This window comes from Varanus komodoensis, unplaced genomic scaffold, assembly GCF_004798865.1.
Source record: "Varanus komodoensis strain SLA01 unplaced genomic scaffold, ASM479886v1 scaffold1, whole genome shotgun sequence".
NCBI lineage: Eukaryota > Metazoa > Chordata > Lepidosauria > Squamata > Varanidae > Varanus > Varanus komodoensis.
In genome coordinates, this window is record NW_025335268.1 from 54,317,604 (window position 1) to 54,570,953 (window position 253,350).

General features: G+C 42.3%; 4 protein-coding genes across 11 annotated transcripts in view; 2 read left to right on the top strand and 2 right to left on the bottom strand.

Annotated features, from left to right (window-relative positions):
- Nucleotides 1-24,972, bottom strand: part of DSE (dermatan sulfate epimerase) — a 42,601-nt gene extending 17,629 nt beyond the window's left edge. Inside the window, exons 1-2 of one of the 2 annotated variants that reach the window (XM_044426098.1) lie at nucleotides 24,780-24,972; nucleotides 5,812-6,280 (exon numbers count right to left, since the gene is read on the bottom strand). In XM_044426098.1, the coding sequence (XP_044282033.1) occupies nucleotides 5,812-6,227 (416 nt within the window). In that variant the 5' untranslated portion in view covers nucleotides 6,228-6,280; nucleotides 24,780-24,972. Of the gene's footprint in view, nucleotides 1-5,811; nucleotides 6,281-24,779 lie in introns of those variants that run through there. The other variant, XM_044426106.1, reaches the window with a different exon arrangement.
- A 10,844-nt stretch (nucleotides 24,973-35,816) lies between these two features.
- Nucleotides 35,817-176,264, bottom strand: NT5DC1 (5'-nucleotidase domain containing 1). 5 transcript variants are annotated; one of them, XR_006414308.1, is made up of 14 exons: nucleotides 175,339-175,473; nucleotides 172,944-173,035; nucleotides 171,825-171,896; nucleotides 170,865-170,971; nucleotides 168,824-168,903; nucleotides 164,608-164,689; nucleotides 96,231-96,405; nucleotides 90,695-90,792; nucleotides 66,805-66,923; nucleotides 61,385-61,543; nucleotides 59,418-59,586; nucleotides 46,360-46,493; nucleotides 39,902-40,059; nucleotides 35,817-35,853 (listed from the first exon to the last, which is right to left on the bottom strand). XR_006414308.1 is itself a non-coding variant. In XM_044426138.1 (13 exons), the coding sequence occupies exons 1-12, from the start codon at nucleotides 175,429-175,431 to the stop codon at nucleotides 46,375-46,377; spliced, it is 1,365 nt and encodes a 454-aa protein (XP_044282073.1). In that variant the 5' UTR covers nucleotides 175,432-175,473; the 3' UTR covers nucleotides 39,760-40,059; nucleotides 46,360-46,374. The 5 variants fall into 5 exon arrangements, 4 of the variants coding, with proteins under 4 accessions (XP_044282073.1, XP_044282082.1, XP_044282064.1 ...); XM_044426138.1 differs by lacking the exon at nucleotides 35,817-35,853 and having other exon boundaries at nucleotides 39,760-40,059; XM_044426147.1 differs by lacking the exons at nucleotides 35,817-35,853; nucleotides 39,902-40,059; nucleotides 175,339-175,473 and adding an exon at nucleotides 176,216-176,264 and having other exon boundaries at nucleotides 44,480-46,493.
- Nucleotides 153,761-162,922, top strand: COL10A1 (collagen type X alpha 1 chain). The gene is made up of 2 exons (XM_044426117.1): nucleotides 153,761-153,908; nucleotides 159,526-162,922. The coding sequence occupies exons 1-2, from the start codon at nucleotides 153,761-153,763 to the stop codon at nucleotides 161,388-161,390; spliced, it is 2,013 nt and encodes a 670-aa protein (XP_044282052.1). The 3' UTR covers nucleotides 161,391-162,922.
- A 9,149-nt stretch (nucleotides 176,265-185,413) lies between the features above and the next one.
- Nucleotides 185,414-233,459, top strand: FRK (fyn related Src family tyrosine kinase). 3 transcript variants are annotated; one of them, XM_044449152.1, is made up of 9 exons: nucleotides 185,414-185,496; nucleotides 185,563-185,826; nucleotides 210,521-210,642; nucleotides 214,028-214,191; nucleotides 217,533-217,701; nucleotides 226,557-226,715; nucleotides 229,868-230,049; nucleotides 232,289-232,454; nucleotides 233,169-233,459. In XM_044449152.1, the coding sequence occupies exons 1-9, from the start codon at nucleotides 185,414-185,416 to the stop codon at nucleotides 233,381-233,383; spliced, it is 1,524 nt and encodes a 507-aa protein (XP_044305087.1). In that variant the 3' UTR covers nucleotides 233,384-233,459. The 3 variants fall into 3 exon arrangements, with proteins under 3 accessions (XP_044305087.1, XP_044305078.1, XP_044305070.1); XM_044449143.1 differs by having other exon boundaries at nucleotides 185,414-185,476; nucleotides 185,531-185,826; XM_044449135.1 differs by having other exon boundaries at nucleotides 185,414-185,826.
- The last annotated feature ends 19,891 nt before the right edge of the window (nucleotides 233,460-253,350 follow it).

Consider the following 253,350-nt stretch of genomic DNA (forward strand, 5'->3'; position numbering starts at 1 on the left):
ATACAGAGATTCTTCTCTAGCAGAAATTAACTAAACACTTGAAGGGCAGGGGAGAAATCAGTGTCCTCCAACATTGATGAACTGATGTAAACATTTCACAGTTGTAGGAAACAGGCAAGAACAAAACAGCATTCATATTTTACTGATTATAAAATAGGTGCTTTTCAAACATGGCTAGGCAGATATCTGTATTAGATCTGCATATTATTGGAAATTATTGGATGCTTTTTGTGCTTCAAACATGTTTCTTTTTATGTCTAGTAGTAGCACCTGTTCTGCCTCAACACAAGCTCACCATTGTTTGGAAACTGAGTTCTCCATTGTCTCTGGTTCTTTATGAACATAACATTGAAATCATACATAGTAACAACTTTTTGTTGTTTTTTGCATTGATTGATTTTGTAATTAATAATGCATTTTGTATTTTTGTTTTGATTACAGCACTGTATTTTGCAAATGAATGTGTATGGTTTCTATTTTATTGTAAGCCACCCAGCCTATGGGATATGGGTTGGCATACAAATGTAACAATAACAATAGCAACAGCAACTTTTGTCAATCCATAGCCTTGCCTTTTGTATCATTCTGTTCTTCTAACCAGCCACCTTCTGGCTGTTGTTCTTCAAAGTGTCATCACCCCTTGGAAAGGTGGTAGCTGGCTACTATTCAGGTATCAGAATCGTGCCTTCAACTGACTAAAGTGGCTGCTTTGATAGATGAGAGACACTTTTGAAATTCCCAATGCTGCATCACATCACTACAATGTTAAGTTTTCTTTTAATCTTTTCAAAAGAAGAAGATTAGACATTTTCTAGAGTATTTAATGGTATGCATGTGGGTGAATTCGTGAGAATAACTTCAAGCTCTGAAAACCAATCTAAATACAGCTGATAAAAGGTTATTCATCTGCCTATTCTGATAACATTCTGGTAACATGCAAGTGACCCTCAACTCAGTTATTCTGCTGCAATTTCATTAAGGAGATGAAACACCCCAGAGAAAAAGGTTATGAGTCAATTCCCCCTATAATATTTGAGCCAGAGATAGCAGCATGTGACTAAACTGTTAAAGTACAGTGATTCTTAGATTAGGGTTACACATAGATGGGTTACAGCTGAAGCTGAGTGAAGCTTTTATACCTCACACTTTATCACAGCCTTTTACTGCAGATGTGCTAAACTACAACTGTTCTCTCCAGTCAACAGGTTGGGGAAAAGCTGCTTTAGAGTTACCAAAATTGGTAAGTAATAAGGAGTTTTACCTATTAATCAGTTTTTAGATATGTGAAAACTTTAACACAAACAGTTGAGCAACCATTTTGGTAGACCATTCTTTGGAAATGGCTATTCGTTTTTCCTATAAGTTCTTATTCCCGTGATCCAGTTTTATATAATAAAATGGGGTTAAAATTTGCCTTTATAGAGGTCAATAAAATTATGTTAAAAAGATAGATTTGTAAAGTGGTAAAGGAAGAGGAAATATGCAAAGAAACTTTACATGCATATGCAGAAGAAAATAGTTTTCAAGCATTTAAAAAGAATCTAAGAAAGACTGAGGGCCTGTATCTCTAGTAATGTAATTCTACACTAGAATTCCAACATAGCAAGGTGCTGCTTGACTGTTAATTTCAGGCACAATTATTGGATTTCCAAAGAGCAGCCATTGTTCAAAAACAGACCAAATAAAACAGCAAACCAATATTTTCTTAATGTTTAAACATTCTATTTAAAATGAATTATTCTGAAAAGGACTGTGGCTACATTCACCATATAATCATAGGAGAAATTACTCCACTTACTCTGCAGCTCTTATTACTGTAATAACAGTAGAAAACTTAACCTGATTATATTCTAGAATAAAATACCTATTCTATTAAAATCTAGCATAGAAAGGAAAATGTAAAGCAAACCAAAAAATGCACAATTTCAAGATGCCCAGAATTTCAAAGAGCTCAGTTTTAGGGTTCATGTATACTGTATTTTTTTGATCAATATATTTGTATGCAGTGTTGTGTAAAAAAAAAAAAAAAAAATTTTTTGTAATTTTTTTTTTTTTTTTTTTTTTTTTAAAAATTTTTTTTTTTATTTTTTTTTAAAAAAAAAAAAAAAAAAGGTGCTGGAACTCTCATCTTGTTAATCTTTTATTTAAAAAATTATATATTCAGTTCTTAATATTCTGGCCTTTTTATTAGCAGGACCGGTGGTTGAGAATTAGTAATGTTTTTCATTTTTAAATTTGGGGTCACACATTTACATTAAAAATTAAAAAAAGATTTTCAATTCACCAACTTTTTTTAAAATAAAGAAATTATTTACCTTTTGCATGTAGCCAGTCGCTCTACACACACCAACACTGTGTAATGAAACATAATGGTTGCTGCCCGCAGTAAGCACTCAGCGCGCGACCACACGACCAATCACAAGCCGAGCAGCGTTACAAGCTGAGAAGCGCCATCACAACCAGAGCGGACACACAAGCAGCCCGCATGCACCATTTTAATGATTTTGCTGCCGACCTGCTACACCTGACAGGGCGAATCAAATTCATGCGGAAAAATCCGTCGAAAAAAGGTGCCGGAACGCTGTTCTGGTGCGTTCTATGACAAAAAAAGCCTTGTTTGTACGCCATCACAAACAGCATAAAGAATTAACTGATGCAACACAGATTTTAAAATATAGTTTTGTTTCAGGTTTTGCATTATTACAGACCTGAATCTTAATATTCTGGGGTATTCCTTGATTCTCGAGGTAGTATCTTTAGCGCTAACATCATTATCAGAGGGAAAAATCAAGAAAACGTAAATACTTCTTTGAACATATCAAACTGCCAATAAAATTTTATGAGAATACCAGATATGAACATTCCATCTACTGCAATGAATTCCTACTGTGACAAATAGAGCTTTAAAAACAAAACCAGACCTGCTTGCTTAGAACTTTAAAGTCAGTGGAGTTATGCTAACACATTTATAAAAGGACAACTTTTTTCAAACCCAGGTAAGTGAGATAGAGACTTTCCTGCAGAAGATTCATTGATTTTGTGGATCTATACCCGTATAAAGCCTTATGCAATATAAGAATACTTATGCAGGTGGTATTCTTGTAGTACACAAGACCTTCAGGTCAATTGTGAAAACCTTTCTATTTGCATTTCTCTGGCACGAGTTTAAAATATCCAGAGGGTGTGGCATTTTCTCAACTTTTTGTAGGAGTACTGACTGTAGTGCTTCAAAAGTGAGAACAGGAATGGGAAAATTCTTTTGTCCTCTTTACCACTGGACCTCTTTACCAGTGTGGACACTGGTACACTGCATCTGTATTTCAAACAAGCACACAACTTGGAACTGTGTTACATACTTTAGATCCTATGCCTTAGCACTTCAGTACACAGAAAGCAGTCTACCATTTTACAATCTATGTAAAGATACCAATCGAGCACAAAGTTACATTTCATTTTTAAAATATTTTTGTAGCTACTGTATCTCTGTCCCTTAAGCTCTCAGCTCTCAAAGTCTATCATTTTCATAAAAATCTGATTTCTTCTCCAATCTTTACTTCCAACTGAAACAAGCCTCCAGGATAATCCTTTTTTTCTAGAATGAAGTCTTGTTGTATTTAATAGGATTTATTCCCAAGTAAATATGTTTAGGATTGCAGGCTTACTACACATAAAAAGTACAGATAAAACTTGTCTACATCCTTGTTATCCTTCCCTTCCCTTCTCTCCCATTCCCTCTCTCCCTACTCTAATTTGTAAACTGTTTTGGATTTTATGCTGCTATAAGAGGGCATCATTAGAATTAGGGGAGATGATGATGACACAGAAACATTCCCTGGTCCCCAAAAGGTCACAAACTGGGGGCAGGGTGGGATATAATACAATAGCCAGCACCTAACAATAGAGATCAGTAAAACAGGTTCTGTTTCCAAACAGGCAGCCAAAGATGTACGTAGTAGGAAAGTACATGCACAACTCAACAATGAAAAAATCATTTTCAAATGCAAGACACACAAGCTGAAGATAGGATTTCAAACTATGCTCCAAGTGCGAGAAACAAAACATTATTTAAATCACTGAGATGCTTTAGAACACAAGTGATTCAGCCTAGATAAGGTAAAAGAAAACAAAGGTTACTTTCGCTCTTTACAGTAATAGCATTCCAGTGGCCCAGTGGCTGGAACAGGGCTGGGAGACTGTTTCACTAGAGCCAAGCATGGTAAGAGATGGAAAGGGCAACAGCTGGTTTCTACTGGCAAATCTCACAGCAAAGTTCACACTTAAGCACTATCATAGCCCAATTTTTCTCTCCACACGTTTTGTTATTACCACAAGTTTCAACATTTCTTGTAGAGTATCTGTTGAAAGACTTGCATAATTATGCTCATCCTATTTTGTAGCTATGAATTGTTTTTATATACAGACATCTGCAAGGAAATAGTTACTTTCTTAGAATTGTATAATGGCCAAGGAAGGAATTAAAGCAGCACAACAAAATGAACTAATAATGTTAAGCTATCCATTTCTAAAAGTTAACAAACTCTGAAGGACCATTCCATACAACTATGGCCATCTTTTCAGTATTTCAGAAGTTTGCTGTTTTCTTTTCCTTTTAAAATTACTTTACAAAAGGCACACAGTTCAGTTATCAAATATACCTGAAGGGAAGAGCCAGTGGTAAAGTCCCTTTCTTAGTGGTAGAGCCCCCTGCATAAGGTCCGAGGTTTGATCCTGGGCATCTCCAAAATACCTGCCTGAAATTCTGGATAATCATTGCCAGCTGGTGTCAACAATATTGAACTAGGTGAACCAAAAGTTTGTAGGTACATAAGGCAGGTTCCTATAGATCTACAATCAGCTAATGCAAAATAGCAGCTGTCCTGAAATTAGCTACTCTCAAAATACGTAATATTAACTACTCTACCAGTAACATGAGTTATCGTGGTTTCCCCATCCCTTACTCTAATTTTGGTGGTTATGGAATGCTTTCATTATTCTTTGAACAATTCATGATACACCAAAAATACTTATATACAAAGAGGTTTACCTGAAGTAAAGATTTTAAAATGAGAACTATTTGTTCACTATATATGCTCAATTGATTTTAAATGGTTATTAAATAAGTAATTACTAGAATACATAATCCTTTAAAATATATGTACATCAACCTCATATACCTCAAAAACAAAAGTATAAACAATTGAGATTGCAAAAAACTGTCCAACTAAAGAATGAATTTGCATGGCACAATTCAGAACATTCAGAAGGTTTGCTATGGTTTATTTAACTGTAAATCTGATTTCTATAGAACACGACAGGAAACAATATACCAGATTAGAAGCAAACAAGGTATGAAAGCCCTTCCTGCTGTTATTTGCAGCAGAGGTGCTGTCTGCAATAAACAAAGCTAGGGGGCTTAATGTTAAGCAGAAACCAGGTGTGTGGCCCTGAGGTAGAGGACAGGCATTTGTTCCAGACTAGGTGCCCAAAGGTGCTGCTTTCTTTCTGAAATGCAAGTACATAGATTAAGTGCATGTAGTTCTGAAAAAGCTAAAGCCATTTGGCATAGGTGTTTTAGGTACTGTTTTTGCAAAATACCTGTCCCTGAAAGCCAACTGAAATTGAATTAGGAATTGAATTGAAGGCCAGAACATCCTCCCCCACCACTTTACTTATGCTTATTGTTTTTAGGAATTGCTCAGGAATTCCTAAAAATGCTTAGGAATTGAAGCCAGAACACCCTCCCCCACCACTGTATGCTTATTTTCATATAAAACGATTTGTTTTGCAGTAAAAACAAAGACAAAAATCTACCAACTAGGCTGAGCCGCCATTCTTTCCATGTAATCTTTGGCCATGTTGATGGCTTCCATGTTCTCAGGATAAAGAACGCAGAACATTGCCAGGGCACCCAGGTTGTTGCCATAGATCTCATTCCACCGAGCACTGAAGTCCTTGGGATCCCAGGGAGGAAGGTACTCCAAAGGATTTGACAGCATGATCTGCACAGCCTCGGTCAACCGAGCGGCGATGTGCTGGTGTGTGGTGGCTGCTCTGAGTCGCAAATCCTGCATCTCTTCTCTGGAAAAATAGAGCATTGGGTAGCTATCGTAGTTGGCATTGACAAAAGGAACCACAGTGCTTGGGGTGTCGTCGCTACTATAGACGAGTGCAGAGCAAACCAGATGTATGAAAAACACACTAGGAGCCCCCCGTGTGTAAGTCCTCATTGTGGCATTAGAGCTCCAGGTCTCAATGGCAGCCGAACCATCTTTGAAGGAGCCTAGGTAAGCAAAAACAAAAGGGAAAAATGGTTATTCATCAATTCCAAGAGAGAACAACGGTTAGAATAACTGACAGGAAAATTGATGAGATGCATAAGGAATCCAAACCCCAGCTCATGCCTTCTTTGGAGAAAAAAAAGTATTTGAGTCCCCAGAACACATATGTAAGTTGTTGCTACACAAATTTGAAATTTACACAGATTTCACGATAAAATGGGGCTGCATGACTGTCTGTCAGCACCAAGGCCATAAAATCTAGAAACCAGAAAGAAGTCATATCTATTAATGCACCCTATAAATATGCACCTCAGAGTTACTTTGTTTTCAATCTTTCAAACACATTAATTAATTTCAATACCTTATATCTGTCTGGATATTCACTGCTTGCAGTAACACCATCAATCACTAGGTGGAAAAATTCCTAACCAGCGCACATTTTGGGCATTGAAAACTGCCAAAGGAGATTAGAAGGTGAAAGGGCAGAGTAATATAGCTGCCACCTCCTCTCCTGTTATGGAGCAGAAACTCCTCGGACGAATGAAGTGGCAAATCCTTCCCTCAGACAGCTATAGGCAAGCCTCCACTCCAACAGTGCAGGCACACTGTGTGTGCAACTCTGCCAGCTGTGTAAGTTGATTGAAGGCTTTGCTGTTATCAAGCTAAGGGCTATTTCAATGCACGCAAGGCTGGTTCTGTTGCCAGTTTATCTCAGTTCCTTGTACTGCCTAATTTAGCAACTGGTATCATTACATGGAATCTTATGCACCATTCTCTGTGCTTACATGCTAATGGCTGAAGCTGAATTCACTGAATTCACACAAGAAAAAAGGCATCTTAATAGAGGGGTGTTATTTGTAGAGGGGGTGTTATTTGCGTGCACAAATATGCACACGTGTGCATTTTGGGGGTGGGACAAATTATATGGTATTTAGATGCTGGGCAGCTGCTCCACCAGGGCTAAGACCAACATATAAAACCATGCTCATCCAACAGTAATCAAATATGATGGAGCAACAATAACTGTTCAAAATAAAGTAAATGTAGCAAGGTTGAGAGAAATTTCCATGGCAGCCCTGTAAACTCCACTGACATCCACCAATCATGATACTACCAAACACACACACATACACAGAACTAAGTACCACTATCCAAACAATCCAGTACAACAGACACACATGTCCCTGGCCAGAAAGTTCACACTGAATCTCTCCATCAGATGGAAAGAAGGCAGAAATGAAGAACCAGATGCTGCCCAGAAAAAATCCTTCTGCCTTCACAGAGACAATACTACAACATGATGCGGTTTTCTGTATTGCCCCCATTTGAAGGCAAGGGTAAAAGCCAGGTTGCAGATGCACAAAGAACAGAAACTCACATCAGTAGTAAAACAGGCTCTCTGGTATCAGTGGGCAAAGGAAATGCAGGAGAAACAAGTGGAGAGCGCACCTCTTTAGAAGATGTGAATATGTCTTTTTTAACAGTACAACTTGCATTTGAAGGAACTAATGGCAACGAGAACTGGGAATGCACAAAGGGAGGGCACTGTAGCGCCCCTCTGTTCATTCTGATACATAAAACCCATGTCTCCCGATAGGAGGTCTATGTACAGTGCTACCACCAGCTCCAGGGTCAGTTAGTTGGAATGTTATCTTTATTGTGACTGTGAGACAGGGAGAGAGGAGTTTTCTAGTCATACCAATGGGAGTGTTTTGAGTTACACTAGAATTGTCGCTGCTGTAACATTATACCATTACCAGGGGAAAACTGGTACCTGAGCAATCTTATTATGACTTCCATCCTTTTCTTGCTGCCAGTTTTTCCTCCCTTCTCCCTCAGTCCTGGTGGAATCGTGCTGAGTGACTGACTGTACCGGGGAAAGTCCCTTGCCTGCCAGTGCATCGATATCCTTTGTAATGAGTGGCCTCACAGCACAATCCAATCTTACCCTTTGCAGGTAACAAGGGACGTTCTAACATATAAAACATCTAATTAAGAGGCATAACTAAAAAAACCTAGACCTTTAAAAGGTTTCTCTATGATCAGAATGATGAGGATTGCCAGATATAAAACATTTCTTACTACGCGGCTTGAAAAAAGGAGGAGGGAAGGGAAAGAGAAAGGAGCCAAAATTGTGAATGTTGGGCTGGCTGATGTTCACAGCTGCAGAGTAAAGGATTTGGAATGTGGGAGGTTTGTGCAGGGGTCATTTAGAATCATGTATAATGCCTCCAGTTGTGACACGTCTTCATTAAGAGAAGAGGAAAAAATGCCAGCAGAATAAAATCCTGGAAATGTATTTGAAATAACTGGCCTTTAGGGCATGTGTGTTTTTGCCTATTAGATTAAAAGCACCCTTCCATTTTGCATGTGGAGATTTACAGCCTGCCACTTAAAAAGCGGAATGTTAAATAAAAGTGCACATTTTTCCAATCGCATGCCTGTTTTAAAAGGGTTGAAAATGGCAAGCTGTACATGAAAGTAAGAAAAAAAACTGTTTAAACATAGTCATTAGTTCCCCCCAGCATTCAGAATTATCAAGCATTTCAACCTAGGTCTTAGATAAAACAGGCTAGGATTTCTCAAAGGAAAGTCAGAGAATTCCTGAAATTCTCAAGAGGGGAAAGGTTAAGGAAAGAAAGACCAAGATAGATGGATTTATGTAAATAATGAACAGTAGTTTTCAATTATTAAAACCAGAAGTAGGCCAAAGGCAAAAAATGGCATCCAAAACATACTATATGATATTTTGTCTGAGAAAAAGCTGTTTCGTAAGTTTCAGAAAGAGAGAAAAGCATGTACAAAGCTAAAATAAACAAAAGCCACACACAGAGACTAGGTGTTTCAAACTAGGGGGCAAAAATTAAACTAATAAATTAATGTCTGAGTCAAGGAACAAGGGATTGAGCAAGAACTTTCCACACACAAGTAAATGGACTGCCATTCATGCTATTTCATGCTTGTGGAGCAGAATCCTAAGGTTTGATCTGGGAGAAACAATGATGCTATTGCTCTGTTGTGTAATTAGTACAGTACATAGGACGTGTGTAAGAAGATCTCCTTTTATGATATAAGCTGAACGATTGGTAGAGATGAACTTTTATACATTGTGAAGCAACTCATACATGGAATTAGGACATCTTGATATTTTTTTTCTGTTCATTTTTAAGATGGCTGTCAAACTGAATTCCCTTGAAAGAAAGAAATAATATCTGATGAAATATGCAACATAATTAAGAAGTCACTTTGGTGATGTCTTGGCAACGGAAGCTGCTTTTCTATTGTATAGACTTTCATATTATGATTGGAACATGATTCAAAGTGATTGGACACTGGTTCCTACCTCACATTAACCAAGACTACATTAACTGGATGGTCAACTCCTATCTGGGAGGCTTCCATGTCAAAAGAGTGAGGCTGAAGTCAAGTGTGCATCTTGAACATTTTGTTATTCAGAACTTACTCCATGTACTGGGCCAGATGTGAAGGTATCTGGCAAAGAAGCTATGCCACCCACTGAGTGGCACAAGTCATAAGCTCAGCAATGTAGCCTCTTTCAATTTCAGATTGTTACATCCCCTGTAGCAAAGATCATGCCAAGTAGAGCTTTCAAAGCTGACCACTGAAACGACCGACTTATTGCCACATACATAATATACAGGATTGAGATGCTGCCCATGATGGGTGGTTGTGTCGTGTGAGGTCACTGAAAACTGGGCTAATAATGAAATATGAGTCTGGCTGTCTGACATAATTTGTCATCCCTAAAAACAACTGCAGTAAAAATAGTAGATACCGTAAAATTGCAACATTCACACCCGCACTGTACACATTTTATGCTGATCAGGCCACTCCCTCCCACAGCATATTGTGCGTGCACACGCGCTCGCTCTGTGTGTGTGTGATCCTGGTGCATACAACTGCCTAAGAATGATGAAACTGAATGCACTGGAAATGATGGAATTACACACACACACACACAAGGGGAATCAGCATGATGTGCAAGAGAATGACTCATTCAGCATAAAACTTGTATAATTCTTGCCTATTGCAACTGTACTGGAAAAATGCCAATCCTATTTGGAGGTGGTGCCTGCTCCATAATTCTGAGACAATCAACCAAGTATCGTGTTTGGATTCCAACAGAAACAATTCTGGTGAAAATGGGTGCATATTATCTAACTGATCTAATCTAAACTTGCTATTCTGCGAAGACCTCTGCAATATAAGTTATGCTTGGGAAGTGGGCTAAATGCTCTGCAGTCACTGTTTCCTTCACTGCACATCTGCTATTATATCAACACTGGAACAGTACAGTTTGCATCAACAGTACAGCAAATGACGTGCTATCTCACCTTACTATCAGCCTCTATCCCGAAGACCTGCCTTGTTTTACAATGAGCTATAGAAAGCAGTTGCTGTTTCAGCAGCAACAGCAGTGATGACTCAGTACCTAAGAAAATCTGAATTTAATAGCAATGCTGAAACAACAGGAATACTTTCTTCCTATAGTTGCAGTAAGTAGAACCTTTGTGTGGAATCTTGTGTGTTACTATTGTTTAATATAATCAATGGTGCTCTGAGAAATCATGTAAAACCAATTCAGCAAATAGTTAAGAAAGGCTGTGCAAATTCCTTTCTTGCAGGAAATTCTAGTTAGACATCTATCTGATATAGAGATATAGTATATTCTATCAAGTAGATTTAGGTGACTGTTCAAAATCCTTTCTGATCTTCTACACATTTGGAAGATCAGAAAAAAATAACTCTGACAATTGTTAATTTTTGCCTTTGCAATTTATGAACAAGTTAGATTAGGGACTAACTACAAGAAGTTTAACAAGGAATCAAATAGACTCAAACGAAAGAGTTAATGTCTAAGAAAGTAGTATGTAGAGTAAGACATTTACAATGCTGAACTGACACCTTTCTCCATAACTTTTCACACAATCTATAACAAATGTCATTCAGAAAAAATAGAAAGGTAATCTCTTTGTGCCTCCCTCCAACACAGACACACACATTTTCAGATATTACCACCCTGGGGATTATTTTCTTCATTTATTGTGACTGAAACAAAGCAAATCAAGCTTCTTGCTAAGGTTGTATGAGAACATGTTATAATCACTAGTTTTGCATTCTCATAATGAATTAGGAATTTCTGGTAACTGTTCATTTCAAGAGAACTACAGAGTCAACTTGACTGAAAAGAAAAACAAGCAATTGTCAGTGCTCCAATATGAAATAAAATTCTCCAACACTGTCTACACATGCAAAGTGCTGGGGGGAAAATGACTCTAGTGAACAGACAGCTCCAAGAGAATATGCTCACAATTCTTGGTGGGAGTAAAACTGCTGTGTAACCGAGCATGGCAGATTAAGGCAGTAGCCCTAGAATGAGACTAGCAGGGCAGCAGCCAGAAATGGAAAGTGCCAGGAGCACAATGGAAGGGATCAAGGTCTTGGGAAACGAGACTGTGGATGATGAAAGCCCACTGTGCTGCCCCTGATGTGGGCCCTGGTGACATGGAGCTGCCTCCAGCTAAGCCACAAGCACCCTGGGGAATCAGGATAGATAAAATGCATTCATTCTTTCATTCATGTAAACCTGGTGTTCAAAATCTAAATCAGATATGCGATTAAAAAAATGCTAACTTCCCTCAAAACTTGAAAAAGAAACAGAATTCCAACTAAATCTCATCAGAAAGATGCTAAACCTACTACACTCACATCCTCATAAAAATCAAGCTACCTATCAATGCAACATGGGCATTCATTTCTGTTCATCTCCATCTCATAGAAATCATCTGAAGGACTGTCTCCACCCAAATATACCTATCTAGCCCTTAAGATCAGCTCACAAGGCGCTTCTGTGAGAACCATCCCTCAGGGAAATAAGAGGGGTGGCAAAAAGGTGAAGGGCCTTTTCTACTGCTGCCCCCATCTCTGGAACTCCCTCCCTAGGGAAATTTTCCTGGCACCATCTTTGTTTTCTTTTCGGCACCAGGCAAAGACATAACTTTTAAAGAAATTATTTGATATCTAAGTTCTTTGTGAGTGCTGATGGACTTTTATTGGTTTTATTATACTGAACTGTTTTATGTCTTATGATTTTTCTCTTTGAACAGTTTTATGTTGTTTTATTGTGTGTGCCACCTTGGGAGACCGTTCTGGCAGTTAAAGGCAGCATATAAATATATGAATGAATGAACAAACAAACAAACAGAAATGGCTCTGACTAGCCTCACTAAAGTTTTTTTTTTCTTGCAAGTTCTGAACTTCTTTCCGCTTCTCTGACTAAAGTCACACATGCAAAATAACAGGTTAAGTAAGATTGTTGTTTTGTGCTTATGTGGTGGAGGAGTAGGCCAAGCAAGGCAAAGGATTCAGCCAGAAAGACAATATATCAATGTGGATAAAAATAGTAAATGAACACAAACTTGGATTAAAAAGGTTTTGTTTATGGCTGTTTGTTTCTTTGCTGCTTTGCATTTTGTGAGGGCAAACTCAGAATGAAGAGGAAAGCAGCAAATCAAGGAAAGAAACCAATATGACAACATTGCCCAGTTGGCACCTTCCTGTGTTTCTGTGCTAAGGCTGCAGTCCTATACCCTGCTTACTTCCCTTACTTCTTTAATCTCATTAAACTCAGTGGAAAATACTAATAAGGAGACATGCACAGGATCACGCTGTTAATCTCAAATTGTCATGAGTGTTGGTTCGACAAGGGATCTTATGTGGTAATATTTTAATCATTTTCTCTGTAAGTAAAAACGGAAGTAATGCTTTTAAGATAAAGGTTAAAAAGTACAGGTCAAAAGGAGGATGTAATGCTTTGGCCAATAGACAGAGCTTAGATATCCATAGGAGAGCTGCAAGTCTCAGCCCCAACCTCAGAAACTCACTGCAAGATCAGACCTGGGTCTCCAGCAGCAGGATATGCTCCTCCACCTGTGTAGTCACCAGGGAAAGAACCACATCACCTGTGGCTCCAGGAGTAGAAGATTGATCCTGGAGCTTGAGGTCTGTGTGATCTCCTTAGTCTATTCTCTTTGAGTTTTGCAGGGCAGGAGGAACTGGAAGCAGCCTTTGATAGGATGTCTGTCATCCTCTAAATGTGGACAGTTATGGGCAACCACATTGGATCACGCTGCCCATTTAAATATGCTGGACAGGACCTTCTAGAAGCACCCAAACAAGGTATTGTTGAGCAGAGACTGCAAACTGGGTTGGACATATTTTTTTGTTAAAAGAGAGGATTTTTTTTTTCAGATTTCTACATGCATATTGTTTTGAAAGGGTGGGTAGCCCCAGGTAGCCTTTCAAAGGTGCCACTGAAAGACTTTGAAAGGGCAGTGTGTCATGGTCTATCCTAGGTCTGCAAAAGCCATCTCAGGTGATCTCAAAAGGAGGGGAAACAAAGGTGAGCAATGCTCATTGAGTGGTGGGCAGGTGAAGTGTGGATCACCAAAATCTCCAAAACCAAATAATAGGGAGGGAAATTGCAACAAGCCCAAAAGGGCTCCCAGCACTGGCAGGGAATGATTAGGGTCCTGCAGGCTGCTCCCATGTGCTGCTGAGGTAACACTTGGCTTCAAAGCCAGCTTCAGGGATTCAGTGAATTTTTACGGCACTAACAAGCAGTGGCAAGCCTAGAAGGTCTCACAGCAGTAACAGAGAGAGAGAAGCCTTTGACAGCTACCTCCAAGTGCCGCTTAGGCAACAGCAGCAAGGGGGTTTTGCTGCTCCTGCCAAGTGATTCTGTAGTAGCATGCCCTCGTGCACAATGCAATGGACCACCACGTGAAACAAGATCTAGGGTAATCAAGAGGGCTTTTAAGCCAAACTTAAACCACCCAAACAAATCCATTGCAGGTTTACATGACATGAAACACCTTGGTCTTTAAGCTACAGGGAGTAGCTTAAAGTTGTGTGAATCTAGTCATAGAGACATTGGGTTGAAGGAAGGCCTCTTACTTAATTTACTGTCCAGAAACTTTTTATTAAGGGCTAATTCACATTTTTGAAGACATAACAATAGGAAGATTGCTTAAAACACAAAATGTGACCTATATAAACCAAATCAGTATGTAACACTATCTTACGGCTTGTGAATCACCACCAGAAACCAAATGGAGAGCACTGAGCAATACCATTAGTGGCCAGTGTAACCATATAATGGAACCAAACAGAGGGGAGGCAATTTGTGGTTTAATCCTAGACAAGTCTGCCCAGGACTTAGCATGAGAAGTCATCCTATTGAACCAATTGGAAATATTGACTCCTGTGCTATTCGATTTAATATATACTGAAGTGGAAGATTTCCAAAAGGAGCCGACACTTGACTTCAAATGAGGAAACGTCTCTGAAATTAGGGAAATGGTCAAAAGGAAGTTGAATAGAGGAGGTACGATACTTAAATCCCTTCAAAAGGCTTGGGGATTACCCTAAGCCACAATAATAGAAGCTCAGATAGTAGGCACACACAGGTTAGGAAAGGTAGCACCAAGTCCAAGACGTCACCAACATGGTAAATAAGCAATGTCAGGGGAGCTATGAGAGAGAAGGAGGCTTCCTTCCTTTAGAAAATGGGAGTCAGCCTATGTGAGGAAAACAAAAGAGATCACAAGCATGCACAAGGGATATGCAAGCAGACAATAAGAGACTGAATAAATGGTAAATTCTCCCAATGGAAGGATGCCAACAGTGAGGCCTTGCAGGCAGTTGTACAGGGACTAAGGATTTTCCACTTATTCATACATGATCTGGAATTAGAAGCAAGCAGTGAAGTGGCCAAGTTTGCTGATGACACCAAACTATTTAGGGTGGTTAAAATGGAAAGCGATTATGAGATGCTCCAAAAGGATATTTTCTAACTGGGAGAATGAGCATCAAAACAGCAAATGAAGTTTAATGTAAGCAAATACAAAATAATGCATTTTGGGTAAAAAAATATCCCACCTGTAAATGCAAACTGATGGCATCTAAGTGAGTAGTGACTGACCAAAGAAAAGATCTTGGGTAGACAGCTCTATAAAAATGTCACAGCACTGTGTGGCTGCTGTGAAAAAGGTAAGAAGGCACACTAAGGAGAGGAATTGAAAAGAAATCTGTTCGTATTGCTCTTAAACAAATTTATAGCACAACCTCACTTACAGCAAGTTTTGGTCACAACACCTAAGCAAGGAAATTATACCTAAGCAAGGATATTATACAGCTGGAAAAATGCAGAAAAGAGTAAGTAAAATGAACCAAGTGCTGAAGCAAGTCCTCTGTGAGCAAAAGTTTTAATATCTAGCATTGCTTAGCTTAGAAAAAAGTTAATATGGGAAACACAGAATTACGTACAGTGTGGAAAAAAATCGATAGGAGACATTTTTCTTCTTCATAATACCAGAACCCAGAATCATCCCATGAAGCTGATTGGTGGGCAATTTGGGACAGAAAAATGAAGTCCTTTTTCTCACAATGCATACATAAGCTATGGAATTCATTTCCACAAGCTGGCCACCAATTTAGAAGGCTTTAAAAGGTATCAGCCAAATTCATGGAGGAGGAGACTATCTACTAGTCCTGCTATGTATATGCTACTTCCAGATTAAAGGCAACAAGCATGCCTGCCTACACCAGTTGCTGGGAAGAATGGGCAGGGGAGTTGCTGTCACACTCCTGTCCTGCTTGTGAGTTACCCATTTGTCTACTGTGTGAATAGAATGCTACTCTAGAAGTGATCAGACCTGGTCTCCAAAACATTTTTTTTTCATATCTCCAACACAATAACAGTTCTCCCTAACCAGTCTGTACAGATTGCACTAAGAATTCTGAGTAAGCTTCTGTGTAAATGGGTTTCCACATTTTTTGATACTATGAAATTACATATTCATTTCTTGTCCACAGAAAATCACTTCCAAGTGCTTTATGGCTTCCATGGTTGAAGACATTTTTCTGATCATAGGAAACCATGCCACTTACTTTGTCTTGAACAATCCCATCCCTGCCAGTAATTTTAGAGTCTCCATCTCCATCAGTTTCTATACTACTCAACAGCTGAAGTTTTTTCCATCACAGTGCCTTTGATGTAAATATGATTTCCCCCTTGCAAATATTTTAATAGTGAAAACTTATGCTTCTCAAGTATAATAAATACTTTGAGACCTTTCCCCATTCTTGCATTAGCCTTTATGTGTGTTTTATTACAAACAAATGCATATACCAACTCTGAGTAATCTATTTTGACAGAAATGCTTCTAGGCAGTTATACAAGGTTAGGATGGGCCAGACTACACTGTTCACAAATGAAATAGAAAAACAAAAATAATAGCCCTTTGTATTGCTGATGTCAGCTTACAAAAATGTTATTCCCACCCTGTAAAGTGCAACTGTTTTGTAGAAGGTTATAAATGTTAAACACTTCCTCAGTAACTTGGTTTTGGATGTTTGCCTTCCCTTTTCAACAATTTTAGCAGATCTTTTAGGTACATATTTTCATTTTTTTCTGTTTATGATTATGATAAAAACAGCTGCTGGTTTTCCACCAATTACTTAAGCACAAGTTCAGAAAGACCCCTTCTTAGTGTTTTCTAGAAAAGTGTCCCCTGAGATCTCAGTCTGGAATAATACCAAGTATCACTGCTCTTAGTCAATGCACTTTTGACAATTACGAAACAGAGTGACAGTCCTACTCCTATACCTGGCTTGCCCAGATAGGATTGCTCTGAAATCCTAAAGCACAATGCTTTATGGCATGGATGTGGAACCTCTTTCAGCCCGAGGGCTGGATTTAATTTTGGAAAAGCTCTGAGGGGCAGGATTGCAGTGGTGAGTGAGGCCAAGGTTAAGGGGAGACGGCAAAATATAAGCCTCTTTAAGCCCTTACTGCTAGTAACAAAGCCTTAGGAAGGGCATTTCAGCCTTCTAGAATAGGGAAATAACTGCACAAAAGCCAGGGGAACACAAAATGATTGCTGGCTGGGGAAAAGGGTCCAAGTAAAAGGTGTGAGCAACTGGCCGGCCTCACTTGGCCCATGGAAGTGAGGTTGCCTAGCCCAGCTGTTTAGAATATTATGCTATCCAAGCTATACATCTATGCTGACATTCCAGCAGAAGACTAGAACTACTTAGATGCTGATAGAACTGCACACAGTTGAAAGCATAGTGGAAGAGCAGCTGAAATTACTCAGAACCCTATCCTCACTTATAGGTCAGTTCTGCTCCCCAAGAGGATAATCTAATAATGTACCTGCAGAAGTGACAATGGAAGAACCCATATGACTGCCCTCTGCCTTTGTCCCCCACACCAAGCTCCAGGGCAGAATATCATTCTGACCAATGCTATAGGCTATTGTAGCACATCATCACAGATCTCAAGCGTCACATGGCACTGCACCACTCTGATTTTAATTTGGAGCAAGGACAGAAAATGATCATCCCTTAAGATGTTGTCAGACTGTATCCCTCATCACAGATTGTGCTGGCTACACACTGAAGTCCATGAACACTGGGAGAGCAAAGCCATGAGTGATTTTACTCACGGAAAGGGAGGATGGTGTAATTATACCTTCTTTGTGGCAATGTCTTCATGACTTTCCTTTTTGCTCTGTTCCTAGGATCATGAACATTTTGAATTTTCTCCAAAGACTCCAGTTGATCAGAATGTGCAGAAGTGCATCTGAACCTCTTTTAGGGTTAAAGGAGTTTTGACAGCTAGCTTTGAAGGGGCTGTCACTGGCTGACAAACTGAAGATCACCATCTCCAGGAAAAGAAAGGCTAAAACATCAGCAATTAAAAAAGGGGCTTGTGATCACAGCAGCAGGGAACAGACAAATTAGTGCTTTCAAGAGTTCCCTGGGCTACCTATAGGACAACCAACAGAGAAGGAAGGGCAGACCAACCCCTGGTGCACCCAGTTGTCTGTCAGGCACACAGGGGTTGTTTATACAACTAACCCATTGTGAATTCTTGTCAAGGGTAGGTTAGTTTGAAGTGCAGACTTAGCCTGTATCTTAAACCGTCAAACTTTACCATAACCACTACATGTTTATGCCACACTTATTATGCTATATCTTACAGTAGGCTTGGAGGCAACATAGAATATTAATAAAGTCTAAAAATACAAAGTGTAAAAATCAATGCAGATAAGTATCTTCATTGATTTCTACCTTCTGCATTTGAGTTTTACTGATATTGGTTTGGATCCAACAAAAGTTTCCCACGAATGAAAGGTCTTTGGATCTATTACAGTTTAATCACTGGCTAGGCAGGGAAGAGGCAACATTTGCAGGTTCCTCTTTCCCTTGGATTCTGCACAATCTGCCTAAGAGAAGTGGCACCAAAGGCTACAGAGGGACAGAGAAATCAGCAGAACTCATCTTCTCCACTTTTCACCAGTGAACACATTCTAAGCAGGACTCAGCTCAGGGATGCCCCCAAAGCTTGAATTAAAAATTCAAGATCCTTTCTAGGTAAATTGCAAGAGGGCCAAGGAGGGTAAGCAATCCAGAAAACTTTGCTTTCAAGCATGAACAGGATTGCAACTCCCTCTGAACTCCTGCTTTTGAATTAACATGCACAGGATCTGTCAACACACCTCATTGTGATTATTAAGCATTTGCTGCACATTTGAGACCTTTCTCACTCTGATATAGCTCAATACCGTATGCTCTTAAACTACAGCATTATGACTTAACATTTTTCCCTTTTCTGTATCTCTACCAAGAGATGCAAATTTCAGTTCTACATCAGCTGTACTTGCCTTGACAAGCATGAATCAGACTGAATACAGAGAAGTGGGAAGTGAGAACAGCTGAGTCTGCAGAAAGCATTACCTTTTCTGAAGAACTATATTCACATACATTTTATTTGCTCTTTAAAAGATCTTTAATTGCTACCAATCCACATGATAGGTAGGGAATGAAGAAAAGTGGATTCTTAAAAAGAAAAGAAAAAATTGGAAGTAATAGTTGAACCACAGTCTTCCTTTTTTATAGTTTATTCCAGACTTCCCAGAACTGGTACCCTCAGAAATATTTGACTATGATTCCTATCACTCAGTTGGCCATTGGCTTTTTTGCTGGAAAAGAAAGGAGTCTCAGCCCAGGGCAACCGGAGGGCTGATTGGCTAATTTTCGGAAAACATTATGCTATACTCACTTGAGACTTTCTCTGCCTCTAACTGCTGCAGGTAGGCACCCTGGTTTGCTTCTGGACCTGGCACTAATTTAGCTGTTGAGCTGATGTCTACAGCCAAGAAAGCTTTCTTGCAGTTCCATCTTATTCATATCCAAGAGACAACAGGACTCCACATATAATTAATTGAAGCAAGTCCCTATTAGCTTCCATTACCAAACCAGAATGTTTACAGCATGCAAGCTACAGCCTAATGCATGATATGGCATGGTTTCACCTGATAAAAATTTTAAGACACTTTTTTGCATCTCATGCTCAGAGAAGCAATTTTAAGAATGCTCCACATTTAAATTCATTCATAATGACTTCTCTAAATCAGGAATAGGCAGGATGCAACCCATATCACACATAATTTAGTGCCACAGCAGCAGGGGAAAGTGCTATGACAGCTTCCCTTTAAAACAAGGCATGTGCTCCCTACACTTTATTTTAAAAGGAAATTACTCAGGTTCTTCCCCCTGCTAAATTTGAGCAGCAGGTGTCTGGGGGAGGGAAACAGGCTCCCAAACTGGCCCTGGAGGTTGCCCACCCTTTATCTAAATTGTTACAGTAATCTGCATCATCCTGGCTGATGTAGGTACTCAAAATAATTAGCATGATACAGAACATTTCACAAATTTACAATAATTGTCAATTGCAAAATTCAGTGTAAATATCTGTCTGGGTGATTTGACCATTGCTTTGCAAATCAGAAATACCAGAGCAATATGAAGATTTTATACATCTTTTGAGGAGTTTAAATACAGTTAGAAGTGCACTAGTGAATGTGCATGTGATTATTTTTTGAACTAAAATTAAGTAAATTAATTACTGTGTTAAAGCACACATAAGATTCTCAGTAATACTTATGAATCTGTAAGTATCAAATATTATTATGCTGCTTTAAGAAACCAATGGTCATCTTTTAGCTCTTCTGCTTATCTTCAAAGAAAAGGATGTATCTCTGTTCTTTATTTCTAAACTGTGCCTTGCCACTAAGAATGACTACCAGATGTAACCTGAACATCCTGTCATGGATGCAGCATGAAAGAGAACAAGGCAGGTTCAGCTTTTCCTCCATTCCAGAACTTCGACTGGAAGGCTTGGTTTTTCTCTTGCTCACTGCCAGGGCTAAAGTGGGGTGAAGGGAGCCTGACCCCAAGACTACTAATAACAATAAATATTGAGGGGTGATGGAAAGAATGAGACAGCTAAGGCAAACAAACTGTATTTCTGAGGTAAAATTTCTGCTGGTAATCAATACTATGAGAGCACAGGATAATTTAATTTACTATGCCACTGAATTTTTACCCACTCTCCTAAGGCTGGTAATCATTTGGATACATGGTAAGTAGAAATTGTACCCCAGTGCATGATGAAGGAAAAGCAGAACAAATATTTGTGGGAAAAGCTGATAATGCCGATACTAGGCTCTCTTTCAAAGTTAAACTGGATGGCATTTGGCTTTTGCAATGAAAGCAATAGAGCTTTGAGGGATGTGATTTAGCGTGATGTCAGTTTACCTAATGATGTTAGAAGACTCTTGTGAAGTAGGTGTGGAATGTGAATATTTTCATCAGTGGCAAAACAATTCAGGCAAAGTTCTATCTGAAGAATTTTACAATATAGCACAGAGCAGCCTGAGAAATTAAGATAAGTGGGGTATATTTCTGACTGAACATGTTTAGTATTGAGTGTAAATGAAATGCAAACATATCAAATCGAACACGCATCCTACTACAAACTTATACTAAGGTTTTCTTGTTTATACAGGAGTCCTGTATTCAATTTGTGCAGGGCTCCTTCACAAAATATTCTTGTCCTGGCTGAACTCTTCCTCCAACCCACAATGTGTCCAGTAAAAACAGAAGGCAGGACTTTGCTGTTTGTTTCTTGCTGTTTTGTTAATCTACAGAAACTTTTCCTTTTACACCCTGCCCCCAAAGCAATGGCTCCTCGTGAGTATAAGACATCTCATGCTGTATACACTTATAAAATGCATTCACTAGAACAGCCCCATACAAGGATTATGAGATCACTCCACGGACGTTATGAACACCCGTGTCTCTTCAAAAGTAGAACCACTCATTATCAGAGTCAATTCCCACTGGGTTTATGGAACTTTTTTCTAGTTAATATGCCTGAGATTGCAGGTCTGATCAGTTAATTGAGATAGCAAAAGCCCTTAGGTTTAATTTTCTCTGTCCTGGGCCCAATTTCTGCACAGAAATCCACTTTTTTTTTTTTTTTTTTTTTTTTTGACAGATTTACTTTTTTTTTTTTTTTTTTTGCATTTCTGGCAGCTTTAATAATTTTTCTTCACTGGCACTGAATTTTACCTTTCTTTTTGTGAAGCAAAGAAATGGTATTGTGTAGTACTAAAGGAGCGGGGAAGTGGGGATGGGGAAAGAAAGAGTGGGAGTAAGCTCCACCTACCTATCAAGGGCCACACTGGAAAGCAAGACATTGTTCCAAAGAGATTCCAAATGATGAATGGCTGCCCTGTTTGTGCATGCCTTCATCGCCAGGGTTCCTTTCTCTCCGAGTCTTTCCTGCAGTATTCAATGCCAACCTGGAAAGTGCTAAGCAGTGCTCAAATCTTAGTATCTCAATTGTTTGGTTCTGCTTAGCTGTCCCAAAATATTAATGAGAGTGACAACTTGGCTTTCTACACTTCTCCTTTCAGATTTTTCTACAGATGCGTACTTTGTGTGACTTAACATTAATAATGCTGAACATACAAGATGTAAATTCCTTGGTTAGGAAGGCTTATGAAGACAGTATTTTGACTTCAGTGCAAAATGAAATCAGGGCACTATACAGTGATGCCTCTATTGGAAGGAAGAAATAGGTAGGAGTTCTAGAAAATCCAGCACAAGCCCATACAGGTGCACTGGAAGTCCCACTAAGTTGATAGACTTGGTCCCAGAATGCACCCTCAGTGTGAGTATGCTTCTACATTTACCATTATGCAATGTTGTCCTCAGAGGAAGAATGCATTTCATTGCATTGCTACAAATGCTTGCAATAATTAGAAACAGAAAACAACAAAAGTACTTGCCTATAAATATCTACTCTGCTTTGTTACTTTGCAATATGTGCAAATCTTAGTAGCATTACATCTTGAATTGAGTCCTTCAATCAATTCTCATTTTGAAAGAGATTACCAGACATATTAATGGAAAGTAATACTTTTAAAAGAGTAGTTTGAGGACAGAATCCTATACCTACTTCCCTGGGAATAAGTCTCATTGGATCCAATTATTACTTCTGAGTAGACATGCATAGAATTGCACTTAAAAGGGCACACAATGTGAGACAAGTTAGAAGCAGATCACAGGACAGGAAGGCAGACTACCAGGTGAACATGTACCTTTACATTTTGCTCTACTTGCAGTAAGGTGGAGTTTCTTTCCCCTCTATCAGGGTTACTGCAATAGAATCTATGCCTGAAGGGTCAAAAGATATGGTGGCACATTTCCTTAAATTCAGAGTAGCAATGGACCTGCTACTAGAGAGGTTTCCATAGAGGAAGTGAAAGAGGAAGAAAGGGAATGCTTGTCAGATGGAATACAGGTGACACAAACATTGTAGGAAAGTTGAACTATGATTATAAATCTACCTCCCTATATTGTCAGTGACTCAAAAATATGATACAGGTGCATTTAAAACAGCATTCCTGAACATATACCTTCCTTTATTTATTGTACTGTGTGTATGTGTGGAACTCCTGTATTCCTGTCTTTCATTCATACACTTTCATTCATTCACTCTGTCCAAGTCAGAGGTGCTCATTAAGAGGTGTTTTAATGGTATATAAAGAATCCAAACCTTTGAATATCTAAATTAAAGCTAGGCTCAAGTCCACACAAGAAAGATTAAACAGTGTCATACTATGTATGGTTATTCAAAATATATTAATTTAAACAGGCCTTAGTCCTAGGTAAATGTATATGGATAACAGCCTTACTTCTCCCCTTAGAGAGTTTTATTGGCCTCTGTTCATACAGTCAGGCTTGTTAAAACAGTGGTAAAATATAAATTCTCTCCGCTACCTAGTTTATATCTATGATTTTGATTGCAACTACTATAGAATTGATGAATAGAATACTGTTCATAATTACAAAGGGCAAGTGCACTAATAGGGTAGACTTATTGGGCTTGCTCATGAAAGTGGTTGGATTGGCTCACAGATGTTTTTCATAGACAGATAAAGCAAATTTGGCCCTCTTCCATGAACCTACAGGCATTGCAAACCTATCCATATTTATTTCCAAAGATTCATGCATAAAATTGATTTGCAAAAATGTGCAAAACTGTGGAACTCCTGTTCTGGCTAAATTTAGGCAGTACATTTACAGGACAATCCTATGCATGTCTACTCAGGAGTAAAGCCCACTGAATTCATTGGAACTTGCTTTAAGCTGGGTGTCATACAATTCACACATGACACAAGCAGGCGTAAGAGGATTGTTTTCTGTTTTTGGTATCAAGGGTGAAATGGTCAGTCCAAAAGCATGGTTAGCAGAGAGTAAGTCCTGTGAACCACAACAAGACTTGCTTTAGGTAGCCATGAGTAGGATTGTGCTATAAATGTGCATGGCTCGTTGTAAGTTACACCGCAATCTTGCCCTTTGTGGTGAACTCATTACCCACCCCCCAATAAAAGACAAGAACTTAACCTTGGGCCTCTCAAAATAAACTTCAAATTTGCTGAACTTCACGGCGGGTAACTCTCCTCGTTTTGCTCTTGGAGCATGCTGGGCAGACAGGAGTGAGCGAAGAATCAAGACGGAGCCCAGTTAACTCCTTGCATTCTTCGTATCGTCCACGGCACTACCGGGCTCAAGTGGCTGACTAGCCGGATCCTGAGCCGAAGTGGCACGGATCTCCCACCTATCTCCCGGGCCAGGACTCACTCCTCGCTACAATCTCATGCAAGGCATGTTTTCTCCTAAGCAAGCTCAACCGGGCTTTTTCTCAACTGCAAAGCATCATTGGTAGCGCTCTGCCAGTCTCTCAGTTCCCTATTCCACGGCACGAAGGCTTGAACTGGGACGCGAACCCACCGCCGCAGCCACCACCGACCAATCCCTCGCGTGTCCTCAAGCAAGAGAAAGTATCTCTGGCCGTCTGCAGAGCGCGCTGACCCGGTGCCGAAAAGGCCCCGCCGTCCCCCGCGCGTCTGCAGAAGCGACCCTTCCTTTCCCCAAACCTCGACCCTCCAGCGCAGGGCCGAGCAAAGTTTCCGCATAACTGGCGGGGCCGTCCACGCCTGGGTGGAAAAAAAGTGGCGGCGCAGGCGGCGTCCTCCCACCGCCGCTCCTCGTCCTTACCTCTCCTCCAGCCTGGCGTTGCGCAGCGTTACTCACTCCATGGCGGCAAGAGGTCGAGCCGCTGGAGTGAGGGAAGCCGCCGCCGGGTGCCCCGCCGCCGCCCGTGGTCAGGCACCCATGCTGGGCGGGCGAGCTTCTGGTCCCTGGGCGCCGAAGGATGCTCCGCGGGACGGGCAGCTGGGCGCCTGGACGGATGTGAGAGGCAGGGGCCGCGCGGAGCGCCGAAGGGCTTTTGCAGGCGCCGGAGCTCCGCCAGAGGGAGGAGACCACAACGTCACCGGGGAAGGCGGCTGGGGAAGGGAGAAGGGCGAGCAGCCCCTGAGTCCCACCTCCTCCCCTTCGGTGTTGCGCTTCGCCCAAGGCGCGACGCTCCGAAGTTCGGCTCGCCTTTGAAACTTACTTTCCCGCCAAGGAGCCGAGCTCAAGCGGAGGGGGGGGGAGGCGCTGGGGTCGTTCTCCTGCTCAGCTCTTTGGGGGAACGGAGGGTCTCCTCCCGCTGCCTTCCCCGAAGGGGATCCCTCACAGCAGCCTCTCCTTCATTGTAAGTGTGAGCCGTCACCTCCGCAGGCCTGCAACTTACACGCTGGGGGTTGTGGGCCTCCTAAGACCGTGGCGGTGGCCAGCGCCCGTCGCCCGACAAGGGCCTGAGAGCTGGGGGGCGACAACGCGGCAGCTCTCCTGTAGCCCAAGCTGGGGCCCGACGGCAGGCTCTCTTCATTGGGCCTTCTGAAAAACAAAGGCATTTCCATTCTGAAGGGGAAAGCAGCAACCAGGCAGTGGCTCCGCTGCTCCCGAGAACATCACGCTCTCTGCTCTGGAACACAGGCTAGAAAGGGGGCAGGGAGAGGCAACCCCTTGTGCCCCACTAGGCCTGGCCAGGAAGTCCCTTGACGCCCTTCCTTGCAGCCTTCTTCGCCAGAGCTGGGGCGCTTCTGATGCGGGTGGCGTGTATGGGTGGACTTGGGGAAGCCGCTTTCTCCCCCTCTTAGGTCCACTAAGGCAGGGATGATAAGCGCAAAGGTGCTGCCCTTGAAAGGAATCTCCGAGGCAGCACCATAGCCCAATGCATGGCCTGAGGCTAAACCACCCAGAGAGAGATCTGACCTGACCCTCTCTGATCTCCTTCCCTGAAGCAGCACAGCTCTGGGAGGAGGAGGAGGCAGGTGTGTGTGTGTTGAATTCTTTTCAGGATTCTGCACAGGAGGAGTGCTAGCTGGATCTCCTCACTAGCAACGGGTTGCTTTCCTCCAAAATACAAGCATGTTTTTTTTTAAAGAGTGCTTACTTAGTTTCGATTCAATCCCCAATTCCCCAGAAGATATTTTCCTGCCAAAGCCCAGAGAAACACAGCTGAGGGCTCCCCCACCCCCCGGGCGGGGGCTGTTTGATCATCACACCTGTAGATAGCAAGGTTCTCCCAAAACTGACCTCTTCTATGAGTTATAGTTGTCACCTCCACAGTACTGTAACTTAATGGGGAGAAAAGGTAGGGGCAGCTGTCCTCCTACAATAATGGTCGCATGGACAGGGTTTCTGCAGAACACCAACTATGACAAGAGGTTTGGCCAGCCACTTCTTGGGGGGTGGCTTGTAAATTACCCTCAGTAGCCATAGTTTGTTGGGTCTAGTAAAACCACCGTGGCTTAGCAGGTTGTCAGAACCCAAAGGCTATAAAGCCCCTTGGACATAGCAGCAAAAAAGGATTGCCTTGCTGGCCAACTTTAGTCAATGACAGCTGATGAAGTGCCCAAATGATCCTTTGCTCAGATGTCATTGACCTCCCTCAGCTTTGCTCCCAGTGCTGGGAAACCGGGCTCACTCAACCTTGGGGCCTGGGAGGTGGCATGCAGTGGAGAAAGAATTTTAATGAGGAGAGCATGCAGGGGGACTCGGCACCCCTACCCCATTCCCCCGCCCCATGGCATTGCTGCTTGACAGTGGGGTAATGGGACTGAAAGTGCTGGCCTGAAAGGACATGCAGGGATGAAAAGAAGGGGAAGAAGAGCCAGTCTCAGCTTCCTGCCTGCTGTTTGGGATGGTCATGGATGAGAACAAACTTCAGCAACAGGCTGAAGCTCACTCCTCTTCTTTGCCTGCCCCAAATGGGGAAAAGGAGCCAGATGAAAAAGGCTTCTCTCCACCCCCCACATGACTTACAGCTGCAGTTCCTTGCCCTCCCTCTCAAGGAAGTACAGTGCCTGGTGGGTTGGAATTTCCTTTTGCCTTTCACAGCCAACACTTACCTTGATGGTCACTTAGGTCAACAATGGTGATGGGATACTGTCCACCGCATATGAGGGCAACAGGGTCCCTCATGGACAAGATTCACAACTCGGCCTGCTAACTCCTCTCCATCTCTTCCCGCCATCTATCACCTCCCAGCCACTCCCCAGTTAATTTGCTGCCATGTCTTGTTCCAGGGATAATTCCTCCCCCAAATTGTTTCCTATGCATCCATTATTTGGGAATAGGATTGGCGATGGGAATAATTTTCATGGACCAGAGCCTCCATATTTCTTAAATGTCTTTTAAGATGTCTTCCATGGATTCTACCTCCCCACACAGAGAATGCTTACAGTTCAATTTTATTCATGGTTACATATGAATAGGCCCAGTTAAGTTCATTGGGATTTCCTTACTACTATTGTTCCATGTTCAGCCAAGAGGTGACTGGTGCTGTGACATCAAGACATCAGATGCAAATCCTGAAATGGAGGCAACCTTCAAATGCACATTAGTTGTGTGGAGAAGCCTTGGCATTTTGCGTAGGGTTTGGGAAAGCTCTAATGATGGTGAGTTGCCTCGGTCTCATGAAAACCTAGCATAAAAAGGTTTAAACATAGGAATAAAAGAAGAGATCTATTAAAGATAACTGAATGTAAACTCTAAATCTAGGAGCACTATATCATGATGACAACAATGATGATGATGATGGGTGGTATTGGATTTTATTGAAGTATCTGAGTGACCACAGTTGCAAAGAAAATGCTTGATTAGACGGACTTGTAAACTGATTTGGCAGGACTCTTCTGAAGGCAGATATTGACAGGGAGGCAAGCAGAATGATGTGTGCAATATTTTCTTCTCTCTGCACCTTTTCTGTTTTAAGTGTGTTTTACTATAATCTAATATATTGATGAATTATAGAAACAAACATAAATGATGTTAAAGGTAGAAAGGAACTGATTTTGCCTCTCTGAGGTCCATGTGGTTTTATTATAATCTTGTCCTGGCTTGTTGATGCTAGATTAAAGGTGTTTGAGTTGTGCTTGGAAATTAATTAGGGCCAGGTGGTTGTTTAAACTGCAGCTTTGTCCAGGCACTTGTGTTGCTAAGTAGGCTGTGCATTTTCAAGGTCAAAACAATCCTGTTGAGCGTGAGAAGGAAAATTATGAGTGCACTGAAGGGACAGGTAGACTTTAAAAAGTACAGTGCTCTTGGGGACTTCGACTTGGGAACAAGTTACATGGCCCATTAATTAGGTGGTGAGTAGCTGACCCCTCTCTTGCTTTCTTATGCAATAGTAGGTCTGCACATCATTCAGAAATATCTGAGCTTATTGTGCAAGCTTATCACTAGGGAGAATTAAATTCACCCCTCCCCAGCTTCTCTAAATTCTTGCCTTCTTCCATGTGGAAATCAAAGGAAGACGCCTCCAAGCCAATGAAAACTTAACCCATGTGCACATACAGAGAATTTTGGGAACAAATATATGGTGGGGGCGGGTATAATTTTTCCTTCCCTCTGAGTACCGGCTGAATCAAGATCATGTTCCCTTATTCTTTAGAAAGAAAGCATAGTATCAGTTACATGTTACATAATTAGCAAAATGTGTAGCTTGATTCTTGCTGTATGTACTCCTAAGCGAGTGAGAGATGTTCACTTTAGTTTAAGGAAATATACTGTTATGGATATTCTCTTCAAGCAAAGAAAGAAAATAATAACTTTTAAAAAAATGCAGAATCATTTTGCTAATATTTGAGGGATTAAAATTCCCTTTTTAAGATGTAAAATATTTGTAAGAGAAGAATTTTCCATAAGAATTAATTATTCTGTAATACTTCCTACTTTCCCCTTTCTGTCTTCTGTTTTGAAAAATGTGCCTTATAATTGACCACAGGACCTTATCATTTCTTCTCAGTATTTTGCTCTGTACTTCTTTCTCTATGCAACACTGCACTCTGAATACAATAAAGAATGCAATTATATGAATAGGGCCAAAAGGCTAAAGCTGAGAATGAACTGAAGTTAGTAGGAGATGCTAAAAGCAACAACAAAGAAAAGCCTTTTCCAAATGAATGCATAGTAAAAGACAGAGAAAATAAATGGTGGTTCAGCTAGTCAGTGAGGATCACAAAATGATAGCAGATGACCAATGGGCGGTGGGGGGGGGGGGGGGAGAATTCCTACTTTAGCTCACTCTTTACTGAAAAGCAGGTCTATGACCATCCTAGCAAAGGTGAAGTAAAACTGAAGGGCCAGGATTGTAGTTTGAAATTAATGGGTTGGGGAACACCTCCTTGCTTTGAATGAGTTTAAATTTCCAGGACCTGGTTAGCTGCATCCTAGAGCAGTGGTTTGCAACTGCTGGCCCACAGACCGGCACCAGTTCGCTGGCATTTCCTGCTGGTCCGTGAAAGAGCCACTGCCATGTGTGCGCATGACAGGCATCTCACTCGCCACAGACCAGAGCGGGGCTCTCTGTGTTCTCCCTGCAGATTTCTCCCTGGAGAGGGGAGAGGCAGCTCAATGGGAGCAAGCCGGGAGCTGCCCCACACTGGGTGGGGACCCGAAACCGGGCCTTTTTCTTTCTCCGCTGTGTTTTCTGCTGGAAAGGGAAACGCTGAGGCGGGGTGGTACTAAGAGTGTTTTCTCAGCCAGTCTGTGCTGGTGTGTATGGTGGCTTTTTGAGGGGGGGTTGTATTTCAGTATTTAATATTATGAATATTGTATTAAGTGACTTCGATTTTGTATTGCTCTGCTGCTAATATTATATTTGAATTCGTATTTGCTATGAGCATAGTACTGATTTTATATTTTGCTATTGTAAATTTTTGATCAAGTATTCTTGAAACAAGCATCAGCAGATTGCACAGTTGCCTTATTTGAATTACATATTGCTCTCTAAAAATTTCAGTTGTATTCAATTACATTTAATTTCAATATTTTAATCTTTTATTAGCATTTTTACTGCTCAGTTTCTGGTTATTTTATAGAATTTTCATTTTTTGGTACTATATTTAAAAACGAATACACAAAATACTATATTATGTATATAATGCTTTTTATTTATGCCTCAGCGGTCCCCAAAATAATTTTCCGATTTTTGCCAGTCCCCAGCTGTAAAAAGTCTGAAAACCACTGTCTTAGAGTAATGAAGGAACTAGCAGTGTTAAAATCAGAACCACTGTCTATTATCTTTGAGAAATCATGCGGGTTGGGTGAAGTGCCAGATCATTGGAGGAGGGCTAAAGTTGCCCCCCCCTTTTTGCACCTGCAACATTGGCCTCCCCCCCACGGCTGGAGCTCATGACCTCCCCGACCTCGAGGGATGCTGCTGCCACTTCTGCTGCTTCTGACCTGTGTTCTGTCATCTGCTGGCCAAGTGGCGAGAGGACTCGGCCGGGACTGGCAGGGATGCAGCCTTGCCCCCCATGCCACAGCACAGCATGGCGATGGAAGGGGCACAGACCTGGTGAGCAGGGACAACCTTGGCTGGGCCTCTGTTTCAGCCACCTAGCCTCTGGGAGGCACCTCCGGGTGGCTGCCGAAGAGTGACACTGAAGGGCAGCACCCACTCGGCACTTGTTTGGCAGGCACTTGGAGGCAGCCCCCCCCCCCCGGCCCGGGAACAACATGAAAGATAGAAGGTATTGGCTAAGAAGTAGGAACTGGGGAGTGTAGGAGAAGGATAGAGGAAGCTGGGAAGGAAAGGTAAAATAGAAGTTGGGAGAATCTGGACAGGATAAGTAGGGACAGGTTTAAGTAGGACGGTAAGTAGGAGATGGTATCTGGAATAACAACTAGAACATTTTGAGGTGTAGAGATACTGGATTCAGAAGAGAAGGTCAGATGGCTGGGGATATAAAACAGGAAATTAGAAGGGTTCCTTTTTTAATGTCTGGCTTGTTATTATGCCAATGTATTATGTACAGATCATTTTATATTTACTTATAGTGTGTGGGTGCTTCAATTACAGTGATTTTGGGTAGGGAGAGAGATGGCATTGGGGAATGGACATGCCAGTGCAGAAGAAGAGGAGATAGATGTCTTATTGCTATCCCCTTTTCTGGTCCTTTCCCTAGCTGGATGATTCCTGGTAACTGAGGCCTTTGAGCCTTGTGGTGCTGCTTCCTAATGCCAGGCCAGCATATAATAAGACTTCCCTTAATTATGGATCAGGGGCTTACCTGGCCTATTTCACTGAGTGGATGAGGCTGGTGGGATTAGCCACTCCCAGCTTTGTCCAGCTGGGTACCCAGTGCAGAACCAACATCAACTTGAGTGATGTGGGAGTGGGAATGTCCATAGCCCAGGGAGTGGGAGTGGCCATAGTCTATCAAGATTGTATCTCTCTCAAGGCTTCCTGTCCACTCAGGTCAGGCCATGCAACTGAGACATATTAGGGATCCTGCTGGTATACCTTCCACCCTGCTGCCTAGCTGCCGATGGAGGTGGTCTCTGACCTGGTGTTGAGAACTCCCAGGTTGTTGGTCCTGGGATCTGAACTTTCATGCTGAGGCCACCTTGTCCAAGGCAGGTCAGGACTTCATGGCAGCCATGACAACCATCTGACTGTCCCAACATGTCTTTGGCTCAGTGCATTTAAGAGGTCACACTCTGGACCTGATTTTCTTGACTGGGCAGGAAGATGGTGATCTGATAATGGGGGGAGGGGGAGTGTTACAGCTACTTCTTTGTCATGGTCAGATTACTTCCTCCTGAGGTTTGGACTATCAGCCCCTCTTTCTGGGGGACTCAGTAAGATGGTCTGCCGCCAGAAGCTGATGCATTCAGATGGATTCTGGATGGCTCTGGGGGATTTTCCGACTGTCATGGTAGGTACTCTGTTGAAGCTCAGGTAGCTCTGTGGAATATGGAGATGACCAGAGTGTTGGACACAATTGTCCCAGGTGCTCTCCCCACTCTGGTGGTGCTGAGGATGATGAGGCAAGAAAGGAGACTAGAGCTCAGGTGGAGGAAAACTCGAAACAAATCTGACTGAGCATGGCTTAGTGCTCATTATTGAGTCTATTCTGTAGTGGTGAAGGTTAGAGAGAAAGCACTTTATTGCCACCAGCATCGTGTCTTCATAGTGTCATCCAGAGGAGCTCTTCCAGGTGGTGTGGAACCTTTTACATCTTGACCCAAAAGGAGATCTGATCAAACCCTCAAAAGCTCACTGTGATGAATTTGCATGACACTTTGGGGATAAAGTTGCTTGGATCCATAGTGACTTGGACACCACAGTTATTCCATTTCCATTTGGTGGAGGTGTCCAGAGCACCATCTGGTTCCATTTTACTGGATGAGTTTCAGCTATCGTGGCCTGAGAGTGTGGACAGGGTGTTTACTTCTGCCTGACCTAATCCTTGCTCATCCTGGTTGATTTAAAAATCTAAAGAGGGGACTTGTGCTTGGGTCCAGGAGGTTCCTAATGCCTTGTTAACAGAGGGAGTGGTGTTGCTCACCTTAAAAATCCCTGTGATTGCACCACTCTTGAAAAAACCCAGCCTAGACCCAGGTGATGTATAGACCAAATGCTAATATCTTCTATCTGGGCAAGGTAATTGAGCAGGTTGTGGCCAAGCAGCTCTAAGCTCTCCTGGAGGAACCTGGTTATCTAGATCTAGATCCATGCCTTGGTTGTCCTGTGGGATGACCTCTTTCTAGGGAGAGAGTGGGAGCACAACCCTGTTGATTCTTCTTGACCATCAACTCTGTTTTCCTTCTGGAGAGGTTGGCTGGATTGGATGTTGGGAGCGCTGCTCTGTGATGGTTCTGCTCCTATCTGGCTGACCATCTCCTGATAATGATGCTGGGGGACTATTGCTCTGTGCCATGGACTTTGTGCCATGAAGTTCCACAGAGCTTTCTTTTGTCCCCCATGCTTTTCAACATCTACATGAAATTGCTGTGAGAGGTCATCTGGAGGTAAGGGCTGGAGTGTTGTAAGTATGTTGATGACACTCAGCTCTACCTCTCATTTTCATGTAAGCCAAGTAAGGCAGAGCCTCTTCTTAACCAGTGCCTGGGCTTGGTAATGGACAGGATGTGGACCGACAAGCTGAAGCTCAATCCAGACAAGACAGAGGTGCTGTTAGTGGAAAGTCTGTCTGTCCAACTAGGAAACTTTTGACTTGTCCTGGATGGAGTTGTGCTTTCTCTAAAGGATGAGGTTTGTATCTTTGGAGTGCTTTTGGATCCCGAGTTGTCACTTGTTCAGGTGGATTCAGTAGCCAGGAATGGTGTTTGCGAGCTTTGGCAGCTGTATCTCTTATTGGATGAGCAGAGCCTTGCCGCAGTTACCGACACACTGGTAACCTCACTCCTGGATGTGCTGTATGTGGGACTGCCTTTGAAAATGCTCTGGTCACTGCAGTTTACCCAAAATTGGGCAGTGCACCTGCTGACAAGGGATGGCTTTCATGAACATATCATGCCAGTGCTTTATAGGCATTGGCTGCTGGTTGCCATCCGGTCCCAATTTGAAGGGCTTATAATAACATACAAAGCCCTAAATGGATTAGGGACAGGATATCTGAGGGAACGTCTATTTCCATTTGTCCCATTTATCCTGATCACTGAGAACTTTATGGGAGGTCCTTCTCCAAATCCCTCCTCACAGTGAAGTAAGGGGAGAGATAGTTAGGGTGTTTTTATTATACCCCCACTTATAGAATATGCTTCCATTCAGGTTCTCCCAGGTGACTTCTCTCTCCTCTTTTAGATGCCAACTGAAAACATTTCTTTTTCATAATTACTTTGGTGAGTAAGTTGATTGGTTTTATTGCTGCTACTGCCATGTTATAATTTTAGTTGCTGAACAATTTTATTTTATTTACAATTTTATCTTTTCTTATTTTAAATGATGTTTCAAATTGTTTTATTAATTGAATGTTTAATTTCTATTGTCCCCTTTTTAATGTTCTGATTTTTAATACATTTTATTATGTATTGCTTATATGTATTGTTAATTGAATTGTTTTATCTTTTGCAATATAATGTAATGCAAGCTGCCCAAGAAAGCCTTATGGCTAAGGGGTGAGACATACAAATACCAAAATAAATAAATACATAAATAAATAATAAAAAGGAAAAAAGGGAAACTTGGGAATATAGACCATGCAGTCTGACAACAATCTCTCAGAAAATTTTGGAGTAGATTATAAAGCAATCATTTTGCAAACACCCTGAAAACAATGTGGTGATAGAAGCTGTCATAGATTTGTCAAGAATAAATTTGAACTTGTGATGTGGTTGCAAAATGGCATGTGCTATTTTGGACTGCATTAATAGAATTACCTTTTTTAAATCATGTGAAGTACTGGTTAGGCCTCATCTTGAGTACTGTGTCTGGTTTTGGGCAGACATCAATAAAAGTCCAAGTCAGATGCTACATCAAGATGAAGAATGGGGCAGGCATTACCTGGCACCTAAAAAAACAATAACAGGCATCAATTGACCTGCATAGGAAGGAAACTCCATAATTTGGGAGGTATCTGTAAAGGTTATTCCTTCAGGATCATCTGCCCGGTTTTAGAATGCAGAGCACATGGAGAAGAGCCTGTGGAGATGCCTGTTCATGTGTGAGTGAGGTGATCCTTTGGTTATTCTAATCCCAGTCTAAGGCTTTAAAGGTTAAGGCCTATAGAATAGTACCTCAATGTATACAGTTATAAAGGGAATTAAATTGACTAGCAGTTTTATATCTCATCTCTCTGCTTCTAGTGTGTGATTCAAGTTCATCAGACTCCCATATCCTGCCTACATTTTCACCAACCCATGCTCTTCAACCTTGTATTATTCTGGGTGGCTTAGTTTATTCTGTCCTCCTGCAGAATAGAAATAGTGATAAGCACAAGGAAAGTCGAAAGAAGCTTTCCTGGAGGCCTCTTGTGAAATTTAACCCCCTGATTTGCATCCCCTTCCTCTGGGTTCTTCCCCCAGCCCCTTCCTTTCCTGCTCTGTCTCAGTGGAGTTTCAGCCCGAGGCCAACAGTTAGTCAGATGGAGCCAAATATCACTGCACATTTTTGCAGGCAAGAATAAACTGCCACATCAGCAGGCTCCGTAAATGGAGGAAGGTGAAAACACTTAGTGAGCCCTGGCAAAATATCCAACCCCATTTCCAAAGAATAATGTTTCGACAGCTGGCTGAAGACAGTCATCATACAGTGTATACCGAAACTTTGTTTCTTCATAGGTTCTTATTTCATGACATCAAATAGGAAGTTGGCTCTAAAGCAACTTCCTGCTATCTCAAGTTCTCTGTTGTGATAAACTAACCCTTCTATATTATTAGATGTTGGTAAGCTGAATGGGATTGATAGGTCTGAGTTGTCTCCTCTGATGACAACTCCTAAAGTTGGTTCTCCCACTCATTCCTCTGTGTCATGCACCACAAACAATGTATTCTTTAGAGCTCAAGAAGGAAGCAAGAGATATTTCTTTTTTCTTTTTAAATAAGTTTTATTGTTATTTTTCTACTAACAAAAAGAAACTAAAAATCATCATTCATCAAAAGCATCAGAACTACTGGGTCAGCCCCCCATACTTTTTCTTTTTATGATAGTCCATAAACACATTTAAGTCTATGCATAGTCCTGTTTCTCTAGCCAGTAATAAAAGGAATTCCAAGTTTGATAGAAGTCTGTATCTTCTTTCTCCTTCAGAGACAAAGTCAATCTGTCCATTTCGTTACAGTCCAAGATCTTTTTTAAAATCAGTTCGTCGGTAGGTGGTTCTTCACTCCTCCAGTGTTGGGCAAATGCAATCCTCACCACAGTAGTTACATGTAGAATCAGATACATTGCTTGATTACCAACATCATCAGTGCTTTCTTTGCTCGAGAGCTAGCTTCATCAGTGGGTGGACAAAACAAAGTACAAGAGCAGCATGTATTTATTTAAAATAACTCTATATCACTTTATCCTCAATTATTTCAATAAGCTTGAAAATTAAAGCTGGTAAAATGAATTCTTATAATGCAACTGGCAGATAGAACTATGTGAGATTAGAGTCAGAGGTGCTGTTCACACCACACTACAGGCAGTCTCTGAGTTACGAATGTCTGAGTTACACGAACAGCCCATATTTATGAATCAACTGCCATAAAGATTATTAATTTTTTAAAAATTACTGTGGAAAATCATCATTACCACAGAGAGAGAGGAAGCAAAAGGGGAGAGAAGGAGGCCTCCAAAGCATCACCAAAGAGAGGGGCTTTTGAAGCATGACCTCCCTGCCCTGTCCATCCAAAGGGGAAAATCTCTCTGGCATTTCCTTGCTACAAAGAGGAAGCCCTGGTGAATTGGGGCAGCGGGTTAGAGATATTTGCAGCATTTCTACTTTCATGAGGGCTCAGCAGCCCTAGTTCCCACAAATGTAGAGGGCCAACTCTATGTGATCCAACGTACATATAAATTTGACTTAAAGACAGTTTCCATTTTCCCTGGAATGGAGCTCATTTGCAACCTGGGAACTGCCTTGCACTGTGTCCGGTTCCCTGCCAGATACCAGCCATTCTCTTTTCACAGCCGTTTAGACCTTCTGCCTGGACTTTCTATCAATTGGACTAACAACATGTTCTCTGTCTCCTCCACTGCCCCAGATGCATTATTCACTCTGACCTTTTATCTGTTGAACCTTTAGGTATTGATAAACGTGCTGTGGAATATAATGGCAGTCTCTCATAACTCACGATTGTTATTTCTCATGAACTGAGTACCCTTTGGTTTTGCCCACCAAAACCTTCTGCCTGGACTCTTTTGACTTTCAGGATTCTTGTTCAGTCCTGACATCCATGCAATTGGTCATTTCCAGTGCAAATTCTGTTGTTAAGAGCATAAGAAGAGTCCTGCTGGATCAAATCAAGGTCCTTTTAGACCAGAATTCTATTTGTGCTTTGACTGGAAAGCTGCTGACAGGATCCCAGTCAGCTTGGAAAAGTGCACTATAGAACAGGAAGTGTAAGAGATTGAGGGGCAGTTGCGAGAGATAACGCATGCCTAGTAGCCATTGATAGCTTCCTTGCAGTTCAAATGGGTAAGTCATGACATAGATCTGTCAGTGGCATTTGTGTGGGTGGGTGGGCGTTCTCTGTCTATGATGCTGTGAAGTTGAAAGGCCTCTCTCTCTTTCAGTATCACCCTTAATCCACATGATCTCTTAGCTACTGGGATAAGATAATAACATTTCTATGGAAATAACATGTACTGCACTTTGTAAGAGTGCCAGGTCTATGGCGTAGCAATTGATGTTAGAGTTACCCACAGAAATGCATGTGGCGTGGCTCATTGTCCCGCCTGTTTATATGCATGCTACTCTTCTGAAACATAACATGCTTTGGTCTCTGATCTGTTGATTCATAGCAATTCATAGACTGATGTGTGCTTCCCAGGATAATTAGGGAGTCTCTTTTGTTCTGAGGATGAACGTTCATGGAAAGTGTAGCTGGGTGTGCATTTTTGGTGTGCAGGAGTCAGTGGGTGCAGAATTCACAACAAATTCTCTGTGATGTGAACAGAGTGGATTTGATTTGAATCGCAATTAAAATCACTAGTCAGACTAGATTTAAATCATGGTTTTCTACGTAATTTGTATGTATGTCCACCTTACCCATAGGTAGAGGAACGTCATTAAAATATTCCCACACTAGGCCCCTTTTATGAGCTGTTGCCATTATAGGTTTTCTCTTCCAGGGACAGAATAATGTGATAAGCCTCAGGCTATACACAGAAAGATTCAAAGATATGTGGAGTATTCTGCTCAAAAGGTTTCACTTTCATTTTTACTTCTTGCTCCTTCCTCCTCACACTTAGCTTCTTGTGCGGTGATTTTGCATAAATCTCTGGAAGAGCATGGCATTGTGAATGGATTAATAAGACTCACTGCAAGAAATTTAAACATTGCACTGTAGCCTCATGCTACATAATTAAAAACTAATCCTTATTTCACGATGGTTAACCTTTGGACTATAATATATCTTAAATAGGAAACTAGATAGATTTTTCCTCAAAAAGCATGTTATTTTTAAAAATCCAATATAAATTTTAAAAATCCATTTTTAATTTTTTTTTTTAATCACTGATCTTTATTCACCTTGGATGTGAAAATGACTCAAAGGAATAAGCAAGAATGTGGCTAAAGCAGTTTGGCATTCCTTATCCAAATTATCCTGCATGGGCAAACTGTGCTGAATAAAACCCCCATCTGTTTCAGTGACCTAGTGTCCACCTTTACCAGTTCAAACTCTTCTGAAATACAGCAGAGGACAGTGGTTGTGTAGGAGAGGGGGTAGGTAGTCCCCTCCTCACGTTCCATTTTGTGTCATTCCTCTGAGCTACTGTTTTAGGAGGACCATAGGCGGACTTAGGGGTTAAGCACATGAATTACATCTCATACTTTGGGGGTGAAGCCCCTACTTTTCACTCCATAAACCAAGCACTGTGTACCAAACTTCTGGGGAAGGACATAGCAGACCTTGCAGGTGTATGAAGCTTTTGCCACATGGAATTTTATTTGGAAACTAAGTTAAGGATACTGCAGGCATCAAAAAGAAAGAACATAGGACAATACAAGATCACTAAGTAGGGTGGAAAGAAAACTTACTGATTACTATCCTCAGTGTTTCATGGGTGACTTTCTGGGATAATTACAGTAAAGCAGTATAAGGGCTGGCACAGTATTGGTGCAAAATAGAGCTTCCAGGTTGCTGACGGAGATGGGGCGTTATGCTCACATGACTCCAGTCCTCCGTCAGCTTCACTGGCTTCCCATTAAAGCCCGGGCCCAATTCAAGGTGTTGATTATGACCTATAAAGCCCTAAACGGCTTGGGTCCTGGCTACCTGAACGAGCGCTTACATCCGTATATGCCCGACCGCCCTTTGAGATCTGCGGGAGAGTCCCTTCTCCGGGAACCCTCCATGAAAGAAATTAGGAGAGTAAGTACTCGGAGGAGGGCTTTCTCTGCGGTGGCACCCAACCTATGGAATTCACTCCCCAAAGAGGTCCGCCTGGCTCCGTTGTTACTGGTTTTTCGGTGCCAGGTAAAGACCTTTTTATTTAAACATCATTTTAATTGTTAAAACATATGATCTGGCCAGGGCAACTTCTTCTTCCTTCTCTTTCTCCTCCTATATTTTTATTTACTTATTTTATACTGATAATTTTAATTTTATATTTGTAAATCAATGTATTTTTTGTATTTTTTTATTTAATGGTAATTTATTATGTACTATTGTATTTCAATGTATTTTATCATGTTGTAAGCCGCCCCGAGGTTTCGGCAAGGGGCGGCATAGAAATGTTATAATAATAATAATAATAATTGATATACTTTCAATGTATCATTTATATAGCTGGAACATGGACAGAAAATGTGTGTGCATGTGTGTGTGTAGGTGTGTATCTTTACTTCATGGGAATGACATTAGAGGCTTGTAGGAACTAAACAGGTTCCATAACATGTTTAATAGGATTCCTTGCTTGTTCTCTGTGCTAATTTTGAACATAATCATGATCTCTCAAATTAATTTTATAAATTCTTTGCTGTTTGGAAGGTTGCTTGGGAGACTTTCAATTTTGTGCAATATATGCTGCTGCTACTGCTATGTACAATTGGTGGGGAAGGTCCTAGGAAGGGTTGAGAAGATGAGGTTGGAATCTGGCCCTCTTGCACTTGCTGGACCTTTTTCCCATACTTGGCCCTGGCCAGGAAGCAAGCTGAGCCAAGATCAAGTCTGTGAATGCTCAGGAATACTAGTGTCTTGTTTGCATAAAGAATGCAGAGTACATTAAATCTTTGCACGATTTAATGTACACAAAAGTACACAAAACTCAAAATTCATGTGTGCTGGAGCAGAACTCTGCACAGAGTCAGCTGGCCTTATGGACTTACCTGGATTCACTTCCCACCAGAAGGCCATGCAAATTCATAGGTACAAGGTAGACTTAGAAAGCAGACTGGAGTCCAGGGAGCCAAACTGAGGAAATCTGATGGATTTTCACCTCCAAACTGAATTCCTCACACATCAGTAGTCCCAGGTTCTTGAGGTACTAAACAAGGAAGCATAGCTTTAGGATTACTGCCAAGAATCAGCAAGGTTTCAGAACTCCTGCTCTATTGGCCATTTCTTTGACAGGTGTCTGAATGAACCATTTGGTTCAACCACCCTTCCAGTGTTAACTATAGTTTGAGCATATTAGGTGAAGCCCTATAGAGTAATAGACCACCAGCTGAGAACTTCATAATGCACTTCCTTTATATTTGTATTGATCCAAAAGGCTGCAAAAGAGGACCAGAAATATCACCGAGCATCTTCATTAACTGATTAGTCTGAGACATGTCTGTAATGTGTTTAGTTGCCATCCGAAAGTGCCATATGGAGGGCAGTACAAATAGAGCATAGAGTAGTAGAGTTGGAGGGGGCCAAGAAGGACATCACATCCAACCCCCTGCTCTTGCAGGAGGCCAATTGGTATGGTAAAGGTACTGAAACCAAGGTATTAGAAGGTAAAAGTATTGACTGACTGCAAGGGACTGTGATTGATTCAGCTTGGTTCAAGACAACCTCAGGGCAGAGAGTCCTCTTTATCCAATACATCAAGTAACTGAAATACTTTTGCTACTAGCAAAGCAAAAAAGACTTTGTGATTGTTGTGTAGCACAGTCACATTTCCTGGATCAAAAATGTTTAAAAAACAACTTTATAATTTTTTTTCTTTAACCTGCTGCTCGTGTATACTTTGAGCTGTTCCATTCTGGTTCTCATGTACTTTGGTGCCTTTTCAATCTATTGTAGATGGATCTCTCCCATAACTTGTTTTACACAGCTGGTTGATTTAAATTCTATTTAAAAACAACATCACACGTTGTAGCATCTCCATGAAAATACAACTTTCCTTTTCTTTAATAAACCAGGCAACCCTTTTCTTATTCTCCAAAATCATTATTATTGATTGATTTTAAAAACCATGCTGAATTGGCTGTTAAAACTCAAAGGTTGTCTGGCTTAGTGCAGTTTCAAATCATGAGATGACCTCTTATTGGCTTTGGATCCCATTTGTGCAGCGGTCATCTTGGGTGTTCTACCCTTTAATTAGGCCAAGCAACCTAAACCGTCAAAGTATTCAGAAGTGGTTAGCCTGGTTTTCATCTCTCCAGCAACAACAAATACGTGAAATGCATTTGAACGTGGGCTGGGAAAGCACGAAGTTCTTCTGCCTGATTCTGTTGATAATGCTTTTGTTATAGCACTGACAGAGCTTCAGATGTTTGCCTCTGTGAATAGTAACATCTGTTTAGGATTTTTAAAAACACCTCTGTGGTTGCACACTGCAGCATTTGTCAAAGGAATGCTATAAGGTACCCATAACATTCTAACGGGATTTCCACATTATCTTACTGTACAAAAGACACTTACTATACTCCAGGACATTTAGTCTTTGGGAGCTGCTTGTGGAAGAATCAGTTTATTTTAAGTATCACTTGAACTGGTTTTTCAGGAAAATGTTGTTTCATAACCACAATACAAGAAGCAGCCAGTGCTCTGGGACTTCATCTCATTCTGAGAGGAGTTGTTTGCAATAACTTTTTTTCAGTATTTATTTTATAAGTGGCACAAAAATTACAAAGCATGTCTACAAGGACTGTTCTGTCTCTGGTCCACTGAGATCTGACATCTGCTTTCTGATGTTCCACTGACTCAAACATGCAATTTATTACAAGCAAGTAAATGGCTGAAGGGCTTGGTAATTTATAGGAGCATCCTTCACCTTAGAGACCTTGACCATGTGATGGTAGATAGGGGCTTAGTTCATTTTTTAAGAACAAACAGGTGTCTCCATGACACATCCCATTAATTAGCAGTCAAAGTAGAAGCTAAGAATGGAGTGACAGTATATTTAACCACATAGCCTTCTAAGCTCAGGACTGAAACTTCAAAGTATTTCAGACTGTCTTGTAGTTCTATATATGACAGTGGAAACTTCTTTTATTTACTCATTAGCAGAATTATTTGACTTTTTTATTGATCCAATATAATTCAAGCAATGAATTTTAAGCTATTTTGATCCAGTGAAACCTACATGATAAAATGTGTCAGTCTCATATTCTAATGAGTTCCAGATTTACATCCTCTCTCTTACATCTTACTTGCCCACCAAGGGCCCAATCCAGAGAGCTATACAGCAGTGGAGCTACATGTTTAATGCTCTGTCCAATGATCTTGGGTGTGCTTGCTCAGACAAGATGACTGGGATGGACAGTTTCGACAACAGTAATGACTTGTTTGGAGAAGTGGTGAGAAACAGGATTATATTGTGCCCGTGTCCACAGTTCATGACTTGGATTTTGGATTAGCATGCTCTCTCTCCCCACACCTACTTGTCATTCAGTTACTGGTTACTTCCCAATTTATGGCAAACCATCCATTTGCCCCGTGAACTGTGATTGCACTAGTTCTTGACCTGCTTTAGATCTTTATATCCTGGGTTAGAGGGCAATTGCAAAGCATAGTTTTCCATTTCAGATGCAATGGCTAACTATAGCTTGTGGCAAACCAAGGAGTAATTATTTTCTCCTCTTTTCCTGTGTATTGTAAAGCTTGAAAACTATTGTTTGGACAAGTTAATGTTTTTGTGTGACCTTCCAGTCAGTTTAACAGCTAGAATCTGAGGCATAGGAACACTTTTCTAAGTTAGACAAAACAAAATAGCACGATACAGTAGAAAAATATTTGATAAATTCTTTAATTCTTGTTTTCTATATAGGAAATACAATTTTGTATTGTTGGGATGGGAGAAACAGTTCTAAGGATAATTATTTCTGTTGAAGAGAAGGAAAACCTTTGTCACTATTGCCCATTATAGTGATTTGTGGAAAAAGCTTCTCCTGAGAAAAGAGAATGTATTATTAGGGAACTGCTTGTCTAAAAAGAGTTGCTGAATTCATGAGTCAGATAAATCTCTCTGCTCATTCTTAAAAAGGGGGATCCCAGCTTGCTCAAAAGGAGCACATGCCATGAACGGGCTGTGTATTTACTTGTATTTTCCTGACTCAGGAGGCCGCTGTTTTTCTTACAGTGAATACATTGGGAATGAATTATTATTTTTTGTCTGATGTAATAAGAAGTTGGTAGAAATGAAACCTTCAGGCTAATCCTATGATCAGTATGTGTGAAATGAGATATGGGCTAAAGGCCACACTATACATGATGCAACAGATCTATGCCTGGATATCTCAACATCTTTTTTTTTTTTTTTCTTCAAAAGAAGCAATGTAGTTTGGGCTCATGGTGTGGGAAGAGCAGAGTTTAATCCTGCATTTATTCACTGGTGCAAATTTCCCCCTTTGCCAGAAGTCCTGGAGTAAGTGTAAATGTTCTGTTTGCCCGACCATATTAAGGGAGGGAGATCTGAAGGGAGGAAGATTGTCATGGAGAAATCAACACAGGAGGTACGGATTTACCTTCTCCCTACACCACAGCTCCAGTATAAATTGGAAGCCCTGTGGCTTCTTTTGGAAAAAGAAAGATGCGGCCAGAACCCATCACTAAGACTTCCCATGTCATGTGTTAATGCAGCCATATGTTTAGGAGTTACTATATTTTCTCCTGAACATGGTATTATGCCTTTAACAGGTATATTATAAACAGAACAGGCATAGACCCTCCAATAACTTCATCTCTGCACTGGCAAATAGATGTTTATGTTTCATATATCAAGAGCCAGTGTGGTGCAGTACTCTTAAGCACAGGACTCAGACGATCTGTGTTCTATTCTCCACTCAGCCATGGAGCCAGCTGGATGACTAGGCCAGCCACAGATTCTCAGCCCAACCTCCCTCCCAGGGTTGCTGTTGTGGGGATAAGGCTGAGTGGAGCAGGAGTAGAATGATGCAAACCATTTGGAGTTCTTTTAAAGAAAAAGGATATACATCTAGTAATTCATAAATATATGTCTGCATGCATACAATGGTTGCAGAGCCTCTCATGAACAGTGTAACATAAAATGTGGCAGTCTTGATTGAATGTATTCTGCAATCTGTGCATGAAAATGATTGTAAAACTGGTTTGCTAAATTGGAACCCTGAGATTCTCCATTTAGAATTTCAATTTTCTGTTTAACTGGAAGATGAAAACACAGATGTCATTTCTGGCTGTGGCAGGTGGCGAGGTAGGTAGTAAAACAGTCAGTGAAAGTATGGACAGGAGATGCCACAGGAGGGAATACAGTGGGATATTTATGTTCATCAGTTGTGATCTAGTGACACTACTTCAGATTGCCAGGTCATTTAACTGGATTACTCTTGTCTCTCTTACAAGAGTTTTTGGTGGGACATCTGGTAAAATGCTTAGGTGCAACAACAACAAAAAATGTCAGAGACATGCAATCCATCAATGACTTCAGTGCACTCCAGAGCTTAAGCCACACTGACCTTACCAGGACCTCAACAAAAAGGAAATTAAGTCATTACTTTGAATTTGGCTCTTTATTTTCTTACTCTCGAGCAGTCCCACTCCAGAGTAGGATGCAACAGATCTGTAGGCTGCACATCTCTCAATTCCACTTTCCTAATCTTAAATTCTTTTCTTCCCATGCCTGCATTAACTTACAATATTAAAAAAGTCTATATGACAATTCACATGTATAATGTGTACTTTTCCTATACATGTTTGTATGGAATCTGGCCCAAATGCACTTTTTTTGCAGTTTCTCCTCATGAAGTTTCTTCTTAACCCTTGTATAGTACTGGCAAGACACATTTTTGTGTGCATTTCCCTCTATTAACATGCCTTTTTGTACACACATTTTGAAAAATTTGCACTACAAAATTGGAAGTACAAATAATGAAGTATAACTGTAGTTTGGTGAACAAAACATGTTTTCCTTCCATCTTTAATTCACAGTGAAGAATTCAACTTCTTGTGCTTTTTAGGAACTGTTCCATTACCTTTTACTTATGCAGAGCTGTAAGTAACAGAATCCAGAGCTTCTCAGGATAAATAACCTTTATTTTGAACTTTGCACAGATGAGTGCTGCCAAAGCAGACGGAAGCTTTTAGAAATTTTGATAAGTTTATACAACCAGGTCTTTGGGTGGTAATTATTATTACAGCAGCTCACCCTTTCTGTGTGAGATGCAGTCCACATGCAAGGCGGGCTGCTTGCTCTCTGGCATATCACGGTTTCTTTAATAATGGAAACAGTTCAGTGATGTATACATTGGCTTGCCGACAGCCCAATCCTATGCATATGTGCTCAGATGTGAGCATTATTACACTCGTGGGACACATTCTCAAGTAAGTGCACATCATGCTCCAGGGTTAGGTTGCAATCTATAACCAATCAACTGGGAGTAAACACTATTGGCCTAGACATGAACAGAATTGTTTTGCCAAGGATTTTGCATCCATACAGTAGTACAAAGAAGTTCACTGCCACTTTTTCAACTGAAGTTATTTCACAAATCCGGGATGCTTACCCTTCTAAACAACTATGCAGGTTCCCTTTTATCATAAAGATTGAGATATAAAGCAGAGAGTCATATCGGAGAAGGATTTCACAGGATGTACTTGAACCAAAGGGTCCAGCATGCATTTATCAGAATGCATTTTGTAAAGCGGTTTCAAAATGGGTATATAACCAGCCTGGATGATCTTGTTTTACTAATGTGGTCTGAACAGATTTTAGATCAAGTAGTAGAACTCCCTTCTCATTCCATAGGGCTTAACATCCAAATATTGATGTTTAACCAGACTGTGAAATTATGGGCCAATTAGTACAGTGCTGAATCGCGCTCTGCTCTGTGCACCCTCAGCCCCATTTGCAATGGCCTTTATCACGCACTTGTCTTCATTGTCACATGGGAAGAACCTCGCAAACTGGAGTATCCAGTAAGGAGGACAAAATGTGGTGCTGCAGATGTGTCTGCATGATCCTACTCTATGCAGAAGAGAATCATGGTGACCATGCAATGCACAAACTGGATAAAGATACTGGTCCAAGTATTTATTCCATGAATATAGAAGATTGCAGCAAACTCTCCAAAATCTGAGTAAGAAAACATTTGCCACAAATATTTAGGGCTCCTGTATTACAGTCATGTAAAACAACAACAACAACAACTTTGGTTTTTTTTTTTTTTTTTGAAGGGGCAGTCTGTCTGCATTGTTTATTTTTTATTTTAGAGTTAACTTTTGCATTAAGGCAGCATTTCATTTGCATGTTTCCCAATCATAACTAATACATTCATTTCTATATATAAGGTTGAAATATTCACTTCAATTTGGTCATGAACCATAATAAACAGATTTGCTTCAATTTGATATATTCATTTAAGCAACATAAAGCCACCTGGATTGTCTTTTCCTATTTGGCTGTCATTGGCTCATCACTTGATAGTAAACATCTTGGAGGTCTGGGATAGTAACCAGCAGTTATTGAGCTATTGGAGGAAAATCTGTTGAATCTATAATCCAGAGGTAAATCTGAAAGAAACAAACATACCATACGTTGATCGGATATGCAACTCACATTACATCTTAACAACCCCAGTAAGCTAGGAAGAGCAGCATTTTGCTTTGTTAAGCTCTTTATCTCTGTGCTTACCACTGTAAGAATTCAATCAGACCGCATGATTACATATTTGGTGTATAGGATTTATGCTTAAGTATGAGGCCTATACTTTGGCTTATCCCACTGGGGATGTCAGATGTTGATTAAATAGAACAAAAGTGCCTCCAACTTACTTGCAATTTGGATTATTGAGAAGCAAATTACAAATGTATTCCGTAAGGCGTGAGGCCATGACACAAGTCACTACTTAGCTATAATATAGGCTATGCATGCCAGTGTATTAAAGCAAATAAACTATTTTTTATTTTTCCCATTCTACTCTGAATTCACCATTTTGTGTGAATAGGATCAAGCACAGTGTTTTCTATCATCATGCTACAGCCACATTCTTGCACTCTTTTTCTTACAACAATGCAAAATAGCCTTGGTATCAAAAAGAAATTTGAGCTGCACAAGACTGTTGCTTTTTCTGTGACATGAACATGGGTACCCTTCTGGAAATGGAACGATGTGGGCAAAAAAGCAAAGCTATTTCATTACATGATTCTACTGATACTAAAGAAAACTTCCTTAAACACTTTTCAATGTGTTATTGATTCTCATAGTGTATGAGTGGCTAGGGAGCATCTACTGCTAAGTAAGCCAGGGACAGATTCCAGATGCAAAGTGCTCTGTGACTATATGCCCAGAGGCTTCAGATCCTGCATTGAATTCTCTTTCAGATAATGAACATTAAAGAAAATAAGCCTGAACTTGTTTTCTTGCAGAAATAGCTACAGATCACAACCAACTGCAAAATAAAGGAATGTAGTATCCACTTTTTGATTCCAAGCCAACAGCTACTAAGTTCACAGGAATACAAAAGCTTTGCTCAATGCCAGGCACTGATCACTTCTTCTCCCTGTAATATTTAATAATATCTCCAATATTCTTATTGGAGAGATCCATATCTAATTCCCCTCCTGTCTCTGTTAGTTAGCAGGCACTATATTTAGAGCGATTTACATCAGGGTAGCCCACCCATGGTCAGCTGGCCTTTTCTCCTGGGGTTCCTGCTACTCAACACTTTTCCCTGGCACTGCTACTAGCACACAAAGGGGCGGCGTGGGGGGTAGGAAGAAGGCGCTCCACTCCCTCCCCAGTCCTCTTCCTAAGGTTGACTTTTTAGCCATGGATGCCAGCAGGTTGCTGGGATATGCATGTAAACAGGCAAGGACTCCCAGCACAATCCTACCTGTGACCCTTGAAGCCAAATCGGTTGCTACCCCATGAACTACACAGACCCACTATATGCAAACATTTATTGCTGTCAGATGCTTAGCTGCTTAACTGATTAGTGTCATTAAATGTTATCATTAAGTTGTAAATATGGCTTGCCGTGCTTTTGCTATGCTTTTCTATGATGGTGACTTCTGGGTTTCAGACTAAATGGCTTGCTGGTTCAGGTTATTTGGCTTGCACTTTCTACCTGCCACCAAGAACAAGAGAGAGCCAGTGTTAAGAGCATGGGACTGGGACTCAGGCGACCTGGGTTCTAGTCCAACCTCAGGCATGGATCTAACTGGATGGCTTTGGACTAGTCACAGATTTTCAGCCCAATCTACCTCCCGAGGTTGCTGTTGTGGGGACAAGACAGAGTGGGAAGAGAATGATGTAAGCCACTTTGAGTTCTTTGAAAAATAAGATATAAATAAGAACAAGGCCACCATGGGCCTTTGCTTTTGGGTTCTTCTGAAAGAAGAACTGATCATGTCCTATATCTCCCGCTTCTGGTCATAATAAAATGGCACTAATAAGAGATGCGTCGGCATGAGCTTGAGTGGACTTAGGGGGATGGTGGAGGACAGGAAGGCCTGGAGGAATGTTGTCCATGGGGTCGTGGTGGGTTGGGCACGACTTCGTGACTATCATCATCAACAACAACAAGAGATGCAGAAGCCCAGTCGAACGAGAAAAGCATTGTTACTCAAGCTGCGTAAATTTGCCTATTTCTGTCCAGTCATTTTTTTTGTTCCATCGACAGGTTACATTTATATCTGTGTTATCCTTCAATGGACTGAGGATTACTGGTCCTACACTGCCACTGATGCCGTAATACATAGGATATATTAGACCAACGGTGGGAAAAAAATATGCATGCCTTCAAAGAGATGCCTATGCACAACCACATAGTTTGGGATTCTATTGAGCCATTGATCCATCCATCCATTTATGTCATGTTTGTGCAAATGCACTTTCCCAGCAAAGGACCAAGGTGAAACTATTTAAAATGCTGCCCTTGTTGAAGTACAATCTTGGTGCTTTGCTTTTTTGTCTTAACACAGTCGGAATACACCACACACATTCTACACTGCACATATGAGATAAGTACAAAGCAGCAGTAGTAGGAAGCTCTGTGAGAGAGATCACCAGTGCTTTTTTTGTCATAGAATGCACCGGAACAGAGTTCCAGGACCTTTTTTTGACAGATTTTCGACAGTAACTTTTGAAAATTTGATGTTTGGTCCACGTGGATTTGAATCTCTCTGTTGAGTGTAGCAGGTTATTTTATTTATTTTTATTTAGGGAACTTCTATGCCGCCCCATTTGCCGAAGCCTCAGGGCGGCTCACAATCATAAATAAATTACATAATATAAAACATTATAATTTAACAGTATAAATTAAGTTGCCCTGGCCAAAGAATAAAATAAACAAATAATATTAGCAATTACAATAACGTTTGAATAAAAAGGTCTTCACCTGGCGCCGAAAAATAATGGCGCCAGGCAGACCTCTCTGGGGAGCAGATTCCATAGATTGGGCGCCTCCGCAGAGAAAGCCCTCCTCTGAGTACCTACCCTCCTAATTTCCTTCACAGAGGGTTCCCGGAGAAGGGCTCTCCCGCTGATCTCAAGGGGCGGGAGGGCACGTATGGACGCAAGCGCTCCTTCAGGTAACCAGGACCCAAGCCGTTAAGGGCTTTATAGGTCATAACCAACACCTTGAATTGGACCCAGACTTCCATGGGAAACCAGTGAAGCTGATGGAAAACTGGAGTCATGTGAACATAATGCCCAGTCTCCGTCAGCAGCCTGGCAGCTCTATTTTGAACCAATTGAAGTATCCAGACTGTCTTCAAGGGCAGCCCCATGTAGAGCGCATTACAGAAGTCAAGTCGGGAAGTCACCAACGCGTGTGTCACTGTTGCCAGGCAGTCGTTCTCCAGGTAGGGGAGCAGCTGATGGATCAGCCAAAGCTGAAAGTGCTCCTCGCCACTGCTGTCACCTGAGCTTCCAGTGAAAGCTCTGGGTCGAGGAGTACTCCCAAGCTGTGGACCTTGTCCCTAAGAGGGAGTGCAACCCCATTCAGGACTAGGTTCAATTCACCTTCCCCGAAGCCCGATCTGCCAACCAACAGGACCTCCGTCTTGTCTGGATTGAGCTTCAGTTTATTGGCCCTCATCCAGCCCATTACCTCGGCCAGGCACTGGTTCAGCACAGCCACTGCCTCACCTGGATTGGTGAAGAATGAGCGGTAGAGCTGGGTATCATCAGCGTACTGATGATTCCGCAGCCCACACCTCCTAATGACCTCTCCCAGCAGTTTCATGTAGACGTTAAACAGCAAAGGGGACAAAATGGATCCCTGAGGTACTCCATGGCATAGCTGCCATGGCACAGAGCCGTAGTCCCCCAGCACCACCTTCTGGAATCGGTCATTGAGATAGGAGTGGAACCACTGCAAAGCAGTGCCTCCGAACCCCAATCCCGCTAGCCTATCCAGAAGAATACCATGGTCGATGGTATCGAAAGCCGCTGAGAGGTCCAGAAGAACCAACACGGACGCACTCCCCCTGTCTCTCTCCCTGCACAGGTCATCATACAGGGCGACCAAGGCAGATTCAGTACTGTACCCGGGTCTGAAGCCGGACTGAAATGGGTCTAGATAATCAGTTTCATCCAAGAGTGCTTGGAGTTGTCTCGCCACCACCTGCTCCGACACCTTGCCCAGAAACGGGATGTTGGCCACTGGTCTATAATTAGTGGCCATCTCTGGATCCAGTGACGCTTTCTTCAGGACCGGTCAGACTACCGCCTCCTTTAAAGGGGCAGGTACCCGACCCTCCCTCAGAGAAGCGTTAACCACTTCCAAGTTCCAGGTCCCAATCCCGCGCTTGGCGTTGTTAATTAACCAAGATGGGCAAGGGTCCAATAGGCAAGTGGTGGGATGTACTCATCCAAGCACCTTGTCCACATCATTAGGCCGCAGTAACTGAAATTCATCCATTAATTTTGGACCAGACGGTGACATTGGTATCTCCCCAGAAGCTTCTGAATCACTAGTAGAGTCTAGCTCGTGATGACTCTGAGCGATTTTCTCCCTGAAATGCTTGGCAAAGTCGTCACAGCGGGCCTTTGAGGGTGGAACCAGATCTTTCTTAGGGCCAGGACGGACCAGCCCTTGTACCACCCGAAAAAGCTCTGTTGGACAGCATTTTGAGGAGGCAATGAAAACGGAGAATTTCTTTTTTGCCGCCCTCACCGCCACAGCATAGGCCCGATAATGGGCTTTTAAGTGTGTTCAGTCAAATTCATCCTGTGATCTCCTCCACCTACGCTCTAGCCATCCCCCGGCCTGCTTCATCACCCTCAATTCAGATGTATACCAAGGGAAAGAGTGGGCTCTGCCTGGTGGGAAAGGACGCTTAGGAGCGATTGTGTCAACAGCCCTGGTCATCTCCCCGTTCCATAGTTCGACCAGAGCCTCGACAGAAGCACCAGTCTTGTCAGCATGAAACTCCCCCAGGGCCTTCAGGAATTCGTCCGGATCCATCCAGCTCCAGGGGCAGACCCACACAATCAGGTCCGCACCCTTACAGAGGGAGAGGCCGCTCTCAAGCACAAACCTCACGAGGAAGTGATCTGACCATGACAGGGGTGTCAGACATAAATTCCTCACCCTCAGACCACCCTCTTCCTGCCCCGTCGAGAAAACCAGGTCCGGAGTGTGTCCACGTTCATGGGTCGGGCCTGTGACATGTTGAGACAGCCCCATGGCCATCATGGAGGCCATGAAGTCCTGAGCCGCCGCGGTCAGACCAGTCTCAGCATGGAGATTGAAGTCCCCCAAGACCAACATCCTGGGGGTCCTCAACACCAGGTCCGAGACGATCTCCGTCAGCTCAGGCAGGGAGACTGTTGGGCAGAAGGGTGCACGGTACACCAACAGAATCCCCAATCTGTCTTGGTCGCCCAGCACCAAGTAGAGGCACTCCAGCCCCGGCCTCAAAGGGACTGGAAGCTCCATGAGGGAGATGGAGGTTTGGTAAACGAAAGTGACCCCCCCTCCCCTCCCCTCCAGGCGTGGATGGTGCTGAACCAGATACCCAAGCAGGCACATTTGTGAGAGGGTGACATCCCCACCCTCTCCTGCCCAGGTCTCTGTTATGCAAGCCAAGTTGGCCCCCTCATCCACAATCAAGTCATGGATGAGGGAAGATTTATTGTGGGCCGACCTGGCATTAAGCAGCTGCACCGTCAGACCTGAGGGGCGGTTGACAAGACTACTTGGAACCCTCTGGCTGGGGGTAGAACCAGAAGGAGGGACAGGTGTCAGCCATCTGTCCCTCCTTCTACGCGGACACGTTAAACCCCCACCGCTGTAATGTTCATTGCCTGTGACCACCCCAATGGCGGCGCCCACTCGCTCCCCAGGTAACTCAACTGTCGACATGGCCAGGGACGACTCCATAAAAACAAAATACAATAAAACTTTAAAACAGTATAAAACTCCCTGTCTAGCCCCCCGATATAAATTCCATCCACCGACCTAGCCCCCCGCCAGCCCAGCCCCGCACAGCCACAAACGGAGGTGACCGCCCTTTGGACATCACCCTTCAGCTGCCGGCCCCAGGCCACATCCGGTGGGTTAAGCCGGCGCCCGCCCGCACACCCCACCCCCCAATCCGGTGTTGCTCTCACCGACGCCGGTGGGGGGGGAGCAGAGAGGGGCATGGAATCCCGCCAGGAGGCAGGATGGCGGTGCCCTCCTCTGCAACGTCGGTGGTGGCCCTGGCATGGCCCTGGCGTCCTCCGTCCCCGGGGTGGCCCAGCGGTGGCCGCGGGAGCGGCATCAGCTGGCCTCCGGCTCGGCAGCGCACCTCAGGTCTGGCATGGCGACAGCGGCAGCAGTGCGGCGCAGCGCAGCAGGTGTTCCAGGGAGGTTGGCGGCAAAATCATTAAAATGGTGCATGCAGGCTGCTTGTGTGTTGAATCCGATGCACGCGTACTTCACACTGGTTGTGATGGCGCTGCTCGGCTTGTGATTGGTCGTGTGGTCACGCGCTGAGTGCTTACTGAGGGCGGCGACCATTATGTTTCATTGCACAACTGACGTGTGTGGGTTTGTGTACAGTGATTGTCTACGTGCGAAAGGTAAATAATTGCATGAGTTCCGGCACCTTTTGTCTTACAAAAAAATGCACTAGAGATCACTATGTGGGTTATGGAGATATAAGAGAGAGATGCTTGGCAAGGTTGTGAAATACACCAGTTCCTTTTTAAACAGTAATAAAAACAAAGACTTGCTTGAAGAGGACCTGGAAAAAAGTCGCCAAGAATGGACGTGGGAGGCACGGCTAGGAGCGCAAGGAGCGCAGGCTAATCCTGCTAAGAGCAGGCAGACTGCATGAAAAGGGACACAAGGCAACACACAGCCATGGGCACTTTTGCTCTGCATTCCTCCCAAAAGGACAACTGCCACCAGCCCCAACCTGCAGCACCAGAGTGGCAGGACAAAATATCTGGAAGGCAAAAGGTTGGGCAAGGCTGACATAATCAAAGAAAGGTTACCAAACCCCATTTTGCCCGGTCATTTATTTCATTAGCATTTAAATAAGTCTTAAAGCTTTTGATGTGCATTTTTCACTTGAGAAAAAAGCCACATCTTTCTAAGCCTATCTTCCCTTTCTATCTCGCATCCTCTTTAATTCATCTTTTTCTCTTTTTAGTATCAAGGGCATGCTGCCAGGGATCATCACTTCCCGCCCAGCATGGGGAAGGAACGCTCTATTCTTGCTATTCTTGCTGACTTTGGTGTTTCCAAAGTTTCGTTATGACATGGGAGACATCTGATCGCCAATTTGCAAGATCCAACATGGGAAGCTCACTGCTCAAAAACTAAGCCAAAACAAAAACCCCTGAGATGAGACCAACATGTTTCTGATCTCCCTTTTAATCATAATGAGCACCAGGCTGCATGCCTGAACTCACACACAGTCACATAATCGAAATGCCACAGTTAAGGATCTTTTGTTCAGGAATGGGAAGGAGACACGATTCACACATTCACTGTGTGAAGATACGTGTTTTGTACATAGCAAAACATGACCCAATACTGTTAGGGTTGGATTCACTAATTAGGAAGGTATGTCCTGCATACAGATATTGAATATTTTACTTATTTAATTTAATAAGCCACTCTTCAGCCATGGCTTTCAGACCACCTTACAAATATATTAAATTTGTAATGATGTTACATGATGTGTATGTATGATGTTATATGGCAGTATCTATTTGCAACAACAGGATGCTAAAGTCCATTATAAAGGGCCTGTGCTGGAACAATTGTTGCTCCTAAATGCAGAATACAAATAATTAAATGAAACAAACAACAGCATTTAAACGAATTTGAGAAGTTGTTGCCTGGTACATGTGCGCGCGCGCGCGCGCACACACACACACACACGTGTGTGTGTGTGCTGGGTAAAGGAGCTCACGGACAAGGTGCTCCCCCTGTCCTGTTGTTCTGCCACTTATCAATGGTACAGCTTTTGCCCCGGAATTCCTGCTATTTTTCTGGTGAAAAGAAAATCAGGCACAGTTTTAGTTTAGAACTGAGGAAGAGCAACTATAATCGTGTATGGGGAGAAGTAAGAAGGAAAGGTGAGGAGCTCAGGCTCCATCCAAACTGCACAGCCTGCTGGAGCCATCCTTGATTGCTTTAAAGGAACTGTAAGTATTTTTCCTGGTCTATATTTCAACAAATAAAGCAGGACCACTGAAATCCTACAGTAGCAAAGGGAAATAAAGCGGTTTCCGTCATTTTATTTTTTTAAATTCCTCTTTTTTTTTTTTTTTTTTACAAAAACTAAAAAAAGATATGCTGGCCAGAGAGGACTGGGTGAAATATCCTGGTACCAGTGTGTATAGATTTACCCTGAAAGTAATAGCCTCCAACTGGGGTGTTGTGTGATGGAGGCAACTTTGGACCCACTGGATGCAAAGCCTGTGTTCTCCACAGAGATTCCGAACCAAGTCTCTCTGCTGCACTAGCCTAGAGCTTCTGTAAGAGAGAGAGATTTCCCCAAAGTAAAGATCTACCAGGCTAAAAAGCCTAGTGTGTCACCCCCATACCTGTCCTGGTCAGCAGTTGGGGGCAGTCAATTTGGATTCACACCAGACTGCTTTTCCCATTATTATTGGACAAGCTGCACAAGCATTTGTTTGGACAGCTTAGTAAAATATTTCCCTTTATCTTGGCTGTTATTTGTGAAGAAACGCTTTCCATTTCAGGAGATTATATGGATTACTTTAAGATCTACAAAGCCCTAAGAATATCTCAAAAAGGATTTTTGAATATGTCTTCTGTTAGATTAGATGATCATTATCTAAAGAGTTATTTCCTTGAACACTTGACAAACCGACAACTTGTTTCTGGCAATTTGATAAATCGTTTGTGCTGTTCTAATAATTTTGCAATATTATCCATATACAGAGAGAGCAGCTCAAGTCATCCAGCAACTGTCTCATATATATATATAAAGCAGTCTGGAAATTTCTACAAACTGCTGGAAAAGGAAACTCCTATATAATGGAGATGGAAGTTTATGAAATTATGGGTAGTGCTGAGAAAGTGAAACCTTCATGAAGTGGCTCCCTAGTTGTGAACCGCAGCTGCCCTTGTCTTTCTCTTCACCAGAAGAATGGTACCAGACAGTGAAGCTGAATGGCAGGAAATTGTTGCCAGAGGAACAGAAGTAGTACTATTTAATGGGTTCACAAGATGCAGTGTAGTGAGGACCAGGATGGTGTACTAGTTAGGACTCGAATTCAGAATACTTGGGTTCTACTGCCTACTTGGTCACTTTTGGCCAGTCGCAGACTCAGCCTAGCGTACCTCTGGGCTGTTACAGCGATGACGTGGAGAAGAGGAAAATCACGCTCACAGCCTCGAAGGAAAGATGGGACATACATGGCACAAACAAACAGTGATGGAGATTAATTGTATGGTTTTTAAGGGGGATTGGATAAATAAATGGAAGATAAGCTGTAGAGCATTATGGGTCACGATGGCCTCCAGAATCAGAGGAAGAGTGCCCCTGAATACAAGTTGCCGAGAATATGATCGAAAGGTGCTTTTTGCAGGCTGACAAATCCGTTATGACCTTTTCCCCATAGGGAAGTTGTTCCAGGCCCTTGACCATTTTTGTTGCCTATTTCTGCACCTTTCCAACTCTGTAATACCTTTTCTAGGTGTGGCGATCAGAACAGTGCACAGTAGTCTAAGTACAGTTCACCACAGATTTGTATATGGGAAGCATGACACTGGCAGGTTTGTTTCAGGTCCTTTCCTAATTATGCTGAACATAGAGTTTTCCTTTTTCACAGCAGCTGTATACTGGGTTGACATTTTCACTGAACTGTCCATCAGAACCCCAAGATCCCTTTCTTGATCAGTCACTGGTAACTCAGATCCCAACAGTTTCTACTTGTCATTGGGTTTTTTTTTTTTGCACCAACATACATTATTCTACACTTGCTTATGCTGAACTGCATTTGTCATTTTGATGCCCATCCTCACTGTCCTTTTGGAGTTCCTCAGCATCCCTTTTTATTTAACCACCTTAAACGGTTTGTTATTAGAAAGCTTATAGCAACTTCAGTGTTCCCTCTTAATTCCAGCTCATTTATGAATAACTTGAAAATCACTGGTCCTAATATAAATTCCTGTGGGACCCCACTGTTTACATCTCCCCATTGCTAGAACTTACCATTTATTCTTGTCCTATGTTCTTTAACCAGTTACTGATCCCTAAGTAACTTTTCTCATTTCTTGACTATTTACTGAGTTTACTCAAGTATCTTTGGTGAGGGGCTTTCTCAAAAGTGTTTTGAAAGTCCAAGTAAACTATGTCTATTGGTCACCCATGTCCACATCTGTATTGCCATTTTCAAAGAACTCAGAAAAGTTAGTAAGATAGGACTTAGCTTAGCAGAAGCCATGTTAATCATTTTCCACCCCAGCAGGGCTTATGTTTCTATATGCTTACTGATTCTTTCTTAATAGCACTTTCAAACAATGTTCTCAGAAGAGATGTTAAATTGACCGGCTTGTACTTTCTTGAATTCTGCCACAAGGATCCCTTTTTAAAAATTGGTGTTAACATTGGCTATTCTCTCATCTTCTTGTGCAGAGGATTATCTTAGGGAAATGTTACCTGTTTTTGTAAGGAAGTCAGCTATTGTATTATACCTTATACTTGAGTTCCTTTAGAACTCTCAGATGGATACCACCTGGGCCCATGATTTATTAGCTTTCATTTTATCAATAAAGTTGAAAATATCATCTTTGTTTACCATTATTTGCCTTAATTCCTCAGATTCCCTTCCTGAATAAAGAAGCTCAGGAACAGGTTTCTAGCCTTTATTCTCTGCTGTGGTGACAGATTAAAATAATTAATCCGGCTTCTTTGCAATCTCCTTAGCCTCCTTTAGTACTCCTTTCATTCCCTAACCACCCCATGGTCCAACCACCTTTCTAGCTAGTGTCTTATTTTGATAGATTTAAAGAATTCGTTATTGTTGGCCTTGATGTTGTTAACAATATGCTTCTTAAAATGACATTTTACTTCTCTTATCATCTGCATACACTCCCTAGTGGCAAGCTTATGCTTCCTTTTGTTTTCTTCAATTTGCCAGACTTCCATTTGCCGAAGGACTCTTTCTTTCTCTAATTGCTATCTTGACATGGCTCATTAACTAACCTGGTTATCCCTTGGACTTGGTGCTACCATTTCTAACATGCACTATACATGCTATTTCACCTTTTATTATTGTGGCTTTGAGTAAACTTTTTTATCATTTTCCACACTGGAGAGAAGTTTCCTCTTTTGTTGTCACATTTCTCCCTGGAAACTTTCCACTTAAATGTACCCTGTATCTGATAGCAGTGAGGTTGCTGTTTCCAATCTGTTCAGCAACACATTCCTCTCGTACTAGGCCTTGGAATCCACCTATGATTAAATCCAGTCACCCAGGTCAGTTCCCTAAGCAAGGGAATGTTGCTTAGGACACTAAGAAAAGCATATTCTTTCTCAGAATTGGAACTTGCATTTATCTAGTCAGTGTGGAAATAACTGAAGTACAAATAACTTTAGGACAGATCAGAATTCAAGAGAAAATATAACTGGAAATCAATTTTTAATCATTGCACGTATATATTCTTGTGTGTTCTTTTTGTTGTTCTCTTTCTTGCATTCAGCCACTTTTCTTTTGTACTGACAGTATAATGCTTAACAATTTCAAACTATACTTTAATTAATGAAAAAGTAGTTGGGAACCTATACATTACAGGTGTCTTTCTATTTGAAAACAGTCGTGTTGCCAGGATGCTTTTAACCCCAGTTCATCTCCACCCCTTCCCCTTTGTCATGACATGGTTGCCTATATATGACTAAGGAATGGAACTTGTGGACTTCCCTTCTTGGCTGTGTATTATTACTGTTACAGTGCATTCATAGCTTGCCCTTTTCTTGTGAGGAATCCAAGGTGGCTCACATAGGTCTGACTTATACTCACAATAAGAACAAATGAGGCCGAGAGGGAGTGGCTGGCACAAAGTCACCCGGTGAGCTTCATGGCCAAGTGAGAGCCAGAGCCCTTATCTCCCAGGTCCAGAGTCCAACACAAGGACCCACAGGGCAAAATAATATGATGAATTCTTTACTGACAAATAGAAATACTACCCAAAAGGAATGACTAGGACCATACTGGTCATAGTCACCATCACCTTTGATGCACCCACTTCCCCCGCTTCACAAGTGCTCTGCAACTGACAGGCACTTGGTTCCTAGCAACTGTGTGCAAATTAGCCTATATGGAATCTCTCCTTGTCAATTTCCATGGTTGGTACCTACTCCAGTGTGGAGCTCCCTTGGCAGGTGACACTTACACAGACATTGACAAGACAAGACTACACATACTGGACAGACGTAAGTACACACTTGCAAAAGACAGAGAAAGGATTTTTTTTTTTTAAATAATGCTCGCAGTTGCCCAAACAAAAACAAATTGCCTGGAAAGGGAATTACTTCTTGTAAACGCAACTACTATTTTTTGAGGTTCTGGAAAAAAATGGCAGTGAGTTAAAAGCCATAGCATTTGGAGCAAGGCATGGAAGACAAGACAGGTTTTGCCATGAAGAGCCCTGGGATTCCGGCTGGAAGGCCAAGAGGGAAGGAGGGACAGAAGAAGCCAGAATGAGCGTGATTGTCTGGCAGATGAACCATGCACTGTGCAGCTTATCTGCAGGGTGGCTTAGTGTATCATACAAACATGCCTGAAGTGTCAGAAGAAGAATCTATCCTTCCTCCACCTTAACTGTTGCCTGTTTGGATTTATTGTAAAATCCTAAATAGATTTATTTAGAATTAACCATGGGGAAGCCAGTCATGTAAAGCTCTAGACAGAAAAAATCTTTAGAATTCTGTGATCTGTATAACGCTTAACACATTGACAGCAAATTAATACTGTTGGTAATTTTTCATATACAAATTGACTCAAAATTTCATTCTTACCCGCTATTGCTTCAATACTCGGGATTGCAATGGTGCTGTATGCACTAATACATTTGCAGGACCATGTTTTTACCAAGGTTTCCTCCATGCCTTCCTTTCTTGAAATAGTATTCACAAAGAAAGAACCCCATTGCTTAGAAACAGAATTAAGAGCTTTTGCATGACGTCCCTGAAATACAAACATGAATATAAAAGCAAACTTTGCCTGTGCTCTAATATATACATGGAATTATGTATGAATGGGCGCTTCAAAGCTGGCACACATTTCCACACATGAAATGGGAATTGCAGAAATGCACCTAACACAAAACTCAGTGAGAAGCCCTTGAGTTCTTTCATGCACTCGAGTATACCAGTTTCAAATTCTGTAGCTCCAGTGGAATCACATGAACTAAAATGGAATTCTTAAATCCTGACCATAATAATTATTTGTTCCTTAGAACACCCAAACCACATTTACCCTGCAGGTAATCTATTTTTGTTTCCACCAATCTTGCAGGACAATTTGCAATCCAATACATATCCCATTTGATTTGAGAGATTAGAGTAGGGGAAGATCCTCATTGGAGTTAAGTGGTATTTGAAAGCTTGCAGAAAGTTTTTACATCATTAGAAATGTTCCCGTAAAATGGTTATGGAAATAACTTGGCAACCACCAATCCTTGCATGCAGCTCTCTGCTGCAAAGGGAAGTGCTTCACAGCACTCTGAGTTTTTCCCCAGAAGAGACATGAGATGGTCCTGCATATGAGGAACTCAGAGCACTTATTTAGCTCTCATGCATATTTCATGGGCTTACTCATTTCACGTATTTCCAAGTTAGTTAGTTCTGAGCGAAGTAGACTTTCAGTGGAAAGACTTGAGTCAGGATGACTCAAGATGAGGGTACAGACTAAGTACAGGACTTCACATTATTATAAGATGCAAGGTCTATAAGACACAAACTTGAGCTGCATCACTTTGTCTTACAGTATATCACACATGATAAATCATACAATTGTACCAGGAGCATCATAATTCAGTGTGACACCAGTTGACTCTGTCTGACATTCACCCAGGCTGCCTTTGTGTCCTTTCCTCATTTTTAATCTCCTAAGATTAAACAGAAGAGGCTGACTGGGGAATTTTAAAATAACCTATAACGCTGCATAGGAGCCAGAAGAAAATCTGTCCAAACCAGTCTGGCTAATTGGTTTATTCCGTTGCAGGGATCTAACAGCTATGGGCTGCTCCGCTGTGTAAAGGAGCGTAATGAGCCAACACCTCTGACCTGCCATAGCCCCTCTCAGCTCAGAATCTTTTGATCAACTCAATCGACTTCTCCTCTGTTTGCTTCTTGTCACTGGTGGTAGACAGGAAGCAAACAGGATTCAACACAAGTCTTTTGCAGAAGTACAGAAGACGCTGGAGCTAACTAAAGCTCTTTAAGCAATGACCATGCACTTCCAATCACAGATCAGAGGGCAACCTCCAGGACACCATACCAGCTCCTTTTAAATGTAGGAAGGTTTCTGAGCACCACTGCTATTTCTGGTGCCAGTTCCCCAGTGTCCCCCAACACTGGAAGCATGGGGGGGGGGAGCCATATACTTTGCAGCTAGCATGTGTCCTGTGCACTTGCCAGTTTTCTGAAGACTATAAATATGTATGCAATTTTGAATCAGGCCATTTGTCTGAACTACCAGAACCATTTCTTTCTTTGTGTGTTTGTTTGGAATAAGAATAATAAGGGAGTGTTTCTCTTCTTTCCTGTCTTTGCAGAACACAGGAAGGAAATTACAGTTGAGCACACTTTATTTGTCTTCTGACTTTGATGTGTTATTCCAAGTTTGAAGGGGAAAGAAAGCTAAAAATTCTTCCTAATTTTGGTGTGCATATTATGCATGTGAGCTCAAAAAGCAGTTACTTCTTCCACATCGTACAGGTAGAGGTGGGGTTACATCAAACCTGGGTAATTAGGATCCTTACCTCATACTTTCCTTTCTTCTCTAAGGGCTCGGACTCCATCTCTGCAGTCATCATAGCACAGCCCCCTGTAAGCTCCTCTAAGATGAGGACAGTCTCCCAGTTATTGTAGTGGTGGGCTGAGAAAATATCCGAGTGCATGCTGTCACCAAAGTAAGCCACCTGAAAGTGGATCAACGATACAGTTGCTTTGAGGATGCAAAATAACTGCACCTGTTTGGGGGCATGCAAGCCTTCCCCAGTGGTGTCAGGAGGAGGTGCACAGGCCACAATCGCTGGCTCTACCTGCTCAGTGACGTCCCCATGGCCTGGCCCTGCTGCCCTCTGCATGCTAGAGGAGAAGGCCACAAGTGGAGAGATGCTGCCATGTGCGCAGGCTCTTGGCTTGATGGAGTGCCTGCAAGATCAGGTCTCCAGGTTGCATGGAGAGCAGGCAAGCTCCTCTGGACCTCCTCCCATTCCCTGGACACATGGAGGATTAGGGTGTTGTGCAGCAGGGGCATGGCCAGCAGATATGACTCCATCATATAAAAGGCAATGAAGACTATTATGGTGCCGTTTGCATATCACAACAACCTGGAGTCGTTTTTTCAAAGAGGTGTAAAGTTATTTAATTTCATAGGACCCCACTCCCCATTCCCACCCTAAAGCCAAAGAATATTATCACGGGGTAGCTTATACACAGGACAGAAAAGTCTGGAAATTTCCACTGGCATTCTTAGCAAATGAGAAAGAGGCAAATGAAAATAAGTGAGGCTTAATTGAGGGTTTTCCTTTTTACATATTCAGGCAGGCTTTTCATACAGCGTATGTGCACAATATTTTACTTACATGCATGTAAGCAAGAAAGATTTATCTTTGTCTATACCCCTCAAGTCCAAGCCACAAAGAAATTCTAATTACTAACTCACCTTGTAGATGGTCAGTTGGTACTCTGAAATGTACTGTTATGTGGCCCACCACATTTTAATCAAAGTGTCATTTACAATATTGTCTCACTTCTAATGAAAAGCAAACTTGTTGCCAAAGATGAGTGTTGCACATCCCTTGTGGCTGTGTCTGTCATATCCAACCATGTCCTCCTTACAGAGGTACTGGTAATTAGCACCAACTGTATAATGAAGGCTGACTGCCTATGAAAGGAGGTCAGTTTACATGGTAAAATATTCTTCCTGTCTCTGAAACTTGCAGCTTTCCAAAGACGGATGAACTACTGCTCTCATCATTCCTTGCTGCTAGCCAGATGGCTAGGGCTGATGGGAAGTGAAGTCTGCCAATGTCTAAAGGGTTGCTGGTTCCCCAGTCTTGGTCTGGAGACCACAGTAGCTCTGGAAAAGGTAAATCCTCTATGTAAATTATTTTAAAATAGTATGCTTTCTCCAAACTAGAAAATTTTAGTATATGGGAATTTTAGTATATGGGATCTATAGTTATTAGCAAACACTACATTTAACAACTATTAAATATAAAATACAGTATCACTGGGGCCTACAAGGGGCTTGTGTAGCTCAATGAAGCTATGAGCTATGCTGTGCAGGGCCACCCAAAACGGACAGGTCATAGCAGAGGGCTCTGACAAAATGTGATCCACTGGAGAAGGAAATGGCAACCCACTCCAGTATCTTTGCCATGAAAACCCCATGGACAGTACCAAAAGGCAAAAAGATATGACACCGGAAGATGAGCCCCTCAGGTCAGAAGGTGTCCAATATGCTACTGGGGAAGAGCAGAGGGCTAGTACTAGTAGCGCCAGAAAGAATGAAGTGACTGGGTCAAAGCCGAAAGGACACTCAGTTGCAGATATATCTGGTGGTGAAGGAGAGCTCTATGAATCAAGGCAAGCTGGATGTGGTCAAACAAGAGATGACAAGACTGAACATCGACAACTTAGGAATCAGTGAACTAAAATGGACAGGAATGGGTGAATTTGATTCAGATGACCATCAGGTATACTACTGCGGGCAAGAATCCATCAGAAGAAATGGAGTAGCCTTCATAGTCAATAAAACAGTAGGAAAAGCAGTACTGGGATACAATCTCCAAAATGACAGAACGGTCTCAGTTCGAATCCAAGGCAAACCATTCAACATCAAAGTAGTCCAAGTCTGTGCCCCAACCACTGGTGCTGAAGAGGCTGAAGTTGACCGGTTCTATGAAGGCCTACAACACCTTCTAGAATTAACACCAAAAAATGATGTCCTTATCATCATGGGGGATTGGAATGCTAAAGTAGGAAGCCAAAAGATAACCGGAATAACAGGCAAGTTTGGCCTTGGAGTACAAAATGAAGCAGGGCACAGGCTGGTAGAATTTTGTCAAGAGAATACGATGGTCATAGCTAACACTCTTTTCCAACAACCCAAGAGACGACTCTACACATGGACATCACCAGACGGTCAACACAGAAATCAGATTGACTATGTGCCCTGCAGCCAAAGATGGAGAAGCTCTATACAGCCAGTAAAAACTAGACCAGGAGCTGACTGTGGCTCAGATCATGAGCTTCTTGTTGCAAAATTAAGGCTTAAATTGAAGAAAGTAGGGGAAAGCACTAGGCCACTCAAGTAAGACCTAAATCATATCCCTGATGAATATACAGTAGAGGTGACAAATAGATTTAAGGAATTAGATCTGATAGACAGAGTGCCTGAAGAACTATGGACGGAGTTTCGCAACATTGTACAAGAGGTAGCAACTAAAACCATTCCAAAGAAAAAGAAATGCAAGAAAGCAAAATGGCTGTCTGAGGAAGCTTTACAAATAGCTGAGGAAAGAAGGGAAGTGAAAGGCAAGGGAGAAAGAGAAAAATACACCCAATTGAATGCAGAATTCCAGAGAATAGCTAGAAGAGATAAGAATGCCTTCTTAAAGGAACAGTGCAAAGAAATAGAAGAAAACAATAGAATAGGGAGGACCAGAGATCTCCTCAAGAAAATTGGAGATATGAAGGGAACATTTCATGCAAAGATGGGCATGATAAAGGACCAAAATGGCAGGGACCTAACAGAGGCAGAAGAGATTAAGAAGAGGTGGCAAGATTACACAGAGGAACTATACAAGAAAGAGCTTAACATCCCTGATAACCACGATGGGGTGGTCACTGACCTCGAGCCAGACATCCTGGAATGTGAAGTCAAATGGGTCTTAGGAAGTCTGAGCAGCAACAAAGCTAGTGGAGGTGACAGTATTCCAGCTGAGCTATTCAAAATCTTAAAAGACGATGCAGTGAAAGTGCTACACTCAATATGCCAGCAAATTTGGAAAACTCAACAGTGGCCACAGGATTGGAAAAGGTCAGTTTACATTCCCATCCCAAAGAAGGGCAATGCCAAAAAATGTTCAAACTACCGCACCATTGCACTCATTTCACATGCTAGCAAAGTGATGCTCAACACCCTACAAGCTAGGCTCCAGCAGTATGTGGACTGAGAACTACCAGAAGTACAGGCAGGATTTTGAAGAGGCAGAGGAACTAGAGATCAAATTGCCAACATATGCTGGATCATGGAGAAAGCTAGTGAGTTCCAGAAAAACATCTACTTCTGCTTCATTGATTATGTTAAAGCCTTTCATTGTGTGGATCACAACGAATTGTGGCAAGTTCTTAAAGAGATGGGAGTACCATTTGTCTCTTGAGAAACCTATATGTGGGTCAAGAAGCAACAGTGAGAACTGGACACGGAACCACTGATTGGTTCAAAATTGAGAAAGGAGTTCAGCAAGGCTGTATACTGTCGCCCTGCCGATTTAACTTATATGCAGAGCACATCATGAGAAAGGTGGGGCTAGATAAATCACAAGTTGGAATTAAGATTGCTGGGAGAAATATCAACAGCCTCAGATATTCAGATGACACCACTCTAATGGCAGAAAGTGAAGAGGAACTAAAGAGCCTCTTATTTTATTTATTTATTAAAACATTTTTATGCCGCCCCATTCGCCGAAGCCTTGGGGCGGCTTACAACAATAAGTTAAAAATATAATAACATTAAATTTAAAAAAAAAAGGTGAAGGAGGAGAGCGCAAAAGTTGGCTTGAAACTCAACATTAAGAAAACTAAGATCATGGCATCCGGTCCTCTCACTTCCTGGCAAATAGATGGGGAAGAAATGGAGGTAGTGACAGATTTTATTTTCCTGGACTCCAAGATCACCGCAGATGGGGACTGCAGCCAGGAAATTAAAAGATGCTTGTTCCTTGGGAGGAAAGGTATGGCAAATCTAGACAGCATACTAAAAAGCAGAGAAATCACCCTGCTGACAAAAGTGCGTATAGTCAAGGTATGGTTTTCCCAGTTGCAATGTATGGCTGTGAAAGTTGGACCATAAGGAAGGCTGAGCGCTGAAGAATTGAGCCCTTTGAATTGTGGTGCTGGCGAAGACTCCTGCGAGTCCCTTGGACCGCAAGGCGATCAAACCGGTCAGTCCTAGAGGTGATCAATCCTGACTGCTCTTTAGAAGGCCAGATACTGAAGATGAAATTCAAATGCTTTGGCCACGTAATGAGAAGGAAGGACTCCCTGGAGAAGAGCCTGATGCTGGGAACAATAGAAGGCAAAAAAATAAGGGGATGGCAGAGAATGAGGTGGCTGGATGGAGTCACTAAAGCAGTCGACGTGAGCCTAAGTGGACTCTGGGTGATGGCAGAGGATAGGAAGGCCTGGGAGAAGGTCGCAATGGGTCAGACAGGACACTGCGACTAACAACACCACCAACAACTATAGAATCCTTCCTTGGTGGCCCCTAAGCCCCAAACTTGGAGGCTTATGGCCATCCTATGCAGGGTGGGAGAAGTGGCGGGGGTGACCCTTACCTCTGGGTCCTTGCACCCGGACTTTTCACTAAACAGCCCTTTTGCCCAAGGGGAAAGAAGGTGGCTGTAGATGCCCCAGGTTGGGGTCTCTCCTTCACCTCTTGCAGCCACCAAAATGCCCTCCCAGACTGCATTCACAGCCTCAGGGAGGAAGCTGGGGCCAGGCTTACTATGCTGCCTGCAAAGGGGAGGAGTGTGAATTATGGATTTGCCTCTCTGTGGCCAGACAGCTGTTTTCAGCATTGGATCTGGGAATCTGGAGTATCCTATGGTCTCTCAGATGTTGTGCAGAGGTTACAGAATTGCTCCCTGAAGCAGCAATCAAATGCACACTGACTAAACTCCAATGAATACAACTGGATTTCTTCCAAAGTAAACTTCTACAGAATTGGGCTGCAGACATCTTGTATAAAACAATCTGCAAGAAAATGTGTCACAGAAGTTGCTCTTCTATATTTTTCGTGGGCCAGTTTGATGATAAAATTCCTTCCACTGCTTTATACTATTGAGCCTGCTTTCTCTAAAAATAAGGAGGCTGCCCTAATATTCTGAACTGAGCGAGCATTTCCATGAGATCCTGCTATTATACCTTATCTTCTTTTTCCAAATACCTTTGGTTCTACTTTGCCAGTCATCTTCTTCAGCAACTCATACAAATGGGTTGAGTTACCTTGGGAGTACCAGCCAGGTTTGTCCAAGCTTAAGAGGGCCTCTTGTTCCTCGTCATTTTCTGAAGCGACAAAACAAATTTGATTATTTTAGTGGCAACCCCCAGAAACAAACCATTCTCAAACAACTGGTGGAAAGAGAAGTTGAAGTGCCTTAACTATGAAAATGTTACTGAGTAGGATCTACATAGTATTCAATGCACTGCATTTTTCCTGTCTTCTTTGGAATCACCAGCAACCTCAACTGTGTATTTCAGAAAGCTCCAAGCAAAGCCTCCCAAATGATGAACACAGTCCCAGCTGGTGTGTGCGACTGACCTGGAGAGACCTTCATTCCCCCTTTGCCATAGTATTTATTTTTTATTTCATGAGAAATCTCTGAGCAGTACCCAATCAGACTCTAGTGCTAAGGTAAAGAAAGTTTATCCTAGTGTGAGTGCAAAGACTCTCTTGTACAATACCAAAAATATGACCCAGAGTTGGTGTATTGGTCTTTCATGGCTTCCCGAGAACCCCACCCCGATAGCATGGCAAGGTAGGTTAGCTCTGGTTACAACCATTAGCTTTCATTCCTATGCTAAAACTCCTCTAAGCCTTGAAAGGCAGGGCATGCTTGATCCAGACCATCCAGGTCTGCCCAATGAATCCACCACTCCTTCCCAAGGTGAAGCAGAGGCCTGGCAGTAGCCTTTCCCAAAAGCTTTGCTCTTTTTTGCCACAGAATCAGCAGTTTCTCCACACCCATTCTCTCGCTAGGAAGAATTTATCAAAAGGTATTCTTGAGCCCCCTTCTTTCTTCTGGAGGTCTTTCCCTCACTAAGTGGTAGCTTTTGGGTGTTGGAGAAGCGTGTAGTGATTTGGTTTAACAGATAACCTGAAGAGGAAGCTACAGGAATTGGGTTGTGCACAAGACACTAAATGCTAGTATGACTGAATTTTAGTATAGTTACTCAATCTTCCCTACCCTTGTGTCTTTCCATGGTGACTCTGTGCAAGGAATAGTGCTGGTGCATGGCTCAGGGTTAGAGACCAACCTCCCTAGCTGCTTTTCTCTTGCACTACCCTGTCCTGCCCTTTTTCTTTCCCTACTGGCTAGCTTTAAGGCTCCCAATTAGCACAGTCACAGCCGCTGAAACATTATGAACCACAGCCCAGCCCCTTGCAAAATGGACTTGTCTGTGGCCAGGCAAGAGGGCCTTGTGGGCTTACCCTAAATACAACGTTTGGAGCATCTGCATGGTACAGACCTAACTAACACGCCATTAGCCTTTAAGTGGCAATCCTATGCACATTTACCTGGACAAAGTCTCATGGAACTTGACGGGACTTACCAAGGACTTACCAAGAACACAAGAATTGGGCTACATTATGAACTTATGTATATTTATTTAAAATAATTTCAGGAAATCAGGTACAACCCTCTCCAGGCAATGGGAAGCTTCTCAGAGTGGCGATCAAGTGTTGAAATGAAAACACAAAGGAGGAACAATCAAATTCCTGAACTCTCAAAACAAGCCCTGCACAGAAGCATTCTCATAACGCTAGAAATTGTGACCTTCCTGTCTGACTTCATGATTTGCTCACCAGTGGTCTTGCAGGCTTTCACAAGAGGCACCTGTGCACAATTAATATCTACAGGGAAGGGCAAAAAAATTGGGCTAGTTCCCCTCATGGACCTGCCAAGTTGCTAACATGTGGTCTGCGTTAATACTTATACAAGAGCAGTCCAAAATGGGCTCCAACACACATTTATAATCACATTTCTTTTTAATAAAAAGGGTTCCCTCTAGACAAAACAGATATTGATTAGGGATGCTGTGTGAAGTGGACAAAAAGAAAGGATCCAAACGTAAAAGAAGTCCATTCATGCAGAAATGCTGTTTTCCTTTCATGATATTTTGCATAAACAAACAATCAGTAACATAGACAAAGTAAGAGTGTCGTTCTTCACATCTTATTTCTTGATTTATTCCTCAGATTATTTCAAAAACATCAAGTTCCTCTGATTGTTCTTGGCTCTGTAAATATCCTTCCTATTTTAAGACACTTTGTTGTTGAAACCTTTGAAAGTATTTTAATAAGATACACAATTTTTAGCCATTTCTAAAATGGCTGCCTGGCACTTCTTTCCAAATATCAGAGCAAACAGGTAGACTTCAAATTTTGGATTGACTGTATGTCCAGAAAAACAGGAAGTTATACACAGTTTTCAAAGGCTTATGAAGAGAGAAAAGCAATTCCTAAAAAAAACTGAGGCATGAGCCATCCTTCTGTGCCAGTTTTCTTGCCCTCAGGTGCTCCAAACACAAGAAGCTTATGCATGCAGCTCTGTGATTAAGCAGGATTCCTAACTCTACTATGGGAAAAAAGTAATATGGGCCTTTTCTGGCAGAGAACAGCCAGTGCAAGTGCGTATTTATCACCTGCCAACAGTGCTAGCAGGGAAGAAGTGTCCTATGAGGATTGCCTTAGATGTGTTCATATGGATAACGTCCCATATTTGTGTAGAAACACAATGAACAATTTTAGAGAACTACAGCAGGCAAAAATTGCAAATCTCTCGGCCTTATTTTCATTGCGTTGGCTCTATTAAGTTCTTGTGTTGTATATGTATTTAAAAGCCAGACCTGTCAAAAGCTTGTCATAATCTGGCAGGACCACAAAACAGAACACAGGGTAGGATGATGAGACAGGGTTACGCAGAGCAAGCGAAGGGGATGAGACTGTGTATGTTGGTTCTCTCATTTCCACCAGGTTTACAGAGTGAACTAACAGTCCTGGAAAACTGTTGGAAAACTTGCGATTGATAAAACCTGCTCCGTTGCCCTGGTATGGCCTCGGGCAGAATGGAGAATCTCTCACAACCCTATCTCCAAGTATCTGCCATTCCTTCCTGGGGAAAAACATTTCTCCCTCTCATTAGCTTGGAAACAAGACACCTAGAAAGAGTACTTTGCCAGTGATTTATATATGCACTCTGTGAAGGCAGTACATATTTTAGTGGGAGACAATATTGACAAAAAAGTAATGCATCGCTATACAAAATCTGTGGATTTATGCAACCTGTTCTGGGGAATTATTGTAAACATTATTTCAGTCAGGATAACAATGGGGATGATGGGCATGGGCTTGCAGGAAATGTTTATGCAGACTCTGAAATGACTACCTAATTCTCTACAGAATGGTGGTAGTCACACTCACAGAGTACTTCAAAATTATATTTCTTGGCTTAAGGATCCTCTTTTCTACTGTAGCTCTGCACCTTGTGCAAAGTGTTGCTTCCAAAACTCAGGGAAGCTTTTGAGATGGTTAATTTGAAGCCATCAACAGAAGAGGGAATGAGGGAAGTTCTGATGTGTGCCTTTAAGTTAAGCATCATAGTACGTACATCAACATGCTATCATCAGGACAAACACTTAGACCCACAATAGGTTCCCAATGCCAGAACTTCGTTATGAACCTTGTGAGATAACAACTACAGGTAAACAGGGGCAAATGCTGAACACTGAATAACTGCAGCCTCAGGCACCATTGAGACTAGCAGATCAAGGTGCAATGCCAAAGTCTGCTTGAGCCCTTAAAAATGTTTAAGAACAGTCATCATAACACATCAGTCGAGAACAAAGCATGTTATGGTACATAAACGGACATTTCTTGGTGCTTTTGAAAGACCAGTATCTCCCCTCCAGTGACAGGCCTTTGGGTCAGTTCTACATGCAGCAATGTGACAACAGTCCTATGTTTGTAACTGATTTTTTTTGTTGAATCACAGTAGTGGACCATGAATGATAACAAAAGGCACATGAATGATGACTGGTGATTCAAGGCGGCTTAGGTCAGTTGAGCCCTTCTGAGACGTAGGAGTCTGACCTTCCCTAATTTGCCTGAAGTAGCACTTTCCTAAATCTACATCCAGTGGGTTTTTTTTTTTTAACTGAGGTAAAATCTGAAAGGAAGTGCGTATGTTTCTTTGAGGAATTTCAGTGATTCTCATTATTTGGCAGTTCTTGAAGTTTGTACTTGTTCACTGTGATGCTGGGTATCAGCCTGCACTTCTGGTTCACAAGGAATTGTCTTTACATGTTCAAGGAATTGCATGAGCCCAAGGAAGTAATTTGGTTTTGACCACTGCATGTACAAACCAATAATTATAAATGATGAAACTCTACACATGTTAGACAATGGGTTGTATCCAAACTTAGCCGTCCACTAACAGAAAAGAAACCATTGGCAAATCTATTCCAAATCTCTGCTACAGTCTCCTTGCCTGGACCCCAAAAATACTCTAGAGCTGGAGGACCGCTGAACTAGATTTGGGAGTGGGGGTAAGAAGAGTACAGTGGGGAAATGAAGGAAAAAAGCTTTCTGCTTACATGATCGCAGATTTGACCCATTGAGTACCACGTTCTGGGCGATTTGTGCAGAACCCCCAAAGCCTCTTTGATTACTTTTGATGTTTCTTTGAAGGACACAAAATCCTGATTCCAAGTATCTTTCAAAACAAGAATCCTGACTCCAAGTATCTTTTAATTACACATTCTTGCTGTGTAACAAATTTACCCCCCTCCCCCACTACTAACAGCACACAGTTGTTGTTGACATTTGCTTCAGGTTAATGACTTTTTCATAAAAGCGGGAAGCAGGCCTGTAGGGCTGAATGACATTTGACAGATTGCAGTGCCTTAGGACAAATGGGAATTAAATTCAGCCTCTCTATACCATTTTGCATTATGTCAAAAGCAAAATAATTAATATAGGCTTGAGAAATAATTCTAACATGTTGCCTTTATTTCTCCCCCAAGACATAGTAAAAGATAGTGGAGCTTCTTTTTAAATTTAAAGGTGTGCCACACTTAAGAGCACGTTTCAGTGTACATTCATAAGTATGAAAAAGACGCTCTAGCCCATGGGTCCTCAAACTAAGGCCCGCGGGCCGGATCCAGCCCACCATGCCCATTTATCTGGCCTGCCATAGAGGTTTTGGGCGCACACATGTGCACCGAGGCAGCAGCTTGCTCATGCAGAGATCGTTTTGGACTTGCTTTTGGAAGTGTGCGTAACCGGTAGCGGCTTGCTCGCAAAGAGATCCTTTTCTCTGAGCGAGTCCAAAACGATCTCCTTGCAAGCAGCTGGCACCTCACCATGTGGCAGCTTGCTCACAAGATCATTTTGGACTCGCTCGGAGAAAAGGCTCTCTGCCTATGCCCGCCCCTGCCTCACCGTGCGCTCCCGGCCCATGCCCCCCGCCCATACCGCCTTGGCAGCCGGCGCGCATCGCTGGCACCTTTCAACTGGTCCCCTATTGAAAAAGTTTGAGGACCCCTGCTCCAGCAAATGATCCTATGGCCCTCAGACATTTTCTGAGTGGCTGGTATGGAAAGAACCACATTGGCTGCTCTTCAAGGTCAGAAAAAAACCCTTGAAGAGGGGTTGAAGGGGGCATTTGGGGCCATCCTGAAGCCACTCCAACCTCTCCCTTTGAAAAACTGTTGCTAGATTGCTAAAAACTAGTAAATCTACTGAAACTGCAGAAGAGGAGCAGTTCTGCCCTGGAGAAGTGTCAGCCCAGATGTTCTGAGGTTTATGCTCCACAGGGTTCCACCCTTAACAGTACAATCCCTTATGCAACAGCTAAGACAGGGGAGAAGTTAATTTGGTTTGCATTTTAACACAATCTTGTTGAGTTTACACTACTAGAACTAACACAAAACTTCCATATTTGCAACTTTTTGAATTTTGCAGTGTAGTGCTCTGTAAAAAAAATGCACTAAAATGTGCAATAGTAGGGGGAATTATTTGCCAAAGGCATACATTGGTAACAATTGCTCACAAGAGCAGGTTGCTTACCTGTAACTGATGTTCTTCGAGTGGCCATCTGTGCAGTCACACATATGGGTTCTGCGCCTGCGCAGTGCCTTTGGCCGGAAGATTAACAGCTAACGGTTTTTGGCGGGAACTCCGCTCCCCCTCCCCCCTAGCATTATATAAGGAGAGGAGTGTCTGCCAATTTCCAGTCTTTGAAAGACAGACATTTGTTCTTATAATAAGGTTTGTCAGTATGACAAGATAGACAAATTCAGTAGTGGTACGACACATAGCAAAGAGATCATAGTATCGAAAGAAATAGTCGGACCACCCATGACACCAAGCGGGGTCGGAGGGTGGGTTGTGCGACTGCACAGATGGCCACTCGAAGAACATCAGTTACAGGTAAGCAACCTGCTTTTCTTCATCGTGGCCTCTGTGCATCACACATATGGGTAGAATAACAAGCTTACCCCAAATGGAGGAGGGAGGTGTCATCAGCGAAGGATGGAAGAAAGGACAGCTCTGCCAAAAGAGCAATCCTGCCTGGCACGGACATCGAGTCTATAATGTCTGGCGAAGGTACACAGGGTAGCCCAAATGGCCGCCCTGCACACATCTTCTATCGGGACCCCTGATGCAAAGGCCGAAGAAGCAGCAACAGCTCTTGTAGAATGACCTCTTGGAGTAGATGGCAAGTCCAACTTAGCTAATGGATAAGGCAGGACAATTGTATTTACTATCCATTTCGAAAGACGTTGTGAAGTGACTGGACAGCCTCGGTCATGTTCCGAATATTTCACAAAAAGTCTATTGGAATGCCGAACAGACTCAGTCCTGGACCTATAAAAGGCTAAGCAACGACGAACGTCCAGCATATGTAGAGATCGCTCTATCAAATTCGAAGGGGTCGGAAAGAATGCCAGTAAAACAATCTCCTGTTGCATGTGAAACGAAGTAGCGACTTTTGGAAGGAAAGACGGATCCAGCTGAAGAACCACTTTTTCCTTATGAAAATTTAGAAAAGGGGGGGTCTACCCGAAGGGCGCAGAGTACAGAGGATCTACGGGCTGAAGTCACTGCAACAAGGAAGGCAGTCTTCCATGAAGCAAGGCATAGATCGATCGTCACCATGGGTTCGAAAGGTGATCGAGTCAGCACTTGTAAAACCACCGAAAGACTCCAGGTGGGCATTAGAGGTCTTATAGTTGGATGCAGATTACTCAATCCTCTCAAAAATCTTTTAATCAGAGGTTGAGCAAAAATGGAAAGACCATGTATAGTTCCCCGGTAATGTGAAATTGCTGCTGTATAAACTTTTATGGATGAAGGTTTGAGTCCAGACTGATGCAATTCAAAGAGAAACTGAAGTATCTGTGAAACAGAAGCTGAGGGGGCCGAGTGTAAATTGGCAAAGTTAGAGAATCTCTGCCATTTTGCCACGTACAACTTCCTAGTAGATGGTCGTAGCGCAGATTTGAGAATATACTGTAGGTCTTGGTGTAGACTCTGCTGAGCAGGAATGGCCGGGACGGTTGGTGGTGTCAATACCGATGTATCGCAGCTGGTCATCGTATCCTCCATGCAGTCAGTTTCAGCGACAGCAAGTCTGGGTGGCGGATCGTGCACTCCCTCTGGGTAACGAGATAAGGAAAAAGAGGGAGTTGGAGAAATTCTTCTTAGGAGATGTGAATGAGAGTTGAGAACCATGGCTGGCGTGGCCACCAGGGGGTGATCAGTAGCCCTGTGGCCCCTTTGTGAATGATCTTTGCCAACACTCTCATGATGAGTGGGATCGGAGGGAAAGCATAAAAAGTCATATTTGTCCAGGGGATCATGAAAGCGTCCCCGAGCGAGTCCTGACCCATCCCCGCCCTGGAACAATAGGCCGTGCATGCCCTGTTCTGTTATGTGGCAAACAGGTCGATGTCTGGCTGGCCCCATTGGTGAAATAGCATGTCGCGAACCCGATGGTCTAGCTCCCATTCGTGTGACCGTGACATATGTCTGCTCAAGAGATCAGCGTCTGTATTTTCTGTGCCTGCAAGGTGAACTGCTAGAAGAGTGATACCTCTCGGTATGCACCAGTCCCAAATCTGCATGGCCAGGTGGGCTAGTTTCCAGGATCAGGTTCCCCCTTGTTTGTTCAAATAAAAGACCGTCCCCATGTTGTCTGAAGTCACCTGGACAACCTGGTGTAGAAGCACATCCTCGAATGATTGCAGGGCTTTGAAAACGGCAAGAAGTTCCAGAAAACTGATATGGTTTCTGCAATCCCAGTGACTCCATATCCCCTGGGTACGTAGATCGGAGCAAACTGCTCCCCATCCCAGCAGGGACGCATCGGTGCTGAGGGTTACTGTAGGGTACCGGGGTCGAAACGGAACGCCTACAGTCAGATTGGCTGGGTCTATCCACCATAACAGGGACTGAAGAACGGAAGCCAGGAGTCGAATCCGTTTGGTAGGTGGATCTGTCTGTGGTCGAAACATTCCGTTGAAGAACAGTTGAAGGGGACGTAGCCTGAGTTTGGCATGCGGAACCACAGCGATGGAAGCAGACATGTGTCCCAACAGGCTCTGAATAGACCGGGCGGGGACGGTTCTTGCTTGTTGAATCCGAGTGATGCACTGAGCAATCGCATGCCGTCTGTCCCAAGGAAGGAAGGCTCTTGCCAACGTTGAATCCAGCTGGGCTCCGATAAAGTTGATCACCTGCGTAGGGAGAAGGGAAGATTTCCGTTAATACAGAGTCCAAGATCGTGCAATAGAGCACATGTAAACTCAACAGCAGACGAAAGTCCTGCTTCTGTGTCGGATACCAGCAACCAATCATCAAGGTTCGGGTATATCCGAATTCCACGTAATCGAAGGTGTGCACAGACAGGAGCCATACACTTTGTAAAAACCCGTGGTGCAGTGGCTAATCCAAACGGTAGCACATTGAATTCGTAGATTTCAGAGTCCACCGCAAAACAAAGGAAACGCCTATAACTTGGATGTATTGAAATATGAAAATAGGCATCCTTCAGATCCAATGAGGCGAACCAATCCCCTCTTCCCAGCAATGGGAGAATACTTTGAAGTGTGGTCATCCAAAACTTCTTTGGTGTTATGAATCTATTGAGAGCTCTCAAGTCCAATATTGGTCTGAGAACCCCATCTCGTTTCGGGACCGTAAAGTATCTGGAGTAGAACCCGTGGAATCCCTCCGATAACGACAAGCGACGAATAGCTCCTTTAGCAAGGAGTTGGTGAATCTTGTCTAACAGTACCAAGGAAGTCGGAGTATAGCGGATAGGATTTGGTGATGGCACAACGTCGAATTCGATTCCATATCCGTGCTGAATGATAGATAACACCCACCCATCAGATGTGATGGACTCCCAAATGGAGAGCCGACTCTTCAGTCAATCCCCAAATGAGAGGGGGGAGGGTAGAGTTGGAATGAGAGGAGAGGTTCACTCGTCACATCAGTGCTGTCGCCTGTCCGTATCAAAGCGGCGGCGGCCCTGTTGGAAGCGCTGGGGTGGTTGTTGCCTGCGACGCTGCTGACATTGATGTGGTTGCTGTTGCCAAGGCGGAAATTGTTGACGGTACTGTGGACGTGACCATGACCACTTACATCGGGGTAGAGATTGCAATTCCATACGACGGGCCGTCATCCTTGATTCATGGATTTTCTTCAATTTGCTATCCGTCCTCGCATGGAAGAGACCGGAACCATCGAACGGCATCTCCTCAATTCTCCGCTTCATCTTGTCCGGAAAATTGCAATTACACAACCAGGCGTGTCTGCGGAGGGAAATGGCGCCGACCAGCGACCTCGAATCAGAGTCCACATGGTGCCTCGCGGTGGAAAGCTGTTGCACCGCCACTTGCATAGCTTCCTTAACAAAAGTCTTAGCAAGTTCGCCCTGGTTTCCCGGGAGGGTATCGATGATGGCGTCCAAGCATTGCATAAGGAAATATTGGTAACACGCCAGGGTTGCCTCATAATTAGAAATTTGTAAACCAAGGCCCGAAGCTGCCATACCCGGTGGGTGAGGGAATCAACCTTTCTGCCCTCTTTGTCACGAGGCGAGGTGTGTCCACGGGCTTCCCGACCCTGCGAAGATTCTACAACAACCGAATTCGGCTTGGGGTGACGGAGAAGAAACAGGATGTCCTCTTCCCGCACCCGATACATGGACTCGTATTTACAAGAAGTTGGTTGTGGGTGAGCTGGGAGGTCCCATGGCTGGGTCATTGCCTGCTGTAAGGTCGTAATAAACGGCAAGGCAATAGATGTGGATTGTTCGCCCCTGACCACATCATAAAAATGATTGGTGCTCGGACCCGGCTGTTGGGGGGCTTCTATATCGAGCGATCCCACTAGTCTGGCCATCAGATCGTTAAACGATATATATGGTTCCTCGGGCGACCCCGGGCCCTGAGAAGCAACTGCTGCATCCGGCGAGGTCGAGTCAGCCTCAGACTTGTCGGATTCCATCCAGTAGGGGGGTGATACACTGGAGGAAGAATCTCCTGGTGACTCTGATCTGCCATTTTCTTTAGATGGGGCCCTCGAGGCGTCTCTGGGCGTTGAATGGAAACGTTCCCGAGGCGCTGGTGGCGAAGATTGTCCCCTGGAGGTCAGATAATAGGCTACGGAGTGGTACTCTTCCCGTCTCGGAGCAGAGGAGTACCTGGAGTGGTACCAATCATCAGACCTCGCATCCGAGGAACGGCTCCTACGGCTTCTCGGAGGGGAGATGGCGATCTCAGTATCCATCGGGATTGGAGGCATCGGGGTTGGTGATCGAGCTCTAGGTGGTGAATCTCGTATTTCCCCATCAGAGATGGAACCACGCCTTGAATCCAGAATGGGTTCAGTTGTCGGTCGGCGCGGTGAGCCCGGTCGGGTAACCCTCATAGCCGCCTGGATGGTCGGGACTGAGGGGGTCGGTTCTGAAGCAGGGATCAGAATCGAGGAAGAGGCTGAGCCTGAGTGACGCTGTTTTGCCTGCTCGGCATTCTTCGGCTTCTTAACCGGCTTGCCCGTCTTATCTTTCTTGGCCTTCTTATGCACAGGATATTTATCTGAGTTGCTGTGCTTTCTTTTTTCCTTTTGTTTCCTTGGCAGGGAAACAGACTGGTCGGCCATGGTATGAGCGCCTTCTTCAGAAGGGCGTGAGGGCGGTGCAATGGAGGAAGAGGCTGGGCATTGTGGCAGGTCAGCCGAAGTTGGACGGCTTTTGGGTGGGGCCACAACAGTGGAAGGCTTAGCCACCAGCCGGTCAGATTGGAGGAGAGCCTGGTCCCATAAGAGTTTGCGGAGGCGGTTCTCCCTATTCTTCCTCGCCTGTTTAGAGAAGGCCAAACAATGGCCGCACTTATCGGTTCTGTGCCCTTCCCCCAAACAAAGGAGGCACAGATCATGCAGGTCTGTGGCGGGCATTTTGGAGCCGCATTTTCCGCACTTGCGGAACGCCGCCCGTTGTGCCATCATAGAAAGAAGAAAAAAGGAGATAGTAAAGCGGGAAAGTAATATTTTTGGTTGTTTTTTTTTTATAGGAACGATAAAAAGGAAAAAATGGTGCAAAGTTAAGAAGAAATATAAGTGAAGTACTAACAACAAGAACAAGGAATACAAACTTGGTAGGAAAAAGGAGAGATTTTTGAACGAGCAAGAAGGTAAGTAATAATCTTAGCGAGAGCGAAGCGACACGAGGCACAATGAACGGCGGTCGCAAAGACTGGAAAATGGCAGACACTCCGCTCCTTATATAATGCTAGGGGGGAGGGGGAGTGGAGTTCCCGCCAAAAACCGTTAGCTGTTAATCTTCCGGCCAAAGGCACTGCGCAGGCACAGAACCCATATGTGTGATGCACAGAGGCCACGACGAAGAAAAATATGTATTGAAAGATAATTTTGGGGAGTATAAACTGAGGTGGAAACAGGTCAAAATGAACTTATGTTTGGATAATGTGATGTTAGCTTTGGCATTTAGACCTTGAGATGGGGCCATGCTGAGGAAAGTGCCACATCTGCTGGGTTTTTCTCTTGTATTACTCTGAGCTTGTGGAATATACCCTTCTTGGAGAAATAATTGGCTCACTTTCTGTTTGTAGAAAAGGTAAGATAAAGCATAAAGGTAGCTTAAAACTTGGTGTTTTGAATTGCTTTTAGTAATTGCCCTTTCAAATGATTTCTTCGGTGGATTTTAAAGTTCTGATTATTTGTTGTAGATCTTATGGAAAGGCGGTATAAAAATAAAAGAGAAAATGAGGAGCTTAGTGAAACCAACATGAACAGATTCATCCATTCCCTTTAAAAAGTAACCCACCCCCCCACTGCATCCAAAGGAACTTACTTCAAGGCAAGTGTGTATAGGACTGCAGCTGAGTTGTGGTAACATGCAGGAATATTTTGCGAATATGTATATTATCTGGGCAATCTTATCAGAGAGCTCTGGCAGACTGCAGCTTCTTTTATTTGGGTTTGTCTCTGTGTAATATGAAAAGGGCCATGATATTCTAGGAATTCAGATCTGCAAAACTGTGTAAAATGGGCATTAGGGAGGAATTTATCATTTTAGATTAACCTATGTTGCATTTAAGTACAGATTAGTGTTGATGAATTACAGGAAGAAAGATGAAGACACAAACTCTGAAAAAAAATTAAAAGGACAGAAGGTGCAACTTTCAAAGATGATTTTTCTGGTATGGAAGTGGCCCTGCTAACTGAGTTAACAGAAGCACTTTTTACTGCTGTTTGAGTTCCATGTAGAGAAATACTGATAAGCAGATACTATTAATGAAAGGGATGCTGACTCTCCCCCAAAGTACTGAATTCCTCATTACACTGTGAAGGAATATACCACTGCTTGGTGCAGGATTGGGCCAGCATGTGCCTTCGAAGGGAAGGAATTGCTTTGTGTGTATGTTTTCTTTTATCAAAGATTCTAATTCCCAGACGAATGCAGAGTACATGCTTCAGGTGAGCTATGGGTTAAGTTAAAATCAACTCAGCACTGACCCTCAGTAGACAGTAGCGGAGACAGCGAGTGTGAGTTATGGGAAGGAGTTTAACCTTTCCTAATCCCTATACTCAGATCGTTGCCGATATATGATGCTTTCTCTGTCTTGTAGGTTGTATTCATCACCAGAAAGTCTTAGAACTAATTATAACATGCTTAAAATAACTTACTTGATATTAATGGTAATAAAAAGCAGAATGTGTTTCCTGTGAAAAATAGTTTATTTTAAGGACTAACCAAGTTTTTAAAAAAGAAGTTTCTTTTTTGCAGTACATACAAATGAACAGAGAAGCTTTTAATGAAAACCAGCACACACAGATGCATGGAAACTATGTCTAAAGGAAGCTTTTTGGTATTTGCTGCCAAGCTTGAATCTGTAAGGAATGCAGTATGCAAAACCCTTCATTTCAGTTCTCTCATTAATCGTTTCAAGACCCACTTTGCAAATTGCACTACTAGCCATCAAAGTGATGTAATTGTGTTTTAGGAACTCTGACACATCATCTCACATTTACAATAAGTTACAGTAACACATGAAGATGTCATTCCTCCGTACATTTATAAACGCAGTCTCCATTATATTGTCTTTATAGTTTTTCTTATGAAAGAATGTGCCTTATTCCCCATCCCCAATGCAATATTATGCATTTTTTAAAGGTCTTGTTTTCTCTGCACATATATAATATCCAATTGGGTTGGCTGTCAATTCTTTCAGCGTATTTGTTTCATAAAAACAGACTGTTCCTTAAATTACCTCAAGTTTTGACAGAACATTCCCATGACTGCTTCTATCTCCCCCCAGTGGCAAGCCAGTGATGGTATTTCCCGCATGCACCCCATACAAATTTGTTAATGGGAATTTCACACATGGCAGAAGACAAGCCTAGATCTGTTCCACTTGAGGGCCACATTACCTAATGCATGGGTCTGCATTTAAAGTGCGGGTTCAAAATAATTTTATTAAGGCACAGAGATTGGGACTACAGCATGTGGGACAAGATAGGAATTAACACTTTCTGACAAACAGTGCATAGCTGAAGCAAGCGGCTATCGGCACCTGCAGACGTGCCACCTGTCTCATGGCAAACAGGAGCTTTGAACAGTAGTGCTGGAAGCAAGATTTCTGCTGGGACCATAGTGTTCACTCCACTCCCTGCAAGCCCAGTCCTCACGGCTACTATTGAAAAACAGACGATCCACTGGAACATTAAGCATGACCACACATATAACACAGTGTGGATTGGAGATTCATTATTGACCCTCTGAAGAACGCATTTAGATGATACACGTCACATTAAGCCTATCCATTGTTTGAGGCTGACCCTTCTTATTTAGATCTTTAATCAGGAATGGAAATGGATAGTCCTTCAAAGAAAGGGCTGCTGGGACAGCCCCTCAAGTAGGAATGGTCAAGTAGAAACAGCAAGATGACCTTCTGGCCATCTGCAGTGGTACTGGGAGTAGAGCAGCATCTCTCTTCTAGAAAGCAGCCATGGCACAAAATAAAGCAACCACATTCCACTTCCGGATGTTTCAGTGCCCTGTATGCAGCTAAACTGGATCTGTAAGTGCTGCACTTTTATTATGTGCAAAGACTATTGAGGCTGTGTAATATTAAATAATATGCAAAGGTTTCCTCTTTGAAGGAGTTTTTCTCCTTTCCATCGAATCATACAATAGTAGAGTTGGAAGGAGCCAAAAAGGCCATCGGGTCCAGTCCCCTCTCAGTGCAGCCCTCCAGGTTAAACCATCCATCCCTCTCAGATGGCTGTCCAGCTGCATCTTGAATGCCTCTAGTGTGAGAGAGCCCACAACCTCCCTAGGTAATTGGTTTCAATGATGTACTGCTCCAACGGTCTTCCTGACGTTCAGTCGGAATCTGTAATTTCTAATTTGAGCCTGTCATTCTGTGTCCGGCACTCTGGGATAACTGAGAAGAAATCCTGTCCTTCATCTTTGTGACAGCCTTTCAAGTACTTGTAGAGTGCTATATCATCTCTTCTTAGTCTTCTCTTCTTGAGACTAAAAACACCCAGTTTTTTCCATTTCTCCTCATATGGCTTTGTTACCAGTCCCTGGATCATCTCTGTTATTCTCCTCTGAACCCTTTCCAGCTTGCCTGCATTTTCTTAAACTGCGGTGCCCAGAACAGGACACAGTACTCCAGATGAAGCCTAACTAGTATTGAGTAAAGGGGAACTAGTACGTCTTGTGATTTAAAAATGATACTTCTATTAATGCAGCCTAAAATAGCATTTGCCCTTTTTGCAGCCACATCACATTGTCGATTCATATTCAGCTTACAATCTATAATGATTCCAAGATCCTTTCCACTTGCAGTACTGTTGAACCAAGTATTCCCCATCTTATAATGTTGCATTTTCCCTACAGAATTTCATTCTGTTGTTTTCAGCCCAGTGCTCCAACCTGTCAAGATCACCTTGAATCTTTTTTGTCTTCCAGGTTTAGCTATCCCACCCAGTTTTGTGTCATCTGCAAATGTGATAAGTGTTCCCTGTACAAATGTTGAAGAGCACTGGACCCATTACTGAACGCTGTGGCACCCCACTTGTTACCTCTCCCAAGTTTCAGAAAGTGCCACTGATGAGCACTTGAGTCCAATTTTGAGCCCAGTTTTGTAGCCAACTGTGGATCGACCTGATCCTTGTTCCATCTAGCCCACTTTTTGCTAGTTTGCTAATCAGGATATCATGGGGCACTTTGTCAAAAGTTTTGATGAAGTCAAGATAGATAATGTCCACAGCATTCCCACAGTCCATCAGGGAGGTTACCCAATTAAAAATTTAAATCAGATTACTCTGGCAGCGTTTGTTCAGTGTATTGATTTCTAGTAATCACTGCACTGTTTTCAGGGTGTCTGCAGCATGACTGCTTTATAATCTGCTCTGAATTTTTTTGAAGATTGATGTCAGACTGACTGGTCTGTAGTTCTTAGTTTTTTCCCCCCTTTCTTAAAGATAGGAACGACATTAGCCCTTCTCCAGTCATCTGGCATATCCCCTGTCCTTCATGGTTTCTCAAAGATAATAGACAGTGATCTGAAAGTTCTTTCACCAGGTCCTGTAGGAGTTCATCAGGCCCTAGAGATTTGAACTCAGTGAACCCAATTAGATGATCCTTGATCACTTGTCTATCAATCTTGGGCTGCCATCATGTTCTTTCAGCTTGTACTTCCCCTTCATCAGGAAGGTCATAGATCTTCTTTTGAGAGAAGACTGAACCAAAGTAGGAACTGAGTACTTCTGCCTTTTCTTTGTCTTCTGTTATCATTTTGCCATCCACATTGAGTATCTGAACCTCCAATTCTTTGGACATATCTGAAGAAGGTTTTTTGTTGCTTTTAGCATTCCTCACTAGCCTCACTTCATTCCTAGCTTTGGCCTTCCTGATCCCATCCCTGCAATTCCACTTCCTATGCATGTACTTTTTTGTTTTCAGATCATTGCTAAGCTTTTTGTGAAGCCACATCGGCTCTTCTGTTGTCTTCTACCCTTTTCCTTGTTGGAATTGTTTGTAATTGTGCCTTTAGAATTTCGCATTTAAAAAATTCCCACCCATCTTGGACTCCTTTTCTTATTCGAGCCACTTGCCATGGGACCTATCATTGTTCTGGGTTTATTAAAATTGGCTTTCCAAAAATCCAGGGTACATGTTGGCTACATTTGACTTTTGCTTCCATTAGAATGAAGAATTCAAGTGTGGCACAGTCACTTGTCCTCAGAGTTTCTCCATTTTCTGTTGGAAGAAGTTATCAGCAACCCATTAGGCACCTCTTTTATCTTTTCCATATAGTTCTTCGGTATATTGCTTCTACCTTCTCTTTACTTTCTCATGGTCAGATAGTATTTGGCCCTGCTGGTCTTTCAGCATTCTAATCTAGGTTGGAATTTCCCTTTGATTTCTTGGATCTTCTAGAAGAGGTATCTTGATTTTCTCTTCTGTTGTTCTCTTCTATTTCATTGCATTGGCCATTGTAATAGTTATTTCTATCTTAATGTGATAGTGGCTGAAGAGTTGTACTCCAATTTCTGACCCAATTTGTCACCTATCCTTAACGACTGTTCGTGTATCTTCTGGCAGCCTTGTAGAGCAAGGGTCCTCAAAATTTTTCAACAGGGGCTAGTTGAAGGGAGGTGGCGGAGGGCATGGGCCGGCAAGGTGGCAGCAGGCGTGGGTGTGGCGAGGCAGCGGACACGGCTGCCCCAGGCCTGGCCGCCCCTGGGCTTGCATAATTAAAAGGTGGGCAGGATAAACGGGCATGTTGGACCAGATCTGGCCCATGAGCCATAGTTTGAGGACCCATGATGTAGACTTTTTCCTTCTGCTACAGGAATTGTCTTTTTGTATTGCTCCCTAAGTGTCTCTGGTTTCACTCCACAGTTCTGGCTCATGATCACTTGAGTCTTCTAATGCAAATCTGTTTTTTATCTGGACTTTAAACTTATCAGAGATGCTATCTGAGTCATAGTTGGCACTACCCTCTGTTAGTGATCTTTTTCAGCTTGAGTCTGACTTTTAATATTATTAGTTCATGGTCACTACCACAATCTCCTCCTGGTCTTGTTTTAGCAGCAATACAGCTTATTCATCTCCAACTTCCAATTATATAGTCTATTTGATTGCTATATCGCTCTTTGGGTAACGGCCATGTATACAGTGACTTAGTTCCCTGAAGTATGTATATGCAATAAACAGATGGTTGGCTTCACAGAATGCTGTTAGACTTTCTCCTGCTTCATCTCTGATCCCAGGCCAAATTCTCCCACAACAGCCAATTCTGCTTTGTTTTCTATTTGTGTTTGTTTCCCCTAAGAATATCAGCACGTCTTATTTTGGCATGTTATCAATTTCTTCTTGAGCACTTGCATAAAGGTTTTCAATTTCTTCTTCTTCAACGTCTACTATTGGAATGTAAATTAAATTATGGTTATGTTTATACATTTTTGAGAATGTGTTCTGATATGACCCAGTCATGCATTATAAACTTAGAGTCAGTTTACCAGGGCCTTCTGGGCAGTGCTAACCAGAGACAGCTGCTGTTTGTGAAAGTTCCTCTGCCGGTTCCCAGTGGCTGCCTTTCAGGAGCTTCTCTACCCTCATCACCAGTCAAGATAGTCATTCTCTTCCATTAATATAACTATTACTCCTGAAGAGGGTGGATGGATGCACCTTAGTCTGGTGCCTGCTTTAACAATTCCACTCTGGGTGACTCTGCTAAGAGGCCCATGTAGCTAGACAGTCCAGCCTTCTGGAGCATTTCTCTTGGCTTCTTTGATACTTTCAAGCCCCCTTTCCACCTTAAAGTGCTCATCCAAGATGGAATGAAAAATATTAGGTTATTGTAAATGCTAGAAGGAATAGAAAAAGAAAGGTTGTGTGTGTGTGTATATTGTAGAAGTAGAGAACGGCTGCTGAATAGTGCATATTTCTTGGCTAACACACTAAAGTTGGTTATTAGCACTGATGTAATCCAAATTCTAAACAAACCCAGAAGTTTATTATAATGGAGACTTGATATTGTAGCATCTTCAATGGAGACAGACATTATTTCCATAGTGGAACATTCATTTTAGGTGCATTTGGCAGGATAAGCTAGAAACCTCCCCAACTTTCAACAAAAGGGATATTGTGTCTAGTCTCTAGAGGAAGCAGCACTGGTTTTCTTGGAAATGGCTTTTGCATAGCTCCCATATTGCTTTAGTGCCAAATGTAGCATTTAATATCAAAGCAAAGCAGATGGACAGGCTCCCTGTGTCTTTATTGTGGAAGCTGCCTCTGAAGTGCTCAGAAACTTCAGCTGGTTCAGAGAGTTGCTGCCAGACTGCTGACTGGGCCTGGCTACAGGGACTTCGCAACTGCTTCACTGGCTCCCAGTCTGTTTCTGGGCACAATTCAAAGCATTGGTGATGACTTATAAAGTCTTACACAGTTCGGATCCAGCTTACTGAAAGACCCCATTCTCCAGTATGAACCCACCTGTGCTCTAAGATCTTCTGGGAAGGCCCTTCTCTTGGTCCCACTACCCTCACAGGCACACATGGTGGGAGAGGGACTGCTTGGTGGCTGTGCCAAGGCTTTGGAATTTTCCTCCTAGAAAGGCTAGGTTGGCACATGCCCAGTTAGGTTTCCAAAAGTAGGCAAAATCCATTTTGCTCCAACTGACATTTGGGAACAGCCTCCGAATTTCTGCTGGATTAGTTTACTGTTTATATTTTGTAGTGTTTTTAATCTGGGTTGTTCAATGTTAATGTTTAATTAATTTAATTATATTTTTTAACCTTTGCATATTTTAATGTTTTAATTGTATGAATTTTAATGCTGTGAGCTGTGGGGAGTCCCAATTACTGGGAACAGGTGGGATATAAATATAGCAAATAAAATAAATAAGTCTTGTACTTGCATTGCTTAGATTTTCAAATGGCATTCTTAAGGGAAGAAAATGATCCAAAAATGAGAAGCAAAGCTCCACCTTCGGAGGTCCAGTGAATGGAAATCTGCACATGGCAGGCTTTTGTGGGAGCGCACGAGGATGGAAGATCTTGCAAATCTCAGAAATATCTGGGGAGCCCCTGCTGCATCACAGTCCCTTCCATGGGTGTAAGGAACCCTTCCTTGCCATGCATGGAAAGGATACTCTGAATCCAACTCACAATTATTCAACTTTCCATCTCTCTGAAATGGCAGCCAGTGACTCATCTATGGATTAGTTTCTCATATAACTTTGAAATCTGAAAGACTAGTGGTCACTGAGACTGTATTCTTTCAAATTACTATTTAAAAAAACTTTTGCTGAACATGGCAACTTCAGATTCTCAACATTCACTTTTCAAAAACAAAACAAAACAAAACACAATACAAAATCCAAGCCAAACCAAAAAGAATTCTGTGTACAACAGAATATGCAAAGCTGGCCAAGGATGAAAATACCTGCATTAACTTCCACAGAAAACTGCTAGGACAGAGGCCAGAAATGTTTGATTTTAAAACCACACCACTGGTTCCATTTGATACGAAACATTTTGTATCTTCCCTGCATAGCATAAAGGTTGTGCCTTCCAAGCCTTGGAAATCTCCGACATACCTGAGGGCTGGAGAAAGCCCAGTTTGCTGCTGTGATAGGCACAGCAGTGGAAGGAAGCACAGCCCTATATTCTCCAGGCATTGACCAGTCCCAAATGGGTTTAGCTTTGAACGACACAGCAGAGCTGGGTCTTGCTGGGCAGTCTCAGTTTGCCTGAGCCTGGCCTGGGCACACATTTTGGAAGGTCCTCTACAGATGTCTGAAATCTGCATGTATCCTGAAGGCCTGCTGTCATTTACACACACGTGCTTTTTCCATGGGATCCCATTGCCAACTGGGGCTCTCTCTCAAATATGCATGTACAGGGTGACAACCTGGAAATAAGTTGGAAAGCAAGCAGGCACAGGATGCCTGAGACGTCTATCTGTGCTTGGAAGACCAGGAAGCAGGCCAAATGCAGCAGCCCCGTCAGAACAGCAGAACCGCATTTGTCCTTTCTACCATTTGACTCCTGTTGTGCCCTGTAAATCATGGGTCCTCAGACTAAGGCCCGTGGGCCGGATCCAGCCTGCCATGCCCATTTAACTGGCCCGCCCCACAGATTTTGCACTCCCCGGGCGTGCGGCTTGCTCACGAGGAGGTCATTTTGAACTAGCTTGGAGAAAATGATCTCCCTGTGAGTAAGCCGGAGCCTCACCGTATGTGCCTGGCAGCAGCTTGCTTGCGGGGAGATAGTTTTGGACTTGATCAGAGGAAAAGATCTCCTCGTGAGCAAGCCAGCACTTCACTGTGAGCGCGCCCAGCTGTGGCTTGCTTGCGAGGAGGTCGTTTTGGACTCAATCTCCTTGCGAGCAAGCCCCTGTGCGCCCCGTCCCCGCCTCGCCTTGTGTGCATGCGCATGCGCGCATGCCCAGCCCCCTCACCGGCCCGCACAACCCCCCCCCCCCCGCTGGTACCTCCTTGGCAGCCCGCCCACCACTGGCACCTGTCAACTGGCCCCTTTAGAAAAGGTTTGAGGTAGGAGGATGGAAGAAACAGTTTAAACATGTGCTTTTCTTATGGTTGTGTTGCTAGGATTTCAATTTTATGTACAGGAATTACCTGAGGGTTTTCAAGGAAAAGGCACTTTGGAGGGCATTCGTTCATAGCATCACCATATGTCTGAGACGGCTTAACAATACAAATATTGCTTTACATAGTCTTGCATGGATAAACTTTGAACTTCCTCTTCTGTTGTTGTGGTTGGGGGAAGACAACCTGATATTGACAAATTCTGACAGATGGCTTTTCTAACTTTTACTTGAAGACACTATCAGTCACTCTGAAGCAAAAGGCAGTAAATTGTATGCATAGTTCTAAAGCTAACAGGAGAAATCTGCTATTCCAGTGCTAACAATCAATTGTTCGTGACTGATCGCCCTATTCATTTTCAAGAAACAAAGCAAGCTCTGTTCATGGCTGAAGGAGTTTCCTGTGACAGGTCTGCTGCAGTTCTTTGCTGAATGTTCAGCCTTTGAAAGCCAGAAAATGCAGATGCAGACTTAGCTTCTCAGATTAACTTCCTGATTCAGAGGTACTCTCCCACAGTGTGAAAGTAGTAACCTTTGAGGGTTGCTGGTGGAACTACCAGGTAACTTGAAGTGCAAAAGAATCTTGTGGCACCTGACAGGATAATGTTCACTTCACTGTGTCCATGAAAACTTGTGAAAGAATAAATTTGTTAATGTTTACAGTGCCACAAGACTCTAACTTGGGTTATCCAAGTGGCCTAACCCTCCAGAAACTGATCTAGTTAATTTTCTGTACTGCTTTTTACTGTTTCAGGCTTATGCTGTGACCTAACTAACCATCTAGGACAACTATTCAGGAACTCAGTAAATCTGGTTTTGCTACCTGCCTAGCTCTGCAGCAAAAAAGAAATTTACTAAGTGCCTGGCAGCTGCAAACTGTGGAGAGTCGATCAGGAGTTGTGCAGGCCTGCCCAAATTTCTTCCTGTACTTTGCAGTCCTTTAGATGCACAGAAATTTTATGATTGCACTGTGTGGGTCAAATAAGCTCCAAGGGTCTTAGCCAGTCCTGTTGGGTGGGAAGAAACGATATACTAAAGGAGGGACTTGTAGCGTATGACTACAGCCAATGAGCTAGTTAATGTATGTGCTCATGTGAATGAAGGACACACAACTTGTGTAACCTGCTGCTGCTTCAGTGCATTTCTGGTTATATCTCTGCGTGGCAGACATCCTACTAAATCCTAGTGCTTCTGTATGCTCCTTACAGAATTACGGATTACCTTGCACTTTAGTTGGGTGAGTTTTTCAGTGGAAATTGCTGTGCAGGTCATTTTACCTGGGCAACATGATGGATAACTTTCTTATGCTTTCAGAGTTTCTGATATCCTGCGTGGCAAGCCCAGCCTGCCAGCTTGTAACAGCAGCTCTCTGGGCTTGATGCTGAGATCTTTGGGTTATCCCACCAAGTGTCAAAGTCCTTAAGATCAGTTCTCTCTGCCTGCTGCTGTGGCACTTTAGGATTGGGCCAATGCTTTGTAATGGCCAAGAGGAATATACCAATACAAATATAACAACAGAAGTATGTAGTGGCATGTAACTCCCTTGAATTTAATCAGCAAAGGATGCATGCAGACAGTTTGCTTCTGACTTTTCAATCACCCAGTGCTCTCCTCTCCTCTCTGGCAGCCTTGAAGCCTCTGCTTTGGCTGCCTTTCCAGTGAAACAGATTCTTTTGCCAAGGTTACAGAGTATTGCCAATAAAAGTACAATTCATGCTGTACAGAAAGACACCATGCCTGAACTCTTCTCAAATATACCTGTATTAGATCTGCATTGGTCCTGGGACCAAATCCAGCATGAGAAGGATGAATTATATGCTCCCTTCACTACTCTCTAAATTCCAGCTCCTTGCCCTTTGTGCCCAGCCTTAGCAAAAGGCAGTTTTTCTGGTAGTGACATACCAGATTTCAAACTTGAGACATTTTCAGCATCTTCCTTCGAGGAACATGCTGGATTTTGCTCACATGTTGTTTTACAAGAGCCCTTAAAAGGCAGGAATTCTAGGAGGGAAAGAGAGCAGAGGAAAACATTCACTGGGGGACTGTAAGACAGGGTGCAGATCTCAGGCCTAGAGGCCACATCTGGCCCTCTGGGGGTCCCAATCTGGTTCTCCACAGCATACTGGGAGGCTCCACCCCTTCTGACCACACCCCTTTCCCCCAACTACTAGTAATTGAATAGTTTTCTGGCTTTTATGTAATCCCCTCCCCTCCTGTTCTAAAATGCTGGAATGCCTCTCCTAGAAGTCAGTTATGCAGGAAGTAAACTTGGTATCTGGGAAAGTTATGGCCCTGCGCCTTTTGCATTGGGCTCTGCCCACCACTGGAATGGGTCCTTCAGAAATTCTCTGGAACAGAATTTGGCCCTTGGACAGAAAGAGGTTCTGAAACCCTTGCTGTAAAGAGTCATAACATTAGTCAAGGATGACTAGTTCAACACATGCAAATAAATCCAATAATATTGCTTCACTGATACCATAATGCAATCAGAACATTGATACCAATATAGTATGTGTAGCCAGGCTTCCCAAGATATGGAACAGTCCCACAAAGGAGGTTGTCCTGGCCCTGCATGGTACTCTGAGATGGTTGGGAAAGACTTTCTTCAGATTCACTTTGTGAGTTACCAATCTAAAAATATTACTGACTTCAGTGTTGTGAAGATTGCAGTTTCAGTTCCTCCCAAACATTTACAAATGCTTGAACTTTTACTTCCTTTTTTTAGATTCTGAACTTTTTCTTCCTTTTTTAACGTTCTTAGCTTTCCTTTCCTTTCCTTTGGGTTTCTAACCAAAATCTTTACTGCTTTACACTTCTATTTTCACAGGTCACTATCCCAATGTCTTTAAAAAGATGTTTGCCTGGCCCAAACATATAGATATCATTTGAGCTTACCAAGTGTTCGAAAAGGTCTTTGATTTGGTGGCTGGGAGAAGAAGCCTGGTTTCAGGGCATTCGTGATTACAATGTCAAAAAGGTCTGCAAAATCATTCCTGGAAGAATAAGAAAAAGAAAGCCAAATCAACAACAATGCATTTTAAGGCATTAAGAGCAAAGCCAGGATCTTGATCATCACAGAGTGCAGGACAAAGAATAACAGGCTCAAGATATACCAAGCCAGATTCTGGTTAGATATCAGGAAAAAATATTCCTGACTGTTAGAGCAGTACAACAATGGAACTAATTACCTGGGGAGGTTGTGGGCTCTCCCACACTAGGGGCCCTCAAGATGCAACTGGACAGCCATTGGAGAGGGATGGTTTAACTTAGGGTCCTGCACTGAGCATTGGTTGGACCCAATGGCCCTCTGGCCCCTTCCAACTCTACTATTCTATAGATATTTTTACAAAGTCCAAGGCACAGATGTTTCAAAATGTGTTCAGTCTTTGTGAAAACAGGTGATTGGAACTTCTCTATGGCTTGTCAGAACAGACACACCCTAATCCTGCCAGGCTCTATATAGGCATAGAAGTATCCAAACTGCACAGGAAATCACCTGCCTCCATTGAGTGCTTTGCATACAGTTCAACAGCCCAGTCTAACAGGACGAAGCTGGAATCCCACCATTTGGTTTTTGGGAAAGGTGGGCTAGATTCCGCGCCCCCCCCCACCTCAACTCCATTTTCACTGCCTCAAGAAATATATGACTGCAGTTGTGCTTGCACATCTATGGATCGATGGGTGATAGACAATGATTAGCTAGAATGCCAGGAGAAAGAAAGGGAGAGCAAATGGAGTAGGCAAACTGAAAAGAGACCAGCAAATAGGATGCGTCCCTATGGACCACCAAGCGGTTTCTCAGTATATACACAGTTCCCTCCTGTTTCCTTGAAACGGCTTGTTTGATGGTTAGAGCCAATGGGAGCAATCCAGGCAGCCTGCACTGTAGACCCCGTTCCATTCGCCAGAGCAGGGCTGATTCCTAACAATTATATTCCTGCTTTGGGGGAAACGAAGGATGAGAAGTCATGCAAATTTCTCCTTCCAGTGAATCCTCTCCACAAATGGCATATCCATCATAGGTAACTTGGCTGTGGTGATTCATGCTCTGGTAACTCCCAATTTGAATACTGTAATGTGCACATGGGGCTGCCCTTGAAAATAACTTGAGCACTTAAAGTTAGTTCACAATTAGGTTGTTGGGAATTCTGACTGGTACAGCTATATTATGCCAATTCTTAAAGAATCCTATTGGCTGCTTATGTTTTTCGAAGTGCAATTCAGGGTGCTGCTGTTTGCCATTAAATAGCTCTGGACCTGATGGGGAACATCTCCTGCCACACCATCCTGCCCCTGCATTCATCTTTAGATGAGGGTCTTCTTTTTCTATCATTAGCTAGTGAAGTACATTATGTCTGTAGGAAGGAGAGGGCCTTTCCTTGGTGGTGTCTAAACTTTGGAACTCCCTCCCTAATGAAGTTCATTGGTCACTGACACTAATCTTTCCAGTATCAAGTCAAGAGAAGGCACTAGGCTTTGTTGTCCTTGTCTGGGGTTTTATGGCTTGGTGGCTTCTCACTTTTCTGAAGGATTATGCCAGGTTTTCGGTACTGTATATTGCCAGAGGATCTATTTGGATAAAGTGTGGTCTAGAATTTTTTTTAAAAATAAAGAAATAAATCAATCCAGGGGTTAGCTGCTGAGAACCAGCACAGGACCAGCTGTCTAGCTGGTCATGACTGACCAAACCTGGTATTTTGTGTTGTCCACAAACACAGTTTTCCCACCAGAAATCGGCAATGGCTGCTAAACTCTGAAAAAAAAACCCCGCATTCACATAGCAGCAAACTGTAGGATGCTTTACAGATTAGGACAGCGTAATTAGGGTTTTATAATTATTTGTACAGTAATCATTTCTACTTCCTACTTGAACAAATAGATTATATCAATAAGAATAAGAAATGCTGCAGTAAATGCATATTTACTGCAGTACTAAATCAGCTTGCTGTGTTCCTGAAAATCCAACATACGACTGATTGCTAATGAAATGCAAGGTTAATACAAGTAGACAAATGGGTTTTACAGCCATCAGAAATGCCTAAAGTTCTTACTTCACAAAAAATAAATAATTTAATCTATAAAATTAACTCCATCTGTGAAATGCTTATGATACTTGATACATACAGTCAGGTAATTTAATCTGAAAAAATACTAAGTGCTGAAGTGGGCAAATACCTGACCATAAATTACAGTTAAATAATATGAGATATAAGCAAATAGTATCATTTATATACCTTGGGAACAATCCAGAGAAAGTAATACTAACTAAAATCCCATATTGAAATCTGTGGGACATAAAATACTCTATTCAAAGTGGCCATACATCTCTTGGACTCTCTAGACAGCATTCAGTGACTACATTCCAGTGCAGAAGTTAAGCATACTTATGTCCTACTAATGTTAATGAAGAAATGCTAACAAACCTATTCAGAAAGCTTTACCAAGGCCATATTCTAAGCAGAGATATCGGAAGACAAATGTTTATTATTGACCAGATTGCAAAATATTATGTACAAGTCTCAACAAATTAGATTTACATTCCAACAGTGATAGGCCATATCCCTCCAAAAGTGTTTGTTAGCTAAGTGAAAGTATGTGAAAAGCAGCTGAAAAGAGTACAGAAATTTCCATACATGGAAGTTAAACTCACAGAAATTAAACCAACCTGAAGTTGGTAAGGTTTATTTCCTGGTAGTCTGCATAGGATTACAGCCTCAGTCTTTTCTATTTTCTAGATTCACTCATGGTAACATAACAATATAGTACAATATCTGTACAGTATATTATACTTACACTCAAGGAATTTGGATGCAAATAGGAGGCAGTGCCTATCATTGCCAACCCATTCACTCCTCATGCATTCAATATATATAAAATAAATGTCTGCAAAGGACATAAAGAATTTTAGGGATCTCCAGTGTTTTGAACACACAAGGGGAAAGAAAGTCAGTTCACTGTGGATCAATTTAATTAAACCCAAAAGCAAAGAAAGCACTAGCCTTCCCTGTCCTCGTCTTTTCAGATTGATATTTGTTTCAGTAGAACCAACTCATTAAATTAACTGGAAGTTGCAACAAAGGCAAGCTAACCAGTTCAGTATATTTTGTATTCTACTAATAAATCTGGTTCATCGTGACTCATACATGACACTCATTGTTAGACTTCAGTTTTATGCACACTACTTTAGAAAAGTTTCACTCATCAGAACACAGGAAGCTGCCTTGCCTGAGTCAGACCTTTGGTCCATCGAGCTCAATATCCTAACAGATGTGCTGTTACTGGAATTCAGCTGCAATCGGACCAATAACAGCAATGCTTGGCGGAACAAAGTTAATGGGTTCTAATCGAATGCAATCGAATTATACTAAAACCATAAAAGTATAACGGTTACAAAAATCACAAGTCATAAGGGTACTGTTACAATAGGAGAACCTATGGAAATCCCTAGCGAAGATCCCTTTCCTTTGGTTCATGTGTCTGGCAATTGTGGCTGCCTTATAGGGGAAGGGATGAACAAGCAAATAGTTCAGGCTACCTCACAGGGAAACACTCATTCTTTTTCCTTTCCATTCTCCTGCCTCTCTGCCAAAGGTTACTTCAGTGTTCTAGACTTTGTTGTTGATGAAATGACAATGATGATATGCTTTTAAATGTCTTTATACGTCCCCAGTTTTCTCATTTTAAAAGATGTGCCGCTTTTTTCATACAGGGTTTTCGTAGGCCCTTTAGCCAAATTTAAACAGCTTTCAGTGTTTTGGGTTTTTCTGCCAGGCTTTCCAAGTGGATTAGAAACTTTGTGACAGAACAGTATCCTTGGAAGTATTCTTTGAATTCTGTGAGAGCAAATAGGCTGCCAAGGTATTTTAAATTTAAATGTAACTCATTTCTAGTGGTCATGATGAAGAAAATCATATTGCTTGGGATAGCATCCTTAAGCAGGATGCTTCAGGATGGGTGCAGGAATGTCAGCAGAGATAAGCCAGCAATGGTGAGTCTAGAGTATAAGTGCAGAATTCGTTGATTCATTGCATGAAAAGATACCATGAAGCCCTGAAATGCACTGGAGATGGAGAAAGTTACAGGAAGTCAAGTATCAGGAACACAGCTTGGGCAACTGGGAATGTGGTTTGAGGGTTCAAAAACTAATAGAATAGCATGACATTTAGGGTACAGGTGAGTCCCTGGCTTTACCCCAAAGTGTGGAATAACTGGGAGCTTGGGAGACCTTGGACCCTGGACTAGGGTGATTTCTGAGGCACAGACATACATACATACATACATACATACATACATACATACATACATTTATTTATTTATTTATTTATTTAAAACTGTTCTAGACTCTCCCATCACAGACATCTCAGGACGGTTTACAAAGACAAGTCGACCACAGAACAGCTGTGTCTTCCTGGCGTACCAAAGAGTGCCTGCCTCAAAAAGGGTGAATTTTGGGATTCGATTGGCTGTTCTTGACCAAAGCTGAGGGGTAGCCTTGAAGTGAATAATTTTCTACCAGTTAACATTTGCCCACACTTTCTTACTTTTAATACACAAGCAGAATAGTCTCCCAAAGTTTTGTCCTGTTCCAAAGGACAAAACAAACTTTACTTTAAATACATATCTAGCAGCTTTGTCTTTAAACAATGTTTTAGTTTTGCTCCAGAATGGATTGCAGGGCCCCCAATCCAGATCTTGAAAGCTCCTATGCTGGGCACACTATCTGGATCTACTCCCCGCACCTACCCCAAAGTAAAATGTAAAAATGACACAGCTAGTAGATATGGGTTCACATTAATATGGTGTAGTGGTTAAGAGCATGGGAATGGGACTCAGACGATCTGGGTTCTGGTCTCTGCTCAGCCATGGAGCCAACTGGGTGACTCTGGGCCAGTCACAGACTCTCAGCCCAACCTACCTCACAGGGTTGTTGTTGTGGGGATAAGATGGAGGAGGAGAATATGTAAGCTGCCTTGAGCCCTTTGTAGGAAAAAGGCAGGATATAAATCGAAAAATAAATAAAAATAAAATAAAATAATTGTTTGGCTCTATGAGAGGCTAGAAATTTAATTAAAGCAGCACGTGCAGAGCTGAGCATACATGCACTGTACCTTCCCCTCTGTGGGGAGAGTTCTGCAGCATAAATGGCCATGTGGCCCACAGGAAAAGCACTGCATATAATTTTTGCAGCATTCTATGGCTGCGCTTTATTAATAAAATACCGTGATAAACCACTGCTGAATGACTGTACACACATCTTCTGCATCTCATCTCATCTGGCTCTCATTACGGGTGTGATGGGGAAACTGACCTGATATTGGCCTTTCATTTGGAGACACATGTGTACATTCTCTGAAGTCCTCGGCTGCGTATTTATAAGTGCTATTATTATTAGTGCTGTCTGGAAGGCAGAATCTAAAATAAAACAACATACCCTAAAGTGTGCTCACATAACAGCCTGCAGTAGTCACTATGAGAGCTGGTAATCAGTACTAGAATCTTTCCATTGTCCTTCAGTCTTCTTAGCCACTTTTTAACAGAGTCAGGACAACGTTGTATGTATTTCTCTGGATTGCGCTTCACTTCCGGAAAGTATGTCCCACAATTTTCTGAAAGAGAGAAGGTAAATTTATGCAGATTATGGCACCCATAGGCCTCATCTGTGAGTACCAACTAGTCTGTGAGTCTGACTAGCCTTTATACCTCTCACACACATATACCTCAGGTGATTTTTAAAATGTTCTGACCTTTTTTCTTAGCAGCTTAAGGGGTTTCATTGAGGCTGGTGTTGATAAGGAACTGTCATAGAAAAATCTGGTGGATCCAAGGACTCTGCCTTTCCATGGATCATTTATTTATTTAGAAAATTTCTATGCCGCCCCATTTGCCGAAGCCTCGGGGCGGCTCACAAAACATTAAAATATAATACATTAAAAATATAAAACAAATTTACAATATAAAATAAGTCGTCCTGGCCCTGGCCGAATGTCATAAAGAGATGAGATGCTTCACTGGGTATGCACACCAGTAAGAACTGCTTCACCAGTTGCAAGCATTGCTTGTAAGTCAGAGAGGGTAGCTTCTGGAGATCCAAGGACTATTTCTGCTCCAGAGCTTGATACATGGATAACAGAAGATACACTGGCTGGATTCAGACGACAAAATAACCCTTCAGTGTGGACTGTCTTGAAAGCATGAGCTGCTGTTGGAATGTGGGTTACTGTGTTTCCTGAACCAAGCTGCACTGACAGATCACTGCTTACTAACCATGAATAACCCATGATGAGAACCCATGGTCTGTTGCTACATTGTAAACTATGATTGTTGAACATGGTTCACATAGTTCGGACAACACCACAACACATGGTTCAGTGACAACCCATATTCTACCCATATACAGTCCCCTTGGCTGAATATGGTCACTCACTGCCACGGAAGCCAGAAAACAGGAATGCATCTCAGAGGCATGACCTAGGGAATGATCTTTAGTTCGTAACAAAAGACAACAGTTGAGTGGACAGCAAGCAAACATGGGATATTCAGAATGCTGCAGTACAGAATTTCTGTTTCCCCATCATATACTTGGATCAGAATTTGCATTGGCTGCCAAAAACATGCAGCTCTACTTGCAACATGTAAGCTAAACTTGTTATTATTTCTATGCACATTTTCTTCTCCTGTGGTCAGCTGCACTGAACGATTTAACAAATCCTAGACATTACTTTTCTGGGTGGAATGTGCACAGCGCTCTTCCTCTGATCAAAACAAAAACAAAGATTTAAGCCTCTTAGCCTTCAACTATTTCATGAGGAGCAGAAGGATATTTGAAACTGCAATATCTGTAGCCTCGGCAGTTGCTCCAAAGCCAGTTTCTCCAAAGCCGCACTTGGATTTAAGTCAATTTATAACTACTGATTTCAATGGGATAAAACAGCTTATGCTCAAAGGTCTCCAAGTTTTAGCTGGCCTGTTGAATCCAGCTTCCAAAGTAATAACTGAAATATTTTTAAAGTGCTGCACAGTAAATGCATCTAGAGCAACTGAATGAAAACAAGAGCAGCTTTACTATATCCCCGCATAATAGAATATAGCTGTATGTCTATCACCAAAGGAAAATTATTCTAGGGGGAAAATGGTGATTTTTCTATGCTATCTGTGAAATGGCATGATAGGATGATACAACTTCACAATCTGATACATAACTAAGAGGTTTCAAAACATACACAAAAAGCAAATTACATTGGCTAGTCTTAATATTAGTAGAGTATTAAGAAATTTTTCATTAAGAAATTACTATTTTGTGACAGGGGTAATATCTATTCATTTATTTCTATTTATTATAGTTATATCCTACTTTTTTCCTTTCAAGGAACTTACAGTGGTTCACATAATTCTCCTGTTCCTACTCTCAATCTTTTCTCATAACAACAACCCTGCAAGGTAGGTTGGGTGGATAGAAAGTGATAGAAACCTCTCCCTTTCCAAAGAGAGGACCGAGCTGAGTCCATAAGCAATGGCAGTCCTTGAACTGCCAGAAGGAAATTCCCTCCCATTGTGACAACATTTGGAAATTCAGAAAAACCTACTCTGCCAGAGAACCCTGGCTTCCTGCCATGGCTGAGTGAACTGACAGGGCTCTGGATGAGGTGGAAATTCCATCTCGTTGCTCTGCCCTTTTGCTTTGCTTTTTCGCAAACAGCAGATGAAATACTGCACTAGGCTGCAGGAGGGAAGATTAGCATAACGGAATGTTCCTGTACACAATCCCCCCCCACACACAGGGGAAAAAAAGAAGTTGTCTAGCTGTTCTAGCCTTGTCTTCTCCCTTATACACCCTTTTTCCTGTGTAGGGGCAAGATTTTATGAGCTGTCCCCCAGGCAGTCTGAAGGGGTAAGTAGAGACACACTTCATCCAAAGCCTGTGAGAACTGAGCCTGAGTAACCACATTATTTCTGCAACAGAAAGCATAATAAATGTTTATCTGGGAATGAGATTATATTCCCGTAATCTGTATTATAAATTGCCCCAAAGTTGATTTTGAGAACTAGCCAAAACCCGGCACTTCTCAGTGAAACAAGTATGAGTGACCAGAATATATCTAGTGGTTTGTTTTATTTATTTCTCTCAGGAAGTTGGGGGATTTTTTTTTTTTTTTTTTGCTGTCTCACAAGGTAAAATATTATTTCCCTGTACCTCCAAAGGCCACCATTCCTTAATTCACTGCTTTTAAAGCTCGGCACAATGAAGCCCAGCAAATGAGCACAAATATTCAGTGCTCTTCTACTGACAAAAGGGAGCTGGTGGCCTTGGTATGCTGCACAGGTGGGTTATTTGCTACCTTGGAATCCTGCTCTGAGCAATGAGGTGCATCAAAGATGCAAAGGCAAGCAAACGATGCTCTAAATGAGCAGCCAAACGAATGCAGGCAACCTGGAGCACGCTGGGCTGAACCTGGTGTTTCCCTTACAGAGAATTTCCTCATTAATGCAGCCAAGGAAGCCACTCCGTGTGCTCAATAAAATGTGCATAGACAACTGTCTCACTTTGCTGCCCCTACCCAGAAAACTGAATAGGGGGCCTTTCTGTGTAGGATAGGCAACAAAATAGGCTTCCGTAATCTGGTGTCTTCCCTGTTTGTTGGACTGCAAGAAAGACGGCCAGCTAGCGAGGTAGGTCAAATTCCTATGCCTCAGGCTGTGCACTCGGGAAGGTGGTAGATCCTGCATGCCCTGCCTAGCAAGGGCGGGCAGGGGGGTACAGGTCTGATGACTGCTGCTGCTCCCACCTCTCAAAGTGGATGGCCAGCAGAGAGAAAGACTTCATGGCTGCTCTCCTACTGCAGCGGGTAAGCAGCGGTTCTGGCACTCCCAAACGACTCTCACCACCAGCACCCATCCTGTGTCTTGCTCAAAGTCAGGCCCAGATGGGGTCCTCTCTGAAGAGCTGGACGAGCTGCTCCCTGCTCCTGGAAAAGCCATGGCAAGAGAACCCCCAGAGGCTCTCCGGAGCGCCATCCATCTTTGCAGTGGTGTGTGTGTGTGTGTGGGGGGGGGTCCTTGGCGTGAGAGAGGCCACTGGAGGTCAACCCTGCTGCAGCACCCCAAGAAGACCCCAGGGCCACCATGCTTTCACGAAGGACTGCTTACACCAGGACTTTGAGCAGAAGGTGAGTAGGAAGTGGCGGGGGCGGCTCCTGCTCCTCTTTCCCTTTCCTTGTGCAGCAGCAGTGGTTCCTTCCTCATTCATGCGTGGCTCCTGTTCGTTCCTCATTCCTGTGGCAGAAGCAGCTCATGCGCCTCTTCCCTCCCCTGCCGGGAAGCAGTGCCTTGCATGCCTTCCCTCTGCTCACACTCCTGCTTCTCCTTGGCCTCTGCATGTCTTTGATTTCTCCCCCTCCTACTCCATTATCCCCTGCCTACCTGCAGTTTGCTGCCAGTGATGGTGCAAGATCCTGCATCCCGGTAGTGTTTACACCTGAGTAAGGGATGTATGGATTTTGTTAGATCTGTTCCATCTGTTTTGTGGATTGCCAGGCATCTTTCATTCCACCATCCCTGCACTGACAGCATCAGATTTTTTGAAAAATTAAACTTTATTTTTTCTTGAGCTAATTGCTGGGAGTAAGAAAGATGGTTGCTTTGGGTGCTTGTTGTCAAGGACTGCTGGCTGGTCTCCAGACAAAGCAGAATTAGGAGGGGGATGGGAGGGGGAAGGGGGAGGGGGAGAAGGAGAGGCACGGGAGGGAGCTGGTGAATGTGGGCCATAATGAGACTCTGAGAAGACAGAGATGGAGGCACTTGGGCAGGCAGCCTCTGGGAACAACCAAGATGTACAGATGGCAGGAAGAGACTTTGAGCTGGGATGGCTCTTGACCCCACCATGGTTGCCAGCAGAGAGTGGCCCAATTAGAGGACTGCTTGTTTTCAGAAGGCCCTTCCTGAAGAGATGGGGCCAGACAAGTTCATAAGGAGAGTTCCTGGAAATGGTTACTAGGCTGGGTTCAGTGAACTGCTCTGTGCATGCTCAGAGATTCATATCAGATGTCTGTGCATCTGGAAAATTCTTAATAAAGAATGTTTTGCAAGAAGAGTCTGTGGCTTTACATGTGCAAAGGGAGAAACCCTAGCTCACGGCACTAATGTGTATTAGCACACATGTGCACTTGCACAAATGCACATCAGTGTTAGTACAAATTAGGGCAGATCCCCCTCCCCCCTGCAACTGAGAAACCAGTTTGCAAGTATATGGAATCCACGTGAGTCAGGAATAGACCCTGGGAGAGTTGGGTTTCCTGAGGAGTCCTTGCGCATCATGCACATGTGAACTTAGCAGAATCTGTTGCAGCTTTCTCTTCCATCCCAAGCTGGGAGCTGTAGCCCAACATACCTGGTGAACACCTACTTGGGGAAGGCGGCAATGAATCTCAAAAGGTAGACATAGAAACATAGAAACAGAGTGAGTCAAAAGGGGTCTCCAGGGCCATCTAGTCTGACCCCTGGCTGCAGCTGGCTCCACTCATGACATGCCTAGACAGTGATTTCCTAGAAAGCACACTGATGGAGGTTTCACATTTCTAATTCCTTTCTCTGATTTTGAAGGGATATTTCATATTTGGCAAATAGCAGTAGTAGGTCTACTGGTTTCCACAGCTATCAAGAAGTGCTGCCTTGTGTCGACTGAATAAAACAGAGTTTCTTTCCTTCCAGACATTATCTCTTTCTGAAAAGCCTTTATTGCCTTGATTTTTGATGGGGATTATTCCCATTTACCAACCAGCACTGTTTCCCATATTGTTCCACTCCCTTGGGAAAAATGTTCCTGATATCTGAAGGCATCACCAAACTCACTGAAGCATACAAAGAGCCTGGTTGTTCCAATCAAGGGAGGGAACAGCCTCAGTGCATGCACAAGGCAGAGCCAAAAGCTCTAGGCCAGCCTTCCCCAACCTGGTGGCCTTTAGAGGCATTTGGACCACAACTCCCAGAATTCCCATCCAGCAGGGCCATGGACTAGGAACTCTGGGTGTTGCAGTCCAAACGTGCCTGGAAGCCACAAGGTTGGGAAAGGCTGCTCCAGGCAGCACTGGCTGCAGCAGCCAGTTCCATTGCCAAAAGTCCTGCCACAGGAAATATGGAGCATCTAGCTGAGGACTCAAACTGGGCAATGGAACAATTGTGGCAGGAATGAGTAAGCACTTGGAAGCGCTGCGGCTGCTGATCTCCTGCACTCTGGCTTCTCAGTGTTGCTGCCTGATTGGGAGGGCTTGTGCCATTTGTTATTCTAGGCTTGCCAACACCTCTGATGTATTACAAACTTTGCACAACGGAACACAAAAAACTCCTCCATAAAGGTGTCTTTCTTTCACTCGTTGAAAGTTTAGGCTATTTATAGCTTCTCGCAATTATTCAAAAAGAAAGTATGAAAGGAGAAATAGGGACACACTGACACTTCAAGACAGACAAAGGCTGCTGCCCGAAAATCCTGCTGAACCTGTTACACAAAATGAACCATGACCTAAGCGAGAGAGTCATTGTTGGCTCCAGATAGTTCAGAAACACATATAAATCCTCAAATGCTCCGGAACGGAGACTGAGACAGCATCTTGACAAATACTCTGGCTCCATACAGATGTCACAAAACAGTGAGAACTTGTAACACTCACAGCTTAGATCAGTTTGAATGGTGCACTTGCAATCAATCTTAGCATCCATTGAAACTTTGGATGTGGCAGGCCACCTGATCAGAAATGAATGGCGCATTGACCCAATGCAGAGTTAGCCTACATGGATATTGTCTAGACAGCAGGAACATGATGGAAAGGCTAGAGGGATCCAAGCAAGGTGTAAAATATAATTAAACGCATTTTGGTGAAGCCAGCAGCTCTCATAGCTATGTGAGACAAAAACACAAAACTCCAAAATATACTCCTGTTCTTTAGCTACACATTCAGCACTTCTCCTCCTACAACCCTCCTTCACCTTTTTTGTCAGGGTGGGCAAAGGGCCAAACGATTTCTAAAGTTAAAATTCTCCATGCCTTCTTTTAAAAGATAAAATAATAATCTCAAGATGGTTTGCTAAAGAAAACATGTAACATCAGATAGATAAGAAAATACAGGAAATGTGTGCAATTATGAATCCAGGTCAAAGCATCTTGGATGTTGCGAATGACAATGCCATTGGCACTGATAACCCCACACAGGGCAAAGGTGGGGGGAAAGAACTGCTGGAAGGAACTCTCATCATTCTAGTGCAACCCCTGCTCAGGACAGGCCTTGCAATGCCAGATGTGGTTCCAGCAGCCCCTACAACTGGGAGAGGCCGGTGCCTTCTATTCAGTGGGGCTCTGGCCTGATGGCCGCTTTTGTTTTCAGCTGTGTAGGAGCAATCTATGGTGCTTCACAGTGGCTAACCTATTTTGGGGGTGTATTTCAGTGCCATGGATAGCTCCTAGAACCCTCAAAATAAAAGCTGCAAAGGCTGGAATCCCCACTGTCATGGGAGTCACCAGGATACCCTGACTACAGTTCCCATGCTTGGCGAAAGCAGAACACCAACATTCTTGACAGACAGCCACAAACCACTGTTTAAATGCCTCCAAGCAAAGGAGAACTGCCCACATCTTGAGGCGATCTGCTCCCATGCTGAACAGCTCTCCCTGTTAGAAAATGCCCCCCAAAGTTTAGGCAGAAGCCGCTTCCTTGCAATCTCCCCCCATCTGTTCTCATTCTGTCCTCTGCAGCAGCAGAGAACTCTGCTCTATCCTCTGCACAACAGCCTTTCAGATATTTGAAGACTGTCAAAAAAGACATCAAATGCACACATGCATCAAACAGTTGGCCCACAGATACCCATTTCTAAAGCAGGATAGACAGCAAATGACTAATATGGAAGATGAATAGCTTGATACAGTTTAATATCCCATAAAGTCATATACAAATAAAGAGCACGATATGAATAGGTATAATCATACAGCTGTGTCATCCCTAGCATTAACTCTCAGGTCTAGCCAGGTGGAGAGGTACAAGTTATTTTAGCAAGCAAACCTTTGCATTACACATTCACTGATGATCATGGACATGACAATATCAGAACCAAGGTCATGGAAACTCTATGAATCTTGCAAGAAACAGCAGCATGAAAACGTTGTCTCAGGCAAGCACCCCCCCCCATTGAGTGGGCTCTCCCTATGGCCAATGCCCCTGTGATTTGGGCAGAGATCTATTTCAGACAAGTTTTCAAAATCTTAAACCCCCAAAACAGCAGAAAGCAATGGCAAGAATTGAACAATACAGAAGACAGTAGCTTCATAGCAGCCTACAATAATTCAGTGCTTTGCCAGTCGTTAAGTAGCTGAACTTCCACAGAACAAGACAAGATGAAACAAGTAGGTTGTGACAATCATCCTGAATGAATGAAGAGCAAGAGCCATGACAGTTTAGAACATCGAGATTATTTTTTAATGTTCTAATCCCAGCCCAAGCCAGCCTTCTTTCACTTTCAAAAATAATAGTTCATTTTTTTGCTCTAGAATGCATGCCGAAAGTGCTTTTTACAAACAGAAGTGATACACTGCACTGTTGTCTAAAAAATCATAAACATGCATGAGTAGAGAATAAGGAATGTACAATAAATGTCTCACATGGGAATGATCTGGAAGGGCTGTTAAAACACTTAAAACATTTTAAAATGTTGCATCTCTTAGATACACTTTCAAGAGTTTTCTGTACATAACAAGCCTGTTATTTCTTTAGTAAGAATTAGATACTTTGTTGAATTTAAAGGAATGTACCAACTATTTATATGGTTTGGCTGAGGGGCAAGGGATTCAAATGAAGAATTCAGCTGGAATTTAAGCAAATGCTGCACACCAAAGGCTGGAAATTTGCAGCCAAGGTTTGGTGGCTCTTAAGACTGTAATTATCCCATGTTACTTAAACCAATGCCAAAGGATGCGACTTTAACCCTTGACATTCTTCTTCTGTGTCTACGAACAGGACATGTTCTTTTAAGCATTGAGTAACTGTGGATTTAGGCTGGTTAGCCCTCCAGATGGACTGGACTGCAGCTCTGACAACTGGCTGGAGGACTCTGTGAACTGAAGTCCAAAGCATCTGAACAGAAGCAGTGTGGGGAAGGCTTCCCAGCTGTTTATGTACGAGAGTGACCCTGAAGAGGCTGGAAAGTGCCAGTTCATCACTGAAAAGCTGATTGCAATCTCTTTTTGTTTATAGTTCTTTGATTTTAAGATTATTTCTAATGATCAAACTACTCACAGGGCAAGTTCATGCAACATGACAACACACAATGAGCTTTGTAGTCTGGGTTCTTTGGGTGGAAAATGAGTTTTCCAGGAAATAGTATATTGTTCCCTGTTGTAAAGAAGGTATTTGTAGGTAGCCTGGTCTTGAGTGGACAACTAAGACCCATGAGCTTCTCAAAAGACCTGCTCTTGGTGGAGATCAAAAGTGCTAGAGCTGGTTTGCTGATATGGTGCATCTCTGTAGCCTTTAGTTTTGTAGTCTGGTTGGGGATGGTGATGCGGAGTGTTGTGATAAACACTGGCACTTCGAAATGCAGCAATATACCACTGCTTATGTTCTTTACATGCGCATATCAATATAATGTGAAACCTGGAGATGCTATGTATGGAAAATGTTTCTGGGGTATCTGAAGCAATCTTCCAGTTATTATAATCACTGTCACAGAAAGGTAGTTTCCAGCTTTTCCTCCTTGAATATATTCTTCAAGGATAGCAGAAACTTTGTCACTCAAAAATAACTATTCCAGCAAAGGATATCACTTTTATGAATTATTACTAAAGCACCTCTCTATATCTCCAATTGTGGAATTTGGATAGTTGGGGGAAAGTCATCATGTAGAATGTGTGGAACCAAAATTTTGGGAGTTTTTGGAATGTTTTTCCTATGAGCGTGGTCTGTGGACAGACCATCCACAACCTCTGCCCTGGCCTTCAACTATGCCACGGATCAAGAAGGTAACTGTTGAGAACTGAGCTTTATTAAAAGTCTCTCCATGGCAGGAAACCCAAAGAGGAAAGAGGAATTTGTAAACATTATTTCAGTGATGAAAAGCTGCCAAGATAAAGCACCCAAGAACTGTGTGACTGTAACAAATCCCAAACTGAAAGAACAGAGCAGAGCCACACAAAACCTTATAAACCACCCTGGAAAGGCAAACAAAAATGTTAAAATATCCAAATAATTAATGAAATACAATTTGATCTGAATAATGTGTACAATAAAAACTCAGTATAGTTTTTAAAAATTAGAGTAAATAGTCTGTGGCCCAAACTAAAAGGGGAAGCCTTGAAGCTGCTGGTCCGAGATGCCAAAAATATGTAACTCTGTCCAATTGTACTCTAGTTCAAAACCAATACAGAGCAAATAAAAACAACTTGGTACTTAAGAGTGTTGGAGTGGGAACCTGGGAGATCTGGTTCTAGTCCCCACTTAGTCATGAAACTCACTGGGTGACTTGGGACCAGCTGCCAACTCTCAGCCCAGTCTACCTCACAGCATTGTTGTGAGGATAGAATGGAGTTACGTAAGTCACCTTGGGTTCTTCCTAAGAGGAAAAATGGCAAATGAAAATGCAATGGTGGTGGTGGTGGTGGTGGTGGTGGTGGTGGTGATGTAGGGCAAGACCTGCCAACTCCCTTCAATTCTGCTCTCTGGTGCTGGCTGAAAAACAGAAGTTCCAAAAATAAGGAATGCAAATATAAAGCTTCCATCCCCGTCTCTCCTGTGCTTGATGTCCACTGGCAAGGACTGTTTTTTACAGACCCTCCCATGATCTTCTCTGTTGGAAGGCAGAACTCCTCCATGCAGAAGAAGAGACATTCACTGGCTAAGGCTGTGTGCCAGGCAGCACAGCCAGCCAGCATTCGCTCATCTCTTGCTCAGGCTGGCACACCATTCATGGGTTTACCACTCATGAGCTTGCTCGCTCAGGTTGGCACTTCTGCCCACCACTAGGACACCTTTGCCTTGACCTTTGCAAAGCACCATCCACCCCACCCTTCACCTCCTCCAGGCTCCAGCAGGTCTGCTTTGACCATCTGTGAAGCAGATGCATGAAGACTGAGGACCAAAAACAGGGCAAGGCACTGGCTGGGATGCTGCACAGCAGTTGGCCCGCTTCACACCAGTGCAGCATTGGCCCAAGCAGTCATGCTGGAGCCTGGAGGGTGTCACTGCAGAGGGGTGGCTCACAACTTCCTAGCAGGCCTGGAGACTCCATTCCTGGGGCCACAGACCGTCTGGTCCTTGGCTAGGCACTTTCTTGAGACAGGCAGTAATTTCTCACAATGTTTCTGGAAAATGACCACAGGGGTACATTAATAGAGCTATGCATTTTTAGTATGGTTCTCTACTGAACAATCTTTGGATTACCTTTCCAAATTAAAAGTTTATAAGAAACTTGTAATAGAGGGATATAAGTAGGAAAATAGGACCATTCCACCAGCAATAATACAATAATTTATTTTCCGTCCTCATCTCTTTTTAGATTGCAAGCCTGCAGGCAGGAATTGCCCTCTTTTGCTGTAAGAATGCATGTAAGCTTCTCCAGGGACCTTTTTGACTGCTTAAAAACACATCCTTTCAAATACATTATAATAAATGATGATTAGCTAAAGGAGAAATTAAAGTAGAAACTGATATTTTTCACAGCCTTTGTGGAAAGATAATTTCTGCAGCCATCTGAGACACTGAGGATGAGCTGTAGCAGTCTTAATGAAGAGCTGTAAATATCAAAGGATATGAAAGTGATAAAGCATTGCAGTTCACTGAATCCCAGGATATTCTAAAGCAAACTCAAGATATTGGAAATGCAAAATTGATGCTGTTTCAAAGACCTCATATAGCATCTTCTTCATAAGAAATCATATAGCATGTTCTTCCTGTGAGCTGTCCAGAGAGGCCCTGGGCTATGGGGCATCATACAAATACAGTAAATAAATAAGAAACAAGAAAAAGGTTAGCTGTTTGTAACACATATCTCTACTACAAACTTCCTTGGTTGTTTTAATTTGTAGTTTAGTATCCTGGATTAGTGCAGCAAGTTGTAAGATACAAAGCTCTTACTGATACAAGAGATGAACGTATAAATATTGATGTTGACAACTGAAATAATCTGTTATTTCTATTCATCTTTGTTATAAATGCTTCAAGTGGAAATTTAATTTCATTAGCAAAACAAAACATGTCCTACACAAGCTCTTAAAACTTTTATGATATGATTTTCATCTGGTCTCATTTTTAATCAAGGTATGTTTCTTTTCAAGATTCTAGCCCTTAACAGCTATATTTTGGGTGGAAACTTTCAACTGGGGCAACTTTTTTTTTAACCATGAATAAATGGTGCTTAAAGAGACTTCATCTGATGAATTTTTGCCTGACAACCTGCCAGGAAAGCTATTTTGAAGTGGGAAAAGGATCACTTCCAAATCATTAGAAAAGTAGTGAATCCTTTCTTTAAACTTATAGTTACTGCCCCCTAGTGACAACTGCACCACATTTACTAAATACTTTGAGGCATGATTAGATTCCAGATAAATGGCTACTAGGGCAAAACCGTCATGGCCACAAGCTTCAAGAGCAACTGCAGTGGCCCTCCCATGGCCCTCTTCTGGATATTTATTCTCCTGTGTTCTGCTCTCCAGGGGGTCTGGCAGAGTGGCCAGTGGCAAGGAGTTTTTACTGCGACTATTTGGAAATAAGGATCATTTTCATTGCAAGAAGAAATCATCCTATCCATGTCCAGAGAGAAATGTTCTACAATTCCCAGCATGCCCCTGCTAGCCAGTGTATGCCCATTACTACCAATGAACTGTCAAAGAACAAAGTGTTTGTTTTGGATTGCAAATGGAGATTACTCACTTTTAATCAAGAAAACCAAAACATGTTGTTAAAATGTCAGTGACTAGAAAAGTTTTTTTTTCTTTTTTAAATAAGCATTACAATGTTTTCATGCCAAAAAACTTTTTACTGATATTTTAATTTTCATGAACATTAAAAGTCAAATGCAACCTTGTGAGGTAGGTTGGGTTGAAAGCCCATAACTGCTCCTAAGTGAATTCTGTGGCTGAATGGGGACTACAACTAAGCTATCCCGAGTCCCAGCCCAGCACTCTTAACCATTATACCACACTGGCTCTTTATAGGAGGGGTGTAACCTGATGTTTTACTGATGCTTTTCCCCATTTTTGTTGCAAGAAGAAAAATGCAACCTTTACACATCTGTTCCCCCCTGGGCTTTGTATCTCTCTACTTTTCTATATATTTATTAACCAATCACAGGATGCTGCCATGGTATAGCAATATTATACTGGATTTGCAGCAATACACAAACATTTTTCCCAGTTTGTTGGGATATAAAATTTAATAGCAGACTTCCCTTACCCTGAAAAAATCTGAGAAGGCAGGAAAACACAAGCAAGGCTCTGGAGGACAACAACGTTGTGAAAAGGCCCCACAAGTTTCCATGAGTTGTTATCACAAGTGCACAATGAATGTCTTATGCCTAGTGTGGAACCAGCCCGGTTCAATTCTGCTTTTATCATTTTATTTTCATGAAGTTTTTGCCCTTTGACTTATCTGCTAAGGAAACCCAGGATATTTTGTCCTGGAATCTGTGTCGCTTGCAGAGGATTCTGACCCCTGCCACAAGATACACTTGCTATTTCTCCAGGGTATGACTCAAGGACCTCACACTCTTGCATGTGAACTGAGAAGAGGGCCGAGATTCAACAACATCCTGTGTGGCTACACTGCCGAAGAGCAGAAGGGCTGAACAGGCGGCTTTGGGGAAATGTGACAACGCATCACCAAGGAAACCTGCAAGCTTCAAAGAAACCAGGATTTCCTGGAACAAGATTTAAAAAGCCACCGTTTTAAGATAACCAAAGGGCAGTGACAAGACATGTGACTTCTGGAAATGTCAGAGGCCTAAAGGCTAAAGGAGCAGGGCATTACGAGCATAGATATGCCTTGCTTGCGAGCTTCCCATGAGCAGGCGTTCGGCCACTGTGTGAACAGAATGGTGGCGTACATGGCCTATTGGGTCTGGTTCAGTGCAGCCTTCCTTGAGCTCTTAATAACTGTCATATGGGATAGGAGACTCTCTTTATTGGAACATCACTTGGATTATCATAATGTTTACAATTTACATTATATAAATACAAAAACAAAACAAAACTGCATTTTTTCTTACAGAGCATCAGGCCAGCACAGATCTTCTCTCTATATCTATATATGAGAGAAAAGATAATGAACTTCATTTAGCAAAGCAAAGAATGTAAAGTTGTGTGTATATATCAAACTATCTGTGATTCAAATGTGTATATATTTAAAAAAACTGGTTTCTGAACTTTGTCAACACTCATTTCCAGTAAGAACAACTGTTGATGTGTGTGTTCTGTTTTATAGCTAAGCAAGAATAGAGTCAATTTTACTTGTGTGAATTTCTATCTCTCATTCAGTTATGCAGTTCATATAAACTCACTGCCTAACCCACCGCCTAACCCACCTCACAGGGTTGCTGTTATTGTAAGGATATAAATGGAATGGAGGAAGACAACGGAAGCTGCCTTAAGTTCCTTGTAGGAGGAAAAAAGCTGGATATAAATGCAAAATAATTAATAATAATAATTATAATAATAATAATATGGAAACTGTAGTTCCTGCTGCCTTCCAATCATCTTTTTAGAAAACAAATACAGGGTGGAGAAAAACAACTTCAGGGATAGGAAAACAATACACAGTTAAATTCTAGTGACACTGAGATGCAATTCAGCAGGCCCCTGGCTTCTTTTAGAATGCCACTGTACAAAAGCCCTTGGCATCCAGCAGGCTACTTTAAAAAATTAATACTTGGTCAGGCATATATGGTCAGATATATTTTCCAAAATGACCAGATAGAAACAGCAATGCATAAGTAGTGCCATACTGTACCATAGGAATGAATGTCCTTTTCATATTGCTTTTACAACTTGTCAAACCTGGAATTCATTTTAATAAGAATATAACCCTTGACAAGACTATTTTGAAAACCACAGAACACAAATGTAAAGGTCAAGTTCTTCCAACCCCAAGGCAAGCCATACATGTCTCTTCATGTATAGCTACCACTGACGCAAGAAGAACCGCACTGTAGGACAACTGCCCTCTTCTCACTGTACCTGGAGCAAACCTTTTAAAAAATAGAATCACAAAGATGCAGTTATAAACACCTGGGGAGAGCTACTTGCAATTTGCAGAGTGTGCAAACACTGGGCTGTAAGTCCCACTGAACACCAATTGAACTTACTTCTGTGTATACATATGTAAGTTGCTTTACAAGTGTTTCTTGGGATTAATCTCCATGATTCTAACAGTAGCCAGGCCTAAATTTTTTTTTAAGTGGGCACAGGCCTAAAATTTTTGAAGTGAAATAGGAAGTCATTTCTGAATACACAGAGGAGTTTTCAGATACAAAGATTTTTTTCTGATATGACCATAAACGCAACAACTTCCAGCAGCTGAGGAATCAAATGTCAGTGAAAGGTTAGCAATTGGAAAAGGGGAAAAGGCAGAAGGAAAATGGACGTGAGTAGGACTTGGCCAGTGGTGGTGAACCCATGGCACGTGTGCCTCAGCCGGCATGCAGAACCCTCTCTGTTGGCACGCGAGCCAAGTCACCCCAGCGTCGCCCCAGCAGCTGAGCATCAGATAACAGCGCACACAGGAGCCATGTGCAGGCTTGGAAAGGAGTAGCAGCGCCAGGAGATGACGTCATGAGCCACGACTCATTAGCCATGACTCGACTGAGCTTTCGCATGGCCAGTCAGTCTGCTGCCAAGGATATGTATATATTGCTTGGATTGGCTGTGAGTTGTTTTTTTCTAAACAAAAACCTCAGTTTTCAGGTTTTATTGCAGTGTTGGCACTTTGCAATAAATAAGTGGGTTTTGGGTTGCAGTTTGGGCACTCGGTATCTAAAAAGTTCGCCATCACTGGACTAGGCCTTCTAGAGACTCTAACAGTTTATAAGACAGGTAGATAGCCTGGCATTCTCCAGATGCTTTGGACTACAACTCCCAGCATGCATAAGCAATGGTTGCAGACTATATGAGTTGCTAGCCCTGATTCATAGTATCCTGTTGACAGAGCTATGTGAGCTGTTACCAATAACTAAGACTTAGTTTATATCCTGCCATCTCAGTGAGCCAATTCTGTAGGGCTTGCAGAGGAATATAAGTAGGTGCGGATTTAAAGGTATGTTTTGAAGCAATTGTGGGTGAATTGTAAGAGTAAAATATAACTGCTGTGGGATGTCAGAAGTGACTAGGCTGCAATTCCTTTGTCAACAGCTCCTCCCACTAACATTTAGAAGTATTTCTTGGCTTACTGCCCCCTAGCATTTGTAGTTTGTTAAACAGCACATTTGCCACAAAGTTGGGCAGTTGTTCTGTACTTGAAGTCACTTAAGGTAAAGGCATAGCAGAAAGACTGCTCATTAGAAGGCCTTCTCCATACTTACACGCAAGGATGGCACTATCAGTAAAGACCTCCTAAATTCTAGAAATGCTTGCAAGCCTCTTCTCAAACATTACAGAAACTGTCTCTTGGATTAGACCAAAAAGGCTAAAACCTTACACTGGGCAAGAGTTCATCTAACAATACAGTAGCACTGATGCAAAGAATCTATGTCAGACAGGCATTGTCAGAAGAACTGAGTGTGACGATTGTCCCCTAAGCATCTCAAGAAATTGCAAATGATAGCTTGGTGATGGCATGACTGATTCATGCCTGATTCAGACAACACCACATGGGGAGGAAACTTACACGGGTCGTTACACCATCAATCTAGCACAAAGATTTGGCAACTTTCATAAAGATAAAGTAAAGGTAAAGGTTTCCCCTTGACGTTACGTCCATTCATGCCTGACTCTAAGGGATGGTGCTCATCTCCGTTTCCTAGCCAAGGGAGCCAGCATTTGTCCACAGACAGTCTCCGTGGTCATGTGGCCGGCATGACTAAACACCGAAGTGCATGGAATGCTGTTACCTGCCCACTGAAGTGGTACCTTTTTATCTACTTGCATTTGCATGCTTTTGAACAGCAAGGTTGGCAAGAGCTGGGACAGAGTACAGGAGCTCACCTCGTTGTGCAGATTCAAACCGGCGATCTTTCGATCAACCAGCCCAGCAGCACAGCGGTTTAAACCACTGAGCCACCTGCAACTGCTACTAAATTATCCATTCAAAGAAGCTTCTATTTCAAAACTGTGGCAGCATCTGTTCTCATGGTGGGGAGAATGCATATAAAAGAAGCAGGGGGTGTGTGCCTTATACACTTACAGGATCAGCTACAAGGAGGAGATTTCTGTATGAGTAAGCCACCTCTGAAACCAGAGAGTTGAAGCTCAAGGGGTGTGTGTGTTCTGGTATAGTTACTATAGTATTGTAACTATACCCCGTTTAAATATTTTAGCATGGGGGTCTGGAAGACTCTGTATTAACTGTGGGTTCTTTCCACACATCTTATTTAGGGATTTATATCCTGCCTGGTTGCCAAATTTTAGCAATGACATAAAAACATTAATATTTTAAAGATTAGCAGCAGCCACTTTTCAAGTAAAACTTCCAATTAATGCCTCGTGTGTCCATTTGAGGCATCCTTAATGTCAGCCCTGAATTTGAATTAGTATGTATCAGTCTAGTTTGATATCAAGATAATATCTACAATTGTGAGCTAATGATAGTAACTTTCAGTAACTTTCATAAACTCTGAGAACAATTTTATCTAGCATGAAAGATTTTATCACAAAGTTTTCATTGTATAGCCTATATTCTAATACACTTGATTTATCTCAGCAGCCATATCATCTTACAAATATAACAAACACACAGAACAGATGTACTGCAACACCTGACTGCAGCATTTTCCAAGCCAGGTTGTGTTTCAGTGCCATGTAAAACAATTTAGCATGCTTGTTTATTTCCCTTTTAAAAAACTTGATTCTTATGAACCACCAGAGGGAGCATGCTTCATTGGAAAAAACTTGATTGGAAAACACATCCTATTTCTACCAGAATGCCAGTCATTCTTCTCCAGGCATAAACATCCACAAGGATGCCTATAGAACTAGCAGCTTTTTCTGCTATTTGTTTCCCTCATGAGGATGTAGCAGAATCGGTGCCCCAATTCCATAATGGTATTCCTGTTTCCCTGTGTCCTCCTTTTCAGAAGGAGGTATTTATCTCATTAAAAAGGCACAAAACCTTCAGGTAAGTGATGTGGAGAGAACACCTGTCCTTACTCCCAGCACTTGCTGAAGCCTTGAAAAAGAAGATAAAGTAGAATTTGTCCCACAGCACCCCTATGTTCATGCATTAAATCTCCTTTAGCAGAAGCTATAGTTGGCTGCTTCAGTCCCATCAGCCCACACAGGGGAAGAAACCCAACAAGGGCATCTGGGAAACAGCAGCATTGGCACCCTGAGATCTCTTGGGATGGAGCAGAGCTTCCTGCCTGCTGGTTCCCACCCGCCCTGTTTTCCTCTTCCTCACAAGGAAAAGCTCAGCTTTCCCTTTGTCTCCAAAGTGACTGTGCTGGGGAAAAGGTTAGGTGCAGGGAAAAGAGAAAATCCTATAGCTCCTCGTGGGTTCTCACATACGCATAGATTTCAAGCCCTTCCTTGCAAATAGGCAGCTTCTGCACTGCTTGCACTGGTAATCTGCTTTTGAAACTTGTAAGTAGCCTAGAACAAAGCTGTATTTAAAGTCATTATGGATTTATTGTGGCCCAAGCTTGCATGGATTCTAGGCCACAATAAATCTGTGAGCCTTTAAGGGGCCAAAAGACTCTTATATTTGTATCCTTTTCCAAACAAATGTGTAATAATTTGATATAACAAATTAATATGGCTACCTGTTCTGGAACTTGGGCAAGCTACTATTTCTAAGATTAATTTCTCAGTGTTATTTTGAGGTCAAACTAAATCTGAAATTTCAGGGAATGTTGCAAATAGGAAGCATCTCTGACTTCACTATGTGAATCTATTAATTAAGTGATCCCCAGTTGCCTTTCTAAAAGTCTGAGACAGGCCCTCCTGTGATGCCATTGTAATGCCTCCTGAATGAACAATTCTTCCCAGCTGTTTACATACCATATGGGTCTAGTATTTCAGGAAAGACCCACTCTACCAATCTAAGTGTGTTGAGGCTTGATTTGAAATCAGATAGGTTGGTGCAAAGGCATGGGCGACTTCCATAGGATACATTCTTTCTTCCGTGCCCCTTTTCTTTGTGAAAAACTGCACTTCAAAAGGGCTAGGTTTCACAGAGACCTCCAAACAATGCCCTCCAGTTCCTTCCCCCCATGTTTCCCTGGTTAGCCCCCTATGCTGGCATGCTTTCCACGTGGCAAGCAGTGTGCCCTTCCCTCACTCTTTCTCTCTCCGTTTTACTAGTGCTGCAAAGCTGCAGTCAACTGCCTTCTCTTTCCCCAGAAAGCTTCCCCAGGTGCAACTCGGAGGCATTCTAGGGAAAAGCAGGTTCCCCACAGCTGCACTCCTGGTGGACGCTCCACAGCGTGCTTATGGGCTTAGCATCAGCTGCTTGAACCGTCTGGGGCCCCTACCCTTGACTGTGTGTGCCAGAGGCTGGAATCAGGCCTGCTACCGACATTTTTTCGCTGTTTATAAACCGTGCACAATATAGGAACAATGATGCCATTTAGAAGGTTTTTTTGGGAACAAAAGTTGGATGTGGAAACCTTACAAGCATATTTTCACCTCTTATTCTTCAAAATGATTGGGCAGAATTCCTAGTATATTTCAGGCTTGCAAACAGCCATTCACTCAGTTACCTGAGGTAAGAACTAGTTCTTGGCCATGTTACAATAATCTTTCCTTTTAAAAATTTTATTTATATTGCTTCCACACAACAGTGTACAGGGTGGCTAACATAAATATATAAAAATACAATTCAGTTAAAAAAACTTCCTCTAAAAATATGTTGAAAGAACTGGCTCTAAATAAAAAGCTGACAGATATAAACAGAAGCAGAATGTCCCTCAAGTTATTCTGCTACTATTAGCTCCCTCAAATAAAGCTGATCCGAAATGACCTAGGAGTATGTGCCAAACAAATGGCTAAATGTTATGCTACATCCTGGGTGACACAACAGGCAAGGCCCTGTGCTAATAATCATGCTCCGAAATGCGACAGTAGGCACATTCAGACCCTCGAACATTCAGACCCTCAAGGTCAAAGTTCCAAAAGGAGAATGCTGATCTTTGGCTATTTTTTTTTCTTAATATTTTACAAACAAATAACAGGCATGAGACACTTTTAAGCTGACACTTTTAAGGTGTCATAGTTTTATTTATTAGATTTAAAATATCTCAAAACAGCAAATAAACTTAAGGCCATAATAACAGAAAATATATAGACTAAAAAGGCAGAACAGAAACTATTTACATGTAAAAAAAAGACTACCTTTCACAGGAGGAGAGGCAAGATAAAGCCAACAGATCATCAATTAAAATTTGTTAATACCACCCATACCAACCTGCCTGTGGAATGAATTTTTTACCTAAATGTATGTATTGCTTTTAAATATCTGAATAAGGTGGGTGGTAACCAGAGTCAGATATTTTAATGATGGAGCTCCCAGGCAAAGATGTTACATTGTCCCATGATTTTTAATGTATTCTTTTTAATATCAGGGTAGAAAAAATCATTTTTTAAAAAATATGATTTTTATGTAAATTGGATTTTTTAAACATTAAAATGCTTTTTGAAGAAAAAATATCTAAAGGTAACTTTCTGTTTAAGTCACTTTATAGTCCAAAGGTTATTCATCATGAAATAAGGACTAGTTTTTCATTACATAACATTAGGCTGTAGATTCATGCAAAGTTTAATTTTTTTGGTAAATTAATTCCATTTATCCATTCACAATGTCATGCTCTTCCAGTGGTTTCTGTAAGATCATTGGGCAATTTTTTCTTATCTAGAATATATTATCACAGATGCTTTGCTTTATAGTTCTCAAAACTGTGAATCTGAGAATAAATGTACAGAATTGAGAGAAAGACTTTAATCCCACTGTTCCTGTGCAAATCTATGTACACAGAATCAACCCCTTACTTCTTAAGTGCTAAGTTTCAAAACATTCAATGAGTAGAAGAAGATTGTTGGGAGTGGAATAGTTCTGCACACAAGCCATAAGTGAGGAGGGAGGAGCAAAAAGTACAAATGAACACGAAAACTTTTGAGCAGAATACTCCACAAGCCTTTGCTTCTTTTTTGTGTACAGCCTGAGGTTTATCATATTATTCTTTCCCTGGAGGAGAAAACCTATAATGGCAGCAGGCCATAATAGAGATCCAGTTTGGGAATATTTTAATGACGTTCCTCTGTCTTCAGGTAAGGCAAGTTCCATTCCCTTGCAGCTATCCAGGCCACCCCAAAATCTATTCTAGAGTTACTCAGTCTTATGGAGAAAACCTCAAAGGTGGAAATCTCCTCATCCATGGATTCTACCCATTCAACTATAAAAAAATAAGTTTTATACACAACCTTGGGGGTATTTAGCTCTTGGATTTTAAAAATCCAATTCTATATTATTTAGCAAGTTTTAACACAGTTTTATTGCTGTTTATTTATTTGCCACATTTATATTCTCTCCTGCCACCAAGTTGCTCAAGATGATGAACAGAAAATGACTCCACTTTATCATCACAACAATTTCTGATTCAGTTAGTCTGAGAAATAGTGACTTATCAAGCAAACTTGTAAACTTCATAGCCATGTGGCAATTTGAATCTACATCTCCCTGGTTCGAGTCTGTTTAATACTCTTTGTTAGAAAAAAATTAAAATTACATTAATAACTGGGTGGGAGCCAGGGTGGTGTAGTGGTTAAGAGCATGGGACTGGGACTCGGGACGACCTGGGTTCTAGTCCCCACTCAGCCATGGAGCCAACTGGGTGACCTTGGGCCAGTCACAGACTCTCAGCCCCACCTACCTCACAGGGTTGTTGTTGTGGGGATAAGATGGAGGAGGAGATGTAAGCTGCCTTGAGCCCTTGTAGGAAAAAGGCAGGATATAAATCGAAAAAAAAAAAAAGTGATTGACAATATATTAAACTGTTTACAAAGGTCTATCTCTTCGCTTCATGTAATTGCATTGCCATTTCAGTGGAAATAATCAATGTAGAGAACACAAATAGCAAGGAAAGGTTGCATTTATGATTTAGAGAACTATACTCTCTTTTGTAATTTAACATCAAAAATATAGTTAGCATCACACACATTCTTATTATTGGTGTTGTCCTTATTTAGATTTGGAGACAAAGTGAGTTTCAAGCCAAGATTAATCTCATGAGCTTCAAATAACCTAAAGTAGATGCCAGATTGTTATGTATCATGTCCAATTTAAATAGTTTACTCCATAATTTAAATATCTCTGACTGAAAATAACAAAAGTATTTTAATTACTCCCACTAGGGTTTTTGACCTCATTAGCACAAATTCAATAAATACCATCTAGAATAATAGCAGCATTTTGTGTTAATGGCATTATGAGTTTTTAAAATTCATGTTTTAGTGGTTTTTTCAAATTAAGCGTGTCCCATAATCAGCTCCAGAAGATATACTAAACTGCAAGACAACTGAACGAAGTCCAGGTTTCTGAATGCATGCTGTGACCGGGGAAAGCCACTGTATTGTAAAGACCTGAAGGGAACTGATGTATGTGAACCCAATTGGCAAGTTACATGATCAGTCTGGTTTGACAGCCATGTATTTAGGGACTAATGTCTGTCTGACCTACAGTATCAGCAAGTGAGATTATGATGATATGCGCTAATTGAGGCAGAAAGAAAAAAAAGATTTGAGAAAGAATGGCAAGCACTTTCTTGGCTAATAATAACTGGAACTCTCATTTGTATAGTGGTGGAGAGTTATGATTCCTACATTATTACTTGGCATTTACAGCCTGCCTTTTTTTTTTCTTTTTGCAAAGAACGCAAGGATCTCCATTATATCTCACAACAACAGTGCTGTGAGATATTTTATGCTGAGTGTGAATGACTGGCCCAAAGTTACCCAGTAAGCTTCACAGTCAAGTAAGGACTAGACCCCAGATCTCCCAGGTCCCCAGGCAAACAATCTCACCACCACAACACACTGGCTCTATTTGGTTGTCAGTATTGCTAGAGGGTGCACTACGTTCCACTCTGACTGTGTGTTGTGAGCCAAGGTTCCTCCTTCACACAAACAACAAGCCTCTTCCTTGCAAGACACTCTTTATGGCTTCTGAATACAAATCTCCCTGGACAAATCTGAGCATGCATGAAACGGTTAGTTGAACCCAACTTAGTCCTTATTTCCCAAAACCTTCCTTATGAACACATTTGTGTCCCAATGCCTCAAGACAGACTCTTTGCAGCCCAGCATGCTTCCTCTCTGCTCCTCCAATGAGACTTCTCACTTCTGCTGGCATCTTGCCACAGGTCCAGCTCAGATGGTAGCGGCTGATCCACATCTAAGAGTTCCTCATCCCCAGCTACCCTTCCCTCTGGCTGTGTACCCATGCCAACCCCAGAAACAGTCCAGTGTGGCAATCTGGCTGGCCTTGAGACAATCATTCCCTCCTCCTGATCCTGTTGCATTCCAGGACTTTGAGCTGATGCAGACGCCCCAATCTCACGGAAACATCCTCATCTTCCAAAGAATTTGAATTGACATGTGCGGTGTGGTGTGGCTGGCGCCCCATGGGAATGCTTGCCCCAGGCCTCCATCCCTTATGCTCCCAACACTGTGGTCCCTGTGCTAGAAGAGAACATCAAAGTACATGACCCACACCAAGATCAACTACTTCTTCATGCAGCATGCATAGGTACACACCGGATCAACAACTGATAATCACAGGGACAAAAGAAAGCTCCATAGCTGAGTCATGTTTTTGGTATAGTCCTAGTGTAATTGAAAAAGTCATTGATTTATTTATTACTACAAATTATTATGATACAAACAAATAAATACGCATATACCATCATCAGTAAGAACAGTACTTTACAGAGTAAATAAGAAATTTAGGACATTTAGAAAATATTAGGACATTTAGGAAATTTAAAAGAATTTAAAATTTGGACAATCTAAAATTTAAAACACTCCTAGATCAACTCAAGCCAGAGTTTTCCCTAGAAGCAAAAATGATAAAACTGAGACTGCCATACTTAAGAGTCATCCAAAGTCATACATCATGAGAAAGCAAGACTCACTGGAGAATTACGTTAAGAAAAGTCGAAGGAAGAAGACGAGAGGGAAGACCAAAGAGAAGATGGACTGACTCCATAAAGGAAGCCACAGCCTTGAAGTTGGAAGAGCTGGACAGAGCTGTCACAGCCAGGATATTCTGGAGGGCTTCCATTCATAGGGTCATCATAAATTGAAAATGACTCAATGGCACAACACAACAACTAAACAAAATTTACACAGAAGGGAACAAAGAGAGGCAAGAAAGGAGAAGATTATGCATTCAGTTTAGCAGCATATACTTACACTTAGTTTGATACATGCCAAGGCTCTTTACAGATTTAGCAGTAGAGAGTCTGGAGGAGCAGTAAGAGGTTTCATAAACTACCACCACTCTCCTTTTTTTGTTTTGGTGTTTTTGCAGTAGCAGCCCTCACACTCATTTCTGGTGCAGGTGAAGGCTAAGCAGACCCCACCACAAGCTCTTGCCTGCAAACAGGAACACTGAGCCTCCCCTCAGAGCCTTGGTGGTGGTCCACCACCAACCGAGAGAGCAGCCACTCCTGCTGGCAAGTCGAGCCCACATTTCACTCCTTTTCACAGTTCGCTCCTTTCACCCCCATTCCAGTAATTGTCAAAATGTTGCATTAACAGAGCAGTGAAATTGGCAGGGAGGGACATCTTGGCTTGGTCTCAAATATGTAGGGTAAGATAATTAAAATCATGCATCATTTTTAGATTATAACAACACTAGGAATCTTGTTCAAAACTTAGCATTTAGGCTAGTTCTTTGCAAAGCTGTTTCAACATGGGAGACCACACAGGGAGGGAGCTATATATTTTGATTAAAGATTAAGAATAAGCCAGTATTACCAATGTTTAGTTATAGTCTTACTATATTACAGTGGCAAAGGAATGTATGTAATTGTGAGAACTGTCATCTTCTGCAGAAACCTTTTTTTTTTTTTTTAACTTAAAACATTTTCCTGGAATCAAGGAATACAAGCAGCTTTGAGTTGTATATGTTAAAAGCTAAATACTAGAACAGAAGTTCCAGTTTTGATAATAAAAGTTGTTATTAAAGAACAACTTGCATAATATAGAAAATTAAACATGAAATCTTACAGTAACCCCAAAGATTTCTGCACAAGTTTGAGGGGTTGTTAACCCAAGTCACAAGTATTAACATATTTGTGGCGTCACAGTTTCTCCATAAGTTTGAATACTTCAAAGTACGTGCGACACAATCCTTTGCGTGGTCTTTGCTGAATGTTGGAAAATATTTCTGGATTCTAAAATCCTTATTCCAAAATTATTTTGAACTGGAACTGTTGATCACTTAATCATTACTCTTACATATTTTCGATGAATGGGGTGGGGCCCGGCATGCCATGGCACACTTTCCAGCAACAGCCCTGCTGCAACACTGGAGGGTGCCTTCCAAAGCAGCTTTCCGGATAAATGCAAGGAATACAGTGACAAGGAAAAACTTCACAATCCTTGGACTACATATAGATCCAAGCACAAAAGAAACACACATCCTTTATTAAGTTAAAAACAATCCAAGTATTTCTATGTTGGACTTGCTGATTAAGAATGAATGTCTCTAAGCATTTGAAGTTACGGAAATTTCAAAGTTATCCAAAGTACCTTTCAGAATACATGGATAAACAAATACTTTGCCCAGCCACAGACTGGATCTGCACACGACAGCCTATTGTGGGTTGTTATCCATGATTGAGTTGGTCACTCAGGTGTGGACAATATGATAGCTCATCTTGGATACTGAGAATCAGCTATTGAGCCACTTGGGAAAAGCAACAAAAAAACTCACTGGTCTGTTTGATGAACAATTCTATGAAACATGACAGCTTACACAGTCCTGCAGTGTGATAGTTCAAAAACTGTTCTATACTTCCCCTCTTTCATTTTAAAGTAGTGTAGGCCCACTGCAATCTGAAGTTTTAGTTATAATTGTATATGAAAAGTAGCTATTCATTCTCAGCTTGAAATGTATCAAATTCACTCAACATGAAATTGTTTAAAATTATTCTGACAAGAAAATGCATTAGCTGGCCAAGAGCAATTCAAACAGGAGAAGATTTCAAGAGCCATTACAGTTCAAAGGACTTGTAAGGAGATTTTACTTACAGTCTAAAACACTTAACTAATGTACTTAACTCTCAGATATCATTTATTCAAATCTACACAGGCTGTATATGAAAAGCTCATGTTAATTGTCCATATAGAATAACGCATATAGCCTTAATGTTGTGTAATGTAAATAGTTAATGTGACTGGCAGTTATAAATATTGGCAATAAATAAACCTATATATTCCATGTGGAAAAATAATCAGTACTCATTTTAAAGGAAGGCGGGTTAGAGACCTTTATGCAATTTAGAGGCACTAACGTGGGCCTCTAAATTTTAGTGTAGTATTCAAAACAAGGTACTAACATGGGCTCAGCATATTACTACATGCCTTGGAGGTATTTAATATAATGCAAAAGAAAGCTTTGTCCCAGAAAACCCTTGGATAACTGTGCACAGGTGTTGCATCTGAACCTTAAAGATGAGTACAAATGCCCTTTAGAAATCCCTAAAATGGAGTTCCCTTACAAAGCTATGGCACAGTCCTGACAGTCAGATTGCAATCTAGGCAGCTTACTCAGCGGAAAGGGCAAATTGCCCACCTTGGGCAGGTGGCTTATCTGCACGGCTGTACCTAATGAGAAAGTGTTCCTATTGCAATAAGGCAGCTGTTGGATACACAAGCTAAGCCCAACATGGAAACAAATTTGAAATCAGAATTTGTAACATAAATAGCTTGTTAGGTGCTGCTTTTCTTTTCTTTTTTTTTACCACCCCAGGTGCATAAGATATACATACATAGTTGGGATTCAAAAAGTGGAGAGAATATTTGCTTAGCTGCAGCAATCTCATTGCATTGTAAATAGGGATCCCAAATAGAATCAGATGTAACAGAATCCCCAATCCCTCACTACTCCTCTTTACGGAGTCACTGGCTGCTTGGAAGCAGGGGAAAAAAAATCCCTCCTGGAATTGACTCAGAAGGCAGACCCATCATTCAGTAGCCAGAATATGATTCAACGAAGCTTTATGGGAAAAAATCTGGAACCTAAGGGGAAAAGGTCCTTTGGAAGAAACGGACTGCTTCATTTTAGCCTTCCTTAAATGCCTATGGAAAGCCTTTGCGAATCAAGGATATTGAAGAGGAGCCCTGAGAAAAGAAAAGTGGGGGCTGTTTGCAAGTGACACTCCCTCTTCCTGTGGACACCTTCCACACAGCTAAAAGGTAGGACAAGGCAAAATGCATGGAAGGATAAGCTTAATGTAGAAACTCTGGAGCTGAGGATTAATAAGAACTTTAAAATGTTAAGTTCTTATTTCCAAAGTCAATGCAAAATAAAGCAGCATATTAGAAAGCAAAGCTAAGCCTAGAACAGCTAAATCACAACACACTACATATGCCATGACTGAGATAAGCCGTTTGACAATTTTTAGAATGTACTGAATAAAAAAAGAAAAAAGATGACTTCAAGTAGGAAAAAGTACATTCCATTCTTAAACAAAAATAATATTCCAGAAGTGAACACACGTTTTCTGTTCCACTTGTTTGAAATTTAATATCTGGATAGTAAACCTTTCATACTTTGTGTAGTGTAGCTATAAAAAAAGAAAAGAAAAAGGAACCCCCCCCCAAAAAAGCTCTGTTCCTACCCAAATCCATTGAGTTTGATTTCAGCTAAGAATGGGATATGCCCCAGTTATCACCTTAATCCAAAAATCCATTACTTTTCCTTCAAATTAATTCTGTGTTAAAGTTGCGCCTTTGATAAAGGCTTTATGGGAAATAAACTACAAATGGAATGACACACACTTTCAGAGATTACACTGTCACATAATATGCCTTTGTCAAGTATTCTTAAGCAAAAAATATGGTAATGCAGGAAAATGAGACCTATTATTAATGCCTTTTAAAAATAAACATCGGCCAACCTGTTTTATTTAAATACTCGGCAATGCTAACATTTCAAAAGTATGCAATGGAAGCGTGGCAATGCTTTGAAAAAGCTGTAGTAATCCAGTCACAGGCATGAAAAAATTAGGTTGGCACAGCCTCTTTATACTAAATTTCCTAATACACCAGACCCTTCATACTACTTTGAATTGAACATTTTTATTTAAACTTTCACCTCATCTTTTCACTATTTCTCCTTTAATTGGTTTGGCTGCTTTGTATCAGAACACAGCAAAAGGGAGGGGTGAAAAATTTAAATTTGTGATTTAAATGCTATTTAAATATTTTTTTAAATGATGGTATACTGAAAAATTTTAAAAACAGCATTTTTGTATGTACACTTAATTGAACTTTGAATAGGAACCTGAACAGCATTTTATCGATTTGATTTGATTCTCTTGCTTTTATCTTGGAAGATTTACTTTTGTACCGGTGTGTTGCTTTTTTAAAAATCTGATAATTGCTCCTTGGACAGGGAAAACAAGTTCCTAGGAAACTTCCTGAGACCACTAGCAACTCCTCCATTATGAAATATAAAAACAACCTATAGCATTCTTGGGAGTTACAATGCTGACTACGAAAAAAATTCATATTATCTGTGACTCTGAAACTCTGTTCATCAAGAAGCAGGAATCACTTGGAAATTGACATTCAGCTGATTTTTATATGAGACAAATAGATTTTAATGGCAAAATAATCTAGTTGCTTATCTTGCACTATGTGTAATCACCGGCTGTGTTTGGATGCCACAGTAAACTATGGCTTACTGCAAATGGAATGAGAGGAGGGAGAAGTCTAGACCTACTACAGTTGAGGTGAGTTCAGGGCTGGGAACACATTGCTCTCCAGCTGTTCTTGGCTAGATTCTCACCAACCCTAGCCAGCACAGTAGCAAGTAGTGCAGAATGATGGGAAGTACAATCCAACAATATCTGGACTGCTATATGTTCCCCATCCCTGAACTATACACCATGGTTTAATGTTACTATGAAAGGCAGCCACTATTTCTCCTCAAAGGTTTCATTCACTCTGCTCCAACAGATTTCCTCCCCTCTCCCCCTGTACTGGTACTGAAACTGTTACTGGTACTTGTACAGTGAGCTGCTAAATGTTAAAAAATATGTAAGTCCGATGTATGTGATGATTGATGTTTTTAGTATTAGTTTAAAATTTTAATAAAATTTCTTTAAAAAAAAATATTGCTAGCTGCTTGGAGAGCTCTTAGGCAATTGAGTGGCATATAATTTGAAAATAAAATTCCAAAAAAGCCCCAAAATATAAATAAAAAAATAAAATTCCAAAATACAAAGTTTGAAAAATTTCAACTGTAGTTTAGAAGTCTTCAGAAATAGTATGGATTTTTTTTGGGGGGGGGGGCGTTCATAAAAATGAACATCATGTGCAATCAAGGCATCAAGCCCTTTAGAGATTGTGACCTGAGATTTTGCCATGAACGGCTAGGAAGTCCAACTGAACAATGATTGGCTGAAATCATTGTTCCTTGTCTACATGTTACTGGATATAAATGTTACTGGATATAAATAGTCCATAAAGTGCTTCCTTACATGCCACCACATAGAACTTCCTGAGACGGCATCGTTATTTATGACTTGTCAGCAACTACAGACTGCTCCCTTTCGCCCAACATCCTTGTCACACTCCAAAATACAATGTGATGACTGTTGTATTTAAAAGTAAGACTCCGCAACCAGATTTCATGGGGAACCAAACTCAGTTATGTGACAACCACAGTCCTCCTCTTCTCATCTTTTTATAGGATCAGATGAAGGTTCCTAGGCATTCACATCAGTCCATGGTACAGCTAACATTAGTGGATGTGCAACTGATTTAATTCAGGTAGTTTTCCAAACTCCCATCTAAGCCTTGCTTGGAAAATAATACAAATAAAGTGTTTTTGAGTTTAAGAGATTTGTGACACGTGAACAATAAATGGGTTAACCATTTATGATATTAATTTAGGAAAAAAAGAACATATATTCAAGAATTCCAATGAAATGAAACCATACCACTACTAATATGGTTATAAGACAGTACTCTTAGGGAGCCTAAAAGTAATCTTAAAGAAATAAATACTAAAATGGCCTTGCCATCTGGACCTAAAGAGGGGGTGCAAAGGCAGTGTAGGACAGACTCCTGACTCTGGAGATAATGATGCATGAGCTGGAGAATTTGTTTCTATTGCCAAAAGTTGTTGGGGCCAAGGGTGCCACCAAAATGGCTCCCTTAAGGAAAGGGCAGGCATTCTTTCTGGATCTAGTTTGTTTTTGACTAGGGCATCAAGAACTACTAAATGAACCAGACACAAAAGACATAAAATTATACTTAAAATACCTGAAACCTATTTTTATACCTATTTTAAACTATCTGAGCTGAACAAAACTCCCAGTTCCTCCACATAGCAATCCATTTCTGGTTTCCCATTTCAGCAATATAATTCAGGCTGGGTGAGAGACATGTTGCTGGAATCACTCTGAAGCGATCAGGAATCAGAAATCCTTGCTGATTTACTTTCGCTCGCCCAGCAGTCTACCCACAGGTGCCGAGCTACGGTCTGACTTCCCTTGTTTTAAGAGCACAGTCAGTAAATGGACAGTCCTGATTTCAAATGTAAACATTTTATTTTAAATAAACCAGATTGTTAGCACTGATTAAGAAAATGGGAAAGCAAGCAGCATGTAGAGAGCCAGTATGGTGCAGTAGGTAAGACCACACGTCCATGACTCAGGAGATCTGGGTTCTGGTCCCTGCTCACCCATGGAGCTAACTGGGCGACTCTGGGCCGGTCACAGACACTCAGCCCAACCTACCTCTCAAGGTTATAGACTCAGAATAGTAGAGTTGGAAGGGGCCGTGAAGGCCATTGGGACCAACCCCCTGCTGGTTGCTGTGGTGATGAGCTTGAGAGCAGGAGGAAGAGAATAATGTAAGCTGCTTTGATTTCTATAAAAAAGAAAAGGGCAGGATATAAATCTAATAAATAAATAATCCCTAAATATGTAGGACTGCAGGTGGTGCAGTGGTTTAAACTGCTGTGCTGCTGGGCTGGTTGATCGAAAGGTCGCCGGTTCGAACCTGCACAACAGGGTGAGTTCCCGTTGCTCCGTCCCAGCTCCTGCCAACCTTGCAGTTCGAAAGCATGCAAATGCAAGTAGATAAAAAGGTACCACTTCGATGGGCAGGTAACAGCATTCCATGCACTTCAGTGTTTAGTCACGCTGGCCACATGACCATGGAGACTGTCTGCAGAGAAACGCTGGCTCCCTTGGCTAGGAAACGGAGATGAGCACCACCCCCTAGAGTCTGGAATGACTGGACGTAACATCAAGGGGAAACCTTTACTTTTACCTTTTTAAATATGTAGGCTCTGCCAAACTGCTAAACTAATTCAGCTTCTAAACAGGGCCAGGGTAGAAAAGTTGGCGGGGGTGGGGGATAACATATAATCCTTCAGAATCATCCCCATCAGAGAAAATGCTAAAGCAGAGCTGAAAAACCTGGAGCTCTCCAGGCTGCTCTGCATTATTCACCAAACTACTCAGAATCGTCTGTAGGTCAAAACAGGTATGCCTACAATGGGGACTTCTTTTCTGCTTAAAGGCTTTTGGGGTAGAAGGGTTGGAAACACAAGTCAAGCTTCCTTTAAGCCACATATTTTTCCCTATGAATTTTGTTCTAACAAACAGAGCTGGATGTTTTACAGAAAGGGTTTGGCATTCAAAGAAAGTTATACAGAACAGGTACAAATTTCTTAATGTGGCTAATGGTTTGGATTCTGAACTTCCTAACATTATCATTTTTAAAAATGAAGAAAACTAATCTGTTTAGTTTTAATAAGGAAGCCGATCTTCCTTACTTCCCCCTAAAATGAAACAAGAAAGCTAATTTCACAGGCAGACCTTAAATGTTTTAGGCTTCTTTTTATAACTCTAATTCTTTCCCTTCAGTTTTTCAAGTAATGACAGCACTTCACTCACATCATTCTTAATCATCAGTGAAAACTGCATGCAATTTTATGTTAAAACATTTATGGAAAAAAAATGTGGGTCATGAGAAAGTCACCTGTGTTATTTCAATCTACTATGAAAATATTGGCCAACTAGTACAGTCATACGTAGATACAAAACTATTTCCAGGCTCTCATACTATAAAACCTGGTGATATACCCTAATGGCACTTCTTCAAATTTACAAAATTCAAACAAAATAGCATGCCATTTTCCCCTCATCCATCTGACAACTGATATTTATATCATCTTATAATGAAAATATAGTTTTATGTAATGCACAACTATGGTATTCCCCTGTTTACTCAGAGTAATTTTAAAAAATTATGCTGAGAATAAGCCGCTGTGTTTCAATTCCCTATTCCCTCAGCTCAAGAGTGCATGGCATGGGACAGATCCATTTGCCTGTTCCCAGTCTCTTGGTCTTCAGTATTATTTACCCTTCAGTAGTTTCAAGGATATCTTCTCCACCTAAGACTCACAAATGTGTTGAAACCTGCCTTAATGGAACTTTCCAAAGACCGCTGTGTCACCTCCTCTCCCCCCGCCCAAAAAAAAAAAAAAGAAACAAAAAACCCAGCACAGCCTATCATACTTGCTCAGAAGGAAGCCCCACTGAGTTCAGTGAGGTTCATTCTGAGGTGAGTGGCTATAGGATTGCAGCCTGAACCATGCATTGGTTCATGTCATGTGCACTGTGCTTAGCAAACCTGATTGTGATCCTTGAAGACTTGTGTGGGCCAGTGGTAGACAATCCCCCCTCACAAGGATCTCAGGAATGAGAAGGAAAACACACTTGTGGTGGAAGAAAAGAGTATACCCAAACCAGACTTCAGTGTCCTTCCTCTCCTCCCTAAAATCTGATTCTGTTCTGCTATAGAAAGCATGATATGCTAGCTTTGTTTTGCTATGCCTGTTTCAATTTTGGACCAAGGCATGTGAGCTCCTGATATCATCATTTCTTCTATGGTTGAGAAAGCTAAAGTAGACTATTGAGGAAGTCCTTGAGCACATGCATGCTAAAGACAGATCACTTTTTCAAGGAAGACATTTGGGCCTTTTCTACATGAGGAGTTAGATCTGCTGCTTTACTGAGGTGTCTTCTCCTGCTTTTGTTCTAGGAGGAAAAATGAGTCCTTCCTGTGTTCCTTCTCCTTGGGGGTTTACATCGCTTTCTATATACTCTCGACCAAATACGCTATACTTGCAGATCAAAGTGTCACCTTGTTCTGGAATGCTATGATTGAAAAGCTGCACAGGTTTTCCAAGACTTTTAATTGTTCCCAGAAACAAACTGGTAACCAGTGCAGCTCTTTCCAAATAGGTGTAATATGATCCCGTAAACGAGCAGCCATCAGCCCAATTGCAGTTTCCGAAAAGAGATCTAATGTAGCTCTGTGTGGAGTGAAGTGCAATAATATAATCTAGATGTAAGGCATCCATCATTACAATCAAGTCAGAAACAGACACACACGGCGAGTTGAGAGTTCATCCGTTCAAGTATTTACAAACAAAGAGTATATCTAAAAATGACTCAGCCCCCTGAAATCATAGGAAAGCTCAAATGACATTTTTCTTAATTACTTACCCATTGTTTATTGTCCCCTTCAACTACCCATTGACTATTGTCCTCTCCCCTGATTAGAAATCTCTGTTTCCAGGAGGCTAAATTGATCTATATTTCCAGTCACTGGAAGCTAGTGCAGACCTGTAGTTGACCCACACTACCCCTGACTTTTTAAAAGATAGCCCTCCACTCTGATTGGCTACAACTGCAGTTGGGGAAAGCTAGCTTGAGCTATATAAAGAGAAAGGCTGGTGAGGAAGCCAGATCAATGAGCATGAGGAACCCCAGCGGTGCACCTGATCCCCAGCAATAAAGCGTCAAGGTAAAAAAAGTGCTTTTTGTTTTGTTCTTTTCTAAGCATACAACTGAGTTAAGCACCCATGTGAGTTTAGCAACAGGACAATGAGAACCGGGCAGTTGATTCTTCCCTACTTTCTCTTAATATACAACTGTTCCATGTAAACAAACCCAGTAATAACAATAAAAAAGCAGTTATGTAGGTAGAAAGTCAGCAAGTTTGCAAAGGTTATCTAGTGTATTGTACTGAGTTTTGTATGTACGAAATTGTGGATTTGTAATGCTGAGTGTAATGAGCTCTTGGCGCTCAGGGAGCAAATTTGTTCCACTGAAACCAAGGCTGCTGGCCTGGAAATGCTGGGAGAGACAGAAAGGATGGGTGACATGTCCTCCACTGTCGCAGAATATGGGTGTCTGAAAGAAGAGGGCACCATTCCGAAGAAGTGGGAAATATCCCTTAGAAGGAAGAAGTACCCCCCGGTGGCTTTTGATAGTGAGAAATTCAGTGATAGGGCACAACATAGCTGTGATCAGCACATAGACCACATGGTAAATGAGCAGTCAATGAGTACTCCATGCTTTCAGGATAGCTCTGAAGATAATGCTAAGATGGACTCTGTTCATGGGCAATGTTGGTACAGATCCTGGAAGTTAAATGTAGGTGGCTAGATAGGGTATTGAACTCTAGGGACATAAACGTTCCATGTGAAATGGTACTTGTTCCACACATGGGGCCAGCTAGACAGGAGATGCTGTGAAGTCTCAATGCGTGGTTGAGGCAATGGTGTAGAGAGGTTCCGATTTGCTAGGCACAGGTTCACTAGGGAACAATTTGGGACAAGCTGGACCTGTACAAGAGGGACAGGTGGCACTTGAATCAGAGTGGAAGCAGACAACTGGTGCTTAATATAAAAAGGGGGAGGGAGCAGCTTTTAAAATGAACCCTACAGAAAGACAACAGGGGCTGGAAAGCATTCAGTTAAGGCTGAATCATTCCTTGGGGATGAAGGGGAAAATGTCTTAGAAACATTTGGAATTTGGAAACAATGACCACAGTGCTATGAGATTTCACATACATTTAAGTGGAAAATTGCCAAGGAATTCCAAGACAATTGCAGTATAAAAGGGGGACCTTTCTAAAATGAGGGCACTGATAAAAAGGTAGCACTAAGTTCATGCAGTCGCTAGCATGGTAAATGTACAGTGTAAAGGAAGGTATTAGAGAAAAGATTTCCTCCGGATAATAAAAACCTTTGCCTAAATGAAAACAAGAAGGAACACAAGCTTGCTCAAAGGAAATGTCAGTAGATAATAAGAGTGCAACCAAAAGCAAAAAAAACAAAAAAACAAAAACAAAAACAAACAAAAAACAAAACAAAACCAAAATGAACAGTTTTTGAAGAGCATTTTACTAATAGCATCAAGGTCTGACCAAAAATAAAAATAAATCTTTAAATAGAAGCAGGAAACCAATGGGGATATAGATGTATGACAACAGCGTTAAAAGATCTAAAGGAGGATAAGGAAATTGAGGAGAAGTTAAAAGAATTCTTTACTTCTGCCAAAACAAACAGGACTCTATATCCTTATCCAGCAGAGATCTCTCTTTGCTTGTTAACTCTAGACAAGGTGTAGGAAGCGGTCCAATCCAGTCTTTAAGAACCTCTTCCCTTCATGGCTATGATTCAGAGCAGACACCTTGTTGCTACTTTACAGTACACACACACACAAACACACACTTAAACAAGTAGCTGCTATATACAGAATGAAAAGACTAATCACTTTTGTTAAGAATGAATGGAACCATCCAGCAGAACGGCATTACTGTGGAGTCTAACATGCAAAAATAACCACAGAGCAATATAAAAGGGAATAATTCAAAGAATTATTTCAAACCTTATGGATCTAGCCAGGTACCAACAAATACAGCTGTGCATCTAGTGCTGTAAGTTGTGGGTGGGCCAAGAGTCAGCCTCCCAAAAAGCAAGTAACAGGATTCCAGGTGCCATCTGCCTGATATTCCTTTTTATTTATTATGATAGTTTCCTATAATCTTATCTGCAAAATGTGGGTTTGGCACATGTACACTAGATGGAGTGAACTCACTTTAGCAGTATATTATTCTAAGGATAAAACAAGAAATATAGCAAGCTCTGATTTAAAGATGAAATGAGAGAAAGGGTCACTAACTTTGTTTTTCTATCCTCTAGAATAGGCACAACAGTTTAAAGTCTCTAGTATTTGACCCTCTAAAATTTCTTATAAAGTAGCTGAAACAAAATGTACATACTGTATTTCATAAGCAAAGGTCAGCTGGAAAGAGAAATTTACAGGTTAAACATCATTTTTAAAAGTATATTAGTAATGGGAACATGTTTATAGTACCTCATTATTCAAAAGCTTCAGAGTTGTAGCTATTTTTAAACAGAGAGCTACTTATAGAAGCTGTGAAAAAACACGAACACTTGGTCTAAGGATTTCAATATAGCTACATACAGTATTTGAATGAATAAAAATGTCCAAATAAAAACGTGTTTCCAGAACGATTTCAACTAAATTAATTTCTCTAGTGAATATTGCTTCCTCTTGTTCATGTACAAGAAGTCTGTATTTATACCACATTTAATTATCTAGTTTTGAAATATTTGCAGAAGCAAGGACCTATCTTAAAGGCATGAATTAAAGGTCATGCTGGTCTTGTGTTGCAAGCAACTGTATTAAAGCTGCATGGAAAGTGTTTGGGATTGTATGACAAGTTGTTCTTTGATCCAGTAGAGAGTTCTGCAATTTTTCCCCAAACGCTTTTTCTTCTACATCCCACACATAGTTTTCTGCATTGGTTCAAATTCTCTTCCAATTATCAAGAGTGATACAAGAAAGGGGAGAGTGGCAGGTTACATATCTTCTGTTGTTATGTGCCGTCAAGTCATCTCTGACTTATGGCAACCCTGTGAATGAGAGCCCTCCGAAATGTCCTATCCATGACAGCCCTGCTCAGCTGCTCCAAATTCAGGAATGGCTAATCTTTAATTGATTTCATATTTGGTCTTACTTTTCTTCTGCCTTTGACTTTCCTTAGCATGATTTTCTTCTCCAGGGAGTTTAAAGCTAAGGGTAGGAAGGGCAAAGCTGCTTCTCTTTCTCTGGTTATACTCTCTTCTTTCACTGTTATCAGGAATTGTTGCAAGTCATTGCTGCTTTCTGCCAGTGATATCATCTACATAAATCAGTGAGGTTTCTTCTGCCAGTTTTTTACTCCTTCCTCAGATTCTAATCCAGCTTTCCTGGTGCTCTGTGTACAGAGTGAACAAGTAGGGAGATAAATGCATTCTTGTCTGACACCTTTACCTATGAGAAACCATTCTGTTTCCCCTATATTCTGTCCTCACAGTAGCTTTTTATCCATGATATGGATTACACATCAGGACAATCAAGTGTTGAAGCACACTCATTTCTTTCAGGGCATGTTACTTGTAATAAAACCTATTTTTAAACTAGTTTTTTTTTGTTTTGCAGTTGTAAGAAAACACCAGAAGTATACAGCTATGTATGTAGTTGACAGGTGTTTTTAGAATAATGAATGCCTTTGATTTTATGGTATTTCATGTAAAAATTGCATGAACTCATTCTGATGTCATTTTATTTAAAAATTTCTTACTTTTGTCATAACCTTTGGATCAAACCAATGAACTTTTTCTGACCTTTAACATTATCAGAGCAATACTATGATGTCATCATGTTGTCATAATGCTAAGCCACCCAGGAATAGTCTTTTATGGCTGCCATAGCAACAAAGTATTAATTGGGTTTATAACAAATTGTTTCTATGGCTTGTGATCTGTGTGCTGCTAGTTCATGTATCACCCTGCATGTGTGTTGAGATCATGACGTGAACTTCCACTCTGGCTATTTCAGTCACCTGAAATGAGGTGGAAATCCACTGCAGAAAAGGCCTTTTGGGTGGTGACAAGACAATTCATTTGCGTAATTCTTTTCCCAAAGAGAGTTACTTGCTACCCCCACCTTGTTCTGTTTTAGCAAGAAGCATGTTAAATGTTTAATTCTAACTCGTCTACTGTCGTGCACACGCGTCCTGTCAAATTTCAGGTGTGATCATGGGAGGCCCCCCTGCTGGTGGAGCTGATGATTCAGATTCTGATTTTGAAGTTGAGGTTATTTTTGAAACGGCTGAAACTCCAGCTGTGGTTCAAGGTCCTGAGACCCAGTGGGAGGTGGCAGTGGGGCAGATTAGCTCAAGGGCAGGTGGGGAGGCCAGGCAACCTGCCCTTGGGAACACTGAGGAATGATGGACTGAGGGAGGAGATGCTGAACTGGGAAGCCTCTCAAATGGGGAAGCCCCGCCCCTCAAGGAGATGGTGCCAGCCGCTTCCTGCCAGTGCTGGAGGGATGGCCAACAAGGGGCACCGCGGGAGGAGCGAAGGGACGCCTGTTTTCACAGCAAGCCTCCTCCAGGGTTGAGACACAGAAGGGATCATAAAGAGCTTCAGGAAATGAATGGCAGAAAGGGCCATTCCACTCCACTTTGTGTTACTTATGTATAACAATAAATATCACTAAGCAAAGACACAGGTGAGACTGATACTGCTTGGAGGGAGAAACCCAGACTGCGACATCCACTGCTTCTAATCTATTAATTTTGCTTACTGCAAATTGCTCTGTTTTGATTTTATTCTATTGGTCTACTGTGAACCATTATCTAAAGGGCACTACTGAAAGGATTAAAAAAGAAAAAAGCCCTTTGAAGAAGCCCAGTTGGGTGGCTATGTATTTATAGCTGTGTGGACTGGAGGTCATCTACACCTGTGATGCTACTTAAAAGCCAAGGTCAGTGCCACAGTAGCTATAAACACAGCAGTTTTAACATATTCAAAGGATCATGCAACAAGTCAAAGCTTACCAATTTCGAAAGAAAAGCTCACAGAAAACAAGAGAAGCTGTGAAATATAACCTCTTCTTAGTTCCTAATTCAGCTCAGGATTTGATTGTGTGGCTATTGATGCAAGCCAGCTGCATCAAATGTGCCACATTACAATAGTGCTATAAGCTCTTCCTCCTTCTAAGCAGCAGCAATATAGTCTTCTCGTGTTCAAAAAAAATAATAATTGAATGCTTGTGCCAGAATATCTCTGCAAAGTTGAATGAGGTTATGAGGAGGGACCTGAAGGGATGGGTGTATTTGCATTTACAAATAGATTGTGCATCCTGAATTTGTTTCTGTACCTGGCTGGCAATTTCAAAGCAGCTGTTCTATTTTCCATTTTTGAAATGGTATTTTGTTGATGCTGGTTTTAGACTCTTTTTTCAAGATTATGAATGGTAGCTCTATGTGACGTTTAATGTAGGTCAAGTCTCAAGCTTTCTGTTTCTCAGGGCATCTCTCTAATGACTCATTCCATCACCACAGTCAAATTTCTACCATAGACTTTACTATGTGGATTTGTTGTCTATCTTGATGCTGACTTTGGGGGCACAGCTTATTTACTCCAGCAAGAAGCCATTGATTATGGGAGGGCTTTATGTCAATATAGGACAAGCCAGGGCATAGTTGCATTGCTTCTACTCTGAAAAACAGAAGTCAGTCTAGACATCAGTCGTGGAAAGCACATCACTTCCTGCAGAGTATGACATTTCTAAAATGCAGTTGGAAATTTTCAGCCATGTAAAATTAAAGGGATGGATTAAGCCACTTTAAAAAAAGAATTGGTTGAATTATATAAATTGGGGAGGGCATCGTGGGGGGTGTCTGGTGCCCACTTAAAAAAAAGTTTGGTGCTGAACTGCTGCAGGATGTTTAAAAGTCACAATTTTAGATTGCTTTCAACCTAACTTTAAAGTCTCTGCAGCAGTTTTGCTGCTAAAATTCAGCAGCATATTTTTACTGCTGTGCTACTAAATTCTGGCTACAGGGTTAGCGGAGGGCATACTGGTGGATGGTGGTGCTGCATTTGGCCCCTGGGCTGAGCATTGCCCACCTTGGTTTAGAACATCCAGAAGTGCTAAAAACTTGTTTCTTTGCTTCTGTTTTTAAAACTCAACACCAAGTATATAATTAGCACAAGGTGTACTGCCAGGGAAGATATATTTTGGGAACTCTTGCTGACCATCACATAATTCTTACTTGTCATATAAAGAAAAGAAAGGGGAAAAGACCCCTACAAGTTATTTGCAAATCCCAAATCCACCTACTTCACCGGAAAGTAAAGCACTAAAGGGATTGACCCCATGTACATATGTGGTGCCACCTCCTATAGTTTCACTAACCACATTAATTTCAGTTTACAAAAATACTTGTTTTGTTGTACATTTACAGAGCAATTCTGTACATGTTTACTAAGAATCCAATTGTGCTGAGTTCAGTGGGACTTGTTTCCAGATAAGTACCATGGATAGCACCCCAACTGGAGTAAAAAATGGAACGGATATATGGCATTGGAGTCACCAGCCCCAATTTTGCTTGCTCGCCACCTTTTGCTACTGGAAGGCCAGTCGAACTTCTGACTCAAGGAATGAATGCTTCTTGAAACAGCAGCTCAGCTGGAAGACAGCTTTGCTCTTCCTTTCTGTACTGGGAAAGGCAAGCAGAGGAGCATGTCAGACTGAACGGCTGACTTGAGGGAGCACTGTTCCAGTCAGCAGCTGAGGCAGGATCCACTCCCCTATCCCCTTCCCTTCTCCACAAGGGTAAAGATTCAGGGAGGGGCAGTGCCTCACTAGGATCTTTGTGGATTTGGAGTGGATGACAAGCTGAATTCAGCCCACAGAATGGTCCTGCTTCATTTATTTCATACAAAGCTTAGATTTCAATACTTCCAATAGCCAAAGTTGTCATCAGCATCATGTACTACACATTGTACAGGATCACTGATTCCAACTTTGCAACTATACACTGAGGCATCCTTCTCAATAAAGGCTTATTTCCATTAACTTGCAACTGGCATCATAATTAGTATCATCCCACAAGTGTTCTATATTCATGCAATATTTTTTCTCTCAGCCAAGAATTAAAAACACTGTTTAAAGATTTGCATAACTTTTAAACCCTCATCTTCACAACAATCCCTAAATTTTATTTGCCTCTCAAAATTAAGGACAAAATGCTCTTTTTATGTGGCAATCAAGCCATAGGAAGCTGAAATAGTCCAAGGACAATTCTTCATAATTTATTCCCTCTGTAAGCAGCACTTATACCTTCAGAGAGGCCCTCATCTTTGAAAACTATAATCCAAATGAACACTAACAAGCTTGACTACCGGATTTTAAGTCTATTTCATCTTCTGTGAAGGACAGAGCTGAGAAGGGCATGCTAAGTGTTCAGGGTTGTTGTATTTCAGTAGCTACAGAAAATAATGAAAGCTACAACAAATAATGAAGTAATGAAGTTAGATTTACCGCAGAGATGGAAATGGGGATAAGTAACATTCCTCCCACATCCTAAGTTGCAGAACAAGATACGCCTTCCTAACTATCCAATGGGTTTGTTAAATCCTGCTGAAACAACAGTAAGAAAGACTCTGAGACTTGAATATTGGCCAAAAAAGACAGAGCACGCCCAGTTTTTCCACTGTCCTAACCCCAGGATTGTTAACTTTTTTGTTTTTAATTTATCTTAATATTTAGATACCGCTCCAATGGGCAGTTACGACTTTGGCATGCTGGTTGCCTAAAAACCTGCTGTGTGTTTAACTACATCTTACCTGTAGAATAGGCCGGCAAGATTCTCTTGTTCATGTAGCTCAAGGCAGTGCTTACGGTGCTGCTTGGTGGTCTCCATCCAGCCAGGTCTAGATCTGCTTAGCTATGGTACCTTCACTGGCTATCACTGTTTCCAGGCATAATTCTTGTTATGCCCTGTAAAGCGCTATAACCTTGGCACAAGGATTCCTGAAAGACCACCTTCTCCTATGCAGCCCTGTCTATGCAACCTCCAGGAAAGGTTCCTCTTTGGCATCATGTATTTGGTGGTGATGTAAGAGAAGACCTTCTTAGTTAAAGATGTGCAAGGAATTAAAAGTCAACAGGGAGATGGGCACATTGATTGGCCAACGAAAATAAATTGAATGATGACACATCTGTTGCTAGGTTGCTGAGGACAGTGATGACTGAAGGCCAGAAGTGGTCACTTCTGTGGCTGCTCTTACCAGGGGACTCTATGGTGTTCTCATACGAACAATGGTAAAATGGCAATCCCTGATATGGATGATTGGAGAAGCCATGGTGAAACATGGAACTCTTCGAACGGACCATTGATTCTCTCTCTGCATGGTCTCAGAAAGCAAATCGTACCATGTAGAACTCCAGAACTGGGACTTGATCATGTGGCAGACAAACAATGTTAAGATTTCTCAATGGCTTCTTGTGTCATGCAAACCTGCCCAGTGTGAAAGCTGACACAGAGGTATAAATTTTAAGTAAGCACTTACCTAAGGCAACTCAGGTGAATTTTACATATTTCTGACAGTGCAGTCATTAGCTACAATATAGGCTGTTCCGGAGTAACGAACATCTGAGTGATGAACAACCTGTACTTATGAGCAAACTGCCATAAAGCCTATTAATTTTTTAAAAAATACTGTGGGCAATCATCATCATTATAGAGAGGGAAAACAAAAAGAGAGATAGGGAGGCCTCCAAAGCACACGTTCCCGCCCCATCTGGAGAGGGAAAAATATCCAGCATTTCTTTGCCGCAAAGCGGAAGCACTGGTGAGTTTGAGCAGGGTGGGGGCTAAGAGATATTAGCAGCTTTTCCACTTTAATGGAATATGAAGGGCTGATTATACATGATCTGACTTAAAGACGTTTTCCCATTCTCTCAGGAACAGAACCCGTTCGTAACACGAGGACTTGCTGTACTCAGGTTTCCTAAATTCTCTACTGAATTCCCATTAGCACAACACTGATAACCTCTCTACTGTGAACCTTCCTACAAAACCAGAAACTACCAGAATCATTTATACTAAGGGTTGACCTGAATTCTGGCAGATACACATGGAAAAACAGGCAATGGTATGCCAGTTGTTGACACTTTTTGTTTGTAACCAATAACTGGCTGAGCAAAGTTGCTTCCTCTCTCCATAAGAAATTCTGCTAAGCAACAAACTCTTCACACTGAAAAACATTTGGGGAGGTTCTGAAAAAGACAAGTCAACTCATTGTAAAGTACCAATGTTCAAGAAATATGACAATATTTAATGAGGCATGTAAATAAATGTGCTACCAGAAATAAAACTGAACAAAAATGGATGTTCTAATGCTGTCACTGAAATTAGAATAGCACAAACAGCTTTTCATAAGCTTTTTACATAGCATGCCAGTGGCAGAGAGATGTAGCTAATTTGCAGGTCAGTAAGTATGGCACTAAAAGTTTGGCTGCTCTTCTAGGACCGCTTGGCATTTGATTAAGTACAGGCCAACACCTGTGGTGAGGAGGCCAGGCTACAGAAGCTGAAGAGTAACTCTGGCTTGGCCCTCAGGCACCTGCCATTTCTTTCCATGTTGGACACAGACAACACGGGAATAGAAGTGAGAGTGGGAAATTAATGAGAATGAAAGGAACTTAGAATGAACACAAGGTGGACTGGAAGCAAGGGCTTGGCTCCTACCGAGCTGTAGCAACTCGAAACACTGTGTAGGCATTGAAGGTGGAACATGCAGTGCGGGAAAATATTTCAGTTCCATTAAGCCTAAAACAGTTTTCCTTCATATAGTTTCACCATTTGTGATGTAATAGCCACACAAAAATAGCATTTTACATGCACTAAATCAGACCTGAATCACAAAAGTGTTAAATATTACAATAATAAAGGCTAATGTTGCCTCAGGAGACAAATATGAGAACTGAAAATAATGCGGAAATGACATATACTTTAAAAAAAAACTTATTTCATTATGTTTTAACATTCTGTTAAGAAAACATCCTGGAAACCAAGGTTAAAAAACAATATTATTTGACATGAATTGCTAACTGTAATAGCATAATGCTGATATTTATGAAATAGTTACATGTAAAGTAATATGTATTAATACCCCTTTCTATAAAATGCTACAATTATTTGTCACGGATACAACAAATCCTTTTCATGTTTCATGTGTCTAACAAAATGAAGGCTGTGTCATTTATATCTGCACTGGCAGCAAAAGTAGCAGGTGAGTTTGATTTTGGACTTTTCTGCACAGGAACTGCAGGATTTCTATGCTTACCTGTAACTGTCATTCTTCGAGTGGTCACCTGTGCTTTTACATATACAAGTCTTGTGCTGCACAGCAATGCCCCTATGTGTGATTGCACAGACCCCACAAAGGAGAAGTAAAGGTGTTTTTATCAGGGAACATCTCAGCCCAGTGACTAGGCAGGTCTCTCAAAAATTGCAGTTGCTTTGTGCCATGGAACTTAATGGGATACACCGAGTGCTGAATCTTCCCCTTTCCAAGTCATACTGTAAGCTTCTCTGTCCCAATCCAGACTTAGTGGAAAGGGCTCTCCATTCCCAAGCTTTGCTACCCAAGATGTTGTTAACTGGAGTTACCTGGAACCTTCTACAAGCTAAGCTGGTGCACTTTTTGAGCTGTGCTCTTCTCATAGTGGCAAAGCTGCAGTCTGCGTTCCTTTTTTGGTAACATCAGTCTGACAACACCAGAACCAGACTCTGAAAAACGGGGGGAAATTTCAGTGGTGCGCAAAAACCAAGATTTTATTGGCCCAATGCATTTCAATATATATTTCTACAGAGCACTGCCCCTTGGTGTGCTCTGTAATAAAATTTGGTAATAGAGCATACTGGGAATAGGGTGTATCCTTTTAAGTACCACTGAGGAAAAAATGTATTTTGAAATTTTGGGTTAGTAACATTTATTTTCATTCTCTCTTAAGATTTCATGTCTTCCTTTCCTCCTTGTTAATCATGCTTTCCATTCCTTGGTTTCCCAGATGGTGAACTGGCTTAAAACAGATAGTAAAAGGAGTTATAATACAATAAAAGTATTGGATTCAATGAGTTTTGAATGACAATACTAATTTGCATAAGATGTCTCCCCCTATTTTACTGCATTGCCCACTGATGAACCATTACCAGCATGCTAACTCAGTAACTTTTCCATTTCTCATTATAAACTTCCAAAAAGTGCCATACTGTTCTGCATTCTGCAGCAGCTACAGCTTCTGAACCGTCTTCAAGGGCAGCTCCCATTGAGATTAGCAGGGCACAGATTACTGAACCCAGCTATCCCTGTTCAAGTAGGGCTGCGGCTAGGTCACCAGCCAAAGCCGGTAGGAGGCACTCCGAACCACCAGTGCCACCTGAGCCTCAACTGACACAGACGAATCAAGGAGCACCCCCAAGCTACAACCCTGTTCCTTCAGAGGGAGTGTGACCTCATCTCGAACAGGTCGAACACACCACATTCAGGAATCACCCACCATCAGCATCTCAGTCTTGTCTGGACTGAGTTTCAGTTTGCTAGCCCTCAACCAGTCCATTGCCATGGCCAGGAACTGGTTTGGCACATCCACAGCCTTGCCTGCTGATGAGGAAAAGGAGAGAAAGAGTTGCGTGTCATCAGAATACTGATGACAGCACATTCCCAACTCCGATGACCCCACTCAGTTATTCATGTATGTTGACCAGCATGGAGAACAGAACAGACCCCTGCGGAACTCCATGCTAGAGAATCCACATGGCTGAATAATGTTCCCCAAGCACCACCTTCTGGACACAGCCTTCCAAGTAGGAACAGGACCATTGCAATGCAGTGTCCCACACTCCCAGTTCAGCCACTCCAGAAGGATACCATCATTGATGGTACCAAAGCGGCCAAGATGCTCAGCGGTATCCACAGGGTCACACTCCCCCATCTTTGTCCAACCAGAGATGATCATACAGGGTGGCCAAAGCTGCCTCCATGACAAATCCAGGCCTGAACCCCAACCGAAATGGATCCAGATAATCAGTTTCATCCAGGAGTGCCTGGAGTTGACTGGCAACTATCCTTTCTAGAACCTTGCCCAGAAAAGGAGTATTTGTTACTGCCCTGTAGTTTTTCAAATTTTCTGGGCCAAGGGAGGGTTTCTTGAGAAGTGGATTCACCATTGCCTCTTTAAGGCACCATAGGACCACTCCTATGTAGGAAGGGAACAATGGTAAGACCTTTAAATTTTCCTATGAACAAATAGATATCAGAAGTTATATGCCAGTTGCAAATATTCCTTTCATAGTCAAGTAGTTTGAGAAAGTGTAGCCCCTGATGCGGAAGCATTTGGATGATAATGGTCATCTTTAGTTAATTCAGTTGGTCTTTTTGACTGGGTTATGAGACTGGTCCTGCTTTAGTCACCTTATGACCTATACCAGGAACTGGATGGGCTGGAAGAGTCCACCCCTACTAGTTCATCTAGATATTTATGCAGCTGGTTGCTAGCTCAGTTCAGTTCCCAAAGAGAGAAAAATTGTTTGGAAGAGATAGATGCTTCCCTAGAGCTTGTCAGGGTCAGGTCCTGAGTGATCCTGCAAGAGCCTGCAGAACTAGGAACATCTTTGCAGTCACTTGCAGGAAACAGCTAAGGAGAAGTTATGCAGTGCAGCTGCAGGCCCTGGAGATCAGCATGAAAGGCCTTCTTGCAGTGCTGCTTTTTGACACAAGTTGATTTGCGGCTCCCTTGTGTTCTGACTTGTTACATTGTCTGAATCTTGGTTCCTGCCCACCTGTTTCTGCCTGTACCTGCTGATATCCTTGTCTCCTGTTTCCCAGGTACCTTTACCCGTCTTCCCTGGACTCACTTTGAATCTGGCTGCCTTTGGGGAACTTGACCCTTGGACTGTGTGTTCTTGGACTGAACATTTGTCTGAACTTTGTCATCCCCCTAGCTTTGATCCTGGACAGTTATACAAATATGTCTCTAGCTTCTGGTTCACTGAACCTGTTGCAGGACTGAACTTTGCACCTGTGCCCTGGTCCTGATGTTCCAACCTAGCTACTTACTGCCCATGCCCTGGACCTTGCAGTGTTTCATGTTGAAATAAGATCTTGGCAATCACGTGTCTTCCATAACTCCCCGTTTTGTGTTTTATATGGTTGCATGAAAAATGCTCCAAAGAGAACGTATTTGCTTAGTTGAGGTATTCCTGCAAAATGTAAGCCTCTAGTTCCAACACTTCTCCCACTATCTAAAGGATGAAGTCCTTTAGATAGTACAAAGCACCTTTAGGTTAATTTCCATCATATTCATGTGGGGTACCCCCCGTATCTGCTTTTGCTAGAACTCAGTATCTCATGGCATTTATGTATTTATTTAGAAATAATTTGAGATTGGTGAGGTATCCTATTAGTCCCACCAGACATTTCTCTTAGATGTTCTCAGCAGGATTCAGCAACGCGAATCCTGTAACATGGAGATCAATGCTACAGGCTCATCAGACAGAAAGTTTCTGAAATAAACCAAATGCTTACACTGTTACTTCCATGTTTATAGACAGGGCAAAGCATGTGCCTCCGTCATTTAAAGTATAACAAGAAAAAGGAGTTTTGGTCTACAATTAGGGTCCTGATGTACAAGGAATGAAAGGCTAGGAAGGCAGATATAGAACATAAACAACCACAGAGTTCTAAAATGTCATTTTAGTAAAGCAATCCTAAATCATAATTTGTCACTAAAAAAAACATGTTCAGACTCTAGCTTGTTCTGACACAAAAGACCCAAAACATTTTTTACCTGAGCACCTGTTTACATATTAGGAATCGTCCTTCATGAATCAGATGTTTGCCCAGGACCAGGTAGCAAGCAAATGAATGCTTGTATTTAGGCATGTCTGCTACCTGCTGAAGAAAAGTACATTTTGCAAAATAGCTGCTAAGTTGCTATGGAAGATTCCTCTAATTATGTGGTTTCTGAGGAAATATTTGAACCTTTTTACCTCTGCGGGGACTGGGATTAGGTCGTGCTCCTCCTACAGCCCCATTCAGAATCTCTTTGGAGGAGTGAAGGGAAGCAAGAAACTAGCTAGGAATACAAACAGATGAAAATGCTGATCTTTTTGTGGAACACAAAACTTACAACTTAAAATGAGAGCAGACTCTTTCCCCTATGAACCATTACTTATGCAGCAAGAAGCAACCTCAACTGCTCTGCCTCTGTTAGCTGAAAAGCAAAGGAAACTTGGCAAATGATGTAGTTGCTCGACCTCAGTTAATGCATGTAATGCAGAATGGACCACAATGGAAAGTGCAATGACATGAATTCTTGGGGAAATCATCTTGCTCTGCTTACAGGCCTGAATGACTCCTCCCCTGTGTTAACCTAGCTACTATCTGTTGCTTTTGTTGATCTGTTATTGTTTTGCTTTGTTTTAATGTCTAATGTAGTAACTGGTTTGGCTGTTTTTTAACTTGGTTTATTGGAAATACACTTTAGGGACAGAAAGACAGGATACACAAATAGAATTCATCTGTGCATGAACTGCTCAGAAAAAGTGGTGTCTATGCACATACCTACATGCTTTCTACAAAACGTCCATATCGAGCTACAGTTAACTCAGGAAGAAACAGTTCTAGTAAAGAGCAAAGTAGATTCTGAAAACCTAAGATCTGTCTACTCCTACGTGGGCTGCTCTGCAGCAGATGATGGATAGTTATGCTGCTACAAAGTAATTTTTCAGTTTTCCAAGCAATATTGGAACAGCAGTAATGTATCCATGTTTCTACTTGGCAGGTTAATGCTTAGTTGTGATTTAACCTTACAGATACCAGTGGAATTTTAAAACTTTTTTTTACTCTCTTGTGTCACTGGAAAGGGCTATATATTAAATTATTATAGGAGTGTATTTGTTTCTGAGTTTTTAGTCCCATCTTGTAAAATGCTGCTTTCCCACAATTGTGTCTCTATTGAAAAACCTGCAAAGATAAAGGGTATCTAGCTGTTGTCACAATCTGGAGAAGAAAGTCTGCTTGGTACTAGCTGCATGCACTAAGATTCTCCGGGCCAATCTTGACCATGCAATTGTTTGGATATAGATCCTGTAACACAGGCTCTAAGCAATAGCTGAAATCAAAATGTGAAAAGCAAAATGTGAAGGGGGCAGCCTCAAATGACTCCAACCAGGGCCTGCTGCCAAAGGTATGCATTTAGAATTGAAGAATTCCAAGTCCAGGAATTTGTTCTGCTGGCCGAAATGGAGCATAGACTAGCTGAATAAAATCCAGGACTGATCATCCCAAGCTTTCTTAATTTAGGCAATAAATGTAATGTTGGGCTCTTGCTGGGAGGATGGAGTCATGCAGTTGCTGGTATTGTTAAGCAAATATAAGTCAGAAGTCTTTGATGGTCTGCTGATAAGTACCCATAAATCTACCAACAGACCCAAATCTAATTTCTGTACTATGGCAATTTAACTCTAGTCTCATCAAAAGGAAGTGACATCACTAATCACACACACAAATAACAGCTCAGAATAACAGAGCAGGTCATTTTTCTACTAAATATCTCTAGGCTGTTATCAAGGGTGGTTACTGTTGGCCATTTGCCAGGGCCAGCCCCAGAGAGGGACACACCACACTGTTTCTCTTCTTTGCTGTTGAGGGGTGCTCACCTGCCTTCTCTGTGCAGAGAAGCTGTGCCAAGAGTGAGGACATGGGACAAAATCTTCCATTTACCTTGAACACGTTCCCTGAGCTTTTGTACAGATGGAGCCCAGAGGAGAACAGAAAGCAAATGGACTGCAGAGACAGCGGTAAGATGGATGTGGAACCCCCTAAAGGAGGGGACACACTAAGGTAAACTTGACAAGGGCTGCCAGTACTATTTCAGCACACTGCTGCCATCACAGGAAGGGCTGACACCTGGAAGAACTTTGTCTACCCCATGTATATATAACCACCAGTTTCCTTATTCCTGGAAGCCCAAATAGATATATTTAAGTAGGACGACTTGGTACATATTTAAAGAGCTCAGCAAACTTAAGTCACCACATTACATTTTTATAGGACTATAATGTGTCCATTATTTCAGCTAAAGCCACAAGCATCACAATTGACTATAAGCAATCCAGCAGCAGAAGCCTAGCTATACTTTGGGGCGTAACTGGGTAAAATAAATACCCTTGTACTAAATAAGCTGTATTGGTCAAGGCCCACCCTGAATGGCCACTCACATTATGCATTAAGTGCCAAAATAAACAAACCAGACTTTAACTGGATAATGAATCCAGGTTAACAACAATGTACAAGAATATACTACTATTTTATATATTCCAAATAGGAAATGTGTAACCTTAAAAATGATAAATACTAAATCAAGTAGTGATGGTTTACAACTATATTTCACTCCACCAAAAACAACACTCAACGCAGGGCAAAGCTTTCCATATTAGTCATGTATGGAAATCATCAATTTTTTGAGCTACACCTACAGGGAAAGCCTCCTACTCTAAAAAATAACTTCATAATTGTCCATCCATACAGGAGTCAGAATAAGGAAGACTAAAGTTCATGATCAGAACTTTGTTATTTCCAAGGAATGCCATCCATAACATGCCTCCTCCCTCTCCTCAAAGCACTAATGGATCCAGGGCTGCCTCCCATATATTATGGAATATAAATGTAGCAAAGGAAAACACTAGACAAACATGGTCCAGAACCAAAACAGCCCTACACCAATTGTTTTGCATCAGTATGCTTTTAGCATAGAGGAGATCCTAGGTTCAGTCACTAGTGAGACACTCCTGTCACTGGTCTTCAAGCACTAAAGACCAGGGAACCTCTGGACCTCACCCGGATCAGGGAAGGCCGGGTTCCCTTCTACAGTCGCAGGCTTCAGGAGAGATGGGGGAAAGAATCCTTGCTCCTTTTGATCACAGATAACAGTGGGGATTTCCCTCACTTGTTCACTTAGTGCATCCCTGGCTGAAGGGCTGGATGAAGGAGCCATGCTTTGCCTGATGCTTTGGTGCACATGCATTTTCCACAGTAGGAGAGAACAAACGTGGAGCAAAGCTGGATACGAAGAAGACTGTTCTGCTCTGCTGGGGGGATCCCTGGTGGAATAAATCTGGTCTGCCTCAGTCTCCCTCATTCTGGCCAAGGGGACTAAGCCAGCCTGGCTTTGCATGCACTGTGCCCTCCCCCGTAGGAAGATATCTCCAGGCGGTTCCAAAAAAATGTATACATATTTTAACCTTGCCGTAATCAGAAGTGTCTGGCGCAGATGGTAACCACTTTGAGCATCTCTTGTAATTGCAGAAGTCAAATGTGACTTGTATTCATCTTTTGTTATTAGTTTATATTAAGTATTACAATTTTAATACCGTTTTCCTTTCTTAAAATATGTATAACTTTAATGATTTCATTAAACAGACCTAATTTCTGCTAGTACCACAGATGAAAACTGTTTACATTGTTCTATTCTTATGTGGTCCTCTGAAAGCTGCATGACAGACAGAAGCATAATTAGAGCAGCTTCCCCCATCAATGCATCTTCATGCTGGATAAAATTATATCTCTATTAGATTTCTGTCCATCACATCGGTTCCAGATCCACAGAGGTCCTACAAGAGAGAAAAGTGGCAATGGTGCAGGGGAATAGCTGGCTTTCCACTGGTCACTGTGGAGCACAGCTGCCTAAGATTCTCAGTTGTATACAGCTGGCCCTCCACATTTTGGGGATTAGGGGTACATGGCCCCTGCGAAAGTAGAAATACCATAAATATCTCTAGCCCCCCATCCCAACCTTAATGCTTAACACTGTTGACCTTATGTGGTATGGATTGTTCTTTCCTCCTTCTCTCAGATCTTGGTCAGATCTAGCAGGCTTCTTCTTCTTCATTTGTTACCTTCTCATGTACTTATTTCCTGCCCTTCCTTTCACTCATCAGTGCCTTGTCTTTGCACCAAGGAAACACCACAGATTTCCTTCTCCAGATGGATGGGGCAAGCAAGCATGCTTCAGGGGCCCTCCCTGTCTACCCTTTGGCTTCCTCTCTCTCTATGGTGAAGCTGCAGAACTCCAAAAAACCCCCTTCATTTAATTATTGATGGCAAAATCGCCAATACTCAAATCTGCAAATGGTAAACCTGCAAAAGTCGAGGTTTGCCTGCATTTTGTTCCAAGAGTATTTTATTTATGAAATTTTGTGCTGGAAGAAAATGCAGAACCTAGCCTAAAGAACTCAAAATTTGAACTAAAAGAAGGTTTCTCCCACACCATATTTTTTCTTTTACCTTTTCCTTCCTTTCCTATCAGTTACAGTGATACACTGTCTATACAGACTTAAGTTGTGCTGGTGTAACTATGTCAAAATGTTATCAGAATATCATTCACAGGCATAACTTGCTTGTACCGGTGTAAAGGATTTAGTGAATACAGCACAAGTATAGTGTTATATTGTTAGTCCCATACATTTTCAGAAGAGATTATATATTGCAAGATGGACTGGGACTGACTTTATATAGTGCAATATTGTTTTACAAAAATTACTTGTTCAGGAAAAGAAGGTATTTCAGAAACTTGTAAAAAGGAAGCTAGACTTCGTATTGTAAAGGCTTTTTAATTTGGAAGAACGTTGCCTAATAAGTTCTTTTATGGGTGCTATTTTTAAGTGGCTATGGTGTACTTTAAATTACATGGTGTTACCAAATCAAATAGAGAGAGAGGGAAATGTTAAATGTACTTGTCCTATATATATATATTCACAAGTGTTTCATATTATATGCCAAATAATTTACCTCTGCCAATTTCTGCCACTTACACTTAGGGTAATGGATATTTTTAAAAGCTTTCTAGCAATCATAAACACAAACCACTTTGCAAACCCAAGTGTCTACAGGAAAATATTTATACCTGACTTTTATCTATGTACACAGAGTCTATTGGCAGTCAAGAATCATACTTTTTTTCAAGTGGGAAAGATGGGATGAGGTCTCCTTTAGTCAAGAATTATAACAGTCCCAAGTCTTCATCTATCCCAAGTACATAGCATGGAATGTAACATGTATGACTACAAACTGAGGCAAAAAAGCCATTCTCTTTCAGCTTATCCTTCCTAAGTCTTGTGCAGTACATTAAAAAATGTTAATGACATCTTTCATGACAAAGAATAATGGCATTTTCATGGTAGGGCCTTTTTTGTTGTGGCTTCCCATTTCTGAAACTTACAACTGAGGAAAGCTCTCCAGGCACACACTCCATTGTCTTTCAACATCATGTGAAAGAGGAGGGGTTTTTTGGTCCACCCTTGCTTTGGATGATGCTTTGTTTGACTCAAGCCACTTATCTGACTTTTAAATACTCTTGGTATTATTCTGTTACATTACACAATTATTTTTGGCTGCTCTATAATCTCAGAATTATGTAAACTGCAGATCTGAATGATGTTGCTTTTATTTTTTAAGGGACTTGCATAACAACACCAAAAAGAGTTCAAGTTGTGCTCAATGCACCATAGGCCTACTTATTTATTATTAGATTTATATCCTGCCTTTTTTCTTTTAAAGAACTCAAAGCAGCTTACATCATTCTGTTCCTCCTGCTTTCAATCTTATCCCCACGACAGTGAGGTAGATTGGACTGAGACTGGCCCAAAGTCACCCAGTTGGCTCCATGGCCAAGTGGGGACCAGAACTCAGATCATCTGAGTCCCAGTCCCATGCTTTTAACCACTACACTGCACTGGCTCTTTAGCAGACCTAGACTGCTAACAGAGCCTGGAAGATGGAGTGCAAGTACCAGGGCTAGTTAAAATATCTGGACACACTAGCCAGGAGGTCTCAAGCCATGTTCCAGGAAACTTCACGTTTCTTCAGTGCAATGTTTGGTAAGGGAAGATGTGTTTCCTTGAACGACAGCTTACAGAGCTACAGGGAACTCTTGTGTATGTGTGACTGGAGTGTACTCTCAGTTTGTGTGGCACAGCATGAGTGCTGTCAATTCAGGCAGTGCTATCTAAGATCTGTGCGCTAGAATATTCCCCATAGCCCTCTGTGATATGTAGGTGTTCCATGTAGTAACTACTAGCAAATATTGATGGTTTAAGACCTTAGGAAAAGCCATGTTGGATCTGACCAATGGTCCATCCAATCCAGCACTCTGCACCCATAATGGCAAACCAGTTGCCCAAAGGATCCCTTAAGCAGGATGGGTGCAGGAGTTTCACCTGTTGTCCGCTGCCGTATCACCGCTGATCATGGAGCAAAGCCCACAGCTAACAGGGCTAGCACCCATTCATACTTTACAAGTAGGTATGAGATTTTAGTCACTGTTCCAGGCAAAGTAGTAAAATGGCCTGAATCTCCTAAGCTTAAAGGGCCCTTCTCATCACACCCTGTTATGCTGTAGCTGCTCAAATCCCCCTTTGCCTGCTCCATACCCAACAACACTGCAAGTCATCTGCCTCTCTGTAGGCTTCATCTCTGTTCACCTTGCTACATGTCACACCTGGCCACTATGGAGACCGCTCCAGCAGCTGCTAGATCCTGCTGTTACAGCACAAGCAGAGACAAAGCTTAGAGTGCAACTTATTTCTTTTTTCATTTACGAGGGCTATCCTACACTCCTTCAAGAAAGGCTTGCAGTAATAGTAACTGCAGCAAATAAAAGCAAAAATCAAATGTAAACCAGATTGACACTACCACTGAATACCAACAATGCACTTGCTCCACATGAGGGGACTCTGCGCACTTGTTTCTGTTATCTGAAGTTACTGGTTCCTCAGGCACGTGGTTTGTGGCACGCTGTTTTGGACCTCAGTGTTCCAAACAACCTGCCTAGGATGGGCAGTGGTAAGACTAGCCCTGGCAACAGGATCAGAATTATAACCTGGAAGAGGAGCTAAGAGTAGAACCCTGCCCTCACTTACTAACTCTAGCATAGGATGTATTTAAAAGTATGGTCAAATATTCAAATAAGAAAAAACAGGTGCATTTTTAAAAGCAAGCAGTTGCTACAAATAGCAGTGAAGCCGTACAAATAATCCCACAATTCATGGACAAACCTACAATAGAAATACATTTATGTAAGATATTTGGCTCATTCCAGGGTAAGGAATGGGATAAATGAGGTCAACATGATTTTGTGTACCTTTTGCTTGACCAAATACTTGTATGACCACACACAGGGCGTTCATTTTTTTATTTTTTTGCTGTGAGGAAAACAATAAGCAACTATGCAGTATACACTACCAATACATTGTCTCCAAATACTGGCACCAACAACCACTCATTTCAGTTTTTGTGCAATAAAAAGCAAAAACTGGTTCAGCTTCCCCAACCTGGTGCCCTCCAGATGATAAGGGTTTCAGCCTCCATCAGTAACTCTAACATGGCCAGTAGTCAGGAGTACTCGCAGTGGGTGCACAAAACATCAGGAGAGCACCAGGCTGGGGAAAGCTGAACCTTGTAGGCGATGAGTTGCAACAAAAGGATTTGACTTGGCCAAGTGGCTTGAGCAGCCAGTAGAAGCTGCACAATGCCAAGTAGCAGACAAATCTCAGACAGTGATTGCAGCGACCAGCTGTGACACCCTGGTGCACCTGACACCTGTGAAATCTGGACCACGACGGCTGCTGGCTCCATTCATGCAATCTGTAGCCACATAACTGGGGCGGAGTGTTAGCATGACACCATCTCAGTCCTCACATGCAGTTCTCTTTGCAGATGTGGCATCCACTGCATGGAAGGTAAGGGGAGGTACCAGTTGAGGCAGTCATGGTCTCCGTACCCGGCATAGATTAAAAATCTGCATAAAACGTATGTACTTGCTTGTCTGACGCTACAGTCCAGAACAAGCTGAGCACTCAGGGAAGGACTAGATCTCTGGTTGTGAAGAGGAGAGGTCTTTCAGAATTGTATAACCAAACAATATGAGGCCCAAATGGGATCCTCCATACCCCACAGAATAGCTGTTGAATACGGCTGCACAAACATTGAAAAGGGGATTTCAACAATGCCATCATAATTATGTACTTAGTAGTAGAATCTAGGCCCTAGGAGCACTTTGATACATGCAGAACACCCCATTCAGTAAAGGAAATTCAGATGTGCAAAGAAATGGGAATGTGAAGCTGCTTTGGCTGTTAAAATGAAAGGCAACCATTTCCAAGCAATGTTGGATCAGGCCAAGGGTCCATCTACTCCAGCCCTGGGTTCACGCAATGGCCAAGCAGCTGCCCACAGGATCCCACAAGCAGTACACTGGTGCCTTCTTGCCCAAGTTCTTCTAATGGCACTATGGGACTTGGGATGTCCAGAGTCCAGTCCCCACTAGGCCATGAGGCTCCCTGGCTGACTTTGGGCCAGTCCCAGACTATCAGCCTAACTGATCTCTCAGGGTTTCTGTGAGGATAAAAAGGAAAGGAAGAGGAAGACTCTTTAAATTGCCTTGGTTTCCTTGTGAGAGGAAAAACTTTAGATTATAAATATAACAATAATAGATAAAGTAATAGAAGTAACCATTTTTCAGGAAAGCATTTGCAGTTGTATAAGATAAAAACTGGTTCTGTTTGAAATGAAAACTGAGATGCTCAAGGCAGAGTAATCTGTGACAGATGAGATTCTGAATTTGGTTTGGTACTGTGGTCAATGTTCTTTCAATACCGCAATTGCTCTTTTGCTGAAACATAATATGATATGGCATGTTGTATGCGCGTGTAAAACAGGCCATGATTTTTGGAATTGGAGAAAGCAAACATGAAAATATGAGAGAAATAATGGTTCATGCCTAAGTTGGGGCGCAAACTTACAAACTTACATTCTGCAGTCCCTTGCACATTGCTGACAACTTCTCCCCACTTTGTAGAACTGCCTGCTAAAACAACCAGTTAGAGAAATGTAGTGGTTTCCCCATCCCTGAGGAAATTAAATCAAAACACTTTTTCAGTTCCTTAAAAAAACTCATATTATTTGATGGTGAGTTATTCTTGTCCTAGTTCTAATACAGTGAAAATAAATTCATGAATGAGGGATATCATCTGAAATAATAAGAATAAAAACCTAACCTGGCACATGTCTGGCCAAGAAAACTTTCCACCATAATTAGCATGTTCCTGGTTTGAAGGCGGGGCTTCAGGAAAGTGCAACTTCATGTCAGCAACCCAAACAGTATAAATACTGCAGGATGATGCTGGAAACAACATCTCCTGCTCTGCACACCTGTGGCAGAGGGACCTCTGAGCCAAGACTGAAGTCTGCTCTACTGTACATTCATCATCCCACTAGAACCTGGTATGCTGCAATTCTATCTGGCTTGGCTTCCAATGCATTGAAGTGGGGCAGAGGTTTTCAGGTGCTCATTAGTGGCACCAAGCAGCGAATTCTAGTTGCAATTACTGAAGGCTTGCTTGTTGTACAGACAGAAGTTTCTGAAGGCTGTTACTTCAGGAGGAAAGAGGAGGACCCAGATCCTTCTTCTAGGAATGTTAATGGGCTTCTATAGGCATATAATACTGCAGCACCTAACAGCTGAGCATTTTTATTTCAGAACATTTTTGTAAAGCATTGCCACATGCTGTGGGGAAGCCTGAACATGCGATAAAATGGGACTAGATTTCTGATGCCTATTATGGCTTTTGCTTCTGTTTTGTTAAATGCACATTTAAAAACATGCAATTTGTTGTATCTATTAATTTGTAAAGCATGAAACTGGAGATGAGATTTATCTTCTTATTACAGCTCTTTGGGGGTGGCTAAAATCATAAACACAGCTTTCTGCAATGTAATGCATATATTTTTTCCTTCTTCAATGCAGGGTGGACTTAGAAATATGAAGTTGCAAATCTCCTTTCTGTTGATGCTGTTCCCCATGAGCATCATCTGTACTGGCGAAAGCTTTTATCCTGAACGGTATCAGCAACAATCCAGTGTCCCAGTGAAAGGGCCACCTTTCCTACCTTTCAGTGTAAAAAGCCATGGTAAGTAATGTTTTGTTTTTAAAAATATGGCCACCTATAGTTTTGTTGGGTATGTTGATTATGGTGCAGTGTAAACCAGGGTACTTATTATGAGCAGCTATTGTCTGGAGGTACAAAAAGTTGGTCTTGTGAGTGGGTAAGCTACAGATTTTCTTTTGGATATTTACTAAAATTATCACTGTAGAACTAACAGCCTACAGAAGAATAACATCAGAAGAATAATAGCAGGCAAGTGCACCTGGGTTTCAACTAACTGGAGCTGTTCCTTACTGCTCGAGAGTACACAGTGGGGCGGGCCTACTTCAGGAAACACGTGGGGGGCTGCATGCTTGAACGTTCTCCATGTGAGAAGTTCCTTGCGCAGTGCATATAAAACCAGAACATTAGGGATAACCTCCGAGATATGCTAGCTTTCCCTAGGAAGATTTCTTTTACAAGAGGAAAATCTCAGAACAGGTAGCCTTTCGGTTTTTCTGAGCAGATCTATCTGCCTTACATTAACAGATGAACACCAACATGATGCAGTTGAGGAGGTGTCGTAAGACACCGCAGCCCAGCAACCCACGTTCAAGGGCTTTTCAACTAATATTTAAGCAGTGGTAGTCCAGACTATACATGTTGCAAGCTAACTTTATATACTCAAACATTTTTAAGCTATCTTCCAAATGACCCAACTTCCACTAGGAAAGCAACAGAAAATGAATAGCACAATTCTGTAAGCCACTATCTCAGTAAATGAGTGTTTATTGACTATCTGATTTAGATTTCTGTTTCACTGAGTCGAAAGGGCTTGTACCCATGACCATATGAAATCTGATGCAGCAAGAAATTCACATTATTTTGATCTTTTAAAAAGGCTGAAATTGGAACTTAGAACATTACAGGATTTCAAATTATTAATTCAGCTTTACACAAATACAATGTCCTGAATTATAGGATAGGATAATGCCAAAATAGCAATATTTTATTGGAATAACCAGTATTTTAAACTTTAAGGAGCATGTGCTTTTAATGATCTTTCATATTCTTGCTGATTGAGTTCTGCCTTGTAATTTTAGCAGCAGTGCTGAAGGGTGTTTTTAGTGCAGAATTCAGTTCTTACTGAGATTTCCTAGTCGTGAAACCCACACTTTCTGAAATATACAGTGAAAACCTGCACTATAGATTTTTACTGACCTAATGGCAGTAAAAATTATTTTATTAGGAGGGACCTTAAAAGGAACTGCTCTGAGAAGTGTGGTTCTGTGAGGGGATCAAGAATGGGGTCTCCAAAGGGATGTTTCAGCATTCTTCTCATTGAATCACAATTTGCAGAGTTCTTCTGCTGTATGCCATAACAGTGAAACTGGTATAAAACCAGTACATATATTTGAGGGTAGAAGGACAGAGAGTCTTATTATTTTGGCTCAGGAATTATAATGGCTAGAACACACAGCACAATCCAGTCCTGGATGAAAAGGAAACCAATCATATAGATAAGAGGGTGGAACTACATCAAATGGACTTAAAGTTACAGAAAGGTAGATTTCTCTTGAATGTTGGGAGAAATGTCTTCCTTGCAAGAAAAATATCCTTGGAAGTGGCAATAGACTCCTCCTCACTGGAGGTCCTCAGGCAGAGTGCCAGCTATCCTGCACCAACTAGGGGATTGGACAAGCTACATGATACAGTAGCACAGGAATTCGATGCTTTGATGGCCCAGGAAGAATCAGTGCTGTTGCATCTCTCACACAGCTGAGACCATGCAAGAACTCATCCCAGTGCTGTTCAAACTGTGGCCCTTCAAAGTTTTGCCCTACAATTCTCATTCACCTTCACCATTGGCAATGCTGGCTAGGGCTGATGAAAGATGTAGTTGGGACTCATCCGTACCTATACTAAGCGTGTGACATGCCCCTAATCTGCAAATATTTTCAACTGAAATTAGGTGACATTCACATCCTAACAAACATGTTTAACAAGATTGTTCAGGCTCATTTCCCCTAAAACGGACATGGTTTCTTATCCACACCATTAAATGTTAATAAGAAGTGAATAAGGCACCCAATTTCATTAGTTCACAGCTCATCAGTCTGAGAACTAATGAAACAATTTAGTCAGGTAAGAGAAATGGTAGAATCTCTATTCCTTTACACTGTAGTAACTACACACTCTGCAAAAAGAAAACCTTAAGAGCTACATTTCCAGTCTAAGTAGCCATTCAATTTGAAAAGGTATACCAATTTAAAACATGAAAATTGAGCTTTTAAACATAATTGATATTCAGGAATTGTTTCCCAAGGATCCTGCAACATCATTCTTGGTATAACTATTCCCATTGATATAATAAGGGATTCCATGAAGTTTGAGTTACATACCTTGGGTTATTCAGTGAACTTATTCAAGGTCACTATCTTTCTTTATAAAAAGGTGAAGTTCATTTATCAGACTCCATATTTTTCCCCCTGAATTCACTTGTCCCAGGAAAATAAATAGCTACATTAAAACCATCTTCTTTTGCCAAGAGTTACTGACTCTTTGAGCATGTTAAATAAGTAAGATGGAAATTCAAATTAGTTAAGGGGTTCTTTATAGTCTGGTTGGTGCATTTCCAGACTGCTTAAAGACTTTTAGGCATTTTCACAAGAGATAAGTTTTACCAGCCTTCCCCAGCCTGCTGTTCTCCAGGTGCATTGGATCCCCCCCCCCCCCCCAATAGCTTGCTTCCATCCCCAGCAAAAGGATGAGGAAGGTTGGGTTCTATCCAGCCCATAAAAAATAACCAGGCTCCGACAGCTGAGAATTCTTAAAGTGTTCTGTGGATTACTGACACTTAAGAAGAGTTCTGAGATTTTTTTGCCCACTTCTTGCTGATAGTTGATGGTGACAGACCTTGAGATTTTTCACTCCTTATTTTACTCAGCTGAACCCCACTGTTTCTCAGCTGCTGGAAGAAATAAGCTAAGCAGGATAATGAAAGACCACAGCCCATCGGTGTGGAGTGATTTCTCTCTCAGCTCTGTGGAACTCCATGGTTCCACAGTTCATTTCTGCCATGCACCCACCAGGAAACCATAGGCAACCTGTGTTATTTCAGCCTCTGTACCTCACCTGCAGTGCACAGATACTCATACAGCTGTTGAGATGAGAGATGTTCAGAGGAACTAACATTTTGAAACACACTCTATAAAAGCACATGATCATTCACTATGTACAACATTTCTGCCTCGAAGTAAATTATGCATGGTTTTGGTAGCACATTTTGTTAGGGTCAAACATCTGTGTAGATTTCCTCTTTCCCATCAATGGAACGGAAAACTTTGTTTTTCAAAGTTCAGAAACAGAAAGGTATTACTGTATTTATCTCTCACACCACCTGCTTGAATCCCAGGATCATGAAAGGTCCATTTCTAAGTTACATTTGTTCAGACATGGGAGAATAACTAGTTTAATGCTTAATTATCAGGTGGACTCAAGACTCCACAAGTGTCTTACTGAAGTCATAGGTCTGTAGAGAAGCTGAATGCAGGCAAAAAAGGGGTTGCACAAAGCACATTCAGGTGCGGGCTGACAGGGGTGGGAACTGAAAAGAAACTCTTCCTCATTAGAAGCATGTAGCCATGGCATGGCAATGGGTAAAGTGCCCTTCGTGGCACCCAACAACCTGCTGCATCTCCCTGATCTCCCTGCTTTGCCTCTTAATAATTACTTTTTTATTTGAAGTACTCTTAGGCTGTTCTTCAGCCAAAAAGGCTCCCAGCGACTTATGTACGATCAATTAAATAAGACAGTCTCTGCCCACATGCTTGCAATCCAAAAAACACACATAATTGAATTAAAAAGTAATGGGGAAGGAAGTGGTAAAAAATAATTCTTTTAGCAGGGATGGTAGAGTGGAAATGCTTTCCCTCCCTCTCATCAGCCTCAGCTCAGCCTGCTGGAATGGCTGCCAGGGAATTAATGAATGCACTGAGCATCTGTCGGGGGAATGCAAAGTGGTCCGTTGGAAGGTGTGCTCTTCCAGATAAATGCCGCATAAATGATGACAGTGCAAACACTTACCCATTCTACAGGCTTCTTCAACATTAAATCTTACATTTATTTGGCTTGCTAATGGCAGTAAAATATACTGGTCCCAGGCTTACCTGAGGGGCTTGATTTGCTAAACACAGCTTTAGTTCTCTTGAGACCCCTGGCAAAAAGATTGCATCCTGTTCCACGGCATGCCAACAGATACCTTTATTAGTTCATTAATTTAAAAATGTGGCTATGTTTATATATTGTATCATCTAGCATTCAACAAGAATCTGCCTATTCCCAGAAGAGCAAGTGAAAGGAGTATCGGAAAATGTGGTGATTTCTAAATGGCCTTCGATTTTTCTGGAGCAAACATGTGGTTGAGTGGCTCCATCTGCTGGTTTACGAAACGCCACACAACCCACAAAGCAGTAGTTACCAAGACATAAAAAGTTGCTGCTCCAGTTTAAACCACCTAGGAATAGTCCAGCTCAAGTCAACTGAACTTTGGTTGTCCACTTTTCCTTCCCCAGTAACAGGATTACTCATTTAGCAGGGGTTAAATTACAATGTGAGGAACATGACTCACTCCGTAGGGCTTACTTCCAGATAAGGCTCCAATGCTATGCACACTTTCCTGGGAGTAAGCGCTAAAGAACTCAGAAGGACTTCCTCCTAGGTAACATGCCTAGAATTATTCTTCCAATTACTTACTCTTTGTCCTTGACTGTCTAAGGCTTTCCTTCCTTAACTTCATACATTGTAGAGATCCCAAGATGCACCACATCAACAAAGTATGATGAATGATGATAGCAATGGACTTATGGGCACTGTCTGCTTTTTTTATACAGTGAAATGCACAAGAACTCTTGGGAATGGCAGACATTTCCCTACAATTTTCTTTTCCTCTTTGTATACATTTTCCTTGTGTAAAGAGAAATTTCTCAAGGAATGTTATTCGGATCTGATTATATTCCACCCTTCCACACAAAGAGCCTAAGATGGCTGATAGTAATGCCGGTTGAACCATACCAACAGAAATGCATTATTTAGTGCAGTCTATCAAAATTCCAAAATCTACTGCCTTTCTTGGGGACTTTGTTTCTTATTAGAAAATACAGACAAATTCCACCCACAATGCATATTCTAATATTATGGGCAAAGCTTCTAAAATATGACCAATTCATAAAAATCATGAATAGATAGCATGAATGCTAGGTCTATCAATGTTAGCTAAAACAAAATGTTTAGAATTTAATTCCCCATAATTGGGATGTTTATAGTTTTAATTTAGGTTGCATTATTTAGAGTGTTCACCTTCTACCCATCAAACTTTGCTTGCTTCTGTTTCTCATGGTTAGAGAATTAGGATTTTATAAAATGTTAAACAAGAAGCTTGTGTGTGTGTGTGTGTGTGTGTGTAAGCAGAGCTGGCTCATTCCATTCAGTTGTTCACGTCAGATAAAAGGCAAACAATCTACTTACATTGCAATAAGCAAGGATTTAATATTCTATACTATGTTGCATTGCATTGTACTGTTATTTTTAAATGCTTATTTCAACTGGACATTTCTGAATCATTTAAGTCTTACAATCCACTAATTATTTTAATTTATTTTAGTTGTAGCAGCAAGGCCAGAACAAGGACCCGCTGGTCCAGCAGGCCCTCCAGGCCCAAGGGGACTACCGGGTCCTTCTGGAGCTCCAGGAAAACCAGGATACGGAAGCCAAGGACCACAAGGACCTCCAGGACCTCCAGGACCACCAGGACTTTCAGTCGCCGGAAAGCCAGGACTACCAGGCTTGCAAGGAAAACCAGGCAACCCAGGATTAACTGGTGAAAAAGGAGACATGGGCCCTGCAGGTCTCCCCGGGCCAAGAGGTCCCCCAGGAGCCCCTGGAGTTCCTGGTCCAGCTGGGATCTCTGTTGCTGGGAAACCAGGACTGCCAGGGGCACAAGGGCCAAGGGGTTTCCCTGGCGAGAAAGGTGACCCAGGCATTCCTGGTATAAATGGACAGAAGGGAGAAAATGGATATGGGGTTCCAGGTCGCCCAGGTGAAAGGGGTCTGCCAGGCCCACAGGGTCCTTCAGGACCCCCAGGACCTGCAGGAATAGGAAAGCATGGGGAAAAGGGACTTCCAGGTTACCCCGGTGCTAAAGGAAACCCGGGTTTACCGGGTACCCCAGGACCAGCTGGCATCCCAGGTCCCCAAGGTCCTCCTGGGGAACCCGGACAGCCAGGAATAGGCAAACCTGGACCAGTTGGGCCAGTAGGATTACCAGGAAGTCCCGGACCAAAAGGCCTTCCAGGTCCCTCAGGCTTGCCTGGGCCCTCTGGACTCCCAGGATTTGGAAAGCCTGGGTTGCCAGGAATGCAGGGTAACAGAGGACCTGAAGGCCTCCCTGGTACCCCAGGAGCAAAGGGAGAACAAGGCCCAGCTGGTGCTCCAGGAGAACCAGGGCCCATTGGACCAGTTGGAAATATGGGCCCTCAAGGACCCAGGGGTGCAGCTGGAGAAAATGGCATTCCAGGGCTGAAGGGTGAAAGAGGCCCTGCAGGTCCAGCTGGGTTGCCAGGTGTTAAAGGGGAGAGGGGTCTAGCAGGATTAGATGGCAAATCTGGGCAGCCGGGAGAACCAGGACTTCCTGGCCCAAAAGGATATCCAGGTTTGCCAGGTCCTAAAGGGGATCCAGGTCTTGCCGGGTCACCTGGCTTACCTGGACCAATGGGTTCTCCGGGACTTAAAGGAGCAGCAGGTATCAATGGTGAGCCAGGTCCAAGAGGTCCATCTGGAATACCAGGTTCAAGAGGACCAGTTGGTCCTCCAGGGATCCCAGGATTTCCTGGCAGTAAAGGAGAACCAGGAGCACCAGGACTACCAGGCCCAGCTGGCATCTCTACAAAGGGTTCAGATGGACCTATGGGTCCTCCTGGACCTATGGGTCCCAAAGGCCACAACGGAGAGCCTGGATTGCCAGGTCCCCCTGGTCCCCCAGGTCCCCCCGGAGAAGCAGCAGTCCCACAAGGCCAGGCCCTGGCAGGACTGCCTGTTATGAAAGCAGGTACAGTCCAAGGCCTAACTGGCATGCCAGTGTCAGCTTTCACTGTCATTCTTTCCCAAGCATACCCTTTAGCAGCTTCCCCTATCAAGTTTGATAAAATTCTGTACAATAGGCAACAGCACTACGACCCCAGGTCAGGCATCTTTACTTGCAGGATTCCAGGACTCTACTATTTTGCTTACCATGTCCATGTGAAAGGAACACATGTTTGGGTTGGCTTGTACAAAAATGGCTCCCCCATCATGTACACTTTTGATGAGTACAAGAAAGGATACCTTGACCAGGCTTCTGGTAGTGCTGTTGTGGACCTCATGGAGAATGACCAGGTCTGGTTACAGCTGCCCAACAAAGAAACAAATGGCTTGTTCTCTTCAGAGTATGTTCATTCTTCCTTCTCAGGTTTCTTATTTGCACAAATATAACATACCATTTTTTAAAAATGGTATCTTGGTATGTGTGTTTCTACTGCTAGATGTCCAACAGAGACTAGCTAAAGAAAATCTGAACATTAAATTAAACTTCTAAGAAAAACGCTGCATGATGCATATCGTAGGTGCTCTTTTTAAAAGACATTTTAAAAGATAATTTAATTATTCACAAACTATAATCCTATGTTAATATATCACACAGAAATGTATTTTATCTGCCGAAATAGTGAAATGTTAATTATAATTACCAAGATTAGGTATCATGAAAGGGGTATCATTACCTAGTCTTATATAAGCTTTCTCATTCATTGATATGAGTAGAAAGGAAGTATTTTAATGTTGCCATTCTCATGCTTGAATAATTTGAATAACAAGAAGGGTAACAATTTCAGATTCAATGGGTGTAGGAATACAGTCTAGTATAAACCACTTTCCTGCTTTCAGAAACTATTATCATAGTCAAAAGAGGTTGAAACACACAAAGAGTCAGAAAGACTACAAAGTTCTCTTTTGAAATCAGGAGCTCCAACTTATGTGGAACAATGTTTAGAACAGAGTGGAACAGAGATTGCAATTATCACTGACTAGTTCATGGGAAGCTCATATTCATTATGAATTATGAACTTTTTCCCAATGAGTAATTAAACCAATGATGCATTCAAATTTATATAGTAACATTAAATAAGGTTCCAGATACATTAGCTTGGTATGGCTTGGTTCTGTCAGCAGTTTCTATTACAAGAAAAATATACAATGAAGTAGTGTTGAAGCCTTTAAACACTTAAATATATTAGGATAACCCGGATGCTGGTAAATGTTTTGTCATCAGCTGCATCTTGACTAAAAACCCGACTCAAAAGACCAGGAATGCTCATGGCAACATGCTCTAAATTAGGTCATCGGTCACCTCACAGAGCCACACATTGGCCCCAGTCCAGATAGAACGATTATTCACATGCAAAAGCTATGTGCATGAGTGGGAATGTACAGCTCTTCTCGTATTGCAAGATGAATGCAGTCAAGTGCAACACCAACCAGATGAGCAGTGCTGTTTGGATGGGAACGGCCATCCCGAGGCACGGCTGCACCCCACATGGGGGGCTGCTTCTGTAGGTGAATCTTTCTTGCTGGCTACTATTGTGTGACCATGCTTATTGCATGCACATTTCATGCTAACTGGATAGAATACCCACTCCCTTTTACTGGTATGGCTGGAGGTAAAGGATTATTTAACTCAACTGACTTGACAAAGTAATTTATATAGCTACCCTTTACAGAAATCTGTCTTTTCATGGCAGATAATGATATGCATCAGATATAGAAACTGTATTATTTATGTTAATTTTATACTATGGTACTTGTACAATTGTTCAGCTAAGGCACAATTCTATGCAAGTTTAGACAGAAAAAAGGCATACAACTCCCAATATTACTTGCTGGGGCATGCTGGGAATTGTAGGCCACTTTTCTTTCTAAAATTTCATAGATTGTACCCTTCTGTACCAATATAGGACCATTTAGCATTGTTTAAGTTAATATTTCATCTGACATAATGCTCTGTGGTGAAACCAACATAGATGTTCTTTATGATATTCATTTTAACTAGCATTTCACATACTGTTCTACACATGTCTAGTTGTGCTGATCAACCTTGTTTTTAAAATCTGTGTGAATAAAAAGTGATACATACATTTCTCTTTGCCTCTTATACTTAATTCCTTTTATCTTATTTCTTGGAATTTTTGTGTGGGGAAGTTATTGCTATTTTCCTGTATGACAAAGCTAGCAAGGATGCCTACATGAGACACAGAAAAAATATATATTGCACTGCTGAATTCCTTCTGTTGAAACAACAGCCAGTCGTGACTTTAATGGGCTAGTTAAAAAGCCATTCTGAAAGCAAAATAAAATCACTCTCAAAAGGGACAATAGTACTGCAAGGATAATCTTAACATCAAGGATACTACTTCTTCACCTCCACATGGGCTACATTCTTTAAACCCACTGTCTTGAAAATACTAGAAGGAAGGAGGGAGGGAGACCCATCTGTACAAGCAGATTTATGCACAGAAATGCAAATATGATTCCACATCTATACCATGTGAGGCTTCAGTGCCAAAGTCTTGGTATTTTTATTTGCATTTTGACTTCATACTGTAAACACTCTGGGGAATTTCTGAAGGGCAAGGCAAATACATCTATAATAAACAGAAATAGCCTAGAGTGGAGATGTTCCCTCTCCCTGAGTGGAAAGGCCTGGGATAGCTGTTGTAAATTACAACTGCCACGGCCATCAGCATTCTTCTGGCACATTGTTCATACACACTGACTCGTAACACCTACATTTTATGACAGGATGAGGTGTCACTATGAGCATCCTCACTTCCATGTAGGTTGGGAATCCTTCGTTATTTTGAAGAGCGTTCTTGGGCACGCCTCTTTCAACCCACATGTGGGCATTGCAGAAATAGGCTTTCACCCCTTTAGTTGCCTTGTTCTTTGTGGCAACCTGCACTGCCATGCGGTCGGCTCAACCCTGGATGGAGTTCAGGCTAGAAACACAGAACTCCTATCCTGCACTATATAAAATGAGGGCAGGAAATGTGCATTTACAAGAAAGAAAAGGAATAGAGAGGAACGGATATATTCAACTTTCCTGCAAATCAGTTTTCCTTGCAGCTTCCCCATCCCATCTCCTCCTTTCTTAGACTGCCTCTGAACTCAGTTTCTCAGTCAAGTGAAAAGCAGCAGCAGGGAATGCTTAAGAGGCCCTAAGGTATCTGCTTCCCTTTTGCAAATGCCCCTCCTGACACTTTAGATAGATACAGGACTGGGATTCCCAAGTTTGCACCAAACATAATTTTTTTTTCATATTAAACCAAGCTGCATTTCACCTAAAAAGTCCAGCTCTTTTTTTTTTTCATTTGCATTGCAATCTATACAATGCAATAAGTCTGTCTTGAGTTCAAAGGGAAACAAGCATAAGATTGCAGGCTCAATCACACATCAAGAACTCAAACAACTGCATCTCCTGTAGAAGCAGCAGTTAACTACAACACATTATGAAACGAGTGCAACAATTACAGTTCAGGTAACATAACCATATTTTAAGATCAGAAAGTGCTTCTCAAAAGTTCGAACTCCCTCCAGTCATAAAGAATCTGCTGTGGTATAAAACACCAGCTTTAAAAATGACAAAGTATTCACTCACCTTTAAAAGCAGATGTTTTATAATTATACTGTATGGCAGCAACCATATCCTTCCAGAAATCATACTTTTGTCTAGGACTGTGCTATAAAATAAAAAGAACTCTGTGAGCATCTTTAATCTTAAGTGACTTCGAATGTTAAAAGAACAAAAATTCTGCATTTTACAAGTGGGATCTGCAGCAAAATGTTGCTGCATGGAATGCTCCCGTTCGAGATGCCAGCCAGCCAGCCAGCCATGCTCTCTTCCAGGAAACTCCACTGCATTCCTCCCTATCCACCCCCCCCATGTGAGTCAGATGGCATTTCTTATGCTGTGTCATCACTGAGATGTTTTCGAATGTTTCCCTCTCACCCTTAAAGCTTTATTGCATTTCTGCAAACCTTGGGCTTCTTCCAGGCCTGCAGATACCTCTTGTATAGGGATGGCACCATTCTACATAAGTGCATTTGAGAATGAGTTCTCTATTGATATATATGATAGAATCGGTGTTGTGTGGTGGTTAGAGTTGGGCTGGGGACCTGGGAAAGCAGAGTTCTAGTCTCTATTCACTCATGAAGCACGCTGGGTGACCTTGGGGCCAGTTATTCATGCTCAGCCTAACCTTCTTTACAGGTCTGCTGTTATGAGAATAAAATGGAGCTATGCACACTGCCTTGGTTACCTTGCAAGAGGAAAAAAAGTGGTATAGGTGTGTGTGTGTGTGTTGTTGTGGTAGGAGTAGTATTAGTACTATTGAACAGCTGTGGCTGGGTCCAGCCGAGAGGCACTATGAGGCGGAATGAACTGTTAGGCTTCAGACCGCAGGAGCTGTGTTCCATATTTGAACGCTTTAAAAAATTGCTTCAAAGAAAGAACTAGGGAATAAGAAAGGGATGTTCTGACCTGGCACCTGCTATGCTGATTTTCTATTTAAGGGGGCTTGTAATGTAAGGCAGTGGCAAAAATGCAGTTTTCCTTCAGCAGTCTGAAATGGCATCGTCTATTCTCCTCTCCACTTGTGTGTAGACCAGGCTTGAGAAAAGGACACAAAGAAAGGAAACGGAGTGGAAAGGGATTCAGGCAGGCAGGATTCATGCCTAAGACACAGACCCAAGCAGGGGCCCAAAAACTAGAGCACCCCAACTTTTCCCGCTGGGCCCTGCGGGCAGAGGCTTGGCCTCTCTTTCTTTACTGCTGCATCCTGCTCTAATGGATGGTGAGCAGGAGGAAGCAAGAAGATGCAGGGAGAAGCACCTGCAGTTGCCCCTGCCCTGGCTCACCCCTTTCTGCCTATCAAGCCAAGCACTCAGCAATGATGGAAAGGAGGCGGAGCAGCAGGAGCAGCTGGTGACGACGGCGGTAAGAAGGCAGGTCCACTAAGGGAAGGGGCCTGGGAAGAGTGTCCGGCCCAAAAGCCAGAGTCAGCACAGCAGACAGGCATGCGAGTTCAGCTGAGGCATTAACCAGCACGGACACACAATGCCGCCTTTCCCGTATTCGTTTTCAGCCGACCTTGAAGCAAAAGAATATAATTGATCCTGAGACACTGAAATGTACAGATCTTTCTGCATCACTGATTTTGGTTTTTGCAGCTCTTTGTTGCTATATATTTATAAAGTATTTCACTGCAAAATCTGCAACTAAAATGACAGGCTGATTTTTTTACAGAACGGATTATTTTATTTTTATTTTATTTATTTTTTCGATTTATATCCTGCCTTTCTCCTACAAAGGGTTCAAGGCAGCTTGCATCTCCTCCTCCATCTTATCCCCACAACAACAACCCTGTGAGGTAGGTTGGGCTGAGAGTCTGTGACTGGCCCAAAGTCACCCAGTTGGCTCCATGGCTGAGCGGGGACTAGAACCCTGGTCGTCTGAGTCCCAGTCCCATGCTCTTCACCACTACGCCACACTGGCTCTCTGTAATCAATTAATCACCAGCATCACTGGGTCACACAAGTGCTTCAGCTTTTGCTTTTCATTTAAACTAATCAGTTAGCAATGGAGTTGTTCCAATAAATGCACTTGTGATGTGCCTACGAGTATTATCAAAGCTTTGCTTATACAGTATAGACCTACGGAGGTGGTGAAATCTGCGTGCCTGTCTAAAGAAATACGAAAGCTCTTTTAAACACAGAGGTGGGATTACAAAGTTGGAAGCCTTCCCTCAACAGACACAACCACTTCCATTTGCCCCAGACACCAGGAACCAGGCCAAACTCAGGCAGGAAAAAGTGTATGGGCCTCAGTAACTGAACCTTCCTGCTGTACAACCTTGGTATTCAACTTCACCCTGGCTGAGCATCTAGCAAGTACCCCATGCCAGCAGGGGGCTCCCATAAAAGGGACCCCTGAATTGCCTCCTCTTCCCACTGCAACCTGTTTGCCATCGTCATCTTGCTCTGGCCCACGTGACAATGGTGGCAAGAAGGAAGGAACAGCAGCAAATGCGTCTGCCAGTCTGTTCCCTGGCTGTCTGCCTGGCAAGTGAACAGCAGAGCGCATCGGTGCCGGAGCGGAAGAGCAGCAGCTGGTAAGAGGGCAGATTAGCTGAGAGAAGGAGGGCCCAGGCCATCTGGAGCCAGCACGGCTTCCACTCCTTGGACTTGCTTTTCCCTCCTAAGTGTTCCAGGTTATTTACACCAGAGCAGTGAGGGAGGGTTATTTAGTTAGTGTGTGCCCCTCCACAGAGGAAGAAGCGGCGAGCACAGCATACAGAGGAGATGCCGGGCCTCTGCTGGAGGACCGCTCTTCCGATGGAGCTCCTGGGGACAGCCTCCAAGGTCTGCCGAGCCAGAACTGGCAACAACACCGCTCTTCAGTGCTGGTGCCTTGTTCCCTGGCCCTTGCCCTCAGATTCCTGCCTGACTCTGCTTCTGGACTGTGTCAGACCAATAAACATGCCTCAATCCCGATCCGGACTAACCCCCCACCTGCCTGCCAGCCTGCCCCTTTACTGGCGAAGACCTTTTTATTCAAACATTATTTTAATTGTTAATATTATTTATTTATTTTATTCTTTGGCCAGGGTGACTTAATTTATACTGTTAAATTATATTGTTTTATATTATGTTATTTATTTATCATTGTGAGCTGCCCCAAGGCTTCGGTGAATGGGGCGGCATAGAAGTTCCCTACATACATACATACATACATACATACATACATACATACATAAAACTGGACCAAAGCCCTGGAGCTTGACTCTTTGCCTGTGCTGCCCTGCTGCTGTTTGGACTGCCCTTAACTTCTTAATGGCGTCTTGGGCTGCCCTTAAGTCTGTTTCAGTCCAAGGAAGACCACAAATCACATAAAGCAGTTTTCTTTTTCCCCTCTGCAAAGCTTTCAAAGCGAGTCTATGAGTAGATTTATATGTGGCCTGTCAACTATGGAAGATGTTGATGCAGGAAACAGGGAGAAAGACAGTATGAAAAGGCCGGTTCAAGTGACTCGTGCAGTCTGCAGAGGGCATGGGGCAGAGTAGGAGGGGAATGGGCCTGTGTAAACCCCGTTCGACAGGCACGATATATGTAACTAAGTCTCATTTCCTCATTTATATCTGAAGAAGCTGCAGCGTGGGTAGTGTACCAGCCTCAGGAAAGATGTGCACTTGTACACAAGAGTTCACTCGATACCCTAGGATTCAAGCTAATTCGCACAATTTTGAAACAAGAATCTGAGCCCTGCAGTATGTTGCCACTCACATCTACCTAGATTCAAGCAAGATGTGATATTAGATACAGCTTTGAATTTCATCTGCTTGCTTTTTTTTTTCCTTCCAAAACATGCCATGGGAGGGCGGAAGGATAGTGATCATTATCAGGACTGTAGCAGACAGTTTCCATATTCTTACCAGAAACAATGGAGGAAAGCGGTTATGTTCCCCTTTCCGAAATCTGCAGTCTTGATAATTATCACCCCTACAACCACCATACGCATTTTAAAGAAACACATATTTAAATGCAAATACATACTTAACATCGTGTCAAATATCCTATGGTGGCCTTAGGCCACCATTTGGACATCTTCTTTGCACTTATATACGTTTTTCAACAGTTATTCACCTTATGATTACCCCTGCACAACATCTTTATTGCCTTTCAAAAAATATATAAAGTTCCTCCAAACATAAAATTCAATTTGCAGCATATAATGCAGGAGCAGGGTAAGGATCAAATGAAACAGCAACACAGCAAAAATCGTAAGAATGTTCTTTAATTGGATTGTAAAGACTTACCTTGTTTAAACCATCCACAATCCGTGCACAAAGAAGTGCCCCTGGTAGATCAAAATAATTGTCATAGGCATAAAATTTGGCTGCAAAGAACAAAAGAATTGGAACACTGCATTAGATATTGTTGGGAAACTACACCTTTCATCATTTTTCAGGAAAATATGAACATTAGAACTCCTTACTGAACCTTTGGAAAGATTTTTTTCTCTAAAAAACTGGTGCCCAGAGCTCTGTAAGATTGTGGGTCTGTTTTACTTTTTGCCCATTTTTGCTCCTGCACCTTTAACAGCAAATTAACCTGCAGACACTCACATGTCACACAGTCTGCATCATGGAAGCAATCCAGAGCTAGAACAAACCCTACTGAAGGAAGGCACACCATCCCTCTAAATCACTTTCCTGATTGCTGAACTCTATTTAGCATCAAGAAGTCTCTCCTAATGTTTAACCAAAATCTACACTCGTGTAACTCAAGGCCATTAGGTCTAGTCCTGCTCTCTGGGAGTCTCAGTCCTCTTCTCTGTGGCAACTTTTCAGCCATAGGCAGTGAATTATCATGCCCCCTCATTCTCCTTTTCTCCACATCCATTCCCCTCTCCCCTCAATTGCTCATCATAGGACTTGTTTTCCATAATCAACCTGTTCCATTAGGAACCTATTTTATTTTCAAATCAACAGCTTTGTCTGTTGATTTAGAAAGCCAGTGTAGTACTTCAACTAAAATATCCAAGCTAGATTGGGAAGATCCAGGTTCAAATCTCTGCTTAGGCATGAAGCTCACTGCCCCCCACCCCCCAAAACAGTTAGTCTAATCATCATCATCACTGGATTGTTAGAAGAATAAAAGAGCAGAATGGACTATGTAATCAATAGTATATCATGAGATTCTCGGGGGAGAGGCAGGATAAAAAAATATGGTAAACTTTCAGTAGATCAAGCTATTGCTCAAGATAGATGAGCAGTTCAGTCCCCCTTCCCCCATTTTTTATAAGTGTTTCCACTTCAGGCATACTTAAACCCCAGAGTGCCTTAGACTGTGTATTAATCAAGCTCCCGATTTAAGTAGCCTTTAAGTAGCTTAGGTACTTGGGAATACACTCTGCACCTCACATGTGAAGTAAGTAATCCAGGATGCACTGAAAATTAATGCAGTTCCTAATTTCAGCCTTGTAGCTAGTGTGTAAATAACATAAAACGACTGAGATGCAGTCTTAAACTCCTCTTTGGAGAGGGAAATGTAAACATCATGTTTAGAGTCTAATCCCTTCATGAGTAAAAACCAAACTAGACATCAGGTTCAACACTTCTTCCAAATTTTTCTTGTCTCCCCACTGAAAGCAACTACTGTGGGCTGATCTGGATGAGGGGGGCAGTTTCTTTCCCCCAGAATACTTTTGTCTCAATCACTCCCCACCCCACCAGTGCAGATCACTTTCCCTCTCAAGTATAAGGAAGGTGCGCGCCTCCAAGTTCAGCTGGCTCCTCACTCAGGCCTTCTCTCAACAAGCGAAGCTTGTGGGAAGAGCCAGGTGAGAGGCATGACACTGGGGGCAAAGGCAGCAGCACTGCTCTACCATGCTTTAATCCAAAGAGAATAATTGGATTATTATTGAGATAATAATAATAATAATAAACCATGAGATCAGCGGGAGAGGCCCTTCTCCGGGAACCCTCCATGAAAGAAATTAGGAGGGTAGGTACTCGGAGGAGGGCTTTCTCTGCGGTGGCGCCCAATCTATGGAATGTGCTCCACAGAGAGGTCCGCCTGGCGCCATCGTTATTTGTTTTTTGGCGCCAGGCGAAGACCTTTTAAGCGTCATTTTAATTGTTAATATTATTTGCTTATTTTATCTGGCCAGGGCAACTTATTTTATATTGTTATTTCTTGTATTTTAATTTATGTTGTGAGCTGCCCTGAGGCTTCGGCGAATGGGGCGGCATAGAAATGTTTTAATAAATAAATAAATAAATAAATAAATAAAATAATGCCAAAGAAATCTGATCATGTCTAAATGGGCCCTAAGACTGTTGAGAAACCAAATACCTGAACGAGAAACCATTCCACTTAATGTCTTGAAGTGCCTCCATTCCCTCCTTCCATATGTCTCCAGAATTTCTTCAGGGGTCATCTGTTTTGTACCATGACTTGCCCTGTCGGACACATGCATGTGCCGAGAAATAAAGGCACGGATGTTACTCAAAATTCAGAACTTTGCATCATTTCCCCTCCTCCAATGACAATATCGTACTTCTACACAACACCTATCAAGATATAACCATCACCCGATAATAGTTCTGTATGTCTTCAAGAGCAAACACTCCTAAAAAGTTTTGTGATTCAGATTTGCTATTACTAAATCACAGTCGAGTCTCTGAATTCCACACAACCTGGCTCAGTCAGGCAGACCTATGTAACCACTGCTTTGTTAGTTTTCTCTGAAAAGATCTGATTCGTCACTCTGTACCAAAGTAATTTTGCTCACTTGAAGGATCTCACTTGTCGGCCATGCCATGCCTGCAACATTCCAGTGTGCGCCCATGCTTTCAATCCCTGAGCTTACCGGGATGAATGGCAAGGTGTGAAGAGCCACTTGAACATGACAAGAACTCTCCGTAAGATTAAGGCCAGGCAAATAATGAATAAAAATCTTTTTCAGATTTTGCCCCTCAGCCTTTTGGAATTCCAACTTTGTGTATAATGGCACATTAAATGCCAAGGAAAGATTCCAGACTTTACAACCCTCTAATCCGAATAAGTTTAGGATGCAAGTAGAGGATTTGCATTACTAGAAGTAAATCTCATTTAGAATGATTATGATCAGGTTATCAATGATTATGTTTAGAATGATTATGATCAGGTTATCAAGGAGCTGGTCTGAATATCTGCATATTCCGAGTACAGAATGCAGTGACTATGCCTGTGGTCTGAAAGCAGAAATTGTCAGATAATTTACAAGTTCTAGGGACTGAAGTGTAAAATCTTTATGAAAAAATGAAGTGTTACCTCAAAACAGTTCCATCCTCAGCAAGCTTAAGGAAGTTTCCGTCTTCCATATCTAGCACCAAGCCTTTACAGCTGTGTGTATTTGGTTTCACCGGTGGACAGTGGCAGGAGAAAAGAGATGTATATAATGAAGAACATTGTATTCAAAATATACACAAGTGATACATAGGATGGGACCATCTATAATCTTAAGTACAGTTAGGTTGGCTTTATGATCCCTGGACAGTTTTCTGACCTCGATGCTGTGAATCAGAGCTCCAGCTCTCTTTACCTCATAGCAGGCAGGGAAAGAACTGTGACAGATGCTCTCTGAGGTAGGAAAGCGACCTTGGAGAGGGAGGAAAGAGTCATTCCAGTGGTGAAGGGGAGAAGACTGTAGAAGCCAGGATATAAGCTATTTTGAGGTCTCTCCAGTTGCCTCCCCATGTCTCCAAAATGCTCCAGTAGATAGGCAGAAAAGCCCACTTAGTGAAATATGCAGAGCAAGAGGATGGGAAGGTGAGGATCACCTCCACTGCTTGTCCCACTCTGCACAGGATCATCCTAAGTGATCCAAATTCAGGGGCTTATGGGGACTGCAATAGGACTATGCCCTCAGAGAAGCATAGATGCTCAAAGTATGGATGAATGCCTTGTGCATAAGGCTTGGCAGTTCAGGACAGCCTATATACCGAGGAAGCTGGAAGATCTATCATCAGGCCAGCCATGAATCTCTGCCAACAAAGCTGAGAAACTGAGTATATCCTAAGACTTATGGCCAGGCCAGGTTCTAAAGAGGCTGCAGTGCTATGTAATGCTGGATACAGAACAGGGTTTGCATGCTTTTCCTAGGCAAAAAACTACTAGAGATAAAAATGCAGCTAGAGATAAAAATGCAGCCGCAAAGTCCAATGAAAGAATGAGCAACCTGACAATGTCCCAACCTTTCATAGCTGATAACATTCTGGAACATGATTCATCCAAGTGAACCAAGAAGGTTGGAATGAGTCATCAAGCAAGGACTAGGGCAGAGACATGGAAATACCCTAGGTATTTCTTAAAGATATGTAGTTTCTTCTTCCACATGCAAAAAAGGTTAGAAATATGGAAATAAAACTATTTTAAAACAGAATCACTTACCAAAAATCCCAGCTTTCAGGAGCTACATTCAGCAATTCCTTATCATAACCTTTCTCTTTCACCATGTACTGAGCGAAGCTTTCATATATAAGCTGCAAATTAAGAGAGAGAACACAGGGAGAGAATATAACACTACATAAAATTAAATACACTGAGCCACTTGAAGACTGTCGCTTCACACTTGAGTCTACTTTATTAGCAGCGGCAGAATATAAAAATGACAAGATGTTAGATTAATACCTGTCAGGTTCTTTACCAAAATGTTCAGAAATGTCATCCTCGTCCCTCAAGGATTTGGTATGGTTCAAAAATCACAGTTACTTTTCCAAACATGCACGTAAACAGGAAGGGGACACCTGAGATAGTCCCCAGTGACATCAACCATCCACAGCATTTATGTTTATAGAGCATGGACCTTGGAGACCTGTCTCAGGTAGAAAGATGGGCTATATGTTCAGTAAATACTGCTACATGTGCATGAACAAAGACGGGTGCAATCTCCTATCCCATCATTGGGTGCAATCCAATTCTTTTCAGTGGCCATGTTGTTTGAAGGCAAGCTCACACAGTGACCCTATTAATGCAACCAGAAGTAACCCCAATGTTTGACATGGTCCTTCCTCCCAGCTGAGAAAGTACAGGACTGTAGCTTTAGCTGTACAATCCTAAGTATATCTACTCAGCAGTATGCCCCACTAAGTTCAACTTGTTTTTATCATTATTTATCATATGAGTGTGTTGTTGTTGTTATGGTTTGCTTTGTTTTTTCCTTGTTTTTTGTAAGCTGTCCAGAGACTTTTAGTTTTGGGACAGCATATGAAAACTTTAAATAAATAAACTGCAGCCTTAGGGTTTAAATTGGTTTAAGAATTCCTCTTCTACCACAGGGTATATTAAGAACTATAGTTTGGAAGTGAGAAATGTAAAGGTATTTAAATGAGATCTGTTAAGCACTATCTTCAAATGTTATCTGTCTTAGGACTCTGAGTGGGAAAACCATGACAATTTGCTTAGTATACAAGAAGTACACCACAGGAATCAATAGTTGCAGGTAAAAATTTACTCTAGTTATATAAATACTAGCCTAAATGCAGCACTTATGTAATGGTTGCTCAGCATAGTTGTCCCTTGCCCATGAGCAGAAACCAGTATCTTACCCATACTGATTTGCATTCGAAGTGCTCTTGAACCTCTGTCATTCACTTCAGTGTGGTGTGCCCAGTGGATCCCAGCAGATATGGTTAAAGGGCAGGAAGTTTGTGGGTGAAATCATCTGGAAGGCCAAGGAGCCATGACTTCTCACCACTAACTATGTAGGCAAGGGCTGACAGGAGCTGTAGGCCAAAACATCTGGAAGGCCACAAGCTACCCAACCCTGCTATAAAGGGGAGAGGATAACTACACAGTTCTGTTTGTGTACTCACTTGTTTTTCCCCCAAACAGAAGGAAAAAAATGATTTTTTCCCAAATACACCAAAGCAAAGCAACAGAACACATATTGTACTGCTTATTTATAAAGTAAGCAACTTTAGATATTTTATCCAACTAATGCAAACCTAACCAAATACAGAAAACAGAAATACAAGATTTCAGATCAGGATAGCCATGGCCAGAAAATGGCCTGGAAACACTGCTAGGACATAAAGCCTCTCCCGAACAGCAAAGCCTGCCATCCAGTGCATCCTTCCGGTAAGTTATGCATTTAACCCAGAGGCACTCGCTGCGGAGGAAGCATGCCTTTCAGAGAAGCACAGCGCAATCCTCAGCATCTACCCGGCGTCTCTGGGGCTGCACCGAGTTCTAGGGGGCTCTCCGGCGCCGAGGTGCCTGCAAGATGAGAGCCCCGCAGCACTGCCGCTTGCACGCTTATTCAGAAGTTGGAGCGCACTGCGTCTAATGGGGGAGCGCCTTTGCTCCGGAATACAGCCTAGGAACTTGGGGCAAGACTTCCTGCTCCGGGCGGGAGGCGCGCCAGCAGGGCTGCGGAGACCGGCCCCGAACACTCGCCGCCTCTTTCCGCTTCCACGGAAAGACCCGACCCGACCCGACCCGACCCGTCTTACGTCGCCTGGGCTTGTTTAAGCCGCACGAAGACGTCAGAGCGCCACTTTTAGCCCGCGGCCGCAGCTCCCGCGGCGTAGGCAGGGCCCCGCTCATGGCGGCCCGCTCGCCCTTCCCCCTCCCGCGCCCGCCCGCCCGCCGAGAAGAGCCGCCTAGCCGGTCCCCCGGTCGGCTTGCGGACCGTGCGAGCAACCCGGGCGACCGGCGCCGCGCCTTCCTTCTTCCTCCCACGCTGTCCTCCCCATTGCTGCTCTGCAAGGAAGCTGCGGCAGGCAGGGCGGCGGGTGCGCGCGAAGCCAGCGCGACCCCTCCTCCTCCCAGTTTCGCCGCTCACCCGGGCACTCTCCACCAGGTTGTAGCGGCACAGCGTGTGGTCCAGATCTAAGCCGATCACTTCGCAGTCGGCCAGAGAGAAGAGCCGGGACATGGTGGCGGAGGCGGCGGCTTCCTTTCCTCGCTCCACCAAGAGAAGCTGCTGCTCGGCTGCGCGTGTGGCGGCGGCTTCCTGCAGTCGCTGTCCCTACTTTGCCGGCTGCCAGCTGTTGGTGCCCCGCGGTTGAGAGGCTGCCTGCAATCAGCCCGCCTCCTCTTCCCCCGCGTGCTCTTGCCCGCCGGCGTGCCCGCGGGGCCGGCGGCGTCACGCGTGGCCCAGGCACAGGAGGCCCTCGGTTCCCCGCAAAACAGTTTCCCACAGCCAGAACTGGAAAGCCTGAGCAAGTCCTGAAATCGTTGGCAGGGGCCATGTGTGTTACTGAAGGCCCTTTGAACTGCAGACCAGTCCAGAGGCTACCCCTCTCTAGTGCCAGAGTTTGCTTTTGCAATGTGATGCCTGTGCAAGGGTATTTCTGAGAATGTGCAGAATGCACAGCAGAGCCACCATCCCCACCCACAAAGGTGAAACGCACTTTTTGCCGATTTAAGATGAGCAGACTGATTTGAGCTGTAGTGTTACTTTACTTCATGGAAGGCAGGTTATGATACTAATTAAGACTTCACGAATTGCAGACTATTTGTGCAGATTGCCATGTGTGTGCCAGCAGCACTTCACAGGTAGAACTACTCCTTGAGACTTGGGTCTAACCAGTTTCTTGTTTCCAATGGTGACTAGGCAGGTGGGAAGGCCACAAGCAGTACGTTCTTACTCTCTGGTTTTAGCAGCAGGTATCAGACTCTGAACAAAGGACCAGACTTTTATTGCACCATCACCTTACCTCATTCATGGAATTCTTCCCTATTTTAGAAAACAGCTGCTGATACAAATCCTGCAGAATTATTATTAGCCACGGAGAAAGGCAAATTATTAGCCATGAAGGGGAGCATCAGGTGTCCTTTGGAGGGGGTCTGGGGAAACATACCCTGTGCCCTCCCCCTGCACTGATAAATTTAGCAGGTTGTGGGAGTGCAGAGGTCTCTGTTAACATCTTCCTTACATTTTACTAAATGCAATGTAAGGAAGGACTGACCAAGGCTGCAGTCATCCTCCATCTTTTTCCCAGAATGCTTCTGGGCACAAGAGAAATTCTGGGAAAATGAAGAGATGCTGGCAACATGGTTCCAGAATTTGCTTCATTGTACCGATCTATGACACCAGGTCTGGATGGAGAAACTTGCAGGCCATAAGATTCCAATCTTTCTATTCTTAGCAGTTCCAGGCACTTGAATATGCAGATGGAAAGTGCTTGACTGTCTCTCAGACTAGCCTTTGACTGAGATGTGAATGAGAAATTTCTTGGCCTACCCAATTTACAGTGTCAACCACTACATTAAACTAGCTTTACATTAAACAAGCTTGAATTTAATTGCGAAGGAATAAATTAAATTCAAGAAGTAAAATAACAATCCATATAGTAACAATGAAGTGATCAAATACTGTAAATGTTTTCCAAATCCCTGCATTAAAAAAGCAGGCCACAATATTTCCTGTTATACTAAAATAGATTTCATTGTAGCACTCAGGTAACAATCCAGCCACAAGATTGTTCCTGCAGATAAGTGCTTAGAATGGCCAAGCCATGTTGCTTCAAGAACTCAGCTGGCCAGTGTAAATTTTTAAAAATAAGGAAGTTGCTGTAATTTCCCCATTGGGAACTAATGCCGCAAACCACAGGCAGGCTACAGGGACAGTGCAATGCGCTGGCTATTTATACAATGGGTGGATTCACATGACACAGCAAGCACGCTGCAGAACAAGGCACGCTATATGACCTCTTTGTCTCGGGGCCTGTTATGTGTCACACATGGTTATGGCACAGGCCCCCTGTTCTTGGACAGGGATCCCAGGGGACATCATAGAAGCACCTTGGCTTTGCTCGCTTCTGTGCTCTGACAGCTGCCCTGGGAATGGGGTGGTGGTAGAATGGGACAGGGCCTACTACTTCAGTCTTCTCATGGGTAAGCTGAAGTGCCCCTTGGCAGCCTCTCAGCAGGACAGGGGTACTTGGAAGCCTCCAAGATCAGATGCTTCTATCCAGTGAGGATGCAACCTGTAGGACCGCACCCTAAATGTTCCTTTAGTTTCTTTATAAGCATTACAACAGAAACATGGAAGGCCAATGTCTCTTTTAGGATGACTATTTGCAATACAGCCTTTTATGCTGATTACTACAGGAGTGTTGCAAAGCATTATATCCAGAAAGGGGGAAAACTTAGTAAAGTGACAGCAAATGACTGGAACTCAGTGCTGCAATGAGCAAAGGTAGGAAAAAAATTGTACTGGCATACCTCTAGCTACTGACAGAATCTCGGTTTTCAATTCGTGAGGAGGAAATAAAAAAGGTCAAATGTTCCCACTTCCGCTCCTTTATTGACACAAGTCCAGGTTCCCTGCAGGTTTCACTCACGGTTATGCATTATCAGGCAGAGGCAAACTCAACTGCAAGATTTCAATAGAAGTACAGAGCAGTTTATACTTTCCTGGTTATGTACACAGGTACAGAGCAATTGATGACAGAATGCAGACATTACAATGAAACTCTATGGTCATCATATACAGAACAGATAAGACCAGCCAAACATACAAGTTACAATAAGATCACAATATTTCTAATTGCAGTGTATTAACATTTCAGTTGAGTAAATTCCAGAAACTTAAACCCATCTCTGGGTCTGCTTAGACATGTAAATTCCAGCTTTTGAGAAACCATTCGTAAAATCATAAGCTCATCTGTTACTATCAAGAAGGCTCAAACCCTGAGTAATAGATTCACACCTTTCTGGTTGGCTGTTGGTTGGCTATAGTATGGGAAGCACTCTGGGCTAGCTAACTAAATACTTCTTGGTAAACTGTGAATTCCTGCAGGGATTATGCAGCAACATTGTAGAGGTGATTGTGTATTCGACTGAATGGCCTGTCTGCTCTAGCTTACAGCTACAGGGGAGAAGAAGAGAAGCAAGGGGGAAGAGCGCCATTTTCTTAAGGCAACAGCAATATTAAACAGTGACTTGGCTTGTAAACCCAGTGCTTTTGAGAAAGAGTGCAGGTTTGATTTTATAACACAAAGGCACACATAAGCAACATTTTATTGCCAGGATTTATCCAAATTTTCCCAACACTACTTATCACATGAACTGTTCCTGACTTGGCCTGCCCACAAATGCTTCTAGCAAAAGCTTGAGCCAATGGACGACTGCCAGATTCTGTGCTGCTTTGTATGCCTTGCTTAGAAACCTTCCAAATATTTTCATTTCTGGCCTTTCCTATCTCTTTCCCAGCTTTTGGTTTGTGTCTTCTCTCAACATCCTGTCATGCTCCAGTTCTATTCCATTAGAAGTCTTCCCTAGCTAGACTTTGGAAAGATGCGTTGGTTTTAATTTCACATAAACTGCCCGGAGTCTATGGGAATGGACCAGTATATACATATTAAAATAAATAAGTAGATTTGTTTTTGATTTGGGCAATGTGATCTGATTTAGGACACAATCCTGTTACAATGCCCCTAAGCTCCAGAATTTCGCTTCCCCATCACATTTTTGTTGGACAATCTTCTCACCCTTCTAGCTGGGATGCTTTAGAAGTGAAGAGGTGCCAGCACACCCCAGATTCTGACCTCTCCAGTCTCTCCTCCTTTTAACCCCCATCTGGGGTCAAATTTGCACCCTATAAAAGCAGCTCGTGTAGTTTTTCCCATTGTCTTTTACCCTGGAGCTGGGATGCCAAACAGTCACGCAGTCCTTCAGCAACATCTAGAGGCCAGACTCTTGTGATTTATAGCACACATTATAATTCATTTTGTAAATGTGTTCAGGTGTTGTGAATAGCATCTTGCATAAGTAGCTTGTTATTAATAGATCCTTAACTAATGCATACAAGGTTAGTTCAGAAAGTAATGGCAATTTCCAGCATACAGCATGGGAAGCCATTTTGTGATTACGCTCCGAAACACCTTTGTAAAGAATGGTGCCAATTAGTGTGTAAATAGTAAGTATTTTGCATTCCTGAAACAAATATTCCAGCTCTATTCCAGTTGTGATTTAATTACCCAGTAAAAAGAAAACAGTAAAACAGTACAGAGAAAACATACAGTAATACTGCAGTCAAGGTTTCTTCTGCATTACCTAACTCCTAATTTGTTTATGAAATTACTGCCCCTTGCTTAGCCAAGAAAAGCATGTTTTACAGCCGCATTTAATCATTACAATGACTTTGTATAAGCAAACAAGGCCTAAACTGCTACTAAATTAAATGGATTAACACTTAATGGAATTAGAGGTAACTGTAGGCTTTTATCAGGGCAAATGTTATTTTTAAAGGATACATGTTAGTAGATTACAAGCTATGCATGTAAAGCAACCTTAAAATGCTGTAATTCCAAAATATAGTATGTATGTAAAATGTTAATGGGCAGCAGGCTGGTTGAACCACTGAGAGTTTATAGATCACTGCAACATCATGCCAAATACTTCCTGTTAAGAGCAGCAGTCATTCATAGCACTCTAGCAAAGCTTCCTGCCTTGGATTGTGTTCAGAAGGTAAAATGATGAAACTTTACATAGAGATATGCACACAACAATATTATATAAGGACTATCAGGTGAGATGAATGGCTAACTGTTCTAGCACTAGCAAAACAATCTAGCACTATCACTGTCCTTGATTGTCAGCTCTTCTCTCCCTACTTGCCCTGTGAAACTCACAGCTCCTCATTTTCTAGATACTGCATTCCATTGTTATGCTGCTTCTAGACCAATGAAACCCCCTGGCAAAACAGTTGCCCCGGCCATTTCTCCTGTGAATCTATTTTCCTTCTCACCTACGCATGCTTAAAATGAAAAAAAAAAAAAAATCCTACAACTGCCATCATGTGCCAGCTGGGGCATGCTGGGAGGTGTAGGATTTTTTTCTGCCTAAACATTAAAAAATGGCAAAGCTGATGCTGCCACACTTTGAGCAGATCATGAGAATGCCAAACTCCCTGGAGAAGACAATCATGCTAGAGAAAGTTGAAGGCAGAAGAGGAAAGGGAAGACCAAAGAAGAGATGGATTGTTTCCATAAAAGAACCCACAGCCCAGAATTTACAGGGGCAGAACAGGGCTCCTGTTATGGACAGGACAATTTGGAGAGTTCTCATTCATGGGGTCACCATAAGTTGGAGATAACTTGACAGCACCAACCACAACAAACATTCATAGAATTTTCCCCTCAGCCAATCAAGTCATGCATAGCACACACAGCCTAAGGATCAATCCAACCTTATGTGTCTACTACTACTTATGACAATTCTATTTAAAAAGCACTAAGTGTACAATCTAGTTTCACTAGATTTTCCAGAGGGAAATAATACTTTTGAAGAAAATGCTGTAAGGTTACAGTCTTACGCATATTTGTTGTTGCTGATAGTCATGAAGTCATGTCAGACCCATCGCGTTCCCATGGACAACATTCCTCCAGGCCTTCCTGTCCTCCACCATCCCCCGGAGTCCACTTAAGCTCACGCCGACTGCTTCAGTGACTCCATTTAGCCACCTCATCCTCTGCTGTCCTCTTCTTTTGCCATCTATTGTTCCCAGCATTAGGCTCTTCTCCAGGGAGTCCTTCCTTCTCATTACGTGGCCAAAGTATTTGAGTTTCATCTTCATTATCTGGCCTTCTAAAGAGCAGTCAGGGTTGATCTCCTCTAGGACTGACCGGTTTGATCATCTTGCTGTCCAAGGGACTTGCAGGAGTCTCCTCCAGCACCACAATTCAAAGGCCTCAATTCTTTGGTGCTCAGCCTTCCTTATGCTCCATCTTTCACAGCCATACATTGCAAATGGGAAAACCATAGCCTTGACTATACGCACTTTTGTTGGCAAGGTGATGTCTCTGCTTTTTAGTATGCTGCCTAGATTTGCCATATCTTTCCTCCCCAGGAGCAAGTGTCTTTGAATTTCTTGGCTGCAGTCCCCATCTGCGGTGATCTTGGAGCCCAGGAAAATAAAATCTGTCACTACCTACATTTCTTCCTCATCTATTTGCCAGGAAGTGAGAGGACTGGATGCTATGATCTTAGTTTTCTTAATGTTGTGTTTCAAGCCAACTTTGTGCTCTCCTCCTTCACCTGCATCAAGAGGCTCTTTAGTTCCTCTTCACTTTCTGCCATGAGAGGGGTATCATCTGCATATCTGAGGTTGTTGATATTTCTCCCAGCAATCTTAATTCCAACTGGCGATTCATCCAGCCCCGCCTTTCTCATGATGTGCTCTGCATATAAGTTAAATTGGCAGGGTGACAGTATACAGCCTTGCCGAACTCCTTTCTCAATTTTGAACCAATCAGTGGTTCTGTGTCCAGTTTGCCTTGGATTCAAACTGAGATCATTCTGTCATTTTTGAGATTGTATCCCAGTACTGCTTTTCCGACTCTTTTATTGACTATGAAGGCTACTCCATTTCTTCTGAGGGATTCTTGCCCGCAGTAGTATACCTGATGGTCATCTGAATTAAATTCACCCATTCCTGTCCATTTTAGTTCACTGATTCCTAAGATGTCGATGTTCAATCTTGTCATCTCTTGTTTGACCACATCCAGCTTGCCTTGATTCATGGATCTTACATTCCAGGTTCCTATGGAGTTTATTTATTTATTTATTTAAAACATTTTTGTGCTGCCCCCATCGCAACAAGCCTCGGGGCGGCTCACACAGTATAGATCTTTGCAGCATCGGACTCTCCTTTTACCACCAGATACACCTGCAACTGAGTGTCCTTTCGGCTTTGACCCAGTTGCTTCATTCTTTCTGGCGCTACTAGTACTACCCCTCTGCTCTTCCCCAGTAGCATATTGGACACCTTCTGACCTGAGGGACTCATCTGCATGTTAAGACAGAAAAAATTCTGGGATTTTTTTTCCTGTTTAACATACATACGATTGTGCTCTAAGTCTACCACTAACCGGAGGCTGATTCTCACTCTACAGCATTTTCCAGGATCTGTAATACTGTCAGTTATTTAACTGCTTATTTATTACAACATTTGGGTTTGCATCCTGAACTTTTTCCTTTTACCAAGAACCCAAGGTGGTTTACATGGTCTACTTCCTTTTCTCTGTTATCCTCACAACAACCCCATCAGGTTGGCCAAGAGTCTGCCCAAAAATCACCTGATGAGCTTTCTGGCCAACGGGGGTCTAGAGCCCAAGTCTCCCAAGTCTTGGTCCAACCCTCTAACCATTACACCAGACTTGCCATTTGCACTGCTAAGTTAAATAGTTGTTTAACTTATTCAGCCTGTGCTCTGATATGTATGTACTGGCAGGCCAGCACCTTTTCCCAAACTAAGAAGCCATTTTTGGACCCATGCAGGCTTTATGGCTGACAACCTTGCGTTTCAGTCCTTGAACATTCTGTGTCACCATAACTATTCTGTGGCCATACTTAGGCTGAACTAACTTGGGATGAAATCCTTTCACTCTAGCAGAGCTCTGAACTCAATTATACTACAAAAGGGTGTTCATCACACACACAAGTGCCTATATGGGTTAATATGTGTGGCTGACTGTATGTGTGTACCCTAAGCAAGAAGGTTTAAAAAAATAAGCACCCCAACCTATCTGCTGGACTGTGCATATGGATGGGAAAATGTTCAGCTTATTTGGAATGATTGTTTGGACTGGGTAGTATACCTATGAAACGTAATCCAGATGAGATGGAAAAACTGTTGGCCAAGGGAACTGGTCCTTCTAGGACAGCTTTCTACAATCTGGTGCCCCCAAGAAGTGCTGGATTGCAGCATCTGCTGCTCCTGACTTGCAGTCCAACACAACCCACCAGGCTGGGGTAGGTTTATAAAAGAATACGTGTACAGCATGCCTTAGGGTTCCATTCCCGATTAAGGTGTACCTCTAAAGCTTTGATCCAGAACAGCTTCTGGATGCTCAGGAAGCAATAGAAGTTTGAAGACAGATAGATAGACAGACAGACATGGCGGTGGGGGAGACACTTTTACTGATACACTATTTGGTCATTATCATTCATGCTTTAGACTGGCATATTTTACGTGGGTATGTGCAAAACATCCTGAATGCCTCCAGCAGACAACTGTAGCCGGCTCCACAGACCAGAATCAGCACGTCCTTTGGTATCTCTATTGATGACTATACTGGACTCAGCTTGAGGTTATCTGTAAAGCCTGAAATGGTTTCAGCCCCGAAAGCCACAATGTTAATGTGGCTATCCTGAACTGAGGCTTCCCCAGGAGATTCTTTGTTGCAATACCTGCTCTGAAAGGAAAGGGGCAAGACACTGAATGCAGTCCGCATAGGTATATCTCTGTGAAAGGTGTCCAAATTACTCTTGAGCATGTAGCTCTACATGTTTGAAAAGCAGATAGACTGGGAGAACTGCTTCCCAGTTTCCTTCAGGGTTGCTACCTGACTATTTGGCTAACCACAGTCAGCAAAATCCCACTTGTGGTTCTTGAGGACAGAGGTGGCTGAACACATCATAAACATAAACCAAATGTAGAGCTCTCCTGTGCCTTTGACTGTGTACTCACCTAGGAGAAAGGTGCTTGGGAAAGAAAGAGGCTTCAAGGGAATCCACAGCGGTGACAGGAAGGACTGTGCACTGGCTATCCGTTTGCCCTTTTTGTGATAGAACAATGGGCTTGGGTCTGTTTTTATGCAATTGCTGTTTTTTTGTTTTTAAATGTAAGAGGCTACATGGAGTGGCAGAACAAAGTATTTGGCCTCAAAGTGCAGGGCTGGCACTTCTGTTAGGCAGATAGAGGCAGGCCCTTCAGGCAAGAGATAAACTGGCAACAAAATGTTAGTTTTTTAATGCATTGTTGTAATTTGATTGCCTGGGAATTTGAGGGTACGGGGGAGATGCAGCTTGCAAGATTTTCAGCCTCAGGTGCCAAAATAACTTGGATGACTTTATGCCTGACACACCTTGACTAGTGTGGCTGATTTGCATCTTCACTTCAGGCAGCAAAATGCCTTATGCCAGCTCTGGTCAGAAATAAAAATTTAAAACATTTTAAAAGCAGTTGAAATAAAATCGACTTGGCAGAAACAGATGTGTGTCAATGGACATCAATTACTAGCCATTAAATGTCCATGTTAACAATAATTTAGAACACTGGCATTTAATAGGGCAATGCTAACTAGGGTAGGAAGGAAAGGGTGGTGGTAGAATTCATTATTTTCTCCATGCAAAATATTGTCATGTTTTACTGCAGAGAAAATTAAATTTCTTTTACAAGATATTATCAGGGGAAGAGTTGTTGGCTATTTGCAGACAGTGACCAGAAAGTGCACATTTATTAGTGCAATAAAATGCTCCTCTGGGAGAGTCCTCAGAGAAGAGGGAGCATTCCTCACATGCTACCTACCGTGTGTGGTGTGTGCGCTTGTGTGAGAGGAGAGAGAGAGAGAGAACTTGAAGGGAGAAAAGGTAAACCAGGAAGTAAATGCAAAAAATAGTTTGTCCACAGTTCAGCGTATTAAAGCAACAAGGCAATCTGCTTAGTTATTCATTACCAGGAGCTACAAAAGCTTGCAGCCTCTCACTGCTAGAGAAGTACATTTGAAGAGAATAAGGGAAAGGAGAAGGAGGGGGAAAGCAAGGAAGATTCTGCTGGAATTTTTCTGTTCTGTTTCTGTTTACCTGTTCCTTGGCTTCTAGACTTTTTGGCCCTGACACAATGGTGCAGGTCTTTTTCTCTACTCAGAAGAGGAAGTGAAAAATTTCCCCGACAGGAACACTTCAATGCTCAGATTTCAGTTCTGACTGTGGAGCTGGGAGGCAGAGAAAGGTTCTTTGGCTACAGTGAAATTAGTATTTGCCTTTGGTAGCCTAAGAAGAAAGGGAGGATTCTGGGATAGATGCTGAAATGATGCTTAATGAAGATGTTTAAAGTACCTGTGGATGTCTTGGGACAGCCATAAGGAGGGGGAAGGAATACAAGTCACGGAGAAGGAGAGATCAGCATGGGGAACTGCTGTTATAAGAGCTGTGCTTGCCTGGAACCCTACATACCTTGGCTTTTTGAAGCATGTGACTGTGGATCAGGGTCTGGAGGATCCACATGTGGATCTACTGTGAAGAGGGGTGATTCCTCTCACCTGGATGGGCCCAGGGACGACCCTCCTCTACCTCCTCCTTCTCTGCCTCCAGCAAAGCAGGGCTGCAAATTTGTGGCCCTGTTTGATTACCAAGCCCGTACAGAGGAAGACTTGAGCTTTCGAGCTGGAGATAAGTTTGAAGTGCTGGACAGGTCTCAAGACAGCTGGTGGATTGCAAGGTTGCTTGTGGAGAATGGCTTTGCCAGGCCGGGCCAGAAGCTGCAGGGCTACATCCCAACCAACTATGTTGTCCCCGACCAGAGTATTGAAGCTGAACCGTAAGTCCTAATGTAATGAGGGCAACCATCATGTGAACCAATGGTTGTGGGAAGGTCTAGGGTGAGAGCTACACTGGGAGGGCTGAAAAAATTATTTGAGTAATCAGGAAATCTGGAACAAAGGCTGCCTTGCATATGCGTAAGAAAATATAATTTATTTTTATTTATATATGCAACAGGGCAAGACTGTAAGAACACCAGCTGGTGTTCTGCTGGTAGCCTAGCAAATTAGCACTAATCATATTTAATTCACTTTGAGAGAATCATTGTTAGCTGCTCCTTAATGACTAAATATAAAGTACCTGGTGTTGTATGAAGTCCCATACATTTCATTCCCTCCCTTTATACTCTCCTAAACATCTGATCGCTCTTTCAAGGAAGCAGGAGATGTATGCTACAAGGTCTTTACACATGCACAGTACTCTGAAAAATATAAGGGAAAGGACCCTCTGAGGGCTTGGTTTCCATAAAATTACAGGCTTGACAGGACCCACTGGGAATTTAGATAAGAATCAAAGGTTTCCCTCTTTGGAAGCAAGTGCTATTTAGTATTTTTCATTCAGTGAATCTGTTCCAGGACCAGCAAGACTCCCCTGTTTTGGTGAGTTGTGAAGGGTTAAATTTGAGCAGTCTGTTGTAATACTGTGATCACCCATAACCCATAAGCACAACAGAAAAGGTGACCATTTAAGTCTGAATAAAGAGAAAGTGCTTAGCTTAGTAGTGTACATACCTTAATGTGCAAATTCAGCGATGTTTTCCAGACCTGATGAACTACAGGGTTGTTATTTTAGTTACTTAAATGTTTCGAAAACTATAAACATGACTGAGATTTTATTGTGACTTTCATTGTACTTTGTTTGCATTACACCAAAAACAGTGTGTGATTTTTATTTGCATGAGAGAGAGAGAGAGAGAGAGGTTGCAGGAACTTCCTTAATGTAAGTTACATTTGTTGAAAGTAGGAATGTGTACTGAAAAAACTGGCTCTGGCACATACGGTCCACGTGATTATGGGTCCATGGCACCCGCCTGCTGGGTTTTTAGGGGCACATTTATCCCACTGACATCATTACATGTGATTTGGAAATCACCTAAAGAGCTGTGTAAAAAAAGTTAAACATCACAGGGCCCTCTCGTTGGGATTACAGTCCAAAATACACAAGGGTATGCAAGACTCAGGTGCTTGTTTCAAATGTGTTGAAGAGGATATGAGCACTACTGTAAGAAAGGATAAACATTTTAAGAAGTTAATAAATGTGCAGATATTTATGGCAATTGGAGGGGGAACGTTTGGCCAACAGAGGCAGCCCCTCCAAGTGGCACTGGAGCATTTTGAAGGGACTGGACAAAGCTGGTTTGACAGTCAGCTTTCACGGTCTCATGGAGTGGGGTGGGGGAGCTTACATGAAAATAAAGCTGCAGCAAGCCCAGCATGGCTCAAAGGTGGGGTGAGAAGCCACAAAGAGGAGGAAGCCAGTGCCAGCTGCCCTGTGGTCCGCTTGGGTGCTTTTGCGGTGACTGGCCCAGGCAAGGCTACAGAGTGTTTGGCTAGAGAGTCGAGGGTGATTTTGCTGCCCTTGCCAAGCAAGTTGCTAACGGATACTTTGCACTCACAAAATACTTTGGGTTTTCTCAACTCATCAGGGGAACAGCAACTCCTAGAACAAGCTATGGATTGTCAAGATGGCTTCTTTCACTCAAATAAGCCACCCTAGGAGAATCGGTCTCCGTTTGCATGGCACACAAGTCATCATGGGTAGCAACCATGATGTGTTGTTGTGGCATGCAAATCCATTCAGAATGTTGTATAGCCAGCTGTATAATGACCCTCCAGAAACATGAATGCATGCATGGTGCAGGGCTCTGGTGTTTAGTTATAGGACTGTTTTTCCACTGCTGTAGTATTAAGACCACAGTGAAGGCAGAAATTACCCTTCAGATAGCTAGTTGCATACACAGTATTGAGCACTCCATAGTTGACATCTCGCATATTTTAAACACTTTTAGCAATGTGTGAATGTGTTAAAGAGGTGAGATTAAGGCTTTATACCCATTTACCTGAAAGTGAGCTTGAGTGGACTCTGGGGGATGGTGGAGGACAGGAAGGCCTGGAGGAATGTTGTCCATGGGGTCGCGATGGGTCGGACACGACTTCGCGCGACTAACAACAACAAGCCCCATTGAACCTAATGGGATTTACTTTGGAATACAAGTGTAGAGCGTGACAGTATAAAAAAATACACCTTCCTTTGTTTTGGGCTGTGAAGGCTGCAGTTGTGCTTGATGTACATTGCTAGTCCTTTAGTTTCTGTCTAAATCTGCTTGGTCTTGCTATTTAGGATATAGTAATATTTCTTCAGAATCTTCTTTATTACTTTTCATGCCTCATCTTTGACTTCAGCTTTATAAACCAACATGCATACATTCCAGGAGCTTGTTTCTCAAAAGAGAGAATGCTGGAAGCTATGTGTGATGTTGGGACAGGTTCCAGATACTGTTTTTGGGAACCTCAAAGGGACAGCCTCATAGCGATTCGCTTTGCTGGTTATATGTTTTTGGATTCAGTCTGAAAATTAAGACAATCTAAAAGCCACAAATTAATCACTGGGAAATTGGCACAGAGCAGTAACTTGAATAGGGGTGCACTTATTCTTTTTCTAAGAACTTATACATCCCCTCTCGGATGGGAGAAATCACATCAATTTCTTTATGCAAAATCTGAGTTGTGATTTGTGACTAACACATTTCTTGTAGCATGGAAGCACATCAGAACCACTTTGCAATGCGGCAAAGAGGGTTCCAGTTCACAAAGGCTTATGCCACAGTGACAGTGCATTATGCGTAGGCTTCCTCAGAAGCAAGTCCCACTGAGTTCACATATGGAGCAATCCTGCACTTAGTTTCCTGGCAGTGTGACCAGTGAAGTTAATGGAAGACACGGGGGGCGGGGGGGAGTGCTTCCAGACACGGCTTTTATGTGTAATCATCCTACCTTGATCACATGATTTTATGGGGTGCCAGATGATGCTGTCTTCCATTTGTAATGCTGTTTTCCACAGTTTCAACTATTTTTCTTCCTTGTTTGCTTTTATAAAGAAAATACGAGGGGGTGGTGAGTGAGGAGAAGGCTATAAACTTTTAGCTAACCTGATTAAGATGTATAGCAAACCTAAGTGCATGCATTTCACATATATTTATACCCACTCAGTGTAAGCTGTCTAGGATGCTCCAGTGGCGGGGAATAAAACACCGGGACAGTGCAACTCTTCCTGTGTAGCTCACCAAGCCAAATGTAGGCTGTGAGCAGTAAGCTACCCTGCGAGACCCTTAATTTGCTTCTTTGTTTGCTGCATGCTATATTCTTCAAGAGTAAGTGGAAGGACATAATTGCATAACTGCTGGTGAGTGACAAGATGGCACAAAGACCTGATCTACAGGCCTGATCTTGCATCTTTTCCTTCATGGGAAAGTTAGGAAAAAATATAACATATGAATCAGCTTTCAGTGCCTGTTCAGTTAATCCTTTTAACTAAGAATACTGAAAATGGAGGAGATCTGCTCACTTTTCAAATTGAAGGCAGCATTTTAAAATCACCCTATTCACTCACTGAATTCTTTTAATGGTGTTAATTCAATGCATCAGCTTGTCCGCTCTATTTATTTATTAGATTTATAGCCTGCTTTTTTTCTAAATCCAAAGTGGTTTACATCATTCTACTCCTCCAGCTGTCAATTTCATCTGCACAACAACAACCCCATGAGGTAGGTTGGACTGAGAGTCTGTGACTGGCCCTAAGTCACCCCGTTGGCTCCATGGCTGAGTGAGGACTAGAACCCAGATCCCATGAGTCTCAGTCCCATGCTCTTAACCATTGTACCACACTGTCTCTCATGCATGACACAAATACCAGCCTTCTGATGTCAGTGACATACTAAGGGTACTTGGTGCTGTCAAAGACACACCCAGTGTGTCTTGCTTGTGTGTTTCTACTACCTAATGCCTACTACCAGTTTAAGCATGTCAGTAGGGACAGTTAATTAATTAAAAAATGTTCAGGATAAGCTATCTTTTGTTTTCAGCTTATTGCCTTGCACCTTGAGAAGCTGAATGTGTATTGATTATATAACAGGCTGTATAAGCTCTCTGGCTGATAGCGACAGACTCCAGGTACCTCTATCCATTTCTCCTGGTTATGATTTATTATGGGAAAATTACAGTAAACTTAAACTGTAGATAGGATGTCTCAACTCCTTTTGATACTGGGGACATATTTGGGAATGTGAGACACTGCTGTGGGCACTACCATAAAATGGCTCCCACAGAAGATTTGGCTGAGTGCAGAAGGCCAGCCATGGAGCCTGGCTGGTTGAATGCAAGCAAACGAGTGCTGAGAGAAACAATGAGGCCAGAGGCTGGGAGAGCAGGGAAACAGGAAGACAGAGGGGAGAGGAAGAGCAAGACTAAAGGCTAGAAATAGAGAGAAAGACAACTATCCTAACATTTTCAAAAGCTTTTATTTAAAAAAAGAACATTTTGAAGGGAGCTGAAAGTAAAGAGCTTTAAGGATGCCTTAAAAAGATGCCTTAAGAGGATGCTATTTCCCCTTCTACAGGCTCCTTTGTTTTGCATAGCTATTTATAATATTTTTGAAATTCAGCAGTTATATACTCATGCTGATGGAATATTCCTTTAAAATATTGATGGAATAATATCCCATGATTGTTATGCTATCAGTTTCAGTGCTGCAAAATGTATCCGCTTCCTTTCCAGTCTCAAATTATTTTTGCTTGCTAAACAGAACATACCTTTCTGCTCCTTGAATGTTTTTCAATTCTGAGATCTTGTTTTATGTTAAGTGCTCAAATATTTTTTATCTTTATGAAAGTTTATACTTCTCTTTGCCTCCACCCCCAAAAGGAAGTGGATTGGGGCAGGGACCCAAAAGATGAAACAGCCCACCCCAGCTTCTGAGGATGCCACCAACATGGCAAATTTACAGTAGCCTTGCAGTGGACATAAAGAATTTCCTTTCCATTGGTTGAAACGAGAAGGAAGTAGGTCGTTTGCCTCCAGAACAGGACCCCACCCCCCTTCTGCCCTAGCATCTCGAGCAACAGTCTGGTGGGGCTTTGTATATGTCAGACTCTCTGATGCTGGAGAAGTCCAACTCAGAATTTCTTTTCTCAGAGGCTATATATCTAAGTTACAAGGAGCTGATATAACATGTACTGATTGCTGGGAATATATCTGTATACATTGAAAGATGAGGAGGTTCCCCATTTAAAATGTGGCTTGCAAATATTTGGCAGGTTACTTAGATGTTGAAATTGATTGACTATATCAAAATAATAGGAAAAAAGAGTAATTTTTAAAAAAATAAAAGCTAATAGACTTAATTCATTCGATACTGAATAACGCACGTGCAGAGTAGTACATACCTTTTATATAAATTATATGAATGCAAAATAGATACATTTAGGCTGCAGTCCTATATATCTGGAAGTTAAGTTTCACTGAATTCCATGAGACTTATTTTCCAGTAGATGCGCATAGTATTACACTGTCAATGTGAAGTCTGTTGGTACTAAAGCATAAATTAGATATTAATAGTTGTTCACTGGATTTTTTTATCTTGTACGTGTGTATTTAGATTAAACAATATCTTCTTAAGTTTCCTGTTATTAGCATAATTTACAATGTAGTCCTATGTAGGTCTTAACTGAAGTAGGCTTAACTATAGAAGTTAAGGGCCCTTACTTCTGTGGAAGCATGTCTAGGATTGCCACTTCAGTTGGATAAGGGGTTTGCTGATATTTAGTTGCTTCTATAAAGTTATGTAAAGGGATGTTGTGGCGCAGTGGTTGAAACTGCTGAGCCGCTGGGCTGGTTGATCGAAAGTCGACAGTTCGAATCTGCAGACTGGGTGAGTTCCCATTGCTCCGTCCCAGCTCCTGCCAACCTTGCAGTTCGAAAGCATGCAGATACAAGTAGATGAAAAGGTACCACTTGGGTGGCCAGGTAACAGCGTTCCGTGCACTTCGGTGTTTAGTCATGCTGGCCACATGACCACGGAGACTGTCTGTGGACAAACGCTGGCTCCCTCGGCCAGGAAATGGAGATAAGCACCGCCCCCTGGAGTCAGGCATGACTGGACTTGATGCCAAGGGGAAACCTTTACCTTTACCTTTATAAAGATATGAAGGCTCTTGTGTCTACAGAGTGCTTATACAGTAAACGATCCCTTCTATTTATCTTGCCTTTATTGCATAGAGAAAGCACCCTGCCGGATCCGACCAAGAGTTCTTCCAAGCCACTTTCTCACCAGATGTCAGCCCATAGGAAACCCTCAAGCATCATATGAGTGCAACAGCCCCTTCCTTCCCAAGTTCCCTAGTAATGTGTACATAGCCCCCTCCCCTCAAAAAAGTTAAAACATATTCTGAAAAATGATTTCTTTTTTAATGGCCTGAATCATATTAGTTTTCAGCTCTGTAAGTAAATGGAGCTTTAATCAGTGAATAATTGAAATAGCATTTGTAATGGTTACATTAGATATCTCAACATGCCTTAGGGATGTGTAAGAAATTTTAATTCTTTAATAGTACACTGCTTTATTTTACACTGCCCTAACCAAAAGAGAGAGAGAGAGAGAGAGAGAGAGAGAGAGAGAGAGAGAGAGAGAGAAATGAAAAGTATAATCAGTCATTCTCTCTCTCTCTCTCTCTGTTCCTCCCCACCCACACTTCTCTCTCTTCTTTGCCTTGTTTTGGATTCTATTCTATACTGCAAACAGGAACCATGGAAACTAAAAAATCACCTGTCCTTTCTGTATTAGCATCAATTGTTTTACCTAAACATGAAAATGACCTTTTGCCAATGTGTTATGGACAACAAATGCTGCCCAGCTGGACTGTTAATTTTAATAACCCCAACCAAGTATGGATAACACAGGCTAAAAACAAATCCTGCTTTGTTTCCTAAAATGACCAAAAGAACTCCTTGGGTTCCTTCATGCTTGCTTTCTCTTTTAAGTATTCTGATAAAGGCTTTTTTCATTGTTAAACATTCATTGAAATATCAGTTGAAATATCAATTAAATGTGGCATGTTATTGATAGAGAGCACAGTTCATATGCCCAGAGAATTGAGCCTGCAAGGTTCAAGGTTCCCTGGAGATATTAGAGGCCCTCCTAAACAAAGTAGGACAGGGTTGCGGGGAGGGTGCTGTGGGGAGATGTTAAAGGTAAAGGTAAAGGTTTCCCCTTGACGTGAAGTCCAGTTATGCCTGACTCTAGAGTCTAGGGGGCGGTGCTCATCTCCATTTCCTAGCCGAGGGAGCCAGCGTTTGTCCGCAGACAGTCTCTGTGGTCATGTGGCCGGCATGACTAAACACTGAAGTGCATGGAATGCTGTTACCTGACCACCGAAGTGGTACCTTTTCATCTACTTGCATTTGCATGCTTTCGAACTGCAAGGTTGGCAGGAGCTGGGACGGAGCAATGGGAACTCACCCCGTTGTGCAGATTTGAACCGGTGACCTTTCAATCAACCAGCCCAGCAGCACAGCAGTTTAAACCACTGCGCCACCTGCATCTAAATTGGGGTTTTGCCCAGTTTTGGCTGATTCTTCCCTCCAGTAGCTTCCCCACCATCACTCATGGTTATGGAAGGTCCCATTGGGAGGCCTTTGACCAGGGGCTGCAGGCTAGAGGAGAAGGCAGGAAATCTTTTTCCCATGAACTTTCTTAAAGATATAATCCTATATGTGTTTTGACCAAAATGGTCCTACAACACCTGTGATCCTTCCAGATATCCATGCTGGCTGGGGCATATGGGGAACTTTAGGATCTTTTCTGTCTAAATATGGATAAGATTGCATCCTAAATTAAATTACCCTAGGCTCCAAGTCATAATCTCTATAGCTAGTTAAAGCCTTATGATTATATTAAAAATGGTATGGAAATCAAAACCATTCATTTGGAGATTAATCATTAATTACAGAAATTACAATAATGAAAATTTCAGTTTAAAGAACTGATATGTGTTTTTTAATGAACAAGTAATTCTGGTGATAATTTGATATTAATAATGAATAAAATATTGTTGAAGTATCACTGTAAAACAGCAGGAGTAAAATAATTCTAATGACATGAATGCAGAATTTAATCTACTCTTAAACTTTATTATTTAAGAAACAGTATCTGTTTCTCACTTTGCATTAACTGAAGAGATAGTTATGACTAGATGAGCCTAGATAGAAATAGGCATGATTTCCTCCAGATGTTTTGTAGTAGAAGTCCCACGATCCCCAGCCATTGGCTATGTTAGTTGGGGCTTGCAGGAGTCGTAGTCTAAAATATCTGGAAGTCATAAGCTTGCCTCCTTCTCCTCTAAACACCTGGAGAGAATCAGAAACTTTTTTTTTTTGGCGGGGGGGATGGTCTGGTAACCTGCTCCACATTTGTTACTGGAACAGAAATACTTTTTGATCCTCTGCTGCAGCCATTGCCAACCTGTTGTCTTCTAGCTGTTTTGCTCTGCAGCTCCCTTTGTCCAAGTCAGGATGGCTAATGGCGAGGTAGGATGGAATCAAAAACGGGGGTTGGGGAAAGCTGCTCTGCCATTTCTAGTAATGCATGCCCCCCAAAAAGGCATCATTATTAGTAAGCATTCAAAGGTGTTAGAGACTTCCACAGCTGGACATTGGAAAAAATATGCAATTATGGCTAAATAAATAGACCTTGAAGGAGGTGGGAAAGATGTAATATTTCTCAGTGAAAATCTATATATGTTTATTGACTACAAGCACAAACATCAACTAGTGTTAATCATATATTTAATCTGATATAAATCAGTATTGACAATAGCTTTCATATATGCATATGCATCATATGTATAGACCTATATATAGTTTGCACTGTAATTACAAGAGGCTGATGTTTGTATATTTGGGTAGCAATGTACCAGCTCTTCTCTTAACCTGGAGCTGATACTAGTATTGTATATAATTTGCTTAAAAATGAATGAATGGAACAATTCATAGATTTCTTTCTAGGAACCTGCTAGAAAGCTATAAAGAATGGACTAATTGATGAAGGAGAGCAACATGCAGATTCCAGTTAATTAATGAGACCTACCAGAACACTTTTATGAAAGTATTTGGCATCACAGCCCCCTATATGATCACAATAGGCCAGAGGAGAGTTCCTAGAAGAGATATCCCTACAATGTGGTGCAAACCTGCAATTGTGGTTCGCTGCATATCTGCAATAGTGTTGCTTCCAAGGTTAGCCCTGCTTACGATAGACCCACTGAAAATGCACATGGCTTAGGACAGAGCAACAGTGGATGCAGCCCCTAGTCTGATGCTGGTAATTATCTTTCCACCTATCCAAACATCCATAACCAGTTCTAGTTACTAAGGATAAAGTTACTCCCTGAACACTGTGGATGAATGCTCAGAAATTCTTGCAGGACTCTCCCAGGACCTCAGTAGTTAAACTCAGGAGGTACAGCCACCAGCTAGCTCTCTCCCTATCTCCTCCTGTTTTTCCTAAGGGGGAAGGGACAGTAGACAGCAATGCCTTCAATAAAGAGAAGACTGGCCCAGATTCTGCCTGGGTCAACACAGTTTCCTGAGCAGTTTTTCCTGCCCTAGGAACAGCTTACTCTGCAGGTAAACACAAGAATAGCCTTGTCTCCTTGTCTGCATACCATGCATACTTTTGTACACTTCTCCCCATTACTTGCTTTTCCCCTAAGATATACAGTTCCAGACAATTCTCCTTATAGGAAAGTTGCTCCAGGCCTTAGTAATTTTGGTTGCTCTTCTTTGCACTTCCTTTTCTTCCTTCTTGCTCCTGTGAAGGCATCTCCTCTGTTCGCCGAACCCCTTTGCACTTGCTGCCCTCTCACCCACAGCTAGCTACCATCCCAGCCCTGCTTAGGGCAGTATGGCATGTTCCTATCCAGGCTTCCAGTCAGACATGCCCTCTTCCAGTAGGCTCCCATTCCATTCTTCTCCCTCGGCCCTCTGGCCATTGGGTTGCAGAGCATGCTCAGACCTGAGTGAACTATTTGGGTCCCTCCACCCTTAGGGGGTTTGAGAGAGAGACTGAGACTGCATTTTGGCAACCTTGAGTTGCATTACTGCAACCTTAAGCCTTTTGACGCTGCCCCTGTACAAATTTGGTGCCTCCTTGGCTACTTAAGGATCACCACCTGGGAAGCAGGTTTGCTATTAATATATGGAATGCCATTCTTATTACACCATCAGTTTGGAATTGTAATCACTTTTACTGGGGGGGGGGGGAATTCCAGTGAACATGGTAGGACTTACTTTTGAGTGAACATAGGAAGACAGTCTAAATCTTCAGGAACACTGGAGGTACCTGAGAGATGAAACTGTGGGGCTTGGCTTGTTGCAAGTTTACACTAGTGTTTCAGAGAAAAATATTTGCAGTGGAGATTTGATATTCTGAATGACTGGCATTGGCTCTTTCGAGATGTGCTCACTATTTTATCTTCAGTTCTGTTCTTCACCTACTTTGTGACCGAAAATACTTTTCCTGTATTAATAAGCTTAGGTGGGTGGTGATGATTAATGGGCCCTAGATTGCATTCTTTGGATGTGCACAGACTTCTTTTTGTTATAATAATTAGGTTATTCGGTTTCATGAACAGAATCAACAAGCATGCTTCATAACTTTACATATCATATGTATATGAAGTAGCTGAATGATGCAGACCAACAGCTATCTCTGAAAACTTGAAGAGCAGGTTCTTTGTAGATTAATAAAAAAGCTTATGGTAACAAGGTTAAGTGATCAAATAGAATATGTAATCTGTGTGTTTTAATGCTAAGTCTGTCTTTAATGGGTCTCCATGCGAGGGTTTTTTCTTTCCTCTAGTAGTACTGAACAGAGGAGATTTTAATATATTTTCTGAAATACTGGATAGAATTGCTTAGTTTTATTTCCTCCCCAGAACTAGGCAGAGCATTGATTACTTTAGTTCTGGGTTGCTATCAACAATGACACCACAGACATTTGAGCAGCTAAGTTCACAAATACATGGGTGTATGTTATCTAGAAAAAGTAATTAGAAGTTCGGTAGTGCAAGGATATACAGAGGACAATCAAGTGGCATTAGATAAGGAAGCAACGAAGTGGGTAAGGATTACCATGTGGCTTCATGGATCTGTTCATCTTGAGTTGTTTGCTGAATCTTTCGGCTATCGAGGAACAATTGAAACTAGGTGTGGGAGAAATAGCTGAGAGCTGAAATGATGTAGAGAAACGTGTTGGACTCTTGAACTCAGCTCAGAAAAGCAGTCATTGTGAAATCTGGAGCATGAGCTGCTGAGGGTGGTGCCAACCTGAAGTTTCTCAGGTCTCTGGACTGCAAGTATCTTGTTGGTCTAACCAGAGATGCCTGAACACTCCCCATGATTAGTTGGGAATGCCCTCTGGGAAATCCCACCTGTATGATAGTGGGGCTTAGAACAACTACTTCTATTTGATTTGTACCGGTTATTTCCTGCTCTCAGCTTGTCTGGTGCAGTTTTGGTCATGTGTATGCATAGGATTAGCTCAGTGGCAAGGGCTCAGAGTGAGGTATATAGGCAGGGTTAATACATGTGGCAGCAATGCCAGAACTGTTCAGTCAACCAAATGTAATGGACAATGAATGTGCCCAGTGAATTGTGGGATTGAATTGCAGTGCTTGCCACACCCCCAATGTTAGGGCTGTGCATTTGTATTTAGTCTATACCAGTGCTTTTTTTTGTAAAAAAAAAAAAAAAGGTGCCGGAACTCATGTCTTGGAGTCACACTTTTACGCTAAAAAAGATTTTTAATTCACCAACTTTTTTTGAAATAAAGAATTTATTTACCTTTTGCACGTAGCCAGTCACTCTACACACACATAAACATAATGGTCGCCGCCAGCAGTAAGCACTCAGCGTGCGACCACACACACCAATCCCAAGCCGAGCAGCGCCCTAACAATCAGCATGGACACACAAGCAGCCCACAGGCGATTCAAAATCACTCCATTGGAAAAATCTGTCAAAAAAATGTGCCGGAATGCCGTTTCGGTGCCTTCTATGAAGAAAAAGCCCTGGTCTATACTGTATATATCTGCATGTTAGCTGTACCTATTTTATTTATTTATTTAAATCTTTTGTATGCCATCCCTTATGCAAGGCATCTCAGGATGGTTCACAATCAATAAAAATCAGATACATTAAAAACAGTCAATAAAATCAAATACATTAAAAACAATCTGAGCAATAAATGACATATAACCAATAAAACACAACTGTACATTACATACTAGTTTTTAAAATACCGGTTAAATAAAAAGGTTTTGACTTGGCACCGAAAGGAATATAAGCTTGGTGCCCGGTGACCCTCTCCAGGGAGAGCATTCCATAATCTGGGTGCCATCACAGAGAAGGCCCTACTCTGTATGTCTGTATATGGGACCAGTTGCAGTTTACCTTCTTGACAGATATGTAAATACATGCAAGGTGGGGAAAAATCTGAAGCCCTGCTTCAATGCATAGATCATTTCTGGAATTTGGTTGACTGAACCAGGTTAAAGATGACATGAACTGGGTGAGTCAAAATCAGCAACTTAATGATGGTCAAGGGCAACTGTCCATTTGCTCACCTGTGAGAGCAATTAGGTAAGTGACCACATGAGAGAGGGCCTTCTCTGCAGTGGCCCCACACCTCTGGAATAAGTTGCCATCAGGAATCTGTTAGGCCTGATCACTGCTGGTGTGAACCCATCCTCAGGGACATTGAACCCACTGGCTTCCACAGCCTCCATATCCACAAGACTCTCAAGGTAAACTCAAACAACCTTTTTTTATAAGTCTTTGCCTCTGGTTATCACACTGAGGCCAAGTCAGCCTAGACGTTCTTGTTCAGGGGAAAGACATCTGCCTCCCTTCCCCTCTCCATGTACATCCCCCAAATATCCAACTGTCTTAGTTTGAGGTGCTTCCTCCTCTTGTGACACACTGCCTTGGATCAAGGATTGTCTGTTCCTGCAGGAGAGGCTTCCCCAGCCTCCCTGTGCTTCAGGCTTTTCTCCTGCTGCCATGCCAGGTCTGATATGCCTGCAGTTCTCCTGTCCCTCCCTGCTGGGTCCTTCCAGACGCCTTGCCAAAGGCAGCCAGGGCAGGGGACTGCGGAAGGGATCCTCTGCCTTCTTCTGGAGTGGCATGCAGCTGTTCGCTCTCCTCCTTCCAGCCCACCGTCCTGCTCCGTCCCAGCACTTAATAGACTGCTTTGGATGAGTTCCACTCTCCCACTGCTGGGGTAGCTTTCCCTCGCTGACTGGACTGGAGGCAGGCAGCCAGCCGTCCATTTCACCTTCACCTCATGCCTACCTGCTTGGGAATCTACAGCCAGAGCATGAGGATGACTCGACCCTGGGGGTCCTGGCTGTAGACAAATAGCCCAATGGGATTCAAAGGCAATTGAATAATAAGACAGCACATATATATTTACACTGAATTCAAGTAAATACATCAGAGATTACATAAAAATACATTACATTAATTAATGCATCACATTTGTTACTTTATTAATAATTGAAACACTTTAATATGTTTTGAATGATATTTATAAAACACACAACAATTTTTCTTTACAACCAATGCTTACTGTGATCCTTGAGCTTTCTTTGAGGCACTTTTTTTTTTTTTTTTGAAATCAGTTCAACTGATGGAAGATGTGGTCTTAAATCTGGAACTGCATTCAGCTTACTAAGGTATTTATTTTTTATAAAGGTGTAAGAAGAGAAAGGCTTCTCAGTCAGCTCCAAATTTGTAAACAGAAACTTACGCACCTTGTCAGAAAGCTGTTCATATTCTCTGCTGCTATCTGTTCAAAAGTTAATAAGGGATTTTTCTTTGAATTCAGCTTTTAAAGTAGTATCAGTCAAAAGTTCGATCAACTTCTCTTTTTCTTTGACTGATAATCTGACAGCTCAGAAGTATTCTTCTTCAAAGAGATGTGCAATCCAGTAGTTCTTTATGTTTTGAGAAGTACTTCTCAAAAAATGATTTTAGCCCTTTAAAGTGTTCCGTTATTTTCTCGCTGATTTCCTGCAAGAGCTGTAGCTTGTTCCCAGATAGGAAATTTGTAAAGTTTCAGATACCTCGGGTTCAAATACTGGGCATGCGAGCTGTAGTGGCATGTACTCAATCCATTGTGTAGGGAGGGACTCGCCACCATTTGCCATAATAACAAAGCGAGGGAATAGGTTTTTTCTCGAGGTTAAATAATGAAGGAAACCCACTCCGCCAATCATCGTAAAGTTCAATTAATTTCACAACTTTTGACTTGTATCTTGTCTTATGCTGTTGACATATGTGCCATTTTCAGACATTAATCCTTTTGTGTATCCGGAAATGTCATGGTTCATATCACTGGGGGTATATGTACCCCAGGTTGAGAATCACTGCTCTAATATGTCTACTGTTTTTATTATATGTTCACCATTATATTGTTTTAAAGCCAGTTTTACATGTATTTTGCATGCTGTCTTGAAAAGGATCCTGCTCTCAAAGTCCTGGGGGACTTCAATCTCCATGCCGAGACTGGTCTGACTGGGGCGGCTCAGGACTTCATGGCCTCCATGATGGCCATGCGGCTGTCTCAACATGTCACCGACCCAACCCATGAACATGGACACACTCTGGACCTGGTTTTCTCGACGGGGCAGGAAGAGGGTGGTCTGAGGGTGAGGAATTTATGTTTGACACCCCTGTCATGGTCAGATCACTTCCTGGTGAGGTTTGTGCTCGAGAGCAGCCTTTCCCTCTGTAAGGGTGCGGACCCAATTGTGTGGGTCTGCCCCCGGAGCCGGATGGATCCGGATGGATTCCTGAAGGCCCTGGGGGAGTTTCTGGCTGACAAGACTGGTGCTCCTGTCGAGGCTCTGGTCGAACTGTGGAACGGGGAGATGACCAGGGCTGTTGACACGATCGCTCCTAAGCGTCTTTCCCGCCGGGCAGAGCCCACTCTTCCCCCTGGTATACACCTGAATTGTGGGCAATGAAGCAGGCTGGGAGATGGCTAGAGTATAGGTGGAGGAGATCACAGGATGAATCTGACTGAACACATTTGAGAGCCCATTATCGGGCCTATGCTGTGGTGGTGAGGGCGGCGAAAAAGAATTTCTTTTCCGTTTCCATTGCCTCCTCAAAATGCCATCCGGCAGAGCTTTTTCGAGTGGTGCAAGGCCTGGTTCGTCCAGGTCCTAAGAAAGATCTGGTTCCACCCTCAAAGGCCCGCTGTGACGACTTTGCCAAGCATTTCAGGGAGAAAATCGATCAGATTCGTCATAAGCTAGACTCTACTAGTGACTGAGGCAGTTCTGTCCCTGGACTAAAAGAGATTCTTATCCCATATTCTGGGGAGACACCAATGCTGCCGTCTGGTCCAAAATTAATGGATGAATTTCAGGTATTGCGGCCTGATGATGTGGACAAGGTGCTTGGACAAGTACGTCCCACCACTTGCCTATTGGACCCTTGCCCGTCTTGGTTAATAAATAATTCCAAACACGGGATTGGGATCTGAATCTTGGAAGTGGAAGTGGTTAACGCCTCTCTGAGGGAGGGTCGGGTACCTGCCCCTTTAAAGGAGGCAGTAGTCCGACCGGTCCTGAAGAAAGCATCACTGGATCCAAAGATGGCCACTAATTATAGACCGGTGGCCAACATCCCGTTTCTGGGCAAGGTGTTGGAGCGGGTGGTGGCGGGACAACTCCAAGCTCTCTTGGATGAAACTGATTATCTGGACCCATTTCAGTCCGGCTTCAGACCTGGGTACAGTACTGAATCTGCCTTGGTCACCCTGTACAATGACCCGTGCAGGGAGAAGGACAGGGGGAGTGTGTCCCTGTTGGTTCTTCTGGACCTCTCAGCAGCTTTCGATACCATCGACCATGGTATGCTTCTGGATAGGCTAGCGGGATTGGGGGTCGGAGGCACTGCTTTGCAGTGGTTCCGTTCCTATCTCAATGACCGATTCCAGAAGGTGGTGCTGGGGGACTATGGCTCTGCGCCATGGCAGATATGCCATGGAGTACCGCAGGGGTCCATTTTGTCCCCTTTGCTGTTTAACATCTACATGAAACCGCTGGGAAAGGTCATCAGGAGGTGTGGGCTGCGGAATCATCAGTACGCTGATGATACCCAGCTCTACCTCTCGTTTTCCACTAATCCAGGTGAGGCAGTGGCTGTGCTGAACCGGTGCCTGGCCGAGGTAATGGGCAGGATGAGGGCGAATAAACTGAAGCGCAATCCAGACAAGACGGAGGTCCTGTTGGTTGGCGGATCGGGCTTCAGAGAGGGTGAATTGAACCTAGTTCTGAATGGGGTTGCACTCCCTCTTAGGGACAAGGTCTGCAGCTTGGGAGTGCTCCTCAACCCGGAGCTTTCATTGGAAGCTCAGGTGACAGCAGTGGCGAGGAGCACTTTCCTTCAGCTTCAGCTGATCCATCAGCTGCGCCCCTACCTGGAGTATGACTGCCTTGCGACAGTGACACATGCGCTGGTGACTTCCTGTCTTGACTTCTGTAATGCGGTCTACATGGGGCTACCCTTGAAGACAGTCCGGATACTTCAATTGGTTCAAAATAGAGCTGCCAGGCTGCTGACGGGGACTGGGCGTTATGTTCACATGACTCCAGTCCTCCGTCAGCTTCACTGACTTCCCATTGAAGTCTGGGCCCAATTCAAAGTGTTGGTGATGACCTATGAAGCCCTAAACGGCTTGGGTCCTGGCTACCTGAAGGAGCGCTTACATCCATATACGCCCGCCTGCCCCTGAGATCTGCGGGAGAGGCCCTTCTCCGGGAACCCTCCATGAAGGAAATTAGGAGGGTAAGTACTCGGAGGAGGGCTTTCTCTGTGGTGGCGCCCAGTCTATGGAATGCGCTCCCCAGAGAGGTCTGCCTGGCGCCGTCGTTATTTGTTTTTCGGCGCCAGGCGAAGACCTTTTTATTCAAAAGTCATTTTAATTGCTAATATTATTTCCTTATTTTATTCTTTGGCCAGGGCGACTTATTTTATATTGTAATTCATTTTATATTTTTAATGTATTGTATTTTAATGTTTTGTGAGCTGCCCCAAGGCTTCGGCGAATGGGGCGGCATAGAAATTTTCTAAATAAATAAATAAATAAATAAATAAATAAATAAAGGTGGCTAAGAAATATTTTTAAAATAAATAAGGGGGGGGCACAGGACAGGAATGGTGGTAGATAAACAAGGTTTAGAGCTACATCAATGGAAAACAGGTAAAGTATTTGAGGAAGGAAAGCTTCATTGCCCAAGAACCAGGCAAAGCCAGGTAATTTGTTCAAGCGCAGAAAATTGGCCCAAACATGGGTGAGCTCTTTGTTCAAAAGACAGAGCCATTTTAAGTGGGAATGCTAACACGTAAGGGCAATCTTGCTACATCAGTCATGTAACTCTGGCGGCAGCTCCTCCCTCCCCAAAATCTCATTAACTTTTACACTTGCAATGAGGCGGGCTGGACACAGAGCTGTTGGTGTACTTGGCCTGTGTCCCTTTTATATTCTGAGTCACTGAATTATGCCTCATCAAATATACTAGAGGGCAGCCATGCCTGTCCTTGCTAGCTGCTAGGCCCAACACCTGGTCGCATTTTGGTTAAGTGTTGCTTGGTGTTAAAGAAACAAGCCATACTATGCACAGGCACTGACCAGTTAAAATTCAGGTGAAACAATCGAGGCAGAGCTGTGATGTCATGTCAGAACAATGCCCTTAAATAAAAAGGAAAGGGCATAGCATTGAACACAATCCTTTATTCATGGATTCTCATTCAAAGGTTTATTTTGGGAAATGTTCATCTGTGGCTTACATATTAACAGAAATGGTGAAAAGGAATGATGAGACAATAAAATTCTGACATGTTCTTTTGCCGTCTAAGAATATTCACACTAAGCAAGTGTTTCAGCATGTAGGTAACCGGGGAGGGTGTGCTGAGCTGTGAACTTTGATATGCAAAAGGCTCATTTCTGTTCAGCCTTTAGCCTTTTTTCTGATCTTATGAGATAAAAACAAAGCTGTAATGAAAATGATTTTTTCTCTTTTCATTTTGAGTAAGCTTTAGTGATCCACTTTTAGTTTTACAAGAGCAGTGCACTTTTCTGAAGGCAACCCCTCTCGTGGATGAAAAAATAGCTGCACAGAGCAAACAATTGCTGTATTGTGAATGCAGTTCAGACAGTGACTGTAGTTTCCTGTTTGTCACTTCTCCAAGTATGTGTCAAATGCTTTGAAACTTGATTTCCAATTAGTTTCACATTTTAAAATACTAGACGCAGGCTTTGGGGTTAGCCAAATCCCAAAGGAGACTTGACTCATTTGGACTGATTTGGGAGATGTCTGAATTGAAGTGGGGTCCTCCAAAGCAGACTGCAGCTCAGTAGTTCACAGTCGGAACTATGGTGACATAGCATGTCTCCAAAAATTGATGCATTTATTCCTAACCTTTCCATATAAGGAAAACATGAAGTGGAAAGAAGGCTGTGCAGTTTTGGGATTAGCTCTACCATCTAATCACAGCGCATGGTTTTACCAGGATTGCGCCATCCCAGTGGTTTATAGGGGATGGATGTTGACATAACTTATCACAGCATTGATAAAATGTTCAGTGCATTTTGCTAGTCCTTTCTCACAGGAGCAGGAATATTGAAAGAGATAGAGTGGTGTTGCAGGATCTGGGAGAGTACACCATGGGTGCTTGCTTGGAGAATGCAGGATCTTCAACTCTTTTTGCCTCTGTTGCTGTCGGGGGTGTACAGATTTTGTTTAATCTGTTCAATGTTTCATGGATTGTCAGGAGTCTTTTGTCCACTGTCCACTCATTGATGAGTTTGGCCTTTTTCTTCTTGGGAAAAATTTGCAGGGAAAAAACCCTCCATCCTTTCACAAGCATATAACATTTTGCATATTTACCTTGCACAGAGAACAGTTAATGAGCAGAGTATGTGCACACAGAAATACTGCTACATAGCAGAGGAAGAAGAAATATCAGAGGTGTAAAACATTGTGTATTTTTGTTCTTTTCAAAGGTATTGTAGTTACTCGGAACATGTTAATTCTTGTATGGCAACATTTACATAAAATTTGCAGAAATTAAAAACTAATCACCAGTGTTGGCGACTCAAGTCAAATGACTTGATCCTAAGTTCCACTCAAGTTCTGTCAGTGACTCACCTCGGACTTGACTCAAGAGCAATGAGTGAGTGACTTGAGATTTTGACATTTTTGTTATCGTTGAGGAATGAGGGGTTATCGTGTGGCAGGCATGAACACAGCAGAGGCAGTGGGAGGGAGGGAGTTTCAAAGGGGGGCAGGATAGGAATCGTATTTATTTGTTTAAATAAATTGTGATTGAAGTAAAGGACTTCAAGGCATCACTGAGAGAAGTGCAGATGGAAATATCAGAGGGGGAGTTATAACTCTTGCACCCCTCCACACACACCCTACCACCTCCCTTTTTTCTGTTAAAGTTGGCTCTTGAGACTCAAAAATTTCTTGCAATGACTCGAGACTCAGCTTGGACTTGAAAATAATAAAGACTTGAGACTTGACTCTAGACTTGGAATAAAGGACCTGAACACATCACTGCGAATCACTTTTTTCTTTTCCCTCTAATTTGAAGACCACTGAACCAAACTTTCTGAACTTTTGCAATTATTTTTAGCTAAGACCAATGTTAATAACTGTTCACAAAGAGCACAAAATTAGTACATCACTGGCTTGACCCCCATCCTATTATAAAGAATGCTCTTGCATAAAATTATTTTGATTCATCTGAAATTCAGCAAGTGGTATCTCCTAAGGATGGGCAACAATGGATCCAGATCTGAAGCAGTAATACTGTGTGGGGCCTTACCTTGAATACTGTGGTCAGTTGTGAACGCCCACACTTTATGAAGGATTCAGATAAATGGAACAAATGGAGAGAAAGGCAACACAGGTGATCAGGGTATCAGGAAAGGAGTCCTTTGATAAATGTTTGAAGGAGCTGCATATGCTTAGCCTTGAGAAGAAAAGACTGAGGAGAGGGGTATGGTATCATTTCTCAAGTAACAAAAGGCCCGTAACCTGTTCTCTATCATCCCAGGCTGCAGGGCATGAAGCAACAGGCTTAAGTTACAGGAAAGGTGTTTCAGTTAAATATCCAAAAATCTTGCTAATGTTCAGAGCTAGTAGACAATGCAATAAGCTTCCTAGACAAATAGCAGGCTTTCCATTGCTGCAAGTATTTAAGCAGAGACTGGGCAGCCATCTGCCAGGGATGCTTTAAATGAGATCCCTGCAGCTGTAGCCTAAATGGGCTCACTTTTCTATTTTATAATTTCGTTCTGCCAAGAAATGTGGCAGTTTCTTTTGAAAAACAAAGTTGCTCACAAGAACTTCCTCACGAACCAATTTCTATGAAATTTAGCAGATTTGCTTCCTTAAGGTTTCCTCTTGACGTTAAGTCCAGTCATGCCTGACTCTAGGGGGCAGTGCTCATCTCCATTTCCTAGCCGAGGGAGCCAGCGTTTGTCCGCAGACAGTCTCCGTGGTCATGTGGCCAGCGTGACTAAACACCGAAGTGCATGGAACGCTGTTACCTGCCCACCGAAGTGGTACCTTTTTATCTACTTGCATTTGTATGCTTTCAAACTGCAAGCTTGGCAGGAGCTGGGATGGAGCAACGGGAACTCACCCCTTCGTGCAGATTCGAACCAGCAACCTTTCGATCAACCAGCCCAGCAGCACAGCAGTTTAAACCACTGCGCCACCTGCAGTCCCTTTGCTTCCTTATGCAGAGCTAATATAACTCCAGTTTTCATCCTAAAACATGAAAAATTGTGATTTTAGTGATAATCATTCATAGATTTTTATCTGGCCCAACTCAGATTGGGTATACTCTAGATCAGGCAGCAGGGAATCAGGCTGTTTACTGAATTGCAAATGGACCTCTGAACTTATTTTTGTGGTCTGCAGCATCCTACTCTTGGGTTCTTGCTCTCTCATTCGAGAAATGGACGCCACAGCTCACTTCAGCCATTCAGGAACTGTGGGCAGCAAAAATATGAAGTGGCATCCAAGAACACCAGGGTAATTTCATCCCTAGATTTTTTATGCCTGCATTGGCCATGCTGAACTGCTGTTATGCAGCTAATTAAATTCTGAAGGGGGCTGCAGAGATGTATGTATCCTGGGGGGGGGGTGTATCCTATATCTCCATAGGGATAGGAACTCTGATGGAACTCAGATCATAAGTGTGGATGTGAGTCTCCTTTCAGAGCAACACAGATTGCATGTCTGTGGATAGGGAGAGCTGGTATGTTCTCAGAGGCCCCTGATATGTTTCTTACCATGAAGAATGCATGCAATGCTTAAACATAGTTCATGTTAGAAATTGCTATGGAAAAAAACTGTATCAAATGGTTTAAAATCAAATGTCCATTTAAGAACTGTTGAGCTGATGTGATCCATGCTTTTACATTTTGAATTTTTTAAAAACATGTATTTAAACACCTCTTCAATACATTTGGCACAATCCTGTTTCCAGAAGGCATTTATTCCCTGCCAGCTCTATTTCAATTAAAAACATGAAAGATACGCTATCATTTTACTTTTGTAAATTGTTAGCTTTGCAATATTATGAAGAAAACAAGAAGATATTTAATGTAAATTATACCCTTGTCTGTGTTAGCGCAAACTGGATCTATGAATCATAATGTCATAGGAGGTGGCAAACTGAAAGCTCTCTGACTGAATCAGGTAAAACATTTGCTAATTACTCATTAGAGAGAATACGCACTTGCATTTAAGCCAACATCCTTCAGTCTTCACTAAACCCAATCCTATTTCCTCATTCCTCACCCAAACAATGTTTCTCACAATCTAATGCTTAAATAAGGAAACAGATCACTGTTGTTTCAAAGACTGCACTGTGGATCTAATTTAGGTTCATACTTCCTGCTACAGGCTAATTAGGTGATGAACTTTTGGCCATTTTGCAGGTGACTTTCAGGATAGGTGACTTATAGGATATCATTAACATCCTGGCCCTCATAATTGGCATTATTTACATCTAAGCATATTTCTCTGGTGCCAGAAGTGTGTGATAGTGTGGTGCAGGTCCCTAGCAGGCTGCTTATATTAGGGCTGGACATAGAGACTGGAGCTACAACTAAGAGTTGCCGGGGTTGTTCTTTTTCTGATTTATGGCAATGACCTTTGTGGTCTGTCCTTCATAAATCCATAAATCATATTTATGGGTTTCTCTCATGACATCTCATTTCCCTCAAAAAACTTCCTTTTTTTAGAACAGAAAGTGGGTGTGGTTTGTGTGTCCATTGCATGTGAGTGAACTTTAAAAGGAAAAACAAATAAACTAGGACTGATCTCCTGTGTCTTTGATGGGAGATTGTTTGGTTACTCAGCTCCCATTTCCCTGTATATATCAATATGTGACTGTTCTATTCTGTCTACTCTTTTAAGCATTTGGGTACCTTACAGCAAATCCATGTTGGGTAAACTACATTTGCAAGGTAAACCTAATAAGTATACCTATTAATGTGCTCTTAAAGAAGTTTTAAAAATTAACCATGCTCCCAAAAGCAAAGAAATTGCAACTTAATACACCTTACTTTAACTTCTAAGTAGAATTGGTAGAATCAAATTTCTGCATGTATTTCTGGCTCGGCTTCCTCAATGTGTCTTAGGTCCTCACTATAAAACAAAGCCCAGAATCAGCAACCTGTGTTAATAAATGACAGCATCACTTCAGGATAATGTGCTCATTATTTGTAATTGCTTGGGAGATATTAATATACATAAGACTCAGAAGATCACTGTGCATTTAACTGGAACCAGTGTGGTTAGCACTTAGGAAGTAAGATTAGGACCAGGTTCAAATCTATGCTCAGGTTGTGGGAAGAATCATTTATGCAATGCTGAGCTCTTTGAAAAAGGAGATGCAGATGCAGCCGCTTAAAGAAAGAACAGCCTGCCACTGGTTTCCAGTAAGATTCTGGTGATGTTTCGCGACTTAATTCTGGTTGGCTGCATCTATAATTAGAATCCAGTTCTTTTATAGTGTCCATTTTTAGTAAATTCTGCAGGGCAGGAAAATGGGCTGGCAAGCTGCCAGCTCTGTCACCACTGCCTATTGCTTCTGTCCCAAGCAGCGAGTGAGCTTCTGGACCTCCCGGCTGCCCCTGGCCATTCAGCAGCCGTCCCTCCGGTGAGCAAGGGGGAGGGACCCGGCCACCTCCGGCACCATTTGCTGAGCGCTCCTCTTGCTTCTTGGGACTGGTTCTCTCCATCTCGAGGCAGACAGTATGTGGACTAGATGTGCCAACCATTCAAAAGTCCCGTGTTTATTTGGAACTCACAGACACCTTTTTCTTTTTGTACCTCATTGTTTGTGTTGTAGAAATGGGGGTGGGGGAGTTGAATGGAGGAACTTTTGAACTGTAGTGAAAGTGTGTGTGTGTGTGTGTGTGTGTGTGTGTGTGTGAGAGAGAGAGAGAGAGAGAGAGAGAGAGAGAGAGAGAGAGAGAGAGAGGGAGAGATATTTGTGTAAAGATGTGATATGAGTGCATATCTGTAAAGGCAAGGAACAGTGAGTATGTCAAATCGAATGCTTTTCAGGGAGGAAGAAATGACTAACTCTAAAAAGTGAAAATACATATTATTTAAATTACAAGAAACAATGATAATATTTATTTTCACTTTTTAGAGTTAGTCATTTCTTCCTCTCTCTACCCCCTTTGTTCATTATTTAGATGAGTACCTTTTTATTATTTATTTATTCATTTTATTCCTGTACCACTCCACAGCCAAATGAGAACTTTTGGCAGGATTGATTAGCGTATCATTTGGCATAAAAAAGCTACACTTATAGGATAGGATGGAGTATATATGCATGAAAAGTATGACTAGTAACAGTAGTATGCTCGGTAATTAAGACAGATGTAGCATCCTTGATTCGTCAAACCCCTTTGTGCATTTATTTGGCAAATGCCCAACTTGTAGGAAAGAAGGAGCTGATGCTTGTAGCGCAAAAAGTGGTTGTTGCAATACCGTTTTTAGTGGCAAGGGACATCTAATCATGTTGTACACTTTGTATCACATTGCTCCTTTGCTTTATCTCATGCTTAGCAGCGCTAGTGTAGCTTTGCTTAGTAGTCAAGGTCAACATTTTTATTGTATTTAGCCATGGGCCTTTACAAAATTTACAAAAGACATAATAAGATATTAGGAAGTGCATTAATAGCCACTGTTAAAATTGATAAAATAATTATGGAAGTAAGATAAGAACTGATTTAATCACAATCAATTGGCTTCCCCCTTCAATAATGCCTTCATTCTAATCTTCATAGCTGCCAAAGCAAAGACAGACACTCTATAAGCACTGTTACCTGATAACAGAAAAACAATCTTCTTGGTTTCTGAGTATGCACTGATGACAGATAAAATACCAGCTAAGCATTTATCTCTATACAGCGGACAGGGTATCACACAGTGTAGAAGATTTTCTACTACATGTGAGCCACAAGTACATACACACTGCTCTATTAGACCTTGCTTAGTAAGTAATTCTACGTACTCCTTTCTATTTTAGGTGGTTTTTTGGTGCTATGAAACGAGCAGATGCCGAGAAACACCTCTTGTATCCTGATAACCAGTATGGCGCTTTCCTAATTAGAGAAAGTGAAAGTCAAAGAGGCATCTTCTCACTTTCAGGTATTGCCCCCCCCCCCCCCCCGCTCCCGTCACACACTTTGTCCCTGCAGATACATTAACGTTTTGGTTAAATTTCCACTGGGTATGCTTACGTAAAATCTATGCTTGCTTCTTCCATAAAGATGCAAGAATGTAAGCTGGCAATGACTTTTAGCGGCTTAATAACCTTCTCATGTGCTATCTATTTTATCTATTTAATTGCTCTTTGTTTATACATGCATGCATATGTAAAGTAGTCTTGCTAAGTGAAAAGCAGTGGATGTAGAGGCTGGGGATGAGCTGTTAGGTTCATCTCTTGCACAGCAGGAGAACCTGTGGCCTTGCAGACATTGTTGGGCATTGCTGCTTTGAGACCCCTGGGACTAGAGGAACATCCCAAATTATTTGTCCCTCCTGTAGTATAATGTCCTGTGTTCCACCTATGGTCATGTTCATGATCGGCAGGGACAGAGAAAGGGCAATCCTATTCCCTCCCACCCCACTTTGCTGCTTTTTTCCCATTTGATAACTGATAAATGTATGGAATGGTTTGTCTATTTAATAAGAAGCAGTTAGCTAAAATGCAAGCAGGTATGAAAACCTGCCTAAACAAAGCCTTGGTTCTCAGGGTAAATTAAGCCACCTTACAGAAACTGCAGCTGCTGCTTACCCATGGTGTGTTCTAGTGTGAACTAGGCCCATATATCTAAATAAGCATTTGGAAAAAGTTAAAATTGAAAGCTGTAGCTTTTATGTTCAAAAGCATCAAAGACAGTGAGATCTTCACAACACTGAAGAATAGGTGGGCAGTATTTAGTCTTACAGTTCTTGGAGTAGAAGTTTATTTGCATCTACTAGTGTTCTCACAGTCCACTTTTACTGTCTGCCAATTCCCATATTGCAGGAATCCCTCACACCACTGTGTAGAGCTGGTGATCTGGGTCCTAGTCCCCACTCAGCTAGGAGGTTCACTGGAAGCTTTGGGCCAGTCACTGACTCTCACCCTAACTCACCTCACAGGGTTGTTGTGAGGATATATTGGAGAGAAGGAGGATTCTTTGCAAGAGGAATAAAAGGCAGAGTATAAATGCAGTGTAATAATAAATAAAAACGACATGAGGATTTGCAATCATAGATTTCTTCAGTAACGGATGTATAGCTGTCAATCAAAACAAAGCCCCCAGAGGGCATGCCCGCCTCACATGCCTCAGTGTTGTATTACCTGCATTACATTGCCAGCCTCTAGCAGAACTAGCCAGCTTTTTCTTAAGCAGCCTCTGCAGTGCTGAATCAGCCTCAGTTATAAATCTACAGAAATAGTAGATATGGAAGCGAAGCCTACTTTCCATTGATCATGCTGCATGGAGCATTTTAATTCCCCATTCCATTCCTCCCTAACCCATTGAACATCCATTTGACTTTCCTCCGATGTATATATAAAAATAGGCAAAGACTTGTGGGAAATTTAAAATGATGAGCTGTTTGTGACGCAAATGCCATTGTCAATACCCGCACATTACAAGACACACCAGATTGACAAAACCATGCTTATAACAGGTTAAATATTTAATTCCATGTAATATAGGCCTGCTACTGGTGAAAAATGGAACTGTTGCAAACCACACATTTTGTATAAAATAAACACAAAACTGTAGAACCTCCTAGGTGTCTACATTTGCAACAGTGGTTTGTCAGTTTCATTTTTTTTTATTTTTAAAAGTACAGCAGGGTGCCAAATGCGGGAAATGCATAAGATGGCAGTTAAGGATATTGTCGCAAGACTCTGAAGGGAAAATCGAGAGAGGTCTCAACTGTGACAGCCAAAAGCAGAACCTCCACATTCAAAGCTGTGTCTGCCAGTGCCGCAAGCCGGGACAGACCATTTTCCTTGCAGAGTGTTCTTTATTGACCCAAAAGTGCAAACCACCCAGAACGAATCTCTGAGCATGCGCAGAGCACTTTGTTGAACCCAGTCTAGTATCAACCTCCAGGAACACCACTGATAAGCCTGGCGGAGCCCCGTCCATTCGGGAGGGGGCTTCTGAAAGTGAGCACATCTCCTCTCCATGCACCAACTGTCTAATTGGGCTGCCTGTCTCTGGTGATGCCTTGTCATGGGGTGAACAGCTGCAGTTGAACTCCCATGTTCATGGTGCCCTCCCACCTGCTGTATCTCTTGAATATTTCCAGGAACTGTCTCCCCACCTGTGGAGTCTGCCCTTGAGATAAGCACCTCTGCTTCTCTCATCTCAGTGTCTTGGCACATCCCATATTCCTGGTGCACCCCCAGCCCCATTCTGCTTCACATCCGGATCCTGATTTTGATGAATCCCAGCCAGCAGTCCTTGAGAACGAGTGGCCAAAGCAGCCGTCCTCCTCACTCCCAACAGCCAGAGGCTGCAAACAAGCGCTGGAGAGCATCCTGCTCCAACATGTCCCGCACGTGTGCTGCTCAGGTGTGACTACCTGGCCAGGGAATGCTGAAGCAAAGAGCAAGAGCAACAAGCATGCATTTGATTCATGTGTGGTGGGGAGCACCCCGCCCCCCATTGGCCAGAGCATAAGAAAGTGCCCTATGTAGCACAACAGGATGTACCGAACCTGGAACTCACAACTGGCAACCTGCCATGACCATGCTTCTGAGTTGCACATGTTGGACCTTTTAGGACATTCGGCGTAATACAGTGAGATCGTTGGGCAGGGCTACTGGCACGATTCTGTTCCCCTTGATTGAATACGTGGGCTTAGTTCTAATCCAGAATGCCCATTCAAGGTTGCATTATACTCCAGACCTGTAATCTACCATGTTACTGTGCCCCCAAAGGCTTGTTGGTGCCAAGCAATTGGTTTACTGCACACCACCAAGTCCATGCTGGAAATCAGCTTTCCAAACAAAGGGCCCAGTCAGAAACATTTAGCTGCTCCTGTTTAGCAGAACTGAGGGCTTAAGGGGAACCTTGCTGAACCCAGCACAAGGCCTGCCTAGTCCAGCATTCTGTACACAGTAGAAAAACTAGGACCTCTGGGAAGTTCACAAGCAAACCATGACTGCAGTAGCCTCCGCCCGGCCCACCTTCCTAGCAATTGGCATACACAGACATATTGGAGGCATCATGATCTGAAGCCACTGATATCATTTTCCTACCTTGTAAATAGTGCCATGGGGAGGAAAGAAGAGGCTGGGCTAGGCAAAGAAAGCAGTGGCCTCTTGCTTTATGCAAACTGCAGAAATTCCATCTTTGATTGTAGAGTAAGCCATTGGAGGCACCTGACCATCAAACCAGGGGACTCATTTTGGAGGGCAATTTCCTGCTTGGGTATTTGATACGATTCGATCCTTGCATGTATATGTGATATGCATATACTAAGCATTTCATGATATCTTCCTTTCTTTTTATTTTCCCAGTGCGGGATGACCAAACTGTGAAACACTACCTAATCAAACAGATGGACAATGGTGACTTTTTCGTGAGCAGAAGAAAAACTTTTCAGACCTTGAGAGCTTTTGTCAGACACTACAGTACTTCCAGTGACGGGCTGTGTGTAAAGCTTGGGAAGCCATGTATAAAGGTAGCGCTAATTCAGGGCACTTTTCTGTCAAAATAGAGAAATATTGGTCATTGAATTGATAAGCGCTTAATCCCCCAACTAGCCATTATGATTACTTTAGGAAATCATACATAAATGCACCATTTCATTCTCAGAAGTAGCGTATCAATAAAAAAAAATGTCCTGCCATTTTTGACAAATAATTATGTGGCTTCAGGAGGGGGAAAAAACCTCGGCACTTCATGATTTATGGAGTCACAGTGTAAACCTACATTGAGATGAAATCACCAGGCTCATAACTCTACCTGTCTATAAGTACTGACTGAAAACAGCAACCCAAAACCTCATCAGGTTCCTTCCTAAAGGCAATATTTCATTGTTCTAAAAGCTTGCCTAGTTGTTTTTCTAAACTAGGGATTTTTAATCTTTCTGGTTCTAAAAGAAACAATTATGCTGATGCACATGACTATTAGGCAGACCTTTCATGCTTTCCCTATAATATTAGTCATTTCAGGAACAATAAGCATCTGTTTACACACATGCACTTTTGATCCATCAAAAGGTTCCAGTTTTATCACATGCATGCATACTGTGTGAAAATCTTTATCTCGCTCCCTGGAACTGACAAAATCACAGAACTGGCTGGGGCAGGCATGCTCTCACGTCCTGTTTGCTCTTCAGTGAAGGAGATCCAGAACTACACCATTCTGAGAAGACATTTGTCTAGAACTTAAGAGCATAATAGAAGTCATGCTGGATCAGACCCAAGGTCCATCTAGTCCAGCACTCCATACACACAGTGGCAAAGCAGCTGCCCACAGGATCTCTCAAGCAGGAGGGCTGCAAGATCTCGTCTTGCCCAGCTCCCCAGCAACTGGTGGGTGCAGACATGGCACCTCTGGTAAAGGAAGAGGCACACCTTAGTCAGCAAAGGTGGTAGCCACTGATAGCTGCTCCTCCCCCATGAATCTGTCCAATCCCCTTTGAAAGCCGTGTAGATGGATGGCCATCCCCACTTCCCATGGCAGCAAATTCCATGGTCTGTCTGTATGTTGTACGAAGAAGTTCTTTATGTTTATTTATTTAATTTATTTATTTAAAACACTTCTATGCCGCCCCCATCGCAGCAAAGCCTCGGGGTGGCTCACAACATAAATAAGACCTATAAATATAACAATTATACAATTAAATTAAAAACCCCGGTGACATCTTGGCTTAAAAATTTTAAAATCCTATAAATACAATAAATTAACAATTAAAATAAGTTTTAAATAAAAAGGTCTTAGCCTGGCGCCGAAAAACAAATAACGACGGTGCCAGGCGGACCTCTCTGGGGCGCGCATTCCATAGATGGGGCGCCACCGCAGAGAAAGCCCTCCTCCAGGTACTCACCCTCCTAATTTCCTTCACGGAGGGTTCCCAGAGAAGGGCATCTGCTGCCAATCTCAAGGGGTGGGAGGGCATATATGGACGCAAGCGTTTAGAATGTTAGGCTGGAGCCGGGGGTCAGACTAGATGGCCTGGGAGATCCCTTCTGACTTGGTCTGTTTCTGTGTTTCCTTTTATCTGACCTAAATCTCCCACCAATCAGCTTCATGGTATGACCCTGAGTTTGAGTGTTATGGGAGAAAAATGTCTCCTTTCTGCTTTGTCCACACCATGCATTATTTTAAACACCTCTATAATGTCTCCCCTTACTCATCTTTTTTCTAAGCCAAACAATTCCAGTTGTAGTCATTCCCCAGGGGGAGATATTCCAGCCCTCTGATAATTTTTGTTGCCCTTCTTTGTATTTTCCCCAACTCACCAATGCTTTTTTTAGGTTTAAAGGGAAAGACCTTTTCTGTTTTTATTTTGTATCTATTTTAGACTACACAAACCAAAGTTTTCTGTATGGTGTGCAGGTGAATTAAAAATATATAATGCACAATGACAATAAAATATCACAGAAGACATCTGAGATAAAGCCAGTAACAAGGGATCAAAATAGTACAATGCATAATGAAGTAAAAAATATCAGCAGCCAGGATAAAACTGTGCAAGTATCTAAAAGCAGAAAAATAATTCACAGCATGCCTGGGGAGATAAGGAGAGATTCACTTGGTGCTGAGAAGACCATGGTGGAAGTACTAGATCAACTTTAATAGGGAGAGCACCACTAAATAGGAGCTCTGCAGACCCTTTTCTTGTCCCTTTGACTTGGATTGGCAGCCAATGGAAAATGACTAACATAAACTGATTGTATTGGCCAGTCACAATGCACTAACACTTCAGTTTGTCTGCAAAACAAAATCTACACCACCCAAGTCTCCAACCACTTGCATGAGAGACATGAAGACATAACACACAGTCAGGACAAGAATGCAGCCATAGATACAGGGTGGATGTGCCTTTTTGCAGGAAATATTTTCAAAAGTTAGTACACTTTCTTGGAAAGATTTTATTCTTGAGAAAGCACAATGCCACCTGAAAAGTGCTGGAAACTTCTTAACAAGTAGTTTAAATAAAGTAATGTCTTTGCACACGAGAACTTTAGTGTCTACCCAATTTCTCTGGGCAGCACTACTTTCTACAGCAGTGTTAACTGTTCCTAATTCTGACTGCACAGATCAAAACACATCTGGATTCTTATATCATTTTAGTGGCATGGGAATAGAAGAGCACTGCTTCTATCTCTGCTGCTGGTATAATATGAGAAGCCCTCTGATACCATGCAGGTGTGGTCCTTGCTGTAACCCACACCAGCATCAGCCCTTGGCAAAAGGTTTCACCTTGGTAGGAGAAGCAGCCAGTGGGTCACACTGGTCAGGGCTTCTCACACTATCCAGAGGCACAGGCAGGAGTGATGACACCATGTCCTCCAAGTGATCACAGCAACCCAAGAACCAAATATAACCATCCACCTTCCACCGAATATAAACTTTGGCCTGTGCTCTCTGTTTATGTCAGTCCAGCAGGTGGAGTGGGAGAACAACAAGCAATGCTAGCCTGATTTAAAAAAAAATCTGAACATAATCAAAGTGATGGTTCACCATTTTGGACTGCAACTCCCTCTCCTTTTCTTAAGTAACAAATAAAGTTGAAGATTGGCAAAACTAATCACCCTCTGGAATGTCATATAGTAAATAACAGCTTCATTGGCTTCAGTCAGAGGGGACCTGCATCTTCAGTGTGGAATGCATCCTGCGAGTCCCAGTTTGTACAGAAGCAGTACTTCATTTACTGTTCACAGTTTCCGTTTAGCACATTGTCCCTTACTGGAAGCTGCAGAAGTGGCTATCTTGGGGAAGTCTTGGCAATACCAACTGTAGTTTTGAAAAGATCACTGAGTTTAAGTGGGTTGTTGCTTTGTTCCCACCTAGACAGAAGTCCCAGCTCCTTTGGAGTTGTCTTACCAAACCATAGATCAGTGGGAGATAGACCGGAATTCTCTGCAGCTCTTGAAAAGATTGGGTTCTGGCCAGTTTGGAGAAGTCTGGGAAGGATTATGGAATAATACTACACCAGTGGCAATTAAGACACTAAAACCAGGTATGTTGTCTATCCCACCGCATATTTCTTAATGCAGTTTGTATTTCTAAGTAGAGATTATTCTCAATTAGTACATTCAGTTATTCTAAAATAGAAAGAAACAACAGTGCTGCTTCTTTAAAATGGATGTGGTTATTGTTTGAGATCTTCTATGACAGCAAACCATTTTTATTTTTATTTTTTGCTGATTTCAAAGCAGAGGGAGGCCATTTGCAGCCACTGGCCACATACAGTCACTGCTCCACTGATGAAATTTCTGGTGGCAGCAATAATGCTCAGCTGTTTGCTGTCAGTTGCTTTTTTGCTGTGCTGCAAAATTCAGCAGTGCAGTGGGGATGCATGTACAGCTAGAAGTGGGGCAGTGTCCCTCAAAGTTACCCTCTCTTAATTTGAACTATTTATATACTCGTTTTCTTACTAGAACATTTTTCAAGGATTTTCTTTCTGATCTGTTCTTTCACATCCCTCCCCACACCCATGTGACAAAACAAGAGGTGGGCCGAGGAAGCTCCTTCCCTGATGCTGTAGCTGCTAGCATTCCCAGCTTTTCCACAGGATTGTCATCATCTGTGACCTCCATTCTTTTTCTTACCTGCTAAGATGTAGCAGCCACAATGTGGAATTATCTCCTCCAGTTTAGAAGAAGTGATAGTAACATGAAAGGAAAGGCACTTGGGATGCAGAATATCTCAAAACCCTCTTCATCCTGGGGAGCCTTTGGTGAGCCAGAATAAAGAGTTCACTGCTTGTGAGTAATAATGTTCTGGCTTCTGTTTAGTACATGGCCGCTTAATGAAAGGGTGGCTGTACATTTTGTGGTCTTTGGGCATCTTATAGTAAGATGGCAGCCTTGCCTGCATGGGCCCCAGGTTGCAGCTGGAGGAGCCAGCCAGAGCATGCTTCTCCATAACTCCCCACACTTTAAAAAATGAAACACCTGAATAGCATTTGACATATGAACTTGATGTTTAGGAGTCCAGGAACCATGCATTGTGAGGCCGCAGTAGTTTTCTCGAAAATTCCCCCTTATATTTGAATGGTTCACATTTTTGTAGAGCTGGTTTCCAGGTTATTCTCTTTATATTTCTGCATTTCCATTTTATCTGTGGTTTATTTGGCTCAAGGTTATATGCTGGATATTTCGTCTTCTCTTACCTTGGTCTTCCATTCAATTTTTGTTTATCAGCCGTTTGCTAAACATTTGCTAAACAAAGTATGTCATTTCACATAAAGAGAAGTGTGCGCAAGGTGAGGTAGCCCGAGAGGGTCCATTTCCAGCAGGGGCTGCAGCTGCTGCCAGAAAGCCATTTTTGTCCCCTCAGCATTCCTGCAGGCTTCTCTGGAAAATTTAAAAAGAAATCAAAACTGGGCAGCAAAGTTTTATTTTTTAGGGAAAAAATAGCCCCTGCAGCACTGGAGGTACTTGCTTTTTGCCGCCTAGCAAATCCTTCCACTGAATTCGGTAGGAAGGAAACAGGGAGGCCACGGGGCCAAAGGTTTCCCACTCCGGTCTGCCAGGGACTGATAGTAGCAGGAGGGGACATTTGCAGATGGGATCAAGCCCTCTTGGGGCAGGTCAGTTCTGGAAGCACGAAAAGGCATGTCTTCCTGTCATGGTGGTGGTGGGGTGTCCCTTTACTTTTAGGAGCAGTTAAGTGCTCCTTAAGAGCACTTTTAAGTGGCGGTAGGAAGCGAGGACTGCAGCGGGAAGTGGGAATGGCAATCCAGCCGCACAGGTGGAACTCTGGCTACGGTTCTTTCGATCTAAGCCAAAGTGTATGAAGGATAAAAGCATGGCTGTGCATTTGGGATGCTCCAAAATACTTTCACAACAATTATATTTGTCAGTGGAGAGAGGGAGTCCCAGACATTCTACAATGAACATTGCATTCCAGGGTAAAAAAAGGACCAAAAGATACTGAGTTTACTTTTAACCATGAATTAGTTTATGATTGAGCAATTATAATGTTATGTACATTAGCAATGGTGCTCACATTGCATTGCACTGTGCCCTTTTTATTCCCACAGCTGTATTAGCAAGCTTTAGTTGTTCCATGTTTAAAATGCAATTTGGAGTGGGGTTGGTGGAGTAGCAGTGGAAATGAAAGCAGTAGATCTGCCAAGATAGCTGGATTCCATGGTATCACAGCAAGTATGAGCAAGCCATATGTGCCCTCCTGCTCCATACATGCCCTCCCGCTCCTTGAGATCAGTGGGAGAGGCCCTTCTCCAGGAGCCCTCCGTGAATGATATTAGGAGGGTGAGTACCCAGAGGAGGGCTTTCTCTGCGGTGGCGCCCAATCTATGGAATGCGCTCCCCAGAGAGGTCCACCTGGCGCCGTTGTTGTTTTTTGGCAACAGGCCAAGACCTCTTTATTTAAATGTCATTTTAATTGTTAGCTTTATTTATTGATTTTATATCTTCGGCCAGGATGTCTCCAATTATATTGTTTTTGTATGTTTAACATGTATTTATTTATTGTTGTAAGCCGCCCCAAGGCTTCGGCGAATGGGGCGGCATAGAAGCTTACTAAATAAATAGGAAGAGAGAGTGTAGATTATTGAGTGACACTAATGTGGGTAGGATAGTCCAGGAACTGAATGCACATCTTGAGGTTCAGCACATTCAATGCATGGTGGAAAGGAAAAGGGATGCAGTGGTTTTTTTACTAGTTAAATACCTGATATAATTACGTGCAAGAATAAGATCTTCTAAAGAAGTTGCAGGAAAATTATGTGCTGAAATTTAACTACACTTTTTAATGCTTTGACTTACCCTGACCCATTCTGAGGGTCAGGGTATGAGCATTCCCCAGAAGACCTTTAGAAGGATTTCAGCAGACCTCTCTGATTTTCCTTCTGTCAATTCTGCCAGGCGTCCCTGGTCAAAAGTGCTCACGCGCTTATGCGGAATCCGCTCACCCCGGACTCAAACCAGGGTAATATACCAAGAAGAGTTTTCCAAAACTCCCCACTTCTGCCCAAGGAGCTCCCCCTGATTCTACTCGAACTCGCCTATTCTCATAGAGTTCAACTCTACTCGGGAGGCCGTAAGACAGGGATGGACAACTTGCCGGCCTCTAACCAGCACCGGCCTCTAACCGGAGGCCCTTTCTTTTCCCTCTTTTTGAAGCCGGTCTTCCCCCAAGCAGTTGCCAATTGCAATATTTACAATTTACAATATTTACAATAATACAATTGCAATAGTGGACCAATATTTACACTATACACAATTTTACATTCATTTCATAGAAGCTGTGACCATTTTATGGTCATATCTACAAACTGCTTAGGTTAAATGCAGATTTAAGATGATTTAGCCATACTGAAGTTATTCAGTACTTCACAGCCCTAAATTACCATTTAGTTTATTACACTTAAAACCTAAGGGTTTCTACAAGGTTTACTTCAATAAAAGTTAGGAACACTCCTTAACATTTGCTGTCCTTAATTTTGGATTCAGCTAGGCAATTCTACTACCAAATTATATTTTGTTATGGGTGCAATTAGATTCTACAGCAGCAAGCACTTAGAACAACAGATTAACTCTGTGACAAAATGGAATAGATGGAAAAAAAATAGAACTAGTTGATCTTCTTCAGATTACCATTTTATTGTAGCTATCCTTTGGCATGTACTTGATCATGCTTCCTCAAGCATAGCTATTTACTGTTAGAATTAATTGCCACTGGTGCATTTCAATCATTTAGTTTAAGGATCTTGAGAATGAGAGCATCCATTTGAGTGCATCCTCAGAGATGTTCAAAAGCTTTTCGACAGCCACAGGGGCTTTTCCAGTTCTCTCTCCAAACAGCAGCTTTCCCCCCCCTTCACATTGTTGCATTGTAAGTGGCTTTTTGAACTCAAAGGAATTGGAAAACAAAAACAGCTTGTGATGCAATATGGTGTGTTTATGTGTGCATGCAGGCATTTTCCTACCTGCCTCTTAGTTCAGCATTAGGGAAATTTTCTGAAGGGGCAGCGCCTGTTTAGCTTCTTTTGACCAGATTCGCGAGTCATTCGCTAAATGAGAAGCTTGAACAAGTAACTTCCCAAGTCTGGAATTTTTAAAAAGCCCACATTTGCTCATTGAGATATGATGCAAGGATTTAAACACTGCATGGCTTCTGTCACCAGGACTAATATTAAGATTACACAGTGGTGATCAGAGTAGCAAATTAAACATGTAATAATCATAGGAGCAATACTGTTGTAGCCATTCCAAACTCCACGTACCAATCAGGACATGGTAGCAATGATGTGCTCATATTACGTATGCATGGAAGGCATATTATGATGGCCACAGCCCTGTGCTTACCTTGCCTGCCCCATTATGCACGAAAGACATACGCAGGGTGGCAGGGAGCGCCCACAACAACTCCCACCTGTGGCCCAGCAGTTAAATTAGAACCAGCGGACACCTGCCGTGACAAGTTTCAAGGCTCCTTAGGCGGAGCGTGAATTCCCTGCAGGCCCAAGCCCAGCCAGCAGCAACCGGCAAACAACTCTCTTTTTGCTGGGGAAATCCCAGGGCCACAGTGGGGAGGGGTGGCAAAAAGCTTGTATTTCACTTACAGTCATCAGACTCCATTGTCGTTGCCCAGCAGCAGGGAGGGGCCCTGCAGGTAGGAAGCCAAAACCTGGCCGGTAGTTTTGTGAGAATGAGAATGCAACAGGAAATGAGAAATTTGGGTTAGACCCTGGCGAAATCCAAACTTCCACAATGTAATGAGTGGCTTTTGAGCATCCTGCCAGCAATCAATTCAAACCCATCTCACAGGCAATTTAGCATATGCTATCACCATGTCCCCTCCCCAGTAGGGAAAAGAAAGGAGGTTCCCTCCTTCCTTTTGTATTCCACTAGCAAAGCTACCTGCAAAAATCCTGGAAAGTCTATTTGCATTGTGAATTCCTCACTGAAATTAGTTGAGGTGTAGGAAAAAAATTAGAGAGGGTCCTCATCTGCTTGTAGAGCAGAAGCATAGCTTATTAAATAAAAATAATTCATATATAATTGCCTATATTGTTCAGATAAATATATTTATATAAATTATAAATGCATTTATAATATAAACTATAAATTATAAACACAAATTTATATTTATGCACAAATTATGTACTTCTATAAATTATGTTGGAATAAATTCTCACTGCATTGCAGAGGGATGGAATCGCCAGCCTTTTCATTCTTGCAGGGCCATGGCCCTGAGAAAGCTGCGACGCCAACGGGAGGGGGAACATGCAGGGTTCCTTATTATGGGCCCTGCCAGCCTGTTGCTTGTGTGCCTGTCATGCAGAGCAGCGCAGGGAGGGAAACTGTGGGGAAGACCTTTACCTCTTTGAGCAGAGGCCAGGTAGCATGTGGAAAGACAAGGGAAACATGAGAATAATGCTGAATAATCCTTAGAAGCTCCAGCAGAGTGTTCCTTTGTTTGTCTGATTGTCACTGCCATCCCAAGGCATTTTGTATCCTGAGATGAAGGACGGATTGGGGATTAAAAGACAACAACAATGCATGAGTTGATGAAGCATTTGCTGCCCTTCTGTGACGCCCCAAATCCGCTGCCTAGGGTGGGTGCCTCATTGCGCCTGGCAGCACTGGCCCTGTTGTGCTCAAGGGTGGCTTCCTTGATCAGTAAAAATGCTTCTCGCCTCTGCCTCTCAGGTGCTGACAGAGGGAGCCCCGCAAGCCCCCTTGGCCCCCCTTGTGTCCATCATGACAAAGGTGGTTTTCCATGCCACTGCATTTACCACATTCCATTATGTGCCTTCAGGTTCCTCTCTGTCTGGAATCCTCCTAAACGGAGAGCTAAAATTGGATTATTGGCATGACTCTGTAGCTAAAATAATGGTGTTGACTGGAGCTAGTGGACATGGGATTGAATTCCGGTGATTATTAGGATGAAAACAACATAACCAATGTTCTTTAAAAAAAAACAATGAGGATACTGATAAGATTTACTTACATTCTTTTTGAACTATACAGTTAATAGTGAATTTGAATATCATATCAAATCTTGTTATTCAAACCATGTATATCAACCTTCTCCAACCTGCTGCCCTCCAGATGTTTTGGACTATAGTATCCATCATCTCCATCCATCACAGGCAATGGCTGTGGTAGCTTGGGATAATGTGTTGACTTGTAAGTTAACACATCTGGAGGACACCAGGTTGGAGATGGCTGATGTTTATGATCCTGATTTTCCAAGAGCTTTGTGATTGCCATTGGTTATGTTATATTGTATGATTATATTTTTATATTACAGTTTTAATTGTATAAAGTCTGTGTATACTTTACATGGCATGCTATAGAGAATATTTTTAAAATACTTAAATAAAACAAAATGAATATATAATATTTTTAAATTTCTCTTATTAACTGCCTAGGACAAAATCAATCTATTAATTTTAATGCATACTATTTTAGTTTGACATGCTTTGAAGACCTTAAAACTTTTTATGTACATGTAATCATGAATCATACTTTTATTTTCATGTTGGAAGATGATTGAACTTACCAAAGGCTTGTTGGAATATGCCCTCTAGCGTACAAAATATTGTTTATGGGTGTAATACAATATTACTGAGAGGTGGGGGTGGAGACATAATAAAAGATATAGGGACAATAATTTCTAGGAGCATTGAAGGCTTCAATGTTGCACCATTAAGAAGCTTCACCAAATAAATCCACATTTACTCCAAATCATTTTCTTCCAGACCAGCTAGAAGAATTCTTTCCCAGTCTGGTTTTTTGATTCTGCAAATGCTAGATTAAAAATCCAAATTATTAGTCTACAGCCTTTAGAAAAGCCTTCAATTAACCTCACAGAGAGAGGCACCAGATTCCTCATTAAACTGGCAGCAATCTTCATAAAAGCAATGCAGTGCCATGAAGCATCAGTAAGTCCTTTGATTAATACATCAGTGTTGGGTTGAGTTTTCTTTTTCTTCTTTTCTTTTTAATAGTGTCAGCTGCTTTTACAAGACTAGCAAACCTATAAGGTTGATACATTTTTCATTTTATATACCCTGGCACTAGTTCTGTTGCTGGATGTTGTGATTGCTGAATATTGTCCAAATGCCCTTTAATTTTCTTCCTTGTAAGAAAAAAGATGCCTTGCAAGAGTAGAATGCATCCCACAGTGACAACCTAGTGATTACTTGGCAAGAGCTATAAATAAATACATAGCTGAATGCAAGTAAACTAAAACAGCTAGGACATGCAGATGTTTGGACCATTCACCCTTGTAATCTTGGATTCAAGCAAGACTCCCCGAGGAGTGTTACGTGCCCCTGTATGCAGTGTTTAGGTTGGCTCAGGTATCACAACGAGGCCCAACAATATCTGATTGATTGAATGATTGATTGGACTTGTATCCTGCCTTTCCATGAAAAAATTGTACCAAGGTGACTTACAACTATAAGACTAAGATTAAAACAAAAGCTAAAGTCTTAACAAATACAAATAAATTAAAAGCACAGTTACAAACATGACAATAACAGTAATAAACAGCTCATGAGCTACTAAAAAAGCCTTGGCATGCCTGAATAAAAACATCTTGTTATTATTTTATGGGTATGTTAATAAAGTTGTTCAAATCTACAAATCTCAGTTACTATGCATTGCTTTGTGCACTAATATGCTTTCACCAGAAAGTTCAGGGCCAAAACAAACATCACTGTAAATCCATATCTAGCGGACACACCTTTTGGAACACGTTTTGACTCAAGAGCAGGCACAAGTTGCAGGAGAGGACAATTCAAGTTTGGATCCTAATATGGGTGATAGGAAGCTTTTAAGATCTGAATTGGGCCCTGTAGATATATGTAGCTTCTACATAGGGATGTAAAGTAAGGGTCCTTATGTCTCTCAGTTGGGGCAGAATGATTCTTCAGCTTTGCGGCATCCCTTCAGACTTCAATTGACAAATGAAGACGCATAATGTAAGGTGGTGTCTTCAACATTGCTACCATATAAACAATGTATAAGGTAGTAGTTCCTACCATCACTGTTTACCTCGCACCCCTTCATAATTCTGCTTATATAGAAGCACAGAAAAACTGCCATATAGCAAGTCAAATCATTGGTTCCTCTAAATTGGTACTAGTGGCACTGATCAGGTGCAATTCACAGAGAATACTTAAAGTAATTTTCTAACTTGCAGCTGTTTCTGTCTATTGAAGACATATTTTCCATGTATTTTTCTGTATTTTCTAATATATCTGAACTACTTCATGAACTTTTATGAAGTACAACTTTCTTGGTTAAGCGTACTGCATGAGAAGTGTGGTGGAACCTTGCATCTTGTTCCTTGGCTGAACAGACTACAATAAAATTCTAAGCAAAAAACATGTTCTGTTCCAGGGTATAATGAGCTGCAGCAATGTAGCTTGGAGGTGATGAAGAAGCAAATCATTACTGCTTGGGTCTGTAGCTAGAGGGATTGATGCAGACAACTGAGTTGTTCAAAATTACTGCACAGTTTCTAATCATGGTTCCATTTCTAGTATCCAGGAGCAGTAGTGAAACCAATAAAGCATCGCAACTACAGCGTTAGTCATAAAATGACCAATAGCCTTTACATCGGGGAGAAAAACAGAGCCACAGTTTCTATATTATCTTTTTTATTATCATTAATCCTGAGAAAAGTAACGATATTGAACCTGTGTTCTGCTTTGCCGTTTCACATCCATGAATTCCTTCTCACTTCAATAATTTTTGCAGGTTTGTGTATTAATGTCCATACTAGTCTGGAGAGAGAAAGAAAGAATCTCTAGTAATTTTCACAAGACTCTGGGGCAAGAATGTTCCTTAATAACATGGGCTCCTTTTGTTACTCTTCTCATTTCAGGGTCAATGGATCCAAAAGACTTCCTGAGGGAAGCACAGATAATGAAGAGTCTGAGACACCCAAAACTTATACAACTGTATGCTGTTTGCACTTTAGAGGATCCAATTTATATTATTACGGAACTGATGAGACATGGAAGTCTGCTAGAATACCTCCAAAGTAAGTGGAAAACATTTTCACTCCCCAGTGTAATGGTTAGAGTGTTGGACTTGGACTCAGAAGATAGGAGTTCTTTTCTGGCCATGAAGCTCACTGGGTCACTTTGGGCCAGTCATGGACTCCTGCCTAACCCACTTTACAGGATCATTGTGAGGATAGGATGGAGAGAGCTACCTTGGGTTCCTCGTGGGAAAAAAGGGAGGTTATGCATATAGTACATAAATAAGTATTTATTATTTGCTATTAATAAAAATAAATATTTATTATTTGCTATTAATAAAAATAAATATTTCTTATTAATAGAATAAATATTTCTTATTTCTCAAATATTCATTTGGGAATGTTGTGACAATAAACTGGTTTGGCCTTGTAATGATGGATAAGGAAAACAGTAAATGACAGTCATTTGCAGATAGCGAGAGCCATCTTCTATGTATGCAAACCTGCACTTAAGAATGTATAAATGCATTAAGAGCGTGCAGCATTTTGCTTGCCCATTCTTTCCCGTATGGGGATATTCCATCACAGAAGGTCTGTAAAGGGGATGGGGTTTTAAGTAGTATTAATTGACTGACTCATTTCCTTCAACATGCAGGAGATTTAAAATAGGTAACAGGCAAGGATCAAAGGGAAAACCAATGGCCACTTTGGTCTTTACATTGCATTTCCTCTCCACATTTTTGTCTTTCTTCCCGTCTGCATCCCATCATAGCAATAACATTGTAAATAATTTAGGTTGACAGATTCTGGCGGGCTCAAGGTTATCCAGTATGCTTCCTGGCTGAGTAGAGATTTGTACCCAGGTTTTCCTGGCCCATGTCCAATTCTCACATGATTGCTCATGTGTTAACACTGTTTATCACTGGAAAATGTCCCTGTCATCACATCGAGCAGTCAGTGCATTAAAAGAGGCGATTTCAGTGAAGGCCTTTCTTCATGCTGTCTACAAAGGGCTTTCAGTGGTACATCCTTGCTAATAGTAATGCTTGGAGGTTTGTCAAACGGTCCTGTGAGAACCAGTACAGTACTATGTACACCTGGCTTACCACTGAGTAAACATGACTAGCCACTACAAATGTGAAATTAGGAAGAAGCACTCTCAAATTACGAGATGGAACTGTTAGGCAGGCCTTGTCTCTCTGATTGTAAATAACAGGTACTTTTTCATGCGTTGTATCAGAGATGGGCATTATCTCCCTAAATGAGGCAGGGGTGATGGGCTTGCAAACTACAGAATAATATTTATGCCAGCTAAAATAAGAAAGAAAGAAAGGAAGGAAGGAAGGAAGGAAGGAAGGAAGGAAGGAAGGAAGGAAGGAAGGTATGTGAGCATGGATGTTTAGGGGTATGTATCAGCACATGCATGTCTTCTCAGAAGTAAGTCTCACTAAGTTCAATGTTATTTACTGTCAGGTAGGTGTGTATAGTAGGACTGATATTAGATAATAGGTAGAGAACTCTGGCTCTCTGTATGTTGTTGGACGCCATTTTCCATCCGCTCCAGCTGGACTGGCCAATGCTGAGGTATTATGAAAGCAGTAGTTTGTAAGTGTTTGGAGGGCCACAGATTCCCCAGCTCTGATCTAGCTTAGTTATAAATACTGAAAAAACAAAATGTGAACAACATGCGTCCTTGAGTATCAAATATATTAACAAGGCTTATTTTAAGGGAAAGTATATTCATGAGAATTTTTGCATAGTTAAAAAATAAAGACTACGATGCAGAAACAGGATGGACAGGACTTAAGACTAAATAAATGAATACACGACAGATGGTCCATCCATCCTTAGTGAACCCCTCCAACATAATTTAAGGAAAATGAAAACCTGGCGAGCCTATTAAAGGGGGCATTGTGCATGCCAACCCCCTGCTTAAAGCTTGTCCTTTCTTTACTGAGGACAGTGCAAGAATTTCCAAACAGAAAAATTCAGACCGAGATACTTTTAGTTTACATTTTCACATGCAAATCCGTTTAGTAACAGAACTAAAATAATGTAGCACTGCTGCTAAAATGTCATCCTGCTATATGAGTTTGAGGGACGTTTAACATTCATGCCTGTAGACAAAGAATGTTGCAGCAATACACGCACATTCTGCAACCCCACTTAAAAGCCCAAGCTTTCAAATCACATTAGCAATGCTATGAAATACATGAATTTACTCTTGTGATTTATAAGTTGGGCAACCCCCCCAACACCCTTATTTTGCGGATATGAAGAAATTATTCACGGGAAGGCAGAGGAGGAATGAGTATTTCTGATGGCGGTAGCCCATGGAGATTTATCATCCTTCCAGGAGTTGGCTCTGCTGGTGTCATGGATCAAATTCCATTATATTTTTTGCTTAGCAAATACCAATTTGCATTTCTGGGTGAAACAAAATTGCCATAGAAAAAAGTACAGTGGCTGCTGTAATGTTTCAGGATCAAACAAATGCTTTGAATTAGGTAATGGGGGTCAAGGTGGCCGCGTGTAGGTTTTGGACTGAGGAAGGGTTCTTGCCATACATAATGTAGCAAGTGTAATATAAGCCTTTAGCATTCCAGTTCCATGCTTATTCACAAGCAAGGCCCAAGGAAGTGTGCATATTCTTAATAGTATTCATAAGTGATGCCAAGTTTGTTATAGCCTAGGGAGTAAGGGAGTAAGTTACTAGGCCTAGTAAGTTACTAGGGAGTAAGTCCCAATGTACTCAGTGAGACTTAATTCTGAGTAGACATAGTGATGGTTGCTCTGATATGGCCTTATCATTTTGGCCTGGGATGTTTGGCTTATCATAAAAGAGCCTTAAAGAAAAGAATGGACACTTGTTCAAGTGGGTCCAATCTGTTTATGAGGAACATCCATTCATTTTTGTGTATGCCCATTTTCACCTGATTGTTCTGCTCCAGCCTACAATCTATTAAATGAAAGAGCAATAAATTTGAAACAGAAAGTGAACAATTACATGTATGAGATTTTGGATGTATATTATTTAAGTCTGCAAGTGACCTTCCTATGTTAGCTGTCGCTTTTCAGTTTAATCCATGCTACTATCCTTTTGGTTTTATCTGAGTCCTTGACTTGGTTTTCACCCATCAATTAGCTCTCTCAAGGGTAGAAGATCTCTCCCCTTCCCCTCCATTCCTACAAGTTGTTTTGGTTCTTTACAGATGATGGGGGTTTGAGGATCCACTTGCCCCAACAGGTGGATATGGCAGCTCAAGTTGCTGCGGGAATGGCTTATCTCGAGTCTCAGAACTACATCCACCGCGATTTGGCAGCCAGAAACGTCCTGGTTGGTGAACACAATGTTTACAAAGTAGCAGATTTTGGACTTGCACGGGTTTTTAAGGTATTAGTTTATTTCTTAAAATTAATCTCTTAATATTGAAAGTGCATTTGCATTCCACACTTGACATGCAAGGAATCGCATAATTACATTTCTATATTGCCTGTAGCTGAAGCTTTCTGGATCACCCATCAAGATTTCAACCAGGCTGGACTTTGCTTAGCTTCCAAGATTAGGCAGGTTCAGGCACTTCAGGCAGTATGGTAAGGTCTACTAGGAATATTCAGAAGCCGTATCCATATTCAGCCCCTATACTGTATTTGGAGGCAGTGTATTTCTGGTTAATTGATACTGGAAGCAAACGATAGTGGTTGGCCAGCAACATTATATGCTGGTTCTGAGGCTTCCAGGGCTGCTTGAAGGCTGTTGCTAGAAGTATAGTTTCAAGAAGGGCTATTGAAAGAATCGAAGAGTATTGAAGGAGACATTTATATTTGGTAAAGAAATAGGGACTTTATTTCAGAAATTAATAGATTTGTTTTAAATTGGTCTGAGAAATTAAGAAAATGAAACATTAATTTTTCACCAGCATCTATGAACTTTAAAAAATGTATATAAATTGAATAGCAGTCCCCTGAGAATTAGTGGTACATTTAATACAAATTTGCGAAAGTAGGTCTGAGGGAGGAAGCAGATTAAGCTCAGCACACCTCAGTTGCAAGTAAATAATTCCCCTTTTATTATCCAAAGTCTGTCAACTTGCTTTGCCTAAATTAATTGGTGCCACTTTGAACCAATATATGAATTTGACTCTCTGGGAGCCTGCCTTTTTCAGCCCTAGAACTGTTTAACTGATGATGATCAAAGTCAATGGCCCTTTGGTACCAGCAATTAATCACAAAACAAAGATTCCTGAATGCATTAGCTCTTGCTGCCACTTTGTCTTCCTCCTGAAGGCTAGACATGAGCCCCGTGCCTCTGATGCCAACAGGAGGCTCGCACAGCTGTCATATCCAGATTCCAGATGCACAGTGGTAGGTCCCACTGCGTATCGAGAGTGGGCATTTCAATACTGCATGTACACTTGGCGAAAGAAGGCCTAGGGCTGAATGAACAGAGATTCGATCTGCCTAGCATCGTGACAAAGAATGTTTAGAGCATCATTGATTTGAAGGCCTTTGTGATAGTAGGATTGTAAGATGTACTATCCACATATACCACAAATGCAGGTAACATCTTACTAGATACACTAAACATACTTGTGACTTGGACCTTATATTTACTTACTATAGAACTCACAGGTAATTCCCTAGGACTTATATCTGAGTAGGTATGTTTATATACTAACCTGCTGTAAAGAAATATCATGGAAGGAAAGTTACCATCTCTTTCTCCTCCTGGCATTCCTGCTCACCACATCCTACATTTTTCAAGAGGGCTTACAACTTTCCAGCCATTTTGGGGAGGGTGTTGCAGGTGTTTGATGCAGGAAGGAGATAGGAAGCTTTCCTTTGTGCACTCCCTAAATTAGCATACTTAGCGCCCATTTGGCAGTATCTTAAAAAAAAAACAACTTCAAAAACACCTCAAAAAGTCTTTATTCGCCCTTTTGTGTGGCCCCCTATTACCACCCTTGAGAGTGGTATAACCCTGTTGCCCTATAATACATCTTACATACCTTAGCTGCTTCCCATTTTCTTCTTCTGGAAGACAATGTCCACTCCCATGATGTCAGTCTGTTCACCTGTATCCCCGTACATTGCATGCCACCATTTTCCACTTTTCATTGTTCTTGGTGGGCAGACTGCTCTATCTGGCGGTTGCATGATGCAACGTCACATGTTTGAATATCCAGGAGTGCATCCATCACATGTTTTGCTTTCTTTGCCTGTGACATTAAGGTGAAAAACATTAGAAGTCCCTTCCCAACGTTCTTGTGCTATTTTTAATATATTTCCTTCCAATTCTTCTCCCTTTCTTGTTTTTTATTTCCAGGTCATGCTACTAGGAATAGAGCACAACATAATACTAGCAAACGTACTCTTTCTTGGCAGATGAGTGCTTTAGAGCGCATTCTTAGAAGTTATGATGTGAGAAAGGGGTAGTCTTCTAATTAGGATGTTGGAAAATGTGTTCAAAGCCATTTCAGATTCTGGGATAATTTTAATTGGCATGTTTTAATTAAAAAATAAACATGGATATGACATGGCACATTCCTTTTTACATACCCTGTTATATACCCTAACCTGTACAGTTAATCTTTATATTATGGCATTGTTTCTTTTTCTTTTCTATGAAATAGCTAGAAAATGAAAATGTATATGAAGCCAAACATGAAACAAAACTACCTGTGAAATGGACAGCCCCTGAAGCAATCCGATCCAATAAGTTTAGCATTAAATCTGATGTCTGGTCATTTGGAATACTCCTTTTTGAAATAATCACATATGGAAAGATGCCTTATGCAGGTGAGTGTCTTGTTCAACAACAATATTTCAAAAAAAAAAATCTTTGGTGGCCCTGCTAGTCTTTTTTCAAATTATTGGAAAGTCTGCAACAATCTGAAATTTTGTGTGTGCAATTAAAAAAATGGATGACCCATATTTGTGGTTTGGAACCTAATTCACAGAAATGTAAACAGAAGCTAGGGTTGGCTTTATTATTAGGCAGTGGGGGCTGGGGGTGAGGAGTGGCCATGTGCTACCAGAAGACAGAGTTGTGTGCACCACTTGGCTGGGCCTACATCCCCTGAGCTGGTAGGTTGCTCTCAGGTGCAGCAGAAGATGCTGTCTTGCCTCTAGTGTTTGAAATAAAGTTCAGCTGCCAATCATGTTGGGTTCTGTACATAGGATGGAGAAGAAGTGGGCACCTTGCCCTTCCCCTCAGGCAGCAAAATGTTGCAGGCAGGCCCCAGGAGAAGCTATTTGGTAAACTCCAAAGCCATTTGATTGCAGTCTTCTGCAATTGCATATTCGGAACCATTTCTGTGGTAACCAATTGTCCATGCTCCTAGGCTAACGATATTCTTGACTAGAAAGGCAGTAAGAGAGGTAAAGAAGTTGATCTTCTGTCAACACAGAAGTATTAGGGAAATGAAGGATGATGACTGTAGATTTTTTAAAAAGTACGCATTATCATCTTGCCAGAGCTTCAATGTCAGATTTTAAAAAACTATATTATAGGTATGATGGGCTTTCAAGTACTCCAGAAACTGGATCAAGGATACAGAATCCCACAGCCAGCTAATTGTCCTCAAGAGCTATACAACATCATGCTACAATGCTGGAATGATAAACCCAACGATCGACCAACTTTTGAAACATTGCGCTGGAGTCTGGAAGATTATTATGAGATGGATTCAACATCCTATGCAGATGCAAATACGTTTATGGAATGAACAACACAATTTTCCTACTGATAATTTAAGTGAAAATGACCCCCTCTTCCAACTCCCAAAATATATCACTTTAGCGAATGTGTGCCTTTGTCTTTAAATGAGCCCTTGTAAAACATGCATTCACACACTCACTGTGGACCCATCTGTATATATAAATCCATCATCTTCACACTTTGCTTTATGTGTTAGGAAGATAGAAAGCTGATCTGTGCTGGCAAACCATTTGTCTGTCTAGCCCAGTGTTGTTGGCACTGACTGGCAGAGAATTCTCAAGGTTTCAGGCCGAAGTGGAACACCTGGGACCAAACTCTGGATCTTCTAAATGCAAACCATGTGTTGAGTCATGGTCCTTAGCTGAAGAAGACTCTTGGCCACGTGTCTGCTCCCAGCTACATCCAAGTAGGCCAGCTACTTCTCACAGTTTTCATCCAAGTAACTGTGAAATCAAGCTAACCTCAAGACAGATGAATGAGGAGGGTAAAATAATGATGAATCTTAAGGAATGCTTGCTTATTAAAATCCGGGACAATGTGCCAAGATCTTGATGGCAGTAGTTTGTCTTGTAAGATTAAGCAAAGTGAAACTGGCAGAATTTTTATCTTTTTGCTGTGCAATGAAGTTACTCTTCTATTTATTATTCAAACAGGCGATGGTAAAGAACACAAATCATGAGCCAATAGCTACTGCACAATAGGCATTGTAGCACTGGACTTTTTATATATAGGACTGGTTATTTGTTGCTCTCCAGATTCCTCGGCTTATCTGCTAAATCCCATCAGTTGGTTATTATGAAGGAATTTGATTGCAGTTGTGCACAGCAGGACCAGGAAAAATATATTTTATTTCCTGTTCTTTCTCTAAATACCCTGTGGCTACAATTTTGGCAATGCTGCATTAAAGGTCTTTGTTCTACATGGAGTGGATGAATATTTGCTTCAGAGAAAAATGATGCTATGTGTTGAAGAAAATATTAGCATTTTGTAGAAATAAAGTGATTCAAATAAGAGAGTCTGTCTTACATTCCGATGATGAGCTCAAGTTGATAAATGTGCATTACCCTTTGCGTTGTTTTTGTGATTCATATGCTATAAAATTGTATATGATGCCAGCAACAGAACCTCTATTCATATTAGAAGGACTTGGGTAGGGCTCTGTTTGACGCTGCTTTCAAGCCATGACTTTGAGCACTGCAGATGAAGTACAGCCCTGCTTATTCATTCCTCACACATGGATACCTGCTTATGCTTGCCTGGCCAAGGAACTTGTTTTATCCTTAGGTGGAGCTTCTATTGACAAGAATCCAACAGAGCTGTGTGTCTGCACCAGTACTGACTACATTTTGGCCCAGGCTCCTGGTTTATGAGGTGACCATGTATAGTAGTTAGATTATACCTGTTGGAAAACAGAAAAAAAAATCAAGAGAAAGTTCCAATACCCTCCATGACACTAGTTTATTCCTCCTATTTCAGTAGACTTTTGTCTACTGATTATTAGATTTATTTGGAAACCTTTTGCACATGAGGTTGCACATTTGCACACGCACTCACTTGTTTATATGCAGAAAGTGTTTTTACATGGAGGACAGTTTAATCATCTGGTACTTGGAATGGTTGTACTACAATTCACTTTCTTTCGTCACCCACAAAAAATGGAACTTGATCTTATTATAATAGATTCCATTGCATAACACATCATTTTCAGTCACATAAGTTTCTTCTGTGAAAATGGTTAGAGAATGAATTGCAATGAAAGTTCACCACATCATGCAATCTCAGCTATACTCCTAGGTTTGGAGTATGGATGGGGAGCCATTATGAATTCCCTAATTATTTTCAAAAAGTATATTCCACTGTTCTGATTTATGGAGGAAGCATTTTAAATGCCATTATGCCTCTGAAATGGTACTATGTTCAGCAAATACTTTGTGGGAAAACATCAGGGATGGATTAGGAGCTGTGTTAGTTCCGTCAGCACTGGAGCAGTTTCTTAAAAGTAAGGACAAAAGCCACTCTGCTAATAGTCATCCCTTGTGAAGGTATTTTTCCAGGGGTCACACATTTAAAGAATTTCTTCTGTCACTGAAAAATTCACCAAAGTAGCACCCCACTGTTGCAAGGCTGCCTGTTCAACTCCGATTTAGTCAGGATTGACATCCGTGGTGGGTGTCACAACACCTGAAGAGGTTACCGCCTCTGCAGGATTCCCACTGTCAGATGCTCAAGCCTCCTGTGGCTTCGTAGGGCCACCTGCCCTTTACAAGCATGCAAGCAGTGAGACGAGCAGGAGGTCAAGCAGAATCCTTCCTCTCACTTGCACTCTCCTTTTGAGCAGTTGTGCAAATGGAGAGCAACTGGGCACCGGAGACAAAAATGGAGGCGGACGTATAGACTGCACATGCACATGGTAGGCATGTCGTGAGAGGAGCTGGCTGGAGCCGGAGGTCAGACTAGATGGCCTGGGAGGCTCCTTCTGACTCACTCTGTTTCTATGTTTCTAAGTAGGCCCATTCAGGGAGGGACCTCCACAGGAAAGCACTTTGCCCACGCTTTAGGCGCACTCACCCAGTCTAAGGCTTGCACTGGGTTTAGTTCAAACTGGATTGGGCCAACTACCATGTCTGCCTTTACTGCACATAGACAAGAAAATGCTACCAGGCCAAACTAATCACATTCTGTGAAAGGGGACTCTCCAGGGGTTGGGCTTCAGCCTGTTGGGTTCCAGGATGCAGAGGAACTGATATTCTGGAATCAGTATAATAAAAATGTAGAATCAAAAAAGGCAAGGTGCACGGCCAGTGTGGCAATTGCGAAAATCAGGGAGATGATGCCGGAGACAAGTTCGACAGGCTTAAAAGCAAGGTTTGAGTGAGAGTGAGGCTTGATGGATAGACTGACCTTTGGAAATCAGCTGACGGGGCATTCCAGCAATGCGACTTAGAGGGCAGCCTTGAAGCATTCCAGCCTGACAGCTTTGCAGTTGAAACAGCATTACGCACCAGCACAAACGTCTGAAAGCCTCGGCATAAGGCTTGCTGCCTGGTGCCATATGCTGACCAGACTCTGATAAATACCTCTGGGCAATTTTGGATCAGCTGTGTGCTTCGGTTTCTCATTGCCCATCTTGTATTCTGTTCAGTAGCTGCCCACACTAGCACATCTTCTCACGGGAGAGGGCTGGTGGTCCTGAATTTGCCCTTGCTGAGCAGAGTTCCCATAAGCTGAATGGGGAGAGGCACTTTTTAACTGGTTCCTCTTCCTCCTCCTCTTCCTACAGCACTTTATGCCTCTGAAAATCTGCACCAGGGGTTTAGTTGGGCTTTAGGAGAGTGAGAATTTTACCAAATCTAATAGCCAGTGTAATATAATGGTTAGGGCACTAGCTTGAAGAGACAGGTTCTAGTTGCCAGTTGGCCATGAAGGTCACTGGGTGATTTTGGGCCAATCATGGACTTGAAGCCTAAGTTACCTCACAGAGTTGAGCAGAATTATGTAAGCCTTCATGGATGGGATGTAAATGAAACAAAATAAACAGACAATTTTTTTTTAATTTATATCCTGCCTTTTTCCTACAAAGGGCTCAAGGCAGCTTACATCATTCTCCTCCTCCATTTTATCCCCACAACAACAACCCTGTGAGGTAGGTTGGGCTGAGAGGCTGTGACTGGCCCAAAGTCACCCCGTTGGCTCCATAGCTGGGCAGGGACTAGAACCCAGATTGTCTGAGTCCCAGTCCCAGCTCTTAATCACTACACCACACTGGCTCTCATAATTTGCCCCTCCATTCACAGAATCCTCTACTGCCCCTTTCCTTTTCCACTTGAAATCTTGTTTAGGCTCAAGATCTGTATTCCTCTGCTGCCCACATGACACCTTTCATTTAGACCCGGCCACTTCATTCTTTCTGGCACTACCAGTACTAGCCCTCCGCTCTTCCCCAGTAGCATATTGGACACCTTCTGACCTGAGGGGCTCATCTTCCGGCGTCGTATCTTTTTGCCTTTTGGTACCGTCCATGGGGTTTTCATGGCAAATATTTTGGAGTGGGCTGCCATTTCGTTCTCCAGTGGATCACATTTTGTCAGAGCTCTCTGCTATGACCTGTCTGTCTTGGGTGGCCCTGCACGGCACAGCTCATAGCTTCATTGAGCTACACAAGCCCCTTCGCCACGGCAAGGCAGTGATCCATGAAGGGGAGCTCCTATTTAGATATCAGAAATTCAGTTTTTAAAAGAACGTTTTACTTTAAGTTTCCTATATTCTTTCTACACCAACAGAACTTATAGCGAAGAGAAAAGACAGAGGAAAGCTAGGCTGCTACTTTAAGGGTGGCATATTTGGAGCACAGGATCAAAGGCACAAAGCACTAGAACCTGCAACACAGAAGAGACCTAGAATGGAGAAGCAGTATTTGTGAACTGGGAATCAAACCAATATTATATTCTTACGAATGGACTGGAATGGGAAAAGCAGGAGGACACAAAGGGTTGGATCCATTTTCTTTTCCACTAGTAGGAACACTCTCCTAGCAGAGTTCTGCTCGGAATACAACTGCTGGTGGAAAGAGGGAGAAGTTAGGTTTCATGATTCCCCTTTCCTCTGCAGTCTTGGCAGTTCCTCCCTCACTGTTTCAGAGGGTCCCCCAGCCTTCCACAACTGATCTTTTTGGTGGAGGAGCGACTTAGATGCTACAGGGGAGGGGTGTAATGATCCAGATCATCACCTCTTCCACCCCATGCAGGATTCTTCCACTGGATCATCAAGTTCCTGCAGAACAGATATGGTTCTCCTGTATTTGCAGGAGCCAGTGTCTGGCTCTAACCAGAATTTTCACTTTGGGCACATTGAAAGCAATGGAACTGGACTTTGTCCTATTTCCCCCATGTATCTAATTGGGACAATTGTATCTATATGGCTTGACTTTGCCTAAACCAGTCTAGCAGTACAGATATATGGGTGGCTCTGTATTCCTTAGGCTCAATGGAGCTGGCTGCCATGTAATTTCTTTTCTTTTTTTCAGCAGCAGGGCAGGGGACTGTGAACAGGAATAAATGGATTCAATAGGCAGTCCTTAGAAGTGTCATTCAATAGCATGAATGATATGATCTATCTAGTTCTGAAAGAAAATTAGGGCATTAATCCTATGCATGTTTAAAAAGAAAACAGTCGTACAACTACCTGCATTGCTTCTAGATCAGATTTTTGGCTTGTTTATTTGTTTAAACATGCATATTTGAACTCATTTATTTTGGCATTTTCACTGTGTAAGCCTCAGTTCTATTGAAGTGAAGGCCTATTAGCAATTCTTAAATTCACCAGTAGGTGGAAGTACAGATCTCTGCCTTGGTTCACCTTCAAAGAAGCTCAGCAACTCGAGGAAATCCATGTATGGTTCATTTAGTAGGAACCATATTGATGTGTCTGCCCACATATAACCTCCAGACTGACCACTTGAGAAAAAGTATCTATTAATTCACGAACAGCAGCAGGCATGGTTTTTTGGAGCCCGGAAGCCTGGACACAGAAGATGTGCATAGCTGGTAATTCCTATTGAAAATCATATTCCTGTAGTAAATTGAGGACTTTTGCCACACAGCAGCAAGGTAAATTCGATGCAGAAGGAGAGTTGCATGCAGCTGCAATTGTAACAAAGCCCTCAAAGTGCTTCTGATAGGATTAAAGACTTGGTGCTTGCATTTCATGGTTTTTTTCTGTGAAGGTATGGAGCCATTAGTGCTCTGACTTCTCTGGATAAATAAATATGGACACCTATGGGTTTTAAAGCTCTGAAAAGATAATTTTGCTGGGTCTCTTTTATCATTTATTTATTTAAAATATCTTCTCACCCATCAGGGCACTCCATCCTCGCAAGTTTGCTTACAAGTACTCTTAAAACAAATGGAACTATGAACACACTGTAAACATTTAAACTGCAGCTCCCCAAAACTTCATCCCTCACAACTATAGGTTCCCCCCTTAAAGGTGGCATAATAAAAACACATTTGCAAATGTGGGGCCACTACTGACAAAGCCCTGTTGCCTACCAGTATAATGGCTCCTACAGATTGGTCAGAGAGCAGGGTAACTGATGCTGATCTTAATGCTTGGGCATCAAGGTGCAGGTGTGAGCATCTTTCAGGTAACATGTTCGCAAACCACTTAGAAAATTACGGGCCTATTCCATCAGCTTAAATTGGACTGAAACAAAGAGGTGGCCATGGTATCCAATAAAGAATAGGCTGAATGCTGCCTGAATGCCCAGCTCCCACAAGCGTTCTGCTTGCTGTACTGGGTTCAAGGGCACCCCCTACCCTGCCAGCACTTTATCAATCAAGCTCCCTGAAAACCAGAAGCAAAAAGCTCTTTTTCACTTGAGATTTGCATTTTATCCTTTGAGAGTGTTTGGGAGGCAGGTGGTCTCTTTGGCTAAAAGGCAGCATAGAAATAAAACATAACATAAATTGCACTTCAGTGCTCATGTCCGTCTCCAACGTGGTGCTCCTCTGACTCCTACTCCATTGACTGGGGGTACATTTGAATGCAAAGGGGGGCAGCCCCATCCAAGGCCACTGGCTGCTGCCTGGAAAAAATCAGGCACAGGTGCAGCTGGATTGGATTTCGTATATGTGTTTGCATTTTGTATACGTTCTCCTGTGGCATGAAATGAATGCAAAGGGCACGACTGAAATGAAGGAAAAATGCTCAAAAGGCATAAATTGTTTATTGCTTAGTCCCTATCTTGGTATTGTATGAGGAGTCTGGGGCTTTTTTACCATTAAAAATTTAATGTACTTTTCAGCAGTGTAATTTAAATACAGTCATATAAGCATCAAATATTGATTTTGAGTTAACTTATGACTGAGATCTAAATCATAATGATAGTATTTCCTAAAGCTAAGGATGGCTGACCTCCGTACTTTATTGCCTTTTATATTTTATGAGTAAAATTAAGCTGCTGTCTCAGAATTAAGGTTCATAGTTATTTGCTGTGATTATAGATGCAGTTCTCCCAATATGAAAAGTCATTAGAATACTTCCCTCTAGTGAGGGTTTCCCACCTCTCTTAACTAAGAAGAATTTTCTGTTTTCTCTTCTGGAATATTGTGCTTCACATCCAGCACAATCCTAGTAAGTCACACTGGGAGCTGTGTGACTTATTCCTTAGTAAGTAGATTTAAAAATAATTGATCTGAGACTGAGAATCTCAGCATCAACAGTCTCTGAAGAATTCTAATAATCAATTTTGCAATAGAGCATCTTAAACTAAATATAAATATTCTTGCCAGTTCAAAAGTAGAGTCTTGTTTGTGATCACAGTGAGGGCGAGGGTGGGGAGAATGTGGTGCTTGGAAGACTGCTTGATCAAGTCCCTCGATGCTAGAGCTGATGCATTTCTTTCACCCCTGGAGCTGAATTGCATTCCAGAGAAGCTCTTAGGGGTACGTGGGGCAAAAGGAACAGGGCCGGAACAACAGTGTGTTAGCCCAAAGCTCTTACTGCTGCTAAATAAGCCTTAAGAGAATTGTCAGCCTTTTAGACTGCAAACCTACTGCACAAACGCAGGGAAGCCACCATAAATTGGTTGCTTGTAGGAAAGGGAAAGGACCTGTGATCACCTGGAAAACTTCAGGGAGTCACAGCAGCACCCAGGAGGGCTGGACTTGGCTCCTGAAGCAAAAGTTCTGAAAACTGTTGCCAGAGATTCAGCCCCCAGAAGCTGTTCTATGCTTGCCAAGTTTATGAGGGCTTTCTGCCTAAGGTTCCAGGACCCCAACATAGAGATACTGTAAAAGGGGACTTTGCATTTTTGCTCCATTTTTAGAGATAAAGGACAGATTTCAGGTGTGTGGAATTCAACCCAAAATAATGGATGGCAATGGAACCAAATGCAAAAAGGAGTGACCTGGATATAAAGAAACAAATCTACATCTGTGTTAATACAGATCAAGGATTCTTTCTAACACCAGATTTTAAAACTGGCCAGAAAAGCTGCACAAAGGCCTGGTCAGAAGCAATCAATGTATTCTCATATTTTACAGATGAGGGAAACTGAGGCTGAGCTGTGTGACTTTTGCACAGCCAGCTGTGGCAAGGAATTGTTTTTAATTGAAGAAAACTCTACTGGCAGTCCATTTCCCTTGAACTGAGTTCCCTGTCAGTCCTTCGATTCCAGCTTCCAGTTTGATATAACTTTCCCATCACTCCACTACCCACCTGAATACTATCTGAAATAGGGAGTTCTGTAAGGTTTATATCCTAGACCACCTTAAGGCCTACTGGTCTCAGGTTATCTACAACCATAAACCTGTAATTTTTGTTTATCTTTGTGTTAGAAACTGACTTTGCATTTTCCCATTGGTTTTGATGTAAGAATGTAAGATTATACATTTTTAAAAGGCAATTAGTTGTTTCCAATGGAATACTGGAGTTCACTGGATGGATGGGGATAAGCTTGCAACTGACCCCGCAGCCTAATTGAAACAGTAATGCTTAATCCTCCAGATTAATTTTTTTAAAAAAAATACCCTTTATGTCCTAATTGTTGCATCCAACAGCTTATGCTGGTCTGTTGGCTTTTTTGGCAATGCGTCTACAGCTTGATCTGTTATCCACAGAATGGTTTCACAGTCACGGTCGCTCTCCGTATTTACAGCACATGCTCTAGCTTTGGGGTTTTGTCCTGTTTTGAAAGGCACATGGATCCAAAGTAGATTAGGCTGTCATAGTTGTGGCATTTCTTCAACTGTCTTTTGCCTTGGGAGTCGACTCTCACCCCAAACATGGTACTTAGACAGCTGTGGTGTTCACTGTTGCTACTGCACGGAGTTTCTCCCCTTTTTACTAAGTGCTGTATGAATAGTTTTCATTCTCTAACCATCACGCAAGCCCACTTTCCTCAACAGTCTCTCTCCTACTCTTGTGCTCTTATTCCGCACACTTCCTGGTCCCTCTACCTTCAGTGTCAACACAGAACTAGCTATGGTTGCATAGCTGGGCACTTCAAGAGAAGGCAAAACTCCCCGGAGAGAAGAATCATGCTAGGGAAAGTCAAAGGCAGAAGAAGAAAAGGAAGACCAAATAAGAGATGAACTGAGTCCATAAAGGAAGCCACATCTTGGAATTTACAAGAGCTGAACAGGACCATCATGGATAGGAGATTTTGCATTGCTTTCGTTTGTAGGATCATCATAAGTTGGAGAAAACTTGATGGCACATGACAGAAACAATGCTTGACATATTGACTTTCTGTTTGCATAACAATAGTTTGGCCTGTAGAATTTAAACCATAAAAACCCAATGGTTTGAATTCTATTTGCTTTATCTCGGGCCTTGTTATACTAGGCAGTTTTGCACAATGCCTGGAAGGACAAATCTGTAGGACTACTGCTATTACACAAAAGAATGTGAGCATGGGGAGACCAATTACCCCATGGGCAAAACGAAAGAAGTCTTTTCTATCGCCAGAAATGCAACTGGCTGCTAACATCTTTAAACTGGTGCAATGCTTCCTTCTATTACTCGGTTCTACATGAATAAACTGTATCTTTCCGCTGTTTTGGTCTTTCTGGGGTTGTGTTGGACATCAACACAACCTCTTGTAGCCAGAATACATTGTGCTTGGAGAATGTTTGTCCACAGTGTCTTACTTATGTCTCTGCACCTTTCTCCCATCAGACATAGAAACAGTTTCATCTTCATAGACCCCTCTTTATGTCCATTGCGCTATCTGCATAGACACTGAAATTCTCTTTCCAGGTTTTCCATGTCTGAGTTAAGTGCCAAGCATGCACATTACTCGGAATGTGCATGCTTTGAATGCATTTGGCAGTTTCAGGCCCTCTATTTTCATCCCTTTCTAACTTTCTTATTTTGCCTCTGTACTTGTTTACGTTCTGTCTAAAATTCAGACACTACTGCTGCTATGTCTCAAAACTGCCCTACACAACCAAACAGCTTTCAGAACAAAACCTCCCAGTTCTATTTAAAGAAAAACTACTCTGTAACGCTCCTTCAGACTCTCTCAGAAGTTCTCTCGTACTGTTACATACACCAGCACCACTCTGGGGATGGCCATCTCTCCTCAGGCAGCTGACACCAAGAAAGGCAGCTCTGGCCAGATGTTCTTCTCATCAGGACCTTCCCTATACCGAGTCAGGCCCTTGGTCAACCGTAACTAGCAGTGACTCTCCAGGGTTTCTCTCACTGGAGAGGCACTCAAACTGGGGATGTTCTGGATTTAAGATAAGTGCTCTGCTACTGAGCTATGACCCTCCTTCTCCCACTGCTTCTCTCCATCTCCTCGGCTCTTTCCCCTGCTTTCACTGGCAAACTCATCTTTCCATTGTGCTGTGCTCCTCTGTCCTTTCTCCCGAGCTTTCCAGCACCAGAGTCGCTCCCTATGAGCCCAAAGCACGAGACCAGAATGCAGTCTGAGTGGCGTTTATGCATTTGCAGGGGCATGCTGACCCAGGACCCTGCCATTCCAGGGTTCCAAGGCAGGAGTGGGAACATCGCTCCAGACTGTGCTTTGTTCCTCAGTCCGTTCCCATCTGAAATTTAGTGACCCCGCAGTGGACATGGCCCTGACACAGGAGGGTGTGTGGATAGGGTGTTCCTCCCGTGCCCCACCCGTCTCTTGCCTCCCTTTTGGGGTCCCTTGCCAGATACACAGGAGCTGCTGCGTGTGCACTGGGTTGCTGGGGATGGAGATCTGCTGGGGGACGCTGAGAGGGTTTCTTCCTGGGGGGTGGGCTCGTGGCTCTGCCTCATTCTAACCCTCTCCAGCTAGAAGAAATTCAGTTCAGAATTGCACTGTCAGTCTCCCTGATTGCAGCCCCGCTGCTCTTCCTTGACCTGGCCTCCCTAACTTCTCTTTTCCTGTTGATTTCTCCAGATGAGAGCCGGATGAAGAGAGGCAAGAAAGTGTGTAGGCAGACAAATCGTTTGAATCCCCTCCCATTCTGTTGCAGCCTAAAGGGGCTAGAAAAAAAAGTGGAGCAGAAACAGACTGCTGTAAATTATTCAAGGGATTCTGCCATTTCTGGAAGCAGGCAGGACGGTCTGCCCATAAAACATTAACATGACATTTCCAAGTAGTGACAGGTGGTTTGGGAGAAGGCTTGCAAATGAAAAGAGCAGTGCTTTGTGGGCACAGAAATGGGTTCAGCTGTAAACAAGCACACAGCCCATCGCTTATTTCTACACAAACACCCGGCTGAATTTAAACAAGGGTGCAGGAGCATTAATACCATCTTGCATGGAAATTAAGAGAGATTTGTTGAGTGCAGCTTTGGGCATCAATTTAAAAGTGGGATGGAGTTTCTATTTCACCAACCATTCCTCACCTTTACAGTGATGAACTGTCTGTCCTGTTTCACTACTGAAACATCTTAAAGAGTGTTAAATAGTTCTGACTGAAAATATGGAACCTTGGCTCACTTATACTTGCCCTGCTTTTCCCTAGTGCCAGTTGAAAAGAACAGATGCAAGAAAAGATATGTCGAGTTTTTTAACCTTTGCAGACAACAGAGGGTTGCCAAATTCCCTGGGCTGATAATCGCATTTTTCAAGAGAGCAGCCTCACGGCAATGTCAGATACCCCTCCATTTAATGATGATCCAACTTTTTTAGAATGAAAATATTACATCGGACAGTCTGGAGACTGACTTCCAGTCCTGTGCAAGAGCTATACCAGAGGCCCAGTGATACCAAGTCTCTGTTTTCGGTTGAGACTTGTAGAGCCAAATGGTTCATAGATCACTTAAACTTCATCATACCTAATTTATGAAAATGCTTGAAAAGGTTGTGGATGATGGGAGGGTGAGGGAGAAGTGTTGTCACAAGTACTTTAGGAAGAATGGTCGTTATCCACAGATGCCCCATCATGCCTGGATGAAATCACCAGTTGACCTTGGCAACTAGGGACAGGTGAATCTGTCAGTTTGGTGTCTTTCCACAATGCATTTTTTAAAACCACAAGTTCTTTCTCTCCTGGATAACTCTGATACACTCTTATTAAAAATGAACTGAGGCAAAATTCTCATCCATCTGCATCAGCCCCATTGAACAGATATAGCCATTCCTAGCATGGAGGGGAGCAGGATATCCCGCCTGACCTACAGCTTAAAAAAAAAAAAAAAAAAAAAGGAGCAGTATGAAAAAGGGGACATCCATAATTAAGAGGAAAGGTGATTGACTATGCAGAATACAAACTCACACTTCTGGGTTTGAACTTGAATTCTGGGCCTGAATGAAGAAACCTGATGGTTTCCTTTTCTTCCAGATCTGTATTCTTTAAATCTCAGCTTCTTCACCCTGAACATGGAGAATTCTGAGGATTTTTATACAGTATATCTTTATCAAAATGAGACTGAAACAAAATTTTCATCCATCTCTGCGGAGAACAGCTCCATCTAAGTGTCCTCATGAATGTGTGTCTCTCCACCACTAAAGGAAAAATAATATGCTGCTGCTGGAGAACTTTGTGTTGACCAGAGATGCTTGTCATGCCCCATTGAGAGGATTTTTCCTTAGGGGAGGACCTAGAGACCTCAGTAACTGATGATGCCCAGGATCTACCTGTACCAGCAATCCTCTCCCTTGGAATGAACTGCTGCAAGTCCACCCCCACACACAGGAAGAAAGGAACTCCATTTCATAGTCGTTTCATAGACTGAACCTCCAGGAAGTACTAGACCCCCTTTACTCAGCACTGCTTAGGACTCACCTGGAGTCCTGTGTCCCATTCTGGACAGCACCGTTGAAGAAAGATGCAGACAAGCTGGAAAAGGTTCAGAGGAGGCTACAAGAATGATTCAGAGAATGGAAGCAAAGCTCTATGAGGACATGCTTAGCCTCAAAAAAAGAAGACTGAGGAAAGATACGATAGCACTCCAAGAATACGTGAAAGGCTGTCACAGAGAGGATGGATAGGATCTCTTCCCAATCCCCCCAGAGTACAGGGCATGGATTAACAGGCTCAAGTTGCAGTAAGCCAGATTCCAGCTGGATATCAGGAGAAATTTCCTGACTGTCAGAGCAGTACAACAATGGAACCAATTATCTGGGGAGGTTGTGGGGTCTCCCACTCTAGAGACATTCAAGATGCGCCTGGACAGCCCACATCTGAGAGGGATGGTTTAACTTGGAGTCTTGCACTGAGCATTGTTTGGACCCGATGGCTCCCAGCCTCTTCTCACTCTATTATTCTATGATTCTGGGAGCAGCAGTGTCTGAAGAAATAGGCTAGAATCCTTATACTCAGTAGAAGTGCAGTCTTACAGCAAAGAACTCCTCATGAGCAAAGTGGCTCCAGAAGCTTCTGAGAAGCCACAGCTAAACCCCAGCTGCTTCTATGGGTAGCGGTGGCTGGTGGGTAATGCGCCTGGTGGGGCAAGTCAGCAGAAATGAAGCCAACTTCATCTGGTTGTGTTGGGAGGGGGTTGGTTAACTGTGGCAGAGCAAGGTAAAATACATGTAAGCAGAATTGAGAAATACACAGGACATTACTTTTCCCAACACAAGAAAAAGGAGCTTTCTTAATCCCACATGTTCATGTTATCCAGTCTGAAATGCATTGGTTAAGAAACAAAAGATGGCAGACAGACACAGACCAAAACTGATGTGCAATTCCCAGAGTCCCTTTCTTAAACATGGGGATTTCAATCCATCTCCTCACAACCTAGAAAGGGTAAAAGTCTTATATGCATGTTAATTTGCCCTAATCTAAGCCAGCCAGCCAGCCAGCCAGCCACAGAACCCCCGAGAGACAAACGGCCAGGTAAAACATTTGCCCCACACAAGTGAAGAAACAGTTCCAGAAAGAAAGCCAGCACACGACTTCACTGCATTTGGCCCGGCCCTTGCAGCCCCATAGAGAAGTCCTTTGTTATAAGCACGTGGAACTCAGCGTTTGGTCACACAAAGCATACAGAAATCAAAGCACATGGAGCACTTGGCTTATATGAACAAATAAATAATGCCTCTGTTGGATGCCAATAGAATGACCACCCTCCTGACATTATTGCAGTGGTTCATTGGCAAGGGTTTCTATTTAAGATACACAAAGTTTATACTGTTTATCAAAGCGGAATTATACTATTTCAGCCAAGGAAATTAAAATCCACTCTGCCCAAGCTGCATATTTGGAATCAAGGATGAATCCACTTTTTTGTTTTTTGGAAATTAAATTTATTATCCCCCAGATGCACACCAACACATGCCAGCGTGCCTCACCCTAATGCAGGGTTTAAACAAATCCTTCAAATTCTCTAGTTACAACCCAGAGGGGAAACATATATATTTACAGCAAATCCTATAACATCTACTCATAGGTAAGTCCCACTGAGTTTAATGGGGCATAGTTAGAAGTAAGTGGAAAAAGGATTAATTTGGCCTGATTTAAAGCAGGTAACCATACACCCCAGAGAAGAAAAGAATTCAAGATCAATTATTTGGGCCCTATAAGGTAAGAAACTAAATTTTTAGATCTGTGCCCAATGAGGCACCATAAACACTTAAATTAAATCCATATAAATCCATCCAGTTAAGTCTGGCCAGTCCAAATAAACAACAGTGGCAATCAACAGAAGCATCAAGAGCTTACCCACTACATTAAATCCAAGCAGTAAGTCATTGTTCCAAGGAAAAAATAAGATGGACATGCTGGCAGCTGCAGCATCTTCGGAACTATGCTGTGTTACTTAGCAGCTCATCCACAAAGCCATTGCCTTCTGCAGTCCCCGTCACCAGCACCGGGCTTGTTTTAAGAATCATTTGGAAAGAAAAGTAAGGAAAGAAGAGCACATTGCTTGGACCTTGAGTGATACTGCACTACATGGCACAAGTGGCATATTAATCTATTGGACTTATTGACACTATGAAAACTATCTGCTGGAAGGAATACTGAAGGCTGTAAGTCAGATGCCCTCACTGTTTCCTGCTTAACACTTTAGGATTCATCAGAATGTGCCGGAGTTCCTTATTTGCTCTTCTGCCACGGTGAACGGTCCTCCCTCCTCTGAAACCAGTCAAGCACTGGTGTCTGCCACAGCCTCTGCTGGTTTACATAGGCAGGTGATAGTCAAGAAAAGATCCAGCAGGCCTCTCTGGCTGTACACTGAGCTGCCATGTGCCAGCAAAGCATTGCCAGAGCACGCCAACTGTTACTCTCCATTTTCATCTTGGCTCATAGATTTGCTACCTTTCTGCCATGCCTTCTACTTCCAGAGGCAACAACTTGGTTTAGACTGTGATTCAAAGTGCCAGCTAACTCCTGAATTAGGGCCAGCTATGTAATAAGCTTGAGCAATCACATTTATTCCATGAGGCTCTCTCCCACACACTGAGCCAGTGTTCCAAATATTTATGTTCACGACCATGCCATTAAAACGACCACCACCACAACAAAGCAAAATCTCACAGTGGCTTTATTTGAATGGGTGCCCCCCTCTCATTCTTGAATTAATATACAGCGCACTTATCCAAGGTACCCAGCTGTAATGAGCAAAGAAAGCATATTTATAATAAGAAGATGCATCAAAGCATGTTCACATGCACACATGAACAAGCACAGTCCTGAGACCGGCCTGATACTTGTCAGCAGGATATCTCATGGGGGAACCACAAGTTAGCTCATCCTTTTTCCCTCTCCCAGAAGAGAATGGGCATGGGAAGGCCATAATGTGCTGAATTGTTGGCATGAGCGAGCTGGCGAAAGCGCTGAATGGTTCTTCATTCCCAGCTGCTGGTTGATTGATAGAACTGAATTGGTAATAACTCTGGAGGGAGCACTTTGCTGTGTCTTCCATCTGGAGCTGTTGCATTGTGACTCATGAAGATGGCTACTGATCAGGCCGATTTGGCAGTGCTTCCCTGCCGAGCTGGACTCGAATGTTGGGGAATAAGCAAGTTGTCAGGAGGGAGGGATCTGGAACGAAGAGAGCTTTGATGTGTCTAATGGTGGTGTCTCGCGTTAAAAAGAAATGAAGGGTTTGGAAACTGCAAAGAGAGGGTAAACAAAGAACCGTTTGCACTTTGCAAAACCAACGGAGAACTTTATGTGCTGCGCATCTTCCTTTCCATATTCACTGCTTCTTAATGGGACAAGTTCTGACCTTAGATTTGCACTATACACTATCATAATGGGTGTCAATTAAACGTACGAGGAACCAACAGCTGCAACTGCCTTTAAATTGCTATCAGACATTTTTCTACCATATGGTAAAACCCGGGCCCAAATGGTCTTTACAGTTGCTCCCCAATGAGTTTTTTGTAATGGAAAGTTTTAAAGTGAATTTGTGCTATCATTTGAAACAAAGGAATCTGGAAACTATTGCAAGAAAATATATTTCAGTTCACCTGGGAACTATGAGTATGTCTTTCTAAGTTTTGTTGTGGTTGTTGATGGGAAGAAATTATTCTGATATTTTATTTAATGGTCCCAAGATAGTTAAAATATGGTAATAAATAGCATAAAATGCAGCAAATTAAAACACATCTCAATGCCAAGTAAGTATGAAATACTGTTGATGGATCTACTTCTTCAAGAATATGCTTGCATAATGTTTTGATATGGTGGTAAAAATACTGCACAAACCAGAAATCCATAAATTTCCTTTGTAACTACCAATGACTAGAAAAGTTAACTGAGGTTTTGGGAACATGTGTTTGAATTGTGTCCACACTGCTTTTTGCAGACATTAGCCAGAAACTTTGGAAAGGCTGGGAAGTCAATATTGCCATGAACATTCAGATCTGATCTAGTCGATAAGTGAATGTCCAGTATGCCTTTCCACATCACTATCAATACATACAACACAGTCATACCTGCGACAGTTGATCAATAACATATGCAAAAAGCAGGGAATGTTTTTCAGATCTGTGCATAGTTTTTTGCCCGTATAGAGTTAGTTCCTCTGTTTTTTATTTTTATTTTTCAGGAGTTTGCATGCACTTATATTAAGTTTGGGTCAGGCTGATACCATCCGGTATATGTGTATGCTGGTTGGTATGCTAGTGACAAAAGGTATCATATATTGTTTTTGCATTTATGGAAGAAGAATGTGAAATAGAAAACATTCCTTCATTCCTTAACCATAAAGTGAATATTGTGACTTGCGCTTTAATCTGTGGCCAAGATTGTCAACTTCTTGAATAACCTGCTGTCTATCAGATTCGAGTTCTTTGCTAATGATTCACTTGATTTAGAATTTGTGGTCTGGCTCACTTCCTTGAGTCATCTTCTCTGCATTCTCTCACTGGGGTACTTTATACAGCCCAAGCAGCCTCCTGAATGAACAAAACGGTCATTAGCAGACTTGGTGGGACTCCCACTATTTGCCAAAGTTATTCTAATTTACAAAACTCGATTGGAGGGGCTCCAAAAGCCCAGTGAAGACTGAGCATGCCCAGTGGCCGTGAACTAGTGAGGAAAAAAGAAAGGGAGTTGTGTGGGCAATGGGCAGCACGGCATGGCCGGGTGCTGGAGTGGTGCCCATGAGTGCTCTTTTCCCCCCTTTTTCTACTTTTGCACCAGTTTTAATACACTGCATTAGAGGGATACTTCCTAAGAGGTAAAGCTGGAAAAGGCTAAAGGAAATGACTTTTGCCTCTTTACTCGTCTCTCTGGCACTGTCATCTTTCCTCAGCAATGTTTGCCCTTGCAGCACACAGATAACTTCTCATCTAGTGTAGATATTAGTTTTCTAAGATGATATATTTATCCAGGTAAGTTTGGTTTGTCTCCTCAAGGTCAGTGCACTCTGGAGGGAAAATCTTCTTTTTGATGTCTTCCTGCTCACTCTTTTTCGAAGTAATTGCGGGGATGTTTGTAACATCCATCATAGCAGATCTCCAGCCTCATTTACTCCCCAGTGCTATATCTCTGCATCGCTTCTCCCGGAAAGAAAGAGTCAGTGTAGCCTGCAGACCTCTGTGACATGGAGGGCTGGTGCTCCCACCAGTCAGCTCCAGGCAACTGCTGGAGGGCAGGGCTCTGGATTCAAGAGCAGATAGAAAGGGCTTCTGCTAGGACCGTCCTACCATTCAAGATGAGTGATCATCAGTGGATCCTGCAGAGATCAAGGAAGAAGATGAAATCTGCATGGATCTGTCCACTGGGCCAGTGTTGCTGTTTGCAGGAATGGGACACAGGACGCACGGATGGATGGATGGATGGATGGGATGTGGGAGAAAAGGAGAGAATATGCCACATCTTCTGGCAGGAAGTAGACTGTATATGGCCATTAGCCTCATTCAGCTTTCTGCAAAATGGAGCACAAGGAGGACAGATGGGGATGGGCATACCAGCTCCCCCTCCTCTGTCCCTCTTCTCTGTGTGTTGATGGGAAAGGTCTGTGGGGAGGCGGCAGTGGAAGAAGGTCGGTGCATTCTCCTTAGGATTAGGGACTCCATTACAGCCTCAGTGTGGAACTTACCCATCAACACAAGGAGGCGTGTGTGTGTGTGCGTGTGAAGGAGGGGGGTTGATAAGGGAGCAGCTGATCTGTGCATCCCCACCTGCCCTCCATGCATTGTATCCCACACTGCTTGCACAGGCTTCTTTGCTCTTGGAGGGATCTCCTTCCTGCCAGCCTCCAGCCATCATGCAGGGCCCTTCTGGAGGCAGTCCTCTTCCTTCCGCCAACTCCCTAGGATGAAGGAGTCAGGATGAAAAGCAGCATCCTCGGCAGACAGCAACACTTTTTTGTCATGTGCTCATGCTGGGGTGCAGCACCTCATCACTGGAGGCCAAGTTGGACTCATCAGCATTTCAGGTTGGGCCTTTGGGCTCTCCAGATGGCCATGCCTTCAGAACGTAAAGAAATGACACATTCAAGGCCATGTTCAGCTCATTCGACTTCCATTGATTAAAGTGGAGGAGGCTGAAGCACACATTTCGTTGTCTCGTTGAACTTCATGGCTCATCAGTGCGAACACAGGTGGCAAGCTGTCTGTGCAGGTGCAGGCCATTGGCCCAGCTGTCTGCTCTGACCGGCAGTGGTGCCACTTGGTCTTTCCCTGCTGTGCTACTCGATATTTTTTTTCTTTTATTCAGAAGTGCTAATTCCTGAAATTGGAAGCCCCTGCATGGAAGTTATGTGAACTGCCCTTGAAGCTTGTGGCCCAACCCATTCCTCTAAGCTTCTCTGTTGGGCTGCATGCATTGAGGGATATGTCCTCTCTCAGTGGTCAAGCAGATGCTTCGTATAGTGTAGGCCCCAGATTCAATGGTCGGCATCTCCAGGGTTGTTGTTGCTGTTACATGCCACCAAGTAGTAACTCTGCAGTAACCCTATGAATGAATGCACCCCAGATGCCCTGTCCTTCACAACTCTCCTTGGATCTTATGAACGCAGGGCTGTGCTTCTTTTATGAAGTCTCTCCATCTCACATTTGGTCTTCCCCTTCTTCTTCTGCTTTCAACTTTTCCTTGCATGATTGTCTTCTCCGATGGTTCTCTCCTTCTCATGACATGCCAGAAGTAGGACAGCTTCAGTTTTTATCATTTTTGCCTGCAGGGCAAGTTCTGGCTTGGTTTGCTCTGGGATCCACTTGCTTGCCTTTCTGTTAGTCCAGGGTATTATCAAAACTTTCCTCCAGAACCATGTTTTGTGCACAACAATTATTTTCAGGTCAGGTTTCTGCACTGTCCAGCCTTCAGTCCCTACATGGGGAATCTCTAGGGAGGGCAGGGAAAAGTCCTGCCAGAAACCCTGGAGGGCCACTGCTGCCAGCCAGAGTCAATAAACTGGGCTAGCCGGGCCAAGGTTCTGACCCAGTATAAGGCAGCTTCTTATATTCCTATGAAACTCTTGACTGACTATTTTCAAGAAGTGGTAGATAGAAATTACTGGAAAATGAATAGTCTGTGATTTTCATATTAAAGTTTTCCTAGAAGCTCTAGGATTCCCTCCACCCAACTAAAACTGTGTTCCCTCATTGTAGAGTCAACTTCCTCAATATGATGCC

What these genes read in the sequence shown, in the direction of transcription:
- NT5DC1 (XM_044426138.1), bottom strand. Translation starts at nt 175,431, where the DNA reads ATGTCCCGGCTCTTCTCTCTGGCCGACTGCGAAGTGATCGGCTTAGAT. An exon ending in TTGTGGATGGTTTAAACAAG is followed by an intron (nt 164,690 to 168,823) that starts GTAAGTCTTTAC and finishes TTTATTTTATAG; the next exon opens with CACAGTCCTAGACAAAAGTA. An exon ending in TAAAACATCTGCTTTTAAAG is followed by an intron (nt 96,406 to 164,607) that starts GTGAGTGAATAC and finishes TCTCTCTTTCAG; the next exon opens with AAAATTGTGGGACATACTTT.
- COL10A1 (XM_044426117.1), top strand. Translation starts at nt 153,761, where the DNA reads ATGAAGTTGCAAATCTCCTTTCTGTTGATGCTGTTCCCCATGAGCATC. An exon ending in TTTCAGTGTAAAAAGCCATG is followed by an intron (nt 153,909 to 159,525) that starts GTAAGTAATGTT and finishes AATTTATTTTAG; the next exon opens with TTGTAGCAGCAAGGCCAGAA.
- FRK (XM_044449135.1), top strand. Translation starts at nt 185,414, where the DNA reads ATGGGGAACTGCTGTTATAAGAGCTGTGCTTGCCTGGAACCCTACATA. An exon ending in CAGAGTATTGAAGCTGAACC is followed by an intron (nt 185,827 to 210,520) that starts GTAAGTCCTAAT and finishes TTTCTATTTTAG; the next exon opens with GTGGTTTTTTGGTGCTATGA. An exon ending in AATTAAGACACTAAAACCAG is followed by an intron (nt 217,702 to 226,556) that starts GTATGTTGTCTA and finishes TTCTCATTTCAG; the next exon opens with GGTCAATGGATCCAAAAGAC.